General features: G+C 40.2%; 5 protein-coding genes across 6 annotated transcripts in view; 3 read left to right on the top strand and 2 right to left on the bottom strand.

The window, feature by feature from the left end:
* The window catches only part of cfap206 (cilia and flagella associated protein 206), a 51,274-nt gene extending 14,698 nt beyond the window's left edge, over nucleotides 1-36,576 (top strand). The window contains 6 exon segments of the mRNA XM_073055357.1: nucleotides 4,707-4,837; nucleotides 5,856-6,054; nucleotides 15,625-15,765; nucleotides 20,000-20,193; nucleotides 28,941-29,072; nucleotides 32,359-36,576. Coding sequence (XP_072911458.1) covers nucleotides 4,707-4,837; nucleotides 5,856-6,054; nucleotides 15,625-15,765; nucleotides 20,000-20,193; nucleotides 28,941-29,072; nucleotides 32,359-32,592 — 1,031 coding nt within the window. The 3' untranslated portion in view covers nucleotides 32,593-36,576.
* A 7,756-nt stretch (nucleotides 36,577-44,332) lies between these two features.
* slc35a1 (solute carrier family 35 member A1) lies at nucleotides 44,333-65,417 on the top strand. The gene is made up of 8 exons (XM_073056398.1): nucleotides 44,333-44,595; nucleotides 51,036-51,213; nucleotides 51,882-52,041; nucleotides 52,496-52,648; nucleotides 55,244-55,310; nucleotides 59,526-59,702; nucleotides 61,099-61,233; nucleotides 61,505-65,417. The coding sequence occupies exons 1-8, from the start codon at nucleotides 44,586-44,588 to the stop codon at nucleotides 61,627-61,629; spliced, it is 1,005 nt and encodes a 334-aa protein (XP_072912499.1). The 5' UTR covers nucleotides 44,333-44,585; the 3' UTR covers nucleotides 61,630-65,417.
* A 387-nt stretch (nucleotides 65,418-65,804) lies between these two features.
* rars2 (arginyl-tRNA synthetase 2, mitochondrial) lies at nucleotides 65,805-126,880 on the bottom strand. The gene is made up of 20 exons (XM_073056397.1): nucleotides 126,732-126,880; nucleotides 121,378-121,451; nucleotides 117,234-117,336; nucleotides 115,194-115,277; nucleotides 114,935-115,032; nucleotides 113,720-113,775; nucleotides 112,277-112,360; nucleotides 111,615-111,691; nucleotides 103,445-103,603; nucleotides 101,785-101,891; nucleotides 96,560-96,655; nucleotides 90,423-90,483; nucleotides 88,356-88,432; nucleotides 87,057-87,181; nucleotides 83,467-83,534; nucleotides 80,172-80,281; nucleotides 77,661-77,756; nucleotides 75,300-75,374; nucleotides 72,795-72,858; nucleotides 65,805-68,278 (listed from the first exon to the last, which is right to left on the bottom strand). Exons 1-20 carry the CDS (start codon nucleotides 126,765-126,767, stop codon nucleotides 68,192-68,194), a joined length of 1,737 nt encoding a protein of 578 aa, XP_072912498.1. The 5' UTR covers nucleotides 126,768-126,880; the 3' UTR covers nucleotides 65,805-68,191.
* Nucleotides 126,881-126,988: 108 nt separating this feature from the next.
* Nucleotides 126,989-197,993, top strand: orc3 (origin recognition complex, subunit 3). Of its 2 annotated transcripts, none has more exons than XM_073056395.1 (20): nucleotides 126,989-127,058; nucleotides 132,960-133,014; nucleotides 134,960-135,057; nucleotides 138,126-138,270; nucleotides 140,498-140,602; nucleotides 143,379-143,539; nucleotides 146,648-146,784; nucleotides 148,258-148,417; nucleotides 152,509-152,622; nucleotides 152,732-152,865; nucleotides 156,687-156,750; nucleotides 159,528-159,644; nucleotides 161,848-161,927; nucleotides 163,509-163,642; nucleotides 164,594-164,688; nucleotides 167,805-167,902; nucleotides 172,100-172,241; nucleotides 175,714-175,830; nucleotides 194,446-194,525; nucleotides 197,776-197,993. In XM_073056395.1, the coding sequence occupies exons 1-20, from the start codon at nucleotides 127,035-127,037 to the stop codon at nucleotides 197,879-197,881; spliced, it is 2,166 nt and encodes a 721-aa protein (XP_072912496.1). In that variant the 5' UTR covers nucleotides 126,989-127,034; the 3' UTR covers nucleotides 197,882-197,993. The 2 variants fall into 2 exon arrangements, with proteins under 2 accessions (XP_072912496.1, XP_072912497.1); XM_073056396.1 differs by having other exon boundaries at nucleotides 127,020-127,058; nucleotides 134,963-135,057.
* A 2,955-nt stretch (nucleotides 197,994-200,948) lies between these two features.
* On the bottom strand, nucleotides 200,949-223,602 carry akirin2 (akirin 2). The gene is made up of 5 exons (XM_073056394.1): nucleotides 223,040-223,602; nucleotides 215,245-215,388; nucleotides 205,239-205,391; nucleotides 203,176-203,247; nucleotides 200,949-202,362 (listed from the first exon to the last, which is right to left on the bottom strand). The coding sequence occupies exons 1-5, from the start codon at nucleotides 223,212-223,214 to the stop codon at nucleotides 202,352-202,354; spliced, it is 555 nt and encodes a 184-aa protein (XP_072912495.1). The 5' UTR covers nucleotides 223,215-223,602; the 3' UTR covers nucleotides 200,949-202,351.
* Between the last annotated feature and the right edge of the window lie 624 nt (nucleotides 223,603-224,226).

The following is a 224,226-nucleotide window of genomic DNA, read 5'->3' as shown; positions in this document are numbered from 1 at the left end:
AGTGGCCCACCAGGAGTTCTTGCTTTTTCTGGTGGACTTTTTCTTGGCATGAACATCAATTCTCAAACTTCATCATTCCCCATTCTCGTTTGCCTCTCACATCTTCTCTTCTTACCTGCTCATCACCTCCCTCTGGTGCTCCTCCCCCTTCCCTTTCTTCCATAGTCCTCTCCTATCAGATTTCCCCTTCTCCAGCTCTTTTTCTCTTTCGCCAATCAACTTCCCAGCTCTTCACTTCACTTCCTCCCCCTCTCTCAGTTTCATCTATCATCTTGCATTTCTTCCTCCCCACTTCATTTCTAGTCCTGATAAAGAGTCTTGGCCCAAAACATCTACTGTTTCTCTTTTTCATAGAAGCTGCCTATGCTGCATAGATGCTGCCTGGCCTGCTGAGCTTCCTCCGGCATTTTGTGTGTGTTGCTTTGGATTTCCAGCATCTGTAGAGGTTAATGTCACTTCCATAATGTGGTGAAATGTGTTACTTTGCAGCAGTTTATATAAAATTAAATAAGTAGTGTATAAAGAGAAGGAGAAAGACTGAGGTAGTGATCATGGATTCAGAAATCTGATAGCAGAGGGGAAGAAGCTCAAAATTGAAAGTAAATTTATTATCACAATACATATATGTTACCATGTACAACCCTGAGATTCATTTTCTTGTTGGCATACTCAATAAATGTATAGAATAATAACCATGACAGAATCAATGAAAGACCACCTAACAAGGGCATCAACCAGAGTGCAGAAGACAACAAACTGGAAATACAAATAATAAATAAATAAGCAAGAAGTATTCAGAACATGAAATGAAGAGGTCCTTGAAAGTGAGTCCATTATGGGAACATTTCAATGATGGGGCAAGTGAAGTTTTCCCTTCTGGTTCAAGAGCCTTATGCTTGAGAGATAATAACTGTTCCTGAACCTGGTGGTGTGAGTCCTGATGCTCCTGAATCTTCATCCTGATGAATAGAGCAGCAAGAATAGGGGCATGTCTTGAGTGGTGGGGGGTCCCTGATGCTGTATGCTTATTTCTTGCAAACATGTTTATTGTCGATGTGCTCAATAGTGGGGAGGGCTTTACCCATGATGGACTGGGTCGTATCCACTACTTTTTGTAGGATTTTCTGTTCAAAGGCATTGGTGTTTCCATACAGGCTGTGATGCAGCCAGTCAATATACTCTCTACTACACACTACCCTCTCCCATACCAGATGGTGATGCAGCCAGTTAGAATGCTCTTCGCAGTACATCTGTCGAAATTTGCTCGAGACTTTGGTGACATACCAAATCTCCTCATACTTCTAATGAAACATAGCCACTATTGTGCTTTCTTTGTAATTGCATCAATATGTTGGGCCCAGGATAGATATTCAGAGATGCTGACACCCAGGAACTTGAAATTGCTCACCTTTTCCACTTCTGGTCCCTCGAAGGGGTCCCTCGGTCTGAATCCCCTTGGCTTCCCCTTCCTGAAGTCCAGAATCAATTCTTGGTCTTACTGATGTGGAGTGCAAGGTTGTTGCTGCGACACCATTCAATCATCTCACTCCTGTGTGCCTCCTCATCACCATCTGAAGTTCTGTCAACAATCGTGTCATCAGCAAACTTATAGATGGCATTGAGTAGTTGTCATCAAAGGAAAGTGAAGAATAAGCAGTGTAAGTAATACATATCATGTACTTCAATGCTCAGTAATGGATGTACTTGAACATAAAACATAGTCCTTTATAATGGTAACATGATATAAAACTTTACCATCCCTTTCTTTGAATTACACAATTACAAAGTCCTTTCCTTCATGAATACATGAGGAGCATTCCTGTAAGACTTTAAAGTTCAAAGTGTCTATAAAACAATAGATGTAAACAGGATCTGTAAACATCAGGAACTGTAAACTGTAAATGAGTCCTTAAAATGGGTGTAGTTATCCCTTTTGTTCAAGAACCTGATGGTGAGATACAGGTGGTGACACCCAGTAATTTAAGGTTACTGACCCTCTCCACCTCTGATCCTCTGATCCTTAATAAGTCCTATTTTTGCCTGGTTGCCCTCTTGTTCTTAATATACTTAGAAAATGCTTTGAGATTTTCAGTAATGTTGTCTGTCATCATATTTTATGCCCACCTCCTCTTTGTGTCCAATTTTTTACTGTATCCCATTACATTTTCAATATTAAGAGCCTCTATTTTTCATTCTGTGCATTTGAAGTGTTTTTTATTATTTATCCAACCCTTAATAATTCTTGACATCCAGAGTTCCTTGGACTTGCTGTCCTTAACTTTCGCCCTATAACTCTCCTCATTTCAGTTCTAAATGTCTCTCCCATCAAATACACCTGCAAGTAGCTTCTAATTAGATCCTGCTTCATGATATTGAAATTGATTTGAAGGAAAAAAAGATTTGTTACTGATTTATTCTTCAGCCTAGGAAGGATTTATTATGGTAACTGCAAACCTAGATAACAGCATGTGTGTGACAATTTAAAGTGATCTAAATAACTTCAGTGTACACGTGATTTATTACTTAAGTAGAGATTTGCTTAGTTAAAATAATGATTTTTAGAATGTAGTCTAAATAGACTTCAGTAAGGCTTTTACGTTTGGATATATACTGGGCAGGTAGGTCGTGTGGTAAGTTTTTCTGTGCAGCTTATGCACTTTAGCAGCTCTTTTTATACTAATTCAGCATAAAATCTGGCTGTTCCAAAGACAGGTCCTATGGGCAGCTTACCAAACACAGATAGTGGAATATCCAGTGAGACAGCTGGTTTTGAAGGTCGTGCAGCAGTATTCTAGATAGGGTGCCATGGTAGCATAGTGGTTATAGCAACGCTGTTACAGCTCAGGGCATTCCAGAGTTCAGAATTCAATTCCAGTGTCGTCTCTAAGGAGTTTATATGTTCTCCCTGTGAACTGCATGGGTTTTCGTCGGGTGCTCTGGTTTCCTCCCACAATGCAAAGAAATAACGGTCGGTAGGTTATTGGTCATTGAAAATTGTCCTGTGGTTAGGCTAGTGTTACTTGGTGGGGGGCGGGGAGGGTTTCTGGGCAGAGCAAGTTGGTGGGCTGAGGGGCCTGTTCCACACTGTATCTCTAAATACATAAATAAGTTATTGTTGGGAATAAAAAGAATCACCAATTAACAGAGGGGCAAAATCTTACTGCATTAATGCAATTGAAGCAGGCATGAGAAGGTACACAAAATTTACAAGATTGTCATTACTGGCTGTGAAGGAGCCATTTAAAGAACACCCAAAGTATTGTCCATATTGGATGCCTTACATTGTCCCCAAGTGACCACAGAAGCAGCCTATCCATCTGATTGTGCCGATGTAGGGTCTTTTAAATTCCATCAGAGATTTGATTTAAATTTGATCAGAGATTAAGGGAGCTAGGGCTTTACTCTTTGGAAAGAAGGAGGATGAGAGGAGACATGATAGAGGTGTACAAGATATTAAGAGGAATAGACAGAGTGGACAGCCAGTGCCTCTTCCCCAGGGCACCACAGCTCAATACAAGAGGACATGGCTTTAAGGTAAGGGGTAGGAAGTTCAAGGGGGATATTAGAGGAAGGTTTTTCACTCATAGAGTGGTTGGTGCGTGGAATGCACTGCCTGAGTCAGTGGTGGAGGCCGATACGCTAGTAAAGTTTAAGATACTACTAGTCAGATATATGGAGGAATTTGAAGTGGGGGGTTATATGGGAAGCAGGGTTTAAGTGTCGGCACAACATTGTGGGCCGAAGGGCCTGTACTATTCTATGTTCTATATTCTAGATTGCCATTATGTCTTAGCTCCCTTGTGCTAGCCCTGCAATTTTATTTCGCTACAATTTCCTTTCGAAAATGTTACTGTTGATGCTGCACCACCAATCATTCAAGGAGTGAAATTTCCTCCAAGGTTTGCCAAAAACATCCCTGCACAACCTTAGTGAACAGACCCATTCATAGAGTCAGTCATGAAATCAGATCATCACTTTTGCCTTGATTTCATTGGTGAGTACCAGGAAGTTTGGGGAATCTGAGTTAAGTCCCAGACATCCGCAAATGTTGTGGTTAATAAATTATTAACCAGGATCACCTGAAGGTGTGATGTACCTAAAGCAGGGGTGTCAAACTCATTTTAGGTCACGGGCCGGATTGAGCAAAATACAGCTTCATGCGGGCCGGATCAGTCGGACGCGTGCAAACACAGCTTTCGTTGCCTCCATTTTTTCAGCTTGCTCTCATGTGTCTCAGTCTCTGCTATAACTACAAAGTGTTTCACTTTACAAATTCCGTTTCTTATGAAGAAGACTGCCGAGCAAGACTGCCGAATAAACACTAAAAACCCTGAAAACCTGGTACCTGAATAAACTCAGCATTAGCCATATCATACGCCATAGGCGCTTCGATTACTGGGGCCAGCTTTAATAGTAATTAGATATTATCTCGCGGGCCAAAGATAATTCCACCGCGGGCCGGATTTGGCCCGCGGGCCTTGAGTTTGACATATATGACCTAAAGTAAGCATGGAAGCTGGCAGGTTGGTGTGTTTACTAACAGATTATCTTTCTTTGCAGATTTGCTTCAACCCCGCCATCTCTACCATTGCGTGTTTACAAAGTGGAATTGGAATTCCAACTTCCATCACTCTTGTACACACACCTACATTGTTACCACTTAGAAGTTATTGCTTGCCTTTTTTAACATCATATGTTTTTATTCTTTCTTACGCAGAATGAAATCATCACATGTGCTAAACAGGTTGAAATGCGACAGCAGCAATTCAGCAAGCAGATGGAAGAGTTGAACGCTGTGGTTAAGTCAAAGGCAGCGGTACCCACTGCACAAGTATATGTAGGTATTGCCCTCAAGAGGTTAGGCCTTCTGTTTCAAATCTAATAGAACTTTGTAACCTGCGTCCCTATCTTTCTTGAAGAGTGTGTCGTTTCTTTGCTGCCATTTGAAATTGAGAAAAATGGCTCCATTTATCCTTCTCATTCCTCATGAGCCATGGCTCCTCATGAGCCATCTGAAATGGGATTAATACAGATAGTGCCCGCTGGTAAGTATGAATATGATGAACGAAAATAGCTTTTCCATACTATGTGACTCTATGATGACAAAGATTCTGAGGCTTCTTGAATGAACAAATTTACTAGTGAAGAATTGGAGGCTGGGAAGATGTTTGGGGGAACAACTTAATAACTTATTTCCCAATGGACAACCAGGAGTCAGGTACCCATAGGCAAATAATATTTTTAAAATATTAATTATGAGTTTGGTCTGGAAATCATTGGGACTGGAGGAGGCATGCAGAAGCGATACAGTACTGCAGAAAACTAACAACTGTTATGCGTATGAGCCCATTACTGCAAAATTCATAGCTCCTGAGGCACAAGCTGCAGTTTAATTATTGCCGTGGCCTTCATAAAGAACCATTTAAATATAAATAATGTAATGTGAGCATTTTAATTTCTCTTTAATGCATTGTCTTCGTTAGTGAGATGAGGGATCACAGGCTGGATCATCATTTATTATCCATCTCTAATTGCCTCAGAGTCAGGTGTTCAGGGGCAGTAACATTGCTGTCAATCTGGAGTCACATGTAAGGCTGTCCAGGTAATGGCAGCTGATTTATTTTGCTTGGGGGACAGCAATGAACTAGATGTGTTTTTATAATGATCCTACTTCCAGTAACTGAAACATTTTATTTAATTCTAGATGTTTTTAGTTACTTAATTTTAATTTCCCCAGTTATCATTGTGCAATTCAACATCTTGCCTGGGGATCAGTAATTCTGGCCTCTGTCCAGTAACCTGACTGTGCTAACATATCATCCATTCTGTATGTTACTTTATGTTTATTTTGGCAGCCTCATTTTATTAGTCTCTCCAACCTGTGGAGCTCTTTCCAAGATGAGATGGTGCTGCTCAGCGTCTTCAGCAATTTGGTAACCAACTTAGATCCATACTTGGGAACTCACTCACAACTGTTTCCAGATGCTGTCATCCGGCCCTTGCTGGAAGGAGTGGAAGTGAAAACGGATGAAGAGAGACTAAGTGAGGTATCAGGTGTGTTCGAAAAGGGACAAGAATTTTATCACTTTCATGGATTTTGCACTCTTGAACTGCTGCTTTGGAGCAGGAAAGAGTAGTTGGAACTTTAACACAAGAGTCTGGGAGCTGTCCAGCAAGACAGATTCAAAGACTATTTTATGTTCTTTTCCTGAAAACAATTTTGAGAATTGTGAACAGGAATCTGTTGCAATATCCCTATTACTACAATCTATGACTCAAGTTTAGAGTTTTGCTCACCTCATTATAGGAGAGACATTGTCAAGCTGGAGTGGGTGCAGAAGGGATTTATGAGGACTACCTGGACTCGAGGGTCTGTGTTATAAGGGGACATTGGCCATACTAGATCTTTATTCCTTAGAGTGCGGGAAAATAAGCAGTCGATAAAATCTTGAGGGGAATGGATAAAGTGTCTTTTCCCTAGGGTTGGGGAGTCCAAAACAAGAGTTTTAGGTTCGATATTGTCATTTAAAGTAAAATTGAATAGGTATATGGAAAGGAAAGGAATGGAGGGTTATTGGCTGAGTGCGGGCCAGTGGGACTAGGTGAGAGTAAGCGTTTGGCACGGACTAGAGGGGCCGAGATGGCCTGTTTCGTGATGTAATTGTTATATGGTTATAAGAGTGCTCAGATAAGAGGGGAGATGTTTGAAAGAGACCTGAGAGGTAACTAACTTACACAAAAGTAAGTGAGTACTTGGAATGAGCTGCCAGAGAATGTGGTCAATGTGGGTAAAACTGCAACCTTTAAGAGGCATTTAGATAGGAACATGGAGAGGAAAGGCGTGCAGGGTTATGGGCCAAGTGAGCATCACTGGGACTGGCAGGGAAGATGCTGTGGTTGGCATGCACCTCTAAGGCCTGTTTCCATGATAACACTCTTGGGAATAATTAGAGCTGTATCAGGTCAATGAAAAGCAGACTCAGTGGAACAGATATACACCACACCCCTCTTCACTGTCTTTGATGGGAAATTCATTCAGTCATTCAAGTCAGGAAGCTGAACCATTTGGCTTCATTTTCCATTATTAGTCTCTGTTTAAAATAATTTTTCTGCATCCTTAGTGGCCGCAGCATCAAAAGATGGCATTGTCAATATGAATAATCTTTTTCCTCAATGATTGTAAATCCTTTCTTGTTCTTTTAGCTTTTTATCAAACCAGTTTTTAGCCTTGGTCTTACCATATATTTGATTTTATCATAATCTTAATGTGTGATTTTAAAAAACACAACTTCACTCTTCTATTGACAGTACTCTTTTAATTGCCATCATAAATATATTAATAACCATAAGCTCATTTATTGCTTGCTTGCATGAAGAGACCTTTAAGATGAGAAATAAGCAGTAAAAGAAGATGAATTACATTAAATGCTAGAAAGAGAGGATTGTCCCATCAACAGGTTCAACAGGTTGGGTTTGTATTATGTGAGTTTAGGAGTTTGAGGAAAGAACTTACTAAGACATATAAGAGCATAATAGGGCATTGATAAGAGAGACATTAAGATGTTTTCACATAAGCATATCTTGTAAAGGGTACATAACTACAAGAAAAGGGCTGGTCTCTTAAAATGGGGGCATATAAGACTTTGATCCCACTGAGGGCAGTGAGTCTCTGGAATTCACTGCCCAGAGACTTGGTATTTAGAAGTGGAGATAGATAAGTTTTTGAATTGAAGGTTACAGTATGTGGATCTGGCACAATGCAGGTGTTACAGTCTGTGTTAGATAAGCCATGATCATATTGAAATATGAAGCAGATTTAAAGGTCAAGGACAGTTGTCTCCTATTGTCTTGTGTTCCTGTATTGCAGCATGCAAAATTTGGCATATTATGTACGATCTTAGAGATTGGGAACAAACATAGCTGGGTAGAGTAGAGGTAAGTTCAGGTAAAAAAATAAAAGAACTAGAAGCCAAGTTGACTGTAACTAATAGGAATCTGGATCTGACCACAAAGACTTGTACTTCCTTGCTAAACCTGTTGACATCCTTACTTACTGAGTCATGATTCAGTGAGTTTGATGTGGTTAGCCAGGGTAACATAGCAAACGCATCACCTTTCTGAGAGAAGAGCTGCTCCTTCCTTTGCAGTATATATTTTCAAAATTATTTTATAGATAAGGTAACAATTTTATCCTTTTAAAGCAAATCAATAGGTTGAAAAATAAAATAAATCTGAAATATAAACAGAGATTGCTGGCAATACTTAGCAGGGAGACAGCATCAGTGAAGAGAGTTAATGTTACAGGCGGAAGATCTTGCATCAGAATTGGCTGGACAGACAATTAGATGATTTTTTTGTGGCTTTTGTTTGTCTTGTTCAAAGTTCAAAGGAAATTTATTATCAAAATACGTATATGTCAGCATATACTACCTTGAGATTCATTTAGGAATCAATGTGATTCTAACAATTTCAGAAAAACAGCCAGAACTGGTCACCAAATATATCAGCTATAATTAACTATGTACTGTTCATTTGCCTCTCCTGCTTGGCATTGAAGGCAATTGGGTCACCAGGACAGCCTTTGTCTCTGCCTTTTTACAAAATCCTTTTATTTATTTATTTAGAGATACAGAATATACAGTAAATTCTATCAGCTTGAATAGGCAAGGAATAAAAGGATACAGCTCTAATGTAAGCAATTGGGTTGAGTGTGGGTGGGAAAAATTGTGAGCTGGTGGTAATTTTTCTGTGCTGTATGATTTAGCAGCCGCGGTGGTAAGTAGGGATGAGAAAATTTGACCCAAGATCTATAAGAGGAGCTCCTCAGTGGTCAGGCATAACTGTGAAGAGAGATCAGGGTAAATACTGTATGTTCTACCAATAATCTTTCATTAGACAAAAGTTTATTGAACTAAAATATTACCATTTTCTGTATCTCCCACACAATGAGGCTGCTAAACAGGATGAGAGCACATGGTATTACAGGAAAGATACTAGCATGAAGAGAAGATTGGCCAACCGGGAGAAAGCAGAAGGTGGGAATAAAAGGGGCTGGATGACTGGCAGTTACTAGTAGTGTTCCTCAGGAGTCAGTGTTGGGCCCATTACTTTTCACATTATATATTAATGATCTGAAAGATAGAATTTACGGCTTTGTGGCCAAGATTGTGGGTGAAACAAAGATAGGTGGAAGGTTAGACAATGTTGAGGAAGTAGGGAGTCTGCAGAATGACCTAGACAGATTAAGAGAAAAGGCAAATAACTAGCAGCTGTAATACAGTGTAGGAAATTATATGGACATGCACTTTGGAGAAAGAATAAAGGCATAGACTATTTTCTAAATGGGGAGAGAATTCAAATTCAGAGGTGCAAAGGGATTTGCAAGTCCTAGTGGAGGATTCCCTAAAAGTTAAGTTGCAAGTTGAGTTAGTAGTAAGGAAGGCAAATGCAATGCTAACATTCATTTCTAGATGACTAGAATATACTGTAAAAACATAGGTGTAAGGCTGAGGCTTTATAAGGCATTAGTCCAGACTAATGACTAATGACTGATGGAACTAACAGAACTATCAAACTGCTGCACTTGTGAAAAATAAAAGGAGGAAAAAGGAAAAGTTGTTTGGTCATTGAGTTAAAAAATCTTCAGGTAGGCGCATTCAATCTCTTTACATCTGGGCAGGGCCGGGATCAATGTCCTAGGGAGACTGTTTGTTAGTGCTGTTGGGGAGGTTTTAAACTAATATGGCAGGGGGAGGGGAACCCACACAGAAAAGAAGAGGGAAGTGATGCAGAGACCAAAGCTAGAGTTGGTGAAGAAAAAAGTAAGAGTAGAATGCATAAAAGTGAAAAGCAAAAATCGCATAGGTCACTAGATTCTAAAAGGACGATGAGTATAAGGGCACTTCATCTAAATGCCTGTAGTATTAGAAACAAGGTTAGTGAACTTGTGGCACAGATGAGTACCAAGGCATGTGATTTAGTGGCCATTACAGAAACCTGATTGCAAGGTGGAGATGACTGGGAATTAAATATCCAAGGGTATCAGGTAATATGGAAAGATAGGCAGCAAGGCAGAGGAGGTGGGGTGGCGCTCTTGATTAGGGATGAGATCATGATGATTCTGAGAGACCATATAAGATCTACAGAGCAGAATATTGAGTTCATCTGGGTAAAGATTAAGAATAGTAAAGGGAAAAAAATCACTGTGGGTGTTGTCTATAGGCCACCTAATAAAAATATTGCAGTGGCAGAGGCGATTAACCAAGAAATAACTGAGGCTTGTAAGAACGGAACAGCAGTTGTCATGGGGGATTTTAACTTCCATGTAGATTGGGTGAATCAAGTTGGTTAAGGAAATCTTGAGGAGGACTTCATAGAATGCATCCGTGATGGCTTTCCTGAGCAGCATGTTAGTGAACCTACAAGGGAAAATACTATCTTAGATCTAATCCTGTGCAATGAGACAGGTAAGATTAACGATCTTACATCAGGGATCCTCTTGGAAAGACTGATCATAGTATGATTGAATTTTGCATTCAGATGGAGGATGAAATAATTAGATCTACTGTATTATATGTGAACAAGGGAGACTACAACAGGATGAGGAAGGAGCTGGCTAATGTGGACTGGGAGCACAGGCTATTTGGTCGGACAGTTGAGGAACAGTGGAATACTTTCAAAGAGATTTTCCACAGTGCTCAATAAAAGTATATTCCAGTCAAAAGTAAGGACAGTAAGTGTGGGGAGAACCAGCCTTGGATAACTAAGGAAATAAAAGATAGTATCAAATTAAAAGCTCATGTGTACAAAGTTGCTAAGAGTAGTGGGAGAATGGAGGATTGGGAAAACTTTAAAAAGCAACAGAGAACAACTAAACAAGAAATAAGGAAAGGGAAGATAGAGTATAAAAGTAAATTAGTGCCACATATAAAAACAGATAAAAGTTTTTAAAGCAAAAGAGGGTGGCTAAAGTCAACGTAGAAGATGAGAAGGGGAAATTGATACTGGGTGATAAGGAAATGGCTGAGGCAGTGAGCGACTATTTTGTGTCGGTCTTCACGGTAGAGGACACGTCTAATATGCCAAAGAAGGATTTATGGACGAAATGGGAGGTGAGGACCTCGATAAAATCACTGTCACTAAAGAGATAGTGATGAGCAAACTAGAGGGCCTGAAGGTAGATAAGTCCCCTGGTCCTGATGGGATGATCCCAGGATGCTGAGGGAATTGGCGGAGGTTATAGTAGACACGTTGGTAATCATTTACCAAAACTCTCTAGACTCTGGGCAGGTCCCGGCGGATTGGAAGGCAGCAAATGTCACGCCACTTTTTAAAAAAGGGTGTAGGCAAAATACGGGCAACTATAGGCCAGTTAGCTAAACATCTGTTGTCAGAGAAAATGCTTGAAGCTGTCATTAAGGAAGAAATAGCAAAACATTTAGAAAGGAGTGGTTCCGTTAGACAGACGCACATGGATTCAGAAAGGGCAGGTCCTGTTTGACAAACTTACTGGAGTTCTTTGAGGACATAATGAGTGCAGTGGATAGAGGGGAACAGGTGGATGTCATTTACTTGGATTTCCAGAAGGCATTTGATAAGGTGCCGCACAAGAGACTTATAAATAAGATACAGATGCATGGAGTCAGAGGAAGTGTATTGGCATGGATAGTGGATTGGTTAACCGATAGAAGGCAGAGAGTTGGTATAAATGGGTATTTCTCTGGTTGGCAGTCAGTGGTGAGTGGGGTGCCACAGGGGTCGGTGCTGGGCCCACAGCTGTTTACTATTTACTTTGATGATTTGGAAGAGGGGACTGAGTGTAGCATAGCAAAATTTGCTGATGACACTAAACTGAGTGGAAAAGCAAATTGTACAGAGGATGTGGAGAGTCTGCAGAGGGACATAGATAGGTTAAGTGAGTGGGTCAAGCTCTGGTAGATGAAATACAATGTTGGTAAATGCGACATCATCCACTTCGGAAGGAATAATAGAAGAGCAGATTATTATTTAAACGGTGAAAGATTGCGGCATTCTGTTGTGCAGAGGGACTTGGGAGTGCTTGTTCATGAATCGCAAAAAGTTGGCTTGCGGGTACAACAGGTTATTAAGAAGGCACATGGAATATTGGCCTTCATTGCTAGAGTGATTGAATTTAAGAGCAGGGAGGACATGCTGCAACTATACAGGGTACTGGTGAGGCTGCACCTGGAGTACTGTTTGCAGTTCTGGTCTCCATACTTGAGGAAGGATATACTGGCTTTGGAGGCAGTGCAGAGGAGGTTCACCAGGTTGATTCCAGAGATGAAAGGGTTAACCTATGAGGAGAGATTGAGTCACCTGGGACTATACTCTCTGGAATTCAGAAGAATGAGAGGGAATCTTATAGAAACATACAAAATTTTGAAAGGGATAGATAACATAGAAGTAGGAAAGTTGTTTCCATTGGTAGGTGAGACTAGAACTAGGGGACATTGCCTCAAGATTCAGGGGAGAAGATTTGGGATGGAGATGAGGAGAAACTGTTTCTCCCAGAGAGTGGTGAATCTGTGGAATTCTCTGCCCAGGGAAGGAGTTGAGGCTTCTTCACGAAGAATATTTAAGATACAGTTATATAGGTTTTTATATAGTAAAGGAATTAAGGAAGAAGAAGACGACTAGCCCTTAACTCGGCAGTGGAGTTATCGGGGCACCATCATGATGGTGTTTCCGTAGCAAGCTATTCTTGTTTTTACGAGGCCGAGTTGCTAGTTCGACACTCAATCCGACTTGGATTTGAACTCAGGAACCTTCGCTCTGGATTCCGGCGCTGATATTATTGTGCCCCCAAGTGGGACACAAGGGAATTAAGGGTTACAGGGAAAAGGCAGGTGGATGGAGCTGAGTTTACGGACAGATCAGCTATGATCTTATTGAATGGCGGGGCAGGCTCGATGGGCTGGATGGCCTACTCCTGCTCCTATTTCTTATGTTCTTAGTCAGACTGCACCTGGAGTATTGTGAACAGATTTGAACCCCATATCTAAGAAAGAATGTGCTTGTGTTAAAGAGGATCCAGGGGAGGTTTATAAGAATGATCCCAGGAATGAATGTCTTAACATATGAGGAGCATTTGATGGCTCTGGGCTTGCACTCGCTGGAGTTTAGAAGAATGAAGAGGGATCTCATTGAAAGGTACCAATTTTGAAAGGCTTAGATAAAGTAGATGTGTAGAAGATGTTTCCAATAGTAGGAGAATATAGGACCAGGACACAGCCTCAGAATTAAAGGATGGCCCTTTAGAAAAGAGATGAGCAGGAATTTCCTTAGCCAGAGGGTGGTGAATTTGTGGATTTCTTTGCCAGAGATGGGTGTGGAGGCCAAGTCATTGAGTAAATTTAAAGCAGAGGTGATAGGTTCTTGATTAGTCAGGGCGTCAAAGATTACAGGGAGAAGACAAGAAAATGGGGTTAAGAGGAAAAGTAAATCAGCCATGATCAGATAGTGGGCCGACTTGATGGGACAAATGGTCTGATTCTGCTCCTATGTCTTGTGTTGCTATGGTCTATAGATGCCTCCTGACCAGTTGAGTATATCCATCATCTGTTCCTGAGTGAGAGTAAGTGGAAGTGCTAACTAAGAACCAATAGGAAGTTATGAATCAGTTCGGTTTCTCTTCATTGGATTCTGAGATCAAGCACCCCTTTTCTTCCCCAGGGGTTTCTTTGGGCTCGTGTGTAAATCTACTTCTGAATCTAAAATGATGCACTGAGGAAATACAGTAGTTACTTATGACATTGGCATGTAATTCCCATTTCTGATCATCATCCACATTTCATAAACATTCATAAATGTTGTGTAGAACTCACTCCACAATCAATTTGTTTTATAGCTGTGCTGGGTTGACTCATAAAGGAAGCCCATCTTGGCTAGAAACCAGAAAGTTCAAGTTACATGGGACAATATTTTTTTCCTTTGGTATATTTTGGTATGAATTGGTAGAGAAATAAAAGAAAACTAAAAGCCTCCTTCACTTCTTCATTATGTGTGAAGTCTACACTTACATTTTTTTGATCGTGTGTATAGTTATGCTTCCTCTCTCAGGCACGTGTGGCTTTCTGTCCACCACTACTTGCTGTTCTCATTTTGAGTTTGTGTCTCACTTAACTCCCACTCTGTATGATTGTTACAATTGCAAGGCTTTTGTGGCATTCCCTGCCGTGTTGTGAGAGCTTATGCACAGGACCATCCTTAAAGAACACTGTGGCAAGTTACAGATAGTTAAACATGTAAGATGGGTTAGGTGTTTTTTTTCTCTTTGGTGGAAAGAAACGCTTGAATAATTGATGGATGGGTAACCGAGCAAGTAACCTGGAGACATAAGAAACTGTAGATTGTAGAACCTGTAGCATCAATTTTCTGGGGAACTTATCAAGTCAAGGACCATCTGTACAAGATAAAGAACTGTTGACATTTCAGGTTGCAACTCTGCATCAGGACTCGGTCCCTTTTCTGATTCAGGAACAAGAATAGAAGAATAGATACCACTATCTTCATGGAACATGCATTTATTTAATAATATATGACAAGTGCTTGTTCTGACTAATGTCCTCATTTCCCAGACATCCACACTCACCCCATCTTTCTGCCACCTTTACCGGGAGAGAGTTCCTTTTATTCTTACCTATCACCCTATGAACCTCCACACTGAACACATCATTTCCCAGAACTTTCACCATCTTCAACAGGAGCCTACCATCAAACATTTCTTTACCTCCCCACCACTCTCTTCCTTCCACAGAGATTACTGCCTCCATGATTCCCTTGTCCATTGTCCCTCCCTACTAATCTCCTTCTTGGCACATCTGTCTGCAAAAGACAGAATTGCTATATTTGCCCATTCACCTCTTCCCTTACCTCCATTCAGAGCCCCAGTCATTCCTTCCAGGTGAGGCAACACTTCACCTGCAAATCAGATGAGGTTGTCTTTTGTATCTGGTGCTCCCAAAGCAGCCTCCTCTACACTGGTAAGACCTGACATAACTTGGAGAATCGCTTTGTCCAGCACCTCAGCTCCATTCACCAAAACAGAGTTTCCTGATAGCCAACCATTTGAATTCTTATCTCTAATCCCATTTTGACAAGTCAGTCCATGGCCTCCTCTCTTTCCGCGATGAGACAACTCTCAGGATGGAGTAGCGGCACCTCATATTCCCTCTAGGCAGCCTTCAACCTGATGGCATGAACATTGATTTGTCTTTCTGGAAATGTTTTTGTTCTCTTCTCCTTTCCTCATCTTCTATTCCCCACTCTGACCTCATACTTCCTCTCCTCACCTGCTTGGCATCTTCACCCCTGTACCCCTTCTTAATCCCTTTCTCCCATCGTTCACCATGAAATTCCTTCTTCTCCAGCCCTTTACCTTTCCTAATCTCATGGCTTCACCTATCACCTCCTTGCTTTCCTCCTTCCCTTTGCCCTATTTTTTTTTATTCTGGCAACTTCCCCCTTCCTTTCCAGTCCTGAAGAAGGGTCTCAACCTGAAATGTTGACTGTTTATTCATAATCATAGATACTGCCTGACCTGCTAAATTCCTCCAGCATTTTGTATCTGTTGCTCTGACCAATGCCAATTGTTTTGCTTTACAGAACAAAAAGTAATTCCAGCAGAGCTCAAGAATTGTGAGTGGATCTTTCCAGAAGGTGCACACCTTTATCACCAACTGAGCACCCAGTATCGAGGATTCTGTGCATACACACTTAGTGCAAGACATGGACTCCTTCTCAGAGGTACACACACAGGAAGCTCTTTTTTCAGTAGAATCTATTTACTTAAATCAAACCACCTTCATTTTGTTTTGCAGGGAATGTGAGCCTGGTTTAAGTAATCTTTCTTAGTAATCAAAACAGTCCTAGACGCCTTCTGATAAGAATAAGAAACTGAAATTGAGAGGAAAAGAAGTATTATTGAATGGTGGAGCAGATGCAAGGCCGTGAACAGTCTACTCCTGCATCTATGTTTTTTTAAGCTGCTGAATCGATCTCTTAACTACATCAGTATTTTGCCTTCAATACTGTGCGATTCAATTTTGCCCTGCATTTCCTTATCTAGTACCAAGAAGAATGCGTTATGCAAAACCATGATAATAAACCAGAATGTAATTCTGATTCTGAAATCTGTATAACCCATAACCTTTGACATGTGCGAGTGTATTAATTAAGCTACTTCCTTAAAATTTCTTGGCTCTCTCCAATTCTGGAGGAAGATCATGAAAGCTGGGAAGCTCGGGGAAGGGAACAGCAATATACCATTATGAAGGTGAAAAAGTTGATTATCTAGAAACTCATAAGACCATATGATATAAGAGCAGAATTAGGCCATTTGGCCCATCAAATCTGCTCGCCATTTCATCATGGCTGATCCAATTTTCCTCTCAGCCCCAATCTCCTGCCTTCTCGCTGTATCCCTTCATGACCTGAACAATCAAGAATCTATCAACCTCTGCCTTATATATAGAAACATAGAAAATCTACAGCCAAATACAGGCCCTTCGGCCCACAATGCTGTGCCAAACATGTACTTACTTTAGAAATTACTTAGGGTTACCCATGGCCCTCTATTTTTCTAAGCTCCATGTACCTATCCAGGCATCCTTGCTGCCTCCACCATGGTTGCCGGCAGCCCATTTCATGCACACACCACCCTCTGCATAAAAAACTTACCCCTGACATCTCCTCTGTACCTACTTCAAAGCACCTTAAAACTGTGCCCTCTCGCGTTAGTCGTTTCAGCCCTGGGAAAAAGCCTCGGACTATCCATACAATCAGTGCCTCTCATCATCTTATACACCTCTATCAGGTCACCTCTCATCCTCCATTGCTCCAAGGAGCAAAGGCCAAGTTCACGCAACTTATTTTCATAAGGCATGCTCCCCAATCCAGGCAACATCTTTGTAAAACTCCCCTGCACCCTTTCTATAGTTTCTACATCCTTCCTGTAGTGATCCTCCACACTGCCAAGAGTCTTACCATTAATACTCTATTCTGCCATCATATTTGACCTACCAAGATGAACCACCTCACATTTATTCATCAAGTTGGATAGGTCTCCAGAACCTCTCCCATCCCCATTGATGATGCAAAGTTCATTGCCAGAGGCTCAGCAACCTCCTTCCTCACCTCCCACAGTAGCCTGGGGTACATTTCGTCTGGTCCCGGAGACTTATCCAACTTGATGCTTTCCAAAAGCTCCAGCATATCCTCTTCCTTAATGTGTATGTGCTCAAGCTTTTCAATTCGCTGTAAATCATCCCTACAATCACCAAGATGTTTTTCCATAGTGAATACTGAAGCAAAGTATTCATTAAGTACCTCTGCCATCTCCTCTGGTTCCATACACACTTTTCCACTGTCACACTTGATTAGTCCTATTCCTGCCCCTGAGCCATCCAAGACTCTGTAATAGCCACAACATCATAGCTCTGAGTACTGATCCACACTCTAAGCTCATAGAAATTGGCCTCCGTAGCAGCCTGTGGCAACAAATTCCACAGATATTCCCTAACTAAAGAAATAACTGCTCATCTCTGTTCTAAAAGGATAACCCTCTATTCTGAGACTGTGTCCTCTGGTCTTAGACTCTCTCACCATAGGAAGCATCTTTTCCACATCCATTCTATGAAAACCATTCGATAGGTTTCAATGAAGTCAGCCCTCATTCTTCTGAATTTCAGTGAATACAGGCCCAGAGCCATCAAACGCTCTTCATGTGACAAGCATTCAATCCTGGAATCATTTTTGTGCCACTCCTTTGAAATCTCTCCAGTTTCAGCACCTCCTTTCTAAGATTGTGCTCACAATACTCCAAGTGAGGCCTCACCAGTGCTTTATAAACGCTCAACATTACATTCTTGCTTTTTATATTCTAATTAACTTGATATGAATGCTAACGTTGCATTTGCCTTCCCCACCAAGGATTCAATCTGCAAATTAACCTTTAGGGAATCGTGCACAAGGTCTCCCAAGTCCCCATGCACCTCGGTTTTCTGTATTTTATCTCCATTTAGAAAAAAGTCAACCCTTCTATTTCTTCTACCAAAGTGTGTGACCAGACACTTCCTGACACTGTATTCCATCTCCTACTTCTTTGCTCTTTCTCTTAATCTACCCAAGTCCTTCTGTAGCTTCACTACTTCCTCAAAACTACCTGCCCCTCCACCTATCTTTGCAACAAAGTCATCAATTCCATGATCCAAATCATTGACATGTAACATAAAAAGAATTGGGCCCAATAAAGATCCCTGTGGAACACCACTAGTCACCAGCAGCCAACAAGAAAAGGCTCGCTTTATTCCTACTCTTTGCCTCCTGCCAATCAGCCACAGCTGCTTCAATGCTACAATCCTTCCTGTAATACCATGGGTTCATAGCCTCATGTGTGGCACCTTGCCAAAGGCCTTTTGAAAATCTAAATACACAACATCAGCTGATTCTCCTTTGCCTATCCTGCTTGTTATTTCTTCTAAGAACCTTCTGGGCCACGGAGGTCAGATTAACTGCCCTAAGTTTCCTTTCTTCTGCCTCTCTCCTTTTTGAAGAATAAAAAAGAAGATGCATAGCAAATATAGGCAGGTAGGAACAAATAGGATGTTTCTGGAGTATAAGAAATGCAAGAAAACACTTAAGAAAGAATTAAGAGGGTTAAAAGAAGGCATGAGCTTACCATAGCAGACTAAGTTAAGGAGAATCTTAAGGGATTCTACACATATGTTAACAGCAAAAGGATTGCAAAGGGCAGAATTGCTCCTCTGGAAAATCAGAATGGTAATCTATGTGGAGCCCTAAGAGATGGCAGAGAACTTAAATAACTTTTACATCGGTATTTACTCAGGAGACAGACATAGAGAGGCAAAGAAGCATGGACTTCATGGACCCTATACAGATTACAGAGAAGGAGGAGTTTGCTGCCCTGAGGCAAGTTAGGGTTGATAAATCCCCAGAGCCTGGCAAAGTGTTCCCTCAGACCCTGTAGGAGGCAAGTGCAGAAATTGATATGACCCTAGCAGAGATATTTATATAATCCTTAGCAACAAGTGAGATACCAGAGGATTGGAGGATAGCCAATGTTGTTCATTGTTCAAGAAAGGCGCTAAAAATAAACTAGGAAATGATGGGCTGGTGAGCCTGAAATCAGTAGTAGGAACATTATTAGAAGGTGTTCTGACAGACTGGTTATATAAGCATTTGGATAGACGGACTGATTAAGGGTAGTCAGCATGGCTTAGTGAGGGGTACATCATGTCCAACCAATCTTATAGAGCTTTTCAAGGAAGTTACCAAGAAATTTGATGAAGACAAGGTAGTGGATGTTGTCTACATAGACTTTAGTAAGGCACTTGACAAGGTCCCACATGAATGGTTGGTCAAGAAGGTTGTGTTGCTTGGCATTCAAGATGAGGTAGTAAATTGGATTAGACACTGTCTTTGTGGGAGAAGCCAGAGACTGGGTAGTGGATGGTTGCCTCTCTGACTGGAGGCCTGTGACTAGTGGAGTGCGCAGGGGATATTGCTGGGTCCGTTGCTGTTTATCATCTACATCAATGATTTGAATTACACTGTGGAGTTTTTCAGATGGAAGTTAAATCTGAAAATTTCCAAGACTTATTTTCACTCTTTGTGGTCTTCTGCTTTCTGTAAACGACACCATTTTTATCCAGCTCAGAGTGCATACAAACCCATCCAATTTACTGTGTCACTCAGGGAAGGAATTCTGCTATTCTCACCCTCTGGATATCCTCTGACTCCAGACATACAGTACAGTTAATTCTTAAATGGTCCAACATCTCAGTAGTTTCAGGCAATAGGTACAGGTAGATAATAAGTTCTAGCCTCGCCAGCCACATCAGAGTAAGTTGAAAAAACTGACCAGACATAAAACTGTTAGAATTACGTCACAGCAGAAACATGACAATTTAGTTGTGGAAATGACATTAATTAATCTGTTATTTTGTTCTTTTGTGTTCAGGCAACCCTAATATTGGAATTCTTAAATATCAAGAAAAATATTACACCTTCTCCTCAAAGGAGGCTGCTGTTGCTTTTGCTCAGAAGCCTGACTATTACATCACTAAGGCAGCAGAGGAAGCCAAACAGTCCCCAGAGCTCATTCAGCTGCTGGAGCTCCACCAGCAGTTTTCCTCAGTTGCTACCTATGGGCAGGTAAAACACCCAGAAATATCACTTCTCTGTAAGCACAAAGAAAGTGGAAGGAAACGATATTATTTGCATTTGCTGCAGGACTGAGCATTTGAATGTTTTTTAATCACAAACAAGAGAAACCCTGCAAATGCTGGAAATCCAAGCACCACACCCAAAATGATGAAGGAACTCAGCAGGCCAGGCAGCATCTATGCAAAGATTCTCAGCCCGAAACATCGACTGCACTCTTTTCCGTAGATGCTACCTAACCTGCTGAGTTTCTCCAGCACTTATTTGTGTGTTGTTTCAACATCTCCATTCTAATTTCCACATTTCAATGTAATATAGGCTTTCTCAAATCAAATGACACAGTTGTTTTATGTTTCAGAAAGGCCATAGCAACTCATTTATTAAACACCAAACAAACGGAACTCAGAGCACGCTTTCCATAATTACATCATTACTTAGATCAGACTCTTAAAGTGAAACCCCAACTCAATGTTGACGGTTGTGAATATGTACATTTCCTCCAATTATGTTACCCAACATAGGCCTCCCCCCCCCCCCCCCCCCACCCCAGAATTCACTAAAACCAGCACTGTGAGCCTGTCAGGAGCTCGGATGAGTCGTCGGGCTCAGGTCCTGTGTTCCAAGGGTGGAGGAACAGCAGGTGCCTCTGGCTCATCCAGAGGAGTGTTGACATGCTCGTGATCATGTCGTGTCAGCAGGTGAATGCTAGAGGAATCCTCAAAGTCTTGGTGGGTCGGTTTATGGCAATCTACTGAAATACGCTCAGGTTTACCCCTCTTCTCTATGATAAAATCTTTTCTCCCTGTTCCAAAACGTGAAACAAACCATCGTAAGGGGGCCTAAGGGGATGCTGTTGTGGGTCATGGCGGAAGAAAACTAACGGGCCGGAATGTAGGCCAACAGAAATCCAAGAGTGCTGTATGCCATATGGCAGGTAGGAATAGGTGAAAAGGAGTTGAGTTTTTGGAGGTTGTGGTGTCGGGAATGAAATCACCTGGCACTCATGCTGACTGACCTTACACCAACTGCCACGCTCGGCTGCACGTCCTGTTTTGAAGCAGGACCCATGGGAGACGATCGTGCCAACACTCATCACTCAGGAAAGCCCTCAGAGCAGCCTTTAAGTAGCAATGAAACCACTCGCATAGGCCATTGGACTGCAAGTGATACGCCGTGATGTGATGTAGCCTAACACCGAGGTTCTGGGCCATCACAGCCCAGAGGTCTGAAATGAAAGGAAATGAATCAGAGGAAATATCAGATGGGGTGCCAAACTGAGCAACCCAGGTGTTGATGAATGCGCAAGCCATGTCTGTGCCATTATTGATGCTAGGGGGACAATCTCTGGCCATTTGGTGGTATGGCCTCTTAAAGTGAAACCCCAACTCAATGTCAGTTGTCGCTGATTGTGAATTATATACACTTCCACCACTACATTACCCTATTGTAGTAAAAGAAAGATATTAGCTTTGTCAGAAATGAAACCATAAGACATTGAGCATTCTGACAAAAATGGTGAGATTCAAACAAAATGTAGACTTCAGAGTTGGCTTACGTGCAAATGTTCATACTATTCCAATTTTAAGTTCTCAGATAAGTTCTGTTAAGACATTTTTGATCTCTAACTTGCCAGGTTCATACAACTTCTAATTTTAGATCAATTATCTAATATTTTAGAAACAGATTCCTGGCAATTGACGATCACATGCACAAACACGAAAAGTAAAAGAGACAAGAAAATCTGTAGATGCTGGAAATCTAAGCAACACACACAAAATGCTGGAGGAACTTGGCAGACCAGGCAGCATCTGTGGAGAAGAGTAAACAGGATGGATACTTAGAGTGCAAGGCTTCAGAAAGGACAGGGAGGGAAGCAAAAGAGGTGGGGGCATGGCACTGCTGAGCAGAGATAGTGTCAAGGCTGCAGAAAAGGAGGAAGTCATGGAGGGATTGTCTACTGAGTCTCTGTGGGCGGAAGTTAGGAGCAGCAAGGGGTCAGTGACTCTACTGGTTGTTTTTTTATAGACCACGCAATAGTAACAGACATTGAAGAGCAGATAGGGAGACAGATTCTAGAAAGGTGTAATAATAACAGGGTCGTTGTGGTGGGAGATTTTAATTTCCACAATATTGATTGGCATCTTCCTAGAGTGAAGGGTTTAGATAGGGTGGAGTTTGTTAGGTGTGTTCAGGAAGGTTTCCTGGCACAATATGTAAATAAGCCTACAAGAGGAGAGGCTGTACTTGATCTGGTATTGGGAAATGAACCTGGTCAGGTGTCAGGTCTCTCAGTGGGTGAGCATTTTGGAGATAGTGGTCACAATTCTATCTCCTTTACCATAGCATTGGAGAGGGATAGGAACAGACAAGTTAGGAAAGCATTTAATTGGAGTAAGGGGAAATATGAATCTATCAGGCAGGAACTTGGAAGCATAAATTAGGAACAGATGTTCTCAGTGAAATGTACGGCAGAAATGTAGCAAGTGATCAGGGGATATTTGTGTGATGTTTTGCATAGGTACATTCCAGTGAGACAGGGAAAGGATGGTACAGTACAGGAACTGTGGTGTACAAAGGCTATTGAAAATCTAGTCAAGAAGAAAAGCTTACTAAAGGTTCAAAAAAATAGTTAATGATAGAGATCTAGAAAATTATAAGGCTAGCAGGAAGAAGCTTAAGAATGAAATTAGGAGAATCAGAAAGGGCCATGAGAAGGCCTTGGCAGACAGGATTAAGGAAAACCCCAAGGCGTTCTACAAGCATGTGAAGAGCCAGAGGATAAGATGCAAGAGAATAGGACCAATCAAGTGTGACAGTGGAAAAGTGTGTATGGAACCGGAGGAAATAGCGGAGATACTTAATGAATACTTGCTTCATTATTCACTACAGAAAAGGATCTTGGCGATTGCAGGGATGACATACAGGGTACTGAAAAGCTTGAGCTTATAGACATTAAGAAAGAGGATGTACTGGAGCTTTCAGAAAGCATCGAGTTGGGTAAGTCGCTGGGACCGGATGAGATATACCCCAGGCTACTGTGGGGGGTGAAGGAGGAGATTGCTGATCCTCTGGCAATGATCTTTGCATCATCAATGGGGACAGGAGAGGTTCCAGAGGATTGGAGGGTTGCAGATGTTGTTGCCTTATTCAGGAAAGGGAGTGGAGATTATAGACCAGTGAGTCTTACTTCAGTGGCTGGTAAGTTAATGGAGAAGATCCTGAGAGGCAGGATTCATGAGCATTTGGAAAGGCATAATATGATTAGCTATAGTCAGCATGGCTTTGTCCAAAGGCAGGTTATACCTTACGAGCCTGATTTAATTTTTTGAGGATGTGACTAAACACATTGATTAAGGTAAAACCATGAATGTAGTGTATATAGATTTCAAGCAAGGCATTTGATAAGGTACCCCATGCAAGGCTTATTAAGAAAGTAAGTAGGCATGGGATCCAAGGGGACATTGCTTTGTGGATCCAGAACTAGCTTGCCCACAGAAGGCAAAGAGTGGTTATAGATGGGTCATATTTTGCATGGAGGTCGGTCACCAGTGGAGTGCCTCAGGGATCTGTTCTGGGACCCCTCCTCTTCATGATTTTTATAAATGGCCTGCATGAAGAAGTGGAGGGATGGGTTAGTAAATTTGCTGTTAACACAAAGGTTGGGGGTGTTGTGGAGGTTGTGGAGGGCTGTCAAAGGTTACAGTGGGACATCAATAGGATCCAAAACTGGGCTGAGAAGTGGCAGAAGGAGTTCAACCCAGATAAGTGTGAGGTGGTTCAGTTCAGTAGGTCAAATATGTTGGCAGAATATAGTATTAATGGTAAGACTCTTGGCAGTGTGAAAGATCAGAAGGATCTTAGGGTCGAGTCCACAGGATACTCAAAGCTGCTGCGCAGGTTGACTCTGTGGTTAAGAAGGCATACGGTGCATTGGCCTTCATCAATCATGGGATTGAGTTTAAGAGCCGGGAGGTAATGTTACAGCTATATAGGATCCTGGTCAGACCCCACTTGGAGTACTGTGCTCAGTTCTGGTCACCTCACTACAGGAAGGATGTGGAAACTATAGAAAGGGTGCAGAGGAGATTTACAAGGATGTTGCCTGGATTGGGGAGCATGCCCTATGAGAATGGTTTGAGTGAACTTGGCCTTTTCTTCTTGGAGCAACGGAGGATGAGAGGTGACCTGATAGAAGTGTACAAGATGATGAGAGGCACTGATTGTATGGATAGTCAGAGGCTTTTTCCTAGGGCTGAAATGGCTAATACGAGAGGGCACAGTTGTAAGGTGCTTGGAAGTAGGTACAGAGGAGATGTCAGGGGTAAGTTTTTTATGCAGAGAGTGGTGAGTGTGTGGAATGGGCTGCCGGCGATGGTGGTGGAGGTGGATACAGTAGGGTCTTTTAAGAAACTCCTAGATAGGTATATGGAGCTTAGAAAAATAGAGGGCTATGGGTAACCCTAGGTAATTTCTAAAGTACATGTTTGGCACAGCACTGTGGGCCAAATGGCCTGTATTGTGCTGTAGGTTTTCTATGTCTCTATATGCTTTAGAAACTAGTAAATTTACAGAAACTAGCATCTACCATCAACACAGAGAGTGAAAGACTTGGCCTAACTTTAAACAAAAAGAAAACTGAAGTAATGATAATATCAAAGAAACCTGATATCCCAAACTGTAGGATCGTATTGGGAAATGAAATCCTGAAACAAGTTCACAACTTCAAGTACCTTGGATCATGGGTAACATCTGATGATAAATGCGAAACAGACATAAAAGCAAGAATAGCAATGGCAAGAACAGCATTTACAGAAATGAGAAACATCTTAACGAACAAGAAAATAGCAATTGACATCCGTCTGAGAACTCTCAGCTGCTACATTCTTCCTATATTGATGTATGGCTGCGAGTCATGGACCATCACAAATGCAATGGAAAAAAGAATCAATGCAGCAGAGATGTGGTTCTCAGAAGAATGCTATGCATATCATATACAGACAGGATAACCAACGGAGAAGTTCTACAGAGAACAAAAACAAAACATACGTTACATTAAAAAAATCAGAAAACAACAATCAAAATTCTTTGGACACATGATGCAAAGAGCGACATTAGAACATTTAGTTACAACTGGAAAGCTGGAAGGAAAAAGAAGCAGAGGCAGCAGAGAATGAAAGTGATAGATGGATTAACATCACGCTTAGAAACAGGGGAGGCAACAACTACAATTTGGAGGGTCAGGGACCGTGATGGATGGAGAGACATGATCGCCGACACCGAACGGCAAGGCACCTGAACTATATGCTTTAGTCAACGTTTTGAACTGAGACCCTTCATCAGGACAGACCGAAATGCATTTGAGATAGTTAGAACCAAATCCGTGAAAGCACTTGAGAGAAGAAATAGTAAAAATAGGTAGCAAATGCTTCTACAGAGTTGCACATAACTAAACCCATCCACCCTGCCTGGTCCTCCTCAAAACAAAAGATGGCATTTAGGAAACTGCCTGTAGATTGGACAAGCTAATGCAGTCCATTCATTAAGCTAGTCATATGCCAATGGTCCAGATTAATTTGGTAGGATCCCTGTGCTACCAATGGTGGTGGCAACTGACGTACAGAGGGGAGATGTACGTTATGTTCTGTATGCCCTTAGCATTGACTTTGATTCCAGACCACACATAATCTCAAGCCATCAAGGCAGACAGGACAAGTTAACCAACTTCTGTCTCACCTAATAAGCCAGATGTATTTTTGGGAAGTTAATACTGAATTGAGATTAGGATCTTGCTAAAGTTAACTACTGTAAGCACAGAAATGTATTAGACAAATTAATGCAACACACCCAAAATGCTGGAGGAACACAGCAGGCCAGGCAGTATCTAGGAAAAGAGGATTTCCAGTGTCTGCAGATTTTCTCTTGTTTGTGATTAGATAAATTAATGACACTTACATCTGAAAGTACCCATTGAACCAATTTAGGGTTTCAGTAAATGAAGGAAGTGCTCAAACCTTTAATGATATCTACCAAAGCACTTTTGATTCAAGAACTGTCACCTATAGATATAAGTTATATTGATTTCCTTCAAAGATCTTTGTTGCCGTTTTGACGATTTACCATGTTGGGAAAGAGAGACATATTGACAGACATAGGTGAATGAGCAAGTGCAACAGGCAGTGAAGAAGGCTAATGGAATGTTGGCCTTTATTACAAAGGGAATTGAGTACAAGAGCAAGGAAATCCTCTTGCATTTGTACAGAGCCCTGGTGAGACCACACCTGGAGTATTGTGTACAGTTTTGGTCTCCAGGGTTAAGGAAGGGCAGCTTGGCTGTAGAGGAAGTGCAGCGTAGATTCACGAGGTTAATTCCTGGGATGTCTGGACTGTCTTACGCAGAGAGGTTAGAGAGACTGGATTTGTACACGCTGGAATTAAGGAGATTGAGAGGGGATCTGATTGCAACATATAAGATTATTAAGGGATTGGACAAGATAGAGGCAGGAAATATGTTCCAGATGCTGGGAGAGTCCAGTACCAGAGGGCATGGTTTGAGAATAAGGGGTAGGTCATTTAGGACAGAGTTAAGGAAAAACTTCTTCTCCCAGAGAGTTGTGGGGGTCTGGAATGCACTGCCTCGGAAGGCAGTGGAGGCCAATTCTCTGGATGCTTTCAAGAAGGAGCTAGATAGGTATCTTCTGGATAGGGGAATCAAGGGATATGGGGACAAGGCAGGAACCGGGTATTGATAGTAGATGATCAGCCATGATCTCAAAATGGTGGTGCAGGCTCGAAGGGCCGAATGGTCTACTTCTGCACGTATTGTCTATATTTGCAAATCAGTATTTGCATTTAAAAGAAAAGTTAGGAAATACTTCCTTATTTAAGGTTCAGTGCTGGGACCGCAACTGTTTACAATATACATTAATGATTTAGATGAAGAGATTAAAAGTAACATTATCAAATTTGCTGATGACACAAAGCTGGGTGGCAGTGTGAAATGTCAGGAGGATGTTATGAGAATGCAGGGTGACTTGGACAGGTTTGGTGAGTGGGCAAATGTATGGCAGATGCAGTTTAATGTGGATAAATGTGAGGTTATCCACTTTGGTGGCAAGAACAGGAAGGCAGATTACTATCTAAATGGAGTCAAGTTAGGAAAAGGGGAAGTACAACGAGATCTAGGTGTTCTTGTACATCAGTCAATGAAAGCAAGCATGCAGGTACAGCAGGCAGTGAAGAAAGCTAATGGCATGCTGGCTTTTGTAACAAGAGGAATTGAGTATAGGAGTAAAGAGGGCCTTCTGCAGCTGTACAGGGCCCTGGTGAGACCCCACCTGGAGTATTGTGTGCAGTTTTGGTCTCCAAATTTGAGGAAGGACATTCTTGCTATTGAGGGAGTGCAGCGTAGGTTCACAAGGTTAATTCCCGGAATGGTGGGACTGTCATATGTTGAAAGATTGGAGCGACTGGTCTTGTATACACTGGAATTTAGAAGAATGAGAGGGGATCTGATTGAAAGATATAAGATTATTAAGGGATTGGACACACTGGAGGCAGGAAGCACATTCCTGCTGATGGGTGTCCAGAACTAGAGGCTACAGTTTAAGAATAAGGGGTAGGCCATTTATAACAGGGATGCGGAAAAACTTTTTCACCCAGAGAGTGGTGGATATGTGGAATGCTCTGCCCCAGAAGGCAGTGGAGGCCAAGTCTCTGGATGCATTCAAGAGAGAGTTAGATAGAGCTCTTATAGATAGCGGAGTCAAGGGATATGGGGAGAGGGCAGGAATGGGGTACTGATTGTGTATGATCAGCCATGGTCACAGTGAATGGTGGTGCTGGCTAGAAGGGCCGAATGGCCTACTCCTGCACCTACTGTCTATTGTCTATTAAAGGGTGTAGATGTATGGGACAGTCTTCTGCAAAAAAAAATCCATAGATACTTTTTTTTTGCTAGGCAACACTATGTACAGTAAAGGTGTGCGGGTGAGGCAGTTGGATTGAATGAAGATATGAATTAGTTACAAACATAATGGAATAAATTTGATGGATTGAATGACCTATTTTTTCTCTTTTCCTAAACTCCTGCTTTTTGAATAGAGCTTCTTCTGTAAATGGGAGATCATAAAGAGAAAGTAAATGAGAACAAACAATTATTTTCATAAAACTGTACTCATTAAACTTGAAAGCTTTAAAGCACCAGCAGCTCCAGGAAATTTCAGAGATCATGACGCTGAAGGAAATTCATTGTTATTATTCTTTATCTAGAGATATATATATTTTGGAAGTAAAGCAATGTAGGACTGTAAGGGGCATGTTAAAAAAGTTTGCCAATAGCAGCAATCAACAGCCTCAAAGCATACGAAATGATATCTCAGATTCTTACTCTGTATTACCATCTGATGATGTTGGCAGAAGATGTTCATGCATTTACAGAATCAGATTTGGTGGTGACAGAACCTGTGCTCAACACTTCACAAAATATCATTACTGTTAACCATTGAAGCTATATACTGAAGAGCTGGCAGAATATTTGTTCAGTAGAGGAGAAAAGAGGAAAATTTCACTGTAATTTATTTGACAGAGTTTGTTTAAAATGGCATTTCAGGAGCCGTAGTTTTAGTTTGAAGACTGAAACAAGTTAAACTTTCTCTCACAACTCAAACACAGAGTGTCACTTTCTTAGTTTTTCATTTGAGCACTTTTCATTTCTACCCATGTTTTCTTTCAAATTCCAGCCAAAGAAATGCTTGAGGCCCATCGCAAAATGTGACAGCTGCACACAAACTGACACTCACATCCTGGAGCCAAACATCGTTAGATCTTACGAATGGAATGAGTGGGAGTTAAGAAGAAAAGCGATTAAATTGGTAACATTGCTTACTTTCAATTACTGACAGTATGTTAAGTGTTTGAAATGGATACCCATAAACAAAGTTACTATAAGCTGGGGTTGCCTATATCGTATTTACAAAAGATACGTCTGGCATACACAGGAGGTGTTGATATCATTTTGTTATACATAGAATGCATTTCCAGATAAAATGGTATTAAGTCAGAGTACTTGTTTTAGGTTGGCCTGGGGTATACCCTTTCTTAAAACTTTTTTTAATACTCATAATACATTTGTATATACACTAATTCTAATTAGGTTAAACCTTTTTACTGCATTCACTGTAACAAGAAATCAATACACTCTCTATGTTACATCACGTTTCCTCAAAGAATGCACGCATGAAGTGTTTGAAAGTAACACACACAAAATGCTGGAGGAACTCAGCAGGCCAGGCAGCATCTATGAAAAAGAGTACAGTCACCGTTTCAGGCCGAGACCCTTCATCAGGACTGGAAAAGAAGATGAGGAGTTAGAGTGAGAAAGTGGGGGAGGGGAGGAAGAACCACAAGGTCAGAGGTGAAACTGGGAGATAAGAAGTGATGAAGTAAAGAGCTGGAAGTTGATTGGTGAAAAAGAAACAAGGCTGGAGAAGGGGGAATCTGATAGGAGAGGACAGAAGACCATGGAAGAAAGGGAAGGGGAAGGAGTATCAGAGGGAGGTAATGGGCAGGTAAGGAGATAAGGTGAGAGAGAGAAAAGGGAATGGGGAAGGAGAAGTGGGGGGTATTACTGGAAGTTCGTGAAATCGATGTTCATGCCATCAGGTTGGAGGCTACCCAGATAAGGTGTTGCTCCTCCAACCTGAACATGGCCTCATCACAGTAGCAGAATGGAAATGGGAAGTGCAAGTAAAATGGGTGGCCACTGGGAGATCCTGCTTTTTCTGGCAAATGGAGCAGTCTCCCAATCTGCGTCGGGTCTCACTGATATATAGGAGGCCACCCCAGGAGCACTGGATACAGTAGTTGACCCCAACGGACTCACAGATGAAATGTTATGTCACCTGGAAGGACTGTTTGGGATCCTGAATGGTAGTGAGAGAGGAGGTGTAGGGGGCAGGTGTAGCATTTGTTCCGCTTGCAAGGTTAAGTGCCAGGAGGGAGATCACTGGGGAGGGACAAATGGACAAGGGAGTCGCTAGGGAGTGATGCATGCGAAAAGCAGGAAGTGGAGGGAGGGTAAGATTTGTTTGATGGTGGGATCCCATTGGAGCTGGCAGAAATGATGAAGAATTATGTACTGGAGGTGGGGTGATAGGTGAGGATAAGAGGAACTCTTCCCTGGTGGGGTGCTGAGAGAATAGGGTGAGGGCAGACATGCACAGAGTGGAAGAGATGTGGTTGAGGGTAGCATTGATGGTCGAGCAAGGGAAGCCCCTTTCTTTGAAGGAGGACTCCTTAGTTCCTTCCTTAGTTCTGGAAAGAAAGGCCCCTTCCTGAGAGCAGATGCGGCAGAAACGGAGGAACTGGGAGAAGGGGATGGCACTTCTACAAGAAACAGGTTGGGAGGAGGTATAATCCAGGTAGCTGTGAGAGTCAGTGGGTTTGTAATAGACATCAGTGGATAAGCCGTTTCCAGAAATAGAGACCAAGAGATTGAGAAAGGGGAGGGAGGTGTCAGAAATAGACCAGTGTTTGAAAGTGTTCATGCTGTGTTCAGTGGTGGCAAGACCCTACACTATGATCCTTCCCCACAGAGCCTTTGAAAAGGTTTACTGAGCTTATTCTTGCAGGTTAGGTCATAGGAACTGTACCGGAAAGGAGCGAACCAGAGAGCTGAGGAATAAGCAATCCCTTCAGAAAGCTGAAAACAGAGGAGGTGGTGAATTCTTGGTCAGCACTTGTGTCTTCACGAAGACTCACTCTCCTTTTCACGGCACCCTTCCGCGCAACTATAGCAGATAAAAAAGACGACCTTTTACCTTCTGGCATTTTGCCATTCAGCAATCCAAGCACTGCTTGTAGTTGAAGCATTCATTGCTTCAACTCTTCTACACTGGAGAAATCAAAAACAGGTTGAGTGATGGCTTTGTGGAACACCACCACTTTGTCCGAAAGGGTGACTCTGTCACATTAATTCTCCATCATACTCCTGCCACTCTGACCCTCTGTCATTGGCCTCATTCACTAGTCATAAGGAGCCTGACTTAAGCTTGAGGAACAGTACCTTGTCTTTAGACCCTCAAGAATTAACACTGAATTCAACAACTGCAGATAACTAAACTTTCTATCTTGTATCAGAACTGGCCTAATCTAGTCAGAGGCTTGTTCCCAGGGCTGAAATGGCTAACATGAGAGGGCACAGTTTTAAGGTGCTTGGAAGCAGGTACAGAGGAGATGTCAGGGGCAAGTTTTTTTACACAGTGTTGAGTGCGTGCCGGCGATGGTGGTGGAGGCGGATTTGATAGGGTCTTTTAAGAGACTCCTGGATAGGTACAGTACATGGAGCTTAGAAAAATAGAGGGCTATGGGTAACCCTAGATAATTTCTAAAATAAGTACATGTTCGGCACAGCATTGTGGGCCAAAGTGCCTGTATTGTGCTGTAGATTTTCTATGTTTCTATGCTAATCTGCTGAAACACCAACAACTTATATCATTAACTCAGTTTTGTCTCTCCACAGATGCTGTCTGATCTGTGTATACCTACCAATTTAATATTAAGGGCAATTATAGTATCATCTATCTCAAAGTTGCAGCATTTCTTCTTTGATCTCTCCTATTTTATCCCTTCTACAAATACTAAATGGCATTAACAAACTATCTCAATAGGCACCAACCAACACTGTTTGTACTGTTCAGCTTTTCTTGAGCAAGACTTATTCCCTTTGTTCTCTCCATCTCTCCTTCTACTCTACATCTTAAAACATCATCATTCTCTAACCTTTCTAAGTGCTAAAGAAAGACTGCCAACCTGCAGTACTTTGTTTCTTTCTCCATGGGTTGGAGGGGTTAATGAAAGTGAGAGGAGAATGATAGGTGTAAGTGGGTGGTTGATGGTTGTTGTGGAGATAGTGGGCCAATGGGCATCTCTATCACTCTACAACTCTAGATGCTGCCTGGTCAGTTGAGTATTTTTGTTTCCACATCCTGCAGTTGTTGCTTATCGAAGATGTTTATCTTCTTGAATACCATCCCTTACCCCCAGAATGTACACTTATCATATAATTTTTGTTTCCATAAAACTATCAACACAGTTGTGATTAACATTGAATGCATAAAGCTACAGAGTAATGGCATTTTCTATTTCAATCGTCCCAAGGCAAACCTGCGGCAGAAAGTCACTCGCCACATCCAGACAACTCTCAGCCATATGAGAAGAGATAACACCTCCCAAGTCTACCTTCCAAAGGATAAGGCACTACAAACAAAAAGAGATAATTCCAGCAATGTGCCCAAGCCTCATGTCTTCTATGCTGGCCTTCGTGGAGGAAATGTTACAGAACCTACGCGCATGATCAAATTCAACTTAACAAGAGCTGTCGATGAAACATAAAACTGAGCTTCCCCATTCCTTAAAAAAATTATTAATAATGCTTTCTCACTAAACTTTATATGGCTTTTGACTGTCAGATTGTTACTTTAAAGGCACAATTTAAAAAAAATATGTAGATAGGTACACTTCAGAATTCCTATTCTATTTCTGCTATTGCAGTAGAATTTGTTATCAGAACAATCTCTGGCACAAGCTTTGAATGAAGTTGATTAAATTTGTTAATTAAAAAGATAATTTTCATGGATTTGGACTATTAAATTCAAGCATATTCTTAAACCACTTCAGGAATTTTAGATGTATCGGACTCTAGATTAACGAGCAGCTTCTTGTCAGTGCAAACACAATGTTAAATTGGTCTTGAGCTTAATTAAAGTGAAAGATGTGCTTGGCAATCAAATACTTCACTGGTAAAGAGAAGTGAGGAGTTTAGGGGAGGGTAGCAAGATGATGGTGTCAATATAGAATAGAAGTGGCCTGGTTTATTATTGTGATTTGACATCTACCAAGCAGACAGCTATGTTCTATATGGTGTTGAGATTCTTAAATGTTCTTGAATCTGCGTGCATCCAGGTAATTGCAAAGTATTCCATCACAATCCTGACCTGAGTCTTGTAGACAGTGGTCTGTTGGGTGGTGAGATACTTACCAAATGAATTCTAACCTCTGAGCTGTTCTTGTAGTTACAGTTTGCCATATTTCCAAGTTTGTATTGCTTGCTAAAGTTAGACCATTGCTTTGTAAGTGATGTTAAAGAATGACCTTCCAAGTGGATGCAAAAATCCTGCAGCCATAATTGAAATGCTGTTGAAAATGTAGAACTTGTTAGGGAGGAACTTCAGGGACAAATTTACAATCTCTTTTCCCACATCTGGGAAGCAGAGGACATGAAGGGAAACTCAGAACACATAACTGTGGCCATCTCTCTGACGGTGGTGTCTGAAAAGAGGATGCTGTCCAAGTTGCATGCCATCTTGGACAATGTCTCCCATCTACTCCATCATGTACTGGTTAGGTACAGGAGTACATTCAGCCAGAGACTCATTCCACCAAGATGCAACACTGAGCATCATAGGAAGTCATTCCTGCCTGTGGTCATCAAACTTTACAACTCCTCCCTCGGAGTGTCAGACACTCTGAGCCAATAGGCTGTTCCTGGACTTATTTCCACTTGGCATAATTTACTTATTATTATTTAATTATTTCTGGTTTTATTTTGCTATATTTCTATTCTATTCTTGGTTAGTGCAACTGTAACGAAACCCAATTTCCCTCGGGATCAATAAAGTTTGTCTGTCTTCAAGGAAGGAGATAAATTCAGTTCTGGGTAACTGTAGGAGGTCTCCCTACTGTCTACCACCTAGGGACTAAATCACAGCTAAGTCACCCACCTGCTTCCAGGTGCCCTGAATTGTATTGTGAATTCCATCTATCCAGAAGTATAACAGGCATGATCTTTGAATGTTAACTGCAAGATAAATGCAAGGAATAACATCCTCTACTAAACTTGCATTTATCAACTGCACAAAAATCTTTAACCCTGTCAACTGAGAAGGATCATGGAGAATTTTTTTCAACTGTGTCTGCCCTTTGAAGTTACTCTACAAACTACTTTCAAGTAAGGACCCAGTAGCATTGGAAGTAGTCTAAAAGATAATCATCAGTGAGACGAGAGAATTCTTCTATCATGAGAGGTTATACAGGTTGGGTTTGAATTCTTAGACATTCAAAGATATGTTATCACATTGAAATGCAAGATCCTAAAATGGCATATCAAGATAAGATATCAAGGTGCTTTCAGTAGTTGGAGAGTCTTAAACAAGGGAACATCGTTTCAAGGTGTTGGTAATTTAAGACAAAGATTTGTAGCAATTTTTTCATGCAGAGGAGAGTAGTGAATCTCTGAAATTTTCCACCTAGAGAGTTATGGAAGCTATATAACTATAAATATTTAAAATGGTGGTATGGGTACACTTTTTAAAATATGGTTGAATTGTGGAGTATGGGGAACTTCTACAGAGGTGGAGTTGAGGTCTGGGTTAGATCAGCATGATCATATTTAATGATTAGGGGCTTGGTGGGCTATACCTGCTCCTGTTTTTGTGTTCCTCACTATGTTTTGACATGCAAACTTTGATTCTAACCAGTGAGTCCACCCCAGAGCTACTTCCTGGCAGACACGAGACGAGTAAGTCCGTACCATTGCTCCAACTCTTTTCTTTATTTTTTCCAAATGCAGTAGTATACACATTTCTCACAAACATCCCACAGGAGTGCAGCAAACTGATTAGATAAGTAGTTCCCCTCTGCAGAACAAACATCTCTCCAACCTCAGTTATTGTCAGAGTCATAGAATGATATATCATAGATACAGCCCCTTCAGCCTAACCTGTCCAAGCCAACCACATTGTCCACATAACTAGTCCCAATTTCCTGCATATCCTTCCAGATGACTCTACTCCAGCTATCTATCCAGCTGCTTCTTAAATGATGCTATTTAACTGCCTCAACCATTCTCTCTGGCAGTTTATTCCATATACTCACAATACTGTGTGGAAAAATGTTGCTACTCAGGTTCCTTTTAAAACTTACCCCTTACCATAAATCTATACCCTCTACTTTTAACTCTGCCACTTGGAAAAGATGGTTACTATTCACCTTATCTATGCTTCTCATGATTTATGTGATCGCTCCTCATTCTGAGCAATAAAGACACCTTTCCCTAAAACTTGGGCCCTATAGTCCTAGCAACATCCTCATTTTTCTCTGCACTCTTTCCAGTCCAATTGCATGTTTCCTACAAATTTATGGAGGCAATTCTGAAGGACAAGTTCTACCCATCACTTGGATAGTCAAGGCCTGATCAGGAACAGTCAGCATAGTTTTGTGCATAATATGTTACGTCTGACATATCTTTCAAAGTTATTTGAGGAGATAACTAAGGGGACAGATAAAAGGAGAGCAGTGGATGTTGTCTACAAGGACTTTAGTAAAGTCTTTATGGTTACCTTCAAATTAGAGATTTTCTGTGTTCTCAGTTGGCTACCTTTCCTTCAAGTTCAGATAAGAATCTCTTAGCTGATATTTTAAATTTGAAACCTTTTTTTGATGGCTCAATCCCTAATATATATAATAAACTGCTTATGATTAAGCAGCTTTCTTTACATAATATTAGGCAAGCTTGGGAGCATGATTTGAATATGCAAATCTCTGATGAAGATTGGAATGCCATTTTGAAATTAGTGAATAAGTCATCTTTTTGCGCTTGCCATTCTTTGGTACAATTTAAAGTGGTACATAGGGCCTATTTGTCTATAGAGAAATTATCCCATTTTTATTCTGATATGTCCCAGCTTAGAAAAATTTTGGAAAGATGTATTTTCTACTTTTTCTCAATTTTTTAACACTAACTTTGAACCTAATCCTCTTACTACTCTCTTTGGTATTCTCGGAACTCAAGATATAACTTTAAACTCCCTCAGACTTGTATGTTCTAGCTTTTATCTCACTTATGGTGAGAAAACGGATTTTGCTCAAATAGAAAGAAGCAGTCTCTCCTACTCATATGCAGTGGTTAGAAGACATTATGACTCATCTTAGTTTGGAGAAGATTCAGTGTTCTGTTTCTAATTCAGTACAGTACTTTTATACGACATGGGGTCCTTTTATGAACTACTACTCTAACTTGTGAAAGGTTTTTTTTCTACGTAGATGTTATTAATTATGTTATTCTTTGTTAACAACTTAGTGACACTTTTTAAAAAAATATTTTTTTCCTTGTTCTTACCCATTGGCTTTCTTGGTAGGGGCTAGATTTTTTTATATATATAAAATTCCTAATGTATACTCTTTATAAATTTGCAGTATTAGTAATCATTACCGGAGTACTATATACACGTATGTTACTCACTCCTATACAGTTCAATTTTTCTATCATCTGTATTCTGTTAGTCATTTTTTTAATATATATACTCTATTTGTTATATATTCTTGTATACATTAATAAAAATATTGAAAGAGAAGAGTAAAGTCTTTGACAAAGTCTCGCACGGCAGGCTGATCTCAAAGGTTAAATCACATGGGGTTCGGGGATATAGTGAAGTGGATTCAGAATTAGTTTGTTGAAAGGATGCAGAGGGGGACAATTGAAGGTCAGTTCTCAGACTGGAGGCCTGTGAGTAGTGGGATCAGTGTTGGAACCTCTGTTATTCATTATTTGTGTAAATGCTTTGGATATGAATGCACATGGCAAGTTTGCGAATGATCCTAAATTTAGGGTCTAGTTAATAGTGAAGCAGGTTACAATAAATTGCAAAGAGCTCTTGTTCAGTCAAGGAAATAGGCTGTAGAATGGCAAATGGATGAAATGTGAGGTGAAGCATTTCGCACATTCAAGCCAGGGTAGGGCCTATACAGTGAATGGCAGGGCACTGGTGGAGCAGAGAGAGCTGGGAGTACAGGTGTACTGTTCACTGAAAGCAGCCACACCAATAGACAGGGTGGTGAACCTCGGTGGCTTTCCTCAGTCAGGGCATTGAGTTTAGGAGTAGGGACATCATGTTGCAGATAGCTTGGTCAGCCTGTTACAGGAAAAGCATTGTCAAGTTAAAGAGAGCGCAGAAGTGATTTTCGAGGGTGCTACCTGGACTAGAGGGCTGAAGTTTTCGGGATAAGTTGGCCACACTGGGTCTTCCCTGGATTGCAGGAAATAAAGGGAGACTTCACAGAAGTTTATAAAATCTAGAGGGTTACAGATAAGGTAGATGGTCATAATCTTTTCTCTAGGTTTGGGGAGTCCAAAACTAGAGGGTACATTAGCAAGATGGGGGAGGGGAGAGATTTAAAAGTGACTTCAGAAATAATGGACCATTTGTGCTGTGAGACCTGTTTCTATGACTCTGTGTACTGAATACAGTTTTGTTCACCTTATTACAAAATGCAGCTCCACTGACAACTTGTACAACTGCGAAAAACAATAATATCATAACTCCTACACTCAGTGACCTGACTGATGAAGACCAGCAAGGCATGCACCTTTTTTCATCACCTTATCTACCTCTGACTTCACTTTCAACAAACTCTGCACTGGTAGTCCTCAGTGCCTCTATACCATTGTATTCCCTAGGCCTCTACCATTCATAGTACAAGTCCTACACTGCTGTGACTTTCCAAAAAGCATCATCTTACTCCTCAATCTATTTGCCACTCCTCAGCCCATTTCCTCAAATGATCAAGATTCCCCAGTAATTTACCATAACTTCCTTCACTTCCAAAAATACCTCCTAATTACATGTCATTGGCAAATTTACTGGGTGTATTTGCATCCAAATCATATGTAAAGAATAAAAAGGGACCCATGCTGACCCCAGCGGCATACACTAATCATTGGTCTCGTTTCCAAGAAACGCTTGTTAATAACCACCCTTTGCTTCCTACCTTTCAGCCAATTTTGAATCCACCTAATGAGTTCTCCCTGATTCCATGGGATCTAACCTGTAGAATCCAAATCAGGTTTATTATTGTTGTCTAATATGATGTGAAATTTGTTGTTTTGCAGCAGACCAGCCTGCCATGTAGGACCTTGTTGAAGGCCTTACTAAAGTCCAAATGGACAACTTACCTTCATCTACTGATTTGATTACCTTTACAAAGAATTCTAAGAGTTTCATTAAACTCAACGTCTTACACACAAAGCCATGGGAACTCCTAATCTGATCCTGTCTCTCAGAGTTCCCTCAAGTAACTTCCCCACCTGTGACTTCTGCTAATTGACTTGGCCTTTGTGACCCTTTGAACTGTGGAATGACATGAGCACTCTGCAGTCTTTGGCAACTTCCTCAATAGCTAAAGATGGAGGAAATATCTCTGCAAGTCCTCTGCAATTTCTTCTCTAATCTCCCTCAAAGTCTGAGGAAGTATTCGGTCTGCCTCTAGGGTTTTACCCACATTAATGCATTGTAAAGCAGGAAATATCTTCTCCTTGCTAATACGTATTTTCTGCAAAATGTCTCCACTTGTTTCCCTTATTTCTTGAGCAACCAGGGTATTCTCTTCAGGTGTATTGTGCGGCAATGCATAGCTGAGGTTCATTAATGCGCACATTCGGAGGCTGAACTCTAAAAGATCATTCACTGCTGTGAATGGGTGTATTCATTGAAACCTGGTGAACGTTGAAGGTTGCAATAGAGTGGATATGGACAAGATACTTCCTATGTTGGGGGTGTCTAAAACCAGAGGGCACAGCCTCAGAATAGAGGGGTGTCCTGTTAGAATGGAGACGAGGATGAATTTCTTCAGCCAGAGAGTGGTGAATTTGTGGAATTAATTGCCATAGACAGCTGAGCAGGCCAAGTCTTTGGGTATATTTAAGGCAGAAATCAATAGATTCTTAATTAGTCAAGGAGGAAAGGATATGGGGCAGAAGATAGGGTTAAGAATGAAAATGGATCAGCCATGATGAAATGGCCTATGTGCGTGACTGAGTGAGATTAACATTCAATATTTGTAAAACAAGCAACTTGCTAAAACTATACAGTGGTGTCCTCTGACAAAGTTTATGACAAGGTCCTGGAAGGGTTGATGTATGAAGAAAGGCGAGTAGGTTGGGACTACATTCATAGAACATAGAATGGTACAGGTCCTTCAGCCCACAATGTTATGCAGACCTTTAAACCTACTCTAAGATCAACTTAACCTTTTCCTTTTAGTATATTAGTGTGAGACGTTATCTTTTTTAAAATGTAGGATTATTGAAGGGTTTGGCAGACTAAGATGTTGAGTAATTGTTTTCCTTAGTGGGTATATCCAGGATCAAAGGACATAGTTTCAGAATAAGGGAAGATGAAGAAGAAGACACAATATGATGCAGATGTTGGAAACCTTGATCAAACACAAAATACTGGAGGAATTCAGCAGGTCAAGCAGCATCTACGGAGAAGAATAAACCATCAATGCTTCCAGTCAAGATGTTGCCAAGCTGTGGTCTCTGTGAAGGTTGTGGCTCTGTCTTAGTTGTTTTTTAAGTTTGTAGGGATGGTTTTAAGCTCAGAGAGGAGGCACAAGGCCACTCAGTCAGTGAGCCCAGAGTTGGGGATCCCATCTTTGGCTAGTCTGTGGGTCGACACGGAAGATGGAAGCATGAAGGTTGATCAGAAGTCTGGAAGCTGAAGCCCATTGTCTGAAGCCTGGAGACTGCAGGCCTGCCCTGGAGTTGGAGGACTGTCCATGTGGGTGGGTGGAAGGGAGTGAGGTTGGCAGAGAGGAAAGGGGTTTGTTTTGCTGCTGTTGTATTTTTGTTTGTTGTATTCGGTGTTATTCTGCTGAGCATCGTGGTCATGCTACGTTGGTGCCAAAACATGTGGCGACACTTGTGGGCTGCCCCCATTATAAGTGTTGATTGCTTACATGAACAAAGCACTTCACTGTATGTTTCTATGTACATATAATAAATAAATCTGAATCCAAATCTGTTATGTGAGATGAAAAACAATTTCTCTTCTCAAAGGTACATGGAATTTCCTACCCCGTCACAGAAGAGTGTGCTTGAACCAATTAAATGTCTTCCAAGAAGGCCTTGGATCACCTGAACAATAGTAATCCCTACATCACACCACTGTTTATTGATCACAGCTCCAGCATTCAACACAATCAGACCCTCAGTTCTAATCAACAAACTCCAAAACTTGGGCTTCTGTACCTCCGTCTGCAACTGGATCCTTCACTTCTTCACCAGGAGACCACAGTCACGCAGATCAGAATAACATCTCCTCCTCACTAACAATCAACACTGACACACCTCAAGGATGCAAGCTTAGCCCACTGCTCTACAATCTACACCCATGACTGTGTGGCCAGGCACAGCTCAAAAGCCATCTATAAATTTGCTGATGACACAACTATTGATGGCAGAATTTCAGATGGTGATGAGAAGGCATATAGGAGCAGTAGACTGATCCATTGGTTGAGTGGTTTCTCAACAACAACCTTACACTCGACATCAGTAAGACCAAGCAGTTGATTGTGGACTTTAGGAAAGGGAAGTCGAAGGAGCACACATCAGTCCTCATTGTGGGATCAGCAGTGGGAAGGGTGAGCAGTTTCAAGTTCCCGGGTGTTAACATCTCTAAAGGACTATTCTGGGTCCAATATTGATGCAATTACAAAGAAGGCATGGCAGGGGCTGTATTTCATTAGGAGTTTAAGGAGACCTGATACGTCACCAAAAATACTTGCAAATGTTTACCGACAAATACAGCTTCTTGCCCTTTGCCATCAGATTTCTGAATTGACAATGAAGCCATGAACACAACCTCACTATTTTCCCCTCTCTTTTTTGTACTATTTATTTTTATATATACTCACTGTAATTCAGTTTTTAAACTTTTATACATTGCAATGTATTGCTACTGCAAAACAACAAATTTCATGACATATGTCAGTGATTTTAAAACTGATTCTGAGGCAAAGACCAACAGATATTTGAAATACAAGCTCACCAATGCTCAGCTTACAAATGCCTCTACTTCCTCAGGAGGCTAAAGAAATTCAGCATGTCCCCATTGACTCTTACCATTTTGCAATTGAAACCCCGCTGGTTTCCCTGGCTGCATATGTCTAGGGAAGACACACTCCAGTCCCGCCAAACCCGTGAGATTGAGACGGCTCTCTGTGGATGCTGTGTAATTTGCAACCCTGTTACAACTCAGTGCCAAGAAACAACAGATAGCACCCTACATATGACTAAAGGAATTATATTTATGAATATTAATTTAAGGGTTAGTAAGGAAAAGAAAGGAAAAAAACAAAAAGGGCCCATTATAATTAAATGGTCAAAGGTACACACTTGGAATTGAATTGAGCATTTCTTACATCTGTCACATACATGAGAAGTAAAAATCTTTATGCCTCCATTTAAATGTGCAATGTGCAATCATGTTAATTTATAATAAATAGAACAATGTAATATAGAGTACATTCAAATCAATATGAGTTCATCAGTCTGATGGCCTAGTGGAAGAAGCTGTCCCAGAGTCTGTTGGTCCTGGCTTTTATGCTGTGGTACCATTTCCCGGATGGTAGCAGCTGGAATAGATTGTGGTTGGGATGGCTCGGGTCACCAATGATCCTGTGGGCCCTTTTTAACACACCTATCCTTATAAATATCCTGAATCATGGGTAGTTCATGACTACATATGCGCTGGGCTGTCTGCAGTCATACCAGGCAGTGATGCAGCCAGTCAGTATGCTCTCAATTGTGCCCCTGTAGAAAGCCCATACCAAACTTCCTCAACCATCTGAAGTGAAAGAGGCGCTGTTGTGCCTTTTTCACCACACAGCTGGTGTGCATGGTGTGCACAGCTCAACTCTTCCAGAATTCATATTCACCCATCCTCAGTCAATCTTGGCACCTGGCTCCATCAAATCATGGTCCCCCATCATAACAAATCCTACAACCGGATCTCTCCAGCATCTTCTCTCTTTGTCTCCCGCTGAGCCAAAAAAAACCCCAAGACTAACCTTCCTGATTGGATGACACATATTCCTCAGCATCCCTTATCTTCAACAATAACCCAAACAAGTTGAAAGCAGAACAGACTGCTTTTACAGAAACACTAAAGCGAAATACCTACAGCACAGTGGTAAAAATGTCAATGAGTGTGTTACACAATGATGGACCATAAAATGTCTGGGTGCACACTGGCTTGGAGTGGCAATTGCTCGGCATGTGACTGCAAGAAAATGCAAAGAGCTGTGGACACAGCTTAACACAGCACAGGAACCAGCCTCTCCTCTACTGACTCTGACTATATTTTTCTCAGCCTCAGTAAAGCAGCCAGCATAATCAAAGACCCCACCCAACACGGATATTCTCCCTCCCCGCCTATCAGACAGTAAATACAAAGCCTGAAAGCACAAGGATGTTGTCATTTGACTCTTCAATGGAACTGCCTCGCACTTCATTCTGCATTGTTGTTTTATCTTGATCTACCTCAGTGTACCGTGTAATGATTGAGTTGTATAATATTATGCTAGACAAGGTTTTCCACTGTATCATGACAAACATGACAATAATTAACCCTTACCGAAATCAAATAAGTCAGGTTTAGAGAGAGAGGACCCTAGAACTTATTGATTGGCAGGCATATGCTATTGTACCTCAGAGACTATATTTAAATCAAGTTTGTACAGCATTTGGAGACCTTCTGTGAAAAGAGCTTTATAAATCCTTACATTTGATTTTCAAAAATTAAAATTTTGCCTTCGCATCTTGTTCAAAAGAAGTGAGAATACAAAGAAATAAATTCCAGGTCAAATGGACAAGTAATTCACAAGTATATATACAGACTAAGTCGCCACAACCCTGATACAGTGTCTCAACTTGAAAGGTCAACAACTGCTCTTGCCCCCAGAGGCCGGTAACTGGCCCAGTGAGTTCATCCATATGCATAGATTTCTTCAACTTCCCAATAATTGCCTCACCCCTTTACCATTCCCACTTCCCTCTCACCTTATCTCCTTACCTGCCCATCAACCCTTTCTGGTGCTCCTCTCTCTATCCTTTCTTCCATGGTCTTCTACCACCCCCCCCCCCATCAGATTCCCCTTTCTCCAGCCCTTTACCTCTTTTACTGCTCAACTCCCCAGATCTTTACATCACTTACTAACTTGTATTTCTTCCTCCTTTCCCCCCCCCCCCACCCCATTTCCTACTCTGACTTCTGATGGAGAAAATCCAGAAATCCAAGCCACACACATAAAATGCTGGAGGAACTCAGCAGTCAGCACCTTTGGAAAGAGTGAACAGTCGACATTTTGGGCCCAGGCCCTTCATCCAGGACTGGAAAAAAGATGCAACACACACAAGATAGTGGAGGAACTCAGCAGGCCAGGCAGCATCTATGGAAAAAGTATGGTAGAGAAACCCTTCGACAGATTTCCTGCATTGTAAGATGAGAAGATAGAGATTACCCGCATTGTAAGATGGGGGCAGGGGTGGAAGAAGTACAAGATGGTAGATAGGTAAAACTGGGAGAGAGAAGGGGTGATGTAAAGAGCTAGGAAGTTGAAAGGTGAAAGAGTTAAAAGGCCTGGGAATGTGGAATCTGATCGATTGCAGAAGACCAGAGAAGAAAGGTGGTCGACTGGTGGCGGTGAGGAGTTCGATCCAGTGACAGACCGCTCTCCATGTGCCAGGTTGATGTTGATGGTCCTGACGAAGGGTCTGCGCCCGAAATGTCGACAGCGCTTCTCCTTATAGATGCTGCCTGGCCTGCTGTGTTCCACCAGCATTTTGTGTGTATTGCTTGAATTTCCAGCATCTGCATTTCCTCGTGTTTGATGTTGATGGTGGCAACTTGCCACCTCCCGTTTAAATTCCCACGTGGAATATTGTGGAGGATCAAATACCCTAAAAAGGGAAGAGGGAGGTGATGGGTAAGTAAGGAGACAAGATGAGAGAGGGAAACGGAGGATGGTGGTGGCGTGGGGCAATTACCGGAAGTCCTATCATCCTTGTACTTTATCCTGCCCTCCGCCCACGTTCCTGATCTAACTTCTGATCTATTCCCCCCCCCCCCCCAGTCCTGACGAAGTGTCTCCGCCTGAAGCGTCGACTGCACTCTTTGCCAGCACTGCGTGTGCGATGTGTGAGATTTCCAGCATTGTTTGTCCCCCCCAACCCCGGGCAGACTCGCTTGTTGTTTCGGCTCCCCCCGGGCTGGGGAGCGGCGAAGCGGTGCGCATGCGCGCAGCGGACGTCCGGCCTGCCTGCCGCTGCCGCCCCCGCCCCCGCCCCGTGTTTGTGTTCGCTTCAGCCTCTCTTGTCGGGAATGTGTTCTGGACTGGATTTCAATTTGAGTCCCTTCGTCCCTCTGCGCTGCCAGGCCGGCTCGTTCAGCGGGACATCGTAATCAGGCGGCTCCAGGTCTGCTCCGCTCCGCGTACGGTGTGCTTCCTTCCACTGGAGCCGGCTCGACACAACACAACACAACACAAGGATGGCTACTGGTTAGAACCTTCTCCGTACTTCCCTCGCTTTTGATGATTGAAAGTGTATTTGAGGTTGATCTTAGTTACGGTCATTTTTTGTTGAACTGAGGCTTTGAGGAATACAGCCAGTAAGTTTAACTTACAACGATGGACGCAAACTATTGCATGTGATTATGTTTTATTTAAATCGGTTTATTATAATGCCCAAGGCGCAATACAGTTAAATATCGGTATGCGGTGCTAGTTACTATAGGCCAGGGAAATTGACTTTTTATTTTTTATTATTTCGCTTTGGCAAAGCACAAAGCAGTTCAGCAATCGCTCTCTGGGGTAATGAATTTGAGATGTTCTTGAACTAAGGCATTCGCTAGCGTATGCAAATATTCTTGGCAAACAGCCCAATACATGAGTTTTAAATGTAGGTAGAGAATATATTTCACTCAAATGTAAGTAGTTTGTAGGTTTATAGTTATTACTTCTCAAAACACACATCATTGTAGGGTTGAAGTTCAAGCAAATTTGGGCGAGGATGTCAAATTTTGTTCTGTAGTAAGAACATGAGTTATTTTACAAGATCCAACAATTTTAGCCTGTATTTATTGATGCTATTTTTTGAAAAATTTTGTACTTTAAACTTCACGTTTTCACCTTGTAATAGCAGAATTTGGATTTGTGTTACGCGTCAGTAACACACCCACTAAGCCCCCGTAATTTTGATAAGGACTTAATCAGCCATACTTCTTGTCTTGGTAAATTTGAAATTACCATTTCCATATATAAAAAGAGAGTGAATGAGAAAAGGTGTGGCAGGTGGAATCCAGTAATTAAATGGTGACGTGTCGAGAAGTGTTCAGAGAAACTTGGGTGTCAACGTACACCATCATCGGGATGTGATGTGAAATTTGTTAATTTAGCAGCAGCAGCAGCAGTTCAATGCAATACATAATCTAGCAGAGAAAAAGATAATAAATAAAATAACAATAATAAGCAAGTAAATCAATTTTGTATATTGAATAGATTTAAAAAAGTGTGCAAAACAGAAATACTGTATATTTTTTTAAAAAGTGAGGTAGTGTCCAAATATTCAATGTCCATTTAGGAATCAGATGGCAGAGGGGAAGAAGCTGTTCCTGAATTGCTGAGTGTGTGCCTTCAGGCTTCTGTACCTCCTACCTGATGGTAACAGTGAGAAAAGAGCATGTCATTAATAACGGATGCTGCCTTTCTGAGACACCGCTCCTTGAAGATGTCGGGGGTACTTTGTAGATTAGTACCAAAGATGGAGCTGACTAGATTTACAACCTTCTGCAGCTTCTTTCGGTCCTATTCAGTAGCCCCTCCTTAACAGACAGTGTCAGAATGCTCTCCACGGTACAACTATAGAAGTTTTTGAGTGTATTTGCTGACAAGCCAAATCTCTTCAAACTCCTAATAAAGTATAGCCGCTGTCTTGCCTTCTTTATAACTACATCGATATGTTGGGACCAGGTTAGAGCCTCAGAGATCTTGACACCCAGGAACTTGAAGCTGCTCACCCTCTCCACTTCTGATCCCTCTATGAGGATTGGTATGTGTTCCTTCGTCTTACCCTTCCTGAAGTCCACAATCAGCTCTTTTGTCCTACTGATGTTGAGTGCCAGGTTGTTGCTGCGACACCATTCCACTAGTTGGCATATCTCACTCCTGTATGCCCTCTCGTCACCACCTGAGATTCTACAACAATGGTTGTATCGCCAGCAAATTTATAGATGGTATTTATGCTATGCCTAGCCACACAGTCATGTGTATAAAGAGGGTAGGGCAGTGGGCTAAGCACACACCCCTGAGGTGTGCCAGTGTTGATTATCAGCTAGGAGGATATGTTATCACCAATCCGCACAGATTGTGGTCTTCTGGTTAGGAAGTTGAGGATCCAATTGCAGAGGGAGGTACAGAGGCCCAGGTTCTGCAACTTCTCAATCAAGATTGTGAGAATGTTGGTACTAAATGTTGAGCTATAGTCGATGAACATCATCCTGACATAGGTATTTGTGTTGTCCAGGTAGTCTAAAGCTGTGTGGAGAGCCATTGAGATTGCATCTGCCGTTGACCTATTGTGATAGGAAAATTGCAATGGGTCCAGGTCGTTGCTGATTTAGGAGTTCATTGCCAACCTCGCAAAGCATTTCATCACTGTAGATGTGAGTGCTACCAGGCAATTGTCATTGAGGCAGCTCACATTATTCTTCTTGGGCACTGGTATAATTGTTGCCTTTTTGAAGCAAGTGGGAAGTTCCGCCCATAGCAGTGAGAGGCTGAAAATGTCCTTGAATACTCCCCCTAGTTGGTTGGCACAGGTTTTCAGAGCCTTACCGGGTACTCCGTTAGGACCTTCCGCCTTGTAAGGGTTCGCCTCTTCAAAATCAGCCTAACATCGGCCTCTGAGACAGAGAACACAGGGCCATCAGTTGCATCAGGGATCTTCACAGCTGTAGTTGTGTTCTCCCTTTCAAAGCGTGTATAGAAGGTGCTGAGTTTATCTGGTAGTGAAGCATTACTGCCATTCATGCTATTGGTTTTCGCTTTGTAAGAAGTAATGTCTTGCAAGCCCTACCAGAGTTGTTGTGCATCCAGTGTCACCTTCAACATCATTCAGAATTGTCTCTTTGCCCTTGAAATAGCCCTCCGCAAATCATATCTGTTTTTCTGGTACAGGCCTGGGTTGCCAGACTTGATTGCCACAGATCTAGCTTTCAGCAGACAATGTAACTCCTGGTTTATCCACGGCTTTTGGCTTGGGAATATACAGTAAGTCTTTGCAGGCACACACTCATCCACACAGATTCTAATGAAGTCGGTAACAACTGCAGCATACTCATCCAGGCTCGAAGATGAATCCCTGAATACAGTCCAGTCCACTGATTCAACCAGTCCTGTCCATACCTTCTTGGTCCTCACTACTGGTGCTGCAGTCTTTAGTCTCTGCCTGTACTCAGGGAGTAGAAGTACAACTAGGTGATCAGACTTCCCGAAGGCATTCTTGATGGTGGCATAGCCATGGTCCAGTGTGTTGTTTCCTTTGGTACTGCAAGTTATCTGTTGATGGTGGTTGCTTAGTGATTTTTTTTCAGACTGGTTTGGTTAAAATCTCCCAGAACAATGGTGAAGGTGTTAGGGTGTGCTGTTTCGTGCATGTTGATCCCATTGCTCAGATTATCTAAAGCCTGCTTGACATTGGCCTGAGGTGGAATGTAAACTGCTTCCAAAGTGACCCCAGATATCTCCCATGGTAGGTAAAAAGGATGGCAGTTAACTGCTAGAAATTCCAGGTCTGGTGAGCAGAATTGACACAGCACTGATAAATTTGTGCACCAAAAAGAGTTAATTATGAGGCATACTCCTCCACCTCTGCTTTTGAAAGACTCTATAGATCTATCCTGAGCAAACACGAGGAAATCTGCAGATGCTGGAAATTCAAACAACAGCACACACGTTTCGGCCCGAAATGTCGACATCGCTTCTCCCTATAGATGCTGCCTAGCCTGCTGTGTTCTACCAGCATTTTGTGTGTGTTGTTGTTTATAGATCTATCCTGACTGTGTATAGTAAACCCGTCGATCTGAACCACTGCATCTGGTACAGAAGGGGTTAACATGTGTTGGTTGGATTTCCACCATCTGCAAATTTTCTCTTGTTTATTCCAGGTGGATTGGATACAGTAGCATGAGTGCCTTTCTGTAATAATTACCCTGGAAGGCAAAAAGTAGAAATTGGAGTAGGCTTTGCTGCTCATTTTCCCTACTATGCCATTCAATGAGATTGTGACTGGTCTTGTATTCAGCAAAACTTTCCTGCAAATATCCTTGTATCCCTCTATTTGCTTCCTATTTAAAAGTCAATAAACTTTAGTACTGAACAAAGTCCGAGACCAAGCCTTCAAAGCCACCTGGGTAGAGACTTCAGTGAGTCACTATCTTCGAGGTCACTAGATTTCTTCTAGTGTTTGCCCTGAATGATTCAGAAAACGGCCAGAGAAAACTTCCCACATGCACAAAATACTTACAGATAGGGTAGATTTCAGTGACCTCAACTCTTTTTTTTAGTCCATACTCACAAATAATTTTTAAACATTCCAGACTGCTTAATCTCTCAGTCTCAAACCTGCCATTCAAGGAATCAGTTTGACAAAGATTTGCTTTACTACCTCAATTGCAAGTATACCCTTTCTTAGGCTAGGCTGTATCCATTATCCAGGTGCCCCCAAGCCAGAGCTACATATGGTAGAAGAAAGGCGACTCACCTTTTGTACTCATAAAAACTGGCATGCCATTTATTTTTCTGATTGCCGGTTGTACTTGTATGTTAGCTTTCAGTGATCTGTGCAAAAGGACACTCGGCTCCCTCTTAATGCCAACACCTTTCAATCTCTCACTATTTCAAATATAGTCCATAATTCTGTTCTTTCTCCTTTATCAAGATAGATTAGCTAACATGGTCCACCTGGCATGTACTTTTCATTCATCCTCTTCACACTCCGGACTGCAATCCAGTTTTATATCATCAACAACTTGGTTGTTCTACATTTGATCCTCTCATCTAAACCAGGAATTGTGAACATTTTGGACTCCTGCAGGATTTCCATGTGGTACACCCTCCCAACCTGAAATGGACCTATTAATCTCTGCTGTTTTTCTGTTCATTAACTAATCCACAGTCCATGGCTGTATATTATTTCCAATATATTACACTCTAATTTTGTTTATCTTTCATGTGGCCTTCTGAAATCTTAATCTCCTTAATTTGTACTGCTAGTTAGAACTCAACCAAAAACAGATTTGTTACAGATGAATGCTAGGAAGACCAGGCTCTTTTGTTAGTCTCAACATGAAGCGTAGTGATTTTCGTGCAGATATTCTTCACTCTCCTTGCACCAGGTCTAGGTGGGTAGATTAAATGTAATTTCTGGGAAATTGTGCCAATTTTTCTGCACCCTCAGTTTCAGTGATGATTGGGGAAATCAGTATAGAGCAGTGGTCCCCAACCACCGGGCCATGGACTCATATCGTTTCATACTGCCAAATCATATTGTTTCCTCGCGGCCCGGTAGCTCATGCTTTGGTGGTTGGGGACCACTGGTGTAGAGCAATCAGTAAGTCTGGGACTTCATTGTTTGTGTCTGTTTCCCAAACTTAGCACCTGCACTGATAAATGCTGGAGGAATTTTCGCTGTATACAAGTCTGCAGAGCCTCTGTGGTGTTGGCAGAATTCATTTTTCAATAACTTACGTGTTATTTTAGTTTGCATCAATTTGAATATTTAGGGCTCTGAAAACAAGCAATGTGGCAAACAATTCTTTAGTATGGTAGTATACCATAAAAAGCTTTTTATACAGTAACATTACAAAAGAAAAAGTAAATGTACATGAAGCAATAAATCATAATTGCTTTAATTTATCTTCATTTGGCAATATACATTTAGAAATAAAAGTAATCTCATATTTTCATGTGGTAATAAATTTTGATTTTTAATAATGAAAATCTTTTATTTTCTTTGGTCTGTGAGAGCAAAATCAAAATTTAAAGGTAATCCCCCATACTAGGAAATTTATATTCCTGGAAAGCATGTCATATCATGATTTTTTTCTGTAATGAGAAGCTGCATCATCATTACACACCTCAAGAAACCTAAGATGAGGAAAAAATTTCTGCTTATTTACTTTTTTTTTGCAAACTCTTGAAGAGTGGATTTTTTGCCGTGCCTCAAATTTTTGGGTAATGATTAGAGAAATCTGTGAGGGCAAATTTCTGGCATCTGAGTGCTGTAACTCATGGGGGTTGCCTGCATAAATGATAAACATTCCTTAAAAATATCAACCTAGATATATCCGTACTGAAGGATACTTAGTGCAGTGATACCTGCTAATTTGTAGATGGTAATTGACAATATCTTGCTTTAATATTGCATTGAAAATGAATTATGTTACCTGGATTATAGAACTGTTATCATTTTTGGCCAAAAGCTTATTGATGGTATTTACAGCTTAAGACAGTTGCATGCTTCTATTATCTCAAATATAATGCTAGAACTTTGTAACTGGCTATTGCTACTTGGCAAGCTATTTTATGCCGAACCTTGTAATCAGCGCATGTTCATAGCAAGGGACCTAACTGATACTTGTGGTGGACTGTGACAGCAATTCGTGAGCATTAATTACTTTAAGTTTACTTGTAACTGTGGTTTTTCCTTGTTGCATTTCAGTGGAAGTGCCCTGAACAATCATGTGACAGTGATGTTCTTGAGTTCAGGTGAAATAAAGAATTGGAATTTTACTTTGGGAGTAACCAATACATTTTAAGCTGAAATTGAATTGAATTTGGTCAAAACTTGGTATTTAACAAGTTAGCACTTGGATTTGCTTAATATCCACAAACTTTTCTGTTCTAGAAAAGACTAAAATCTCTTTCCTTTTGTCTTTCAGAGAATGTCAGCTTGATGTTTAAATTGTACTGCTTGACAGTAATGACAGTTGTAGCTGCCACATACATAATAGCATTGCGATACACAAGAACACTTTTAACTGAGATGTACTTTGCAACCACTGCTGTTTGCATCACCGAAGTCTTAAAATTAATCTTGAGTTTAGGTATGTTAGCAAGGTATGTATTAAGTCTACTGCCTCATACTTTCCACAATATTTAGTTTTTTAAGAAATTACTCGTAAAACCCGTCACTCCAGTTTTTTTGTTGCACGCTCTTTTAGCGTAGGTTGCCTGTGAATGACAAACCCTTCACTCATATCCTTCCAGTCACTTTCATCTTGATATGTGTTCCATTACTGTGAAACGAAAGCCTCTACCACCAAGGAGGAAGGCAGGAAGAACATGGCAATGTCACAACCCGCAGATTTCCCCAAATAACACACCATCCGGGTTTGGAAACACTTCACTGTTCCTTCATTGTGACTCACTCTAAATCCTGAAATGCATTACCCAGTCTCACTTCAGGAGTATGTTCATTACAGGGATTGCAGTGGTCCAGGAACATGACCTCCACCACCCCCTAAAGATTATTAGGGAAATAGGTGCTGAAAAATCCCCCACAAATTAAAAGAAATAAATCATCGACCAAAGTGCCTATGGATGTACTGTTCAAACTGAGTAAATGCAGCATACTTCCTTCACTGTCCTGTGAGTTTTATCTGACCAGCCTCTGGAGGACTCGTATTAATTTCTGATCTCTAGGGGGTAGTGCCAGAAAGCTTCAATGTGCATCTTTTTATTTGTTGATGTAGCATATTTTATTACCTTATTCTTTCCACTCTAAGGGACGTGGGCAGTTTGAATGGGATGTTAACGGCTTTGCGTGACCACATATTAAGGAGTCCCAAAGAAATGCTGAAACTCAGTGTTCCATCTCTAGTGTACGCTGTTCAAAATAATATGGCCTTTGTGGCACTTAGTAACTTGGACGCAGCAGTGTATCAGGTAATAATTGTCTGGGATACTCAGAAATAAATCAAGTAGTTTGCATTTTGTTTTGACATGATGTATGCTTTAATGTTTTAAGCAATGGTGAATAAGATCGCTGATTTGAAGTTAGATGACCAAAGACTTGATCAAATAGATTTTTAAAGTAGGAGACAGACAAAGAGATTTAATGAAGGAATGTCAGAGTCTGGGGCCAAAGGTAGAATGATTAAATTTGGCAATGATTGAGAGGAAAGCACTTATGTCTTGGCTTGGGATGTGAATATGAATAGAGAGATTCTGGGATAAAAATACTGATGAGATACAAGTGTACTTTATGACAATTTGCTTAAATGTAATTCTTAGCATAGCTAACTGCTCAAATAGTTTGGAACATCACTTTTCTTATAGCTCAGTGAAAAGAAAATGGAAAGATTTTGTTTTTAACTAGTTGTATTTAATTTGTTTCCAGGTGACATATCAACTAAAGATTCCCTGCACAGCATTCTGTACAGTCTTAATGCTGAATCGTTCTCTTAGCAAACTGCAATGGGTTTCTGTATTTATGCTTTGTGCAGGGGTAACATTGGTCCAGTGGAAGCCTATGGAAACTACAAAGGTGCAGGTAAGTAACTCTAATTTTGGAAACTGTATGTGAACCTGGCATGGCCTGGCTGGATTGCATTTTCTGTGCAATCTAACCTCGTGTTGTGCAGACTTGTGTTTTGAATAAAGTGCTAAGTGAGATAATGGAAATCTACTTTGTCTTAAGCCACTACACTCAAGGAAGCAGACGTGCTACCTTTTGTCATTTTCCGGTATCTTAGTATTTTGTCCTATGAAAGATTACAACACTATTTAAAATAGTGGTTGCATGAAAATTTGAGACCAGTTTACTTGCATCTTGGTAATGAATAAAAATTTAAGCATTCCTGTTGGGAAGTAATTGTCATGAACACTTGGAAGAAAGACTGGTGGAGCCCCTCTGTTCTGACTGTAAACAGAAGAAAATCAACCACAGGCCATAGATGATGATTTCCAAATGAAATGCTGCAAAGCTGTTTGGTCCTAAGGATTCAAGGTGGTCAGAAATGCAGGAGGCCATAAGAAATCCAACTCTTAAGTCAACAAAATTACCTACAATGTGGAGAAGGGTTAAAATATGTATTTGTATTAAGGAATAGTAAACAGAATACAAATTGAGGCTGTTAGTCTGTTCTCAATTGAATCTCAATGTTACTCAGGTAAGGAAATATCCCATCCTTGGTCTGGCATCTCTGATTCCTGATCGTCCAATGTTGAACATAGAACTGTGCATCCCAAATGTGCCAGTACTACATCCTACTCCAAAATTGATTTAATCTTTCCCTCCATTTTTCTTTCATCCATGAGCTTATTTGAGTCTCTCAAGTGTCTCTGTTTTACCTGCCTGTACCAACAACCCTGGCAGCACATTTCATCATTCCATGCAGAAAAAAAATTGTCTGATATTCCTCCATACTTCCCTCCCCATACCTTAAAGTTCTGCTTCCTTGGTTTCAGCTATTTCTGCCCTGGGGAAAGTCTCTGGCTCTCTACACAATCTACGCCTCTGGCACACCTCTGTCAAGTCAATTCCAATCCTCCTCTCCAAAGAGAAAAGCTCTAGCTCGCTCAACCTATCCTCAAAGACATGCTTTCTAATTCAGACTCGATGGGCTGAATGGCCTAACATGAAGACATCAACATTTTAGGAAGAGCTTCTTCCCTTCCACCACAGTCTTTGAAATGTTCATCAACCGAGAGATCTGACACCTGGCTAGGTTCATTTCCTAGTACTAGATCCAGAATGGCTTCATTGTGACTGTGATCAAAGTCACCAGAGAAACACTGAAGCTGGTGATGTAGATGTCTTTATTCATCACAACAAGCAGGCATCATTCTGGAGACATGCTCGGTGGAGGTTCACAAACCCAAAAGTACATCACATTTTTATACTCTTAAGATCAAAGGTAATAGTAGTTGATACAATACAATTTCAATAATTACAATTACATTGTTTCCTTCAATATTTTGGGTTGACAATGCTTCTTTTGAATTATACAGCTACAGTGACATACAGTATACCTCTGAATGTTCAGACACCGTTGTCATAAAGTAATTCCCACACAAAGCATCTGGGGGCGGAAATCTCAATACAAAATTAATGTTGTCAGGACTGTCGCCGAATACTCAAATATCCTAACTACAAAAGCTGTTGATTGCCTATACTTGTGACCATGTTTGATATACTAAGTGAGATCAGTTTGGTCTGCCAGCTTGAACTTAGTTACAATGGTGAAAATAACTTGGCCCAGTTGCCTGGTTTGAATCAAGCCAATTAACACACCACCATTGTCTTAAAATCTGGCTATTGCATATGCAATCTCTTAGTCTGTGGGCCAATTTAACTTCAATTACTGCTTGCAATTTACAATAAGAACTGAAGACATAGCAAGCATCTTGAGCTTTTTAGAATTTACAATAAGAACTTAATGTAATAATTAATACTTGCTATAGCACATAACTCTAGACTACTCCCTATCATGCCTGTCTGCATATTTTCAGGAGTCCTTCCTGGCCACATTGCCACTTAAACCTTCTAGGGAAATTGAAGTCACCCATGACAACCACCTGGTATTTTTGTACCTTTCCAAATCTGCCTCCCGATCTATTCCTTACTGTCTCTTGCTATTTGCAGGGTGTGGTGGGGGGGGGGGGTGTTCTATAGGATACTCTGTGACTGTGCCCTTTCTGTTTCTGACTTTCATGTACACTGGCTCAGTAGATGACACCCCCCCCCCTTTCTCCAGTTGTGTTACTATCCCTGATGAGTGATGCAATTTCTTCTCCCCCACCCCCTTATACCCCCTTCCTGTCCACTTTGCAACATCCAAGGCTGGTTGACTCAATCCCAGTTCAGGACAGTTAACACTGGTAATGTAATTTCTGGCATTTTCAGTGATGTCCACAACCCCTGGCTGATTTAAAAAGGAAAGACTTTCTTGGAAATCAAGAAAGCAGTGAAGAAATAAGCTTAAATAGATACTTTTCTGAGGGTGTCTTTTAATTAAGAAAGAACTGGTAGGTGCATAAGTCAAGCTAATTCTGCCCGAGTTGCTACTCTGATCCACACAGTAGCAGTGCTTTATACATGTACAGTAAGAGTGTCAAACTTTACAGCATAAATACTCTATTGCAGGTTGTACAGAATCCAGTTTTGGGATTTGTTGCCATAGCAATTGCAGTATTGTGTTCTGGATTTGCTGGTAAGATGTAAATTGATATTTAACAACTTCCTATTTGCATAAGGGGATAAGATTTCTGTTTAGATAGTTGCAATGTTTATTACTGGGTTGTGTTTAGATCATTTAATCCTTAACTCTATGTTCCTGTAAGCTTATTAAATCTTTATGCTAATGAGCTTACAGGAACCTGGCAGAATAGTGTGAACAGTCAACATTTTGGGCTGAGTCCTGAAGAAGGGTCTCAGTCTGAAACGTCAAGATACGACTCTTTTCCATAGATGCTGTCTGACTCACCGAGTTCCACCAGTACTTTGTATGTGTTGCTTTGGATATCCAGCATCTGCAGATTTTCTAGCAGAGTATTTGCTCTGCAGCAATTCTACTTGTTCTCTACTTTGAAAGATTCAGATTAACTTACTTATCACACATACAAGGAAAGATAAAGTGAATTGCATTTGATAAATTCTGTGGAAGAGCACCTTAGATTGTGCAATTTGTCCTTTTGAATTTTAAAACATTTAACTGTGTTTCATTCAATGTACTATAGAACACTACATGCCCTTCAGCCCTCCATGTTGTGCTGACCCATATAATCCTTAAAAAAAAGTACTAAACCCACACTACCCCATAACCCTCCATTTTTCTTTCATCCATGTGCCTATCCAAGAGGCTCTTAAATACCCCTAATGTTTTAGCCTCCACCACCATCGCTGGCAAGTCATTCCAGGCACTCACAACCCTTACCCCTGATGTCTCCCCTAAACTTCCCTCCCTTAATTTTGTACATATGTTCTCTGTTTACCTGTAGATTAATGTGTAGAGCCCTCCCAAGTATAAAGGTTAGCATTCCACTGAACTCTATATTGTTTTGTAGACTAATTCCTTTGTTTCTAATTTTTCATCACTTGGAAGGGAAGTGAATGTCTATTAGGTCAATAGACATAATATTGTCTATTGCTACTAGATTTTGCCCACTTACCTTTTGTTTTTAAAATTTCGTGCATCATTTATATTTCTTGCATTGCCTTCTGTCTTTTGATTCTGTTGTCACTGGTGAGAATTTTCAAATCAGAGTAGCTGTATGTCACCACCACTCTCTGGCTTCTCCTCAGCTCCAGTTTCAAGTGGTCAGTAATTTAGCTTCTGTTCCCCGAGTTGTTTTTTCCCCAGGCTTACTCACAGGGGTGCTCTTAAATTAGTTTCAACTTAGAAAAAGATAACCTGTTGTATACTTGTGTGTAAGTGCAATGAAAATGTGGATGTGGTTTAACAATTCCACCTCCCACCACATCCCCACTTTCTCTCTCCTCCTCCTATTTTCCTCTGGTCCTCCTTTTTTTTTTTGTCCCCTAACCCTCAACTCATCCTCCTGATTCCATCCATCCGCTACACACAGTAGAATCATCCATACAGTTGGAGGAAGAGATGACTTTCCTGTTGGAGCTTGAGGAAAGATTTGAGGGTAAAGGATCAAGCAGATCTCCAATAAACTCAGATTATTGCACAGAATGGATTAGTGTTAATAGATCCAGCACCTCAGATAGGGACTCAAGTGGCTGAGGAAGTTGAAAAATCAGATAATCAAACCCAGAGCAAGAGTTGCCCCATGAAGTTGTATCACTGTGGAGAGTTGATACAAAAAGCTTGAGGGATGGTTGCAGCGCTTCAAATGAGCCAAACTACAGTACTTACAGAGACTGAAATTATTTAAAAACCTGTATGGTGCCAAGATTATCTTATACTTGCAAAAATCTCTCAAAACTGTCCCGGATATCTGGGTGGCTTGATCAAGGAGATACTTAATCCACCTGTAAGAACTACCGGCAGGATTCTCTGTGCCAGGAATAGAGATTAAAGAATCGTCTTCTCAAAATTAAAGGTACAAAAGCTATCAGCTATTATCAGGAAGAGGCATAACTTAGAGCTCTCAATGGAGGACTTTCTTCGCAGTGGCCAGTAGAAACAAATAAGACAACAGTATAGCTTATATCAACTGGAAGTTTTTTGGTTGAGATTTTCCAAAAGCAAAGAAAGAGAATGATGCCAGCAGTCATGAATGTTGAGAGTCAACTGCTGAAACAAGATATAGACATTAGAAAGTCTGCACATGCTGGAAATCTAAAGCAACATACAAAATGCTGGAGGGGCTCAGCTGGTCAGGCGGCATCTATGGAAATGAACAAAAGTTGAGGCTTCAGGCCGAGACCCTTCATCAGGGCTGAAAAGGAAGGGAAAGACACCAGAATAAAGAAGTGGGGGGAGGGGAAGAAAGATGCTTGGAAGGTGATAGGTGAAACTAGGTGGGTTGGAAAGATAAAGGGCTGGGGAAGAAGGAACCAAACGGGAGAAAAGAGTGGACCATAGGAGGAAGGGAAAGCGATAGTGCAAAGCCTTGGCTTCAGGTCAGAGGGTAGTGAGAAGCCGAAGCCCCGGAGCCTGTATCCCAGTTGGTGATCCAGGGAACTTTACAATTGGCTAACTTTAGCACCAGTGCACGAGCCGCTTAGGTGTCAGAGAATTCCAAGAGGACAAGTTGTCAAGCTGTTTGACATTGAAGTGCAACCTTTATCAATCAAGGTGCACCCCTAGTTATGTAAGGTCAAATGATGCAAGTGATGCCAAGTCACCATCCAAACTGGCTTATACCTCAGGATGATGTATCAGTACAAAAACAATAAGGATCAAGTGTCACAATAAGATTGTGTAATGTGCGAGAGAGTGCAGGTGGATGCTGTACCTAGAGCCACACCTTCAGACTTCATTCCTTGCAAAAAAAAGTGAAGTTGCAGTGTGTAATGTCACTGAGGATAATAACAAATCCACCTTGAAAGAAAAGAGTGAAAAATATACACACTTACCAACACGGATATAGGAGCTCACAAGAGAGTAAATTGAGTTCTTTGTCACTGGTGACAGAGGACTGGGTATGAAAGTGAACAATAGCCTGATGCAATTCCTGAAAATATACAGATAAGTCATTTGCAAAAATGTGCTGCTTTACTACCAGACTGGCCATTGATGTTTTGTAGCACTTTATGGACGAATAGTGCCAGATTCAGATCCTCACGAATAGACAAAACTATTACCTGCCAAAACCACCAGCTTTATCTGACTAGAAAGCAAATTACCTGGGGCCACACCATTTCTCTAATGCTGCACATGATAGTGGGTAGAGATCCATTCACAGCTACGTGCATGTGTTAAACCATGGAAATTTCACCGAGAAATGAAAATGATCAAATGCCCTGTCATCTAATTAGTGATGAGCAATTAGGGATTCAGAATGTCTCTGCTGAGTATATTGCAAAACCACGGGCATGGAGACGGGATTGGCAGAATCAGCAGGGAAAGACCACTTCAATTAGGTTGACAGTAGTGTGGCACTGTGAAGAGACAAGAATAAGTGGAAGCTCCTTCAGGGCAGCCTCTGAATTGCCACTATATCTAATTGATCCTCTCCCAAACCAGGCATAGCTTGCCTGTCATTTTAACACCCCCCCCCCCCCCCCCCATGCCCAGTCCATCAACTACTTCTGCCTCCTGTCACAACTCCCCATCCCCACTTTACACTGGTATTAGCTCCACTCTGTCTTGATGCAGGGGTTTCGACATGAAACATCAACAGTTCCGTTCCTCCCACAGATGCTGCTCGACCTGTTGAGTTCCTCCAGCAGACTGTTTGTTGTCAATGACTTGAGTAATAGGTAACCAACAACAGGTGTTTAGTAGTGAAGGATGACTAACATAGCTTCAACCCAGCCAACAGAGGCGTGTGATAATTGTATAATACTAGGGCAAAGGTTTTCACAATGCCTACATTGTTTGTGGTTTGGAATCTAGAACCTTATGTCAAATAGATTATTCCTCAAATGTGATTTCTGAGATATGATCTGTGAGAGCATGACAAGCAAGGGAACCAGTATGAAACAACTTATGATGAATTAGCTGAGGCCAAATCAACCACTCCAAATCTCAAACAGTATACAATTGTACTTCACACATCAGAAATTGAAAGCATTGTGGAATTGTTCCGAAAGTTAGAGATTTTTTTGAAGGTATATTACAAGCAATTACTAAAATCTGAGAGGTATATTTAATGGAGTGTAAAGTTCAGGAATATCTGTAACTGCATTAAAAATGCTTTAGGTGTTAATTGAATTGACTTACCTTGTTGCACAAGCCTAAAATGTACTCTTATTTTTGTGTCGTTCTTATTTTCACTTTATTCAATTTTAGGAGTTTATTTTGAGAAGGTTTTGAAAGCCTCTGACACCTCGCTGTGGATCCGTAACATACAGATGTATATCTCTGGCATTGTAGTCACTGCTTGTGGAGTTTACTTGAATGATGGTGCCCAAGTGCTGGAGAAGGGCTTTTTCTTTGGATACACCCACTGGGTTTGGATTGTTATATGTGAGTATGAGTATTTTCATGATTTTCTTTTTGCATAAATGTACACAAAGAAGTCTACTGCATTTAAAATAAATGACAAAATCAGGAACCTTTAAGGGGTCTTAATTTGTCCCAATAAGAAATTTTGATAATTTTAAGATCCTCCAACAATAACATTGAAAGTATGATTCAGGAACACATGATTTGCTGGCAGTTTTACTCCTGTCATGCTAGGGTTATCTAGTTAACATCGCCTGAGTAATCTGGAGGGCAGACATCCTATCCAACAACTGATGTCTGTGGGAGATTCTGGAACCGAGCTTAGTACAATATGACCTATGTACTGGTTACCAAGAAGAGGTTAAATCTTATTTTTAAATCAATTCTATGGCAATTACTATTTCTGCTACAGCAATTCTATGTGCCCAGAATATGTAACTAGTGAGAAGCCTGAGAACAAGAGGTGTAGAATAGGCACGGAGTTTATAGCCAGATATGTTTTCCAGAGGTGGAAATGGCTAATATAAGGGGGCATAATTTGAAAGTGATTGAAGGAAGGTATAGGGGAAATGTGTCAGAGTTAAGTTCTTTACATAGAGGTGGTTGTGTGGAATGCCCTGCCAGGGTTGGTAGAGGCATGTTGATCTATAACCCTATAGAATCATGTGTAACCCTATTAGGTTAATGGCTGGCTGTACAAACTAACTGCTGGAAGAACTCAGCAGGTCAGGCAGCATCTATGGAGGGAAATGAACAGTCAACATTTTGGGATGAGACCCTTCAGCAGCTCCTGTTTACTCTTCATTTCCCTCCATAGATTTTGTCTAACCTGCTAAGATACTCCAGCATTTTGTGTGTTGCTCAATATTTTCAGCATCTGCAGAATCTCTTTTCTCAATTTAATGGCTGACTTGGATCAATAGCATAAATAAATGGGATGAATATGAAAATCTAATCTGCAGCTTGGCCATTCCCTGATTTGTACCCAGAATTTAGTATTTAATCTTTTTTCCACTAGTGTAGTGCAGTATGCACTATTTGTGGATAGTGTATCAACCAAGGTTAACTTCATCTAGTTTCTGGATCTTTACCACAAGTGAAGATGAGAACAGTTAGATGATAGAGCAGGATATCATCTCCTAAGTTTTTCTAAGCTACAACCACTTGGTCTTGGACATGTAACCACAATGAGCGGTTTAATTAACTATTCTGCTATGACCTGGCTACAAGCGCGACAAGTAGTTCTAAAATCTTCCAACCATCTTCACAGGACATCCACATATGGGCTGAAGGGTCACTGTTGTCACAGTCTTGGCTTAATGTTTTTAACATTGGCTACGAGTACACGGATTCTTCCAGTTAACTGTATAATGTTCTGTCACTTTCAACTGAGACAGCCTCTCTTCTATCTCCACAGTATTAGCCAGTCTCGGAGGATTGTATACTTCTGTTGTTGTGAAATACACCGATAACATCATGAAGGGCTTTTCAGCAGCAGCAGCAATTGTAATTTCTACAGCAGCATCTGTGTTGCTGTTTGGTTTGCAGTTAAGTAAGTAAGGAGTCCGTTATTTCAACTCTTTCAATGATGCCAGGCCTTGAGCACAGAGGGGTTGTTGTACTGAATGCAGTGTTACAACAGTGTGGTTTTTAATAAGGTAGAGAGATTAATTGGCATGTACCAACATGCATGGGAATTGTGAAGCAAGGTAAAGAAATGATTTAAAAACATTAAGATATATTGTACATTGTCCTATGCTAAATTAGTAAATATTAGATATTTTTCCATTCTGGGCAAGTACATTTTTTTTCTTTTATTTCAGCTCTCAACTTTATAGCTGGAACCATTATTGTCTGTATTTCTATATACTACTATGGCTTGCCGAAGCAAGATACCTCCGTGTCGGTTGAAGCAGAGAAGTCCAAACAGCAGCTAATGAATGTGTGACCACTGAACACCTCATTCAGCCAAGGGCAAGGAAGACCAGACTCCTCAACTAGGCAGCTGGGAGAAACCGCCATTTATATAAAATAACTTCCCCAAGGGTTAATGACTCATCGATACATTTTTACTGTACATCCTGGCTATCTCTATGAAGAAATTATTTTGGTTGAGTGTGCCAATATAGGAACATGCATAATCTATCAAACTAAATGTGTGCAATTTAAAAACAAAGATTTTTTGCTATATTTGACTTGACATTTCTAGCAGCATTTTAAGTTTTATAATGTGCTCTTATGATCCATTTCATATTTTTTAGACTGTCATTTTTGGCATCTGCAGTGGTATCCATGATACATACATTTTGAGCTGCTTCCCTTTGCATTTGACAGCAGATCAAACTGCTTGTTGAATCAACAAATTGATTTTGGTTTTAAAGTTGTTCAAAGCCAAATATTGAAATTTAAATTTTTCATTTCCCACAAAACAAATATTTAACATTCCAACCGAAAGTTATTCATACACGCTAAGTCAACGCTGCTGCTAGATCAGAGGATTACTGAGAGAATGACAACCTCTGGTCATGTTAACACTGTGGTAACTTGTAAATTTTCATAGGTACAGTAAGTAAAACATGGGTCACAAACCGCCTAGAAAATAATAATTGGTGTTACACATTGATCTTTGGCTTTTGGTGATACTTGGAACTGAAACTTCTTTTGTGGCTGTGAAGGATATAATTATCATCAACAAAGCCTCATTTATCCTGTCAATCCTGTTCCACCTTTATATTGGATTACATTTTGTTGGGCCTCACCTTGGAAGTTGCCTTTAGGAAAATTTGAAGTAAACCCAAGTAAGTCTCCATTTTCATGTACTTCGGATTCTAGTTGATTACAGGTAAGTTATTCTACTGTGGCCAGCTGGTGGCGTAGTGACCTCGGGGCGAGAGGTCCGGAGTTCGAATCCAGCCGGCTCCCGTTAAGAGCTGGTGACCTCTTTTTTTTTAAAAAAAAACCTCACCCGGCAGAAGGCAGTGGCAAACCACTGCTTTAATTTGCGATTTCCCAATACGTCATTGGGAAGGAAATCGTTCGCTACCTGGAAATAATTCAGGATGCGACATACCTACCTACTATTCTACTGTACATCCAAGAGCCTTGAATCAATAGAATTTTTAGTTTAAATAATCAACCCATTTATCCTGTGTAAATAATGCAATTATGGGAAATAGGAAGTGAATTCTAATGAAGTTAAAGGGTAAATGATTTATTTAAAAAAAAACCCTCCTGTTAAAGAAAAACATTGAATTAGGGTTTTAGGTGAAATGGTGCTTTCAAGTTTAAGAAATCATGTTGCTGCAAAATGTGCTACTTTTGTGCTTCACTCAAGAATCACATAGGGGTGTAATTTGTAACTGAGTTGTTTCTCAATGAGAATGTATATGTTCTGTTTTTATTGGTAGATTCCTGCAAAGAAGAAATTGTTTTTGATTGACATGTACAGAAAGAACTCGATTGGGAAAACAAATGATTATCTTGTATGATGTAGAGAACATGGTCAAATGTCATTTTAACCATGGTTTCCACTTCAAGATTTAAAACCAGTTATGAGAGTTCAAGCATGCTTTCTGTGAGCTTCCTATGTACAATAGTGCCATGTAACAGTTGCACTAAATGAGCAGTTCTGCTTATGTATGATCAAACTGCTTTTTAAGTTGGGACTAACATGTTTAAGTATAGGGTTGTGCCTTCAAAACAAGAAAAGGATAATGTCAGGGTAAAACAGTTACCTTTGTATTGCCCTGTAATTATGTATAGTTGAAAGTCCTCTCCTTCAGAAGAGTTTGCAATTAATGGTGTTTTCCTGAGCGGTGAATCTGAAGGGTGATTGCAAATTTGTCTCCATCACTCGCCCCTCTAGAGAATTGCATTTTTGCAAGTACTTCTACTGACTTCACATTTATATTGTTCTTTATATGGAGTTTGGCATCATGAACATTAAAAACAATAGAATTTTCCTTGTGATGAGGCTAAATGCTTGCTCTCCATTTAAATCCTCATCATAGATTATTATTGAGAATAGAAATTTGACCAGAATCACAAATACCCTGCCCCAGTAGTGCATTCCTACCATTTTGTTGATCAGCTAATTAATTTAAAACAAGGAATATATCCAAATTTACAATAGGTACTTAATGTTGAAGGAAAATTTTAATATTTTAGGTCTGAAGGGTAAAATATTTCTGATTGTTATACTTAAGAGTCATCAAGTCAACATCTTCTGGATTAGACTACGTAAACTATTTTATTTCCTTTGTCTGAACACATGGTTAAATTCATACCATTTTTAATGTGGCACGAATTGACTTGTGATTGTACACCTCCATTTAAAGTAATCACTGTTACCGTGTATCATATAATCTAAAGGCTTTCTCATGCGCCTCAGATTACTTTGGTAATGCAGCCTTGTTCTCTGCATCCTGACTAAAATGATCTATTTGCCATTTGCATTCCTTTCCTCAACTGCTTATATTCAATTTAAATTTTATTTCTTAATTTCCTCTTAGATTTGCCCTTCCATGATCTAATTAATGTAATCAATAGTAATAGCACATGCAGGTATAGTTAACAATGAAGTATAATATGTGTGTGTGTGTGTGTTTCGACCAATGTTCCTCACCTACTTAGGAAGTTCCAAATTTCCCTTCCTTCCGCCTCCCCTCTAATCACCACCATTAAACTATGAAATATTTAATTAATAGAATCTACACTTAGTGGACACTTTATTAGTTACAAAAGTGGAATTTGGTATTGACTTCTGCTGTAGTCCATCCACTTAAAGGTCTGATGTCTCTGTTACATGCTGTTGCTGTTAACATGTGGTTATTTGAGTTACTGTCGTTTTCCTGTCAGCTTGAATTAGTCTGGCAATTCTCCTCTGCCCTCTCATTAACAAGGCATGTCACCTACAGAACTGGATTTTTTTTTTGTTTTTCCACACCATTCTCTGTAAATGCTAGTGACTGTTATGCGTGAAAATCCCAGGTGATCAGCACTTTCTGAGATATTCAAACCATCCTGTCTGGCATCAACGATCATTCCACGGTCAAGGTCACTCATATAACATTTCTTTCCCATTCTGATATTTGATCCAAACAACAAATGAACCTCTTGACCATGTCTGCAAGTTTTATACATTGAATTGCTGCCATATGATCGACTGAATAGATATTTGCATTAATACCTAATAAAGTGGCCACTGAGTTGTTTATTCACAAACTTTCAGTGCCTTTGACAGCACCAGACTCATGCTGAGGAAAATTCCTTATACATGCTCATTAAGTTGTAATTTCTTGTGTAGTCTCTGCTGTATGAATGTTTGAGCCTTTATAGCAGACATATTTTAAACCAAGATTTTGAATGTAGTTTGAAATTAAAAGCAAAATGGCTAAGTTAAACCATAGCCTCAGAATCTAAGTACAGATTCCAAGCACTGTGCTAAGTGTGTTCATTATCACTGGAAAAGGCAGTGATATTTAGCACTGCAATTAGTAATACATTTTATGTTTGTGCTGTATATGAGTCAAGTAAATCAAATCATAATTTGTGAAAATCTTTGTGGTACAAAGTGATCATATGGGCCCCTGGAAAGGTCTTCTTATGGTTCTTTTTGAATGTTCATTTGTTTTGAATTTTGAGTAATTTTGGACAGCTAACTATGATGTCCAGAATGGAAGAATTGTAACCAAAACCTGCATCATTACCAAATTAAAAAGTAAATACTGTACAGTTCTAATTGAACAAAAAGTTTAATTTATGTATCACTTGGATTCTTTAGATTTTCATTAAAAAACTAGGTAACATACTTCCATGAAAAGCAATTGAAAGAACCAAATGGTCAGCTACATATTTAACTTGAGCAACAGTCAAGTCTATTAAAAGTTAGCAGCTGCATTCCTCTAGCATTGGCAGTCTATTTATCAGACTTAGAAAGAATCCTCTTGTGAATGAAGATGTTGTACAGACACATGGGTGTAGTGGCGAGCAAGGATTTGAGTTTGTGGTGGAGTTGATGATTACATTGGTCTTTCCACTGTTCAGCATGAGATAGTTGAACTGAGTACAGTCAGTGGGGCATTTGGGAAACAGGGTGGGGAGAAAGCTAGTTACAGACTTGAAGACATTTTCTAGATTCTTTTATTTTGCTCCATCCATCTGCAATTCTACCTTTTTAAATTGAGGTTTAGGAACAATCAAGGACAAGATTGCAGCACACCAGTAACCATATGCAAAATATGTCACTCTTCCCTGTAATGAGATTAAAACTGGGAGTCAGATGGTTTAAATTTCTCTGAATGAACTAAGGTCCAGATAACTAGCAATGACGAAAGAAAACAACAGTTGACGTACAACTCTCCAGTGACTGGATCCAATGAGGGAAGCCTCAATTTATTCAAAAGTCTGGAGGTGGCTTTCAATTCTTGCATTATCTTCCTGTAGCTCGTGATAAAACTAGGCTCATTAGTTAACTCTGGCTGGCATCCACATGACTCAGCATTGCATGGGTAACTGAGCAGGCCACCTTCCATAAGCAACACATCTAGGGCTGGCATGATCCAGGCTCACCCAAACAAAGTTGTAATGTTCGGATGAGGGTCAGAAATTATGGTGAATGCTGTTATTGTTCACCAGGAAATTACGGATCTTACACTGGCATAAAATTACAGCGGAACTATGTTTACAGATATTTAAACACTTAACCATCAGTTAATAGCAAAAGGGTCCATTACAGTTAAACCAGTCTAAATATGCACATAAAGACTGTATAGTTGGGTACTTCACTTTAATTACTCACGCCGCTGAACCCACATTCTGCTTGAAAGACACCAACCAAACTTCATTCGAAGACCGCTACGAACGAACTGGCTGACTCAGAAGTATTGGCACTTCCTCTTTGGAACCATTCGCCCGCATAAAGCACTTCGTACAATGGGGTCTCTCCTCCGGGTGGGGGTTCTGAGAATGTCTTCCTTTGTGCTTTTCTCCATAATTCCTCTTCCCAACCCACTGACTCCAAGAAATCTGATGCTGCCAAAATCTCACAGATGTTCCATGGCATCCCACTGGACAGAATGTTATCAAGACAAACTTGATTGGCCAACGCAACATTCCTAAGCTGAGCAAATGACTCCTTAACTTAGCAGAAACCAAAATACTGGACTGTGAAGCTTAACAGAACACACCTGCATTTTACAGAAAAGCTGTAGAAAATAAAATATCTAACAACTTAACGGTAGTAATACAATAAAACATGTTCTTAACCAGGGCATTACATTCCTATGAAACCATAATGCATAAAGCAGAAGCAGGTCATTTGTCCCAATGAGTCTGCTCTGCATTGTTTATGGAAAGCAGAATAGGAAACTGGAAATCATATTAGTAACTGGTTCCAATAAAGACAATTAGTAACAAAGTAAAGGGAGCAAAGAAGCACTACTAACTCTTAATAATAAAATCTTTCAATAGTTAAACTCAGGTGACATCCCATTTTAAGCCCCTCAGGCTCACAAGCACAACAAAATACAGCATTCTTGAGCTACTGTTTCTGCTATTTGCCGTATTGCTTGGGACATACGGCAGATTGGCTTGCATAAAGTCCAACAAAGGTACTCTGTTCTAGCTGATTTTTAATGTTAGGTGAGATACTTTGACTAATATTTTAAGCACAACCTAAAATTACTAATAGTTATACATGGCATAAAATTGGTTTCTGCAAGAGCCATTGTGACTGGATTTTAATCATTCTTTGGCATCCAACCGCAGAATGTAACTCTAACCAAGAGCAAGCCAACTGTCATCTTTATGAGAACCTAAATGAGAAAAGCCAAGGCGAGTCTTCATTTCAAAAATCTGTATTACTGTTATTCCTGTCCTCCCACAACTAACTTTACAAGCTCCAATAATACCAAAGATGTGGGTGGAGCTTTGGCCACTAGAAATCAAAGGTAGGGGAGCAGCTTGGTAGCTAAGGAGTGGAAAATTCCTTATATAAAAAAAAGAGACGCTGCAGTTGCTGGAAATTCAGAGAAACACAATATTGGAGGAACTCAGCAGTACATGCAGCATCTATGGAGATGAATTTTAGTCTTTAAAGCAAGTTGTCCTTTCAACTCCTTGCTGAATGAACATTCAAACATATTGCATGATCTAATAATCTTGAATCTGTACTTACTGCATCTTCAAGCTGGCTGACTCAACGTATCTGGTATAATTTGAAATAATAAATGAACTAATAATGGATGACTATTTAAAAAAAAGGTTGCTATGTTTTTCTCCCAGCTTTATTTTCCCTCCTGTGAACCAAGTGAATTTGTGGTATCAAGAGGGACACTTGCTCTGAATTGATACCACCTGAGGGCAGCAACAGAGTGACCCTTCCCCAGGGGTTACACGTCTCCCTATGAGTACTCAAAAGCAGTTGCATATTTGGCTTAATCAGCTATTGTAAACACATCTTTACCCAAGTTTTGCAAAGTCATTTAACAATTGCTCAAACACAAGTTTAATCACATCTTCTCCACTGGAGTGATACCAAGAAGTTTCATTCCATTAGCGAGTACAGAAGAGATTCCCTTGAAGAGTAGAAGTCTCGCCTAGATAAAGATGAATAATGGTCAATTATCTCTTGGGGTTGAGCACTGGTTGAATAAATTGCAATAACATACTGTACAGTTCTTGGACTGCAGGGATTGCCAATTTAAATAGTTTGAAATGATATTCAGTTTCACGCTCAGGATGCAAACCAGTTTCTACACTATGGTTGTATAAATCCGGTACACCATTAACCTCAATATAATGCTAAGTTCACATCCCTAACTTCTGTGGCAAGTTGCTGCACTGTTTTTACTAATTTGTTGTTTCTCACACATTTATTACCCTGCCTGTTTAGCTGCAAATGCGTATTAACTTGATATTTTACCAAACACTGATAATTAATGTGCCTCCACCTTCAACCTTTAAACTGAGAGCGTGTAAAATGTCCTGGTCCTTCTTGACATCATTTCAGATCATTCCTAATGGGGGCTGAATATTTACCATCGTATCTTAGAATCCAAGTTACTAGTTCCCAGCTAAAGTCAGCAAAAACTTGTACTTAACTGCCAAAACAAGCCAGAAAATGCTGGAATAAAGCAGCATCAATGGAAGGAGAAACAAAATAAACATTACAGATCCAGACTCAAACAGAATCAGAGGTAGATCAGTAATTTTAGCTTTAAGGACTGGGCCAGTCAGATTAGGGTGCCTAGGGAAGCTGTTCAATGGTGAGTTCCAACACCTAAAACATTAACACTATGTCTCTTTCCACCAATGCTACCTGGCATGCTGTATGTTTCCAGCACTTTCTGTTTTCATTTCAGATTCCCAGCATCTACAGCTTGTTTTATACCCATCTGCAGGATTTTGTTTATTTTTCTGCTCTTGCAAGGACGATCATCTAGATTTCTACTGATTCACCACAGAACCTTAACAAATTAATGGCATAGGTGGCAACCATTTGCCCCACAATGTGCGAAATGAACCAAATTAATCCCACTTCACTTTTCTGGTCCATAGCCCAAAAGGTGGTGGTTCTTTAAGTGGTTTGTTGAAGTACATTTTAAAATAAATTCATGGTGATGGTTTCTGCTTTCACTGTCCTTTTGGGATAGTGGGTTCTAGATTTCCACTCACTAGCCCACCAGTACTCTCACGCAACCACTGGCCTATTAATGCCGGTTTTTCTTTGCTTTGCTCCAGCTTTCCAAAAGCTTTGGAAACAGATTTTCCACAACATCACTAATACTTATGTTAGCTCTAAAATTACTAAACCACAACTCTTCTTACCAGAGATTAAATATACTTACTGCTGTTAGTTATGACAATCAAGTCAGCCCCATAGAACACTATAGCACAGAAGAGGGCTCTTTGGCTCATTTAGTCTGTGCTGAACTATCTAATCCCATTGATCTGTACCAAACCATCTATAAGCCTATCCAAATTTCTCTTCAATGTTGAAATCGAACCTGTAGCCACCACTACCACTGGCAGCTCATTCCACACTCTCACACTCAGACAGGCAACCATCTACTACCACACTCTGGCTTCTCCCACGAAGCCTATGTCCAATCCAATTTACTACCTCATCCTGAATGCCTAGCGATTGAACATTCTTAACTAACTTCTCATGTGGGCCCTTGTCAAAGGTCTTGTTGAAGGCCATGTAGACAACATCCATTGCCTTTCCTTTTTCAACTTTTCTATTAACCTCGAAAAACACTAAAATATTGGTTAGATACAACCTGTCATGCTCAAAGCCATGTAAAAGAGAGTTGAGGATAGATATAGGAACAATAGAAAATGATGCTGGAGATATTGTCATGAGAGATGCAGAGATTACAGCGGGACATTGATAGGATGCAAAACTGGGCTGAGAAGTGACAGATGGAGTTCAACCCAGATAAGTGTGAGGTGGTTCCTTTTGGTAGGTCAAATATGATGGCAGAATATAGTATTAATGGTAAGACTCTTGGCAGTGTGGAGGATCAGCGGGATCTTGAGGTCCGAGTCCATAGGACACTCAAAGCTGCTACGCAGGTTGACTCTGTGGTTAAGAAGGCATACGATGCATTGGCCTTCATGAATCATGGGATTGAGTTTAGGAACCGAGAGGTAATGTAGGACCTTGGACAGATCCCACCTGGAGTACTGTGCTCAGTTCTGGTTGCCTCACTACAGGAAGGATGTGGAAACCATTGAAAGGGTGCAGAGGAGATTTACAAGGATGTTGCCTGGATTGGGGAGCATGTGTTATGAGAATAGGTTGAGTGAACTCTGCTTGTTCTCTTTGGAGCGACGGAGGATGAGAGGTGACCTGATAGAGGTGTATAAGATGATGAGGCATTGATCGTGTGCACAGTCAGAAGCTTTTTCCCAGGGCTGAAATGGCCAGCATGAGAGGGCACAGTTTTGAGGTGCTTGGAAGTAGGTACAGAGGAGATATCAGGGGCAAGTATTTTTTACTTAGAGAGTGGCGAGTGTGGAATGCGCGGCCAGCGACGGTGGTGGAGGCGGATACGATAGGGTCTTTTAAGGGACTCCTGGATGCTCCATGGAGCTTAGTCAAATAGAGGGCTCTGGGTAACCCTAGGTAATTTCTATGGTAAGGACATGTTCGGCACAGCTCTGTGGGCTGAAGGGCCTGTATTGTGCTGTAGGTTTTCTATGTTTCTATAACTGAATGCGTATTTTGCAACAGTCTTCACAGTGGAAGACATCTGCAGTATACTGGACATTCAAGATTGTCAGGGAAGTGAAGTATGTGCGGTGAAAATTATGACTGAGAAAGTGCTCGGGAAGCTTAATGGTCTGAGGGTGGATATATCTCCTGGACCTGATGGAATGCACCCTCGGGTTCTGACGGAAGTAGCTGGAGAGACCGCGGAGGCATTAACAATGGTCTTTCAAGAATCGATAGATTCTGGTATTGTACCGGATGTCTGGAAAATTGCAGATGTTACTCTGCTATTTAAGAAGGGTGGAAGGCAACAAAAAGGAAACTACAGACCTGTTAACCTGACATCAGTGGTAGGGAAACTGTTGGAATCGATTGTTAGGGATGAGATTACGGAATACCTGGAGACACATGACAAGATAGGCCAAAGCCAGCATGGTTTCCTGAAAGGAAAATCCTGCTGACAAACCTACTGCAATTCTTTGAGGAAATTACAAGCAGGGTAAACAAAGGAGTTGCAGTGGATGTGATGTACTTGGATTTTCAAAAGGCCTTTGACAAGGTGCTGCACATGAGGCTGCTTAGCAAGATAAGAGATCATGGAATTTCAGGAGAGTTACTAGCATGGGTGGAGCATTGGCTGATTAGCAGAGAACAGAGAGTGGGAATAAAGGGATCCTATTCTGACTGGCTGCCAGTTACCAGTGGAGTTCCACAGGGGTCAGTGTTGGGACTGCTGCTTTTTCCGCTGTATGTCAATGATTTGGACTATGGAATTAATGGATTTGTGGCTAAATTTGTGGATGATACAAAGATAGGTGGAGAAGCGGGTAGTGTTGAGGAAACAGAGAGACTTAGATAGTTCAGGGAAATAGGCAAGGAAGTGGCAAATCAAGTACAATGTTGGAAAGTGTATGGTCATGCACTTTAGTGGAAGAAATAAATGGGCAGACTATTATTTAGATGGGGAGAGAGTTCAAAATGCATAGATGCAAAGGAATTTGGGAGTTCTTGTGCAAGATACCCTAAAGGTTAACCTCCGGGTTGAGTCGGTTATGAAGAAAGCGAATGCAATGTTAGCGTTCATTTCTAGAGGTATAGAATATAAGAGCAGGGATGTGATGTTGAGGCTCTTTAAGGCACTCGTGAGACCACACTAGGAGTATTGTGTGCAGTTTTGGGCTCCTTATTTTAGAAAGGATATACTGATATTGGAAAGAAGATTCACGAGAATGAATCCAGAAATGAAAGGGTTATATATGAGGAATGTCTGACAGCTCTTGGGCTGTATTCCTTGGAGTTCAGGAGAATGCGGGAGGATCTCATAGAAACATTCCGAATGTTAAAAGGCCTGAACAGATTAGATACAGCAAAGTTATTTCCCATGGTAGGGGAGTCCGGAGCAAGACTTCAGGATTGAAGGACATCCACTTGGAACAGAGATGCAGAGAAATTGGGGCCCTGATACTTCTGCACTAGCCTCCCACAAAGTCTGAGGGAACATCCCATCAGGCCCTGGGCATTTATCCACCCTTATTTGCCTCAGAACAGCAAACACCTCCCCCTCTAATCTGTATAAGGTCCATGACCTCATTGCTTTTTTCATACTTCTATATAGATCCTGCGTCTGTCTGTTTGAGCTCCATGCTTAGATGACCTGTCTGATCTTCAAGAGGACCAATTTTGTCCCTTGCTTTCCTGTTGTATTGGGTCTTTTAAAAATAAGCCTATTGCTGGAACTCGAAGATAACATATCACTTCAAATCATACTGTATATATCTTCCAAATTACAGAAAATAAATATTTTCATTTTAATGTTCTTATGTAAATAATGCATTACATTTCTGCTATACCAATTTGACAATACAACTTACTATATACTAACGGTATATACTAACCGTTGCTACTTCTGGCATGCTGCCCTTAATATGCAGAGTCCTGTGAGCTATAGAAGCAAGACGACTGCAAAAAGAAAAATACTTCAGCATTTGTATATATTAACAAAATATTCATATAAAAGGCTATTACTCTTAATTATTTTCTTTTTTTATATATAAATTACTTCCATGAGCTACTAAGGTGAAAAGACAATCAGTCTGTCTTTTCTACTCTAGACTGGTACTTGAACAAGCTGGCTGAAAGTTGCTCAGTCACAAATGCTGTTATAAGAGCTCAGACTTGGGTGCAATATCTCCCAGTCTAAAAGCTCCATCATGCTTGTAGATTAGATGCTGTGAGAATACTGTTCACTGAACCATATCTCAACTCAGCGTCTTTTCACAAATGGAGCAATTGGAAAACTATATTTACTCTCAATGAAAATATATAATTTTAATCAATGAAGTTGAATTTTAATAATGTATAAAATTGCAATCTTCCATTAGTCAAAACTATTTCTACAACTGCAATATCAAATGGAATCAAATGTCCTAACATCAGGCAAAATGCAAACTTGTAGGGAAAGTTTTCTTTTTTTAAACAATAACCCTGCTATTCCAAGTGATAGCCTGGAACAAATATAAACACCAATTTGAATTCATGGAAGTCAATCTAAAACATTCAGCTTCTAGTTTATCTGTATCTCCTGAGATTCAGTGAACTGAGTACATGCAGCATGTTGATCTGTGCAATGTACAGTAAGATTATAAATAGTATTATACAATTTAGCTGCTGGCACCTCTGCTGCCAATCAATATGATCTTGTACTCAGTGCCAGTTTACAAACACAATATCCCTTCATACTCAAAAGTTTATCAATCTGTCTTGAATTTACACAGCGGCCAAGTCCCCATGGTACTTTTTACTGGTCAAGAATTCCAAATGTGTAATGTCCATGTCCAGGCGGGATAAACAACACTACTTATGTTAAACAGTGAGCGGATGCGGAGGAAATTGCATCTCCGTGCATGAATTGCAAAAGGTTTGTACAGTCGAAGGTTAAAGGAATGTTGTCATTAATTGGAAATAAATACCAAGGCAGGGAGGTCAAAATCAAGAGCAAAGGAAGCTGAGAGGTGATAGAATGGAGGTATATAAAATTGTGAGAGGCTTAGATTGGGTAGACAGCCAGGGTTTGTTTTTTTATGACTGGAACATCTAAAGCTAAAAGACAAAGGTTTAAGGCAAGATGGAGGGAGCTTAAAGGAGGCTGAGGGGCAATATTTTCACAGAAGTGAGAAATTGGTATTTGGTATGAACTGCCAGAGGAGGTGGTGGAGGCAGAAGCAGTAACAAGAGTCAGTTGGATAGGTACCTGAATGAGCAGAGCATAAGGGGATATAGAATTCATGCAGGCAAGCAGGATTAGTGCAGATAAGTATGAAAACTTCACATAGACGTGGGCTGTTTTTATGCAGTACAACTTTTAAGTTTCAGTTATGTAGGGTCTGTTGTCATAATTTAAAGAGGTTGACAATGTTTTCATAACACGAGGAACAGTAGATATTACTTGAAATGAGTGTCTTATAAGAAAAGGCTGGATAAACCAAACTCATTTCCTCTGGACTTTAAGAATGAAACATGCTTACTTGATTGAAACACATTGTAGGATTTTGACAAAGGAGTATAAAGAGCAGGTTTCCTCTTCTAGGAAAATCTACAACTAGGAGGCCATTTATTTAAGTTGGAGATGAGGTGCAATTTTTCCTCGAGGATGAGGGATCACTGTAAAATTTTCTCAAAATGGTGGAAGCAGCAGAAAATGACTATTTAAGATAAAGGTAGACATGTGCCAGATAAGCAAAATTACTGTGGTATGATGGGAATGCATAATGGAGATAAAGACATGATCTTATTAAAGGGCAGAGGAGGCTTGTGAGCTCAGGGTGGTCTATTTCAGCTCCTAATTCATGTGTTCATCTGATGCACTACCCTTGGGTTAACAAAATATTTTTCTGAATGGCAATTCCTTTTAACCACTCCTCAATTTAAAAAAAACAAAGGAATGCTTTCTTAAAAGATATTCTGCTTAGCTTAAAGTTTGGGCAAAGTATATGAGAATTTTGGTGGGCGGTGCGTTATTAGCTATAGCAACAAGTAGATCCATAATTTATCACCTCAGCAGAGAGTCTGTTTGTTATAAATTTAGGAATTTCTGTATTTTATGTCTGACACCTGATTCTAGAAACTGAAGCTCAGAGAAACATTTTCTTGCAACTACACCAGCAAGTTCAGACAACAATCTTTCTCAGTAACAATTTTGACTGCACCCTCAGCAATCATTTTGTGTAATGATGAAATAAAATGAAATTCAAAGATAATCTGTTGCAACACTAGACCAGCGAATCCAACTTTAGTAAGGATTCCATTCACCCCAATTTTGATATTCAATAAACATGATGCCACTTTGGAAACTGAAATCTGCTATCTAGGTAAGTGATCAATGATACAGAGAGTACACTTACCTCAGCATTATCAGGTAGTTAACAAGATATTTGGGTTGGAGGTCTTCAGAAACTTGATAAAGAACTTCATCGTACCTTTAAAAGAACACAATACTGAACCCCTTGTCATTCCATTTCATAGCACTTAAATATAAAAATTAAATTTTTGTATTACAAACCTGAACATTTGTTTTTCCAATAAACCATTTTAACAGGCAAATTCGACGTGGCTTTTCAAAAAAGATTCAAATGTTTTCCAATAATCAGTCAGCGGTTACCAGTGGTTACAACAGACTTGATTATACCCTGAATCTTCTACGGAATATTTGCTTTGAGTATTTAAAAGTCCAAAATTCTATACTGAGGCTTGGAATTTCTTAGCATAAAACATAGAATTTGAAGAAGAAGAATTTTTTAAAACTCTAAGATATCAACTTAACAAAATGACAAGGTTTCTATTGGAGACAATACATTTCTACTTCAACTTTAAATTCAACCTATCAAGTGTGATAGTGGGAAAGTGTGTATGGAACCAGAGGAAATAGCAGAGGTACTTAATGAATACTTTACTTCAGTATTCACTATGGAAAAGGATCTTGGTGATTGTAGTGATGACTTGCAGCAGACTGAAAAGGTTGAACATGTAGATATTAAGAAAGAGGATGTGCTGGAGCTTTTGGAAAGCAGCAAGTTGGATAAGGCACCGGGACCGGATGAGATGTACCCCAGGCTACCGTGGGAGTTGAGGGAGGAGATTGCTGAACCTCTGGCAATTATCTTTGAATTATCAATGGGGACGGGAGAGGTTCTGGAGGATTGGAGGGTTGTGGATGTTATTCCTTTATTCAAGAAAGGGAATAGAGACAGCCCAGGAAATTATAGACCAGTGAGTCTTACTTCAGTGGTTGGTAAGTTGATGCAGAAGATCCTGAGAGGTAGGATTTATGAACATTTGGAGAGCTGTAATATGATTAGGAAATAGTCAGCATGGTTTTGTCAAGGGCAGGTCGTGCCTTACGAGCCTGACTGAATTTTTTGAGGATGTGATTGAACACATTGATGAAGGAAGAGCAGTAGATGTAATGTAGATGGATTTCAGCAAGGCATTTGATAAGGTACCCCACGCAAAGCTTATTGAGAAAGTAAGGAGGCATGGGATCCAAGGGGACATTGCTTTGTGGATCCAGAAATGGCTTCCCCACAGAAGGAAAAGAGTCGTTGTAGATGTGTCATATTCTGCATGGAGGTCGGTGACCAGTGGTGTGACTCAGGGATCTGTTCTGCGACCCTTACTCTTCATGATTTTTATAAATGACCAGGATGAGGAAGTGGAAGGATGGGTTAGTAAGTTTGCTGATGACACAAAGGTTGGAGGTGTTGTGGATAGTGTGGAGGGCTGTCAGAGATTACAGCGGGATATTGATAAGATGCAAAACTGGGCTGAGAAGTGGCAGATGGAGTTCAACCCAGATAAGTGTGAAGTGGTTCATTTTGGTAGGTCAAATATGATGGCAGAATATAGTATTAATGGTAAGACTCTTGGCAGTGTGGAGGATCAGTGGGATCTTGGGGTCCAACTCCATAGAACACTCAAAGCAACTGTGTAGGTTGACTCTGTGGTTAAGAAGGCATATTGGCCTTCATTAATTGTGGAATTGAATTTAGGAGCCGAGAGGTAATGTTGCAATTATATAGGACCCTGGTCAGACCTCACTTGGAGTACTGTGCTCAGTTCTGGTTGCCTCACTACAAGAAGGATGTGAAAGCCATAGAAAGGGTGCAGAGGAGATTTACAAGGATGTTGCCTAGATAGGGAGCATGCCTTATGAAAACAGGTTGAGTGAACTCAGCTTTTTCTCCTTGGAGCGACAGAGGATGAGAGGTGTATAAGATGATGAGAGGCATTGATCGTGTGGATAGTCAGAGGTTTTTTTCCAGGGCTGAAATGGTTGCCACAAGAGGACACAGGTCTAAGGTGCTAGGGAGTAGGTACAGAGGAGATGTCAGGCTAAGTTTTTTTTTACATAGAGAGTGGTGAGTGCGTGGAATGGGCTGCCGGCAACAGTGGTGGAGGTGGATACGATAGAGTCTTTTAAGAGACTTTTGGATAGGCACATGGAGCTTAGAAAAATAGAGGGCTATGGGCAAGCCTAGTAATTTCTAAGGTAGGGACACGTTCAGCACAACTTTGTGGGCCGAAGGGCCTGTATTGTGCTGTAGGTTTTCTATGTTTTTATATTTCATCAGAGGTGAAGAATGAAAACAAGATTTTCACCACTGGATAATGGAGAAACAGATCCCTCACAATTACTAAAATTAGGAATTATCTAGTTTATCGAATCCTCAAAAAATAACGTAGCTCAGCAGTTATGGGATTTGTACCTGAGGAGATGCTGTAGTAAAGCAATTGCCTGAGGATCTTGTAAATAAGTTGGGTTGAATTGCATAATTTCTCCATTTTCACACTGTCTCTGTAAACTGAATTTATAGTGGTCAATACATCAAAGAGAACAAACATTGCAGGGTACTTCAAAACTGTAGTCAATATCAAATAGACAGAATTTGGTCTGATTAGTTTAACAAAAACTCATTTATAATTAGCGTCATTCAATTTACTTTCCAGTTTGCTAATCATTTAACACCAAAAAAGAGAGAATGTGAGTAGGTCAACGTCATGTACAGATTTAGAACTTCTCAGCACTGAACTTGTTAGATCTCGTGGACTATAAGAAATGTCTCATTCCCGAGGTGCCTCTCTACTATCATTTATCTTTGCAACAGAAGGATATTTAACCTTAATTGCTTTTAACCACATTGTTAGAAATGCTAATGAGAAGTATTATTAAGGAACATATTTTATGAAGAAACGTTAATACCTAAAGAAATATGATGAAAGAGGCCCTGAAAATCATTACCTCAATCTCATGTGTTTAAGTTTACTGTTGCTATAGAGTTTTGCTGTGGCTCTGGGAGATCTTTTTTTTTGCAAGGAAATTACCGGTAAATCTTTACCTGTACAATTTTTGTCCATCACTTCTTGATCCATGAGCTTCAGTGGAAATATCTCAGGTAGAATTTTGAGCATCTTGCAACTATAGACTTATGTGCCAAATATCAATTTCCTACAGTTATGTGTATATTATAAATAATTTTGTTCTTTTCATGACTCTATTTGAATAACCACAAGAAATTGCAGAGTTGTAGTCATAATTAAGCCCATCATGGAAACATGCCTCCCCTCCTGTCTCTGTCTACACTTCTTGCTGCCTCAGGAAAGAAACAAATACTCCTGCCACCCCAGATGTTGTCTTTTCTCCCCCTCTTTCTATCAGACAGAAGATATAAAAGCTTGAAGTCATGCACTACCAGGCTTAGGGACAGTTGTATGATAAAAATGAACTCTTAACCTCACAATTTACCTAGTCTTGGCCCTTGCATCTTATGTTCTATCTGCACTTCGTAATACTATATTTGGCAATAGTTATTGCTTTTTCCTTGTACCAACTCAATGTACTTGTATTTTGAAATAATCTGCATGAATAGTATGCAGAACAGATTTCCCACTCTATCTCATTAATTAAACCAATTACTCTGTTGATTCTGTGGTTAACTCTACAGGTCTGTCACTCAACCACACCTTGTCTATCAAATTCGTATAACATTTTCTTAAGATTCCTCTAAATTACTTAATGACACATCATCAATTTTGGATAATATTATCTATTATTTATTAATTAACAACCATCTGTTTTAATGAAAACGTTCTAAATAGTTTACATTAAGTATCTGTAGGTGACACCAAAACAACTTTTTAGTATTAACAATGTCAGAACTACCCGTAATGGATTTATTTGTTAACACATTTATTACATTACTTTGTAAAAATGTATTTGCTCACAGGATGCCAAGTTGCCTCTGACCTCTGTGGCTTTTTAAGCCATTTTCAGGGAGTTATTGCCATTGTTCTGGAGTCCATACTAGGTACGGACAACAGCTTCCCCAACCCAAATGAACACAATGACAACTATGGCCTTTCCCTGAGCTTCTCTCCCTCCAGATTTATTTAATTACTTGAATTTAGTTTCCCTGGCTGTCATTTTGAGTTGAAGTAATGTCTCCAGATCAAGTCCTGGCTTGAACATAATCATCCTAATATCTTGATTATACTGACTTACATTTTTTTTCTTCCCTCTGTATCTATCCGAGTGAAATTTCAGAGACTAAGAGTTAAAAAAAAAACACTTACAAGTTGCACAATGGCATTTAAAAATCAGTTTCTGGGTGGCTAGGTGGGGATGTGTCTCTACCAAAGGAGGTGTAAGGCACTCCTTCCCTCTGCTAGCCAGCTGGTCACCCTTGGGCCAGGAGTAGCACTTGCTTAGCCCCTGATCTGGGTCATGCGACCATGGAAACAGGTGGAGGATGGACATACGAGCAGCTGGTGCATATCACAAGGCCCGGCTAAGCAACTGCTGATGTCAGGCAGACAATCTCTGAATGGTATTAATAATGGCTGGCGTCACTGTCTTGTAAAGACAATGGCCAGATAAACAAAACAGCAAACCACTTATGTAAAAAATTTTGACAAGAACAATCATGGTCATGAGACATTGACAGCCCATGTCATATGCCATGGCACATAACGATGATGATGGCATCTATTTAGCAAGTAGTTTATTGCACCGTTCAAACTTGATGAACTGGGGTGGGAAAATATGAAGTCAACCATGGAGCTGATGATACCACTCGGCTGAGACTCTTGAAAGGCAATCCTGCTGTTCAGCCTCAATTGTGCCAAAATAATGCATCTAAAAGAGGTTTAAAAGAATGATAAGGGCTTGTTTGCCCGATGTTTTAACCATCCTTTTGACAAAGGTTTTTTTTTACTCTTACCTACACAGCCTGGCATGAGTGTATTGCAGGTACACTCCAGTATCTCCCTGGCTTTGGAGTACACGATCCCAGTCGAATTCATAATCAGACATAAGGGGACCTTTAAAATCCTACAAATTATATATTAGAATGATTTATTCTTCAGTTAACTAGTTAAAAAAAATCAGGAAAAACTGAATTTGCAAGTAAATCCAACATTGTGAATATACAGTATAAAGGTTTACAAATAATTTAACAAACTCTCTCAATTACTGCATTGTTATTAACTTAAATTAACTGATGAAAATGTTAAATTTTGGTTTGCCTCCTGCAGCTTCAAAACGCAACCTGTTCATACAATACACAATTTTTAGAGAGTGAAATTGCTGCTGTGTGTTCCCACCACCCAAAGCCTTCCCCTCACCCCACCAACACTTTTTCCTTTCATGTAACAAAGAAGAATTGCCACGATATTGGTGGCCAGTGCAAGAACATATGTTTTCCTATTGATAGTTCATGCTAGGATGCCTAAGACTTTTGCACAGTACTGTAAGTTGCTTTTTTTACAAAAATACCTTTTCCTTCATGGATTAATTTTGATTCGATTTGAAGCTTATGGTGGAAAGGCATCCATCTCCACCCTCTCTTTACTTGGCTGTGAAACAACAAAATCTGTGAGATCTTAATATCGGAAGACATTTAGTATATACAGTGCCGTGCAGAAGTCTTAGGCATCCTATATATATATATATACACACACATGTGCCTCAGACTTTTCCAGATTCTTTGAAATTTACAACTCAAGATGATAGTGAATAGAAATTAAAAGGTTTTTAAGATGATATGGGAATCAAGGGGTACAAGGCCAGTGTGGGTAAGTGGTGCTGAGGTTCAAGATCTGCTCTGGTCTCATTGAATGGCAGAATAGTCACACTGGCCAAATTGTCTACTGGTGTTTCAAATTCTTGTGTTCTTGTTTCCTCAAGTTGAACATGAAACTACCATGGTGGTATTCAACATTTACATGAAAACAAGAAGACTTAATTGGATTCTTAAGAATCTAACCATTTAACTGGAGGAACTACAATCAGTAAGACTGAGTCATGAACAATGACATTTTTTTGACTGTCATTTGTGAAATATTAAACAGAGACTAGATCGCCACCCAAAAAAAAGTTATTGGGTAATAATGTCAAGATCGTTACAAGCACGGCATGTGCTAAACAGGTTAATGTGGCTGCAAAATAGGTCCAAAACAAGGTCAAATGGATACTGATGTGCAATGTCCAGGGATAGTCTCAAAATATCTTTTTTTTTAAAAAAATTTTTAATTGTGTTTTTAAGTGATTACAGAGTAAAGTATAGAAAAAAAATGTATATAACCCTTCCTTCCTCCCCTTAACCCCTCCCCCCAACTACCCTATAGAAAAAAAAGAGAAAGAAAGAAAGAAAAAAAAGAAAGAGTGCCTGGATGTTGGAAGATCTCCACATGCCCCATGGAGTTCGTAATAACTTTAGTGTATATATTTATTTCTTTCCCCAAGTAACCAATTGTTTCAACTTCAGAGCACCTATATATTTAGTCCTGTCTTTTGTAAATAAGGGCACCAAATTTTCAGAAATGTTTCATATTTATCTCTTAAATTATAAGTAATTTTTTCTAGTGGAATACAGCCATAAATTTCTTTCTTCCAACAATCTATACTTAAATATGTATCCGATTTCCAAGTAACTGCAATAGCCTTTTTAGCTACTACCAGTGCAATTTTTTTGAATTCTTTCTGATATTTATTCAGTTTGGGTTTCGGTTTTATCCCTTCAATATCACCTAGTAAGAGTAATATTGGATTATGAGGAAGTTGTGTTCCTGTAATTTGTTCCAGTAAAAGTCTTAAATTTGTCCAAAAAGGTTGAATTTTAGAACAAGACCGTGTAGAATGTAAAAAAGTACCAGTTTCTTGGTTACATTGGAAACACTGATCAGATAAATTTGGGTTTAATTTATTTATTTTTTGTGGTGTAATATATAATTGATGTAGAAAATTGTATTGCACTAATCTTAACCGAACATTTATTGTATTTGTCATACTATCAAGACATAGTCTTGACCAATTTGTTTCTTCAATTTTAATATTCAAATCACTTTCCCATTTTTGTCTTGACTTATGGACTCCTTGTTTAATTGCCTGTTTTTGAATCAAATTATACATACAAGATATAAATTTTTTAATCTTTCCTTTTTGAATTAAAATTTCTATTTCATTAGATTTCGGCAATAACATTGTTTGACCTAATTTTTCTCTTAAATAAGCCCTTAGTTGAAAGTAACAAAAAGTGTTATTCGATACTTTATACTTATTCTTTAATTGATCAAATGACATTAATATACCTCCTTCAAAACAATCTCCTATATATCTAATCCCTTTTTGAAACCAATTATATAAAAGTTGATTATCCATTGTAAAAGGAATAAGTCTATTTTGAATTAAAGATCTCTTTGCTAATAAAGATTTTTTTGTCTCATCATCAACATTTATCTTATTCCATACGTCAATCAAATGTTTTAATATAGGAGATTCTTTCTTTTCCCGTATCCATTTAGATTCCCATTTATATATAAAATCTTCTGGTACGTTTTCTCCTATTTTATCTAGTTCTAGTCTCAAAATATCTTATAGCTTTCCTTGCTATACTATGGTCTTCTACATCATGGAGGTACAGCTGACTTCCTGGGTTGGGAATTTGCTCAGACTGGGCCCAGTGTATATTTAGCCCAAGGGACATACTATTCCTTTTGATAAGAAGAGAATAGAAATTGTTTTATCTTCTTCTTCTCATGCCCCTTATAAAGAGAGCCAAGAGCTCTCCTAAAATTATTCTAGAGAAGAAACCACACGTTGGACAAATGCACAAGCCACTTTTTTTGATTCATGCAAGAAAATTCCTAAAGGTAAACCTGCTGAAGAAGCAACCATCAGAAATCACTTCCTTAAACCCCATAAACCTTTGACTGAATCAGGGGGAATTGCCCTAACAGGTATGATTTCTGTATACCGCTTTGACTGCCAGCAAGTTTTAAAGGATAATCCTGTTACCTCAATATTTTGCAGGTCAATCAATTATGAAGTGGGAAAAAAAACTTCTGTAAGCTTAAAGGCAAATCCAGGATACCCAGAGTTATGGTTTTCTGATATTGGATTTGGCCATGATATTTTATTGTTTGGCCTAATCGCAAAAATTACAACCAAAATTTATTAAATATGATAGAATAGTTAAGAAAGGTCAAAATTGCCGCAATTCAACAAACAGTTATTACCTGAACGATAAGTGCAGCAACACCCACTTTCTCCGCTGTATTCTCAGGATCCTCCAGTTCTTTTGTTGCTTCATAAAAATAAAGAATTATATATAAATAATCTGTGAGAAAATATTCAGAAATTATATTGGCACAATGAATCATCACCTTAGAAAAATTAACAAGAGGCTTACCTTCACCTTGGAAACCAAAAAATCTTTTATGTTAAAATTATAAACTGATCTTTTACAGGTTTCCTACAAATATTCAAGTGGGTATGGTCTTTCATTGACTCTATCATGGTTATTATTCTACTATGAATTTATGCCCGCAGGAATATATATATAGTGTCATTATGTACTTTTTTAACAAATTTACTTCAAACTTTGATCCTGTAACTACTTGTCCTAATTGTAATTATTTTATAAATTTTTGGACTTGCATTATTTCTTACTGTAAAACACTAAAGCTTAGGCCATATTCAGTAGGACAACAGAGATACGTAACAGACAGACAGACATACTTTATTGATCCTGAGGGAAATTGGGTTTTGTTACAGCCACACCAACCAAGAATAGTGAAGAAATATAGCAATATAAAACCATAAATAATTAAATAATAAGTTAATCGTGCCAAATGGAAATAAGTCCAGGACCAGCCTATTGGCGCAGGGTGTCTGACACTCCAAGGGAGGAGTTGTAAAGTTTGATGGCCACAGGTAGGTATGACTTCCTATGACGCTCAGTGTTGCATCTCGGTGGAATGAGTCTCTGGCTGAATGTACTCCTGTGCCTAACCAGTACATTACGGAGTGGATGGGAGTCATTGTCCAAGATGGCATGCAACTTGGACAGCATCCTCTTTTCAGACACCACCGTCAGAGAGTCCAGTTCCACCCCCACAACATCACTGGCCTTACGAATGAGTTTGTTGATCCTGTTGGTGTCTGCTACCCTCAGCCTGCTGCACCAGCACACAACAGCAAACATGATAGCATTGGCCACCACAGACTCGTAGAACATCCTCAGCATTGTCCGGCAGATGTTAAAGGACCTCAGTCTCCTCAGGAAATAGAGACGGCTCTGACCCTTCTTGTAGACAACCTCAGTGTTCTTTGACCAGTCCAGTTTATTGTCCATTCGTATCCCCAGGTATTTGTAATCCTCCACCATGTCCACACTGACCTCTTGGATGGAAACAGGGGTCACCGGTGCCTTAGCCCTCCTCAGGTCCACCACCAGCTCCTTAGTCTTTTTCACATTAAGCTGCAGATGATTTTGCTCACACCATGTGACAAAGTTTCCCACCGTCACCCTGTACTCAAACCTCATCTCCCTTGCTGATGCATCCAACTATGGCAGAGTCATCAGAAAACTTCTGAAAATGGCAAGACTCTGTGTTGTAGCTGAAGTCCGAGGTATAGATGGTGAAGAGAAAGGGAGACAGGACAGTCCCCTGTGGAGCCCCAGTGCTGCTGACCACTCTGTCTGACACACAGTGTAACCAGATTAAAACTGGCCTTCTAAATATTTGATATTGACTTAAAATAGTGGATGTATCATCTGATGTGTAACGGAAATGTATATGTTTGATCAATATGAATCTGCCTGAAACAGGCCACAAAGACGACAGAAATCTGAAATTAAAATCAAGTATTGGAAATACCCAGGAGGTCAGACAGGAACAGTGGTGTCAGTATCTCAGATCAGATGGTTCTGGAACATAATACTTCAGTTCAGAGTGCATCACTGTTATCTTCATTCAGAAATGTTGCAGATCATGTGTCTCTGCACCACCTCAAGCATAAGCATCACATTGAAATGTGGAGGTGGATTATATGTTCAGTCCCACTAAAGAGCAGCTAGACACACCTAAAATGCCATTTATAGATTTGCTGGCAGAATTTCAGAAGGTGATGAGGCGGCATACAGAAGTGAGACAGATCACTGGTCGAGTGGTTTCACAATAACAACCTTGCACTCAACATCCGTTAAGTCCAAGGAACTGACTGTGGACTTCAGGAAGGGGAAATCGAAGGAACACACACCAGTCCTCATTGAAGAATCAGGCTGAGCAGTTTCAAGTTCCTGGGTGTCAACATCTCTGAAGATCTATCCTAGGCCCAACATATTGATGCAATTACAAAGGAAGCACGGTCAGGCTTTATTTCACTAGGAGTTGGAGGAGACTTCGTAAGCCACCAGATTTACTTACTGCCTGTTACGCCGCTGGCGTTTCGAGCAGCGATGAAGGTCCTCCGTCTCTGGTGGTGTTCAGGGCTTCCTTCTGCTTTTCACTACTGTCAGTCATGCAAGTCCCAGGTGCCGACTCAGGAATACCATCACACTCAGATGTAGAAGGATTCCTCACTACTGTTTCCATAACAATTTATTTTACTAGCCAGGGGACTCAGCCCTGAGCTAAACGCCCAAACCTGGAGGACTGATGGACCACTCTTAGTCTGTCCTCTACCATTCAGTGGTTTGGCATGGTTGACCCTACCACGAGCCAAAGCATAAAGCCCTGACTTTAGCCAACATTAGCACTTTGGGCCATTGAGGCACACAAGCTTCCAAACCACGACAAGGTTGTGGTCCTCTTGGAGGTATGTCACCAAAGACTCACACAAATTTCTACAGATGTACCACAGAAAGTATTTTAACTGGTTGCATCACTGTCTGGTATGGAGAGGCCACTGCACAGGATCAGAAAAAGCTACAGAAAGTTGTAAACTCAGCCAGCTCCATCATGGGCACTAGCCTTCCAGCATTCTGAAGACACCTTACAGAGGCTATGCCTCAAAAAGGCAGCATCCATCATTAAGTACACCCATCACCCAGAACATACCATATTCCCATTGCTACAATCAAGGAGGTGGTACAGGAGTATGAAGACACACTCTTCGGGAACAGCTTCTTCCTCTCTGCCATCAGATTTTTGAATGGAAATGAACCCATGAACACTACCTCACTATTTTGTTTTACTTAATTTAATATATAACAAATTAAAAAAAGCATACACACGCACTTTTTCTTATTGTAATTTGTAGTTTTTTAAAATTACGATGTATTGCAATGTGTTGCTGCCACAAAACAAATTTCAGGACATATGCCAGTGACATTAAAACTGATTCCGATTCAGGAAAGAACATTTGTTTGGATGAGATATTAATCCAAGGTACTGTCAGCTATATTCAGATGGTTATAAAAATCTCCACCCTTCAGAATAGTTGCAAGGAGTTCTCAGTAGCCTGTCCCAATTTCTCTCTCAACAAGCTGCACAGGAAGTGACTATCTAGTCATTAGCATGATATTGCTGAAGGAACTTGCTGTTAAAAATTTTGCTGCCACTGCAGAAACAATTACACAATAGCAATCATACGTAAAATGTATTCCAATGGCAGTAAAATGCCCTGGGAATACCCAAAGATTTGACAGATATATAAGGTCCTTGCATTACAAATAATTCATCAGTAACTGCAGATGTCTCTCTGATAGTTCAGGCAATTTACCAGTGGGCTCCACGCCTGGAATTGGCTGTACTCTTTATTAGTGAAGGAAAAGACCTTAAACAAATGTTAAAAGTCCATTAACTGGGAGTTATGTACTCACTCTTTGAGGCAGCCATGTTTTGCAGCATTCTGGTGCGTGCTTCATTCAGAACATCTTCTAGAAAAACAACATCTCCTTTCCGAGTCTTCATTCCTTTCACTAACCCAAAGGGTACATGCTGACACCTGGGGGTGGGAAAACACATGACAGCTCAGTTTCCTTAACTTAAATTAACAGAGTGTACTGTACATTTGTAAAAGCCTTTGTCACTGTCTGGCCACTGTTTCATTTTGGACAAACTCAGTGGGTCAGGCAGCATGTATTGAGGGAAATGGACAGTTGATGTTTCAGGTTGAGACCACAAACAATGCTTGACGATTGAGTTCCTATGCTGCTTCAGATTCCAGTAACTGCAGTTTCTTGTGTCTCTGTACTGTTCAGTCTTGTTTTGTGATTTACTTAACAAATATAATTGATATTTTTACCATAAATTGTCAAAATAAACATTAAGTCAAACAATTCCTTTAAGATTTTTGATGGAGGAAACTCCGGGGTGTCTTCAATTTATTCCACAAGGCACAAAAATACTTAATTCTTCAAAACTATTTGAAAACCATAGAATCTATATTTTGTCATTTTTTTTATTTTTCAGTTGATCTTCCAGAAACATCTACCTGAGCCTGCAAGCTAGTGATCTGTGTTAAAGCATTCATTACAACTCATCTTGAAATATATACACCAAGAAATTCTAGACCACCTTAAAAGATGTAATAGAAGCATGGCATAAATATATTGAGACAATAACTATTTCGACCATCACATTAGTTTAGTAGCAAACAAGGTTCAAGACAATGTCAATTAGTCTGTTTTTCCACAGGCTGGTAATAAAGAACAGGGAAGCTTGAATTTATAATATGCTAAAATTCCTTCAACTACCCCTCAAGGAAAAGAGTTCCAAAAACTCACAACGCATAGAGAAGAAAATATTTGTGCAAAAACAAGAGATTCTACAGATGTTGGAAATCCAGAATAACACATAAAAAATGCTGGAGGTACGCAGAAGGTCAGGCAGTATCTATGGAGAGGAATAAAGAGCTGATGTTTCAGATAGAGATCCTTCACCAGACTACGAAAGGTCTTGGGCCTGAAACATCAGCTCTCTATTCTTCTCGAAAAAACTTGTACTATGTGCATTTGTAATAAGTGATATTCAATTCCAAATTCTTCCAAAAGCTGAAACACCTCCATATCCACCGTCACGACCCTTTAGAACTTTATGTAGCCTTTCGCTCTTCCAAATGCAAAAGGATAAAAGCCTACTCTGTCCGATGTTACAATGTGCGTTCTTTCATGACCTACCGTTCTGTCCAGTTAAAGCCCAGGATCTTCAGTACTTCAAACACTTGCTGAAAATGAGTGCGCTGTTCTTTATCTGTCTGAAGAACACAAGAGCGATCAATATGAAAATTGCACTAACGATTCTCAGAAAAAGCTGCCGGGTACCAAATATGTGCTTTTTTTTCAAACTAATTTCATTGCACTTTCTGGAATAATCAAATTAAAAGAAACCTGCTTCAGATTGTTTAGTAAATTTGCTGAAACAAGGAGGATCTTGTGTAACATCACGTGAACCTAATCCCTTCAAAATATAATTAAGGTCTTGTTTGAAAAGTATAAAAGAAAGCAACTTTAATACTACAGTTGGGTAAGTAGTGTACACCTGTGTTTTCTTATAAAGCAAAGAAATGTTAATATTAAACCACTAGAGGAAATACAGTTGAACATAATTGAAGTAATGGGAGCAAGCAGTTTATCTGCACTTCCTTATAAGTTGCAGTCTCAATCCCAAGCATGGCTCTTTGAAGGCACAGAATAGAAGTGAGATGTTTTTCCATGAGGAGAAGAAGCATCGTCTCAGGCGGATTCAGAAAATTATATGAATGCATTGGTGAGAGTCCACCTGACATCAACTAGAAGAGGCATGATAATGACCCGAGAAAGGAAGAGAGCACAAGATACAGGGGTTAATGTGGGACCTATGCTTAATTCTGACTTTGGGTAATATCCATGCAAAGTTTTTCCATAAACATACTCCAGTTTCTTCAACATCCCACAGATGTACTGGTAGGTTGATTGGCAGCTGTAAAATGACCCCTTTAACTAAAGTGGTAGAAGATCAATTAAAGAGAGAGGCAAGTTGTCAGGCATGCAAGAATTGGTCACAAGGAGAATATGGAAACAAGGTAATGAGTGGAACAGAAGTGGCTGGGCAGCTCAGCTGGGTTGACTGCCAATTTTCCTGTGTCAAACAAAAGGCATTTTTTTTAATGGAAAAGGGATGGAGAAAATTGTTAAAGTTTGCTTGAATATTGCATCTAAATGCATCTAACTCAAATGTAAAATTTATGAATTTATCAATACATTTATCAAAATAATCATGCAATGTATGGTGCCAACAAAATCACATGGATTTATACAGTTTGATTATTTTGCCTACAAAATATTTTATATCAGAGCACAGATTCAAGGAAAGATAATTTCACTTCAATTATTATTTTAGTTGAGAGTATCAAAACATGGACAAGCCAATTTAATAAAATTTCTGAAGGAAAAGAATGTCCTTGTAGGATTAATGCACGATCAAATCCACTATATATAATCATTACACAGAAAGTGCATGAATTCTTATGCAATTTGATAGAAATTCATCACTGGATACATGTACTAAATGTGTTACACAATCTGCTCCTGCATATCTTTTTTATAGGCAGAGTATGACTTGAAAGCCCTGCGATGCTACAGATTTTGCACATACTGAGGCTTTATAAGGCATTGGTCACACTGCACTTGGAGTACTGTGAGCAGTTTTGGGCCTTTTATCTAAGATATAATCTGCTGGCATTGGAGAAGGTCCACAAGAGGTTCATGAGACTTGATCCTGGGAATGACAGGGTTAATGTATGAGGAGCGTTTGATGCCTCTGGGCCTGTACTCACTGGAGTTTAGAAGACTTAGAGGGGAATATCATTGAAATCCCTAGATAGAGTGGATCTGGAGAGCATGTTTCCTATCATGGGGGAATCTAGGACCAGAGGGCACAGCCTTAGAAAACAAAGACATCCTCTTAGAACAGAGATGAGGAGGAACCTCTTTAACCAGAGGGTGGTGAATCTACAGGTATTGTCACAGATGTCTGTGGAGGTAAAGCCATTCAGTATACTTGAAGCAGAAATTGATAGGTTCTTAATTAGTAAAGGAAGACAAGAGAATGGGGTCGAGAGGGATAGTAAATCAGCCACGATAGAATAGTAGAGCAGACAATGGGCCAAATGGCCTAATTCTGCTCTTATGATATACAGGCCTTTTGCCAACAAGGATGAATTTCTACCTCCTAAGAGCATATCGTAGCTCGCCTTATTTACCTACCACATATATCATTTTGTCAAAGTTGTATTTCTCCATTCGATCTGCAGCAGCTGCAATATCCCTGCAAACAAAATCATGAAGTAACAACCATTATTCCCATGGGAGATGCTTCAACAATTTAGCTCACTGATTATCAAGAAGTCTTCTATCAAGTAAACATGCACCCTATTTCAAACAATACTGTATACTCAGCTAACTAAATTAGGGAGGTCACGTTGGTCCCAAGCACAACAGCAGACTCCTGAAATAGTCACTCCACGCCAAGCTATGATGGGAAGATATTATCAATGGCGACAGAGGAAGTGGTTGAAGGATGTGCTCTAAGCCTTCTTGAAGAAATGCAACTCCCCACTGTCTCTTTGGAATTCTCTCCCCCGCTACTACTCAAAGTAGAGAATGAGCACTCAAGAGTGACATTGAAATCCTCAAGCACAGGCTTCAGGAATACAGAGGTCCTGCAAAAGAAGAAGACCATCTCAAAAACTACTCAACAGCCCACCCATCAACCATCAGCTCCCCCATCTGTGGAAGAGTCTGCTACTCTGATATTGGTCTCGTTAACCACTTGGAACACAAAGACAGAGCTTTGATCCCAAGGGACTGTCTGAGAAGATAGTAAACCAGAAGGAACATAACTCTGACAAAGAATATTATAGCAAGTAAACAATTAAGTCTTTAAAACTCATTATTCAAATATGAAGGCATGAACTTGAGAAAAACAATCATTCTCTAAATATTAACACTGAAAATGATCATCCTGTTGTATAGTTTTTTTTCATAAGGGGTTGTGCACGGGTGGCTGGGATAGGGTAGGGCAGTGTGGGGAAATGGATGTGGGAGTTGCGACAAAGGGAACAGATGTTCCTGTAAATAGAATATAAATCAGATTGAAATTCTGTTGCCACCCTACCTCTAGGTATAACTGGTGGTGAATAATTAAAACTAGGAGGAGGAATCTGCAAGATCGCACACTCTCTCAATAGTGGCAGTGTCCAGCCTGCGGCCTGCAGACAGACACGAAACACTTGCAGCAGACAGGCTCAGCCAGAAGTGTCAACTGGATGATCCATCTCAACCTACCCCCCAGATTTAGACCCAAAACCAGCATCTAGCTAATTTAGTTTTCCGCCATTTGAATTTCCCCATTCACTTTCCGTCATGTCAGTCCATGGTCTCTTCTAATGCCATGATGAGGCCACTGTCACTCATTGGAGGATCAATCTCTCATACTCCAAATGGGTAGCCTTCTATCTGACAGCATGAACATTGATTTCTCTAACTTCCAGTAATTTCTTCCTCCCTCCCTTCCCTTTCTCTCTTTTTCCATTCACCGTTCTGGATTCCTGCACATAGTCCGTGAACCGTAGGTTGGTCGGTACCATCTCAGAGGAATAATGCTCATAGTGATTTTTGGCAAGGTTTGACAACTCTGTAGAGTTAGAAAATATGTGATAGCATTGCACCAGTGGTAGCTTTAAATTCTACATTGAAAATTATGTCATTGGTGGCACTCGCAGCACAGTGCCCAATTTCAGTAGAGTGAATCATTTCATTTTTAGAAAAATATTTGTTTGTTTATATTGGAAAAGTCAATAAAAACCTTAGGACACATATAATCACATAGATTTGTAGAAAATTTATTCAGGAATTCAAATAATTAATCACTTTTGTATATATTCCATATTAACATCAGTATAGCAGAAAATGTTACTACACCCACAAAAGGTAACAAACCTCATTTGGAGAGATTTCTGCAGTTTTATCAATGTCATGATATTTTCCATATTGTTGTATCAAATCAAAACAATCTTAGGCTTTTGTCATAGCATATAGAATTACAGCACAATAATTCAAATGTGGGGTCCACACGGCCATGACCTAGGCCCCATTTGGTTGTAAAATGAATATATCTAATCAAAGACTGCTTTCCATACTTTGTTTTCCATACTTTCACAACCTTCATAATCATAGTAATTTTCCACGTCTTCCACAGCTTCATCTGAACTTTCCACACACTCTGAGGTGGATACCCGGTTCTCAAAGTCTGCCAGTCTACACATGTCAGTACACCGGAGGCCATTTGCAACACACATACATCTTGGGAGTGAACATTTCTTTGGACAGTTACAGGCCAGTAGATCCAGGACCGCATCGGGTACTGGCTGGCCTTCCATCCAGTGCACCACCAACTGTTCAGCTTCCTCTTCTCTCTCCATCTTCCATCAGGGCTTGGCACTTGTGGGTCCTTCTCCAAACATCTTCTCCACATACCAGCCTGGTAGTTGGCTCGCTGTGCATGTTTTGTTAAGCGGTCCTTGCATGGTTGGAGTTGATGACTTTTGATTTCACCTTTTTTGGCATAGAAAAGGTGATATCTGAGCTCATTGACCTTGGGGTCGATGCTTTTGGTGCATACAGAAGACATGTAGATGCCTCCAGTTTGTTCATCAGTTCTGGGGAGAGGTCCCATTCTTGATCGAACTCTAAGAATGTGTCCTGAGTTCCCATGTTGCTGGTCAGAAGTTTTAAGGCACTTGTCTTCCCTTTACCTGCAAAAGTGCTTACAGTGTCACATCCTGTATATGCGTGCAACCCAATGAGAGACCTACAAATCTCTATGCCAACAGTGGCAGCAACCTTCCTGATGTCTACAAGCCTTGTACGGGTTCTAGTACCGCACTTCTGGAACAATGGGGCCTCAATGGTTGTCACAAAATGCTAAAGACATGATAAAGACATCTGTGTCTTCTGAGCAGATGACTACAGATTGGTATCCCTCTCTTGTGGCATGGGCAGCATGGAGACGTAGGTGACCATCTGCTTCTTCTTGTTGACACTGAAGAGCTGACACCTCCTCACTGTCTTGAGATGTGATTCTGTAACATTTGTCATTCACAGTTGCATACAGAATCTTCTCCTGTAGCTTTGCTCTGTACTCCATCTTCCTCCATTCATGGACTATGAAGCTAATGAGTCTATTTTTGCTGCTGACTTTGGTCAGGAAGCTCCTCCACTGCCTCAACATCTGTGTGCCTGTGATACTTTGCAACTCATGACCAAACTCTTCACCCTGTAGAGATCTTTCACTATTCTTGATGAAGTTCTCCTTGTATATGTCGAACACAACATCTATTCTGCTACTCTGACTGCCTTCCCTCAGAGCCAAACCCAGCATTGTCGTGGCAACATCTCTGAAAGTAACTTGATCACCTTTCACTCTTTGGACCAAGTTCATTCCATCATCCACTGTAGCAGAGTTTCCTGGGAGTTGCTCTTCTACTGCTACATTTTGCTGCAAAGTTGTGACTAAAGTAGCTTTATTTGTCTTTCTCAGCAATCCTTCTGGTGTGGACAGGGCCCAGGGCAATGGTCCGAGGGGATGAGAAAGGATATCCTCCATACGTAGACTGCGCTCTTGTGCCATCACTATGATGCGTCCAAACAAAGACCTGTCTGCTTTCAAGATGATCACCCTCCCATTTGATTTCACTTCTCTCTTCTTACACATATCACTGAATGTTTTCAGCTTGTTGGTTTTCATTGGGTCATGGGATTTCTTTGCTGGTGGGTCTTCCTGTAGTCTCTCATCCTTGAAGGTTGCATAGCATTGCTCACCGATTTCATGCTTTCATCAGGTCGGAGGCAATGTCCTTGGGGGCTGCCTTTGCCGTAGAGATGCTACTGAGGTCCCACTTCTCTGCAGATGGGTTGACCCATTCATGTATGAGGCTAACCACTGCAGAAACTGCTTCCTCATCTTTCTGGATTCTTGGCCGCTGTAGCTCTGCATGACAAAGCTCTGATTTGTTGCCTTGCACCATCTCCCTTAACTGTCCCAGGAATGCACTGCATGCTCAGCTGTTATAGGAAACATCCCCCACTACAGGAAATATCCTGTCCACATCCAATCTAGGCCTTTCAACATTTGATATGTTTCAATGGGATTCTCCCCGTTCCCCCCCTCCCCCCAAATCAATTCTTCTAAACTCCAGTGAGTACAGGCCTGGAGCCAACTAATGCTCTTCATTCCTTAACCCTTTCAATCCTGGACTCATTCTTATGAATCTCCTCTGGACCCCCTCCAAAGCTAGCACATCCTTTCTTATACAAGGATCCAAAATAGCTCACAATACTCCATGTGTAGCTTAACAAGTGCCTCATTAAGCCTCAACATTACATCCTTGCTTTTATATTGTACTTGTCTTGGAATGCCTTGCCTTACGAAACGAAAGACTGTGTGGTGCACCACTCCTCACACAGACAGTAGGTGGCCGTTGATTCACAAGGAGTTCATCCGCCCTTTGACAGGTTTTGTTTTTAGTCCTGCTGGGTGCCGACACACCCTCCTCCCTGGTTAACCGAAGTGCCCCAGGGGTGTGCTGGTTGAGTCGCTGACAACCTGACCCGAGACAGGTAGTACTGGGCTACGTGGTACCAGTAGCAAGGCTTGCCTGACGCCAGCCACCTAGGCCTGAGTCAACATAGTAGTAGTGTCTTGAAATGAATACCAATATTGCATTTGCCTTCTTTACCATCAACTCAATCTGCAAGTTAACCTTTAGGGAATCCTGCTTGAAGCCTCCCAAGTCCTTTTGCACCTCTTATTTCTGAATTTGCTCCCCAGTTAAAAGATAGTCAATGGCTTTATTCCTTCTGAACTGCATGACCCTTCATCACTTCTTTCCCCATTTCTCCTAATTTAAGTCTTTCTGCAGACTCTCTGCATCCTCAGCACAAAATGCCCCTCTGCCTATCTTTGTATTGTCTGCAAACTTGGCTACAGTCATCAATTCTGTCATCCAAAGCATTGACATATAACTGGAAAAGAAGCGGCCCCAACACAGGCCCTTGCAGAACACCACTAGTCATCAGCAGCCATCCAGAAAAGGCCCCCTTTATTCCCACTCTTTGTCTCCTACAGCCAGCCAATCTTCTATCCATGCTAGTATCTTTCCTGTAATACCATGGGTATTTAACTTACTTAGCAGCCTTGTGTGCAGCATCTTGTCAAAGGCCTTCTAAAAATCCAAGTTAACAACATCCACTGACTCCCTTTTGTCTATCCTGCCTGTTACTTCCTCAAAGAATTCCAACAGATTTGTCAGGCACGATTTTCCCTTTAAGAAACCATGCTGACTTTGGCCTATTTTATCTCAAAATATCCTGAAACCCCAACCTTAATAATAGACACCAACATCTTCCCAGCCTCTGAAATCAGGCTACCTGGCCAATAATTTCCTGGCTTTTGTCTCCTTCCATTCTAAAAGGGAGGAGTAACGTTTGTATTTGTAATTTTCCAGTCATCCACAACCATTCTAGAATCTATTGATTCTTGAAAGATCGTTACTAAATGAAATTGATCTGGTCTATTTTTATACAGTATACACAGACTTTTTTCTGCAAGTGACGGGGTCGGATATTGTTACTGTCGCTGTTTGCTGCGGGGAAGGGGGGATTTTTGGGATCTGCAAGTTTTATTTTTCCTTTATTGTGCCAGGGCGGTGGGAAATTGATGTCTTTTATTTCATGGTCTTTCTGTATTTATTTAATGGCTATTTGGAGAAGACAAATATCAGAGTTGTATTGTGCATAAATACTTTGGCAATAAAATTAACCTTTGAACTGGGCCAAAGGGCCTCTTGTTGTGGTGTCAATTTCGTCCATGAGATGGTCTTCACAAAAATTTGAAAATATTGAAATGGAAATCAAACAAATATAGATACTGGATATAAAAGAAAAACGGAACACTCAACTGGTCAGGCAGCGTCTGTAGAAGAGAAAATGGAGTTAATATTTCAGTTCAAAGACTGTCACATCTGGGAAAGAAAGAAAATAAATTGATTTTAAGTTGCAGAAAATTTGGGAGAGAGAAGGATTGAATAATGGTAAAACCTTGATAAGGTGAGGCTAGGATTGCCAAAGGTAAAAGCTGTAAATGCGGTCAGCTGGAGGTAGTTGTAGACTCTAGCATTTTCCCTAAATAGGTCAGGTTAACAGACAACATACAATGGGAATGTATGGAAAAATATTGGTATGGTCTACTTTATTGCACAATGTCAGGCATCTGGATATCTATTTTACTTACTTCTAATCTTTCAATTTACAGTAATTAAAGTAAACTTCAATTAAAGGTTTACCTGGTCAAGTAGAGGGACGTCCCATCATTTCGAACCATTTTGGCATAACTGGAGAGATCACCTTTTGGTGAAAGATCAACCACTCCAACTCCTTGCCTGTACAAACAAACAGGATGAAACGTATCACACACAGGAACTCAGCAGGTCAGGCCATCTATGGAAAAGAGTAAACAGTTGACATTTTGGACTAAGACCCTTCATCAGGACTGAAAAGAAAGGGGGAGATGCCCAAATTAAAAGATGGGGGGTGGAGGGGAAAGAGGTTAACTGGAAGGTGATAGGGGAAACCAGGTGGGTGGGAGGGGTTAAGGAGTGGAGAAGAAAGAATTTGATAGGAGAGGTGAAATAGGAGAAAGGGAAGGAGGGGACCCAGGGGGAAGTAATAGGCAGGTGAGGAGAAGTAATAGGTCAGAGTGGGGAATGGGGGAGGGGAATTTTGTTCACCGGAAGGAGAAATTGATATTCATACCATCAGGGGGGAGGATAGCCAGATGAAATATAAGGTGTTGTTCCTCCACCCTGAAGGAGGCCTCATCACAAGAGGAGGCCATGGACTGACACATCGGAAAGGGTTCCACCCTGAGGGTGGCATCGCTGTTTCAATCCTTTAATGCAGGAATGACAAAAATAAAGCTTCCTTTATAGAAATTTGTTATATCCAGAAAACAAAGGGATTTTTCACCAAACAGGAAACTTCTCAGGGGATAAAGCAGTATTTGCTACATTTCAACAAATGTAGCAGCAAATGTAGCAGAGTGCCATGAACTGCAAACAAGTGAGTATGTAATCTGTGATAAGACCAATTATCATAGGAATAAATATTGGCCAGATGACTGAATCTTCTGCTCATGTGCCAGACTTTTGATTAGTCAGTGGAGCAGGCAAACAGAATCGCAGAATGAGTTTTGGTAATATTTTCATACTCAACAGTATTGTAGAAGTTTAAATATTGTCAAATGTAAGAGATACAATTTTAAAAAATCAAAACTGATGGATTTTTGTTAATTTAGCAGCATATAGGTCTATGAAACAAAGATAGGAAAATCCAGATGCAGATCCTAATGATTACACACACAAAACTCTGCAAGTCAGGCAGCATCCACAGAAGGGAATCTGCCCAAAACATTGACCGTTAATTCCCTCCATAGATGCTGCCTGATTTGCTGAGTACAGCTAGCATCTTGTGTGTGCTGCTGAAGATTTCCGGCATCTGCAGAATTTTGTGCCCAGTGACTACGTGTTGCTGGCGTGCAAAGTTGCACCTTAACTTCCTGCTCTAAATTCTATGCCACGACTAGATTAAGAGTAACATTCTGTTTACAATCTTTACCACAGTATGTATTGTCTATCACTTTTCAGGGATCTTTGCAATAATACACCAAACTCTTTTTGTTTCTCAATACTCCATAGGCCGCTATAATTCATTGTATTTGTCCGATTTAAAATACATTTCAAATTTCATCACCTTGCTTTTCTCAATCTAAAAGCAGATCAATATCTTTCTATAACCCAAGACTTATCACAACCCATACCATGACCATTTTTGTAGAGCACTGCTTGTTAACAAAATACATAGTCCATCAACTTCTACTCAATTCATGGCCTGCAATAATATCCATTCACTTTTGAAATGGAAAGTCTCAAAATTGAAGCGTCAATGAGAATAGATGGTTTAGAAGTAGGGGATGTCATTTTCAGTTATTTTGCAAATCTTTTAAAACAGACGTAAAGATATGGATTTATGTGGCACCTTCCGACATCTCATCATCTCACGTAGCAGCTTTTAAAAATGAGAGTTACTGTTGTATGTGGGAAACACAGCAGCTCCCAATAAGCATGAAGGAACAAAGTGGATGTAACAATCTTAAGGCTGAATGAATGTAATGATGTGTTTAAACAGCCTGCTGAGTACACAGCAGAGGGGCTGTAGGCTTTCAAGCAGGAAAGAGGTACTAGCTCATTAAATGGAAAATCGAAAGCTGTTGGTGATAGAAAATGGCTAAGGCATAAGAAGCAATTTTTAAATTTTTAAAGATGGTGATCGGCTGGAGCTTAAAAGAGTTCAGAAGGAACTCAGAGTACAGATAAGGGGGGCAAAGGAGCAGTATAGGAGGAAGCTAGAACAAAAGCTGCAGAAAAAAAGCATGAAGGAGGTGTGGGATGGGATGAAGATCATCACCGGATGCGGTGCAAAGCGGGGGGTGAACATAAGTGGAGATGTGGAGAAAGCGAATCAGCTGAACAACTTCTTCAACAGGTTCGACAGCTCAATCTCATCCTCACCGCAGAAATCCACACCAGGCTTACTTCCCTCACAGGAAAATAGCCACTCACAGGAGACCTTGCCCATGCCCAGGATTACGGCTGCACAGGTGGAAGGTCAACTGAGGAAGATCTGTACCAGCAAGACGGCTGGACCGGATGGAGTTTCCCCACGATTACTGAGGGCCTGTGCGACTGAGCTGGGAGAACCACTACAGCGCATCTTCAACATCAGCCTGGAGCAGAGAAGAGTACCCAGACAGTGGAAATCCTGTATTGTCCCGGTACCAAAGAAACCACAACCAAAGGAGTTGAATGACTTCAGACCTGTTGCCTTGACGTCACACGTGATGAAGACCATGGAGCGGCTGATAATACAGAATCTGAGGCCACAAACCAGGCACGCCCAGGATCCTCTTCAGTTTGCGTATAAGGAGAAGGTGGGAGTGGAGGATGCTATCATGTATTTGCTGCACAAATCACTCTCTCACCTAGATGGGGCCAGTTGTGCTGTGAGGATTACATTCCTTGACTTCTCTAGTGCCTTTAACACCATCCAGCCCAAGATCTTAAGGCACAAACTAACGGAGATGGGAGTAGACTCTCACATGGTGGATTGGATAGTGGACTACTTGACAGATAGACCTCAGTATGTGCGGTTGGGAGACTGTAGGTCTGACACGGTGGTCAGCAGCACAGGAGCGCCGCAGGGAACCGTACTCTCTCCGGTCCTGTTCACCCTGTACACATCAGACTTCCAATATAACTCGGAGTCCTGCCATGTGCAGAAGTTCGCTGATGACACGGCCATAGTGGGGTGTGTCAGGAATGGACAGGAGGAGGAGTATAGGAAACTGATACAGGACTTTGTGATATGGTGCAACTCAAACTACCTGTGTCTCAATATCACCAAGACCAAGGAGATGGTGGTGGACTTTAGGAGATCTAGGCCTCATATGGAGCCAGTGATCATTAATGGAGAATGTGTGGAGCAGGTTAAAACCTACAAGTATCTGGGAGTACAGTTAGACGAGAAGCTAGACTGGACTGCCAACACAGATGCCTTGTGCAGGAAGGCACAGAGTCGACTGTACTTCCTTAGAAGGTTGGCGTCATTCAATGTCTGTAGTGAGATGCTGAAGATGTTCTATAGGTCAGTTGTGGAGAGCGCCCTCTTCTTTGTGGTGGCGTGTTGGGGAGGAAGCATTAAGAAGAGGGACGCCTCACGTCTTAATAAGCTGGTAAGGAAGGCGGGCTCTGTCGTGGGCAAAGTACTGGAGAGTTTAACATCGGTAGCTGAGCGAAGGGCGCTGAGTAGGCTACGGTCAATTATGGAAAACTCTGAACATCCTCTACATAGCACCATCCAGAGACAGAGAAGCAGTTTCAGCGACAGGTTACTATCGATGCAATGCTCCTCTGACAGGATGAAGAGGTCAATACTCCCCAATGCCATTAGGCTTTACAATTCAACCGCCAGGACTTAAGAACTTTTTAAAAAGCTATTATTAATGCTGTTTGAGATAGTGATTTAGATGCATATCATATTTTTTTTACTGAGTTAAGTATTGTATGTTATTAGTTTTGCTACAACAAGTGTATGGGACATTGGAAAAAAAAGTTGAATTTCCCCATGGGGATGAATAAAGTATCTATCTATCTATCTATCTATCAATGGAGTTCCACGCTGGTGTTTTGGATACATCCCACTTTCAGCCCTCCTTTGCTCTGCAATATCTTTGAATGTTCCATTTCCAAAATGATCTTTCCCTCTCATAAACGCTTTTCTATCCACCCAATCACAGAGGTGTTTAAGATTGAAAGAGCATAGATAGACAAATATTTTTTTTTAAAAAACACAGAAAGTGTTAAGTGCCTGAAGTGCATTGCTGGGATTGGTGACTGAGGCTGCCACATTAGAGACATTTGAGAGACACATGGATGAAAGAAAAATAGAGGACTGTGGGCGATTGTAGGAGGAATGGGTCAAACTGAGCATGCAGCAGGTTGATATAGGTTGGCACAGCATCATGCGGTACTGATCTGTATTCTATCATATTTTGACAGCATCTACAGATAATTATCACAAACTATATTCTCTGTGGTTGTGACCACAATGCAGTACCACTGTTGTTAACAACCCACAGACTTTGACATAACTGATCTTATTATCCTCCTCCAATATCTCTGTTATCATTTAGTTTCATGATTCCACTTGCAGAGTACATTTTCTTATTAATCTTTAACAAGGGCGACGTAGCAAAAACTGCACCACTGCAGTGTTAGGCTATTCCCCAACTAACCCTTCCCCATCTATCCACCAGGTTTTATTCTTGGACAAGTACTTGCTCAGTTACATCCCTGGCAAAATAATCCAAAGACAGTGGCAGTTTCCAAATAGAATCTAATCATGGCCTGTTCCTCTCTCCAAATCTGTTCTGATCCCTCTCTGGCTTGTTGCAGTGATCTAATACGATCTCTTCATTAACCTGCAGTCGCTTTTAGCAAACTCTTGGAAGACCCAAACCACAAATAGTACATCCTCACCAAAACATCTAGCTTTCCCAGAAATTGCTTCTGGTATCAAAATCTTTGGAGAAAAACAACTGTGCAAAAAAAAATCTAAGTTGACCTCCAAGGTACATTGTTAGTGAACTAAGTTAAAAATGTCTCAGATGGATATGTTGAGATCTACAAGGAAATTTCAACTTACTACCTCAATCAAGGCCTTTTCAGGTCTAAGCAACAATTTCGACTTCGACTTTAAATGTATTCATCTGTTAAAATACAATAGCCATCAATCCTATAAAGCAGATCCTATCAGAAAATATGTTCTGCTTAATAGAATAGAGGTTTACTTATCTTTTGAACCATGTACAGTATAATTTCAGCAGTCTCTAGTTTTGATTCAATTAATTTTACAAAGCTGTTTATAATACGCAACGACTACAGTCTAACCTTACTTTGTTTTCTTGAGCAGTCCTCTCTGATCAATCAGCTGCAGGAGTTCTTGTGACTTAACATGGTACAAGGATTCTCCAGAGTACTCATCAAAATGCACACCAAGCCGCTTTTGGAACATACACATTTACAAATCAGATATAATTCAACGATTATTTTCATATTGAACCTTGCAACAAAAATAGGTCACAATCCAGTTTAGATCAACAACAAAAACAAAGTAATCTGCAGCAACATCTAAAAAAAGCACTGAACCATATTAATCAACATTCAAATTCTGTTCAATGTTAAAGAACAGCTGATAACACTCAACACATTTGTGAAGACAGAAACTGAGCCAGTTAATATTTCAGAGCTGGTGCGACACATAAAGTGCTGGAGGAACTCAGCGGGTCAGGCAGCATCTATGGAGGGAAATGAACAGCCAACACTATGGGTCAAGCCTTTCATCAGGACTGGAAAGAAAGAGGGAGATAGTTGGGATAAGGTTAGGGGAGTGGGGAAGGGGTAGAGAAAGGGACGATTGGTGATAGGTGGATCCAGGTGAGAGGGGGATGATTGGCAGGTGAGGGATGGGAAGAGTGGGAATGAAGTAAATAGCTGGGTTGTGTCTCCCCTTAGAGCTGGTGATGTTTTGTCAAAACCTTTTTTATGATTTAGGTCAGATCAAACCTAAAACTTCAACTGTTCTCTATCGCATAGATGCCACCTGACTGGCTGGGGTCTTCTAGCATCAACTATTTTCATCTCAGATGTCTGGCACATGCAGCATTTTGCTTTTGGGAGCAATGTTAGCTCACTTACATGACACCTTCATTTTTTAAAATTCATCAATACCTTAATGATAGAAGTTGATCTAATATTCAACATCTGAGAGGAAGTATTCTGCTCTGTAACTTGTGCGATCACAGTGCAGATATTAAGGACTCAGCCTGTGAATGACAGTGGCCAGAAAAAGTTGTCTCCTACGTCTTTAGAATATGGATAGCTCCAAAAGGAGCAATTTAGAATCCAGCTGTAAAAATATTTTTTGTATGGAATTAACTGGAAATTGGCCTAATACAATACTGTAAAAAAACAATGAATTCCAAGTTAAACTATATATAGCTGCAAGTACTTTATTTTGCTGTACATTTGAATTAACTTTTCTATTATATATTGTTGTGTATATTCATAACAAATTCTAACCAACATTTTACACAATATACATGACAGCCTTTCTCATTCCCCCAATTCCTAATATGCAAAGATACTTGTGTGTTTAATCAATCCTATTTCTCTGCTTCCAAAAATGCTGCCAATTTTGTGATCACAATAAATAATCTCAAAGTAACATGCAATGATAGTGGGTTTAAGATCATCAATACACTGCATTCACTGGTTAAATATCATTGGCCATTCAGTTCCTCTTCATGTATAATGGAGTGGTAACCAGTTGCTGTCTCTGCACATCATCAGCAAATACTGCTGCACAAAATTGTCTAACTAGGAAACTAATTAGGCGATCTGTACATTAAGGCAACATTGAAGCCTGCTTGCAATTCAATATAGTTTTGTTTTCTTAAGCAGATACAATAGCAAACCTAAGCCAGTTTACTCTCCTTATGTTTGGCGTGACATGGGTGAAACTATTCATTTCCTTTCTGATTCGCAGTTTCTCACCTGGTAAGTTTTCTCATATTCTTCAATGCTTATAGCCCTGAAGTGCTCCCATAATGCCAAGGTCTGTTTATCCCCATGTTCCAGCTTTCTGAAAAATTCTTGTGCTGCCTTTTGAATGTCATCACGGTCTTCTACTAATCTGTTCACTTCAACATACACCTGCAAGTTCAAAATTAACAGCTTAATGCTAATAAACTGGCTGAGTAGTTATAGTTTAATATTTAATCAACTACTACTGGCAATTTAAGAGAACTTTGTACATGATAATTTTGAGTAACACACACAAAATGCTGCTGGAGCTCAGCAAGTCAGGCAGGGAAATAAACAGTCGCATTGAAACCCAAGGGTCTCAGCTCAAATCATTGACTGTTTATTCTCCTCTACAGATGTGCCTGACGTTGAGTTCCTCCAGCATTTTGTGTGTTGCTCAGGATTTCCAGTATACTTCAGGATCTCTTCTGTCGATGGCAACTTCTCTCTTTTGTGCACTAAGCCATTTTAAACTTCCACAACATTAATTTCTTTGATCTAAAGAGGTAGTATTTCCTACTTCTGCATCCTCCAGTAAGTCACTTGCTATCTAATTAACAAAAGATTGCAGGCTGGGGTTAAAGAAATGTTTACTAATTCATCGCCCTGGGACTCTGTACCTTTATTACCAAATTTACATCCTCCCCTTGTTACTGCATCTGATTAAATCAAACATTTTACCATTTCAAGAGCATATTGGACAACACAGATGCCTTGTGCAGGAAGGCACAGAGTCGACTGTACTTCCTTAGAAGGTTGGCGTCATTCAATGTCTACAGTGAGATGCTGAAGATGTTCTATAGGTCAGTTGTTGAGAGCGCCCTCTTCTTTGTGGTGGCGTGTTGGGGAGGAAGCATTAAGAAGAAGGACGCCTCACGTCTTAATAAGCTGGTAAGGAAGGCGGGCTCTGTCGTGGGCAAAGTACTGGAGAGTTTAACATCGGTAGCTGAGCGAAGGGCGCTGAGTAGGCTACGGTCAATTATGGAAAACCCTGAACATCCTCTACATAGCACCATCCAGAGACAGAGAAGCAGTTTCAGCGACAGGTTACTGTCGATGCAATGCTCCTCAGACAGGATGAAGAGGTCAAGGCTTTACAATTCAACTGCCAGGACTTAAGAACTTTTTTTTTTAAAGCTATTATTAATGCTTTTTGAGTTAGTGATTTAGATGCATATCATATTATTACTGAGTTAAGTATTGTATGTAATGAGTTTTTGCTACAACAAGTGTATGGGACATTGGAAAAAAATGTTGAATTTCCCCATGGGGATGAATAAAGTATCTATCTATCTATCTATCTATCATCTCACAGAGAACTACAATAACTACATTAAATTGCAGTTTTAATAAAACAAAATCAACCCAGCAGCATTAAGGGAAAGGATTAAAAGAAGGCACTTTTCTTATGAGAAGATATTAAGGCATGATCAATGGCTTGTTGGAGTTGCAGATGTTTAGAAGCATCTTAACGTACAAGTGAGGGTCTAGAGGTAGAAAGGTTTTGGGAACAGTTTTGAACTTAGGGCCTTGGGAACTGTAGCAGCAGGAATCGAGAGGAGTAGATATCAGGAAGGACAGAGGGCTACTGCAGATTGCAGATTAATAATGGAAGGATGGATGTGATTTCAGATATAGGTAGACCATAGAGGAAGGTGGAAAACTTTAAAATCAGGGAATTATTCAATTTGAAGTCTGCAAACAAAAGACGATGAGTGACTGGAATTTAGTAACATGCAATGGTTTTGAATGAGTTCAGATTTACAAGCTGTAAAGGAATGCTCATCAGAGTGCACCACAAAGATATAGATGGGGATTTCAGTGATAACAATCAGCAACAAGGTTAGCACTAATAGCATGGAGAAAATGTCCAGGAGTTAACCTACTGTTACCCTTAGTTATTGCCATCTAAGTACAAAGATGCTGCTGGGACTTGAGGGCCTGAGTTAGAGAGAAGATTGAACAGGTTAGGACTTTCCTCCCCGGAGAACAAGAGAATGAGGGGAGTTCTTAAAGAGGTATACAAAATTACATGGAGTATAGTTTGGGTATATAAATTCAAGGTTTATCCCCTGAGATTAGACTAGACTAGAGCTGGAAGTCATAGGAATAGGGTGAAAGGTGAGACATTATGGGGAACTTCTTCACCCAAGGATGTTGTGCAGGTGGAACGAACTGCTAGTTAAAGTGGCAAATGCGGGTTCGATTGTAACATTTAAGAGAGATTTGGATAGGTACATGGATAATGAGGATATGAAGGGCTATGGTCTGAGTGCAGGTCGATAGGACTAAACAGAAAAACAGATCAGCACAGACTAGGTGGGCCAAAAGGCCTGTATCTGAGCTATAGTGCTCTATGATTCTATAGTTTCCATTTTGAATCACTTACACCTCTTCTGTACTGCTTTCAGGCCTCACAATGTAGTTTCCTCTATATTGGAGAAAACCTCTGCACTGTTCCAACTAAGTGTAACCCAAGCCCAAGGAATAGCATCTCATCTTCTGACTGGACACTACAGTCCATGTAACTCGACATTAAATTCAATAATTTCAAACAACCAGTCTCCTGAGTTTGAATTAGAAATGGCCTAAATATTTTCATCCTCTTTTGATTTCCAGCATCTTGTTCTCACTGTTACAGCTTTTGCATTTTAAACTCTATCACAGATCCTGCTGAAGGGTCTTGGCCCAGAACGTCGACTGTTTATTCCCAGATGCTGCTAGGGCTGCTGAAATCCCCCAGCATTTTGTGTGCATTACTCCTAAGTTCTCACTCATTTCCTGTTATTTCCATCTGTCCTCCAGACAGATCATTTGCCGTCACCATTCTTTCTCAACAGGAACTGTCACCTTGTACAGTTCCTGTTACCGAGGCTTTATAAGGAATTGGTCAGACCACACTTGAAGTACTGTGAACAGTTTTGGGACCTTATCTAAGAAAGGACGTGCTGGCACTGAAGAGCGTCCAGAGGAGAGTCACTAGAATGATCCCAGGAATTAAAGAGTTAATGTACGAGGAGCATTTGATGACTAGGGCCTGTAGTTGCTGAAGTTTATTAGAATAAGGGGACGGGGATCTCACTGAAACCTATCAAATATTGAAAGGCCTAAATAGAGCGGGTGGAGAGGATGTTTCCAAAGGTGGGGGAGTCTAAGAATAGGTGGGGCACAGCCTCAGAATACATGGACATCCCTTCAGGGAGATAATTGTGTGGCTAGGTACAGCTCAAATGACATCTATAAGTTCACCAATGACACTACGTTTCTTTGCAGATTCTCAGATCCTGTACACAAGGTGTACAGAACCACAACCTTGCACTGCACACAACATCAATAAGACCAAAAAATTGATTGTGGAAGGAGAAGTCAAGGTAGCACAGCCCAGTCCCCATTGAGGGATGAGCAGTAGAAAAGGTGAGCAGCTTCCAATTCCTGGGCGTCAACATCTCTGAAGGTCTATTCTGGATCCAACATACTGATGCAATCACAAAATAGGTACACTAGCGGTTTTACTTCATTAGGAGTCTGAGGAGATCTGCTATTTCACCAAAGACTTTAGCAAGTTTCTACTGGTGAACCATGCAGAGCATTCATATCAGGTTGCATCCCTACGTGGTATGGAGGCTCCAATGTGTAGGATCAACAGAGAATGCAGAGATCAATGATGGGTGCCACCGTGAGCCAGACTCAGCCAGCTCCATCACATGCACAAGCCTGCCCACCATTCAAGATATCTTCAAAAGACGATGCCTCAAAGTAACATCCATCATTAAGGACATGCCCTCTTCTCATTAAGAACGAAAGATCAACTCTATTTTTCACATGTACATCGAAACATAGTGAAATGTGTCATTCTGTATCAATGAGAATTGTACTGGGGGCAGCCTGCAAGGGTTGCCAAACTTCCCGTGCCAGTATACTCTGCCCACAACTTACTAACCCTAAACATACCGTACATCTTTGGAACGTTGGAGGAAACCAGAGCACCCAGAGAAAACTCGTGTTCACAGCAATAACATACAGGTTCTTTACAGGCAGTGGCGGGAATCGAGAACCGATTGGTGATTGCTGGCGGTTAAAGCGATTGTGCTAATCGTTATAGACTACTGCGCTGCCTCAGAATGCACATTCAAGAATTTCAGAAGAGCTTCTTGCCCTCCACCATCAGATTTCTGAATGGTCCATGAACAATACCTCACTACTCTTCTTTTGCATTATTTATTTACTTTTTATTGTAACTTACAGGAATTCTTTAATGTCTTGCATTGTCTGCCACAAAATAACCCATTTATAACATGTCAGAGATAATAAAACTGACTCTGAGTTCTCCATTCAATAGTCCCAAGGGTTCACTTACTGAATACATTCAACAGATTAAAGGAATCAAAAGTTTATGGGATTAGTACAGGTCAGTGGGTGGTAATAGATCAGCCAAGATCTTAATAAATACTGAGGGGGAAAATGGCTTCTAACTTAACTAAATCTCTGCCACATACAACCCTTCCATTCAACAATGTGCACAGGAGATTCATTAGGATGTTGCCTGGGATGTAAATTTAGTTGGCTCCATCTTGGGTACTAGCCTAAAAAGTACCCAGGACGTTTTCGGGAAGTGGTGTCTCAGAAAGGCAGCATCCATTATTAAGGACCCCCAGCACCCAGGGCATGCCCTTTTCTCATTGTTACCATCAGGTGGGAGGTACAGAAGCCTGAAGGCACACACTCAGCGATTCAGGAATAGCTTCTTCCCCTCTGCCATCTGATTCCTAAATGGACATTGAACCTCACTTTTTAAATATACATTATTTCTGTTTTTGCACGATTTTTAATCTATTCAATATAAATATACTGTAATTTATTTAATTACTTTTCTTCTATATTATGAATTGCTTTGAACTGCTGCTGCTAAGTTAACAGATTTCACAACACATGCCGGTGATAATACACCTGATTCTGACTCTGGATGGAGCATTTCAGAGAGGAGGAGACACTAGGTCTGTTCCTCCCTGGAGCTGAGGAGGTTGAGGGGAGGGCCTGGTACAAGTGCATAAAATTTTGAGGTGGGTGCAGAGATGGGAGAGATGGTAGGAAAGTTTTCCACAAGAAAAAGATGTACAGAACTGGAGTAGACAGGTTTATGATATTGAGAAAGAGGTTCAGAGTGGATCTGAGGAAGATGTTTTTCTACTCAGAGGATGGTTGGAGTCTAGAATACAGTGCCTCAGGGCATAAAGACAGGGGAGCCTGTCACAACATTTAAGCATCTTAAGAAGATGGAGTAAGTGTTGGGAAATGGGAATGGCAAATACAGGGCTCAATAGTTGGCATGGATGTGGTGGGGCCAAAGGGCCTGTGCCTGTGTTTGATGACACCATGACTCCACAGTATTTTTCTTGAAAAACTATTGGCATACTATTACCCTGAAGCTTCAGCAATAACACATATTTCTCTAGTTCATTACCAGTCACTTTCAATGGGAGGGATTAGGGGTAAATAACAGCTAAATGAAAGCTTATCCAACCAATAAAAACTTTGACACTTTCTTCTGAACAGATGAATCTTGCGACAAAAATGATCGTCTGTGCTATGGCTGAAAGTGAATTCCCAGCCCATCCTTTTAACAAAATATTAAAATGATAAACTAATTTGGATTCATGTTTCTGCTGACTTCAGGAGGGCACGGAGTGACCATTCCCCACTGAACATCGACGGCTCCTCAGTAGAGATTGTTACGAGCACCCAGTGTCTTGGTGTTTACCTGGCGGAGAACCTCACCTGGTCCCTCAACACCAGCTCCACAGCAAAGAAAACCCAGCAGCGTCTCTACTTTCTGCGAAGGCTGAGGAAAGTCCATCTTCCACCCCCCCCCCCCCCCCCATCCTCATCACATTCTACAGGAGTTGTACTGAGAGCATCCTGAGCAGCTGCATCACTACCTGGTTCAGAAATTGCACCACCTCGGATTGCAAGGCCCTGCAGCGGATAGTGAGGTCAGCTGAGAAGATGATCCGGGTCTCTCTTCCCGCCATTATGGACATTTACACTACACGCTGCAGCCACAAAGCAAACAGCATTATGAAGGACCCCACGCACCCCTCATACAAACTCTTCTCCATCCTGTCATCTGGCAAAAGGCACCAAAGCATTCGGGCTCTCACGACCAGACTACGTAACAGTTTCTTCCCCTAAGCTAACAGACTCCTCAATACCCAGAGCCTGGACTTACACCAACTTACCGCCCTCTACTGTGCCTATTGTCTTGTTTATTATTTAGTGTAATGCCTGCACTGTTTTGTGCACTTTATACAGTCCTGGGTAGGTCTGTAGTCTAGTGTAGTTCTTTTTCTATGTTGTTTTCACGTAGTTCAGTGTAGTTTTTGTACTGTTTCATGTAGCACCATGGTCCTGAAAAACGTTGTCTCATTTTTACTGTGTACTGTACCAGCAGTTATGGTCAAAATGACTATAAACTTGACTTGACTTGACTTGGTTTGGGTCAGAAACATTCTTATTTTCCAAATTTACTAAGTTAACAATTTGAAAGATATTGGATCCAAAACAATGAAAGTGCATTCCTGAGAAGAAAATCCATATGTATGTGTTACTCCATATAACCATATAACAATTACAGCACGGAAAGAGGCCATCTCGGCCCTTCTAGTCCGTGCCGTACGCTTACTCTCACCTTGTCCCACCAACCTGCACTCAGCCAATCACCCTCCATTCCTTTCCTGTCCATATACCCAACCAATTTTTTTTTAATGACAAAATTGAACCTGCCTCTACCACTTCTACTGGAAGCTCATTCCACACAGCTACCACTCTCTTAGTAAAGAAGTTCCCCCTTGTGTTACCCCTAAACTTTTGCCCCTTAACTCTCAACTTATGTCCTCTTGTTTGAATCTCCCCTACTCTCAATGGAAAAAGCCTATCCACGTCAACTCTATCTATCCCCCTCATAATTTTAAATACCTCTATCAAGTCCCCCCTCAACCTTCTACACTCCAAAGAATAAAGACCTAACTTGTTCAGCCTTTCTCTGTAACTTAGGTGCTGAAACCCAGGTAACATTCTAGTAAATCTTCTCTGTATTCTCTATTTTGCTGACACCTTTCCTATAATTCAGTGACCAGAACTGTACACAACTCTAACCAAATTCCCTGGCATGATAAGTTTAACATTACTTCCCAAAATTTATCCCACTGAACAGTTAAGTCGATTTAGCAGCTGATTACTTGTTGGGTAAGAATGTCGCCAGGGACTGGAGCAGGTGAGTATGATGTCATAGGGCAGGGTCAACATTTGAGTAGAGTTGTGCTAATAATCAGTGGTCTGTGCCTGCAGTTAAAAAAAATCATCTACCCTGAGACCACAGGTGTACCTGATATTTTGAGATCTGGTCACAGGATGCACATCTTTAGGAAGACAGAGAAACATTTCTGATGCTTCTGGCATACAAACATTGATCCAAGTCTTTTGGTCAAAAGGGTATTAAAAAAGGTTTAGATATCTTGGCCTCCAAGAGCATCTATTAAAAAAAAAGCATACTCATACTCTGAGCCTGCTATGCTGAGGGATGGAAGGTGGACAGAGGTGTTAAAATTACCCCTCTTTTGCCCCTATGCCCCTTATACTTGGCCATCAGGGTTCTACACCCCATTTTCTACCCCAAAGTACAAGACATATCTACCCACTTTAAATACAATGAAATAGTACGTGGTTATCTCATTCTTGTTGATGGCACAATTATTAGCTGTTTCGCTCTAACCACAGGTTATCTGTTGTTGATTGTTTAATGGTGCACACTTCCCCATTATGTTCTTAATTGAGGAGGTGCAGTACCAACTTCTTGATGCACAACTCTACCTAGTTTTAAATGGTCTTTTTGGGTGAGTTGAGCAGGTAAATGACCTTTGTGCATCTACAGGGGCACATCTGCATTAGAAATAAGAATGGTGGTAATACTACAATATTCTAATTCACCTCCAAACCTTATTTATGCTTGTTTACAATTTTATATATTCAACTTTTGGAGAAATGCTATAAAGATTGTTTTACATTGAAAACTATCACTAAGCTTATTGAAAATAATATTGCTCTTCTGTAAATCTATGTTCACATTTTTTACAATTTTACTTACGTCAAAAAGGTGCTGCAAGGGATTTGCTTTAAGCTTTTCTTCTGAACCAAACAACTGAAATCCTGCTCCAAGTAATCCTGAATCAATGAACAAAGAATTGAGTTATTATTTTTTGAAAATACCACAATCACAGTGCAACGCAACATAGTGAGCTGAACATGCCCCAATCACCTGTAATTTGGACCTTACATTCAAACAAACTAGATTGTAAGCAGCACACATTATCAGAATTTTATTAGTTGTGTTAGATACTTCACAAGGAAAGCTGAATTGTTATCCATGACTTCGATCAGTTCAAGATTCAATATTGTTTAATGCCATTTCCAGTATACAAGTGCAAAGGAGAACAAAAGAACTGTACTCTGGATCCAATGCAGCACAAAAAAAAACACAGTAACATAATGAACACAACAATTTTTTTAAAAACCTGTTGCTACTGTTACCAACACAAGATAAGAGCACATTAGAAGAAATGTACATTTGCAACCCAAAGCTAATCATCATCCTACTTTAAGGAAAATGAGGGTATGGTAATGAAACAGAATTGCCCATCTCCTATTAGTATCACACAATTAATTCAAATACTGTACAAACTTGACTTTGAAGAGGTCAAACATGGGTTGAAATAAATACATAATCTCTTCTGTACACATGGAACTTACCAAACTGCAAACCCCAGTCACCAAGATAGTTGATCCTGATCACATCATTGCCTAAAGCCTGCTTTAGGTTGGCTATGAAGTTACCTAACAAAAATACCATATTCCAATTATACATCTAGTGCTGTTACGTGATGAAATATTTAAAATTAATATTGAAATATTGTTTTTACAGCTGTTAATTGAAGATCAGATTTGAAGTATATAATTTCCCCTCCTCACCCATGAGGTAGAAAGCACACTTCTCCATAGCAGCCACGTGACAGATTCTGGCATTGGTATTACAAGGTCGAAGCTTCCAACCTTGCATTTAGGCCATGAATGCATCAGCTATGCTGACCTCTACAGCACTGTAAAGAGAATGCTATGCTGTCTAAGATTCTCATAGTATTCTGACTGATGTTTATCACTCAGTCAGCACCCAAAAGAAAAAAAAACAGAGAAAAAAACACGGCTTAATCTACTTCAGCAAAGATGAAGAGAAAACTTGCTGAACAGTTCAATTCAAAGGACTTACACATAAGAAATAAAAAGAAACTGAAAAATTAGGATGGCATCAGGCCAACATCCAAAGAGCTCCTAAACAGTTGTACACATCTGAAGTAAATCAGATTGTAAACTATGTTGGTGAGTATGACACTAAGAGCATTTTTTCCCCAAATCAAAAAAATGTGGATGTTCAACATCTGAAATAAAAAATAAAGGATGCTGAACATCAGAAACTTCAAGATCTTTCTGTGTGTGTAAGATTTTATTCTCATTAACATATTTCAGCATTAGAGGTTTAAGCAGTTTATATTGCGTAGGTATAATCTGGAAGCCATCAGATGATCCAAAATGGAATTTAAATTTACATTTGGTTATAGTTTAGAATTAATGATTTAAGTGCTGGTACTTTTATTCAAAAAAGTAATTTTAGGGCATTCTTGTAATTCCATTATATTTGTTCAATAATTCAAGTTGTATGGGTCTTATATTTTCACCTTGTAATTATTTAACCAAGGATAGCAGTGTGGTGCAGCAGTTAAATTACTGAGCAAGAAATCCAGGAGCCTGGTCTAACAATTCAGAAACCCAAATTGAAATCCTGTCAGGCAACAGTGAAAGTTAAATGCACTTAATATGCTGGGATCTAAAAACTTATTGTTAAATGATGTCACAAAACTAGAATTTGTGAAAATATACATCTGGCTTTCCAACACCTTCAGGAAGGGAATCTGCCACCCTTATCCTGTAATGCCCTATATGACAATGTGGTTGATTATTAAATATTCTCTGAAACAGCCTAGCAAGCCATTCATTTCAAGAATTTGCTAGAAATGGGCAATAAATGCTGACCTTGCAAGTGTTGTCCAGATCCCAAAAAATTATCTTTTTAAAAAACCCGACGTTGATAGTTTAGATTAATTGCACTATTATTTGTAGCAGAGGACACAAAACGCTTACCTATAATCGTGGAACGCAAATGCCCTGCATGAAATTTTTTTGCAATATTTGGAGAACTATGTGGAATAAAAGGAGAAAAATTGTTACCATTGCTCAATCTTCCCTCCAAGGTTGGAAGACCTGTCGTAAACTATAGAAGATACACCACAGTTCAATGTGATATGCCACTTCCATAATTTTTATCCAGCCCATTTGTGACCAGAAGTTGTATGAGGTACAGAGAAAGATGGCTCTCATCATTAAAGGTCAATTATGTCAGTACTGGGGCACTGCCACAGGCGTTCATGTACAAATGATTCGTCAGTGACCTTACCTATGCCTTTGGGACTGACATAATTGTGGTCTATAGATTCTCAGATTGTCAACTAGTTTGTACCTACATGCAGCAGGATCTGGATAACTACCAGGGAGTTGCACTGAAGTAGAAGGTAATATTTGTCATATGTGATAGACAGAAAAAGACGATCAGAAAAAAAGAGACCAGCTATTCATCTCCCTATGAAATTCACTGGCAGCACAAGCACCAGATCCCACAGCATCAAAACTGTTGTTCACTATCGACACAAAGCCAAACTTGAGTAGTCAAGTGAACATTAAGGCTACAGAAGCTGGTTATCCTGTAATGTATGGCTCACATCCTGACTCCTTGAATCTCTACACTAGACAGACAGACGTACTTTATTGATCCCGAGGGAAATTGGGTTTTGTTACAGTCGCACCAACCAAGAATAGTGTAGTGTAGTGTAGGGTTAGATTTTACACAGGAATTTGGATTAATGTACATCTGAATTTAAATGGCGAAAGCTGGACGTCAGCCAAGTGAAAGTAATATGGTCTTTATATAGGTGATGTACTTTTATTAATTCTTTCTCCAACTTCCCTTTGGTAAATTAAGACAACACTCTACATTTTGAACTAATTCACATTTTATTGAACCTCTCAGTTAATCAGGTCTTACTGTCCAAGCTTGTCTAGTCTGACATACAGATCATATGATTATTGGTATTGTTCTGAACTGCTTTTGTTGTACCTTCAACTAGACTGCATCATAAGAAATCAACCTTTAATTATTGTTGGCAAAAACATCTTTCATAAAGCCAAATGAACATTGATGAAAGGACTTGAAACAATAAAAAAAACAACAAAAAAAAATCGATCTTAAATAAAAATAAGAATTTGACTGTAATTTATGTATTCTCTGCGGCAGGCACTTACCTAAACTCCACTATAACTCGGCCACAGGGATAATCACGAAAGAGTTCACTCACTATTCCATATTTTGAACCCTTCTTAAAGACTTCTTGCAGAACAATCTGTTAAGTTTCAAAATAAACATGAAAGAACACTGTAATATAGAAGCAGAGTGCTTTATTTTCAATCAAGTGTGCCCAAAAATGCCCAATGATTATGCTTCCAATCACAGTGAAAGAACCTTAGAAAATAATACTTGGCCAACCTTCACCCACGGACTCACCTCAGCAAGTAAGATTCGGTTCACTTTGAAATTAATGCTTCCTTGCCCAACTGCGATCTCAGTAATCACATCATCACAAGTTAACTGAAACAAGAAATTTAAAAATTTATTACCCAGCGTTGTTTATAACAAAATGACAAATGGTTAATGCGCATTAAACAAAAACCACTCGTACCGGCATCTGCTTGTGTTTACCTTTGTACATTTAGTTTCCCAAAAGGTTAGAACACAAGATGATCGAACATTAATTTCAGCCAGTAATAATGACAATGCTCAGAGAATCAGAAGTTTATAGTATAGTTGCAAACTATTTGCTCACCTTCTCAGCACTGGCCAAAAAATATTTCAAATTAATCCCACTTCTGAGTCCATTGCCCATTTGGTTATGATTCGTCAAGGGCTTATCCAGGTACTGTTTAAATATGAGGGGGAGGGGTCTGTACCATCACCATTAAATGTGTTTAATTCTTTTTTTCCCTGTTTAAGCATACAGATTCTCAGCACCTCATTTTAATACCCACCCCCCTCCCAATTCAAAAATGACGATCCTAGACTCGATGGCATCACTTCATGTCAATGGACTGTTCACCCCAGCATCCTCAATTCTCCTTTAAACCTTCTCTTCCTTGCTCATTCATACCATACCTTGATCAAAAGAGTATCCTAAATACCTCCACCACACAGCACTCCGAAGACCCCAAAAAGCACGTTATACAGTGTAAGTAAGTTTGTGAACCTTTTGCCTGGTTTTCTGCATTAATTACTCATAAAATGTTGTTTTATCTTCATCTAAGTCACAATAATAGACAGACACAAACTGCCTAAACTACTAACACACAAACAATTGTACTTTTCATGTCTTTATTGAACACTTTGTTTAATCATTCACAGCCCAAACTGGAAAAGGTATGTGAATCCTTGTACTTAATAACTGGTCAAGCCTCTTTTGGCAGCAATAACCACCATGAAACATTTCCTGTAGCTGCTGATCAGACTTGCACAATGGTGAGGAAGAATTTTAGACCATTACTCCACACAAAGCTTTTTCAGTTTATCAGTATTTTTGGGATACTTTGCATGAACAGTCCTCTTCAGGTCACGCCACAGCATCTCAATTGGGTTAAGATCTGGACTCTGACTTGGCCATTTCAAAACACAAATTTTCTTCATTTTAAACCATTCTGTTGTTGATTTACTCATATATTTCAGATTATAGTCATGTTGCATCATCCAACATTTATTAAGCTTCAGGTGACAGGCTGCTACCCTGCCATTCCCATGTAAAATGACTTGATACAATTTTGTACTCATTGTTCCCTCGACAACTGCAAGCTGTTCAGGCCCTGAGTCAACAAAGTTGCCACTAACCATGATGCCCCTTCCACCATGCTTCACAGTTGGGATAAGGTTTTGGTGTTGGTGTACGTGCCCTTTTTCCTCCAAACATAGTGGTGAGCATTTCCACCAAAAAGTTAAACTTTTGTCTCATCTGTCCACAGAACATTGTCCCAGAGCATTGTGGAACACCCAGGTGGTCTTTCGCATAATTGAAACGTGCAGCAATTTTTTTTGAGAGCAGTGGTTTCCTCTATGGTGTCCTTCCATGAACACCATTCTTGTTCAGTGTTTTTCTTATAGTGGACACATGAACAGAGACTTCAGCAAGTTCTAGAGATTGCTGCAGGTCTTTTGCTCTTAACTGATAAACTCTTTGGTCTTTAGAAACACTTTTGTAGCCTTTTCGAGTTTCATGCATCTCCTTGATTGGAACACCCGACTCTAAATAGTTTTTGTGGAAGGCATTGCCCCAGAGGCTGACATTTTTTTTCAACCGAGACTGTGATTGTTTAAATGGTGTACTCAGTACTTACAGGAAGTAGCACAATTGTTTTGTGTGTTATTAGTTTAGGCACTCTGTATTTGTCTATTACTGTGACTTAGATTTTATGAGTAATTAATGCAGAAAACCAGTTAATTGCTAAAGGGTTTACAAACTTTTTCTTGCAACTGTACATAACCTGAAATCCTCATCAGTAGTACCTTCTCAGACAGTTCTTTTGCTTGATTCGGAGTAGTTGATCCCAATTTTAAAAAGCCATTTGCCAGCAGAGAGTTCACTGACACTCGGAAATCTAGAGTCTGTCTGAAAAACATTTGCAAGAATTTGAGCAACTTGCATATACACAAAGCATTAAAAAGGAAACATTGGGACAAGGCAAGACACCAAGGTCAAGGTTGGTGTGACCTCTGGAAAAGAAACAGGCAGCTTACCTCCTACCAGCTTCAAATTGATCACCAAAAAAATAGAGAATTTGAGTCATAAGTAACTGAATTCTGAGACAGATTACATTGTTTCAAAACAAAATGATAAAGAAAATCAGATGGATGGAACAACGTGCAGAAAGGGACCCAAAAAAAAGAATTGAGAGATTATCAGATATTATGATAACATTATGATATTAAGATCAGGACAGTTCAATATGGTGGCTATAATTAGAGTATGATTAATATGACATGGACAATATGACACCAATTCAAATTTCCATTTCATCTCAAATAATAAGTTGACATCATGTACATAAGTATCTGATATTGAATTCTTAACAACTACCATCTGCCCAATTCCCTTGAGTAGTGCATCACATGACATTGGAAAATATTGCAGAAAGCTCTCAATAGTACACTAGACATATAGAGAGCATCCAATAATGTTTAATATCTTGCTGGACATTCACTGTCTGGTTGGGAATGGATAAGAAATGAGCGAGAGTGTGGTATCTGTAAGGGAGGTTACCAGAGCTACACAATTCTGGGAAGTAATATATTACTGGGCCCACTACTTCTCAATGACATAAATGATCTGGACTCAAAGCTCAATTCAAAGGAGACAAATTTTCTGATATCAAAGCAGGGGAAACAGTGAAAAGGATACAACCAGTTCAGAAATTACAGAGAGAAAAACAAAGCATTGACAAAATAACAGCAGATAAAATGCAACATTTACAAACTGCACACGAGCAAAATCCAGGCTGTGAATGGTTGTAACCGACAAAACTAATGGTTCTCTGAAGTTTCAATAGGGCTAACACTTACACACATCTGACTGTTGGAATGCCACACTTTATGCCAACGATACTGACGGACTACCAGCTAATTTGTTTTAATAGCAAAAGCATGTAATAGTAAGGGAAAACAAAATCAAAATTAACAATTGTCTGGGAGGATTTTCCTTGACTAGAACCTTTTCCCAGATGAGATGTTTATTTTTGTCGATGTTCCAGAGAACCTCTTTCTACTTAAGTTACAAAATACATGAATACAACTGAAGCAAAACAAGCTTCTACTTAACAATTATTTTAATTCCTAAAGTATTCAGCATCTTTATTATCCAAGTCACTTTATCTTTTTACACATTACGAGCAACTTTCAATCTGCTACACGAAAAAATGTCAGTTTCACAGAATAGAACCTCTTTATAATGCAAATGGTCCTGATGAAGAGTCTTCAACCAGAAACTTCAACTTGGTCTCTTTTCCATCAGTTGTGGCCTGAATTACTCAATATTTCCAATATTTTGTGCTTTTATTTTAGACTTTCAGCATGTGTGATCTTTAATTTAATTTATGTCTTCCCTTTTGGCTTTGAATATTCCTAAACTCATCTACCATCTTGACTATTCTTTATAATTTCAATCTTATTCATGAAAAATGATAAAGGATGTTTTCTACACAATTCCAGTAAATTGGAAGGTGAACCTAGTTATTTATAACCGTTATGCTCACCTAGTCAGGGAACATTGGCAGCTTGACTACATGATACAGAAGTAGTGAAAAGATTATTCTAAACAAGGTTGCAAACCACATTGTAGTATCTAGACGTGCCCAGTTTTCTTTCCGACTTCCAGGGAGGAAAAGTGTATTGTTGTCCGCAGGGAAAGAACCAGACTGCAGATTCAAATGTGTTCATATTTGGTGAAAAAGAGTTAAATTTATCTGCTTATTCAGAGACTCCGAGTATGCCTTGGACTGAGAAATATACAATATGCTAATGCAATCCTACTGCATTTGCTCCTGGTAATCAGCAAGGTCAAATCAAATCAATGAGACAGCTTGTGTAATCACAGTCCCTCCTGTTCTAAAATCAAACTTTACGAAATAAAATACATTCAGTATTTTTTCATCAGGGCCTCATTGGAAAGATCAGCAGTGACTAGATTAAAGACCAGTTTGTTTCTAATTGCCCTTAAGGTGGTGAGGAGTCACCTTCTTGAACTGCTGCAGACCTTCCAGTAAAGGTAACCTTACCAGGCTGCTGCGCATGCAGTTCTAGAATTTGGAACCAGTGACAATGAAGCATAGAAAAATATCTGCAAATTGAAATGGTGTGTGATTTGGAGAGTCACCAGCAGCTGATGGCTTTTTTCATATGCCTGGCAACTAAGTCCTTTTTGACGGTACAGGTTGTGGGTTTTGTGAGGTGCTGGCAGAATAGCCTGGGTGAGGAACAACAGTGCATTTTGCATATGATACCTACTGAAGCACCTTACTAAAACCCATATCCACTTCATCAATGTGTTTCCAGAATCAGAATCAGGTTTAATATCATTGACTTATGTTGTGAAATCTGTTGTTTTGAGGCAGTAGTGCACTTCCTTGAAGAATTCAATCAGTAGACATGAACTGCCCCTCAGAAAGCCAGAATGACTATCCCTAATAAGACTAGACTTCTCCAAATGATCATAGATTCCGTCTCTAAGAAACTTCTCATACCTGGGTAAACTTTTGCATGTTGTCGGTTCTATGCTGGAACTGCTTAACCAGAGGCACAGCTACTTCTGAAGTACATTACTTCTGCACTATAGATGGGGTGTTGTCCAATCCCATATCCTTCACTGCCTTCAATGCCCTCAACTGCTTCTTAATATCTTGAAGAATGATATCAAGAAGACCTTCCCCCTCCCAGTCAGATAAAATAGTTTGAGCAGTTTACTTCCTGTACAGCATAGGACAAAATCTGTACTGCAAAAAATTTAAAAACATAGGAATAGCTAGTACATAAAGTTATAGAAAATCAAAGTATCATGCTTGACCAGCAGAGTGTTTCCATTTTCTTTTCTAACTGAAATATTATAGAGTCTGACATAATGATTCATCCTCTTAACTTCTGCTCAAACCCTAGCTCCAGGTATGGACATGATCCTCACTCCAGACCCAGCCTCCAGATGTAACACCCATTCATGTTGTAAACCCCCAGGCGTCACTACTATGATCACGGTTCTGGTCGCACACCCAATGATACTTGGCTGACTTCAGGTATATGTAGATCTAAGGATAGCAAGCCAACAAATAACGAGTCTCTATTCCATCACATCTGGTTTCCTCCCAAAGATCTGCAGGTCGGTAAGTTAACTGGCTGCAATTTTCCCAATACAGTGAGCAGCAGAGTATGGGGAAAATTAAAAAGGATTAATGTGGGATTATCATAAACTGATGCTCGATGGACTATGGGCTGAAGGCTGTTTTTCATCTCCATATTTCTAAGCGCCAACACTTAAATGATCAGTAACATAACACCCCAAGTACTACACAGAAGCATCAGACAAAATTTGATACCCAACTTTTAAAGGGGCAGTCCAATCACTCCATCGATCACAGGGATAATCTGAGAGGTACATGTTAAGAAGCAGCTTATGAGAAGAGAGAGGTAAAAATGGACTTAAGACAGGGATTGCATGATGGAGCAAATACAAAACTCGGAGCACGCGAAAAAGGTTGTAACAGGAGGAGCACAGCAGAGTCCCAGTTCCCAGAATTTAGTTGTATCCTTAGCTGACTGATTAGTTCCATCTCCGCAACATGACCCAACTCTACAGCTGGACAGAGATTACAATTGGTCAAGAAGTTTATTTCTACAGATAATGAGATGATAACATAGGAAAATAGGTATGATCAGATGGTGCACAGATAAACATAAATGCTGGAAAATACAGGTCAATAAATAATGAATGTTTGCAAATGATACACGCATTTGTGGGAATAACATGCACATCCATTTGTATACCTTTATACTTACATACAAAATATGGGTTACAATTACATTGCCACTATGCTGTGAACTTATTCTTACCAGATTGCAATTGCTTGAGGTTCTAATACATTTTAAAATATGTAACTGTTATAATTACTGTTTTTTGGAGACTGGAACTGCTGACACCACTGGAATAAGCTTCTCTGTTGTTACCCCCAGAATTCTGGAAAGCTAAAAATAAAACAATATTTAGAAAAAGAGATTGCATGCTAGAGTTTCTGAAAAAAATAATTTTAATTTAAAGCAGAACACACCAGTTCAAACAAATTGCTAATCTTTAAAAACTGTGTAACATCCATATACAAGCAGAAATAAACACCTTAAAACCAGTAGGAAGAATTGAAATAGAAGGTAATAATATCAGTGAAACTTTGCTTACAACCATTTAAAACTCAAGGTTCAACACTACCCTGTGATTATTCTGAGGCAACCTCTTTCGAAACCAATCGAACATTGAAAAGTCGAGATACAGTGCATATGCAGGGGATGTTTCCTATAGACTCGGCCGGGGGGAGCAGCTTCAGAATAGAAGGACATCCCTCTGGAATAGAGATGAAGAGGAATTTCTTTAGCCAGAGGGTAGTGAACCTGGGGAATTCATTGGCACAGACAGCCGTAGAGACCAGGTCATTGGGTACATTTACAAAGAACAATACAGCACAGTACAGGCCATTCAGCCCACAATGTTGTGCCGACCCTTAAACCCTGCCTCTCATATAACCCTCCACCTTAAATTCTTCCATATACCTGTCCAATAGTCTCTTAAACTTCACTAGTGTATCTGCCTCCACCACTGACTCAGGCAGTGCATTCCACGCACCAACCACACTCTGAGCAAAAAACCTTCCTCTAATATCCCCCTTGAACTTTCCTCCCCTTGCCTTAAAGCCATGTCCTTTTGTACTGAGCAGTGGTGCCCTGGGGAAGAGGCACTGGCTGTCCACTCTATCTATTCCTCTAATATCTTGTATACCTTTATCATGTCTCCTCTCATCCTCCTTCTCTCCAGAGAGTAAAGCCCTAGCTCCCTTAATCTCTGATCATAATCCATACTCTCTAAACCAGGCAGCAGCCTGGTAAATCTCCTCTGTACCCTTTCCAATGCTTCCACATCCTTCTTATAGTGAGGCGACCAGAACTGGACACAGTACTCCAAGTGTGGCCTAACCCGAGTTTTATAGACCTGCACCATTACCCTGCGACTCTTAAACTCTATCCCTCGACCTATGAAAGCTAACACTCCATAAGCTTTCTTAACTACCCTATCTACCTGTGAGGCAACTTTCAGGGATCTGTGGACATGTACCCCCAGATCCCTCTGCTCCTCCACACTCCCAAGTATCCTGCCATTTACTGTGTACTCTGCCTTGGAGTATGTCCTTCCAAAGTGTACCACCTCACATTTCTCTGGGTTGAACTCCATCTGCCACTTCTCAGCCCACTTCTGCATCCTATCAATGTCTCCCTGCAATCTTTGACAATCCTCAACACTATCCACACCACCACCAACCTTTGTGTCATCTGCAAACTTGCCAACCCACCTTTCTACCCCCATATCCAGGTCGTTAATAAAAATCACGAAAAGTAGAGGTCCCAGAACCGATCCTTGTGGGACACCACTAGACACAACCCTCCAATCCAAATGTACTCCCTCCACCATGACCCTCTGCTTTCTGCAGGCAAGCCAATTCTGAATCCACCTGGCCAAACATCCCTGGATCCCATGCCTTCTGACTTTCTGAATAAGCCTACCGTGTGGTACCTTGTCAAATGCCTTACTAAAATCCATGTAGATCAAATCCACTGCACTACCCTCATCTATATGCCTGGTTACCTCCTTAAAGAACTCTATCAGGCTTGTTAGACACGATCTGCCCTTCACAAAGCCATGCTGACTGTCCCTGATCAGACCATGATTCTCTAAATGCCCATAGATCCTATCTCTAAGAATCTTTTCCAACAGCTTTCCCACCACAGATGTAAGGCTCACTGGTCTATAATTACCCGGACTATCCCAACTAACTTTTTTGAACAAGGGGACAACATTCGCCTCCCTCCAATCCTCCGGTACCACTCCTGTGGACAACAAGGATATAAAGATCCTAGCCAGAGGCTCAGCAATCTCGTCCCTCACCTCGTGGAGCAGCCTGAGGAATATTCCATTGGGCCCTGGGGACTTATACGTCCTAATGTATTTTAACAACTCCAACACCTCTTCTCCCTTAATATCAACATGCTCCAGAACATCAACCTCACTCATATTGTCCTCACCGTCACCAAGTTCCCTCTCATTGGTGAATACCGAAGAGAAGTATTCATTGAGGACCTCGCTCACTTCCACAGCTTCCAGGCACATCTTCCCACCTTTATCTCTAACTGGTCCTATCTTCACTCCTGTCAACCTTTTGTTCTTCACATAATTGAGGAATGCCTTGGGGTTTTCCTTTACCCTACTCACCAAGGCCTTCGCATCCCCCCTTCTTGCTCTCCTCAGCCCCTTCTTAAGCTCCTTTCTTGCTACCCTATATTCCTCAATAGACTCATCTGATCTTTGCTTCCTAAACCTCACGTATGCTGCCTTCCTCCACCTGACTAGACTTTCCACCTCACTTGTCACCATGGTTCCTTCACCCTACCATTCTTTATCTTCCTCACTGGGACAAATTTATCCCTAACATCCTTTAAGAGGTCCCTAAACATCGACCACATGTCCATAGTACATTTCCCTGCAAATACATCATCCCAATTCACACCCGCAAGTTCTAGCCTTATAGCCTCATAATTTGCCCTTCCCCAATTAAAAATTTTCCTGTCCTCTCTGTTTCTATGATAATGTTAAACGCCAGATTAAAGTGGAGATGGATAGGTTCTTGATTAGTAAGGGCATCAAAGGCTACAGGGAAAAAGCAGGGTAATGTGATTGAGAGGGACAATAGATCAGCCATGATGGAATGACAGAACAGACTTACTGGGCCAAATGGCTTAACTGTTCTTATGTCTCATGGTCCGAATTTATTTTCAAATCAAACTTATGCTTAGTGTCTATCAGTGCAGAAATTGATAATGTAGAGTTCATACAAGTCAAATGAAATCATCGGCATTTCAGAATTACTGTGACTTCTGAAAGTACATGGCTACCCGCAGTCTGCAATTCCAAATAATTTGTATAGAATGTTCATGTGGTTTATTGCATCGCACATCATAGTTCTAGTATATGTTGTATTAAGCTTCATCCCAAATTGACTGGATTTCGGTATAGGGTTCAATATTTGACTCCCCACCCTGTTTCAACAATGATATGGCATCTTCTGCGTTTACTTAATGAAGCAGAAATGGCCATAATTGAATCACATTCCAACATCATTCCCAATTGCTCAACAGCCTTGAACTATAGATTCTGTGATTCCAGTCTTAAAAAGCAGTGGATCTCCTGATTTCTCTATCCCAGAAGCTCATCTCACTCAATCTATGAGCATGCAAAAGAGAAGTTGATTGATTCCTGGAAATGAAGAGGATGAGAGCAGGACAAAACTTGGGCAGGAAAAGGTAAATAAAATTGAAAAAAGTGAAGACAAATGTAATTCCTTCATCGGATAATTTATAATGGGAAAAACAGAAATGCTAGGATAGTCAAACATACATTTTTATTTGATCTTCATGGAAGAGAACCCAAGTAACTTTCCAAAAATGCTAGGGAACTGAGAGTTTAAGGAAAAAGAGATTAGTGTTTGTTAAAAACTAGTAGTGTACTGAAGAAATTAATGAAACTGAGAGCTGATAAATTCTTAAAGCCTTAAAATCGACATCCTAGATTACCAAAGAAGACTGCCATGGAAATAGTACCATTGATTGCCAAAATTCTATAGATTACCAAATAATCCATGCAGACTGGAGGATGGCAGATATACTCACTATTTGAGAAAGAAAACCGGATCAGCTAATTTAACATCAGTGGCAGGAGAATCGCTGCAGTACATTAGTGGGGTATCATAGCTAATGCTTGTTTCCCAACATTTATCAAATTAATATACACATTAGCAATTATTTGGATGAGGAAACTAGATGTAATGTTAATAACATTACCAACATACAAATCTAGATGGATTTGCAAGAAGGATGCAAAGTGGCTTCAAAGCCATTTAAACAAAATGACTCAGTGGCAATGTGAAGATATCCATGGAGAAACAAAAACAGAAAGCCAGAGTATTAAACAGTGTCAGTTTGGAAAATGATATTTAAAAAGGCCCTGGGTGTCATTTCTTGTACACAAATAAGCAAAAAAGATGTAGCTGCAGCAAGCAATTAAGTAAATGATTTGTTGACCTTCATTGCAAGAGGTTTCAAATAAATGCATACATATATAAATACACAAACAAGCAAATAAAAATTTACAACAAGTTTAAAAGAACAATCTTAATTGGCTAGAACAAGCTCAGAAGGGATCTATTTGAAATTTTAATAAATTTGATAAGGTTCAACAGGCTGGAAGCAGGAAAAACATTTCTAATGAATGTGCGTCTAGAACTTCACAACCTCAGGAGTAAGTCACTTAGGGCTAAGATGAGGAGAGGTAGTGCACCTGTGGGATGTTCGCCCACAATGAGCAGTGCAGGTCATGTGACTGAATACAAAAAAAGTAAGCAGACAAAAGTAGAGCAAGATGATTTAAGGGGCACTCCCTGATGCACCTACCTGTACTGCTATGGACCTTCGAAAAGACAAGCCATGGCATATACACATAAAATCTGTTCAGGATTATGAGGTGTTTGAGGAATATAGGATTAAGACACAAGATCAGCCACGATCTCAATGAATGGCAGAGCAGGCTCAAGGGACCAAAAGGCCCACTCCCACTCCTATCTTCGATGTTTCTATGTAAATATTGTTTAAGATTAATCAGCCATGATTGTGATGAGAGGTGGGTCAGACAATGATTTGAATGGCCCACTTCTGCTCATAAATTGTCCTTTGTTCTTATGACAAAACCAGCAGGAAAAGTATTTTTGTTTTGTTAAACTTTAGGTCCAATTAAAACAATTATTTTGGAATGCAAAACACTAAACTATTTGATTCCTCGCAATTGAATGGTGACAGTTATTATTTCTCAATTCCCCAGTTATTGATAAATGATGTTGCAAATCTTAATCAATATATTAAACTTTAACGTGAAAAGGATCTACATCTGGAGAATGCAGTTTAATTATTTTCTATATTTAATTGGTATTTAACATTCTTGCTCATATTTTTCTGCATACTGCATTAGAATCATCACCATCAACAAAACAAGAAGCAGCTAGCCAGTTAAATTCGATTCACTGTAAACTAGCTTTAGTCATCTTTGACAAAGTTGGTAATATTTACAGCACGGTATCCAGCCAAATCCTCGGCAGCTGACAGAAGGTCACACAAGTAGAGCGAAATGATTAAAGGGACATTTCCTGATGCGCTTACCTGTACTGCTATGGACCTTCGGAAAAGACAAGCCATGGCATCATTTGACCGTACTTTATACAACCTGTCCTATCAGTATCACTGCTGGAGTCTGCAAACTCACATATGTCTGCAATACCCGGCACCCGCATGAAACTCGCGTCCCACCTTCTGACCTCCCACCTCTGACCCAATGCACATCCAGCCAATCGTGGTGCCGGTACCGCTTTGCCGCAGTTGCGGAGGTAGCGTGTTTCTGATAGGTGGTTGAGCCGCGCCGGGGAGTCCTGATTGGTGGGAGGGGACTGGCGCGAGAGGCAGAGCATGGCGACCTCTTCTGTGTCCAAGGTAAGGGCTCGAAGCTGCAGCAAGAAAGTTATGGAGGGCGCAGTCGGAGTGAAGTTGTTTGCTGTTCCAGAGGCTGAATGTGCATCAGTCCAGGGGACCGTTCAGATTTGCGGCTGTGCACTGCAACTTTTCACTGGGAGCTTGGCTTGCCGAGGATTGTTCGCTACCTAAGGAACTGGGCACTGCAGTGAAGTCGAACTTAGATTGACCACTCCAACTTAAGCTGTTTTATACTGGAGCCAGTGAGCTTCCAATATGTTTTATTGAACTTCAAGGATAACACTAGTAGGGTGGAATCGCATACGTAACATCACAGTAGCGTTTTGCATGACCGATTTTTGAGATCTCGACATTACGAATGTCATCAACTACAGTGTTCGAAATGAATTATTTATATCTTCGGCATTTCAAATACTTCATAGCCACTTCCTGCAGGAAACTTCCAATGCAAGACGCTATAAATAAGAAATTGAATTTCCAGTGAGTTAATAGGATGGCAGTACGGTGGTCAAGACAGATTTAGGTGACGTGGCCTACATTCACAAAAGCTATAAGGGGGATGTGATAGAAACCTTTAAAATTCCAAAATGATTAGATAGTTTAGGTCACACGCAGAGTTTGCATTTAAAACTAAAATTAGGGGGGAAAATCGTCCTACCAATTTAAATATATTCAACAACTCTATGAAGGCAGATGGTAGAGTCCAAGTGCTGAATAGATTGAGCTGAAAGATCATTTCTATCTTTGTGTTTTAAAGTTTAAATGTCAGTTTTTAAAAAATAAAAATATTGATTAGGATGCCTCAAGTACTCTACTGTTCTTATTCAAATCGTACAGTGGTATATTTTGCAAATTGGAAAAGGCATTTGGGTTTAAATTAGTACTGTAGTCCCACTCAACTTCAGCCAAACCAGCATTTCATCAATACTGCATAAAAATGACAATGTAACTGATGTGCACAATGCCACAAAGTAAGAAATACTTGAGGGCAGGACTTACAGGGAAATTTTGAATAGGTTAGGACTTTATTCCCTAGTGCATAGGAGAATGAGGGGACATTTGATACAAGTATACAAAATTGTGTGGATATAGATGGGATAAATACAAGCAGGCTTTTTTTCTCCACTGAGGTTGGGTGAGATTAGAACTAGGAGTCATCAGTTAAGGGTGAAATATTTGAGGGGAACATGAGGGGGAACTCGAGTGGTGAGACTGGAATGAGCTGTCTGTGGAAGTGGTGGATGCAGGTTTGATTTTAACACTTAAGAGAAATTAGGATAGGTTCATAGATAAGGAGGGTATGGAAAGCAATGGTCTGGATGGAACTAGGCAGAATAATAGTTTGGCATAGACTGAAGGTCTTTTTCTGTGCTGTAGTGTTCTCTGACTATAAATGTGAAAAGAAATTAGTTTTGACCAGGGCGACTTTCTCTCATAGTTGAAATGCTCTGGAACTGTTAATCCTTGCTGAGCAACTCACTCCTTGTAATAGAAGGGAAGTCATTAATGAAGCAGTTGAATGTGGTTAGTAAAAAGACATTTTCCTTGCCCATCACTATCTTGATTAATTCTGATGTGAGGAGACTGCCATCTGACAACCACAGACATATCCCTTTACAGCATATACAGTTCTGAAGACCGGAGGGATTTTGATGTGTTGGGTTGGTTTTTTTTGCGCTGGATTGGTTATTAGTTTGATACTGAGGGGAAATTTGATAAGGTCCCACATAGGAGATTGGTGGGTAAAATCAAAGCTCAGGGCATCGGGGGGAAGGCATTGACATGGATAGAAAACTGGTTGGCAGATAGAAAGCAAAGGGTAGCGGTGAATGGGTGTTTTTCGGAATGGCAGGTGGTGACTAGTGGGGTGCCACAGGGCTCGGTATTGGGACCACAGCTGTTTACCATTTACGTTAACGATTTGGAAGAAGGCAGAAAATAACATCAGCAAATTTGCTGATGATACTAAGCTGGGTGGCAGTGTGACATGTGATGAGGATGTTAGGAGAATTCAGGGTGACTTGGATAGGCTGGGTGAGTGGGCAGATACTTAGCAGATGGTGTTTAATGTGAATAAACTTTGGGAGTAAGAACAGGAAGGCAGATTATTATCTGAATGGTGTAGAGTTGGGTAAGGGAGTAATACAAAGAGATCTCGGAGTCCTTGTTCATCAGTCACTGAAGGTGAATGAGCAAGTGCAGCAGGCAGTGAAGAAGGCTAATGGAATGTTGGCCTTTATTACAAAGGGAATTGAGTACAAGAGCAAGGAAATCCTCTTGCATTTGTACAGAGCCCTGGTGAGACCACACCTGGAGTACTGTGTACAGTTTTGGTCTCCAGGGTTAAGGAAGGACATCCTGGCTGTAGAGGAAGTACAGCGTAGATTCACGAGCTTAATTCCTGGGATGTCTGGACTGTCTTACGCAGAGAGGTTAGAGAGACTGGGCTTGTACACGCTGGAATTAAGGAGATTGAGAGGGGATCTGACTGCAACATATAAGATTATTAAGGGATTGGACAAGATAGAGGCAGGAAATATGTTCCAGATGCTGGGAGAGTCCAGTACCAGAGGGCATGGTTTGAGAATAAGGGGTAGGTCATTTAGGACAGAGTTAAGGAAAAACTTTTTCTCCCAGAGAGTTGTGGGGGTCTGGAATGCACTGCCTCAGAAGGTAGTGGAGGCCAATTCTCTGGATGCTTTCAAGAAGGAGCTAGATAGGTATCTTATGGATAGGGGAATCAAGGGATATGGGGATAAGGCAGGAACCGGGTATTGATAAGGAATTGATCAGCCATGATCTCAAAATGGCGGTGCAGGCTCGAAGGGCCGAATGGTCTACTTCTGCACCTATTGTCTATTGTCTATTGAAATATTCTTGCATTATCTCTTAGCTGAATGCATTTGTTTGGGTAGCTGTATGTTTCATTTATTCTCATTGAACTCAAACCAAGGATGAGATTTTGAAGAACATGATTGAAGGCATGTTGAGCTATTGTGCAATTTCATTGCTGCCTCTCTGAGTGCATTAATGAGAGGATGAAACAATCACCACACTGGAGTCCAACACATCAGCCGCATCTATTGTAGTTATGCTCATGGTTGTTTTTTTTAATCTTCATTGTACCTGCTTCTATGAGCATAGTATCAGTGGACATGCTTTGTTTAATTAACTTTAGTGATGGTAGCTGTTAGATTTGTAGTTATATGGTTCAGTTTCCCTTTGGTGTTGACTAAGCTGATTCAGAGCGATTGGCAGAAAGGTATTACAATTGGAAGGAGGAGAAAAGTTTTCAGTGGCCAGCTTGAAAAACTAAAATCTTTAAATGTTGGAAATTTGAGAGATAAGATTATTAGGGGATTGAGTATTCGGTTGGGTTGTTATGTTGCAGTTGTATAAGATGTTGGTGAGGCTGTAGATGGAGTACTGTGTACAGTTTTGGTTGCCCTACTAGAGAAAAGATATGATTGATCTGGAGAGAGCACAGAGAAGATTTACGTGGATGTTGCCAGGACTAGAAGGCTGAGTTAAGGGGAGAAGTTGGCCAAGCTATGTGTTATTTCATGGAACATAGGCGAAAGAGGGGACAACCTTATAGATGAGAAGGTATAGGTAATCTTGATGATAGCAGTTTTTCTCCGCCGGCTAGGTGGTTCTAGAGACATAGGTTTTGGTGAGAATGGAAAGATTTCAGTGGGACCTGGGGGCAACATTTTTCCCCACACAGGATGGTGAGTATACGGAAGAAAGCTGTCAGAGGAATTGGATGAGGCAGGCACGCTAGTATCAAGTAAGGAGCCCTTGGATAAGTACATGGGTAGAGATTGAGGGATGTGGGCTGTATGCAGGAAATTGCGACTAGCTGGGTGGGTACTGTGGCCAGCATAGACTGTGGGCCGAAGGGCCTGAATTTCTGCTGTGTTGCTCTGTGAGTCTGAATATTTGCAGGATTTTCTGTGTCGGGAGAAACAAGGGTAAATGCATCAAGTTTGAAACACAGCACACCATCCAAGCCCTAGACTCCCATAGTTAATTTAAGTTTGCCTCTTACCACCCTGTTCCCAGAAGGACTTTATTTTATTCTCAGTTTCTCCAGCTCCATTACATGTTCTGATGGTGACATTTTCCTTACCAGTACTACTTTGAGATTTTTATTCTTTTACCATAGCTTCCACTCTATTGAATATTTCATTTCTTACACTTCGACTCTCACCCCTTTCCATCCATCCAAGGTAAGATGGCTTTGCTCTTATTTTTGACTTTTGGCCGATCAACCTCCACATTCAATGAATCAATCATCCCGTGAAATTTTCTCTACCTTCATTGTGCTGCCACCACCAGACAAATCTACCCCCTCCTTCAAGGGACCATTCCCACATCAACTACCTGATTGACTCTTCCATCTTCATCAGTGCCCACTCCCATTGTTCTGGTACCTTCTGTGCCACTGTTGGAGAAGCAACTCCTGTCTTTGTAGATTTTATGGCAAGATGGTGCCAGTGACCAGCGATAATATCTTACAGATAGCTTGCAAAATCATTAAGTACTCTTAAATATACTTCTGAACTGCAATGGATTGTAGCCTGTGTAATCTCCCTTTTATTAATGTATTTTTGAGCTGACTGAACAATCTGGCATTTTTTCGATCCGGGGGATTTGTGTGGAGTGCTGCTACAGCCATCATTGGGGATGTATGCTGTGTCGATTCTTAATGGTGAAACCCAAACATGTGGTTGGCTTCATTACTCTGCTCCGATTAAAGCTTTGGGCAAGATTAAAAGCGAAGAGACTGGAAAACGAATGGGTGTGGCATTTGCCTGCGTTTGACTGCTCTCCCCTCTCTCCCTCTCTCACTGCCGGCAGAAGGTGAGGGAGTCCTGGGTCCCAAGCTGCAAAGTTTGATCACCACACCGGCTCATGGCTGTGAGCTCACTCTGATGTTTAATGTCCTCAGTGCTCTACTATTTGATTAAGGCTCTCTGGCATGGAACTGGATCTTTGGCTGCGGCCTGCAGCCATAACACAGCGCTGAACTGACTAGCTTGGTAGCTGTGATTGTGGCTATTGACTTCTGGACTGGCTTCACTCGCCCTAGTGGCTTGTGGCTGTGGACTCACTTCTGGGGATGCTGTGTTTTGATTAATGTTCTCTGTGTTAATTTGCTTTTTGTTGTTCGCATGATCTCGTGCGTTTGATGGTCTTGTGTAGGTTTTCTTTGTTTTGTGGCTGCCTGCAAGCTTGTATACAGTATGCATCAAGATTCAAATGCTCTTTTCAGGTCAAGTAGTAATTCACTTGTCCTGCGTTTTGGTGTATGTATTTGATGTTTTGTGATTGTAATGATGATGAATCATAGCATTTACAGCACTGAAATGGGCCTTTGGTTCAGATGGTGTATGCTAGCAACGGTGCCTGTCTAATCTTGTCCCATTTGTTGGCATTTGGCTTGTATCTCTCTGAGCCTTTACACTCCATGTATCTGTCTAATGTCTTTTAAATGTTGTTAATACACCAGCCTCAACCACATCCTCTGGTAGCTCTTCTAAATACAGACCATTCTCTGAGTGAAAAGTTGCCCCTCGGGTTCTTATTAAATCTCTGCCCTCTTACCTTTACTTCCTGATTCCTAAAAGACTGTGTGCATTTGCCCTATCTATTTCCTCTGATGGTTTTATACTCTATAAAATCACTCCTCATTCTCCTATACACCATTGAATAAACTCCTAGCCTGCTCAACCCAGTCTAGAACTTAGTCCTTCATGTGTTGGCAACATCCTTGAATAAAACTGAATGTTCCAAGCATAGACATCTTGCTAACAGCGAACTGTTCTACACTCTTTCAAAAAAAAAGTAAGACTGAAGCTGCAGATTTCTTAACTATCTTTCTTTTTTTTCATGCAGGGTTGCTTTGTTTTCAAACCAAAAGATTCCAGAAAGAGAAAAGTATCTATTACAGGTTGGTAGCAAGAATTTAGTTCAAAGGAAATTGAATGCAGTTTAAGTGTACAATATTTGAGAAATGTCATAATAAAATGCACAATTTTTTTTCGCTGTTAGATAACATTTGGTTTTGGTCACCTGTTCCTATACATGTTCATATCAGTAAGTTTTGTTCAGGTTTTCTTCATCATTTAACTTAAAACAACCATTCAAATTAAATGGAAAATTTGACATTGAAGCTAGGGTGTGTACTGCACTACGTATCAATATTCACTATCATTCCATTGAAACTAGCAGCAGCTTCTGTATTTCTTCCACACATTTAGTTTTTTAGTTGAACTTTTGAACTTGTCAATGTTAGCCCCTCCGTCTGTGCATTGTTTCACAATGAGGCCCTACCCATTTGAACTGATGTGAACTTAAGATTTTACTCTGTAAAGTATATCATGCTTTATTGCAAGATGTCTAAACGAATGTTAAATCATTGATACTGGATAAAAAATATATTTAAAAGGTATGAGTATAAAATCTGTTATGTTTGGAAATCTTACTTAAAATATCTCAATTGCCTGCAAGTTTTAATCTTTATGTTTATAGTCTAACTTGTTAACATTTTGCAGCATCATGCATTGTGGTTCTGGGATTATTGTCTCTAAGAATCTGATGGACTGTTAGGCCAGCTTGACAACGTCAGTGTTGCTAGATTGTACAGGACCCATATTCAGATACCAGGCAGCGAATGTCTGAGCAAAAAGGGTAAATTCATTTCACAGAGGTTGTCAGAGCTTTATAGATGGCTTTTCTTGAGGCTAAAGGTAGTGGTTTTGTTAGTCATGGAAACAGGCTCTTCAGTACACTGAGATTGTGCTGACTACCAACCACCTATGTACATTAATCCCATGTTATTTCTTTAATTCTCCCCACATTCTCATCAATTGCCCCCAAGATTGTACCACTCACCTACACACCGTGGACAATGTGTAATGGCCAGTTCACCTCCTAACCCACAGAATCTTTGAGACGTGGGAGAAAACCAAAACAACCAAACAAAACCTAAGTGGTCACAGGGAGAACGTGCAAACTCCACAGAGACAGCACCCAAGGTCAGGATTAAACCTGAGTCTGACATTGGGAAGTATTAATTCCACTAGCCATGCTGCTGTAGTTTTATTGTCAGCAAAATTCCAGGCCAATGAAGTAATCATGTTTCACTTACAAAATGTATTGACTCCATTAACATTTGATGATATCTACCACACCAGCCCATTGGGGTACATTTCTACAACTGTTTCATAAGTGTTTTTAATGGAACATGTGTCTTGTATATCCATTTTGTACCTATCATGAGACAATAAAAACTTCTATACACAAAGTGTGTTAAGAATGTGGAGAATGCTTCCACAGGAAGTAGTTGAGGTTAAGAATTTGGAGGCATCTTAGAGAGGGCATGCAAGAGAATGAGGGAGAAAGGGAGAGAGGGTCTTACTGGTAGATCCAGATGAAGAAGGATGGGAGGAGGCTTGAGTGGAGCATTTATGCCGATGTTGCCAAATGGTCCACTTCTGGGCAGTATATCCTATCAGCATAGGTAATCTGTTGTCTGAATTTGTATTTCTGAGCTTTAGTAAAAATAGAGATTAAATAATTCAATTATGTTACTGTAAATAATGAAATTATAGCTGATGAGGTTATGCTGAAATTCACTAAAGACTAAACTGCATTGCTGTACCCTCCCCCTTCAAAACAATACTGTATTTGACCTTTTGTCTATTGGTTGAAGATACCTACTGTGCGAATAAGGAGTGCGTGGTTGCATTAGAGTAAGAAATTATTTAATTTAAATTTATTTCTCAGATCTTCTGTGGGGCATTGGATAGTTGTTCAAAACTTATTTGAGTAATTCTGATATGTAAAACATGATTTGATTTTACCAAAGGTGTACACTGCTTCCTATGTTACAGCAGACTACTTTCAGAAAGGCAAAGCTGTTTCAGAGAATGACAAGTTGCGATTTAGTACCTATCAGTCACTATGGCAACAGATGAAAGAGGAAACGGAGGTAAGCACTGATCCAATAGGAGGTAAATTCTCATGTAGCTGTCTCAGTAAATTGGTGCAGCTGGAATGAATTATAAAGCACCTGTCAGTAATTGATTTGTACATTTAAAAAGTCCTGCTTATCGACTTAAACTTGTACTGCCACTGGGTCAATTTTGTGCTTCTAAGGAATGTAACTGAGAATCAGTGAATTTAAATGTAATTAAATACAGATCATTTGGTTAGGTTCAGCATTTTTTGCATGTGTTCTTAATTTAGCCATTAATATTGGGGAGAGAAAGAAAAGGGAGCAATTGCTTGGTCATTAAAACAAACATTTGCTTTTAGAGCTACTTTATTATCCTGTCCACCAGCAAGATGACTACAGATGCTGGAGCAACAAGTATGTTGGAGCAATTTAATAGGTTAAACAGCATAACAGCATCGGTGGGGGGGGGGGTGATACATAATATTAACAAGTCTTTTACCCCACATAAATACTGCTCCACTTGCTGAGTTCCTCCTCCAGCAGATTGTTTGGCCAAAAGACAGGCCTCTGTACAGTGATGCCTTTGGTTCTCTTCATCCATTTCAAATGATCATAATCTGTTAACCCATATCCTACACAAACCCCTTTGGCGTCATAAGGTCATAGACTTTTATAGCCATGCAATCCACTGTGACCATGTAGCAAAAAAATTGACTACTTGAGTTGCTCCCACTTCCCAGTTGTTGCTCTGTAAGTTATAACTCCTTAAGTGCTAATCCGGGTAATTTTTAAAATTTGTTGAATCTTTCAGCCTTCACCTTTTTGCGTTGAGAAGTCTGGATTACTTTTCCTTTGAGTAGTTAGGAAGTTGTGGGTGCATAAATGAACAAATGAAGCTAAATATACTTGAAGTGTTGACAGGATTTAATCCACTAAGCAATGTAGATTTCCTATTTTCCTAAAAATATGCTTTGTATATAAAAACGAGACATAGCTCTGAGCAACACACAGAAAATGCTGGAGGAACTCGAGCAGGCAACATATATTGGAGAAAAGTACAGTCGACGTTTCGAGCCAAAACCCTTTGGCAGGACTGGAGAAAAAGAGCTGAGTAAATTTAAAAGGTGGGGGGCACCCCAAAGGTCTCACAGGTGAAGTGTCACCTCACTTGGAAGAACTGTTCGGGGCCCTGAATGTTACTGAGGGAGGAGATGTACGGGCAGGTGTAGCACTTCTGGCGCTTGCAAGGATAAATGTCAGGAGGGAGATCACTGGGGAGGGACGAATGGACAAGGGAGTTGAGTAGAGACTGATCCCTGCAGAAAGTCAGGGGGAGGGAAAGATGTGCTTGGTGGTGGGATCTTGTTGTAGGGGACGGAAGTTTTGGAGAATTAAGTGCTGGATGTGGAGGGTGGTAGGTGAGGACAAGAGGAACCCTAACCCTGGAAGGGTGGCGGGAGAATGGGGTAAGAGCAGGCGTGTGTAGCTCTGGTAAGATCACAGTAAAACTGAAATCTTTTTTTGTTATGAAACCTATAAAAGGCATACCAATATGTGACAGTGTCGGCCACATTTTAAAACTTATTTTTAATGCACTAATCTTCCTCTTGCATACAACACCCATTTTACCTGTGAAATATAGCCAGTTTTAATCTAAAATGTTTCATGCTAATGACTGCAGAATAAAAACACTTATAAATTACTGCGGAGATCTGCAGTGTCGGGAATACATCCGTACAGTTACTTCCTAAAGCTAGAAGGCTTAATTACTTGTAAGCTTATCCCACTGGGCTAACTCGGAGGACAACTGAGAGTGAAGTTCTCAGCCCAGACTGTCCATGGGCTCAGACATGGACAAAATCCAGGATGCCAGTATTTTTTCCCTGATGGTCACTGACGAACTAGATGTTTTTAATTAAATTCCAGTAATTTTATGTTTATCATTACTGATCCTAACATTTATATTCAAGATTTAATTATGTAAAATTAAGTTCCTCAGTTGCAATCTCACGTTTCCACTTTAATTGCTATTAGTAATGTGCTGGGTTAGATGTTCTGTAGGATTCACCGAACTCCCAACTATAACGTCTGCATAAATACCTGAAGAAAATTGCACAGGTGATTTGTGTCAATTATATAGGCTTTCAGCTGGAGATACTGTAACCCTCTGACCAGGCTCATATGCAGACTTTGCTCGATAGCTGACTCAGCTAACAGCCACGAGACTCAGCGGTGAGAAGGCTTCTTTTCATAAGCAATACACATTTGCCTAGGGTCAGTATGATTTGGGGTTCAACCAAACAGGAAAGTTGGGATGTTCCAATTAATGGAACCCTGATTTGATCGAATGCTGTATATATACTGCCCACACACAATTATTGGTTGGCAAGAAATGACAGATGGTACTCTGCATAAAATTATAAAGCAAGTATATTTACTAATTTCGGTTTTATCAACTAGTTATTAAGAGAAAGAAAAGAAAGAAAAAAATAAAAGGGTCCATTACAGTTAAACAGTCTAAACGTGCACATGACCATTGCTTATCTCTTCCAACAGCTGGGTATAACCATTATTCATGTGCTGAATTCTCATCACCAATCACAGGGAGAGCTTCTCATCTTGGACTCCTTTGTCTTGTTAAGCAGTCCTTACAATTTTGTCTTCCCATCGGATCAAATCCTACGGTCATCACCTGATCTTCTCCGCATCTCCTACCAAAAGACCACAAACCCCATCAGTATCTGTCACAAATCCCTCTCTGCCCAGCTCTCTCTAGAACCTTCTCCCAATTCCACCATCCTGATTGGCCGACACAGCGTTCTCAAGTTGAACAACATGCTGAAACCAAAACATTCTACCAGCAGGACCCACTGCTTTTACAGAAAATGCAAACTGAAATACCCCGCAGCATGCATAGGAATCTTAACCAGGGCACTACAATATGTTCTGAGAAGGCCTGTGGCAATCACAGCCACCTGTGCCCTGTTGTTAAATTGAAGATATTTTTGATGTGAATTGCAAGTATTTGGTTGATGTGAATAGAACGCTTTTTCAAGATGAATTTGTTATTCATTTGATGTATTTTGTACTTTCATTCACAGAAGTTGCAAGAACACTTAAATATCAAGATATTTGATAGCTTAATTACATTTATTAAAAAATCCCACACTCGTGCTCAGACTGAAGTAAATGATTGGCGCTATCGGATGCGGTGTTCTGAGATACCCACAGCAGCACTTGTTCTTGGTGAGCCCCTAAATTTCTGTTTTTTTTTTAATTTTAAGATTCATATGATGACAATTAATAGAAGAATATAAAGCACACGAAGATCTGAACTCAGTGTGCTTGAAATGTTGACTAGGTCAGTTAACAGGAGGGATGGTTTAGGTCAACAATATATTTAAAATCTTTATCTGGCTGTCTTGAAATTGTATTCTTTTTTTCTTATGTCGCTTATTGGCTGCCTAAGTAGTTTCCAAAGTCTTCCTGGATATAGGCACATTTTTAGCAGCTATTCGTTTTCTCCAGGTCAAATCCACACACCTTTTGTATTTATGTGGAATAGTCTGTTCCCAACTGACCAGATTCCTTACTAATCTGTTCTTCAAATTAACAATACATATGCACTGTAAAAACTCATGGTCTTCTTTGATGTTGCCCACTCCCCCAGTGACCCATAATCTGTGCCACCTGGAATAATGAGGGCATCAGATGCCCCTCAAGTTGCACACCTTTCTGATGTGGAATATAACACAGTCCTTTCATCACTGGGTCTATTATCTGAGAAATCTTATCGTTCACCAGAAGGATGTGACAATTTAAAAAGGTCGTTCATAGCTGGCTTTCAGGAAAGGTGACGCATGAAGAAAATGTTACGTGTGATATCGTCCTGCTCTAGGGCATGCTTTAGTTTCTGGCTTAACTGTATTCCTCCAGCTGGTATTGGTGGGCCTTTGGGTGTCTGGGATCTTGAATTGAGCTTGAAGGATGGGGAGGGCAAATGCAAAGCTGCACTTGCAGAACTTGTGTAGTGTAAGACATGAGGTAATGGGGCTAACCTCTTGCTTTTTGCTTGCTTTTTTCCTGTCCTCCCAACATCTCAGTGTTTTGCCTCTGCAAGCACAGGCAGTCTTTATTTTTTAGTATTTTTCCCCCACCTGCCTCCTCGTATCTTTTATCTCTTCATGACCATTTGAAATTTTAATTCTGAGTCTTTCTGCTCTCACACTCAGGGAGTAGCTTTTGCACCATGTAAGAAATCCTGGTTCTGTCTTCAAAAAGCGAGTGATGATACAACCACGGTTTGGCCAGTGTTTTTTTTTCCCCCTCACTTGTCAGATACCACTGTTCACATTTTGGATAAAATGCTTGTGTTTCTGATCTGAGCAGCAAAATTGATTTTCCTTCTACATTAATGGTTCTTTGTTTTTCCAGTGTTTTCATTGGCTATGACTGTTTTATTGTGTACTTTGGATGTGTCTGGAATTGAAATCCTTCTCTCTGAGATTATGCTACATTTCAGGCATTTGAATTACAGGTTAAATTTGATCTTCTTTCCCCCCTTTAGTTATGGTGATGCACATAACTTTTTTCAGAACAAAAAAATATTTAAAGGACACAGGCATCATTTTGAATCATAATTATTTTTTCATATAAATTGTGACTGCCTTCTGGAATTTAGGAAGAAGTGGATTGACTGTTGAAGTTTTGGATGCTCATCTTCATAATTTTAGTCAATAGGAAGATATAATGATTCTTCATATTTCCTTAAAAATAATGAGCAGGTGAAAATATATCCATCTTCAGCATGAAATATTTTGTATCACTTTTGCTGACAATCACTGAACTCATCTGAATTGTGGGTGAACTGTGAGTGATCTGAACATGACTGCTAACCGTAGTGGCTCTAACTTGACATTATGTGTCAAGAATGTCAGGTGACATTCTCAAATTTTTCTTTTTTTCTGTTTTCTAATATAACTATTGAGAAATTGCTAACTAAGTTTTAAATGTCTGTTTCTGATGTATTTATTTAGGGATACGGTGCAGAACAGGCACTTTTGGCCCAGTGAGTCGCACTGCCCAGAACCCACCTAATTAACACTTGCTAAATCACAGAGCAATTTACAGTGACCAATTAACCTACTAAAGGGTATGCCTTTGGACTGTAAGCGTACGAACTCCTCTCAGACAAATTGAACTCCGAACTCCATCGCCCCAAGCTGCGATTATGCTAACTGCGACGCTACACTACCCCAGAACATATTACTACAACCTTTCCTGCCCAGGACTGGATCCGTCGTTCATTTTAGAAACAGTTTAATTGCCAGTAATAGTTCCGCAAGGAAATGTGTATTGTTTGCAGGAGAAATATTTGAGAGTTATTGGACAGTGCATTAAAATATTTTAGTCTCCATTTTTGGGAACTGCATTGCCTTCTTTTAAGAAGTATGCTATTTGTGTTTTCCTGCAGGTGTGAACGTACCTGACCATGAATTGACATTCCAGGGATTATCAGACCTTCTAAAGCAGTCAGTTACCCCTCATGTAGTTTGTCTTCCGGGCAAGGAATGTACAAGTAAGGACAAGTCTGTTTAGCTATACATTTACATTTTGTATGGTGATGACCTGCTGGTATGGCGATGGGCCAGCTGGTGGTGTAGTGGCATCAGCACTGGACTTCAAGGCAGATGGTCCTGAGTTGAAACCCAGCCTGGGCAGTAACAGTATCTGTGTGGAAGAAAGGCCCGGCAATCTACTTCCGTATCTTGCCATGAAAACCCTATGGTCCATGAGGTCACGGAGAGTCAGACTTGCCCTAACAACTGATGGTGATGACCCAGAGTGAGTAATGTCCTTCGACATTACTTTCAAGGATTCATCTCACGTCCTTGATATTTATTTCGATGAAGTTTCTCAGTCATTCAGGTCATTGCATATCTAACAGTAGTAGATCAAGGCAACTGGACTTGCTGTGTTGTTTAGAGGACATTTTGCCACATCCAAGAGGATTCTTTAGTTCAAATCCATAGTGGGTAGTTTTCTGGAGTTTATAAGCTGGAAAACTACCCACTGTGGATTAGAACTGAAGAAGCCTCTCGGATGAGTGGTGAAATGTCTTCTAGACAACAGAGCAAGCCCAGTTGTCTTGATTTACTATTGCTTGTTGTTTGTTTTTTCTCTATTTGCACAGTTGTCTTTTGCACATTGGTTGAATGCCCAAGTTGGTGTGGTCTTTCATCGATTCTGTTGTGGATTTACAGAGTATGCCCGCAAGAAAATAAATCTCAGGGTTGTATATGGTGACATATCTACTTTGATAATACATTTACTTTGATCTTTGACTTTCTGCGGCAACTGTGTTCACATTCCATGTATGGGCTCTTCTGCCAACAGAGTTCTTAAATCTGGTTTAATTTTGGACTGAAATCTAGGCTCAGTAGTCAGGTGTGCTGTTTCTTGGCTCATGCTTAGATGGGGCGAGACCTTTCATCAGGACTGGAAAGGAAAGGGGAAGAAGCCCGAGCAAATAATAAAGAAACCATTGTTCAGTTCTCAAATTTCTAGCCTGATGAGTGGTATCAGCCCGAAACTTGTTCCTCTCCATAGAAGCTGTCTGACCTGAGTTCCTCCAGCATTTCGTCTATGTTGCTCTGGACTTTGACTATCTGTGGAATCTCCTGTATTTATCATTTACTCGTTTTTCTAATTTCTCTCATCTCGCCCCAGTTCTCTATTGCAGCCCACTGGAAAGGTGGGGGTGGGGGGGAAGGGAGGGAAATTCCCAATTTGATAACCAAGCTAAGTATAAACCCCATTTCCAGAAAAGTTGGGATTTTTTCCAAAATGCAATAAAAACAAAAATCTGTGATATGTTAATTCACGTGAACCTTTATTTAACTGACAAAAGTACAAAGAAAAGATTTTCAATAGTTTTACTGACCAACTTAATTGTATTTTGTAAATGTACACAAATTTAGAATTTGATGGCTGCAACACACTCAACAAAAGTTGGGACAGAGGCATGTTTAAAATTGTGTTACATCACCTTTCCTTTTAATAACACTTTTTAATCATTTTGGAACTGAGGATACTAATTGCACACTCAACAAAAGTTGGGACAGAGGCATGTTTACCATTGTATTACATCACCTTTCCTTTTAATAACACTTTTTAATCGTTTTGGAACTGAGGATACTAATTGCAGTAGATTTGCAATCGGATCCTTTTAATAACACTTTTTAATCGTTTTGGAACTGAGGATACTAATTGCAGTAGATTTGCAATCCCGATTGCAAATTAAAAGGAAAGGTGATGTAATACAATGGTAAACATGCCTGTGTCCCAACTTTTGTTGAGTGTGTTGCAGCCATCAAATTCTAAATTTGTGTACATTTGCAAAATACAATTAAGTTGGTCAGTAAAACTATTGAAAATCTTTTCTTTGTACTTTTGTCAGTTAAATAAAGGTTCACGTGAATTAACATATCACAGATTTTTGTTTTTATTGCATTTTGGAAAATATCCCAACGTTTCTGGAAATGGGGTCTGTAGATTGATTGAAGGTGAAAAGCTCTAGGCTGGAAGACAAATTCGTTCTGTTTACAATGCCAATGCAGGAAAGAGGGAGGTGACTTCCACCTAACCACCTAAGTAGCCAGAACCTCTATATATTTTATGGAACAAATATATCAAATGTGCTTCACTGGAACATTATCAGTTATTAATTCACAATGTTAGATCTTGTGCGATAAACCTTCACTAACGGTGGGATTTAATTAGCATCATAAAGGAGATGTTGAACAAGAGAACTTGTACAGCTGGAGCAATAAAAAACGCAGCTATTTCAACTTGCGAAAAAGCATACAAGTCCAAATGTTGGAAATCTGAAATTTAAAAAAAACTGAAAATCCTTATTCTCAGCAAGCTAGCTGGCATCTTTGGAGGAAGAAAGAGTATTTATGTTTTAAGCTCTTGGAAGAGTTTTGATAAAAGGTCATGAGCAGAAATATAAACTCTTGTTTTTGCATCTGTAGATATTACTGCCCTGCTGAATGGTTCTAGCATCTATGTTTTTCTCAGTTCAACGTGTTTGTGGTCACCATTTAATTTCTTTGTAACAACTGGCATTTCACCAAGTATGGGACCTTTGGGACTCTGAGAGGAAGCTGTGAATTTACTGAGGGTGCTTGCTGGTTGCTAGTCCACAGTGGTCAGAAAATGGCCTGTGAGGGTTGTGGAATAATTTGTGCTTATTATCAGGGTTATTTAATCCAAACAAGTCATCAAAATCTAAGGTCTCCTTTCATAAGGATGTCATTTATTGCATGATGGAACATGCTTGTTTTTGTCAGCTGTGAAGCAGCTTCTGCAGAAGATTCTGGTGACCCTCATGGGTGGCGACAGCAATGATGAGGAAGAGGAAGAGGATGAGCACCATCCTGTTGAGTTCCACCAGAGAAAAATGATCTGCTCCATGGCCTCCTTGTGTAGGTGGTACAATACCTTAACAAAGGTAAATAACAACTTGTTGTTTTATCCTTTATTCACATATATCCAAATACACAAACTTTTGTGCCTGGGAACGAAATAATCCTGTCAATGAAAAGATTAATATATGTGGAGCATATGATGGCTTTGGGCTTCTGAGTTTAGAAGAATGAGCGGGGGGGAAGGTGTATTTCATTAAAACCTATTGAATATTGAAAGGCTGAGAGAGATTGAATGTGGAGAGGATGCAAACTTGTTGGGCCGAATAAACTATTCGTCCTCCAATGTCTTATGGTCTTATTTGCAAGAGAAACAAATGCCTGAGTTGTTCTTCAGAAGCTGATGGTGAACTGCCGCTGGCCTTGCAACAATACTACCCTAAAGTGATTGAACAGCTGGGAGTGCTTAATGAACTGCAGTACAGAAGGCTGGAGACATATAGGGCGCGAGAGCACCATAGCTGTTGGTGCAATGCTATTACAGCTCGGAGTTCTGGAGTTCGGAGTTCAGTTTCGGCTTAGTTCTGTAAGGAGTCTCTTTACATCCGTGGAATGCATGGGTTCCCCTGGGTGCCCCCGTTCCCTCCCACAGTCCAGAGATGGACCAAGCAGGCTGATTGGTCATTGTAAATTGTCCCCTGATTAGGTTAATGTTAAGTGGGTTGATGCGCCTCTGGAGTGGCATGGCTTGAAGGGCCTACTCTGTGCTGTATTGCTAAATAAATATTGTTGCCCTGGTGCGTCACCTGTAGAGGGAAGAAAGTTTGAGGAGATGGGTGAGAATCAGACAAATAGATTTTTTTTTTGGTCCTGGATGGTGATGGTGAGCAATCATAGAAACGTAACGTAAAACAAACCGTATAGTTAGCTCTTTCTCTGTGTCCCACCACCAAATGCAACCAGTGCATCAACTGGCCAGGGATGCAGTCTTTATCAACCCAGATTTTGTTTGTAGTGAACAGCCCTGCCACTTACCCATTTGCCTGATGGCCAGTAATCAGGTTAGCATGTTAGGCCTAGTTCTGGGCCTCGTCTCAGGGTGGCACTTTTCTTTCCTAGGGAATATGTGGCTTTTGGTATTGATCAGCTGTGTGGAGGAGGGGAGCTTGCTGCATAGGCATCGGCTTGCTCTCCATACAGTACTAACCTGGCTTGCATATTGACTAATTGTAGTCAGCTAAGACACAACATCCATGGTCAACCCTGACCTACAGAAGCCTCTCAGTCTCCAGCACCCATCTACTTCTGAGATAATGTAAAAGATTCATGGTACTGCTTGAAGAGAAAGAAGGGAATTCTAACTCCTGGCCAACATCTATCTCACAAGAAATGTAGAAAATCTGGTAATTATACAATTATTGTTGATTGGTGCTTACCGTGCACAGTTTAGCTGGAATGCTACCTCGCAGTTCTACAGGGGCTACTTTTCAAAGTTGAGTCATTTATTGCATAGCATGTGGAGTGGCCTGACAGTGTGGAAGTGGTGCCTTTTAACTCTGATTACAACCAGGAGTTTGCAGTAACAGTAGTGAAAGTGCTGGCATTTTATTGTCATGTTTTTGGAATCGCGATCAATAACTTTGGGCCTTCTGTGCAAATGTAGTTTAGTATAAAAGTTCAGACACTAATAGTGCTTTAGTACAATGCTACAGGCTGTGCTGTTTTGCAGCCTCCTCTAACTCCAGCAAGAAAAATCACCAGCAAAAACAAAGATTTTGGAATTCTGCAATGCTGGAATTCCAGAGTAACACGTACAAACTGCTAGAGGAATTCAGCAGGTCAGGCTCATCTAAGGGGAGGATTAAACAGTCGATGTTTTAGGCCACAACTCTTCATCCGGACTGGGAAAGAACGGGGGAGAAGTCAGAATTAGAAGGTGTAGGGAGGTCTAGAAAGTGATAGATGAAGCCAGGTGGGTGGGAGGGAATGAAGTGAGAAGCTGGGAGGTGATAGGTGGAAAAGGAGAAAGGGAAGGTAGAGGTACACAAGGAAGAGGTGATTAGGCAGAAGAGGTAAGAGTGGAGCTAGAGTGGGGAATGGAAGAAGAGGGAAGGAGGGGGAAATTACTGGAAGTTAGGTAAGTTAATGTTAACGCCATCAGGAATATAATCAGCTGCTCCTCCAACCTGAAAGTGGCCTCATCATGGCGTTAGAGTAGGCCTGGACCAACATGTCAGAATGGAAATTCAATTAAAATTGTTGGCCACCAGGAAAAACAGCTTGTTATGGATGGAGTGAAGGTGCTTAACAAAGCGGCAGCTCAATCTACATTGGGTATCACCAATGTAGAGTAGAGTACATCGAGAGCACCGGCTACAGTAGACGACCCCCAACAGACTTGCAGTGTTTGGGGCTCTGAATGGAGGTGAGGGAGGAGGTGAATGGGCAGGTGTAGAACTTCCACTTGCAGGGATAAGTGCCAGAAGGGAGATTAGTGGGCAGGGACAAATGGAAAAGGGAACCACAGGGAGTGTGATCCCTGCACAAAATGGAGGGTGGGGTAAAAACGTGCCTGGTGGCGTCCCGTTGAAAATGGCGGAAGTTGCAGAAAATGATGTGCAGGATGCGGAGGCTTGTGGGGTGGTAGGTAAGGATCGGAGGAAAACTGAAAGATTCCTTCTGCAGCAATATTTTTGTGGAAAGCTCTCCTTGAGGTTGGCAGCAAGCGTCGTCATTCAGCTGCAAGTCTCAAATTATGGTCCGTATAACATTTACTGCATTCCTCCTCTTTCAGTCTTGTTGGATTTTTCTCAATGAGTCCTGATTTGCTTTGCAATTCTGTTGACCAGCACCCAGCCTTCTCTCAATCACAGATTTATCATGGGGCATCCTTCCTGTCTAATTTTGTGCTTTGATCTGACCCTTTTGTTCTCTTTCCCCAGATGTCCTTCCTCCATGGTGACTGGTTGTATGTCAGAGCAACATTAGCAGAGAGCAAGAGTTTGGCTTGTTGTTCTGTGGTACAGCAGAAGTTATAATTATTTTGCTTTTCCATAAGGAGGAAGATTTTATTGATGTCCCTTGTGCAAATAGCTTTTTTAATGGGAAAAAATAATTACCTTCTGACCAATATCTATCAGAGGCCTGGTTTTACTTTAGTCCTGGGATTATGTTACATATTCCTCCTCATGCAGAAATCTACTTCAAAAAGCCCAAGTAAAAAGAGGAAATCCTTGCTTCAGCACGAAGAGGCCCCTCCCATAGTTATCATCTTAAAAGATCTTGAAAGCTTTCTCCCTAAGGTGCTACAAGACTTCATAATCATTGCCAGGTAACAGCAAGTTCTCACAGCTGATTTTGTATGGATGGTTGTAATGAAGATGTGTGTGCTATATTATTACTGTTTATGTAAATGAGAGGCCTTAAAAATCGTTTGGGGGGGGAGGGTGTTTGAAATTTAACTGGTAAAATTTGTCATGTGAAGACAATCTGATTGGCCCGGCAATTTTGCTGTCATTTCCTCCTTCCCCAAAAATAGATTCTCCTGTCAAAATCTAGAAGGGACCAATTAACTTAAGCCAATCTTTGTCTTTTTGCATAACTATTGAAGCTCATGAATTTTAAAAAAATTTTCTCATGCTCTGCTTTTTGTTATTTTCTTTGTCCTCCTTTGTAGACTACTGAAATTGCTCCAAATCTTGGGCTGCTTATTTAGGCAACCTACACCATTTCCAATGCTTTGGTACTATCCCCGTGATGGATATTGATTCTCAAGTTGTTTACTATTGCTGTCACACCTTTTAATATCGTTTGCCAATTGGCCACAGCTACCTTGCTCCTTATGCCTTCACAGTATGCCTCATCGATTGAACTGTCACTTTTAATTTTCATATGATAAAGTTTTAGTTGATTCCACACTGGCACACAATTCTATACAGTGCCCTGTGAGAAGAAGTGGTGTGCTCAGTGCAAAGGTTAAACAGTTGGTTTGTTCTTGTACGTTTCAAGCAACTTAGTTTTTGTCGTTTGACAAAAAATATTTTTGGAATGTGGACACGAGCTTGTAAGTCATAATGTCACACAACACAGAAGTCAGCCATTTGGCCCATCTGATCCATGCTGAAACAGATTCCCACCTAGTCTAGTCCCATTTGCCCAGTTTTGGTCCATATCTCTCTAAGCCTGAACAGTCCAAGTACCTTTTAAATGTTATGAATGTACCTACCTCAATTACTTCCTCTGCTAGCTCATTCCATCTACTGACCAGCCTCTGGGTTAAAAAAAAGTTGTGTCTCAGTTTTCTATGCCTTCTAATTCTTGATTCCCCGGGAAACTGGGAAGAAGACTGTGTGCATTGACCTTCCTTAAATCCCTCAAGATTTTTGTACTCCTCACCCTTCATTGTCCTGCATTCCAATGAAAAGTGTCTCAACCTGCTCAATCTCTCCGTGATTGTCCATCAAATTACAGCAACATCCTCATAAATCTGCTCTGCTCTCTTTCCAGCTATAGTAGCGTGACCAAAATTGAACGCAATATTCCAATTGCAATCTCCCTAATGTCTGCTTCTACAACTGCAACCTAACATCCTCGCTTTTATTCTCATTGCCCTGACTGATGAAGGTTAGCATGCCAAAAAGCACCTTCACTACCCTGTCTACTTGCAATGCCACTTTTGGGGAACAATTTTCTTGTGATCCTAGATCCTCAGAGTTCTTTTTGGGTTGATAGTAATGTGATTTCCAGCTGGGAGAATCTTACTTATAAGTAACCATTAATTCTACATGTTTGTTTAATGTTTCAGTAACTACATCCAGCATCTTCCACTGGTGCTGGTTTTTGGACTTGCCACGTCCCCAATCACTATACACCGAATGCTGTCCCAATCGGTTTCCTCACTGCTATGCATTGAGCTGTTCCAGTCTCTATCCTGCACTGATCATTTGGCTACAGTTATTGATAAGGTAAACATTCATTACATGTTGACTGGGAAAAAACAATTCAAAACATTTAGCGTAAATTGTAAAAACTGCAGCTGCTTGAAATTTTATACAAGAACAGAAAATGTTAGAAAGATTCGACAGATTAGGCAAAATCTGTGGAAGGTAAAATAGAGTTTTGGGTTGGAACCAGGAAAGTGAGAAAACCTTAATTTAAATTTGAAAGGAGGATCGCGGAGGTCTTTTCATGCCTAAGAGAATATTTGTAATGAGATTGTTCTGGTGATAAATTGATGCGCAATTAGAGAAAGAGAAAACACAAACAAAAGCTGTGAAATGCCTGGCAAGTCACAATTATTTAAAGAAGCATCAAGTTTCAGGGCTAAAGTGGCCAATTCTGAATCCTAGTAAAGTAGGAGACTGCCTTGCTGAGCACCTGTGTTCTGTCCACCGTGGCCACCCTGACTTTACAGTTGTAAAATATAAATCCCCTTCCATCTGCCAGACAATCTCCTCTCATTCTGGGATTTTTCTCCTGCACCCCCCAAAAAAAATCCTTTATCCCTGACTTATACTTTCGGACTTGATGTAGGGTCTCAACCTGAAACCTTGGCTCTCCCTTGGATTTCGCAGATGCTGTCTGACCTGTTGAGTTCAGATTCAGATTTAGTCATCGCATGTGCATCAAAACATACAGTGTACAGCATTTACATTGACAATCAACACACCGAAGGGTGGGTTAGGAGCGTCCGCAGGTGTCAGTACACATTCTGGCACCAGCACAGCATGCTCACAATGTTCAACAGCAGCAACAACAAAATAAAACAAGCCCTTTATCTACACACCCACTCACTGACGACAGGACTTCAGCCCCACCACAGGCCACACGTAGCCCTGGACTGTCAAAGTACGCAGACGTCGGGCATCCAGCCTGGATTCTCAGTTCCTCCTGTAGCTTATTTTTAGTTGCCCTTTTACTCAGTTAGCGGTGGTTGGGAATGAGGGTGGGGATGATTAAGGAATGCTTCTTTAATGAAGGACGATTTGGCATAAATTCATTGGGCACTGCACTGATCCGTATATTCCGCATATTCTTTTAGGCACACAAAATTTCAGGGACTGATGGTACAGTTAAAAGTTTAAAAAATATAATCTAGTGCAGCATATGTCCTACTACTTAATCTAAGGGGAACTACAATATGAGAATTTAATTTTCCTTGGAAAACTTGAGTTTTGGACCATTTTAGATGTAATCACAGTACAGAGCTGACGGTTTTTATTTGCACTGATACAAGTTAAAGTGTAAAAGTAGAATGCAGGAACTGGAGGAAGAATTATTACACTACTTCATTCAAGTTAAACTCTGACTCCAAATAACTCCAAAATGAGCAAGAGGACAGAATCTTAATATTAGAGTTGGGGTGCTCAGGATGATAATGGGAGACATTCATACAAAGGGTATAAGAAGCTGGGACACTTTTCAGTAAAAAGGTACTGAGCCAGATTTCAAAAGTGGATTTAAAAGGTTTTTGGTAGGCAAAGAAATTGTGTTTTTCAGAAGCAAGGCTGATGAATGCTAAGATATATTTCAGCCATGGAATATTTAAGTATAGAATGGGTCTGAAGGCAAGGTGGCCTATTTCTAATCCTAGGTTCACACAGATAGAACTGTACAAGCCCCTCAGTCCACAATGTGCCGACCTTTTAACTTACTTCAAGATCAATCTAACCCTTCCTTCAACTTGGCCCTCCATTTTTCTTTCATCGATGACCATAACATGAACAGAGCCCTATGAATGCCCCCTTGCTGAAATGTTGATTTTTTTTTCCTTGGGGGCGGATGAAGAATGTACTGGTTTCAGTTTTATTGTGAAGACAGACATTGGTTTATTGGGTTTTGATGAAGGACTCGGCCTGAAACGTTGACTGTTTATTTCCAGCATTTTGTGTGTGTTGCTCTGAATTTCCAGCATCTGCGGGATCCCTTTTGTTATTACAGCTGAGGGTTTGATTCCTGTCAGAGTCTCTACTGTTTCATTCTTGGAAGTGGCCATGCAGGGAACTGATATTTCTTTGGAGAAAAGAAGAAATATTTTTGGAGCCTCTCCATTGTATAAGCAACCAGCTTGGAGCAATGTTTGTTGATAGTTATTACTCATTTATCCTCTGAATTACAACTCAAACAAAAAGATGTTTATAGAGTAAAATGACTTTATTTGTAATGTAAAGAAGCTTTAGAGAAATATCTGTTTCCTTGGTCTGTAAAGAGACAAAAAACAGCAGTATACAATGCAATACTGAAGGCCTCCACTCGCTGTAATGGAGAAGTACGCAGATAAAATCTGTCCATTGCAGAATTAATGATACTTAAATGATATGAGAGTACTTGCCTCCATCACCCCTTTGGGCAAAACATTCCAGATTCCAGTCATCCCATGGGTAAAAAGAATTCCTCCTCAAATTCCCTCTCAGCCTTTTCCTTGGCCGAAACTAATGCCCTCTAGTTTTCGGCATCTCTGCTTTGGTGGACCTTTTTGATCATCTATCCCATCTATGCCCCTCATAATTTTGTACATCTCTCTTGGGTTTCCCTCCACCTCATCCATTCCACAGAGAACATACCCAGCCTGTCCTGCCTCACCTTGTTCTATCTCAGTCAACATTCAGCTGAATCTCCTCGGCATTCTCTCATAGTTTGGCAACCAGAACTGCACGTGGCATTCCAGCTATAGCAGTTTAACAAAGCTTCATCAGCACCTCTCAAATCCCCTTCTGCCATTAGTACGTCAAAGCTAAAAGTAACACTACTAATCATAGTTTTGGCTCCAAGCTATGTGCTGTCCTGATGTGGAAATGGCTACTTTATTGAGTATACCTTGGAACCCAGTGTGGTCTTCTGGTGCTGTCACCCAATCACTTCAAGGTTCGAAGTATTATACTTTCAAAGATGCTCTTCTGCACACCACTGTTATTTCAGTTATTGTCACCTTCCTGTCAGCTTGAACCAGTCTGGCCATTCTCTTCTGACAAGGTATTTTTGCCCCAAACTCCAGAGATTGTTGTGAGTGAAATGTTGGCACATCCTTCCCGTGAGTGTGTGGATTTCCTCCAGGTGCTCCATTCCAAAGACATACCAGTTAGTAGGTTAATTGGTCATTGTAAATTGTCTTGTGGTTAGGCTCGGGTTAAATGTGGGTTGCTGGGTGGTGCAGCATGTTGGGCCGGAAGGGCTTATTCCGTGCTGTATGTCTAAGTAAAAATAAAACACCAGGAAGTCAGTTTCTGAAATAGAAAACCACCCCGTCTGACACCAGCAATCATTCCATGGTCAAAGTCACTTAGATCTCATTTCTTTCCCATACTGATGCTGGATCTGTGCAACAGCTGAACTTCTTGATCATGTCTGCATGCTTTCCTCCATTAAGTTGCTGTCAGTTTTTCCATTGAGTTGGGTGAGACTCAAACTGGAAGTCATGGGTTAAGGGTGAAAGGTGAAATGTTTAAAGTGAACACCTTCACTCTGAGTGTGTGGAATGAGCTGCCAGTGAAAGTGGTGGACGTGGGTTTGATTTCAACATTTAAGAGAAATTTAGTTAGGTATGTGAATGTGAAGGGTATGTGGGTCTATGGTCTGAGCACAGGTTGATGGAATTGGCAGATTAATAGTTCGGCATGGTCTAGATGGGCCAAAGGGCTATTTCTATGCTATAATGTTCTATGTCTATGACACCTAATTGGCTGATCAGATAGTTAAACTAATGAACAGGTGTACCTAATAAAGTGGCCACTGAGTGTGTAGTCCCATATTTTAAAGACTACAGTTGTCTATCTAACAGCACTGTGGGAGTACCTTCACCAGAAGAACTGCCCAGATTCAGGAAATGGGAAATAAGTGTTGACTTCAGTGGCAACTCACCCCACCATATTTGTATGCATAAGTACTCATTCTACACTGGTTTTGTTTATTTGTTTTTAGAGAGTCCTCTTTCTTGTGATTGGATTTTGAGGCAAGCCTTGAATTTACAAACATATATGGGGTTTGCTTCCATCTTCTAATTGTTATAAATCAGTGCAATGCAAATACCTGTTTTCTTGTTTTTTATTCTCATTCACAGCTTGTGTTGACAGCCAAGTTCCCATTTAAGTTGAGTGGCAAAGTGCTTCAAGTTCTGAATAACATATTCTTGTACCATGATTTTTCTGCAAAGAACTTTGTTAAAGGAGTTCAGGTAAGCAGGGGTTGGTTGTGATGGGACAAGTTCAACATCTGCTTATAATACAAAAATTGAAATTTACTTTGATTCAGTTCCTGTATCTTCTTCCATTTGTTCTTCACAGCTGTCTCTGTTGGAGCACTTCTACTCTGAACCACTTAGTTTTCTATGCTGTGCATTGAACGAAGCCAATGCCAGGGTCCAGAACCTTACCCATGACGACTGTGAACTAATCCGCCAGTTGCCATCTTTTATGGGGTGAGTAAAAGTTACTTGCTTTTGATGAAAAGACTTGAACCTTATGGCTTCTTTTAGGATTTTCTGAAGCCCATTACAGACTGATGAAGAGTCACAGTTTAAAGAGTCTTAAGCACTGTGAAGAGAAAAACAGATTGTTCACTGATGAGAAGTCTAGTGTTAACTTCTGTTTCTTCCAGTACGTTATTTGTTGGGTATACCTGGAAGTTTCAACCAACTCAACAACTTTCTGAATGAGAACAATATTCTGGAAAAGTTTCAGTCAGGTTTTAGAGCAAACCACAACACAGAAGTGGCCCTTATCAAAATTATCAATAACCCTAGCATATTTGCCAATAGGCTCTCAGTTCTAATTTTCCTAGATCTATATAAAGCACTACCTTTGACACAATTGACCGCAACACTCTGCTAGATCGCCATGAGATCTGGTAGCACCCTTAATTGGTTTTGCTCATATATCTTGGAGAGAATTTATTTTTGTTTGTCTTGGAGACAGGACAAAAAGATATACGATGTACTTTTGGTATTGTTCAGAGCAGCTGTCTTGGTCCCCTATTCTTCTCCTTATACATGTTCCCCTAAGAGAGCATAAATTTGATTTCCAGATGTCACACAATTGTATATCTTGTTTGAGCCTGATGGTGATCTTCTCTGACTTCTGATACAGCAGCAATAAACAGGTGGAGGATCAAAAATTTCCTAAACCTAAGAGAAGACAAGAGGTGTTCCACAGCTGATACAAAGGTACAGTAGGTAGAGGGGCAGTTAGTGTTGAGGAAGCAGGGAGTCTGCAGAAGGACTTGTACAGATTGGGAGAATGGGCAAAGAAGTAGCAAATGGAATATAGTACAGAGGAGTGTATGATCCTGAACTTTAGCGAAAGGAATAAAGGTGTAGACTGTTTTCTAAATAGGAAGAAAATTCAAAAAATAGAGGTGCAAAGAGACTTGAGAGTTCTTGTATAAAATTCCCTAAAGGCTAACTTGCAGGTTGAGTAGGTGGTAAGGAAGAAAATGCAATATTTTTTTAATTGAGGTACAGCACAAAATGGGCCCTTCTGGCTCTTTGAGCCATGCTGCCCAGCAATCCCCTGATCTAATCCCAGTCTAAACACGGACCAACAATGACTAATTAACCTACCAACCAGTATGTATTTGGATTGTGGCAGGAAATCAGAGCACCAGGAAGAGAATATCCTTACAGACAGCCTGGGTCGCCCATACTGTAAAGTGTTGTGCTATCCACTATGCTACCATGCTGCCAGCATTCATTTCAAAAGGACCAGAATATAAGGGCAAGGATGTGATGCTGAGGCTTTATAAAGCATTGGTCAGACCACACTTGGAGTATTATGAGGAGTTTTCAGTCGTGTATCTACCAAAAGATTTGCTGGCATTAGAGAGGGTCCGGAGGAGATTCACAAGAATGATTCTGGGAATGAAAGGGTTAATGTATGAGGAGCATTTGATGCCTCTAGGCCTGTACTTGCTAGAGTTTAGAAGAATGAGGCGAGGATTTCATTGAAGCCTATGGAATATTGAAAGGTCTAGACCGAGTGGATGTGGAGAGAATGTTTCCTTTAGTGGGTGAGTCTAGCATCAGAGGGCACAGCTTCAGAATAGAGGGGTATCCATTTAGAACAGAGATGAGTAGGACCTTCTTTAGCCATAGGGTAGTGTATCAGTGGAATTTATTGCCACAGACAACTGTGGAAGCCAAGTTGTTGAGTATATTTAAGGCAGAGGTTGATAGGTTCTTGATTAATCAGGGCAAAAATTATGGGGAAAAGGCAGGAGAATATGGTTGAGAGGAATAATAAATCAGCCATGATGGAATGGTGGAGCAGAGTCAATGGGCCAAGTAGCCTAATTCTGCTCTTATGTCTTATACCTAAGATAAAACTGAAATACCTTTAGTTGGTCCCAAACACAAGAGAGAGAAACTTCTTGATAAACTGGGGAACTTGGCTGCCCTTATAAAATCAGAAGTAGCAAGCCTAGGTGTTATCCTTGATTCTGATTTGCATTTTAAATCCCAAATAAAAAAAGTGACCTGATCAGCATTTCTTCAACTTAAGAAATATTGCAAAGGTATGTCCATTTCTGTTACTAAATGATGCTGTAAAACTAATTCATGCCCTTCTGTTGAACAGACTTCGATTACTGCAGTACACATTTTATTAGCCTTCCAAAAGCAATCTATTAACAAACTTCAACTTATTCAGAATATCGCTGTTAGACCTTTCAACTTAAAACCAGGATGAGAGATCTGGCTGGTGGTGTAGTGGCATTCACACTGGACTTTGACCCGAGTGGTCCCAAGTTTGAATTGGGCTGGCTCCTTGCACGCTTTCTTAACGTGCTGGGCTGAGCATTGAGCTAGCAACTTAGCCAAAAAAAAAACAGACAAAAATGCTAAAGAAATGGCAAGGATGCTGGCTGATGCACCACAAGGTATGAAAGGAGCAGTAACAGGATGAGAGAGCACGTCACTCTTTCCTTTACTGCTGTCATTGGCCTCCTGTATCTTTTAGAATTGATTTTAATTTTCTCTTGTGTTTAAAGCTCTCCGGTCTGGGATTGGAGTACATTGCAGAATCACTTTTATTTTATAATGCTGCTTGAACTCTCAGGTCTTCTTCCACTGGTTTCTTAAATTAAGCAATCTCCCTCAAAAGATAATTGGCAGGTCTTTTTTTTTTAACTACAGTCATTAACTGGAACTATAAGAGTTGCAGACTCAGTTGACACTTAAATGCCAGCTCTAAACCTATTTATTTAACCTTGCTCTTAATTAACACCATATTGCCCTTTATTTTCGTATTCATGCTTTATCTCATTGTAAAGCACTTTGAACTACATTATTTGTATGAAAAGTTCACTGCAAAGTAAGTTATTAATCTGTCACTGTTTTATGAATTTGTAATTACAATAGCTTGTGACTGTTTTTTGCAATAGAGATGAGATGTTAAAAGATAAGCAATGAGAAAGTGTCAAAAGATTGAGACAAGTTTAAAAAACTTCACCGTTTGCTTGCATTGTAATTACTTTTGTCAATAAAACATTCTTGCCCTCCATCCTAGCACAGATAGTTCCCTTTCCTTCTTCCTGGTTTCAGTTTCCCAAGGTTATCAGCTGTTAATCTGTAATGTTGCCTATCTGACACATTACTGTGTCCCTCTTTGTAGATGGTGACTAGCTTGATGTGTACTTCCAGTATCTTAAGTTGCTTCTTCAAATTTCTCCACTTTGTCTGCATTTATGTTAATAACTGTTTCCCAGTTTATAATAAAGATTCAATGTTCCCATGTTTTTTGTGTTATTCTTTAATGTTTTATGACCTGTATAATGCTTTATAGTTTTCTTTGTTCTCTCACTTTCCAAATTGCTACCGATAGATGAAGCTATCGGCATTGTGTATGTCTTCTAGAAGCAATTCAGTTTATTTGTATCAGTTTACGTCCAGGGACGCTGCTTTAAACTGGAGGGCCTTCACTTTCACTTTGAGCTTTAGAGCAAGGAAATGTTGCTAAGCAGGATTGTGGATCAGTGATGTTTTGGGATACATCAAAAGTAAAAGTTGTGAGTTGCTTTCCAGCTGAAGGGAATTATATAATTTAAATCAATGGCCAAACTTGAGCTAGTGCTTATGTTGACATGTTGTGTACTGGGACCATGGAGTGGGTATTACTGGCTAAAAGTCACAGGAATGTTTTATGTTGTAATTGAGATTCTGCAGGGCCGCTGTGTTGTAACACTGCCAGCTATGTAACTGCAATTATGAACCAGCAACATTAATCGGAATGTATTTTTAAATTTTAGTTACGTTGATTGTCAAGATTCAGAAAAGCAGATTGACCTTTTGACTAATGACCAATATTTAAAGGTAATCCATTTGATGTGTATTCCAGACTTGATGTGATACTTGATACTTAAATAACGTACTCTTCATTGCTGATGTACATTAGCTCTTGAAAAGGATTGCGTTAAATTTACATTCCTTGTCATTTTCAAATCTCTTCATAATTTCAGCATGCACCATCTCTTCAGCTTCCTCCTGAATTTTCACATCCACTGGTTGCCATCAATCCCTTGACTCTGATTTTTAAAAAACAATATAGGCCCCATAAGCCAGCTTTTCTAATAGAGGCTTAGGGAATACCTCCCAATATCCCTTTATGTTTACCTCTTGTACCTTCAGCAATTTTCTCAAATATGTTTTATCACTTAGAATTTCAGTCACCTCTTTATTTCTCATACCATGTATTAAAATATTACAATTCAATTGTTTCTTTTCCCATCATCTTCTCCATCATGCAAAATGCCTAGGTATTCCTCAATATAAATGTCTCCTTAAATTAATATGATAAAACGTTTGCTGTGTATTAAAAGGCTCTGGTTCCACATGTTGATTCTCTGAAACACAAAGATTTACGGTACTCAGGTAGGAGAATGAAGAAGCAATAATCTGTGCTAAGTTAGGTTATGATTAGATCAGCGTGCTTAATTTTCACTGCCAAAACATAGATAAAGCACTAAAGATCAGGTTGGTGCCAAGAAAGAGGATAGACAGATAAAAAATAAAATTGAAATGAGAGATTTTTAAGACTGTAAAGGCACTTGATAAATTAAAGAGAAAATGATTTTTTCTGTGGATGGATATCAATAAATCAGAATCAGGATTATTATTACTGTCTTGTATTCAGTGGTTCAATTTAATGTCATAGAATCTGAAATCCTTGCTCTTCGCAGACATCCATGAAACAGAGAGCAAAAACCCCAAAGAATGAATGACAGAAAAAAGTTAGAACCCTAAAGCCCCCTCCCCTCCCCTTGCACAAGCAGCAGCAAAGCATCAATATTCTCCCTCCCCTCCCCCACTTGTTCCAGCAAAAATTATCAGCCTCCCCACCACCCACCATGCAAGCAATAGCAAGCCGCTGAAGACCGTGACCTTTAGTTCATCAAGTATTACTGTTCATCCCAACACCTCAACAGCTTTCTCTCTCACTAATGAGCGAGAGCGAGATGTCACTTCTGCCACAACAAAAGAGGAGGCTCACAGCTTGCTGTTTCAATGTTACAGTCTGCAGCATCGCTTATTTCGAGTTCCCCCAACCTGAGAATCACCAAAACCTCTATCAGCATCGAGAGAGAGAAAGAGTGATTGCAAGTGCAGAGACCTTTGACAGCCACACTCACTTTCTCGACGTGTAAATCTCCTGCACGCTTTAGTTTGCAGCATTGGCAAGGAATCAGGTCTTCCTCAGGGCCACAGTCCCCGCAGCCTAAAGGTGCACGTCTTCCAAGCTGCTTCTGGAGATACTGAAGCCTCAGGCCACTTGGCAAGTTCCTGAAGAGAAAGAACCCACTGTCCAGGAAGAACGCAGTTTGAGTGCAGCTATAGATCATGGACTCAGCCACCTTGAAAAGGAAAACAACAGACATGAGAACAGAAACTTAAAATGTTTCGTGGTTGAACTCTTAAAATGACTTAACTCTTAACTCTTAAAACTTAAAATGTTTCGTGGTTGTAATTGTTATATGGTTATATAATGGAGGGTTATGGGCTGAGTGCGGGTTGGTGGGACTAGGGGAGAGTAAGCATTCGGCACGGACTAGAAAGGCTGAGATGACCTGTTTCCATGTTGTAATTGTTATATGGTTATAACTCAAAGTCGTCCAGGTCTGCAAAAACCTCTGGCGTCATCTTTAACTATGATATGAAATTAGTTATTTTGCAGCAGCAATACAGTGCAAGAATATAAAGTTACTATAAATATAAAATAAATAGTACAAAAAAAAGGAATAATGAGCTAGTGTGTGTTGATTTGTGGACTGTTCAGAAATCTGATGGCAGAGAGGAAGAAGTGGTTTCTGAATCGTTGAGTGGGTGTCTTCAGACTCCTGTACTTCCTCCCTGATGGTAGTACCAAGAAGAGGGCATATTCCAAAGTGGTTAGGTGCATAGAGATGGATGCTGTCTTTTTGATGCACCATCTCTTGAGGATGTCCTCAATAATGGGGAGAATTGTGCCTGTGATGGAGCTGGTTGAGTCTACAAAACCTCTGTAGCCTCTTGAGTTCTGTGCATTGGAGCCTTCGTATCAGGCCGTGGTGTAACCAGTCAGAGTACTCTCCCGTGCACCTATAAACAAAAGGGGTTGTTTTTAAAAATTATTACTGAACTAAAGGAAGGAGAGGAATTCAGATTTATTTTACTTAAGGTTACTTACAATTGGAATGTTTGCCACAACAAGTTGCGGAGGTAGGAATTAAAGATTAAAGAAAATTTGGATAGATTAAGATACTATTTTTATGGTAAATGTAGAGTGGTGGGGTTAGCTTAGGATTGCTTTGACAAAAATTGGCATAGATATGGATTGAAGGACTTGGTTTATTGTTTGAATTGTTACAGTTTTTGGTTAATAAAGTTTATAACCAGCACAAAGTTTTTATTTACCTCTAATGAAAATCTGCCATATCAACTAATATTTTTTATTATATTATGAACTTTTCTTTCTTAACTTGCAAAACGAGATGGTCCAATACCAATGGATGTTTCCAGCTGAATCACTTTAAGCATCATTAGAGTTATGTTGAGTACTAGATGATTTTCAATTCATTTACACATTCCTTTTATTTGTCTATCAAATTTTACAGACTGCTGTAGAAACACTGTTGACAAGCCTTCACAATTACCACAAGAATTACTTCCCGGTTCTGAAATGCTTGCACATTTTTACATCTTCGCTTCCAAGGTATCCTTTGGGTAAACAGGTGTGTGTTTGCTTTTGAAATATCTAAAATACTTAACTACAAATGAATTGTTTTACTTTTCTGAACATTAACAATATGCTTAGAAAGCATTTTATTGAAGATGTTGAAGGCAGATTGGGTGAGGTGAAGCATCTGACTCTAGTTCACCAAGTTAGTTTATTGCACTTGTTCTCACAAAAGAAACCATCTGTTTTGTCCTATATTTTATAATAGCCATAAGGTAAAAGAGGAGTATTAGGATATTATTGGCTACGTAAGAGTGAAACAGTTCTTGGTAGTTGTGGGAGGAAGGTAGAAAAGCCTGTAATCACTTGCTGGTTGATAGAACTTCCAGTCAGGCAGGTGTTGAAATGTTCCACCTGCTAACAAGAGAAATAATTTAAATCATTACCATCATCTGTGTTTAGTTTCAAAGGAATGCACTTCACCCACTAGTTTGAATCATTGAGCAATAGTTTTTGATAATTGTAAATCTTGCCTATACAAGTAGGCAATCTGCACTGCTTATTCAGTCCTCAGTGTTGTTGGAAGGGCCAGCAATTATTCCCATGCTTAATTGCCCTTGAGAAGGTAGAAATGAGCTGCCACTTTAAATAGAACACAGTAGAATAGGGAGTTCTTGGATTTAGACTTAGTGATGATGAAGAACAATAGTTTATTTCTGAATCAGATATAAATCTGAGGGGAAGCAGTAGGAGGTGCTTTCAGAACTGCCTGGACATGTAACTACAGCACATTTTTTGGTGGTTTGCTCTACAGTTACTGTTTGTCAGTGGTAAACTGAATGAACATTTAACCTGACTTGCATAATCCAAGACGAAGCGGTCAGCTTGGGGTTCTATCAACAGAAGGTGGTTCGTTCTAGGAGAGTGCCCTTTTGAATTCCTGCAGTGATGTCCTAGGATTGGGAGGATTGACGTACAAGAGCCATAACTATCTTTTTTGTAAACTGTGGCTCCAGTAATTGTAGTGTTGTTTCCCTTAATGTCCATTGACTTTAATTTTACTAGGACTCCCCAGTGTTACGCTTGGTCAAAAGCTGCCTTCACGTTTAGATGAGTCAGTCCCACCTTATTGTGGTATTTAGTTCTTTGGTACATGCTTGGACCAAAGGTCTGATGATGTGTGGAGCATACTGGTCCTTGCAGAAGCCAAACTGAGCATCAGTAAGCAGTTTATTGGTGAGCCCTGTCAATAAAGCCTTTTATCATTTTACTCATGTTTAAAAAATGTTCTGGGCAATTAATTGGATTGGTTTTGTCCTGGTTTTTATGAACAGGATATATATGGACATTTTCTCCATTGTTGAGTAGATAGGTTTACAAATTGTGTTAAGTATTAGAGGTAGATAATGTGAAAGAATAAATGGAGGATTTGAGATGTTGTTCAGTGTGACTTCTATTCATTGTGTAAAAGAGAGTTTAACGTTTGAAAGTCATATGTGTCTTTTACATTGCATCCTGGAATAAAAATTGAATGCAGCAATGTTATATGCATACTGTAAAGTCAGTTAGCCAAGACATCTAAGGATCTTGTTTTTATTTTGAAAATAAATTTGCAAGTACTCTATAAATGGAGTTGTATAGAGATCCTGGTTGTAATGACTTGTGGTATGTTATGTAAGGAAAGTCTGTAGTTATTAAAGGAAACTATTCCTGTAGTTCTTGAAGTGCCATCAGTCCAGGTATACATACAGACTGTCAAGTCATGGCTAAGAAATTTCTTTCATTCCAGATCTTAGTGCAAATTATTTCCTGGAGGTATGTGGAATTTGTAGAGATAAACAACTATTTCCAGAGCCGTCTTTATTCTTGCTGTTATCGATAGAGGCACTTGATCAATCTGGGGAAGTGTGAACTGATTGGTGTGAAGCAAGTATTTTCTACATTGGAAGTGTGCTCTCAACTCTGTTGATCGAGGTTGTAATGTGGACTCAAGGACCTAAAAGTGAAGCATAGTTAACAATTTTTCCTGGAAAGCAGAGCATAATTGGAAACCACAGCCACATCAGAATTTTCAGTGAAATTAATGTTAAGGATGTAACAAACTGTTCTGGGTTAAGAACTGCCTAATGCTTTGTGGAGCTAATTTTATTCATAGTACTGTGGTTTTGTTTAGTGGAAAAAACAATTAGATTTTAACTTCCTTTTTACATGGATCTTTGAATATGCCTGGAATTTATTGATGACTTGTGAACCCACAGATCAGAGAACTCTACATCACCTGTTTAGAGTCAAACGTATGGGAAAATGAGGAGTACACTGCTGCTTTCCAACTGTTCAGGTAAAAGTATAGAGAATAATATGTGGAAAACACAAAATGCTGGCAGAACTCAGCAGGCCAGACAGCATCTATGGGAGGAGGTAATAACGACGTTTCGGGCCGAAACCCTTCATCAGGAGAATAATATGTGACTCAGCTGCTCTAGCCTAAGAATCTTGTAATGATGTAGTACTTTATAACTACAGCACTTCCTACTTTTGTATGTCATAACTTTATTGATTCACAATGTTGGTTGTTTAGCTCTTCACTGTATGGAATGTACACATTCCATAAGAAACAAATCGTACAGCTCAGTTGGTCCATATGCATCTCATCACTCCAAGCCTAACATGCTTCTTCCCCATCCATTTCAAGGCTATAATCATCTTCTGCTTAAATGCTTAAATAATTTGGTCTCCTTAAAATAATCTCTACAGCATCACTTTGGTAAATTTCTGACTTTAGATCCTCCTGCTTCAAATATTTTATTTGCAAAATGATTTTATCATATTTAGTAGAAGTCCCCTTGAGATTCTAATTCCATATCATTTTATTGCCTAAGTTCCACATCTGTTTTAATAGTATTCTGGATGATGAATTAATTTTAATAGGGTCATAGAGCACTACCACTCAGAAACAGGCCTTCTGCTCATCTAGTCCATGCTGAATTATTATTTTGGCTAGCCGCATCAACCCATACCCCTCCCATCAATGTTCATCCAAATTTCCAAATTTCTCTTAAATGTTGAAGTTGAACTGCATCCATCACTTCTGCTGGCAGCTCATTCCACAGCCTTGCTACTCTGAATGAAGGTCCCCCTCCCGTTCCTCTTAAACGCTTCATCTTTTACCCTTAACCCATGACCTCTAGCTCTTTAATTTTAATTTTTAAATATTTTCGCGATGTTTGATGATTTGGTACAGGAACTGCTAGTAGGGACTGGTTACAGTAGTGAGATTGATTTTTAAATTTTGTGAAATTTGCCCATTGGATGGAACTTGAATGAGGCAGTTTGATGCATCTGCTGAGGAAAGCCAATGAGCTTAGCAGGGTCATTTCACCCTGTTCAGTATCAATGCAGCTGCAGCATTTCTTTTCCCTTTCTCTTTCTTTTAATTGGAAAAGGTCATTGTGCCCATTGAGTCAAAGCTGGCTCTCTCCTACTTATTTCGCTATAGTTTATGCCCACCCATGTGCCCATCAACTCCAACTTAATTTTTCTACCGTTCATCTACACCGAGGTAATTTATAATAGTCAAACAACCTACCAGCATGGCTTTGTGATGTAAGAGTAAATCTGAGCACCTGGAACACAGAGTGTATAAATGTAGTCAACAACAAACCCAGCTGGCTGTAGCTGTAGGCAAGAACACCTCCTGCTGTACCCCACTGTGCTACTTTAATCAATTGTTGCATGAAATTTCCATGTTGTAATTTTGGTAATGATATTGTGAAGGTATTCTAACACGTGAAGCATGGAACTTCTACAATTTGCAAATGGGAAAGAGCATGTCAGATTAGCCATTTGCCTGCTCCAACATATGATGGGAGAAGATGTGTATTGAATTTGTGTGGTGATTAAATAACTTGATCTGTTGCAGAATGATGGCCAAAGATGAGCTTGTACATCTGCTTCAAAAATGCTTAGAAGTGTTGCAGTCTTCTGAGCACAAATCCCTCACTCATTCCATACAAACACTGGAAGATTTCCTTGCAAAGTTTCAGAAACTGGACGGTACGTGTTGATGTAGTCAGTGGTAATGGGCCAGACCAAGATCTATTTTGTGGAAATGTAATTTCCATATTATTATTATTGCAATAGAAACATGAGCGATCCAGCTTGCTGATTCTTATTAATTTAACACTTCCTCAAATCTTCTATTAAAAAGAATTCAATAGAATTAAATTCTCAGAGGATGGTCACTTAATCTCTCATGTTGTGCCGGCTCTTTATGTGATAGATTCATATCCCTGTTCTTTCCCTACAGCATTGTATATATTTCCATTTTTCTACAAGTAATTATCTTTTTGAAAGCTATAGTCATTATGCCTGCTATAATTCAAGTAAATTTTCTCTGTTCTCCCAAAGTTCATGACATCCTTCCTCAGATGTAGGGTCCAGAATTGGGCATTATTTTAAATAAACAGTGATGTAGAATGATTAATCAAAACACCTTTAAATTTCATTTCTGAAATAATGATCTCCTCATCTTGTAGCACCTTTGAACATATTGTTAATTCAAATCACTCTGCTGCTGAACCTCTCTTATAATTCTACCATTCAGTTTTTACTGCCTTTTCTCATTCCTCCTTAAAAACTGCTCATTTCTGTACCATGAATCTTGCTTCCTGTAAGTCTGGCCATTTTTTTCCAAACTGTTTTATTTAACTTCTCGGCATAAATTCTGTAGATAATTATTACTGAGGAAACTGCATGGAGTAATCATCACGGAATCTGAAAATGAATGTAAGCTATTATTCCAATAATTTATTGGATGTATAACTAGTTCATCACAAGATACATTTTTGTTTAATCTCATGAAGATGTTGATACTGGAGAGGGGGAGCGCGTTTTCACATCTGGCACTCAGTGCTGAGCAATCTCAGATTGGAGAAAACTCGGTCTTTCTTCAGGAGAAAGATTACCTCTTGCAATAGTTATTTTTTTATTATTAATTTTACATAGGAGTTCCTGTGGAAGATATTGAAGAAGGTGAAGAACCCAAAGAAAGATCACAGAAATCGCTACAGAAAAAGACTGATCTTTATCAGCTTCAAAAGGTTCAATTTTTAGTTAATATGTTGCCTTCTTTCCTGTAAATACCCTACCTTCATACTTTCTATTCTGTTTTTCAAAACAAACTATTGATGATGGTTGAAAAGCTTGTAGCCAATTTCAGTGTAACAGTGGGCACCACAGTAGTGTGGTGGTTAGTGCAACACTATTACAGCTCAGGCTGTACCAGAGTTCTGAGTTCAATTCTGGTACTGTTCTATGAGGAGTCTCTGTCACATCCTCCCTGTTGGTTTTCCTCGGGTGCTCCAGTTTCCTCACACAGCCCCAAGATGTACCTGGTGGGTTAATTGGTCATTGTAAATTGTTCCATGGTTAGCTTGGGGTTAATCGGGCTTGTGGTTTTGCTGGGGTGGCGTGGCTCAAAGGACCGGAAGGGCCTACTCCGCACTGTATTGCTAAGTAAATGTAGTTTTTAAGGGCTTCCTTTGGAAAATGAGACAAGGCAACTGACTGAAATTTGGGGGAGCATTTTAGGAATAGTGACCATATTTCTTGTAGTTTTAACATAGTTATTGAAAGAAATGGGGCTGGTTGAAAAGTTAAAGTCTTGTATTGGAGTAAAGCTAATTTTGATGGTACTAGGGAAGCGATTTATAAAGGTCAAATGGGAGAGGCTGTTCACAAGTAAAGGGAACAAGTAGTTTGCTTTCAAATTACTGGGTCAGCGTGTTCTTGTTAGAGTGAAGGGTAAGGCTGGCAGGATTAGTAAACCTTGGTGGATGAGGTATATTGAGTCTCAGGTCAAGAAAAAGAAGGCATATACCAGGTATATGGTCCTCTTAAGGATTCTTATGGTTGTCTACATATGGAGTCATAGCAGATGGGTGCAGTCATAAATGAACACTTCTCCACAATAAATACAGACAAGAAGGTAGTGAATTCAGTAAACGATAATGTGAAAGAGGACGCTTTGCCTTTTAAAGGTGGATAATGAGAAGACATTGTTGGGTCTCTGGTAGTGATTCTTGTATATTCCTTAGCCAGTGAGCCTAGCATCAGTGGTGTTAAGTAATTGGAGGGGATTCTGAGACAGGATATATCTGCAGTTCGAAAGGCAAAGACTAATAAGGGATAGTCGGCATAGTTCTGTGCATGGGAAATTATATCTCAAATCTAATTGAGTTTTTTTGAAGAGGTTATTGAGATATTTGCCAGGGTTAGAGTGATAGTGACTAAGTGGATTTAAACCAGTCTTTTGACATGGTCCTGCATGGTAAGCTATTCCAGAGAGTAGGATCACATGAAATCCAGGGTAATCGAACCATTTAGATACAAAATTGTCTTCTTGTAAGGAATAAGAAGGTGTAATGGAAGGTTGCACCAGTAATGAGCTGCAGGGATCAGTCCTGAGCCCCTCAATGTTTGTCACGTGTATTGATGATTTTGAGAATATGGGTGGCAAGATTGAAGGTTGTCTAAGGTTACAACAGTATATATTTCAACTGGTAAAGTGGGTAATGGAATGGCATATAAAGAAATGGCAGATCAAATTTAATGCAGACAAGCACAAAGTGATCCATTTTGGGAAGTCAAACCAAGGTAGAACTTACTCAGTAAATGACAGGGTCCTAAGTACTGTTGAACTGCAGAGAAACTTGGAGGTACAAGTACCCAGTTCTCTGAAAGTGACAAGGCAAGTAGACAGGCAGGTGAAGAAGACATCGGATAGTAATATTTTGCTGGTTTCCTGTTCCTTCGGGTTCAGACATACTGTAGGATTTTCATTCTCTTTCAAGTAATCACAATCCCCTTAGGGTTTTATTATCCAACCTGCCCACATTTTTGTTGTTCTTGTCTTCTTCACTGCGTACACCACTAATCAGCAGATCCCACAGATCAACCAGGTCAGCAGTCTAAATGACCATTTTGAAAACTGGAGGAACTCAGCAGGGCAGGCACAATCTATGGAAAAGAGTACAGTCAACTTGTTGGGCTGAGACTCTTAAGCAGGCCTGGAGAAAAAAAGCTGAGGAGTAGATTTAAAATGTGCGGGAGGGGAGAGAGAAACGGTGATAGGTGAAACTGGGAGAGGGAAAGATGAAGAAATAGTTGGCAAGTTGACTGGTGAAAGAGATACAGGACTGGAGAATGGGGAGTCTGATAGGTGGGGACAGAAGGCCATGGAAGAAAGAAAAGGGGGAGGAGCGCCTGAGGGAGCCAGTGGGCAGGCAAGGAGAGAAAGTGAGAGAAGGAAAAGGGATAGGGTCTGGGAAAGAGAGGGCAGGGGGCCATTGCCAGAAGTTCGAGAAATTGATGTTTATGCTATCAGCTTGGAGGCTGCCCAGATGGACTATAAGGTGTTGTTCCTACAGCCTGAGTGTGGCCTCATCGCAACAGTAGAGGAGGCTATGGATTGACATATCGGAATAGAAAGTGGAATTAAAATGGGTGGCTACTGGGAGATCCTGCTTCTTCAGGTGGAAGGAGCATAGGTGCATGGTGAAACCATCTCCCAATCTACGTCGGGTCTCACTGATACACAGGAGGCCACACCCAGGAGCACCGGACATGGTATATGACCCCAACAGAGTCACAAGGGAAGTGTAGCTTTGCCTGGAAGGACTTTTTGGGGCCCTGAATGGTAATGAGGGAGGAGGTATAGGGGCAGGTGTAGCACTTGTTCTACTTGCAAGGATGAGTGCCAGGAGGGAAATCAGTGGGGAGGGACGAATGGACAAGGGAGTCGTGTAGGAAGTGATTCCTGTGGAGAGCAGAAAGTGGGAGTGAAGGAAAGATGTGCTTGATGGTAGGATCCTGTTGGAGATGACGGAAGATGTGGAGAATTATGTGTGTAGTGATCTTAAATTTGAATGAATGAAAATGTAAATTTTGCATGGCTGATGGTTATTGTATTTTAATGTTCAAGAAAGGCAAATGTATTTCAAAAACTGCGTATGCTAAAAATCTCAAACCACTAGTGAAGTAAGCCTTTTAAGTTTTGTTTTAATTGGGGGTGAGGGAAAGCTGTTTAACCATTTTAAAACCAAAATATGCAAGTATCATATTTATAACAAGATTTCCCATCACTTTCAGTGCCTTGCTAGTGAGCAATAACTGTACCAAAGATAGTTTTTGAAAATTACAGCTTTGGCTTTTGCAGACCTTACTGGAAATGAAGGAATTAAGAAGATCCAAGAAACCAAGCAAGTTTGAAGTTTTGCGAATGGATGTTCTTGAATTTATGGACAAACTTGTAAGGTGAGTTAATAGGATAGTTAATGAGAACAATTGCAGTGACATTTTTAATATGAAGTTGTACTTTCTTCAGTGCCTGTTAGGGGTTCCTAAAACATACCCTATGAGGAAGAAGCAGTTATTATCTTCTCTTAGCACACACAAGCCCTTCCCCATCACTTGCCTTGACTTGACTGTCGCATTTATAAAGCAGCAGCATCTACATCTTGTGAGTCTTCAGGTCTGAGGGAAGAGGGTTGTTAGGGACGTGTTGAACAAGTCTAGTCAACAAAGGTTCAGGGACAGGTTATTGAATCTTTCCGTTGCCTGTATTTTCTCCCTCTCATCTCTTTATTGTTCAACAAAGAAAGTTTTTTTTTCACTGTGGGCCAAATAGCCTGTTCCTGTGTTGCAATGAAATATTTAAATATATCTATTCAAATTGTTGTCGGTCCAAGATTCCAAGAGATTAGATAGCCCTGGGCATTTTTGTTCTTCTTTCTCATATCCTGGTGTCTCTCCTCCAGTCAAAATAATTTGTTATCTTCACGCAGTATTAAAAGCCCTACAAAGCAGCTGTCTCTTAACCATCTTTGCTTGTAATATAGTCCACCATCTCAAATCTCTCTTTGCATCTTGAATTTACATACTGTGCCTATTGCAATTGTCCTGCTCACCTTTTAAACCTTCAATATACGTTTTACAGTGTTCAGAAACATCTAACATTCCAATGTATTGTACAGATTTATCATCACTTTTAATATTTGTACTTTGCCTTATTAAAACACAAATGCCATTAGACTTTTAATGGTGTTTTCCATTTAGGGAATATGTATTTTGATCAGGAATTGCCAGTTCAGTGAAAGATACGGGTCTTTATTTTTCCTCTTAGAACAATTAATTTCAAACTTGGGTAAAGTGCTCAGCTGTCTGTTTGTCTGCTCGTATGCCTTAGCCTTCCTCAAGTGTTCTGGAACCACAGCCCTGCTCTGCCCGTGTTTTTCGTATCAACATCAGGTTTTAAGATTGTTACTAATGCTAATGTTTTGGCACTGTCAGTTCAACCCCAATTCCAGTCTGCCAAAAGTACTTCCAATTTTTCTTCCTTCCTTCAACCTAACTTCTTTTACTCCACCAACTCACATGGACAGACATCTTATTGAATGTTTTATGAAAATTCTTGCGCATCCACATGCCCTGTAGGCTGGATGTGACCTTGTAGCTTAAAAAAAATCAAAACACACATTTTCCAACCTGTCCTTTTCCAAACTTAACTGTAGTTTCCCTTAGTTTCAAAATAAATTTACTTTACAGCTCTTAACTAGAAAAAAAAGCAGTCAATTCAGAAATAAAACCAAAATATAATGAATAAAAGAAGTGAAAAGTAGAATCTGAAGTATACAGGGGTGGCGACGGGGGAAAACTGCGGTCTAGTGTAGGATGTTACTAGCATACTACTCATCATCTGCTGTGAAGAAATTCTTGTTTCTGCTTGCCTCTAGTTTGTTTGTTTAGTTAGATCAGCTGCCCTCTTTCATGTCACCCACTACTAATTGTTCATTACTTCACTGAACCTGACTAAATCTCTGTTTGCTTTTAAGACTGTTCTGTTGATTAATTAATCTGTTGCTAAGCAGTGATATGAAAACTCCCAATGATATTTGAAGAAGCCACAATGATATAAACACATAACTGTCTAATTTTAGTCAGCCTGTACTGTTGTAATGTCTGGAGACAGTGGACCACCAATGCAAACCAGACCCCAGTTTCAATTTTGGCTCAAATTCAATACAAGAAGAGCCACATTTTTTAACTTTTAATTAGGTTTGCTTGAATGAAGTGAAGAACTGAGCAGTGAGGGGAGAGTTGTAATTCGTTGTTACCATATCACCTCTTTTGAAGAGTGTTAAAGTAAAATGTTGCAAAAATGGGTCATTCAGCTCGTCAAGGTGTCCCATCTCCTGCAAAGCACATTCCCAGCAAATGAAAGTGCTTATCACTGTCAACTTTGGTAAAAAAAAATGGTTAGTGTACAGGCTTTGGTCCAGATGTTGGATGTTTCTTAAGTGCTTTTCTCTTTATTACTAGAAATAGGGGAATTCTTCCAGTATTTCCTGATGCAGTAGACTAGAAAATAGATTAGAAGAGCACTTTTTCTACAAACGTACATTTGAGTACGAATGTACTTGGTACATTTGAGTTAATTTTTGGGCATATTTCAAAGAGATTACTATTAAAATTGCATTTCCTGTTGAAGACCTGCCCATCAGGAATTTGGCAGGTCTTGTTCCATCTTGATTCATCCTAATGATATTTTCTGGCCAGATTTTGCATGTGATAATAACATCAATATGTCCACTGGCAAATAATTGCATAGCAAGGGAAAATGGATCAAGTGACTACATCTTACAAGCTTTGTTTTGGAATTCACATTTCAATAAGAAGTAGTGAGTCATGTGCAATTTTAAAATGTTCTGGAGGATATAGAGAGGTGACATTTAACTGCAAGGGTGACCCATTTCTCATAGTATTGACGTTAGTGGCCACATGTAATGGCCTAAATTTGGTATTGTGCTATGTGCAGAGCAGGAGTATCAGGTATGAGGGGCATCCTGTTTATAAGCAAAGTGACTACTTTTCAAGATGGGTTGTTGACTCTTATTTCTTTGAGATAATTTGATTGTACGTTGCATTACTGAAATTGGAATCTATTAGTAGTGAAAGGTTAATATTAAGTGAGTGGCAAGTGCATTGGTGAAATCAGTATGGTTTCATCTTTTGAGACCAACTCTGATTTTGTGTTATCTCAGACTCGGGCAGATTTTCAGAAAGGAGCTTTAGCTCTTATTAGTCTTCGTATTGTGAATGCAGGGATCAGTTTCCCTTTAAAAATATTTCTCTGAATCACTTGTGAGATCAATGTATGCATCTTCTTGCAGGCTGCCACAAAACAAAGAAACAGAATGGAATTCATGAAAAACCCTACACCACCAAGATTATTCCAGTGTGCAAAAAGGAAAGAACAAATCGTGCAAACAATTGTATTTTTAAAAAGCCAAACAATTCACAGGCTATGAACTTCAGAGTCCCTGAGAGTAAGTCCACAGCCACATAGCTAGTTCAGTGTTGCAGCCAGTTGAGGAGCTGGATGCTGCAGCAGCACAGTGCTGAGACAAGTGTCATTCGTTGCAGGTCACAGCCACAGTGCTAGGTTCAGTGGTAAGGCGAATACCAAAGACTGCAGGTCACACTGCAGAGTCAGCTCTGCGCTCAGGCAAGCAAAGCCTCTCACAGTAATAAGCTGAACATTGATTTGTCCACTGCCCTCACCCTCGACACCTTAGTCCTTCTAATCTGGCTCCATGCCTAACTCAGGCAAACATCAGCTCATTATCCGCTCTCAGACCCAGATCCGATCTAAGTCTGCTCCAGCAATGGCCGCCATAACTATACCTACATTCACGAAAGTCCAGTTTACCGAATATTTCAGGATACCACAAAAATACCAGGTTGTACAGAAGGTTCAAAAGCATACTTCCCAACAGGAAATTACAGGCTGCAGATTGCAGTGATTGTAGTCCTAAAAGGTATATTTTATAGTTAGTCATTTTATTTGCCACCTGCAAAGTGAGGCTGTGTCCCACCAGCACCATCTTCACCAAAGATGGGAGTTAGCCAGTATACAAAGGAGGGAAGAAGGGGTTGAAGCAATAGGTGAGTGAGAATGTTGTCAGAAACTAGAAGTTGATTGATGGAAGTGACAACAGGTTGAAGATTAGAATCTATTTAGAGAGGACATGGAACCATGGAATAAAGAGGAGGTGAGGAAGGAAACAAATTCTGAAATGTTGACTTCTTATTTCTCTCCATAGATGCTACCAGACCCACTGAGTTCCAGCTTTTTGTGTGTTGCTCCAGATTTCCAGTTTCTGAAGTTTCTTGTGTCTGCATTGTATTTGACAATTTTTTATTGTTCAAAGTGCAGAGACACAAAGAAGGGGCTGTGTGAGTGCTCATCTGTTGCTGTAGTCAGTGGAACAGAAACTAGCTAGTAATCTAAGAGCACTTGGTCTGGACGTTAGATGTTAAAAAAATCAAAATGTCTTCTGTTTTCAATTGAATTATTCCTCATTGTCCTCAATTATGCAAAACCTGGGAATGATTTGATCTGTTACTGGTGAAAGGAAATGATAATACCACTTTTTTTTGTTCTTCTTGCAGGCAATACCTCTTGCTACCAGAGACTCAGGTGCTCCATGAAGTTGTCTATTTCAAAGCTGCTAGCATGCTTCGAAGACACTTGAATGCAGCTCCACGTGCTGCCTTGCAGATAGCTTTAAGTAATCCGTATTGCTACTTAAAGGTAATAGACTGACCACTTTACCAGGATAATTTCTTCTGGTTCTGATAAGAATGAAACAAAGTCCAACTGGATGATTCTCATTTGCACCCCATTTAAACTGAAAGGCTTAGATAGAGTGGATGTGGACAGGATGTTTCCAAAAGTGGGAGACTCTTAAGACCAGAGGGCACAGCCTCAAGGTAGAAGGGCATCCCTTTAGAGCAGAAATGAGGAGGAATTGCTTTAGCAAGCGTGTTGTGAATCTGTAGAATTCATTACCACAGAATTATGTAGAGGCCAAGTCATTGGGTATATTTAAAGCAGAGGTAGATAGGTTCTCGATTAGTCGGGGCATCAAGGGTTAAAGGGAGAAAGCAGAAGAATGGGGTTGAGAGGGATAATAAATCAGCCACGATCAAATGGTGGAACAGAGTCAATGAGCCAAATGGCCTAATTCTGCACCTAAGACTATTTGGGTGCCACAGTAGCATAGTGGTTAATACAATGGTATTACAGCTCGAGGTGTTGGAGTTCAATCCCAGCATCCTCTGTAAGGAGTATCTTTGTCCTCCACATGGAATACATGGGTTTTCTTGGTGTGCTTCAGTTTCCTCCCTCAGTCCAAAGGCGTACTAGGTATGTTAATTGTTAAGGTTAAATCAGGGTTGTCACAGGCTGCTGGGTGGTGCAGCTTGTACTGTGTGCGTGGCAACGCAGTTACAGTTAGTTTACAATATTTGCTGCATTGAGAAGCATTCTCACTTAGGTTTTCTGTTGCTTTTTACTGAAAATGAAAAAGAATGTGAGAGCAGTGAAAGGTGGAAATGCATTGAAGGCTGAAAGAGATGTGTCCACAGGACGAGGTTTGTAGAGCACTCTTAATGGAGAGCCGTGTGAGGTTAATATATTAAAAAATACTAGCTGAACATGAAAATGAATGTAGCATTTACTAGCTGAAGAAAGGTGGGAGGTAGCTGTGATTAAGCATTAATGCCAGAATGGACCTGATGGGCTTAGTGGATAAATGTGTTATTTGTTTGCAGTTATGTTTGTTTATTGTCAATTGACTGTAATATGTACAATCAAATGAAACAGCGTTCTCCCGGACAATAGTGCACCCGCAAAACATGTATCTCACACAGCACGAGAAACAAAACGTTACCGTGAACACTGTAAGTTAATAAAAAATAATCCAAAATGCAGGTAGTGCACAGCACAGGTAAACAGTACGGTAAGCAACTCACTGTCCTCGTGATGAGACCTCAGTGATGGCAGGGTATTTTTTAGTCTCAGCCTGAGGTAAGAAGCTGTTGCCAGTCTGACAGTCCTAGTTTTGACGATCCTGTACCACCTCCCTGACAGTAGTTAGAGATTGTGGGATGGGTGGTAGGGATCCTCAACAACGCTTTGAGCCCTCCGTATACAAGCCTACCTTGACATGAGGTTCTTTATGCCCCTTCCTTCCTAACTAAGTTTAAAGTAGCCCATTTGCTAAGGTCAGCTGCTTCAGCAGTACCATTTTCCACAAGAAATACTCATTTCAGTTTTAAAGACAAATCTTCCACCTACTCTTTGGGAATTATATTTAGCATAAAGAGGAAGGGGGAAAAAATACCACTTTTGATCAGAGTACCACAGGGAACTATCATTAGTGGAGTGTTCCTAAGCATGTCAATAAGTGAAGACTGGCCTTTTAAAAGTGAATTAAAACTTGTATCGAGGGCTAAAAGTTAAACAAGCCCTTTAGTTGAAACAAGCATGCGGATATTAAAGTAAGCACAAAATAGGAACCAACTCACTAGGTCTGGAGATGTTGCCAAGTTCATTTAAGTTACTAGAAATATTGGAATTACTGGAAAGAATTGTCTAAATTACGATAAAAGAGACATTGTGTGGTGTAATCTTGATTTTACTAATCAAGATTCTAACTACTTTGCACTTAAATAAAATTTGTGTTGGATTAAGGATTTTTATTTAAGAGAACAAGGGTATAACTCCTTGAGTAGATGCATGGTCCTAATTGACCCACCTTTCCCCACTTCTCCTGCCTGAAGAACAGGAGAATGTGGTGTTCAGGAGGGAAAGACTGTGACCTTAAAGTTTAAAAATATATAAATGAGTCTGGCATCCATTAAAGGTAGGTAGGATATAACACAAGAAATAGGAACAGAAGTAGACCATATGAATACTGTTCCAGTGTTCTTCCACCTGCACACCCATACTATCCACATTAAGGATATTCCTTAATATCCAGAAATCAATTAATGTTTTTAATAAATTAATTAATTGGGCCAAAGAGCCACAATCCTCTGAATGAACCTCATCTTAGTCCTAGATGTCCCACATTCTAAAACATTAGAATAAAGAACATTTTACTCCTTCTCCTTGGTCAAGGAAACATCCTTCCTCTCCAGCCTATCAAGCCCTTTAATAATATCATAACTTTCAGTGTATTTACTTCTCACTCTTCCAAACTTTAGAGAATGCTTGCAAACTCGTCTTCTCTGGATGCAATCTAGTGCCACACTTCCTCTATGACAAGTGTTTGGGTTAGGATACCCAAACTGTATCACCAAGACTATAATTGTAGTAAGGCAATTTTACTTTGTATTCTAATCCTTTTATGATGAAGGCCAACATTCAATTTCCCTTCCTAATTACTTGTTTTACCTGTATATTCGCTTTCAGTAACTTGTATACAAGAACATCAACTGCATTTTTAATATCAGATTCACCAATTTATCTGTCCTTTTTTATATAAAAATACTTTTTTGTTTATATGCACAAAAATAGATAAACTACATTTTTTCATGTTACATCACATGTGCTATCTGAAATCATGATCTGATGATATTTATTAATGCTGTGTTTTGAATTTGTAGAAAGGGAAAGGTATAAGTTATGCTCTCCCCATTCCCAAAGACACTCAAGAAACCATACCTCCCTGCTAATTACCATGCCTGAATCACCTTGTGTTATAGTTAATATATGGGTGCAGTTTAGTGCAAATTGCCAACAATCCAGGGACACATAAATCACTCTTGTCACCTAGACTCCATTCTTAAGAGACCAGCATTGCTCTCCTTGAGCTCATTACCACCCTGACTCGGGGCTACTACATCACTAAGCTTTCATTTAGCAATTGTAAGAGATAATTGGGAGATTATTGCTAACACATACAAAATGCTGGAGGAACTCTGGATTTGCAGTACCTGCAAAAACTTTAGTATTTGTCAGTAATTAATAGGCCCAGAGACGGGTTCCTGCAAGTGCTTGGATGGAGTAAGAAGAGGAGGACCCTGGCATTCATGGCTAGATATCCAAGGTAGACAGGGTTGCATCAATGGCTCTATTTCAGGTAGAATGGCAGGATCTCTGCATCCACCATTTGGTTATAATGTTGATGGTCTAAATTTCCCATTCAACAAGTATTTTTGAACAGTTTCTGCCACTTTTAAAAACTTTATAGTTGAATTTCATTGTTCCAACTCAGAATGAAGCCTTGAAGAGTGATGGAGGAACCATTACTAATGTAGCACCAGATATCTGTATAATCTACAAGCTTCACCTGGAGTGTGGACGATTGATCAACCTCTATGACTGGCTGCAGGTGGGTTTTTGTTTGTGTTATTTGGAATTAAACCCATTTTTGTTCTATCGGTTTTTGCATTGATTCTACCATCATTGGCAAATCCTTTCAACTTCACAATCCAGTATAGGGGCAGGCCGTTAGTACTGGTTGATGTGTCCAATGATGAGAAAACAATATAAGCAGACTAAAAAAAGCTGCAAAACCACAGAATTTGTACTGTTAGCTAACATCTATTCTAAGGTGGTACCAGGTTCTAAGGTTGACAGTCCTGACGAAGGATCTCAGCCCGAAACATTGACTGCTCATTTCAACAGATGCTGCCTGACCTGCTGAGTTCATCCAGCTTGTTTGTACGTCTTGACTATTCTAAGGGTTTGTAAAAGGAGTTCTGAATCTTCGTAGCATGGCCACATGAGTGGTCTTTCATTCAGAGACCATTATTTGCTCATGCCACATCCCAGTGAGGGTAGGAATAGGATGAATGCGTAGCTGAGAAATTGTCAGGGGTTTAGATTTATAGATCATTGAGATCTCTTTTGGAGAAGATACGACCTGTACAAAAGGGATGGCTTACACCGGAACCTGAGGGGGGTCAATATCCTTGCGGGCAGGTTTGCTAGAGCTTTTTGAGAGGGTTTAAACTAATTTGGCAAGGGGATGGGAACTGGAGTGATGGGGCTGAGGGTGAGGTAGTTTGTTTACTGTTACGCCTGTGCCCCCTCCTTTTTGAGAATCACAAGATCGCTATTAATTCAGGTCAGGAGACCCAGGAAATGAGAGAAAGACATGCAGAATCCACAAAGAGGTTGGAATGTCCTGGCCCTCAGCGATACAAAGCCACAGAACAGGTCATTGTCTCTTGGAGACGGAATTGTGTTTTGAGTACTGTACTTCATGGAAACCCTCAGGCAACGTGGGCTGGTTGGGGGATGGCATCATTCCACCCTGATTGACGTCTGAGACCCTGTGAGTCAGGATAAAAGAGGGTCTGGGGAACAGCCCTACAGACGCACCAGAAGAAACGCTAGAACTCCTGTAACAGCGCAATAGCGAAAGCCGGTGGAAAGCCCACGTGCGTCCTTTTCCATTTGCCTCGGAATTGGTGGGCCTTGCCACAGAAGAACGGCTTTAGCTAACAACAAAGGAGAAATCAGCCCCAACGACTCTTGAAGGATTGACATCATAAAAGGAATGGGCAAGTTTTAATCCGTCTCTCTCTCCAACCAAAAGCTGCAGCTTGAATGAACTTGAGTGACTTTTATATTTCCATCGGACAATACATTATCCCCTAGACAACGATAGAGTTATTTCTTATTGATTATTATTATACCCGCGCTTTTAGATTTAGTATTGACGACATATATTATCTGTATGGTTGCATTGATATTATTTTTGTGCATTTTTATCAATAAATACTGTTAAAAATAGTACCATCAGACTTCAACGGACCTCTCTATCTTTGCTGGTAAGTGACCCAGTTACGGGGTACGTAACATTACAAACAGGTAGTGTGTAGTGAGGCGGCTAGCAAGGAGAGGCTGATGATAGGGTAAAATTGCAGTCAACAGGATGAGTTGCAATGTAAAATATGGACAAAGTCGAAAAGGGTAAATACAGGACCGAAGGTATTAAATTTGAATGTGCACATTATACGGAGTAAGGTAGGTGAAATGTGTAGCACAGTTACAGATTGGCATGTATGAATTTGTGGCATCACGGCTGAAAGAAGATTATAGCTGAGAACTTAACGTCCAAGGATACACGTTGTATTGAAAAGACAGGCTGGTAGGCAGAGGGGTTGGTGTGGCTCTGTTGATTAAGAATGAAATCAAATCATTAGAAAGAGGTGACATAGTGCCAGAAGGTGCTGAATCATTGTAGATTGAATTAAGGAACTGCAAAAGTAAAAAGACCCTGATGGGAGTTATATATAGACCACCAAACAGTAGTAAAGATGTGGTCATTGTAGAAAATGCATGCCAAAAGGGCAATGTTATGATAGTCATGGGGGATTTCAATATGCAGGTAGGTTGGGGAAATCAAGTTGGTACTGGATCCCAAGAGTGGGAATTTCTAGAATACCTATGAAATGGCATTTTAGAGCAGCTTATGGTTGAGCTCACTAGGAGATCAGCTATTCTCGATTGAGTGTTGTGCAATGAACCATAATTGATTAGAGAACTTAAGGTAAAAGAAATCTTAGACACAAGTGATCACAATGTGATAGAATTCACCCTGCAATTTGAGGAGAAGCTAAAGTCAGATGTATCAGTGTTACAGCAGAGTAAAGAGAATTATAGAGGCATGTAAAAGGAACTGGCCAATGTTGATTGGAAAAGAACACTGGCAGTGATAATGGGCTGGAATTTCTGGGAGCAGGTAGACACAAGTGTGGCTGACAAGAGAAGTCAAAGTCAACATAAAAGTGTAAAAGAGAGGCGAGAGTAAATATCAGACTACTGGAAAATGATGCTATTTTGTAATGGTAGTAACGGGGGACAAGGAAATGGCAGACGAATAAATATTTTGCATCAGCCTTGACTGGAAGACACTAGCAGTATGCAGGAAGTTCGAAAGCGTCAGCGCAGAAGTATGCGAAGTTGCTGTTAGCAGGGTGAAGGTTCTTGGGGAAACTGAAAGGTCTGAAGGTAAATAATTCACCTGGACCAGGTGGTATGTACTCCAGGGTTTTGAAAGGCGAGGCTGAAGAGATTGTGGAGGTATTAGTAATGATCTTCCAAAAATCAAATAATTTGGCATAGTTCCAAAGGAATGGAAAATTGCAACTGTAACTCTACTCTTCAAAAAGGGAGAAAGACCAGTTTGACTTCAGTGGTTGGGAAGATGTTGGAGGTGATTGTTAAGGATGTGATTTTGGAGTACTTTGAGGCACATGGTAAAATAGGCTGTAGTCAGCATGGTTTCATCAGGGGAAAATATTGGTGACAAATCTGTTTGAATTCTTTGAAGAAGTGTTACGAACCCCGTAACTGGGTCACTTACCAGCAAAGATGGAGACGTCCGTTGAAGTCTGATGATACAATTTTTAACAGTATTTATTAGTAAAAATACACAAAAATAATATCAATGCAAATATACCGATAATATACGTCGTCAATACTAAATCTAAAATTGCGGGTATAATAATAATCAATAAGAAATAAGCTCTATCGTTGTCTAGGGGATAATGTATTGTCCGATGGAAATATAAAGTTCACTCAGTTCATGAAGGCTGCAGCCGTTGGGGACCGCTGGGTTGCAATGGTTGGAGAGAGAGAGAGATTTGGAGAAAAACTTGCCGACTTTCCTTTTATGATTTCGATCCGTCAGGAGTCTCATTGTCGTGGCCTTTCACTTGTGGCCTCTCCTTTAGCTAAACCATTCTTCTGTGATGAGCCCGCCACCCTGGCAAGGGAGGACGCACACGAGCCCCCACCGGCTTTTGCTATAAAACGCTGTCACTGGATTTCCAGCGTTTCTCCTGGTGCGTCTGAAGGGGTTGTTCCCCAGACCCTCTTTTATCCTTACTCACGGGGTCTCAGATGTCAATCAGGTTGGGATGACAACACTCTGGTTGTCCCCTGAGGGTTTTCAATGAATAGTACAGTACTCAATACACAATTCCGTCTCCAAGAGACAATGGCCGTTATCAGTGGATCCGTTCCGCTGAGGCCAGGACACATTCCAAACCTTGTGTATTCTGCGTGTCTCTCTCTCATTTCCTGAGTCCCAGACCTGAATTAATAGTGATCTTGCGAGTCTCAAAAAAAAGGGGCGACTTTGTCTCTCAGAGTTGCTTCACATTCATAACAGAAGAAACAAGCAGGATAGACAAAGAAGAATCGGTGGATGTTGTGTACTTGGATTTTCAGAAAGCCTTTAACAAGATGCCACACATGAGGCTGCTTAACAAGTTAAGAGCCCATGGTATTACAGGAAAAATAGTAGCATGGATAAAGCACTGGTTGATTGGGAGGAAGCAAAGAGTGGGAAGAAAGGGAGCCTTTTCTGGTTGGCTGTGGGTCTGTGTTGGGACTGCTTCTGTTTACGTTATAAATCAACGACTTGGATGACAGAATTGATGGCATTGTGGCTGGGTTTTTGGATGATATGAAGAGAGGTGGAGGGGCAGGTAGCATTGAGGAAGTAGAAAGGCTAAAGAAGGACTTAGACTAGGAGAATGGGCAAAGAAGTGCCAGATGGAATACAGTGTTGTGAAATGAATGGTCATGCACCTTGTTAGAAGAAATAAAAGGGTAGACTATTTTCTAAATGGAGAGAAAATTCAAAAATATGAGGTGCAAAGAGACTTGGGAGTCCTCCTGCAGGATTCCCTGAAGGTTGAGTCGATGGTGAGGAAGCCAAATGTGATGTTAGTATTCATTTTAGAGGACTAGAATATAAAAGCAAGTATGCAATGCTTTATAAAGCACTGGGGAGGCCTCACTTGGAATATTGTGAGCAGTTTTGGGCCGGTAATCTAAAAAATGATGTGCTGATTCCAGGATGGAAAGGCTTATCATATGAGAAGTGTTTTGACGGCTCTGGACCTCTGCTCACTGAAATTCAGAAGAATGAGGGGTGACCTAATTGAAATCTATATCGAATGTTGAAAGCCCTTGATAGAGTGGATGTGGAGAGGATGTTTCCTATGGTGGGAAAGTCCAAGACCAGAGGGGACAGCCTCAGAATGGGGGGACATCCTTTTAAAACTGATACAAGGATGAATTTGTTTAGCCATAGAGTGGTGAATCTGTGGAATTTGTTGCCACAGGCAGCTGTGGGGCCATCAATGGGTATATATTGGGGCAGAGATTGGTAGATTCTTGATTGGTCAGGGCCTAAATGGATACAGGGAGAAGGCAGGAGATTGGGGCTGAGAGAGAAAATGGATCAGCCATGATGAAATGGCAGAGCTGACTTGAGCAAAATGGCCTAATTCTGTTCCAATATCTTATGGTCTGTGGTCTAATTACTAGGAATTTTTCCATGCAATAAGGACTAATTGATGAGGCAATGTTATTTTTATCTCAACCTGGTGTCTAGTTGTTTTTGGATCATTCACTGATGATATCAAGATGGTATCCAGTAAGTTTCTGTCAGATTTATAATTTAAAGAAGAACATAGTTTATATTTATGGGGATCCAAGAGACTGTAGATGCTGGAATCTGATACAACATACAAGATGCTGGAGGAACTCAGTGGGTCAGGCAGCACCGTATAAAGCTAACTAGATGGTCAAATATCCTTGAAGGGAATTGGATTGATGCTGCCTGACTTGCTGAGTTCCAGCAAAATCTTGTTTGATAGTTTATATATATCATCCAGTCTGGTAAAGCAGGGGTCACCAACCTTTTTGCACCGCGGACCGGTTTAATATTGACAATATTCTTGTGGTCCAGCCAACAGGGGGTGGGGGTGTTAATCACGACCGGAATATAGGTGATAAGTCAACTATAAGTGGCCAATGCACTCAATTTCGTTTCTAAAAGGGTTTATCTAACAAATTTAATATTAAGCACACAGCACATATTTTCCTCGCATGAATATAGTGATAGGTCAATTATAACTTATAAGTCATAACATTTTAAGCAATATTTGGATATTAAACACACAGCGCATATTTTCCTCGTATGAACATACAAAATCATTGCAACACACCAGTGAGAGGACAAGGTAAGGGCCAGAGGTCCCTGTACCGGGGCTACGTCAGTCGCAGTCTGGAGAGAGCGACCGACCGAGCGAGAAGTGTGACGGGGCGCGTTCGGGCCCCCCCCCCCCCCCCCCCGTAGGCAGGTAGGATCTATCAGACAACAAAAGTTTGGCTCGAGCGATGACTTTCAGTAGATCGCAGCTAGGTAGCTGCTCTGCTACTTGCGAAACCCTGAGCCCGAATTAGGTCATCTGCGAATATTTTAGCACTGGGTTCACCACGAACATTCGGTGTGCTAAACAGGTTCAGAGGCGGTGCCCATCTGTCCGCATTCCAGGCTAGTAGCAACAGCACTTCTCATCGGCCATGCGAGGAACCAGTTACCTGAGGCCAACCAATGATCCCTGGCGCTAGGGTATCACTGCGTTTAGCCAAATGATGACCTCTGTGGGTAATGACTTCGTGTGCGCAATGACATCGCGTGCGTTCAACAACAGTGGGCGTGACAGGGAATGAGGAAAGGTGCAGCTGACTCATTTAGTTCCATATTGCCAAATCATATAGTTTCCTCGTGGCCCGGTAGCACATGCTTTGCAGCCCGGTGGTTGGGGACCACTGTGGTAAAGCACACAATTGTTCCTTGAGATGCTAATGTGAGAGCTGATTTCCTGCAGCTGATCTTAATGAGCACATTGATGTGCTTCATGGTTTGGCCATGTAACACTGTCCTCATCTATCTGTGGACAAGTTGGCCTCATCACCCCTGGCCTGGGCAGATTTGTTGAGGGTTATCGATCCTCTCTGGGAATTGCGATAGAGTCACTGATGAGGTATTTGTTCCCTCCTTTGGATTTGATCCCAGTTCCTTCTGTTGGGATACTTACATGTGTCTGCCGCATTGATGTTGGCTACTGTCTCCCAGCATGATTTTAAGTGATTTAACAGTGTTTTTTCCCATTCATTCGTAGTCATGTTTATCATCGCGTGTCAGCTTAAAGAAGCCATGTGTTTTTCCCCTGTTGTTGATTTCCTTAATTGTATATTAATGTCCCTTCCAGTAGATACCAATTTATTTCTCAGAAATGATGTCTAGCTACTTGTGTGTGGTTCAGTGTTGCAAAGATAATAAATTCCTGAGTCTGGTTTTTGTCTGCAGTGATTGAAAGAACTCAGTATGAAATTACTGGGAAAGACTCCATATGAATTTGAAATCTGAACTGTAAAATTAATTGAGTTCTGGGAGGGGTAACTGTCCAATTCATATTTATAGAAATATCCTGTAATTTTAACCTGGTTAATGGTTAGATAAACTCCTCTTTAATCGGAGTAGCACAGTGATATCTTTTGCCCATGATACACCTTGTGTGGAACTATAGTCTTATTAAGGTTGTACTTTTAATTTACCCTGTGCTGCTAATTCCACAGAGAAAACTAATCCTAAAGATTTGTTAGGGTAAAAAACTTTAGTGGCCACGGTAGCATAATGGTTAGCATACACTATACAGCATCAGAGACCCACACTTAATCCTTCTGCTGTTTGTCAGGAGTTTGCACCTTCTCCTGTGACTGCATGGGTTTCCTCCAGGTGCTCCAGTTTGCCCCCTCATTCCAAAGACACAGAAGCTAGTACGTTATTTGGTCACATAGGTGTAAATGGGCAGCACAAGCTTATTAGAATGTCACTTATTTAAACAGAATGGAGTGAAATCGAAGCATTCTCAGTCTATAATTGGTATTTTTAATTTTTTGGGACAACAGAATTCCACTTGGGTCAAGTTAAACTGAAACTGCAGAGATACATAAGGTTTCGTAATCATTATCATTACTGCAGCTATGAAAACGAGTGGCGTATTTTGTGTTTGAATTTCCAGTTTTGCAGTGGGTCAGATTTAGACCTTTAGACCTTGAAAATTATGCAGCTGCAAACTCTGAGCTATATTAACCCACAAGGCGACAAGCCAGACATCTGCAGACATGCATATCTGTTGAGGTTCTTCAGAGAGGAAGTTCACTTTAATATTCAAGCTATATATAAAAGGATTACAAATCAGCAGGGATTTTAAAAAGTTAGAATTTTAATGCTCAAGTTCTGGGATCGGATGGATTAACAGCTGTTCCATTGCTGACATTTATTGCTACATCTTTGTTCTAGGCTTATCTAGTACTGAGACAGTATTATACTGTATGTACATAGTTGGTTCCAGGTTCTAAGTGTTAAGCTTTCATTGTTTTAATAAGCAATCAGGTGTCAGCTTGCAGTTTGCAATTCACAGCAGCATGCGCTTAAGTTAGCCCTGTGCTTGAAATGAACCTGGCAAGATTGTGGACTGACTCACAATTGCTGCCACCATTGTCAGAAACTGCCCAGATACATAACCTTGATATTTTCAGAACCCTTTAATTCTTTAAAATTTTCTTTGTAGTTACTTTCCTCCATAGATGCTGCCTGACCTATTGAATTCCTCGAGCGCTTTTTATATTTCTCCAGGCTTCAGAACCTGCATCCTCTGTCTTTAATTATTGTTGGTACTTGCTTTGGTAAGGTTTTAGGTAATTGTGGAAATTAAATACCCAGTGTTAATGTACTTACAGCTGGCACTTCTGTTAATTGGCTTGTTCCATTTTTATGGATGTTTTGAGTCTGCTGTCCTCCAGTGTTCTTCCATATCCTACGGGACTCGAGTTTTCAGGCAGTTTCCAGTTCATAATACTATGTAACATTAGGAAAAATAGAAGTGAATTAAGAATACATTAGAGCATTTATTTATAGAAATAACATCCAACTGTTCACAAAGTCATGCTTTATTTATTGAAGTGTTGTTTCCAATTTTACTCACCTTCACTGAAAGTAATGACAATTTAACAGCTTATACTATCAGGATTATTGGCAGCAGCAGTTTCCATCTAGTATTCTCATGTATCTTTCATGTTAACATCAGACCAAAATAGATTTTGTTGTCTTCTGTTTTGTTGTCTGATTTAAAAGGGTTACAAAACACTTCTTGGATGAAGTCCATTAACATTTTATGATTGGAACATCTGCTCCAGAGAAAGTCGGCGCTTAGCTCTGTCCAATACTGCTAAAAGTTGCAGAATCTTTGAATTGGAGCAACGCACACAAAATGCTGGAGAAACTCCGCAGGTCAGGCAGCATCGATGGAAGAGAATAAACAGTCAACGTTTCAGGCCCAGATCCTTAATCAGGACTGAAAGGAAGAGGAATGATGCCAGAGTAAGAGGGTGGGGGGAGAGGAAGGAGTACAAGCTAGAAGGTGGTAGGTGAGCGACAGACACAAAATGCTGGATGCTGGAGGAACTCAGCAGGCCAGGTAACATCTAGGAAAAGAGTATAGATAGATAGATAGATAGATAGATACTTTATTCATCCCCATGGGGAAATTCAACTTTTTTTCCAATGTCCCATACACTTGTTGTAGCAAAACTAATTACATACAATACTTAACTCAGTAAAGAATATGATATGCATCTAAATCACTATCTCAAAAAGCATTAATAATAGCTTTTAAAAAGTTCTTAAGTCCTGGCGGTAGAATTGTAAAGCCTAATGGCATTAGGGAGTATTGACCTCTTCATCCTGTCTGAGGAGCATTGCATCGATAGTAACCTGTCGCTGAAACTGCTTCTCTGTCTCTGGATGGTGCTATGTAGAGGATGTTCAGAGTTATCCATAATTGACCGTAGCCTACTCAGCGCCCTTCGCTCAGCTACCGATGTTAAACTCTCCAGTACTTTGCCCACGACAGAGCCCGCCTTCCTTACCAGCTTATTAAGACGTGAGGCGTCCCTCTTCTTAATGCTTCCTCCCCAACACGCCACCACAAAGAAGAGGGCGCTCTCCACAACTGACCTATAGAACATCTTCAGCATCTCACTACAGACATTGAATGACGCCAACCTTCTTAGGAAGTACAGTCGACTCTGTGCCTTCCTGCACAAGGCATCTGTGTTGGCAGTCCAGTCTAGCTTCTCGTCTAACTGTACTCCCAGATACTTGTAGGTCTTAACCTGCTCCACACATTCTCCATTAATGATCACTGGCTCCATATGAGGCCTAGATCTCCTAAAGTCCACCACCATCTCCTTGGTCTTGGTGATATTGAGACGCAGGTAGTTTGAGTTGCACCATATCACAAAGTCCTGTATCAGTTTCCTATACTCCTCCTCCTGTCCATTCCTGACACACCCCACTATGGCCGTGTCATCAGCGAACTTCTGCACATGGCAGGACTCCGAGTTATATTGGAAGTCTGATGTGTACAGGGTGAACAGGACCGGAGAGAGTACGGTTCCCTGCGGCGCTCCTGTGCTGCTGACCACCGTGGGCCCAAAACATTGACTGAACTCTTTTCCTAGATGCTGCCTGGCCTGCTGAGTTCTTTCAGCATTTTGTGCATGTTGCTCGGATTTCCAGCATCTGCAGATTTTCTCTTGTAAGTGATGGGTGAAGCCAGGTTTGGGGGGGAGCAGAGGTAGGGGGGGTGAACTATGAAGCTGGGAGATAGTAAGTGGAAAAGACAAAGGGCTGGAGAAGAATGAATCTGCTAGGCGAGTGGATAATGGGAGAAAGGGAAGGAGGAGGGGCACCAGAGGGAAGTAATAGGCAAGGGAGGAGAGGAGGTAAGAGGCCAGAGTGGGGGAAATGAAGAAGGGGAAAAAATTAGCAGAAGTTGGATAAATTGATGTTCATGCCATTAGGCTGGAGGCTGCCTAGATGGAATATGAAATGTTGCTCCTGCAACCTGAAAGTAACCTCAGGTTACCTCATGGCAGAAGAGGAGGCCGTGGATCCACATGTCACAATGGGAATTGAAATGGTTCGTTACTGGGAAATTCCACTTATTGGGTATGGAAATAAGGTGCTCGACAAAGTGGTCTCCCAATTTACGTCGGGTCTCATCAATATAGAGGAGGCTGCATTGGGAGCATTGGATACGATAGACGACAGATTTACAGGTGAAGTGTTGCCTCACCTGGAAAGACTGATTGGGGCCCCAAAGGAAGAGGTGAATGGGCAGGTATACCACTACTGCTGCTTATGGGATAACTGCCAGAGGGAGTTTAAGTTGGGAGGGATGAATGAACAAGAGAGTCACAGAGGGAGGAGTGATCCCTGCAGAGAGTGGGGGGATGGGGGGGTAATTTATTTTAGTGATACAGTAGGCCCTTCTGGTTCTTTGAGCCACGCCAGTCCAGCAACTCCACAACCCCTATTTAACCCTAATCTAAATCAGACAATTTACAATGACCAAGCCTGCCTGGAACATCTTTTGGACTGTGAGAGGACCCAGAGGAAACCCACACATCCTATGGGGATGGCATACAGAAGCTCCTTACAGAACGGCGCCAGAATCGAACTCCAAACGCCCTGAGCTGTAATAGCGTTGCCCTAACCACTACGCTACCTAGTGTAATGGTGAAGATGTGTCTGCTGGTAGGATCTCATTGAAGATGGTAGGAGTTGCAGAGAATATGTTGAATGCTCATGGGGTGGTAGGTGAGGATGAGGAACTCTGTCCCTGTTAAGGCAGTGGGAAGATCGGGTGAGCATGGATATCTGGGAAAAGGAGAAGATGCAGGTGAGGGCAGCATCAATGGAGGAGAAAGGGAGACCCTGTCCTTTGAAGAAGGAGGACAACTCTGAGGTCTTGGAAAGGAAAGCCTCATCTTGGGAACAGATGCGACAGGTGAAGGAACTGGGAAAAGGGAATGAGATTTTACAGGAGATGGGGTGGGAAGAGGTTTGGTCAAGATAGCCTTGGGAATTGGTGGGTTTATAAAAGATATCAGTAGACAGACTGTGCCCAGTGATGGAGGCATATTGAGAAAGGGGAGGGAGGTGTCAGAAATGGGCAGAGTGAAATTAATGGCAGAGTGGCAGTTGAACGCAAAGTTGATGAAATTGACAAACTCAGCATGGGTGCATGGAGCAATGCAGTTGTCAATGTAGTGCAGAAAGAGATTCTTTTTGACTAATGTAGATTACAGTTAATTTTGTGCATCAGATATTATTTGCCTGCACATCAAAACAAATTTGATGTTCCAATTAGCAGCTCCTTTCCGTATTAGCTGATCTAATTTGGCAATAATGATGGCACTATAATTTGTCCTGCAGGTTGGAGGGGGCAGTGGAATTTCTACCCCCATTTGCTATACAGTGATGTGTATAGGATATGCACGTTTGGATGTTGAGTGAGAAGAAACTCCGTGTTCTGGGGCTGTTCACATGAAGAATGGCATCTTCACTTATGTAGACAAATGTCCCATGGAATTGACTGCTTTGTGCAGGAGGAATGCTGATGAGAAGTTTAGTGGTGAAGACTGTCTTCCCCACTATCAGATTTTGTGTACAGTTGGATGTTACTCCTATAAATACTCCTATACTTTTTAAATTCACTTTTGTTTTTCAAATGTTACATAGTATTATAAAGAGAGGCACGGAGGGAGCAATCAATTATTATCCAGTGAATCTGACATGATTAAAGGGGATGTAGGAACCAGGGCCTTGGTGAGTCAGAAGGGAGCACAACAAACATTGCCTGGTGAGCTAGCTGTTGAATCACTGGGATTTCCAAGTAATTGAATTGTGGATTATCTGAGTTTACTGCATTGGCAATACAAAACACCTTTAAACTGCATTTTCACTTTCAGCAGCCTTGAACTGGATGTAGTTGTGACTGTTATTCCTCAAAAATCACTTCGGCAAATTAACTCCTATTATTCCTTGTGATTCTACAAATACTTAAGAAAGGTTGGATAACTGAGGGAGCTCCTGCAGATTGAGTTTAGTTTTAGTTGGGAACTGACATATCATCAGTGTTAGGAAAGTTATTGGAGAAAATTCTGAAGAACACGTACTGACCATTTGTCAACGGATCTAGGTTAGGAAACTCACTACGCAACTCTTAGTTAATCGAAGTTCACACTTTATTGTCTCTGCACGAACAACAACTATGTTGACCACAGGTCAATAACTTAGAGCATGAATTCTACTGTTCCCTCTGTACCAATACTCATTCTTACTACTTTTCTGATTTATAACACTGAAGCAGGGAATTTCTGTTGGCCAAATGATTGATCCTCCTTCTCGCAGCCTCTGCCAAGGGGCTTCTTCCTCACAATGGTGAATCTCCAGAGTTATTGCTATTTTGTATCTGAAAATCTCTGCTTTTATATTCATTCCTTGCCATTTCAAATGTTGCCTTTCAATGTTACTGGCTTTGGGTCATCTGACAGACCTGTAACACCTTATTGGCTCTGGTCTAAGCCAGCATCCATTTATTGCTCTTCTTCCACAAGTGACAACTGGCAACTTGTAATTTATGGCTCTTTGTTCTCTTGACCTCTGGTTCAAACCAGTAACCAGCTTGAATCACTCTGGGCAGACACTGCCTCCACCATTCACAAACCTGCTTGTTATATCTAACCAAAGAATACCTCACAAATAACTTCTTGTTTGGAGTTATTTACAATTTCTTATCTCTAGTTCAGCAGATTACCTGGAACATCATTGTGTCTACTTTAAAACCAAGAAACACCAGTTTACAAAATAAAGGGCATAGAGCAATTTCACAAAATGGCAGCCTCCATTCCTTCAACCTCATGGCAAGAACAAAGACAACTGGTTTGTCTGCTTCCACTGTCCTTGACCCATTCACGTTCAATATTTTTATCCATATTTTAATTCCTCCAAATCCAACTCAAGATACATGTTCTTTTGAAAAGACAGTGATTGATTAGGCATATCAGCATGGTTTTGTGAGGAGACAGTTCTGCCTTACCATTTCTTTTGAGGAGATGCGGATTGATGAAGAAAGTGTTTTTGATGTTGTCCATATGGACTTTAAGATAATTGACCAGCTGGTAAAATGGGCTGAAAAATGGCAGGCAGAATTAATGCAGACAAATGAGAGCAATTGAACTTTAGATAGACAAACTAGAGTAGGACATAAACAATGAACGGTAGGGAACTGAGAGGTGAGTTAGACAAGAGACATCTGAGAATGCCAATCCATAATTCCTTGAAAGTCGCATCACAGGTAGATAGGGTGGTAAAAGAGTTTATGGTGCAGTGTCGTAAAGGGAGTTTTTGGTACATTGGTCTTCATAAGTCAAGGTGTCAGGACTTTGAGCACAGAGTTGGGATGTTATGTTGAGGTTGTACAAGATGGTGAGGCCAAGTTGTTGCCTCCTACCTACAGGGAAAGATTTTAATAAACTTGAAGGGGTGCAAGAATTATAGTTCTCTGAGTTACAGGGAAAGGTTGAATAGATTAGGACTTTAGCAGCTTTGGAGAAAAAGGGGAGATTTGAATTTACAGTCTCTCCTTCCCTCCAGGTTGAGTGAGACTAGAATTAGAGGCTGTAGGTTTAGAGAGAAAGGTGAAATTTTCAAAGCAAATTTGAGGGAAAACCTTTTCATTTGGAGGGTGGTGTGAGTGTGGACCAAGTGACCATTTAAGGGAAGTTGGATGAAGGGGGTTTGGAGGGATTTGGTCCAAGTGCAGGTAAATGGGATTAGGCAGATTGCATAAACATGAATTAGATGGGCCAAGGTGTCTGTCTTCTGCTGTCGTACTCCCATGACTATATTTCAGTTTTGGTACTTTTCATTTATGTATATTCCTGTCCTCATTTATCATCCTGTGAAATGTAGTTATAATGTCCTTTTTCCCGGTCTGCTGCTTGAGAGAAGATGGTGTCAGGCATAGAAAATGAGACTTGCTGAGGATACATATCACTGGATCTTTGTGGGTAGTAGGATGGAGGTGAGTTAAGGGTCAACATTGAAGGTGTTAGCATCATCCCCAACTTCAAATCCTGAGTCAAAGGAATTTTATTTTCTTCTTTTGAATTCTGTGAGCCAGAAAGTCCTAAATTGGCCCTTTTGTTCAAGCTTACCAATGGATACAGAGGCCAGTTGAACTAGTCCCCCACAGTCCTCTTCTATTAGATTTCTTCTTCAACTCCTTATTGCTACCACTTACCCACTCCCAGCTTCTTTCTTTATTCCCCTCCTCCACCTACCCACTTTCCCCTTCACCTGGTCTCCACTATCACCTGCCAGCTTGTACTCCTTCCTCTTCCACCCCTCCTCCAATCACCTTCTGGTTTCTGTCCCCCTCCTTTTCAGTCCTGATGAAGGTTCTTGACCCAAAATGTCAACTGTTTATTCCTCTCTGATGTTGCCTGATCTACTGAGTTCCTCCAGCGTATTGCGTGTGTTGCTCAGGATTTTCACCATTTGTGTCATTGAATGATTCAAGGCTAATGGTTTTTTTTTACCACATAGCATTGAACGTAATGAGTGATGCAGTGCATCCTGAAGTAGAAAATTTGGACTGACTTCTTCAGAATAGTTTGATGCTGAAAAAGAATCATATGGGGAGAATATAATCAGTTTTCACCCCAATTGGTGAAAGTAACTGGAAATTCCCTATACCTTGAACTGTAGTTTGCGGGTTGCTTTCAAAGACCTAAAGCATCTTTATACTTTAAAATGATTTATCAGCTTTAAATTTTGCCCACGTTTGTTTTTGAAATGTGTGCTTCAGATTGCCGGATAACAATTACCTAGGATCCCACACGTTGCATATGCTACTCTAAGTGTCTTGCATCCTTGGTTAAATTTCACTTACTGTGATATAACTGGCTTTTATTATGTAAGACTGTTTCTCATCTTCCATTTAGTTACCAGGATGTGGCTACAAATCACTTCTTGTTGTGAAAGCTGAGATCAGATATGTTTGTGGTAAAGAGGCCAATTGCATGGGATTGTCTAATCCACTTATAAACTGTCTGAAAGCCTCTCTGTAAATTTCACTTCTTAACCTCAAGTTACCCTGTGATCCATAGACTCTGTTTCAATGCCTATTTACAGCTGTCTAATATGGCTCTCTTTTCAAATGCTTCCTCATCCAGGATTGTAATCACAGAAAAACACCATAAAAGATTATAAACCATTGATTAAAACTGAATATGACCACCTTGGTCATAATATACAGTGCCTATAAAAAGTATTCACCCCCCAGGAAGTTTTCATGTTTTATTGATTTTCAACATTGATTCACAGTGGATTTAATTTGGCTTTTTTTGACACTGATCAACTGAAAAAATACTTATGTCAAAGTGAAAACAGATCTCTAACAAAATGATCTAAATTAATTACAAATATCAAACACAAAATAATTGATTGCATAAGTATTTACCCCTTCAGGTCAGTATTTAATAGATGCACCTTTGGCAGCAATTACAGCCTTGAGTCTGTGGGTGCAAACTCTATAAGCTTTGCACATCTGGACACTGCAATTTTTCCCCATTCTTCTTTACAAAACTGTTCAAGCTCTGTCAGATTGCATGTGGATCATGAGTGAACAACTCTTTTCCAGTCCAGCCACAACTTCACAATTGGATTGAGGACTGGCCTTTGACTTTGGCCATGAGTTTTTTTTCAACAGTGGCTTTCTCTTTTCCACTCTCCCATAAAGCTGCAACTGGTAAAGCACCTGGGCAACAGTCATAAAGGCAGCCTCTCCCAGCTCAGCCTCTGAAGCTTGTAACTCCTCCAGAGTTGTCATAGGTCACTTGGTGGCCTCCCTCACTAGTTCCCTTCTTGCACGGTCATTAAAATTATGAAGACTGCCTGCTCTAGGCAGTTTTTAAGCTGTTCTATATTCTTTTCATTTCTTGATGATGGACTTAACTGTATTCCAAGGGATATTTAGTGACTTGGAAATTTTCTTGTAGCCATCTCCTGACTTGTGCTTTTCAATAACCTTTTCATGGAGTCGCTTGAAGTGTTCTTTTGCCAGGATACTGACTAACCAGCAATTGGACTTTACAGCTACAGGTGTAATTTTACTACAATCAATTGAAACACATGGTGATCTCCATTTAACTAATTATGTGACTTCTAAAACCAATTGGCTGCACTAGTGATGATTTAGTGTGTCATATTAAAGGGGGTGAATACTTATGCAATCAATTATTTTGTGTTTTATATAGATCACTTTGTAGAGATATGTTTGACACCGAAAAGTATTTTTCTGTTGATCAGTGTCCCAAAAAAAGCCAAATTAAATCCTCTGTGATTCAATGTTAGAAAACAATAAAACATGAGAACTTCCAAGGGGGTAGAGTACTTTTTATAGGCACTGTACGTGATGCATTTACTCATCAAGCTCACTGAAGAACCCTGTTCCATTGCTAAATAGGAATAATTTCTGTGTTATTTTTTGAGACTGTTTGTATTGTAAAATGTCATGAATTTCAGTATAATGAACAGTAATATCACCACGTAATAAAGTTCTGGATGCATTACTGCAGTAATAATTCGAGCACTTCAAATCTCTGATAGCACACAAAGACTGGAGTTTTCCCAATAGCATGAGTCAAAATGGTAGAATTGGTGTTGCAACAGGTCCAATACTGATAATAGATCATTCACCTGAACATTTAACTCATTAGGTGCAAATGCAGTCTGACTAGCTAAATACTTTTAATGTTTTGTTTCTTCAACATGCACACAATTTTGGATTTTGATTTTTTTAAAAATTTTTCCTCACCTTTCTGGCCTTAACAAAAACTTATGAATTGATTATTTCTCAACAAAATCTAAATTCCACTGTTCACTAGCATCGTCTTAAGTAGAAATTTTTAAAGAGGAATTGAATTTATATTCAAGACAAAAAATATTAAGTTGGTAAATGAATTTATTATTGTCATGTGTACCAAGTTAAGGTAAAAAACTTGTCTTTCAAACTGACTGTACAGATCATTTCATTACAACAGTGCATTGAGGTAAAACAATAACAGAATACTGAATAAGTACTACAGTACAGAGGAGGTGCAGTGTAGCTAGACAAAGTTCAAGGCCAATACAAAGTAGATTGTGAGGTCAAGACTTCATCTCTTCATAATAGGAGACCACTCAGTAGTCTAGTATAGAGTCTGTCCTTGAGCCTGGTGGTATGTGCTTTTCAGGCATTTGTGTCTTCTGCCCGATGGGAGGGAGAATAGAGAACGTCCGGTGTGCTGATTGTACTGGCTCCTTTATTGAGGCAGCAAGAAGTGTCGACAGTCCATGAAGGATGCAACAGAAAACACTTACTAATACAACATGCCATTATAATTATTATTAAATATTATTGCAGCAGTTGTTGCATCACACACAGTTTTCTATTGACTTTTTTCTAAGGATTGGCCTCTTCATTCTTGTTAATCTGTGTATACTTCGTATGCCAGCTTTCTCTAACATAAAGCTGAACGGCAGGGTGCAAAGTGTCTCCACCCCTTTATCTCTGCACATCTTTGCTCTGCTACCAGTTTTCATTCATTCATCATTCATTTATTTATTTGGAGATACAGCACGGAATAGGCCCTTCTAGGCTAACGAGCTGTGCCACCCAGTAACTCATCTACTTAACCTTAGCCTAATCACAGCATTACTTACAATGACCAATTAACCTACCAACTGGAATGTGGGACGAAGCCAGAGCACCCAGATGAAACCCATGCATTCATGGGGAGGAGCATACAGACTCCTTTTAGGTGGTGTCAGAATTGAACTGTGAACTCTGGTGTCCCAAGTTGTAAAAGTGTCCTGCTACCTGCCCACGATATCTGCTAGCATCTGTTTTCTCCATCCTGCTCCACGTGCACAAGTCAGAAATGAGCGGGAGAGAACAGGTGGTTCTCGGGGAACTAGCTAGTAAAAGGCATGCAAAATTTAGCAAATGATGTACTGCTGGTAATGTGTTAAGCTTTTCATTTTAGAGTTTCACAAGTTAAAATACCTGGGGGGTTTTTTGGTTAATTTTCTGAGAAAAATGTATGTTGAAGCTTTCGTTGAAAATAGCTTTGTGGCTGTGATATACCAAAATAACTGTGATATATTTGTACAGACCTCCTTTAACTTTAGTAGTATTATGTACTGCTATTTTAACTAGACATTTATTTCCAGGCATTTGCTACAGTGGTTTGTGCTGCAGAAGGGAAGGATCCAGACAAAATAAATAACGGACAGGTGGATGATATTCTACAGTATCCTTTTTGTGCATTTTCTTGCCAGTAAACCATGGCAGTAAAGGTAACCTTTTAAAAATATATCCTTTTACATGACATTTAATCATCTGGCATACTGCTTAAGAAACATTTCCTAGCAATTGGGTAATCCTGAAGATAGTTGCACTGCAAGAATTTACTATCATCACACTACCAAAGATACAGAAGTCATTATCCATCATATTTCAGGTGGTCCATAAATTAAGTAATGTCACTCCAGTGGCTTGTATTTGCCCGATGGAGTCCCTGTGCATGTGCAGATGTTCCAGCCTGTGCATTACAATTTCAGTTCTGTCTGCAAAGCAGTCAGATAGGTTTTCCTCACTTGAGATCCACTTGGAAAAAAGAAGCATTTAATCTTTGTTGGCCTAGTCTAGATTGGGCACTGATTGTAGCGTGATATGCTGGCCAAATGTACATCTCGTATACTTCATACCAATCCAGTGGGTGCAGCCCAGCCCTTGATCATCTGAATTAAAGTAAATGTGCATAAGTGGACTCAACTAATTGCATTATGCAGCATTAAGTGTTTTTGCAAGTGGATGATATAACCAGTGAGCACTGTCTTGACTACGTGGTATTAAACAGTGTGTTGCATAATGCATAATAGGAAGGATTAACTGTGAGTCTTTTGGAATTGTTTAGTGGTGAAGGAAGATCTCAGGAAAGTAGAATTAGTTTTAATTCCATTGATTACTCTTACTGACTTCCCATTTCCCTCAAAGTTTAGAATCAGTGAAAATAATTGAAGAATATTCCTGTCACCTTTACCTTTACTGGTAACTGAGATATGTTTGCTTGTTGCTTGAAAAGATCAATTACTCAATACTCCAGCATAGGACATCGATTTTTGACTGGGTTTGTGTTTGAAATGCTGTGTGCTTAAGAGATCTGGACTAAATTTACCAAGTTATTTAGGATCCAGAAAGGTGGATGAACTACTCAAATGTTGGGTATCCTTGGCAATATTTATAATGGAGAGGGTCAAGAAGCCCAGAAATTCATGAAAGAGAATAGGAATGCCCTGAAACATCTACATTACAAAAGAGAAGGTGCTGGCGCTCTTAGAGTGCCTAAAGATGGATAAATCCGTGATGCATGATGAAGTATATCCAGGACCGACGTGAGAAGGAAGAAGAGAAATTGCTGAAGCACTAACAGAGATTCTGCATCACTATATTAAATTAAAATTAAAGGAGGCGACCTTATCAAAGCAGGGGTGGTGAACCTATGGCACACATGCCCAAGATTGCCGTGAAAAAAAATTGTTGGCACGTGGCATGCAGTGCTGCCCCTTGATTCTATAAGCCCCACCCATAATAAAGATACAGTACATAATGATTATTTTTACAATCAAATGAAGCAGCAAATCATTTTTTAGAACTCTAGAGCAGTGAGATGTTTTCACAGGGAGCTACTCATGCCAGCTTGGCCCCAGCTATATGGTTACCAGAACATGTGATGTAGGATGATACGTTTTGAAATCCCAGTGTACTTGTCAGTATGTGAATAGTAAATGGTTGGGCCAATTGCCACTGGCTTCGCTCTGCTTGTATTTTTTCTGCTGATATTTGTGGGTGGACACTGAATATTTGGTGATAATAATAGTAAATGTGTGGTTTAGTGCTTCCAAGAATATTTATTTTCAATTGTATTTTTTAAATATTAATAATTTTTGAACAGGTTTACTGAAATGCTTCATTTATTTCAATCTGTCTGTTGTACTTCAAGTTTAAAAAACTGAATATACGTAGATGAGCAACAGGACTCATCTTTTATCCTTAAAAAAAATCCATTATTATTGTTATTAATTCATAAATGATAAATCTGCACAAAATTACCATTTCATGCAAGAGCCCTTTTTAGGAGATTGTTGCCAATTTGGGCACATGCACTTTTTTTAAAAAAAACTTCACCCCATTATATAAAATCAGGAGGGGCATAGAAACACTAAATAGTTGAGTCTTTTCCCACAGCGTAGAGAAGTCTAAAACTAGAAGGCATAGGTTTACAGAGAGAAGAAAGATTTAAAGGAGACTCGAGGGGCAAGTTTTTCCATGGAGTGGTAAATGAATGGACTGCCAAAGGCAATTGTAAAAGTGGGGGCAATTACAATGTGTAAAAGACATAAATACAAGTACATAGATAGGAAAGGTTTAGAAGACTAGAGGCAAAATGTAGGTTAATGGGATCAGCTTTAATAGACATCTCAGTTGGCATGGACTGGTTGGGCAAAATATGTCAGATAAACTGTTGTAAAATTTAAAGTGTTTTACATTATTTAAGGACTGTTTGTCATCTTCCATTTGGTTACCAGGATGTGGATATGAATCACTTCTTGTTATTGTGAAAACTGAAATCAGTTATGTACTGGAGTGTTTCTAATTGTGGTACAGAGGTTCATTTTCAGAGCATTGCCAGATCCACTTGTGTGCTCTCACTGCTCTCAGTTCTCTGCTTTGTAGGCCAAGCATACTTTCGTGTCTTATCATGTGATCATCAGACTGATTCATTGGCTATCTGCAGTCAGGGCCAATGTTCTTAGCCAGGGATTGTAATTACAGAAACCCAATGATGGATAATAAAATACAACAGAACATGGCATTTCAGTCACCATAGAACATCACATGATGCATTCATTCACGGTGCTAGCCCAAGCCTTGTTTATATTGCTGAATGAGAAATATTTGTCCATTAATTTATGGGAAGGACTCCATTATTTAAAAATGTGATTGTTAGGCTTCTAAATTCATGAATACTTGATTAATAAAGCAGCCAATAGTGCCTATAGTCTTTGGGTCACGTTGTAGTTATGTGAATAGACTGTTATAACATACAAGATCTATGGTGTTCTCCCACTAAAATAAGAAAAAAGTATTATTTCCAGTGGATCATTTCCTGAGATCCTTCGCTATTCCTACCTCTTATCTCCAAGAGACAGTACATTATTCTTCTGCCTCAAGGAAATCAGATTCAATTTTTTTTCAAATGGGAATTAAATTTAAAATTTCACAAAGCCATGAGAAAGGAGCTGGTAAGTGGGAGTAATTGGCCAGTCTCTTCAAAGTCACTGCAATTAGTCTGTGTCCTGTGAGATTCAATAAAGAATGTAACAAAAATGAAATATGGAAAGTATTTAGTTATAGGATGGCAATCTTAAGGTGATCTACAATTTATTGGATACCACCATAGTAACTTCTGAACCATGATTTCCTTGACTTATTTTCATTGCTCGTTTTATTCGGGCAGTTTCTGAGCTGGAATTCTTGGGCTTTATTAAGCCAACAAAACAGAAGACTGATCATGTAGCAAGGCTAACATGGGGTGGTTTCTGACTGTAGCTTTAAGTATTGAAAAGATTTCCTATTTTATTTAAAATATACCCATGCTAGACCTGGAGAATATGCTATGTTTGTACAAATTAATAAAATGATTATTTCAAATGTCGTTGGGCTTCAAAAGCAGTTTGTCTTCACATTAACAGGCAGCAAGGGCCAGGCATACATTGTTAGGTTTGTCAGACACCAACCCGCTGCAGAACTCTTTCTGCTTCCCTCTGAATTAATAGTACCAGGTAGCTAGGGAATTTTAGGCACCTATCGAAAATGCAATTACAGGTAAAAGCTACTGCTTTAAAATTAGCCGCAGCATGAGTTTTTTAATTGTGCAATTTATTCAGTGTGAATCCCAACCAAAGGTGCCTTGTGATGCAGTATATTTTCATAGACTATGCTTATCTTTGTATCTACTGAAAATGTGACTGTCATGAAATTGTCAACTATAATGCAGTACATAATAATAGAGGAAAAGTGTTAAGTGTGTGCCTTCAGGCTCTGTACCTTTTTCCTAGCAGTAGCAATGAGAAGGGGGCATGTCCTGGATACTACAGAGGCAATTCTCTGCAATTTACTTTGATACCGTACAGTAGTCCCCTCCCTCCCCCATCAACCCTATACCAGATGGTGATGCAGCCAGGTAGATAAATCTTACCATTATTCAGAACTGGTATGCTTCAGAAGCCCTGTGTAAAAGGTATAAGGAACATACCCTCTAATAAAACTATTCACCTCTATTCAAGGCCAAATTCTAATAATTTGCAAGTCATTACTCGAGTCAGAGCAGATGCAAATAATTTTTATTCTTGAAATGACTAGCAAACTGATCGCTAGACTTCATGCAAATCTATGCCTTTTTATGACTTTGCTGTAAAACAATCATTTAAAAACTGTCCTAAAACACGAGTCTAATACTCTTAGATAACGTTTCAAAATAAGGGAGTTTAAATAAAGAGCATTTTTAAATATTCACAGGTTGGTTCTGATGAAAAGGTCAAAACCAGAAACATTTCCCTCCGTCATCCATTTTATACCGCAACGTTAGTTTGTCTAATTAGTACTTTAAAGTAAACCAAGAAGTTCTGATCTGATGGCAAATTTTTTAATGGATGGGTGGGTATCTGATGATGCAACCTCAAAGCAATAGGGTAGATAATAGGCAGCTTCCTTAACTATTTAACAACTTCTAGACAACATTGTAGGAGATCCATTGTAGTACTGAAACATGAGTATTACGCAAATATATTTTGACATCAGAGCTAGAGAAATCCAAATTGCTGCTTAAATTTGCACCCCTGGTCGATGGGCCCAGCAGTCACTGGCAGATTACAACATCTAGCACAAAGCAATGATACTTTCAGCGAGTGCAGTATGGGGTGGGGGGGGGGGGGGGAGGGGAATGAAGAAGCATACTTTTCCATTACACTGTATAAATAAAATTAGGAAGATACAAATCAGTTAATACAGCTAAAATTGAGTAAAATCTAAGGAAAAACAATTCTTAAAACATGAAATTTAACTTAGTATAAAGAAACAAACCTGTTTAATATTCTTTCTCCCCACCCCTTTGCAAAAAATTACACTACAGAATATAAATAAGTCTTAGAAAATAAAAACTTTAATCAGATTACAAGCTGAGGCTCTATGACACTTGCCCACAGGATGATCAATTTAAATGGTGGTACTTGTGAAAAAAGGTTCAGATATTCTGTTGCCAATTTCCTTTACTAAGAAAGGCTTAAACATTGTGCCTATATTATCGTTGATCAGAGGAAATTTTTGCAAGGCTCCGAAGGTGGCAGGGTGAAGAACTAGCCTTTGCTGTTATCAGTATTGGAGCACATGGACAGGTTGGTTTCTTGCTTGATCAAAAAGGTTAACACAGTCCCTGCGTTTGAATTGGTGCCCTCGGAATCAGCATTGCTGGTTCCCAATGCTCTTGGAGCTGTTATTGATTTATGGATTGGACTGTAGCTCATATTGGCCTTTCAGCTTTTTTTCATTTTTTCACCCATTCTTCCTTGTTGCCAAATGGCAGGCTGAGCATTTGGGGTTTGATTTTCTTGTTTCTCCATGTGGGTGATCTGTTAGTTTTTGTTTGAAGAAGGGGGTTAGAGTTTGTAAGTTTATTTTTCTTTTCATTGGGGGGTTTGGAGAGAAGATGGTCTTTCTTTCAACTGCTTCTATGGCTTCCTGTATTTTATGGCTAGCTGATAAGTTGCATTCTGCATATACAGTTTGATAATAAAATGACCTTTATTAAATTTCAGTACAAAGATAATTAGTTTATTTCTTTTGGGAGGAATAGTTGAGTTTTAGCAGATGACAGTTCACAAGTTCATTTTGTATATGCAGCCACTACATCATTCAGCAATTTCGTTAAAGTCAAAATCCCCCTCCTTTGCCATTTGTTGAAGCTTTTGATCAAAAGTCCTATGGGAGAAAGCTTGAATTTTGGTGATATTTAGAATCAGATTTATCATAAAGTTTGATGTGAAATTTGTTTTGCAGCTATATGATAAAGTCTAAAATACCATGAACTAAAACAGTGCATAAAGAATGAGGTAGTGTTTATAATTTATTCATAAATAAGAGAGAAAGAATGTTTCAAATCACTGAATATGAACTTTTAGCAATCTGCTACATTGTAAACTGGATACCCAATTATTTTCAAGCCTCAGATCTTTTGGTTGAGCAGTGTATAATCACTAAAGAATAAGCTAATTTCTAGAAAACATACTGACTTCTACAAAAGTTTAATTTTGGCATCATACTCAGCAAAGGCATTATGGGCTAGCGACCTTGTTCCTGTGCTGCACTGCTCTAATGTTAACATCTAATATTAACAAAGGTATTGAACTAAAGTAGAAATAAAGTCAAAGAACTTCAGTATTTCAAATTTGCAGCAATTTCAGCAGTTATCTTGTGTGCAAGCACAGTACATTCTAAACCTATTAATCTTGGGCATTTGACCGAAGTCAGAAGCAAAAATGTATACCTGGACAAGCAGTAATGTTTATTAACCAACAATCCAGTAAGTCTTTAATCAATTCAAGCTCTACTCAAATTCTGATGTAAATCTTTATTGTCAACTAAATTCCATTACACTACAAAGAACAGTAAAATAATGGTACATCAAAATGCAGAAATAAACTTTGAAAGACTGCTAGAATAAATAAAATTTACTATTTTAATCAAATTTACTATGAAGCTTCAGTTACCCCTTCCCATCCTCTTCTCAGTACAAAATCTCTTCTGAACCCTTCATTTGATAAACGACCACAGCTACATGCAGGCAATTCCAACAGTGGAGATAATTAATCACGTTATCCAAAATTCACTGAGGATTTTGCCTGCAGAAATGTTGTAGTGCACAATGAGCCTTTGCAAATCTTTCCCCTCTGGTCACGTTAATCTCAGCCGTGCAGTAACTGAAGACATTGCTACCAGCTATCACATCTTCACAGCTGCTCTCTTGGAAGTATGTTTATTATCAGTATTCTTGGACCTTTGTAATTAATTATTAACTGGACCTGGTTTCTTACAAGTTACTTTTTTTAAATATAGTTGTTGGAATCCCCACAATATTAGAAATCAAGAATCTTGCATTTAAAGTCAGTCAAATATGTATACAATTAAAAAATCTAGTATTTAAAGTTTTTGGGGAAAACAATATTCTTACTTAACATGTCTAATTAACACAGGTAAATATCAAAAGTAGAATCAAGGTCAAGCTGTGTTCAGTTGTCTGCTGGACATCAGGGAAACGTTGCTGCAACTCGAATTCAACAGTTTGAATTGTTCGCTTATGATTGGATTGAATTATGCTTCGCTAATTTGTTGAAATAGAAATGCTAAATAAAATCAAAAACAAGAGCCACATGTTTTGTTGCTTACTTGCAAATCTGATAGTGAACTTGGCATTATTTCAATACGAACTGGTTAAGACAAAAGGCAAAACCTCCAACAAACCAGCCTGAAAAAATATAACACTTATATAAGGAATAGGAGTAAAAAAATGATGGTTGCCCTCTTGCATTTTGGTAGCTAGAAGTCAGAGTTTGCAAAATAAGGCTCATTACTAAAACCGTACTAGACTGATTATTCCCCTAAAATCTGGCATTTAAAATACAATGCTGAAATCGAGATGGACATTTTGGAACACCAGTACTGCTCCTTTAAAGTCATTAAAAGGAAAGAAATAAGCTTTTCAGATTTTAACATACAGCAAAATTTTAACAGAGGGAGCCACTGGTAATTATAAGTACAAGTTAGCAAAGGTCCAATAAAAGGTGACGACATATCAGGGAGCACTCCATTAAACATGCTGCAGAAAAGTGGTTGCCACTGACACAAGCTGAAAACACCCCGTGCTCATAGGTGGTTAATATGGCACTGCTACAAGTCTCAGAGAAACAGCCAACTTGCAGTGTTCAAAAGGAAAAGGGCACTCCACAGAAATAGGACAATTCAGGACACATCTGTGAATGAAAAGAAAAAAATGTGTAATTCTAGGATGGTTGAGACATTTTAATATTTGCTTGCTGTTAAAGATAAATACCACCCAGCCCTTTTAGAACATAGAACATTTCTCTACAGAGATTGTGTTACCCTCTAGAAGTATACAAGTGGCACAGCACTTAGAGCTGCCACAACAAAGCTCAATGAGCTGGGTTCAATCATTTCATTCTGATAGGATATGGGCAGCATGTCTTCACATAATGACAATATGGTTTTGATCTGTGACCATGCTACCAAGAGGTTGCCTCATACTGATCTTAGAAAACTAAACCAATGGCAATACAAATTTTAAAAACTAAGCAAACAAGGGGGGCTCATATGGAAAGGGCTCTGCTCAACTTGTAATCTAAAAGTTCCATATTTCATTGAACTCGAAGCTCCAGTTTATGGATTATATTATAAATGCAAACTTATTTAAAATCTTAGACGTAAATGAATTGGTAAGAATAACATTTAAGTAGCCCCAGTACCAATAAAAAATGTTTACTGTTAAGAAAGTACTTCATGGCACCCCTCTCCCCCCCCCCCCCCCCCGAGATGACCATGCCTCAATGTGTGCATCAGGGTTGGGAGGAACGGCTATGGTGTGCAATGCCTGCGTTTCAGAAATATGCTTCTTATCTGAAGGAAAATAAAGAAACCCCACCCCACACTCAAAAGAACTGGCTGTTGAACAGGAGGATCTTGTCCTCTCAGTCAAGGATATGCAACTCAACTAAAAACCGGAATCCAGAGGTTAGAAAATTAGAAATGCCATTTAGCTATATACATACAGCTGGCAGGTTGCTCTCCATATCGTCGCATAATCTGGTCATGCGTGAACTTCACAAAAGTATCATATTGTTCTGAAATAAAAAAAGTTTGGATCAAGTCTCTAACAACACTATCACCATATTAGATGGTGGCATATAAAAGTTGAATAAAATAAATAGATTTTATACAATTGAGTATATCATTACAGGTAAGTGAATGATTCAAAAAATCTTGATTGCAGCCTACCCTCAAAATAGCACCTCTCCATCCTTCTGATTCATAAATTAAACGAATACCTTTATTAGCCAGTTCTACCTCAAAAACTACTGACTAGAAAAGATGAGAGATTGTTCATTAAACTAAATTTCTGTTTTATTGTTAAGGCTCATGACAAAAAATCCACAAAAACTAAGCCTGACAAATTGCAAAAGCCCCTTCCAGTGGTTCTCAGTTCTGTAGAAGAATGCCAGGAAACTTTCTCAATCCCATCCCATTCACTTCGGTGCTACCAAAACCTTAAATGAGCCTTTAGACCACAATACTGCTCCTGCTCAGCACTTCCAGAAACTCTAGCACGGTAGAGCAAAACATGACAAAGGCACAAGATATACAATGCATATTCTGCCTTAGCAAAGTTTCAAATGACTTATTTTCACATTATTTTGAAAACTATAGCATTTACAAATAGTAAAATGTCCAGGTACAGACTCTGCAATTGGTGTAACCCCAACCACCAACTTAGTAGGGGCTTACATTCCAAACCTAAAGGACATTCATATAAAAATCCTTTAAAGTAATAGAAAACAAATTTCCATGACAAAAATTGAGAAACTTTTGCAAAATGCAGGCAGACATTCTACACTTTGGTGGTGCTGGAGGACAGGAGTTTAATGACCCATACTTAGCAGTCAGTTCAGAGTCATAAGATCATGATACAGGAGCAGAAGTAGACCATTCAGCCCCAACGAGTCTGTTCTGCCATTCAATCATGGGCGTATCCAATTTTTTCCAGTCATCATCACTCCCCTGCTTTCTTTCCATACCCTTTGATGCCCTGGCTAATCAAGAACCTATCTATCTTTGCCTTAAATGCACCCAATCACTTCACCTCCACAGCCGCTTGTGGCAACAAATTCCACAGATTTACTAACCACCCTCTGACTAAAGTAATTTCTCTGCATCTCTGTTCTAAATGGACGTCCTTCAATACTGAAGCCCTGCCGTCTTGTCCTAGACTGCCCTACCATGGGAATTAACTTTGCCATATCTGAGTTGTGCAGATCAGAAACAGGTCTCTCCTCTGCTAAGTCTATGTTGACCATCAGGCACCTATTCATACAAATCTTACATTTATTCTCAGCACCCCCCCCCCCCACAAAACAAACCATTGGTATTTATAGCGGCAGATTAACCTACCAGCATACATTTGGGATGTGGGAGAGGGGAAGCCCACACATAAATGAGAATATGCAAGATCCGCATGGTCATCACTGAGATTAGGATTGTGTCTGGGTCAGTGTCTTATCTGCTACCTCCATTTGCCACGAGTGGGAACTTGCTGCTCTCCCAAAGTTGGGAGTTGCTTCTCATACAGTAACAGTATTACATAAGCACCATATCTCAAAGTAGACGGATTGGTGCCTGGTAGTGGGCAGTTTGGAGCAAGGTTCCTTGGGTCCAGCAAGTCCAAATCAATGAAATAAGTGGAAATGTCCTAGTGGTTGGGTTATCAGGACTCACTTCATATTTTATGAGATTGTTATGGGAAGTGAAATGCATTTCCACATTTTGCCCTACCTCCACCCCCACCCCCACTCCAAAGCAATTTCTGGAGGAACTCAGAGAATCAAGCAGCATCTGTGGAGACAAAGAATTCTGAAATGACAACCATTCCTTGACTTCCAGAGATGCTGTCTGAGACACTGTTCCTCTATCAGTTTGTGATTTTTGTTCCAGACTTCAGAATCTGCAAGAGAGAAAATATGCTAAGCTCCATCCATGCATCTTTTTCACCTCCATCCATAATTAATGTCTTTAAAGTAAATCAAAAACTATAGGTTCACACAGGACCATTCAGGGTTACCTGCCAGCTTTGTATCCAGTATTTCTTCATATTCTTCGCGGACTTTCTCTTCTCGCTCTTTAATCAGGCGTTCACAGATTATTCCAACTTGCCTCAATGTGAACAATGGCTGGTCTTTCTTTGATTGCGGTGACAATGATCCAGATGAAGTGCCTACAGTTTATTTAAAAATAAGTACACACTTATTGTCGACCAATATTTAACAGGAGGAAGCAAACATTTCAGGGATCTTCCCAGAATTCTTAAGCATTCATCATTCTGCAATGTTAGAGTCAGAGAAGTGCAGCACAGAAACAGGCCCTTTGGCCCATTTAGTCCATGCTGAAAACATTTAAACTGCCTACTCCAACAACCTGCACCGGGACCATAGCCCCCCATATCCCTACTATCCATGTATCTATCCAAACATATTGCTGGGCATTTTACCCAAACTATTGCAAAGGCATGCATTCAAAAATCGTCAAATAGTACTGTAAAAAGTGCAGACACTTAAAATAAAGGAAAAATACAGATCCAGGAAAAGTAGACTATAAAACTGAAAAATAACAACTTACTACACACTACACAAGTATACCTTACATATGGATTCTGTAGTACTTGCCAAATGGTTGGAAATTGAATCAAATGCAGTATTTTAGTCTTGAAAAATTTATGAACTGTAAGAAGGAATTTCTCTCTCCGGTTTAACAGTCAACAGCAGTGAAACCCTGCACCCTTTAAATGAAACACTTGCTGCTTGCAAGTCATCCTTGCAAAACTTCACAGCTTAAATCCCAAAAGTCTCCATCCTAGAACTCTTCAGTACCTTCATCAGATGGACTGCTGCAGTTCAAAGTGGCTCATTACCACTTTAAAGGTAAAGACAGTAGGAAATAAATGCTGGTTTTGCCAACAATGCTGGTTCTGATAACTAAAACATCCTAAACTTAAAGAAAATTTAAAAGCAAATGTTATTGTCATCAGCTGTCCTTATTGCTCAAATTAGCTGAAAACGAGCTGACCTGCTTTATGACATCAATAGCAAGGATCCCCTAAGCAATTGAGGGGGCTAATGTTTTAGGAGAGTGACAACAGATTAAAAGGTCCACACAATTCAGCTAAGCAGAATTTTTAATATTAGGAACCAGACAATAACCAAAAATCATTCCATCTTTTAATTCGACACAACGTCCTTTATTTATTAAACAATTTTAGGTTAGAGGGCTGCAATCCCTAGACACTGCCTAATCTGGTAAATTATTCCCAAAGGAAAAGTAAGATTCAATTTTGGGTCACCAAATAAAAAAAGATCACAATACATTTCAAGCCTGAAATAGCAAGCAAAACAACTATGCATGCTGACTCAGAGAACCTGGGGATAAATGACCAACTGCTGAGGAACTGGGGGGGGGGAGAGAACAGAACTAAAAGGTAAAAACAGGCTATCTAAAATAACTGCTTCAGGTCAAAACAAGACAGCACAACTTTGGCTGTTATGGGGTAACTTGAAAGTAAAAGTCAGTGATAGCAAAAAAAAACAACCAGAAATGTGAAGCGATGTAAAGTGTCTAGAGAGAATGAAGCTGTGGTAATGAGACAATCCTTGATTCACTGATGGGGTGCATCGATGGTTAACAGCTTTTAAGTGAAATGTTACAAATAGACGGGAAGGGGCTAGGCAGCATGCAGGCAGAGTATTCATACAGGTGGAGAATGCCACATTTTACACTTTTTTGCAGAAATACGAGCCTGTCATAAAAACGATCAATCAAAAACAAAAATTAGACTAGCACAATTTTTTTTTAAAGTAACAAATCAGTAATTAGGAATAGTCACTAGATAAAATCTTGAATAACTGAACTACTGATCACAATACCAGCAATACCCAGAATGCAAATTTAATGTAACAAAATTAACAACTTTTGTTGTAAGGCAGCCCATGCTATGGAATGAAGCAGTCAAGAAATAGAAGTGGAGTAAGCCTTCAAGCCGGTTACATTCAAAACCATGACTGATCTTTTATCTCATATTGCTGAAAATCCCATATGCATCAATTCTCTTCACATCTAGAGTTTTAATTGCTTTTCATCCTGATTATATCTCATAATTCTTTAAGTCTTCTTGGGTAGATCATTCCATAACCATCTTCAGTGGGGAAAAATTCCTTTCTGCCACATTTTGAAGCTGCAATTATAGGTTTCAGACATCCCAGACAGAAGAAACATCATTCTTATCTCTACCCTATTAAAACAAGTTGTTCTGAGGAGGTTACTTCATTTTTCTAGAGTGTAATATGTTCTCAAAACAGATTATTATATCATACAAATCAGTTAAAACTTAAATATATTTCCACCCCGTTAATAGACCAAACCTGTATACAATATATTGCAGTCTTACTTATTCAACTGCAATTACATCTCTTTTCCCCTTGTATTCAAAATCCTCCTGTAATAAAGACCAACATGTAGATACAGAAACCTAATTTGTTTCTATCTCAAAGAAGAGAAAATCTGCAGATGCTGTAAATCCAAGAAACACACACAAAATGCTGGAGGAACACAGCAGGCCAGGCAGCATCTACAATCGACATTTTGGGCCGAGACCCTTCAGCAGGACTGTTTCTATAGCTGTATATTAGATTTCAGTAATTAATGGTCTCAGGGCCCCCTAGACACCAGTCTCTTAACAGTTCAAAAAAAAACTCTCCCTCCCCCACCAAATCAGTGAATTACTTCACCTTCGCCCACAAGACATAGGAGCAGATTTAGGTTATTCAGCCCATCCAGTCCAGTCCACCATTTCATCATGGCTGACCCCAGATCCCATTCAACCTCATACACCTGCCCTCTCACCATATCCCTTGAGGCCACGACCAATCAGGAATCTATCATCTTCCTCTCTGTGTACACCCACAGACTTGGTCTCCACTGCAGGCTGTGGCACAGCATTCCACAGATTCACCACTCTTTGGCTTAAAAAATTCCTCCTTACTTCTGTTCCAAAAGTTTGCCCCTCAGTTTAGAGGCTGTGCCCTCCAGTTCTGGATACCCCCATCAGCGGGAACATTCTCCCCACATCCATCTATCTAGTCCTTTCAACATTCGGTAGTTTCAATGATATCCCCTTGCATTCTTCTAAATTCCAGTGGGCACAGACCCAAAGCAGCCAAACTCTCCACATATGTTAACCCTTTCATTCCTAGAATTATCTTCATGAATCTTCTCTGAACTCTAATGACAACACATCCTTTCTGAGATAAGAGGCCCTAAAAGTTTGACAATACTCCAAGTACCGCCTGACTAGTCTCTTATAATGCCTCAGCAGTATCTTGTTTTTATAGTCTATTTCCCTTGAAATAAATGCCAACATTGGATATGTCATCTTTACCGCAGACTCAACTTGTAAATTAACCTTCTGGGAGGCTTGCACAAGGACTCCCAAGTCCCTTAGCACCTCTGATTAATTTTCTTGCTATTTAGATAACAGTCTGCAGTATTGTTCCTTTTACCAAAATGCATTATCATACATTTCCCAATACTGTGTTCCATCTGCCACTTTTTTGACCATTCTTCCAATTTGTCCAATTCCAGCTGCAATCACATTGCTTCCTCAGCACTACCTACTCCTTCACCTATCTTCGTATCATCGGCAAACCTTGCCACAAAGCCATCATTTCCCTTATCCAAATCATGGGCAAACAATGTGAAAAGTAGCGATCCCAAAACTAACCCCCGATGAACACCACTAGTCATTGGCAGTCAACCTGAAAAGGTCCCCTTTATTCCCACTCACTGCCTCCTGCCTGTCATCCATTCCACTACCCATGCCAGTATCTTTCCTGTAATGCCATAGGATTTTATCTTAAGCGGACTCATGTGAGGCACCCCATCAAATGCCTTCTGAAAATCCAAGTAAATGACATACACTGTCTCTTCTGGTTACTTCCTCGATGAACTCTTAACAGAATTGTCAGGCAAGATTTCCCTTCACAGAAACCATGCTGACTTTGGCTTATTTTTATCATTAATCTCCAAGCACTCCAAAAACTCATCCTTAATAATGGACTCCCAACACTTTCAAACCACTGAGGTTAGACTAACTGGGCTATAATCCCCTATCTTCCCTTTTTAAAGTGTGGAGTGACATTTGTAATCTTCCAGTCCTTCAGGACCATGCAGAATCAAGTGATTCTTGAAAGATCATGACCAAGGCATCAGTCATCTCTTCAGCAACCTCTTTCAGGACAATGGGATGTAGCCCTTCTGCTCCAGGTAATTTATCCACCTTAAGACCTTTCAGTTTGCCTAGCACTTTTTCCTCTGTAATAGCAATTGCTCTCACTCCTGCTCCCTGACACTCATGGACCTCTGGCATATAGCTAGTGTTTTCCATAAGACCATAAGATATAGGAGAAGTAGGCCATTCGGCCCAGTCTGCTCTGCCATTCAATCAGTTTTCCACAATAAAGACTGAAGCAAAGTACTTATCAAGTTCATCTGCAATTTCTTTGTCCCCCATTACTATCTCACCAGAATTCATTTTCCAGTGGTCCAATATCAACTCTCACCTCCCTTTTGTTCTTTATATAACTGAAAAAACAGTATCCTGCTTTATATTATTGGCTTGTTTGCCCTCATATTTTGTTTCCCTTCTTACAGCTTTTGTATCTGTCAGATCCTCACCCCTTCTATTTGGCACTGTGGGGCCTCAGCTCAGATGTTGCAGAATCCCAGAATTTATTAACTAATAATCATTGTACAGCAGACAAATTCTATTTCTCATTTAATGTGAAGAAATACACTTAACTAGTATAGTTTTATTTATTTCTATTGTAGCCAGCAGAATAATTAAATCAAACACCACTTCCCTTTCGTAAATTCATATCACCCTTGCCTAGTAAATTTATAATCTTCTGAATGCTTGGGTATCATTTAATAGAGGAAACATTTTTCCTATTACTGGTAATGGCTGTTTATCTGTAGTACTATAACTCACTTTCTTTTCCTATAGTGTGAGGCTACTTTGGATTTAACACTATCCCAAGGGCCTAAGATTTCAATTTCATTTTTCCTGTAGTAACTGGAGCTACTCACAATAGGACAGGCTTATTCACCATACTGTTTCCCGTAATTTCTTCCTAGCAACTCATTAAAATAAAATTTGATCATTTATACTGAATCACTTCAGCACACTCAACTGAAACACCAAACCCTAAACTACATTTCAAATGTTCAGATCTCTGCACTGTTGAAGATGTTCAGTGCTTATGATCTACCTCCAATCACCATTATACCCTTCTTCCCAACAGATTACATTCGGTCTTGGAATAGCTTTCAGTTGCACCAACCCCAGCTCAGCTAAAACCATTTGCAGTCTTCTGGTAACATAGAAAACCAGTCCTATTCTCCCCTAGAAACAGTCCAGTCTCATGCCCCTTGATATTTCCAAAGCCCAGCCATCTTGTCAAATTTCTCAAGCTGAAGAGATACTCATACTAAGAACCCAAAATTCACACTCAAGTAACCACTCACAAGTCAAATTCCACTCACTTTTCAAATGGCCAAGCTTTCTTTCCTCAGTTACTAATCAGTCCTTTCTGACCCCAAAAGCTCAATCCCCTGCATTCCCCAAGCAACCCTTTTTGTTCTTGTGGAATGTTATAGATTTTCCATACTCGAGCTCAATAACCAGCACATTGCCTCCCCTCTGATGTAGATATTATCATAAAAACAAACAAGCCAAGACAAAAATAACAAAACCAGCCCCTAAGACAGTGCAGCCATTATGTACAACACAAGGCAAGTGGAAAATATGACAATTCAAAATCCCATGAAATATTAACTATTCCATAGAAAGCATACAACCTTTGTAACATATTGCAAAGCTGATGCAGATTCAAATTGCACACACTAGTATCTTATTAAATAGTAGTTCAGCAAAAGTAATTACTATTAAGTAGCAAAGGATAGGATTTTTTTTAACCACAAATTAAAAGGCCTTGTCAAAATAAGCTCATTCAAAATAGTTCCAAAGTATAAGCAGCTAAAGGACTCCATTGTGAATAAGTTTTACAGATGTGCTGCCAACAGCAAGACTGCAGACAAGCTGGAAATACTAAGATATCCAGTATCAATTATATGCTCCAAAGGAAGATCCAGCTATTATCTCTCCTCCTACCACCCTCTGTTACAAACATACACAAATCAGGATTTCACCTTTAAGAACTGACAGTAGCAAAACAAGAGACCGTTTCATATCCAGAATATACCCAGCTCTTCATTACCCATAGCCCACAACCTTTTCTTCATCTAGGAGGTTCCATTGTACAATAGCCACATTTAGAACTGAGATATCCCAATAAATTGATGGATCCGAGGTACCTTTCTAGATCCGTGTCAATTTATTTTGTTCCATGTACACTTGAAACCCAGCCTTTAAATAATAATCTGCATATTATTGTTTTCAATGTAGCTTTTTCCTTGCTGGCTCCCTTTGATGCCACTTGTATCAATTACTGCAAAATAATTTTTCATAATCTTGTAGAAACCAGATCCAAACATCCACTCCTCCACCATCAGCCTCCCACAGCATCCTACAAGCTTATATTAAAACAGCAAACTACAAAAGCACCCAGGTTTTAATAATTTGATAGCTTCTATGTAGAATCTGCCAAAAAAAAAATTCAATTCCACACAGAAAGATCTAGGAAGATATCAACTGAGATATGTTATGTGCACTACCCCTTCCCAATTCATTTTGGGATTCTATCCTGTGTACAGGCAGTAACAAGAATTATGGTGTCAGAAAATATTGCTATGTAGTGTGAAAAATGAAAACTGCTATACTCATGTCACTCTACAGATTATAAATGTCCATAGGATGGGGCCATCTCATTGCTTTAACATCAACAGCAGTGTATGGGTTTAGGCGTACAGCATGAAAACAGGACCTTCAGCCCAACTTGCATATAGCAACCGTGTTGTTTCCTTAACCTAGTCCCATTTCCCTGCATTCAGTCTATACCCTCTAAACCTTTACTATCCAGGTACCTATCAAAGTTGTAACTGCATCCAACGTTGATGTCTAGCAGCTTGTTCCATCTGCCTACCACCCTTTGTGTGGAAAATCTGCTCTCATGTCCTTTATCTCTTTCCCTGCTCACCTTAAACCCATGCTTTCTAGCTTTAGACTACCCCATCTTGGTGTGGGGGCAAAAAGAAAATAAATTGACCTTAACCATGACTCTTATGAGTTTGTGAATGTCAATAAATCACCCTTCCGTTTGCAAAGAGAAGTAGTCTCAGCCTATTCAGCCTCACACCTTAAGCTCTCCAAAACCCAGTAAGTAACATCCTTGTGAAAATTTTTGGCACATTTTCCAGCTTAATGACATCCTTCCTGTAGCCAAAGTGCATTTTCACCAACATCCTGTATAGTTGTAGTATGACATCCCAACTCTTGTACTCAGTACCCTGACCAATGAAAACAAGTGTGCCAACATTCTTCATCTTGTCTACCTGGGTCTCCAATTTCAGCAAATTATGGTCCTTCTGTTCTACAATACTTTTCAAGGTCTACTATTTACTGCACGCATCCTCCCCTGGATTAACTTTAAAATGCAATGCCTCACAAATGTCTCGAGTTAAAATTCCTTTTGCCAACCTCTGGCTCACTTCGCAACTTGTAAACTTAAATAACTCTCTTCGCTGCCTACTTCAATTTTGGTATTCATTGAAATAGATAACAGTGACACAATCCCGGTGACATACTACTGGTCATACACCTCCAATCTGTAAAATAAAGCCTCCACTGCCTCCTTCCACCAAGCTAATTTGGTATCCTGAGTTCCATGTGATCTCACCCTCTACACCAACTTGCTATACAGCCCTTGTTAATCCTCTTGGTCATTTCATCAAAAAACTCAAAATTCATAGAACACAAGCGTGTCGATCTCCAATATCAACCCAACCCTTCCCTCCCACGTAGGCAGATAGCTGAAAGAAAAATGGAAGCAAAATAGCTAAGAGTCTCTTAAGTCCTTAATGCACCTGTCTCTACCACCACCCATGGTAGTATGTTTCATGCACCCACCACTCTAAAATAAACCTACCTCTGACATCTCCCTATACTTACCTCTAATCATCACCTTAAAATTATGTCCTCTCATATTAATCATTTCCATACTGGGAAAGAGTCTCTGGCTCTCCACTCAATCTATGCCTCTATCATCTTGTACACTTCCAACAAGCCACTTCTCATCCTCCTGTGCTCCAAACAGGAAAGTCTTGATTTGTTCAACCCATCTTCATAAGACATGCCCTCTAGACTAGGCACCACCCTGGTAAATGTCCTCTGCACCCTGTCCAAAGCTTCCATATTCCTCCTATAATGAGGGCAACCAGAACTGAACACAATATTCTAAATGTGGCCTGAGCAGGGTTTTATGGAGCTGCAATCTTCCCTTGCAGTTCTTGAACTCATTCCCCAACTAATAAAGGCCAACACATCATTCATCAACTTAACAACCCTATCAACTTACACGGTAGCTCAGAGATCTATGGTTGTGGACCCCAAGATCCCTCTGTTCCTCCACACAGCTGAGAATCCTACCATTAACCCTATATTCTGCCTTCAAATCCGACCACACTTTTCCCCTCGTTGAACTTGATCTTCTCAGTCCACCTCCGCATCCTATCAATGTCCAGTTATACTTATGATGCTTCTACACTATCCACACCACCACCAACCTTTTTCATCTGCAAACTTACTAACCCACCCTTCCACTTCCTCAACAGTCATTTATAAAATTCACAGAAAAATCCCAGAACAGCTCCCTGCGGTACACTATCAGTCACTGACTTCCAGGCAGAACATGTTCCATCCACAACCAGCCTCTGCCTCCTATGGGCAAGCTAATTCTGAATCCATATAGCCAAGTTTCCCTGATCCCATGCCTCCGAACTTTCTGAATGAGCCTAACATTAGGGGACCTTATCAAAGGTCTTAATAAATTCTATATACACCACATCCACTGTTCTACCTTCAATGTGCTTTTTTCACATTCTCAAAGAACTCAAACAGGCTCACAAGGCATGACCTGCCCCTCACAAAGCCATGCTGACTACCCTAATCACAATATGCTTCTTCAAACCCTCATAAATCCTGTCCTAATTATCTGCTGCCTCATTTTCATCCTAACTGGGATATAGACAATATCCGAAAACTTTTTCTTTCCATAATCTCTTTTAGCACCTTAGGTCAATATAGCAGTCTGCTTGTTGTGACAGGTTTTTTTTTTAAAGAAACCTATCAGGCACATCTGCTTTCAAGGATATTTATTAATTACAAGAGTTGCATAAGCATATTACTGATTTCTAGAAACATTAATTTAAATATTAAAACTAGCATAAATGATCAAATCACAATTTTAGTCTGAAAGAATAATTATGCAGGATTCAGTTTCTAATTCCCTCCCCCCCCCCCCCCACCAAACTGGCACACACAGTTACATATAATATTACACATGACAAACTCAGATATATTATCATTAAGGTCTATTCTGCAGAAGGGAACACTGTGTACACTGAATAGTCTGCATTGTGATGTAAAGTTTTTGGTCGATTTAATAGTACTCATCACAATCATTTGATTATAATTGCAGTGCAATGTTATTTTAACAGTACATTACTAGCAAAACAAGGCTTTACTTCCCAATATCCATGCTGCAAGTGAACAAGACAAACAATTATACAGATTATATCAGATATACAGGTTCGGCTATGTAGCTTCGTACATTCAAACATCAAGATTACACAAATTGAGCACATTCCAAAGAATACAATACATGTTATGGCTTCATTTGACAATTAACCAGAGGCGGATCCAGGTTATCCACTTTAAATCAAGGAAGAAACATTTGTAATCTACACTTAGATGTCTCCATTACTCTTTGTAGGTAAGATCAACTTCATCAGTAGTAAAAACACTTTAGCAAGGAATCTGGGTAACCACATTTAAGATCACACACCTTGCAAAACTGGTCCATTTAAAACTGGAATTTGGGACTGTCCGTCACTTGAACAACTGCCCTCCGACTGAGGCAGGAAACTTTCTAAATGTCTCCTTTTCTGAATGCGTTTGTACTCCTGTTTTATGTTGTGAAGAATTTGTTCTGGAAAAAAGACAAAACTCATGTTAATGAAAGGAATCATATAATACCCATATTTAAAAAGTTTATATGCTTGGCAAAAAGGGTAAAATGGAATGCTTAATTATTTAAACCAATTAAGTTCAAAGTATCAAAAAATTATTCAACACATTAGCATTTAATAGTTCTACTGACCATTTTATTCTGGAATTAATCAAATGGCAATTGCTAAAGAAAAAAGATAGCATTAATTAAATATGCAGTAAATACACACTTGTGTATCAGCAAGACAATTCCAGCCAAGCATCCTGAAGTGAATCTTAGACAAAATAGAGAAAAGAATGAGGGGGAAAGACATTTGCAAGTTTCTGGATCAGTAACATTAAGACACAAAAATAAATGAGGTTTTATTCAATGTCTTACTTTGTCCAAAGTGGTGTAGTGAAGTAGAACTCCAAACCTCAAACTTATAAAGCCAGTCATCTACCTTGGCAATCAGATATACTTAATAAACTGTAAAGCACTGAACTATGTTTTCTGAATATTTAACTTTGTGATGTCCTTAATGAAATATTTTTCAAATGGTTAAGTTGGGAGGAAAAAGAAACCAGAAATCATACCAAGGATTAACCAGACAAGGCACCCAAAAACAATAAGAATTATTTACTCTGGACTTTGAAATAAAATTAGAATGGCAGGAACAGTCATTATAGTAACAAGATTATGAAAGCAATCATTATAATTCCACTTACACAAAAGACTAATGGGTTTTATGAAAAGGAAACTCAAATTGCAGAAGAACGTGCCAGATTTCCATCAAGTCAGTCCATTAGCAACCTGGGAACATCTGCATTATGAAAATGATTGCAACATAAGAGTTGGGTGCTCAGACAACAAAGAATTGATGTGGGATACAGTTTCCCTCCAAGATAAACATGTAGGAAGTGCCATTACTCGGAGGCCATTGCCAATACAGAGGTCTACATCTGTACTTTCACTACACCAGTCCAAACATCTTTGGCAACAATTGGCCAAATACAGCTTAGCCTATTAACTCCATCAGAAAAAAAATGCAAGAAGATACTTTAACACCCTCTCTAGAACCTTCACGTTTGGAAACTACAAATAAGGAAAGTGGAAAAGATGGGTGCAGATGGGGAAATCTCAGGTTATTCATTTGGGAATGAAGAACAGAATTTTTAATTTTTTTTTTAAAAAGGCAAGACACATTCTTACAGTACTGTACTGAAAGATGTCAGTTGACTTACTATGAAAGTGCTAGCACCTCCAACAGACAAGGCTATTTTCAGCTCTCAATCAACAGCCAAATAGGTTACACATCTTTAGGTGCTCACCTAGGTAACTTCTAAATGTGCAAGACCTTATCTTAATCCCCTTTGCAAGCAATGTAATTGTTCAGAGCTTTTCTTGTTGAGATCCACACAAGCTACAAATTCGCTACCCTCAAACTTTAGTCACAGAATTTACATTCAGGCACAATCCCATTATTTCAAGCAGTAAGGTCATGGACTGTATACAGAGGTAGTGTTTGCTATCTTGAGGCAAATTAGGATGGATAAATCCCCAGGGCCTGAGAAGGTGCTCCTTTGTGGGAGGCTAGTACAGAAATTGCAGGGGCCCTAACAGTTAATTAAAATCTTAACCACAGGTGAGGTGCTGGAGGAAAGTTAATGTTCTGTTGTTTTAAAAAAGCTCTAAGAATAAACCAGAAAATTATAGGTCAGTGAGCCTGACATCAATAGTGGAAAATTTATTAGAAAGTATTCTAAAGAACTTGATATAAAAGTATTTGGATAGACAGGGACTGATTGTCAAATTGAAAGTCAAATTGGCTTTGTGCATGGCAGGTCGTATCTAACCAATCCTGTAGGTTTTTGAGGAAATTACCAGGAAAGTTGATGAAGACAAAGCAGTGTATGTTGTCTACATGGGCTTTAGCTTGGCCTTTGATAAGGTTCCACATGGGCGGGTGGTCAAGAATGTTCAGTCACTTGGCATTCAGGATGTGATAGTAAATTGGATCAGACATTGGCTTCAGAGGAGAAGCCAGAGTGGTAGTAAATGGTTGTCTCTCTGACTGGAGGCCTGTAACTAGTGGTGATAACCAGTGCTGTGACTGGTTATCATCTGTATCAACAATCTGGATGACAATGTGATAAACTGGATCAGCAAATTGGTGCAATGGACAGCGAGGAAGACCATCAAAGCTTATGGCAGGATCTGGACCAGCTGGGGTAAAGGGCTGGGAAAAAAAAACAGTAGATGGAATTCAATGCAAGAAAATGTGAGATGTTGCATCCTGGGAGGACTAACCAGGGTAGAATTTAGACTGCGAGTAATGCAGTAGAAGGTTGTGTCGTTTGGAATTCAAGATGAGGTAGTAAATTGGATTAGACTCTGGCTTTGTATGAGAAGCCAGAGACTGGTAGTAGATGGTTGCCTCTCTGACTGGATGCCTGTTACTACTGGATTGCACATGATCAGTGCTGGGTCTGATGTTGTTTGTGAGGTATTGCATTTTGGTAGGACCACCACAGTGAACAGTAGAGTACTGAGCAGTGTGGTAAAACACAAGGATCTGGGAATTCAGGTCCATAATTCCTTGAAAGTGGCATCAGAGTAGATAGGATTGTAAAGTGAGCTTTTGTCATATAGCCTTCATAAATCAATGCATTGAATGCAGGAGTTGGGATAATGTTGAAGTTGTACAAGACATTGATGATCTATAATTTGGAGTACTATGTGCAGTCCTGGTCACCTACCTACAGGAAAGATCAAAGATTGGAAAAAGTGCAGGGAAAATCTCAATACCAGGACTTGATGATCTGAATTATGGAGAAAGGATGAATTGGACTTTATTTTCTAGAGTTTAGGAGAATGAGGGGAGATTTGACAGAAGTATAAAAAAATGAGGGTATTTAAAAGGGTAAATACAGCCAGGCTTTTTCCAAGAAGGTTGTGTGAAACTAGATCTAGACGTCATGGGTTAAGGATGAAAGGTGAAATGTTTAAGGGGAATGAACAAGGGGTAATTTTTCCACTCCTAATGTGGCAGGAACGTTGAACAAGCTGCCATTAGAAGAGGTGGATTCTGGTTCAATTTCAACATTTAAGAGAAACTTGGATGGGAGGGTATGGAGGGCAATAGTCCAGATGCAGGTCGATGAGACACGGCAGATTAGTAGTTCAGGATGGACTAGATGCAATGAAGTACCTGGCTGTGTTTTACGATTCCAAAATCATTCTAGAAGTCAGTTCTCCATCCTCTACATTCAACTATTCTTACTGTAAAGGGGTCCCTAACAGGAGAGTTAAAATAATTATAATTAAAGTTAATTAATTAAGCATTGAAAGACAAAACCTCAGGAAAAATGCCCAACTGCAGATTACAAGAACAATGAAAGGTAGCACAAATCAAAGGCTTATTAAGTTGCCAGGAAACACCAAGCCCAACAATTGGGAATATTGCATAATGTCCAATCATTAGTAGTAAACTAGCCAGAAAAAAAAACAAGGTTTCTTTAGTTATTTTTTTTTTTTTTTTAAATAGGAAGGGGGAAATATATTACAAACGGATGGAAAAAGGTATAAGGGAAATAAGGTAATGGTATAGGAAATAACATGTATTTTGTGTGTGTCTTACTAGAAAATGCCGAGAACAAAGGATCAGGTAAAAATTAAGCAAAAATTAATTTTGGTACAAGTTAAAAATCCTGCAAAATTTCAACCATTGCCTCATTGTGCCCCCCCCCTTTGAAGATTTACACAGATATCTCACTTAGCATTCATTCTCAAGAAAGAGCATCAATGGAATCAGTCTCATAAGGCTTGAGTAAACTACCTTGCCTACTACTGCAATAGGAATTAATCATATATCCAACAAGAAGTCATCCAGTTTTATGTAGAGATGGCCAATGAGGACTGCTGTGGAGAGAACTAGGTTGAGTGGTCTGACAGCTCAGTATGTGCAGCCATTGCTCAGGACTCATGGTATCTTCATGATCACCAGATCCAACAGCATCTCTCATTACCTCTCTTTGGAAGTGATGCAAGCTACTACCTCCTGCACTCTGCTGAGCTTCCTACCACAGGAATCTCTGGGCTGAGAGGGGTACTCAGCCAACAAGAGGGAAGACACCTGCTTCCTTTTTAAACCTCACCCCCCCCTCCCCATAATCCAATAAGTCTAACCTCCAAATAGCAAGGAGGCCTGCCAGTAAAGCTACAGCTTTGTAGTGCCAGAAACCAGAGTTTAATTCTGACTCCAGGAGCAGCATGCATATTCTCCTTCTGACCATGCAAGTTTCCCATCTTCCCACATTCCAGATTATAGGTTAATTGGTCATCATGAACTACCCCTAGTGAGTGACAGAATTAGGGAGATTTTTTTGTGGGGTGGGTGTAGTAAGGGAAGGATGCAGAATTTAGGAGTTACAGTGTAGCTAATTGTAGGCTGACGGACATGTTACCATGCTCTAAAGAAAACACATTGGGTACTGCAACTAGTATAGGTATCCACACCCAAGGATGTCTGCCTTGGACATTATACAGCTCTGAGTCACTAGACTCCTGGAGCAAAATGAGTTCTCTGAAAAGGACAGGGACAGCGAGTTAGCCTTATATTTACTGGTGTTTAGAATTAGAAGGACACAAAAGACAATGTAGTGTAGTGTACTGTAGTGTGAAGCAAAAAAAAATGAACTGCTGGATGAACTCAGCATGACAAAACAGTATATTGGAAGCAAAGGGAGTCAATATTTTGGTTTAAGACCCCGCATCAGGACTGGGATTGCACAGGAAATGAGAGAGCAAGGAGATCATAGACAATAGGATGGAATATCTCATGAGCGGGACAACAAATCAGTGAAGGGGTGGGGGGAGGGAGAGGTAGAGAAAGTGGCTGGAAGTGGAGACACTATAATTTGCTAAGGAAGTTGATAAGTAGAGAAGATGGGCAGACAGAAAGGGGCATAGTGTGTGGACACTGGACAGATGAGACAAGCTGGTTAATCAGGAGAATCCTGGTTAAGTGAAGTTGAAAAATTCAAAATCTATATTACTGGAGAAGGCTGAGGAAATACTGACTTATGTGGGAATGGGAAAAGAGAGGAGTGGAAATGACACACAAATGGAAGCATAGATGTTCCACAAAACAGTCACTTGTCTCAGAGGTAACCCTGATGAGTGTTTTGACAGCTGGATGACAAGAGGGCATTTCCTCAAATTTGTACTAAAATTGGAGTATCTGCTTTTATCAACATCCATTATCACTGAAAATGAACTGGATGCACAACAGGGTGTACAAGTGGGCTCACAGAAAGACAAACACTAATTTCCCAGTCAACTTGAACAAAATTAAAATGCAACAGTATCTATAGTAAATTACCCCAGAGTAAGTGGAAATAGCTACATGAATTACCCAATCATCTCCATCTCACACAGGAAGAGTCTTCATAATTAAACATGGTTTGCTTTATTCAGCTTAGCTTTCAAGAATGCATCTCACCTTCAATTTTCACAAATTAAGTTTAAGAGAATTAGTTCTTCCAACTGTAAAAATACATTACTGACCATGATTAGTTATTTTTCATATTCAGATTGTATCATTTTAATATTCTTGAAAGTTTTAATGAAGCCAATTTCCAAAAAATTGTATCGAACATTTAGTTTTCTTCATTAGCTAGTGACAGGTTTTTAAACTCACAATAAGCATCAAGCTGCCAGGTGGAATTTGAATTTGGGACTCCTACATAGTTAGTCCAGGCTCTTGATTTCTAGATTAGTACATTGACCATGTCACTATCACTGATGTATAACTAACTCAATACATCTGATACCAGAACATTAAGATCGTACTAACCTCTCCCCTATTAAATTTTCTTCAGTAGTTAATTATGGTAATTCCTAGAATAAGGCCTACATTTGACTTTAAAAATTACAGAACGTTCATCAGTACTTCTCCACTACAATAAAACTAAGAAAGCAACATCCAAATCAAACTCAAACATTAAACCTGATCTACAAATCCAAAGAAACTTTACACAAGTTTAGTAGAAGGAAAATCAAAATTCCTAAACAAGTCTATGTTAGGATTTTAGTTGTTAACAAATCAAAAACATTATACTGGAAACACAACACTCCAAAATTTTGCAGATGCTGAAAATCTTGAACACACAAAATGCAGGAGGAACTCAGCAAGTCAAACAGCATCTATAGAGTCTGGCCCACTGTTTTTTCCTATCAGATTCTCTCTTCTTCAGCGCTCCACCTATCACCTCTCAGCTTCTTGAAATAACCACCTCCCCAACTTCTTATTGTGGTTTCCTTCCTTTTTAATTCTGAGAGTCTCAGCCCGAAATATTAACTGTTTATTCCCCTCAATAAATGATGCCTGACTTGCTGAGTTCCTCCAGCAAGTTAAAGCTTCCTAACTAAAACCACAAAAGCTCCATTAGTAAATACGCAAGTTAATCACGCTTCCTTTCTGAAATAGATTCTGATCTCCAAGTAGATGTTTGCATTGCTATGATATCCACAGCCTATTCAAAATTTGGTGATTGAAGCAAACATTCAAAAGGCATAATCTATGTCAAGGGTACAAAGCTTTCTGGGTCAGAGTTACAACAGCAGGCAAAACTTTAGTAAATTTAGGCTAACTGGTGATTCTTACACAAAATAATTGACTCTTAAATGTCAAAGAGGGAGCAACTACAGATTCTCCCTAATAGATTTAAAACCACAGGTCAAATTACCCAATTCTCTGGCACCAATTCCTTTAAAACTCCCTGGAGTTTCAAGATATTAACCTTGCCCTAATGCAGTGACAATTCAGGATCACGCATCCTAATTGGGAGCCAAATTGATTGCCAGGATTTAATCACAGGGTGGGGAGGAGGGTGTGCAAAGAGATAGAAAGGGAGAAGAGGGCATTAAAAAGGGCTGAGAAGAACAGGAGAAAGAAAGGAACATTTTTGAGAAGAGGGGGTTAGGAGGGTAGGGGCAATAGCATGTTTGAACCATGTTACACTAGGAGCAGATAACAATTCGGAGGAACAAGGGACCAAGATCTAAAGCGGTACAGAGGGCTGATGGATGGAAACGCAGCAATCCAGAGAGGGGATCAGTCATTATGAACGAGTTGGTTTTAAGGACCTGTTTCAGTGCAGTACAATGCTACGACTGAGATGGAGGGGGCGGGGTAAGTGAGGATGGGATCTGCAAAGGGGGCGATGGAGGAATAAACGATTTAAGAACAAGTTAGGACAGTGACTCAGGGTGGTAAATAAAATAGAATGGTTGGGTAGCAAATCGTGTATACACATGTGCATAAATAAAGAGAGGTAGGTAGTGATATTGAAGTGGCAAGGGTTAGAGGGCCGCACGTAGGCAGGAGGGGCGCTGATCCAACAATGACAGTAGGGAGAGGGGCAACTGATCCAACAATGACAGTCGGGAGAGGGGCTACTGATTGAATAAGGCTGGATGCGGGGTGGGGTGATGTAAAAGAAAACAGGCAGTGATCCAGCTAGCCCAGGGAGTGATCGTGGCGGAGGTGAAGGAAGGTGCGAGGAACTGGTGCAATGTTGAAGGGCGGAAACGCTGTCTAAATCAGGGAGCTCCGGCACCGCTCCCCAGTCCCGGGGGCCTTACCAACCTGTGGTGAGGTGGGGAGTCACCTCTCCGAACGGTGACGGCTGCATTTTCAGGTACTTCTGCGGGGAGGCGGCCGAGCTGAGCGGGGTGCATCGCCTCCTTTTCGGCGACTGCGACGGGGGACTCAGCAGAGGGTCGAAATCGATAGTCCTTTTCAGTGTGGCTCCACAGGCCATGGCGCCGGCCGGGGTGGGGCAGCGAACGGGTCGAGTTCTCTGCTGATCGAACACGGGCCCTGGTCGTCGTCGCCGCCGCGACGCTTACGTCCCTCTGGGGAGAAGGAGGCGGCCGCCCCGTTACCGCCGAGCAACCGTTTCCTCGGCTTTCCTCTCACCGGTGCCGCACCCGCCTTAATCCAGTGTCTGCACGGGAGGATGGCTCCGTTCAGCGCAGTGATTTGCGTCCACTAGCCGAAGCGGTCGCGCCCCGCAGCAGCGCCGATGCCGATGGATTGCTCCGCTGGGGAGCCGCTACCTCTCCCTCTCTCGGCTTCTCGCTCCGCTATGGCGGAACCAGCCACAATAAACAACGCCAGCCTCGCTCTCAGCCCTGACACCGCAGCTGCGCACACGCCTGACCCCACCTCCCCACCGCCACGCCGCTCCTTGGGACTTGTAGTCTGCCAGGCTGCCGCTCAATGGCAAGTGAGCACAGTAAAACTACAAATCCCGAGATCCGGCACGACCAGAAGATGCCGGCTGCTATATTTAAATCCCTCATTGGTAAATTCAAGCAGCAACAAGGCTTGCTAAGTGATCAATGAGAGGGAGGAATCGGAGGAGCCCACCAGGAAATCCTTCTGGTGCCTTGCAAATAAGGAAGTGATTTTGAACGATTTTTGTTGTGTTATAATTACTGGTGAAATCTATGTCGTCCCCCAACCCCGCTATTACTAAATGGACGTTGCAAATTTATGATTGTTTTATACCTCAAAGTTATAGTTGATGAGCCTGTACGTTACTTGGGAGGTTTTCTGTAGTTAACAAGAGGAAAACATTAAGAAGTTTAATGCATAAGTACGTAATTGTTGTCTGTTTTTCACATTTCCTACATTTTACTCGCCAATATGGACGTCTTTGTTTCTATAAATAATTTTTTAAATAGAATTTATAAAATTAAATGACTTATTTAAGCAATTAGGCGTCCAATTGTTATATAGAAAGAATATTTTTAGACCGGTTGATTCTG

Source organism: Hemitrygon akajei, chromosome 9 (genome assembly GCF_048418815.1).
Source record: "Hemitrygon akajei chromosome 9, sHemAka1.3, whole genome shotgun sequence".
Classification (NCBI taxonomy): domain Eukaryota; kingdom Metazoa; phylum Chordata; class Chondrichthyes; order Myliobatiformes; family Dasyatidae; genus Hemitrygon; species Hemitrygon akajei.
Note: the sequence above shows the minus strand (reverse complement) of the source record. Positions and strands in the feature narration are given on the sequence as shown.

What these genes read in the sequence shown, in the direction of transcription:
- slc35a1 (XM_073056398.1), top strand. An exon ending in AGTTTAGGTATGTTAGCAAG is followed by an intron (nt 51,214 to 51,881) that starts GTATGTATTAAG and finishes TTCCACTCTAAG; the next exon opens with GGACGTGGGCAGTTTGAATG. An exon ending in CTGGGTTTGGATTGTTATAT is followed by an intron (nt 59,703 to 61,098) that starts GTGAGTATGAGT and finishes CTATCTCCACAG; the next exon opens with TATTAGCCAGTCTCGGAGGA.
- rars2 (XM_073056397.1), bottom strand. Translation starts at nt 126,767, where the DNA reads ATGGCTTGTCTTTTCCGAAGGTCCATAGCAGTACAG. An exon ending in CGAGTTATAGTGGAGTTTAG is followed by an intron (nt 113,776 to 114,934) that starts GTAAGTGCCTGC and finishes TATTCCACATAG; the next exon opens with TTCTCCAAATATTGCAAAAA. An exon ending in GGCTTTAACTGGACAGAACG is followed by an intron (nt 87,182 to 88,355) that starts GTAGGTCATGAA and finishes TCCCACCCCCAG; the next exon opens with GTGTCAGCATGTACCCTTTG.
- orc3 (XM_073056395.1), top strand. Translation starts at nt 127,035, where the DNA reads ATGGCGACCTCTTCTGTGTCCAAG. An exon ending in GAGAAAAGTATCTATTACAG is followed by an intron (nt 133,015 to 134,959) that starts GTTGGTAGCAAG and finishes CCTATGTTACAG; the next exon opens with CAGACTACTTTCAGAAAGGC. An exon ending in CAGGTGGATGATATTCTACA is followed by an intron (nt 194,526 to 197,775) that starts GTATCCTTTTTG and finishes ACTTATTTTCAT; the next exon opens with TGCTCGTTTTATTCGGGCAG.
- akirin2 (XM_073056394.1), bottom strand. Translation starts at nt 223,214, where the DNA reads ATGGCCTGTGGAGCCACACTGAAAAGGACTATCGATTTCGACCCTCTG. An exon ending in GACTCCCCACCTCACCACAG is followed by an intron (nt 215,389 to 223,039) that starts GTTGGTAAGGCC and finishes TCTTTTTTCCAG; the next exon opens with AACAAATTCTTCACAACATA. An exon ending in AAATGGACCAGTTTTGCAAG is followed by an intron (nt 205,392 to 215,244) that starts GTGTGTGATCTT and finishes AATAAACTGTAG; the next exon opens with GCACTTCATCTGGATCATTG.